The sequence below is a fragment of the Rhinatrema bivittatum genome, chromosome 19 (assembly GCF_901001135.1).
Source record: "Rhinatrema bivittatum chromosome 19, aRhiBiv1.1, whole genome shotgun sequence".
Classification (NCBI taxonomy): domain Eukaryota; kingdom Metazoa; phylum Chordata; class Amphibia; order Gymnophiona; family Rhinatrematidae; genus Rhinatrema; species Rhinatrema bivittatum.
In genome coordinates, this window is record NC_042633.1 from 23,062,819 (window position 1) to 23,342,803 (window position 279,985).

The 279,985-nt window shown below is 50.7% G+C and overlaps 13 protein-coding genes across 21 annotated transcripts; 5 read left to right on the forward strand and 8 right to left on the reverse strand.

Annotated features, from left to right (window-relative positions):
• The first annotated feature begins 208 nt into the window (after positions 1 to 208).
• EPS8L1 (EPS8 like 1) lies at positions 209 to 34,222 on the forward strand. Of its 2 annotated transcripts, none has more exons than XM_029585023.1 (21): positions 209 to 562; positions 8,448 to 8,487; positions 9,467 to 9,507; positions 13,556 to 13,614; positions 20,325 to 20,486; positions 23,439 to 23,588; positions 23,813 to 23,895; positions 24,247 to 24,590; positions 27,257 to 27,309; positions 27,946 to 28,072; positions 28,171 to 28,259; positions 29,672 to 29,746; positions 29,947 to 30,095; positions 30,478 to 30,619; positions 30,745 to 30,794; positions 31,153 to 31,249; positions 31,489 to 31,638; positions 31,972 to 32,074; positions 32,402 to 32,582; positions 32,912 to 33,044; positions 33,145 to 34,222. In XM_029585023.1, the coding sequence occupies exons 2-21, from the start codon at positions 8,471 to 8,473 to the stop codon at positions 33,220 to 33,222; spliced, it is 2,283 nt and encodes a 760-aa protein (XP_029440883.1). In that variant the 5' UTR covers positions 209 to 562; positions 8,448 to 8,470; the 3' UTR covers positions 33,223 to 34,222. The 2 variants fall into 2 exon arrangements, with proteins under 2 accessions (XP_029440883.1, XP_029440882.1); XM_029585022.1 differs by having other exon boundaries at positions 211 to 562; positions 31,489 to 31,644.
• A 5,795-nt stretch (positions 34,223 to 40,017) lies between these two features.
• LOC115080299 (galactoside 2-alpha-L-fucosyltransferase 2-like) lies at positions 40,018 to 41,516 on the reverse strand. Its single transcript, XM_029584448.1, has one exon. The coding sequence runs from the start codon at positions 41,514 to 41,516 to the stop codon at positions 40,428 to 40,430; it is 1,089 nt and encodes a 362-aa protein (XP_029440308.1). The 3' UTR covers positions 40,018 to 40,427.
• A 24,919-nt stretch (positions 41,517 to 66,435) lies between these two features.
• Positions 66,436 to 75,693, reverse strand: LOC115080964 (CD82 antigen-like). 4 transcript variants are annotated; one of them, XM_029585449.1, is made up of 11 exons: positions 75,542 to 75,693; positions 70,717 to 70,792; positions 70,502 to 70,574; positions 69,502 to 69,623; positions 68,795 to 68,869; positions 68,549 to 68,653; positions 68,253 to 68,462; positions 68,089 to 68,172; positions 67,587 to 67,684; positions 67,243 to 67,268; positions 66,436 to 66,911 (listed from the first exon to the last, which is right to left on the reverse strand). In XM_029585449.1, the coding sequence occupies exons 2-11, from the start codon at positions 70,780 to 70,782 to the stop codon at positions 66,877 to 66,879; spliced, it is 894 nt and encodes a 297-aa protein (XP_029441309.1). In that variant the 5' UTR covers positions 70,783 to 70,792; positions 75,542 to 75,693; the 3' UTR covers positions 66,436 to 66,876. The 4 variants fall into 4 exon arrangements, with proteins under 4 accessions (XP_029441309.1, XP_029441313.1, XP_029441311.1 ...); XM_029585453.1 differs by lacking the exon at positions 67,587 to 67,684; XM_029585451.1 differs by lacking the exon at positions 67,243 to 67,268.
• Positions 75,694 to 79,582: 3,889 nt separating this feature from the next.
• On the reverse strand, positions 79,583 to 86,688 carry LOC115081164 (platelet glycoprotein VI-like). The gene is made up of 5 exons (XM_029585672.1): positions 86,620 to 86,688; positions 85,986 to 86,339; positions 81,117 to 81,404; positions 80,603 to 80,893; positions 79,583 to 80,072 (listed from the first exon to the last, which is right to left on the reverse strand). The coding sequence occupies exons 1-5, from the start codon at positions 86,651 to 86,653 to the stop codon at positions 79,882 to 79,884; spliced, it is 1,158 nt and encodes a 385-aa protein (XP_029441532.1). The 5' UTR covers positions 86,654 to 86,688; the 3' UTR covers positions 79,583 to 79,881.
• A 3,465-nt stretch (positions 86,689 to 90,153) lies between these two features.
• On the forward strand, positions 90,154 to 92,629 carry NDUFA3 (NADH:ubiquinone oxidoreductase subunit A3). The gene is made up of 4 exons (XM_029584773.1): positions 90,154 to 90,296; positions 91,420 to 91,494; positions 91,970 to 92,047; positions 92,379 to 92,629. Exons 1-4 carry the CDS (start codon positions 90,287 to 90,289, stop codon positions 92,468 to 92,470), a joined length of 255 nt encoding a protein of 84 aa, XP_029440633.1. The 5' UTR covers positions 90,154 to 90,286; the 3' UTR covers positions 92,471 to 92,629.
• A 270-nt stretch (positions 92,630 to 92,899) lies between these two features.
• On the reverse strand, positions 92,900 to 103,600 carry TFPT (TCF3 fusion partner). Its single transcript, XM_029584772.1, has 6 exons — positions 103,328 to 103,600; positions 95,089 to 95,340; positions 94,407 to 94,477; positions 94,210 to 94,279; positions 93,794 to 94,048; positions 92,900 to 93,248 (listed from the first exon to the last, which is right to left on the reverse strand). The coding sequence occupies exons 2-6, from the start codon at positions 95,329 to 95,331 to the stop codon at positions 93,084 to 93,086; spliced, it is 804 nt and encodes a 267-aa protein (XP_029440632.1). The 5' UTR covers positions 95,332 to 95,340; positions 103,328 to 103,600; the 3' UTR covers positions 92,900 to 93,083.
• A 161-nt stretch (positions 103,601 to 103,761) lies between these two features.
• PRPF31 (pre-mRNA processing factor 31) lies at positions 103,762 to 115,589 on the forward strand. Of its 2 annotated transcripts, none has more exons than XM_029584770.1 (14): positions 103,762 to 103,916; positions 106,601 to 106,778; positions 110,250 to 110,310; positions 110,787 to 110,870; positions 111,063 to 111,160; positions 111,380 to 111,486; positions 111,789 to 111,958; positions 112,390 to 112,547; positions 112,662 to 112,751; positions 112,842 to 112,969; positions 113,363 to 113,435; positions 113,810 to 113,938; positions 114,407 to 114,505; positions 115,166 to 115,589. In XM_029584770.1, the coding sequence occupies exons 2-14, from the start codon at positions 106,611 to 106,613 to the stop codon at positions 115,286 to 115,288; spliced, it is 1,488 nt and encodes a 495-aa protein (XP_029440630.1). In that variant the 5' UTR covers positions 103,762 to 103,916; positions 106,601 to 106,610; the 3' UTR covers positions 115,289 to 115,589. The 2 variants fall into 2 exon arrangements, with proteins under 2 accessions (XP_029440630.1, XP_029440631.1); XM_029584771.1 differs by lacking the exon at positions 103,762 to 103,916 and adding an exon at positions 104,180 to 104,198.
• A 4,872-nt stretch (positions 115,590 to 120,461) lies between these two features.
• Positions 120,462 to 174,219, forward strand: CNOT3 (CCR4-NOT transcription complex subunit 3). Its single transcript, XM_029584278.1, is given in 20 exon segments — positions 120,462 to 120,619; positions 131,690 to 131,764; positions 132,203 to 132,270; positions 132,426 to 132,500; positions 140,771 to 140,860; positions 147,703 to 147,726; positions 147,729 to 147,785; positions 147,787 to 147,834; positions 148,209 to 148,304; positions 148,576 to 148,795; positions 149,198 to 149,331; positions 157,690 to 157,749; positions 162,899 to 163,217; positions 163,522 to 163,627; positions 163,899 to 164,076; positions 165,100 to 165,199; positions 165,718 to 165,916; positions 173,336 to 173,468; positions 173,714 to 173,839; positions 174,079 to 174,219. Coding segments are annotated over 19 exon segments (2,157 nt in total). The 5' UTR covers positions 120,462 to 120,619; positions 131,690 to 131,739; the 3' UTR covers positions 174,178 to 174,219.
• Positions 174,220 to 174,634: 415 nt separating this feature from the next.
• Positions 174,635 to 189,182, reverse strand: LENG1 (leukocyte receptor cluster member 1). The gene is made up of 4 exons (XM_029584282.1): positions 188,792 to 189,182; positions 179,948 to 180,133; positions 176,339 to 176,598; positions 174,635 to 175,811 (listed from the first exon to the last, which is right to left on the reverse strand). Exons 1-4 carry the CDS (start codon positions 188,921 to 188,923, stop codon positions 175,610 to 175,612), a joined length of 780 nt encoding a protein of 259 aa, XP_029440142.1. The 5' UTR covers positions 188,924 to 189,182; the 3' UTR covers positions 174,635 to 175,609.
• Positions 189,183 to 190,158: 976 nt separating this feature from the next.
• Positions 190,159 to 213,309, reverse strand: TMC4 (transmembrane channel like 4). Of its 3 annotated transcripts, none has more exons than XM_029584275.1 (16): positions 212,781 to 213,309; positions 210,393 to 210,579; positions 209,380 to 209,528; positions 205,567 to 205,722; positions 199,942 to 200,027; positions 199,613 to 199,758; positions 198,895 to 199,042; positions 196,943 to 197,116; positions 195,840 to 196,003; positions 195,181 to 195,304; positions 194,617 to 194,714; positions 194,076 to 194,259; positions 193,172 to 193,299; positions 192,364 to 192,519; positions 192,142 to 192,220; positions 190,159 to 191,031 (listed from the first exon to the last, which is right to left on the reverse strand). In XM_029584275.1, the coding sequence occupies exons 1-16, from the start codon at positions 212,839 to 212,841 to the stop codon at positions 190,912 to 190,914; spliced, it is 2,160 nt and encodes a 719-aa protein (XP_029440135.1). In that variant the 5' UTR covers positions 212,842 to 213,309; the 3' UTR covers positions 190,159 to 190,911. The 3 variants fall into 3 exon arrangements, with proteins under 3 accessions (XP_029440135.1, XP_029440136.1, XP_029440137.1); XM_029584276.1 differs by having other exon boundaries at positions 210,393 to 210,656; XM_029584277.1 differs by lacking the exons at positions 205,567 to 205,722; positions 209,380 to 209,528; positions 210,393 to 210,579; positions 212,781 to 213,309 and adding an exon at positions 201,370 to 201,583.
• Positions 213,310 to 213,443: 134 nt separating this feature from the next.
• On the reverse strand, positions 213,444 to 226,230 carry MBOAT7 (membrane bound O-acyltransferase domain containing 7). 2 transcript variants are annotated; one of them, XM_029584280.1, is made up of 8 exons: positions 226,176 to 226,230; positions 223,373 to 223,458; positions 222,863 to 222,992; positions 222,619 to 222,745; positions 222,021 to 222,177; positions 221,170 to 221,530; positions 218,414 to 218,596; positions 213,444 to 214,928 (listed from the first exon to the last, which is right to left on the reverse strand). In XM_029584280.1, exons 2-8 carry the CDS (start codon positions 223,446 to 223,448, stop codon positions 214,538 to 214,540), a joined length of 1,425 nt encoding a protein of 474 aa, XP_029440140.1. In that variant the 5' UTR covers positions 223,449 to 223,458; positions 226,176 to 226,230; the 3' UTR covers positions 213,444 to 214,537. The 2 variants fall into 2 exon arrangements, with proteins under 2 accessions (XP_029440140.1, XP_029440139.1); XM_029584279.1 differs by lacking the exon at positions 226,176 to 226,230 and adding an exon at positions 224,141 to 224,521.
• Positions 226,231 to 226,267: 37 nt separating this feature from the next.
• On the forward strand, positions 226,268 to 235,794 carry RPS9 (ribosomal protein S9). Its single transcript, XM_029584284.1, has 5 exons — positions 226,268 to 226,409; positions 232,506 to 232,616; positions 233,097 to 233,219; positions 233,659 to 233,845; positions 235,529 to 235,794. The coding sequence occupies exons 2-5, from the start codon at positions 232,520 to 232,522 to the stop codon at positions 235,704 to 235,706; spliced, it is 585 nt and encodes a 194-aa protein (XP_029440144.1). The 5' UTR covers positions 226,268 to 226,409; positions 232,506 to 232,519; the 3' UTR covers positions 235,707 to 235,794.
• Positions 235,795 to 237,455: 1,661 nt separating this feature from the next.
• Positions 237,456 to 242,197, reverse strand: LOC115080178 (suppressor of cytokine signaling 3-like). The gene is made up of 3 exons (XM_029584283.1): positions 242,055 to 242,197; positions 240,501 to 240,693; positions 237,456 to 239,797 (listed from the first exon to the last, which is right to left on the reverse strand). The coding sequence occupies exon 3, from the start codon at positions 239,677 to 239,679 to the stop codon at positions 239,041 to 239,043; it is 639 nt and encodes a 212-aa protein (XP_029440143.1). The 5' UTR covers positions 239,680 to 239,797; positions 240,501 to 240,693; positions 242,055 to 242,197; the 3' UTR covers positions 237,456 to 239,040.
• Positions 242,198 to 279,985: the final 37,788 nt, after the last annotated feature.

Consider the following 279,985-nt stretch of genomic DNA (forward strand, 5'->3'; position numbering starts at 1 on the left):
AGACCTAGCGCTGCCAGTGCACCTCATTCCCGCCTCGCAGCCCCTCTCGTTTTCCCCAGCGAAGGCCTGTGCCTTGCATGACTGTGGGTCCCTGTATCCATATAGTCCCAGAGCTGTGTGTGTTTGCCTGGCCTGAGAGTGTGCGTTGCTGGGCCGGGAGGTGGGGAGTGTAGGCAGCTGGGTGCAATCTCTGCTCACATTGTTTCCAGCCCTTGGCAGCAGCAGCAGCGAGGATGTTGCTGGGCGAAGTGGCTTTGAGTTTGCTGTCAAGTGGCCTGTGTGACAGCCTTCTTTCCCAACCCCTGTGGAATGTGACAGTGCGAGGGAGTGTCCCCCTCGCACGCGGGTGAGTGTGTGTCACTGCTTTAGTCTCTGCTCGGTGCAGCCAGAGAGAGAGAGAGAGAGGCAGGCGGCAGCAGGCACGCACACCTGTGGCACCCGGAGTCCTGCCAGCGCCGCCGAGGAGGGAGGAGCAGGCGAGGAAATGCCCCTGCGTGCCAGCCCCTGACCACTAGGATCAAACGGGCTGCATTTCTGTTGGAGCCGTGCGGTTTGGCCTCCGGTAAGTTTTCTTTCCCTTTTGTAGTTAAGAGAATTCTTTTTGTTGTGTTTTCTTTAGCCCAGGCACCATCATCAAGCTGTGGAATCTGTTGCCAGAGGACATGGTTGAGGCGTGTGGCATAGTGGGGTTGAAAGGCTTGGACAGGTCCATTAAACCCTTATTAGCCTGGCAGGTGTGCGGTTCGTCACCTCTTACTTCTGGGAGGTCTAACAGGCTGGGGGGGGGCTAGGAAGGATCTCCCCATTAAGATTTGCCTGGTGCTTCCGAGTGATCCGGCTTGGCCACTGTTGGAGGCAGGGTGCCAGGAAGAAGGCACCTGGAAACTTCCTTTTAACCAGATCAATCTCAACAGAGTTGGCCAACTTCAGACAGTGTAGCTAGGAAGAAGCTGGAGATTGGGGCAGCAGACCAGGCCATGTTATGAGTCTCCCTCTGTTTTGAGGAGTTTAAGCTTCTCTCCCCTCTGTGCTTCTTCTCGCACGCCTCCCTCCCCCACACACCTCCTGGCCCCCTGATTTTCCCCTAGAAGCCCTCAAGGAGTTCCCAGTCGACATGCCCAGGCAGGCAAGGGAGAACAAAGTTTACTTTCGAGACACTGTTTTTATATTTTTCCAAGCAGAGACGGACGAATGGGCAAGCTTGAGAAGCTTAAGGATCAGGGTAGAGTCTGGCAGTTAAGATTTAATGCTAAAAAATGCAAGCTTATGCATTTGGGCTACAAAATCCCCAGGGTGAAGTTTTTCTGTGCATAAAACAAGATTGTGATCTGGGGGTGATCGTATCTGATGATCTTAAGGTGGACAAACAGGTGACTAAGGTGATGGCAAAAGCCAGAAAGATGCTTGGCTGCAGAGGGAGAGGACTGGTCAGCAGGAAAAGGGAGGTGACACTGCCCCTGTACAGGTCCCTGGTGAGACCTCACTGTGCCCAATGCTGGAGATCGCACCTTCAGAAGGATAGGAACAGGATGGAGTCGGTGCAGAGGGGGCTACTAAAATGGTCAGTGGGCTTCTTTCTAAAGCACATAGGGATAGCCTTAAAGATCTAAACCTGTACACCCTGGAGGAAAGGCGAGATATAATAGAGACATTTATTTTAAATCTGTTTTTATTATTTTCCAATAATAATACAATAAAACAAGTTCACAGAACACAGTAACAAATACACAAGTTAACCAGTGAGCAACATGGAGCCCCACTTCCCTATCCCTTCCACCCCAACCCATCCTCCTCCAGGTTAGGCTGTAGATTAATATTGTTCAGATAAAAGTCATTCAAAATTTGGCTATGCGTTTTGTGGGTTCAATTGTGAAATATATGGAAGCCATATATCCATTATATGGAACATGACATCTGTTCCATAACTAACAAGTGATATATTTTAGTAATAGAGACATTTAATTAACTTCAGGGTTTCCAATGCCAGGAGGTGAACCTCTTTCAAAGGAAAGGAGGCTCTAGACTTGAGGGGTCATGGAATGAGGGTGAAAGGGGGTAGACTCAGGAGTAACCTAATGAAATATTTCTTTACAGAGAGGGTGATGTACGCGGGGAATAGCCTTCCTGTGATGGTGGTGGAGACAAGGACAGAATCTGAATTCAAGAAAACATGGAACAAGCACAAGGGATCTCTGAGGCAGAGGGAAGGGGCTATTAAACTAAGCAGCAGGTGTGGATGGACAGCCTGGATGGGCTCTAAGGTCTTTAGCTGCTGTCATGTTCTATGTTTCAATAGCTAGGGTTAAAGCCTGCATAACTGGGGCTTCCAGTGCTAATTCAACCAGTCCCTCCCCTTTGTGTGAATGCCAGAGATGCCCTAAAAGTGGGAGCTGTAGAAGCAGGACCGGACCGCCCTGTCCCTGATGACCTGGAGTCAGCTGGTCATGCTTGTAATGAAATTGGCTGGCGAAAGAGTCTCTCAGATTCCCAGGCCCCAGCATGGCTTGGTTTTCCATGACTTCTAATAATCAGGCCGATACAGTACAGTGTGCTCCAGCAGAGCGCACTGTTAACCCGTGATTGGACGTGTGTTTTCGACACGCTAGCTTTACCCCTTATTCAGTAAGGGGTAATAGCGCGTCGAAAACACGCGTCCAACCCTCAGAACCTAATAGCGCCCGCAACATGCAAATGCATATTGATGGCCCTATTAGGTATTCCCGCGGGATTCAGAAAGCAAAATGTGCAGCCAAGCCGCACATTTTACTTTAAGAAATTAGCGCCTACCCAAAGGCAGGCGTTAATTTCTGCCGGCGCCGGGGAAGTGCACAGAAAAGCAGTAAAAACTGCTTTTCTGTACACCCTCTGACTTAATATCATGGAGATATTAAGTCGAAGGCCCCCAAAGTTAAAAAAAAAAAAGATAACAATTTAAAAAAAAAAAATTTTTGAAATGGGCCCGCGGCTCACGGGTTGAAAACCGGACGCTCAATTTTGCGTCCGCTTTCCGAACCCGTGGCTGTCAGCGGGCTCGAGAACCACCGCTGGCAAAATTGAGCATCGGCTGTCAAACCCGCTGACAGCCGCCGCTCCTGTCCAAAAAGAGACGCTAGGGACGCGCTAGTGTCCCTAGCGCCTCTTTTTGCCGTGGGTCCTAATTTAAATAAATTAATTTAGTGAATCGCACGCACAGGAGAGCGGGCGTTTGCCCGCTCTCCCGTGACTTTTACTGTATCGGCCCGAATGTTGGAAGATGCCCGGGGATTTGAAAAAGGGGTGGGTGAGAGTAGCTCTCCCAGACTCCTTTAAAGCCTTCTTGAATGTAGCAGCCGTACCTTGGAAGGGTGTTTATGCAGCCTGGTCCTAGCTTGCTTCTCCTCTCCACATGACCTTGGGCTGCTTCCCAAACTTTCTCACTGCGGAGGGAGCCTTTCTGGTTGGGAGAAAGAGATTAATTTTTAACTCGGTGTACTGGGACGCTTCTGAGACGCTCTGAGGGTGAGCGCTGAACCGGGCCTGGCTTGGCGTGTGGGAGGGGGGCACACATTTTCCTCCATGGCTTTACAGGTGTGAGAGCCTGGAAATCTAACCCTGGGATTAGCCTAAATAAACAAACTGAGATTATGGAAGAGAGCACTGGGGAGAGAGTGAGGGTAGAGGTGCTCTGGAAGGAGCAGAGACAGGTAGGACGAGAGCTGGAGAAGGGGGGACAGGCAGGGAGACTATACTGGAGAGGGGCAGTTTTGTAAAGGAGTGGGTATTTCTCAGTATCTGTTAACTGAGCTTTACATTGAGGAAGAGATGTTATATCACTGCATTATAATAGTAAGAGTGCGAAGTAGCATATCAGTATAAGAATTCCAAAAAGAAAGCGTAATATAGCAAGACACGGTTTGTATATAACACCCAAGAGAGGGCTTTATTATATCAAAGGGTATAATAACCTGAAAGAAGGGTGTGTGAACCCAGGAGAGGGGTTATTCTAGCAGAGGGGTATGATAACCCAGTAGAGGGATGTATTATATCACAGGGTATGTAATAAACCCGAGAGAGGTGTGTGCTACAGCTGGGGGTGTGGTAGGTAACCTTGAGAGAGGGGTATATCACGTTAGATGGTGTGATAACCCTTAGAAAGGGATGTAGGATAGAGAAATTGCAGCAGGGCGGTACACAGGGGATCCTTGAGGGAAAATCCACACTGGAACTGGTAATTCCAGCCTAGCAGTATGCTAGCCATGGTGACTTGGCGCAGGGCTGGGATCTGTAACCCCGCTGACTTGTACCCACTTGTGGCTTATGATGTCATGCCAGGGCTCCTGCAGAGTGACAAAACCTCAGTGATGTCATTGGAGTGCGACAGCTTCTCTGTTTGAGGGGCTGAGGCAGGGGAGAGGACTTAATCACAGTTTTGCTAACAGAAATATGCTTTTAAAATAAGTTGCCCCAAGTGGCAACTTGTGTGAATTCCCTGAGGAAGAATCGAGGACCATGAGCTCCAAAGTGCATTGTGTGGCTGGATTGACCTACCAGTGACAAGGTGGGAGCTAAGTAAATAGTAATAAGAATAATTTCAAAATAGAAACATGGAATCTGATGGCAGATAAGGATCTTAAGGCCCATCCAGTCTGCCTAGAGACAGAAAGGACAGTAATGTGCTGGGATGGTCTTTATTCCCTGCACCATGTGATACAGTGTGGTAGAAGGGATAGAAACACCTGGGGATGGTCTTTATTCCCTGCACCATGTGATACAGTGAGGTAGAAGGGATAGAAACGCCTAGGGATGGTCTTTATTCCCTGCACCATGTGATACAGTGAGGTAGAAGGGATAGAAACACCTAGGGATGGTCTTTATTCCCTGCACCATGTGATACAGTGAGGTAGAAGGGATAGAAACACCTAGGGATGGTCTTTATTCCCTGCACCATGTGATACAGTGAGATAGGAAGGGATAGAAATGCCCGGGGATGGTCTTTATTACCTGCAGTGTGTGATACAGTGAGATAGAAAGGACAGAAACACCCGTGGAAGGTGTTTTTTACCTGCAGTGTGTGATACAGTGAGATAGAAAGGACAGAAACAGCCGTGGAAGGTGTTTTTTTTACCTGCAGTGTGTGATACAGTGAGATAGAAGGGACAGAAACACACGTGGAAGGTGTTTTTTTACCTGCAGTGTGTAATACAGTGAGATAGAAGGGACAGAAACACACGTGGAAGGTGTTTTTTTTTACCTGCAGTGTGTAATACAGTGAGATAGAAGGGACAGAAACACCCGTGGAAGGTGTTTTACCTGCAGTGTGTAATACAGTGAGATAGAAGGGACAGAAACACCCGTGGAAGGTGTTTTTTTACCTGCAGTGTGTGATACAGTGAGATAGAAAGGACAGAAACACCCGTGGAAGGTGTTTTTTTACCTGCAGTGTGTGATACAGTGAGATAGAAGGGACAGAAACACCCGTGGAAGGTGTTTTTTTACCTGCAGTGTGTGATACAGTGAGATAGAAGGGACAGAAACACCCGTGGAAGGTGTTTTTTTTACCTGCAGTGTGTGATGCAGTGAGATAGAAGGGACAGAAACACCCGTGGAAGGTGTTTTTTTTACCTGCAGTGTGTGATGCAGTGAGATAGAAAGGATAGAAATGCCCGGGGATGGTCTTTATTCCCTGCAGTGTGTGATGCAGTGAGATAGCAGGGATAGAAATGCCCAGGGATGGTCTTTATTACCTGCACTGTGTGATACAGTGAGATAGCAGGGATAGAAATGCCCGGGGATGGTCTTTATTCCCTGCAGTGTGTGATGCAGTGAGATAGAAGGGATAGAAATGCCCGGGGATGGTCTTTATTCCCTGCAGTGTGTGATACAGTGAGATAGCAGGGATAGAAATGCCCGGGGATGGTCTTTATTCCCTGCAGTGTGTGATGCAGTGAGATGGCAGGGATAGAAATGCCCAGGGATGGTCTTTATTCCCTGCAGTGTGTGATACAGTGAGATAGCAGGGATAGAAATACCGGGGGATGGTCTTTATTCCCTGCAGTGTGTGATGCAGTGAGATAGAAGGGATAGAAATGCCCGGGGATGGTCTTTATTCCCTGCAGTGTGTGATGCAGTGAGATAGAAGGGATAGAAATGCCCGGGGATGGTCTTTATTCCCTGCTTGTGGAAGGAATACACATGGAGAAGCTTGGACTTGAAGTGTTGAGCTCCTCCTCTTCTCCGACCCCCATAACATCCATAGAGAGAGAATACGTAAAAAAAAAAAGTCCTCTTCTGGGAGAATATTTCCATGTTTTGCTGACTTTAAAAAAGCTTTTGATTCTGTCTGGTACCCCAGACTCAGACTACTGCAAATGGGAATGAAGGGGGATTCAACGAATGTATTATTCCATCAGCTGTAAGGGAAAGTGAACTCACCCGTAGGCAGGAGGCAGCTAGGGATGTTGCGTGAGGCCCCTTTCCCTCCCCCCTTTAATATCTATTTCAATGATCTCCCCACACTGTGAAGGAAGCTCATTTTGTCGCAATTCTAGTACTGAGGCAAGCACGAGCAGTGAACAGAACAGCTTGAGATGGTACCCGATGTACCCTGGCGCGTGAGCGAGGTTCACACCCATCACGGTGAGCGCAAAATGAACCCATTTGGAGACCCTCCGGTCCAGGTCTGCAAACCGATCCTCCGCGTCCCCAGAATCCGCCCCCCCCCAGCAATGGATGCAGCTTCCCCTTACTACTCAGCCATGCAAACAAGAATATTCACATTCTGGTGTCACCTCAAGGACAGCAAATCCAAAAAGAAAGCGAAACAGGTGTAACCCTCTTCTCGGGACCCATACGATAAGAGTTGTCTGATGCTCCAGAGTTCACACAATGGTGGGCAGGTAGATGGTGGATTGGACCTGGACCAGAGGCAAAGTAGCAATCAGCGGCGGACTCACGATGTCGGACCGGCCCGGGGATTCGCCACCCAGGCCGGCCCAGGACACGTCACGTGGTCGGCCAAGCGCAGCTCGGTCACGGCCGCGCACGGCAGACCACGTGACTGGAGCGATCGGCCCACCGGGGGGATGCCCGATCCCCCGATAGGCCAATCCGCCCCTGGTAACAATATCTTTCTGTTCCCCTCTGTAGCAGATCCCAGTCACAGATCTCGGGTCTGGGAGAGTATCCCCATTTTTGCCGTATTGGTTGTTGACCCTGCCGAGGGGGTTTGCAGGTGATTTAATGCCTCTAAGGAGGCCATTTTGCCTCTCCCCTGCAGGATGGTGCTCAGCTGCTCTGATATCCAATACTTATTACAGCGGCAAGATGTCCATGTTATTGATCCGGATCGAAAATATCGTGTATACCAGTAATCGTATCTCTTCCAAGCACTCAAAAACGTATGGCACAACTCTAGACTATAGCAGCATCTGTGACCCTATGGGTCACATGGTCTGACCCATCAGGCAACTTGTCCAGGGCAATTGCTTAGGAGCTATAGATATTTTTTTAAATTCCACCTGTGTCCCTATATCTGTAATGTGTGATCCCATGTTCTGGCCGGTGTTGAGCGGAAAGGATACTTTTCCTGCGGGATATGTCCAGTCCCGACTGATCAGATTCAGTCTCCAGTTTATACACTGCATGCGGCCAAAATCCTCAGTTGTGCAAAAGACTGTGCGATCCATTTCGGTGTGGAGACCCCCATGGGGGCCACAATTCCGGCAGGCAAAATCCCCTTTTTTTTGCTCAGTCTCAACCGCAGCAAGCTCTGGCTCCCTCTCCCTCCAGTCTATGTCCATAACCCAGAGAAGAGCAGGACTGCAAACCGTCGTCCAGATGTGATGCCGTCGGTGATCGGCCGGGGGCATTCGCTTTGGCACACGAAAGTATGAACGCACAGACCACGAACAGGGAGGTGCAAGCAGTGAAACCGCGTAAAGGAATTGGTGTGGTCTTGTCAGGGATCTGTACCCCACCCCCACCCCCCCCCCACATGCACAGGCACCTACAGTGAGACCTGTGAGGTTTGAGAATCAGTGCTGATGGGGGGGGGGGGGGGGGGGTCAGAGGACACGAAGATGCCCTTTCAGATTTCTGCTTGGTATAAACCCGGTCAGGGAGGCTTCCTTAATGCTATTGTGAAATATGCAAGCGTTTCCAAATATGTAGTGCACTCTCTCTGAGCTTCAGTGGGAAATGGAACAGCACCTGCCGATCTCTTGGCCCATCAGAATAAATTATACAGAGACTTAGTGTATCTAACGCCACCCAAACCCCATGGAACATCCTTATAGAGGCTGGAGGGTGCAGGACAGGACAAGACGGGTCCCCTGTAACTGCTTTACAGAGATAGAGAGAGGGAAATCGGTAGGTCCTATCCGTGCAGAGCGATAGGGGCTGAGGTACATGAGAGGAGAAGCCCGGTGCACTGTATGTGGTGTGTGATCTGCTCTTATCTGTCTCTTTAGGGTGAAGAGCCTTCGGCTGCAGGATGACTTCCCCAGATGGGTATGTTCTGTTTTTTGTTAAAAGCAGAGATCAAGGAAACATTCCTGTTGTTTCTGTCCATGTCTCTCTCTCTCTCTCTGTATCTCACTGTCTCTCCCCGCCTCTGAATCGTTCTTCACCTTTTCTTGTTGCTGCCCCTAATGCTCATATTTGTAGTGCTACAAGCAAGTCCTATGCTGCAGCACTACACAGACACACGTGAGAGACGGCCCCTGCTCCATAGAGCTCGCCGCCTTTCCCAGACTGGTTTAGGTTTCATGTTGAAGAGACGGTTAAATTAGGGAGCCCGTGATCCGAGCCACCAAGGGGGTTCGGTGGCCTGGAGAAGGTGAGGTTCTGGGCTGACTCTGGAGAGCCTGCTGCAGGCATTCGGTAGAGCCAGGCGGAAGGTGCAACCAAGGGACGGGAAAGGATCCAGAGAAGAGCAACTCGCCCCCCCCCCCGTGCAGGGAGATGGGAGGTGGGGAGGTGCCGGATGCGTGCTCCACGATCCCGAGCGGCAGCGTCGGGCGCTTCGCCGGGACAGCTCCGGATGGTGGCCACGAGAAGAAGAAATACGTAGGGAGCGCGGCCGTCCAGCGGCCCCCCCTGCAGGGCCGTGGCGGGTGAACTGGGCCAAACGTTGGGGGGGGGGGGGGGGGGAAGAGGTTTTCCAGGGACAACTGAGAGGGATCTGGGGACACGAAAGGAAGCCGAAGGCATCTGTACAGATCAGAGGTCGGCTAGCGGGCTATGCAAAGCCAGGAGAGCTGCACCCCTCACCCAGGATCGCCCTCTTGCCCTGGGACTCCCTAGCAGGCGGATCCAGGTCCTGGCTTTTGCTCCATTCGCATGAGAAGCACCAAGAGGGCAGAAACGGGTCACGGTGGGGGAACTTTCCTGAGTCGATCGTCTGTACACATCTTGCCATGAAGTGGGCACGGAGTAAAAGAATAACGCAGTCCATTAACAATGACCCTCTTTCTCCCTCCTACTGCAGCATCAATGGGGTCGGAAAGCCAAGCGCAAGGTCCATATACGGTAAGTCCCTCCCCACTACCTGCCCCTGGGTTTTGGATGTCAAGGATGTGCGAGCAGCTCGGGTGGGCTTGCCCCCACAATCCCACATCCTCAGGGAATGGGCTGAGCCAGACCAGAGTTTCCTCCCGTGGCATGCTGGGACTCGTAGTTCTGATTTCGCCTGAAGACGAGCACAAGGACTCCATCTCCCAGCAGGCTCTTCAGCTGTCTGTGCTGAATTCATGCTTTAGGTGTATCAATGTGACTCCTGCATGGGGCTCTGATGAAGATCTGCTCTTCATCTCTCTGTGCTGTATTCATGCTTTATGTGTATCTGTGTGACTCCTGCATGGGGCTCTGATGAAGATCTGCTCTTCATCTCTCTGTGCTGTATTCATGCTTTATGTGTATCAGTGTGACACCTGCACGGGGCTCTGATGGAGATCTGCTCTTCAGCTGTCCGTGCTGTATTCATTCTTTGCATATATCAGTGTGACACCTGCACGGGGCTCTGATGGAGATCTGCTCTTCAGCTGTCCGTGCTGTATTCATTCTTTGCATATATCAGTGTGATGACGCCCGCATGGGGCTCTGATGGAGATCTGCTTTTCTAAACTGAAAAACACCTAAAGGTTCTCATTTCTCTTAGCTTCTGGCCTGCAGGATTATTATTCTGGCTCTGTCACCAGAGGGACCTCCGTGGTACTAGAGCTAAATTTTGTGCTGAGGATGACAGGAACCAGGTGGCATTCATTGTCGAATTCCTCTGATATCCTGTGGCAGGCCTTGCTTGTGAACTCTGACTGTGAAGGGCTGTGACCTCATAAGCAGAGGACTCTGATGTCACAGGGACACATGCTTCAGGGCTGCTGGAGAGTGCAACGGGGAGGGTGGCAACAGGTGATGGATAATTTGTGATTCTGTGGCTGGAGGAGGCCCTGGGGCCTGCCTCCGGCTCTCCTCCATAGCCCAGTGCTGTTTGGGATTGGTGAGAGATCTCTCTGGTAGCCTGCAGAGCAAACACAGTTACCGGGCAGCTCCTGGTATTTCATTTGGAGAATGTAAGGCAGTCACGCCCATTGCTTCCTTTCTCTCCACCTGTGTGAGGGAGTGACGGATGTTCTGGTGTGGATCTCTGCCAGGTGATTAAAGTCAGGAAAAATGTGAGGACATGAGCAAGAGGCACTGTAGGGAATGGTGGGGGAGTCACAGCTCCTGCAGTCCCAGCCTCTCCCAGCAGGAGACGCTGTAGGGAATGGTGCAGGAGCGCTGGGTGTGGAGGAGTCACAGCTCCTGCAGTCCCAGTCTCTCTCACCAGGAGGTGGTGTAGGGAATGGTGCAGGAGCGCTGGGTGTGGGGGAGTCACAGCTCCTGCAGTCCCATCCTCTCCCAGCAGGAGGCGCTGTAGGGAATGGTGCAGAAGCGCTGGGTGTGGGGGAGTCACCGCTCCTGCAGTCCCAGCCTCTCCCAGGAGGCGCTGTAGGGAATGGTGCAGGAGCGCTGGGTGTGGGGGAGTCACAGCTCCTGCAGTCCCAGTCTCTCTCAGCAGGAGGTGCTGTAGGGAATGGTGCAGGAGCGCTGGGTGTGGGAGAGTCACACCTCCTGCAGTCCCAGCCTCTCCCAGCAGGAGGCGCTGTAGGGAATGGTGCAGGAGCGCTGGGTGTGGGGGAGTCACCGCTCCTGCAGTCCCAGCCTCTCCCAGCAGGAGGCGCTGTAGGGAATGGTGCAGGAGCGCTGGGTGTGGGGGGGTCACAGGTCCTGCAGTCCCAGCCTCTCCCAGCAGGAGGCGCTGTAGGGAATGGTGCAGGAGCGCTGGGTGTGGGGGAGTCACACCGCCTGCAGTCCCAGCCTCTCCCAGCAGGAGGCGCTGAAGGGAATGGTGCAGGAGCGCTGGGTGTGGGGGAGTCACAGCTCCTGCAGTCCCAGCCTCTCCCAGCAGGAGGCGCTGTAGGGAATGGTGCAGGAGCGCTGGGTGTGGGGGAGTCACAGCTCCTGCAGTCCCAGCCTCTCCCAGCAGGAGGCGCTGTAGGGAATGGTGCAGGAGCGCTGGGTGTGGGGGAGTCACAGCTCCTGCAGTCCCAGCCTCTCCCAGCAGGAGGCGCTGTAGGGAATGGTGCAGGAGCGCTGGGTGTGGGGGAGTCACAGCTCCTGCAGTCCCAGCCTCTCCCAGCAGGAGGCGCTGTAGGGAATGGTGCAGGAGCGCTGGGTGTGCGGGGAGTCACCGCTCCTGCAGTCCCAGCCTCTCCCAGCAGGAGGCGCTGTAGGGAATGGTGCAGGAGCGCTGGGTGTGGGGGAGTCACAGCTCCTGCAGTCCCAGCCTCTCCCAGCAGGAGGCGCTGTAGGGAATGGTGCAGGAGCGCTGGGTGTGGGGGAGTCACAGCTCCTGCAGTCCCAGCCTCTCCCAGCAGGAGGTGCTGTAGGGAATGGTGCAGGAGCGCTGGGTGTGCGGGGAGTCACCGCTCCTGCAGTCCCAGCCTCTCCCAGCAGGAGGCGCTGAAGGGAATGGTGCAGGAGCGCTGGGTGTGGGGGAGTCACCGCTCCTGCAGTCCCAGCCTCTCCCAGCAGGAGGCGCTGTAGGGAATGGTGCAGGAGCGCTGGGTGTGGGGGAGTCACAGCTCCTGCAGTCCCAGCCTCTCCCAGCAGGAGGCGCTGTAGGGAATGGTGCAGGAGCGCTGGGTGTGGGGGAGTCACAGCTCCTGCAGTCCCAGCCTCTCCCAGCAGGAGGCGCTGAAGGGAATGGTGCAGGAGCGCTGGGTGTGCGGGGGGGGGGGAGTTTGTAGCAGTGCTTGAGATCCTCCAGCGATCAGTGCTTGGCTGGCACCGCAATGGCTGAGCTTTGCCCCTCTTTGTTCCCCATACTCCCTGCCTCCATGCTGCGCCCTAGGAAAGGGGGTGGGTGGGCAGCCGGCGTCCCCTCTGCCTGGCGCTGCAGTGACAGTTGGGTGCCTCTCCCGTGAGCTGAGGGCAGGCACGTGGGTTCACATGTGCAGCTCGGGGCCAGCCGCGTCCTGTCCTTCCTGGCAGGGGAGTTTGCCAAGGGAGGTGCCCTGGAGAGAGCAGCTGAGAAGAAGCCTGTGACAGAGCTGCCTCCCGTTTGCCCAGCCTGGGCACCTGTCCGCCCTGCCGTATGTGCCTGGGATGCCGCAGGCAGGAGCCTGTCCCCAGTGTGTGTGTGGACTGTGCACGATCTTGTCTTCTTTTGATTGTCCGTGCTTGTCTCTTTTTCTTGTAGTCCTCTCTATCTCTCTCTCTCTCTCTCTCCCAGCATGAAGGATGTGCCCCATACTTGTTTTAAGTTCACTCCGCTCCACCCCATGCCTCACCTATCCCGTCTAACCGGCCCAAGCAGCCCTAAACCTCAGAGCAAAATCTTGGCTCTCCCTTGCCTGCAAAAGGAAACCTTCCCCCCAGCCCTTGCTGTCAAGACCTGGCCACGAACCGCCTTGAATCCCCTCCCCCGCCCCGCAAACGCCAAACTTTAAAAAAAAAAAAAATCCCTGACTTTGGGAACAACCCCCAGGCCTCGTGCAAGTCCAGTCTAAAAGTCAGGGCTTGCCAATCCTTTTCTTCCAGGGACGTTTCGGGAGGTTCTCGGAAAGCTCCGAGTTCCGAAAGGGCCACGTCCCACTAACGCAGGTTTAAATTCTGCCTTTTCTGCTGGGGGACAGCCACTTCGGAGAGGGTTGCTTTCAGGTACTGTCGCTTCTTCTGTCCCCAGAGGGCTGACAAGCCAAGCTTGTACCTGAGGCACTGGAGATTGAAATGACTTGCCCAAGGTCACAAGGATTTGGGGGGGGGGGAGGGGGGGGGCAGAGAGAGCGTGCAGGCGGGAACCGCCTGGGACAGCTGGAAGTGCAGGAAGCCTGGGCCTCTGGTAGGTGGTGGAGGGGCGGGAGCGGGAGACAGTGAGGCAGGGTGAAGAGGGAGGGTGGTAGCAGCCAGTTTTCTTATCCTGCTCCTCCAGGGGGATTCCGGGGTGGGCCTGGACAGGAGCCCGAGACGGTCTCCTAACCATGGTTCTGACCTGGTACCGGGCACTGACTCTCCACTTTCTTTTCTGATCCCACAGAGCAGAGGAAGAAGTACTCTAACTTTGTCATGGCTGACGTCTCCCAGTACCAAGTGAATGTAAGTGGCCTAGTGGATGCCCTGAGGCAAAATCTCCTTAGCACAGCCTGTACCGAGAAAGCATTGTGCAGTGAAAAAACTGGCAGCAAAGTCAGCACAGTGTGCCAGACCCAGAGCCTTCACACAGGAATACCCCACTATAGTGTGCCAGACCCAGAGCCTTCACACAGGAATACCCCACTATAGTGTGCCAGACCCAGAGCCTTCCCACAGGAATACCTCACTATAGTGTGCCAGACCCAGAGCCTTCACACAGGAATACCCCACTATAGTGTGCCAGACCCAGAGCCTTCCCACAGGAATACCCCGCTATAGTGTGCCAGACCCAGAGCCTTCCCACAGGAATACCCCGCTATAGTGTGCCAGACCCAGAGCCTTCCCACAGGAATACCCCGCTATAGTGTGCCAGACCCAGAGCCTTCCCACAGGAATACCCCGCTATAGTGTGCCAGACCCAGAGCCTTCCCACAGGAATACCCCGCTATAGTGTGCCAGACCCAGAGCCTTCCCACAGGAATACCCCGCTATAGTGTGGCCAGACCCAGAGCCTTCCCACAGGAATACCCCGCTATAGTGTGCCAGACCCAGAGCCTTCCCACAGGAATACCCCGCTATAGTGTGCCAGACCCAGAGCCTTCCCACAGGAATACCCCGCTATAGTGCGCCAGACGCAGAGCCTTCCCACAGGAATACCTCACTATAGTGTGCCAGACCCAGAGCCTTCCCACAGGAATACCCCGCTATAGTGTGCCAGACCAGAGCCTTCCCACAGGAATACCCCCGCTATAGTGTGCCAGACCCAGAGCCTTCCCACAGGAATACCCCGCTATAGTGTGCCAGACCCAGAGCCTTCCCACAGGAATACCCCGCTATAGTGTGCCAGACCCAGAGCCTTCCCACAGGAATACCCCGCTATAGTGTGCCAGACCCAGAGCCTTCCCACAGGAATACCCCGCTATAGTGCGCCAGACCCAGAGCCTTCCCACAGGAATACCTCACTATAGTGTGCCAGACCCAGAGCCTTCCCACAGGAATACCTCACTATAGTGTGCCAGACCCAGAGCCTTCTCACAGGAATACCCCGCTATAGTGTGCCAGACCCAGAGCCTTCCCACAGGAATACCCCGCTATAGTGTGCCAGACCCAGAGCCTTCCCACAGGAATACCCCGCTATAGTGCGCCAGACCCAGAGCCTTCCCACAGGAATACCCCGCTATAGTGCGCCAGACCCAGAGCCTTCCCACAGGAATACCCCGCTATAGTGTGCCAGACCCAGAGCCTTCCCACAGGAATACCCCGCTATAGTGTGCCAGACCCAGAGCCTTCCCACAGGAATACCCCGCTATAGTGTGCCAGACCCAGAGCCTTCCCACAGGAATACCCCGCTATAGTGTGCCAGACCCAGAGCCTTCCCACAGGAATACCCCGCTATAGTGTGCCAGACCCAGAGCCTTCCACAGGAATACCCCGCTATAGTGTGCCAGACCCAGAGCCTTCCCACAGGAATACCCCGCTATAGTGTGCCAGACCCAGAGCCTTCCCACAGGAATACCCCGCTATAGTGTGCCAGACCCAGAGCCTTCTCACAGGAATACCCCGCTATAGTGTGCCAGACCCAGAGCCTTCCCACAGGAATACCCCGCTATAGTGTGCCAGACCCAGAGCCTTCCCACAGGAATACCCCGCTATAGTGCGCCAGACCCAGAGCCTTCCCACAGGAATACCCCGCTATAGTGTGCCAGACCCAGAGCCTTCCCACAGGAATACCCCGCTATAGTGCGCCAGACCCAGAGCCTTCCCACAGGAATACCCCGCTATAGTGTGCCAGACCCAGAGCCTTCCCACAGGAATACCCCGCTATAGTGTGCCAGACCCAGAGCCTTCCCACAGGAATACCCCACTATAGTGTGCCAGACCCAGAGCCTTCCCACAGGAATACCCCGCTATAGTGCGCCAGACCCAGAGCCTTCCCACAGGAATACCCCGCTATAGTGCGCCAGACCCAGAGCCTTCCCACAGGAATACCCCGCTATAGTGCGCCAGACCCAGAGCCTTCCCACAGGAATACCCCGCTATAGTGTGCCAGACCCAGAGCCTTCCCACAGGAATACCCCGCTATAGTGTGCCAGACCCAGAGCCTTCCCACAGGAATACCCCCGCTATAGTGTGCCAGACCCAGAGCCTTCCCACAGGAATACCCCGCTATAGTGTGCCAGACCCAGAGCCTTCCCACAGGAATACCCCGCTATAGTGTGCCAGACCCAGAGCCTTCCCACAGGAATACCCCGCTATAGTGTGCCAGACCCAGAGCCTTCCCACAGGAATACCCCGCTATAGTGTGCCAGACCCAGAGCCTTCTCACAGGAATACCCCGCTATAGTGTGCCAGACCCAGAGCCTTCCCACAGGAATACCCCGCTATAGTGCGCCAGACCCAGAGCCTTCCCACAGGAATACCCCGCTATAGTGCGCCAGACCCAGAGCCTTCCCACAGGAATACCCCGCTATAGTGCGCCAGACCCAGAGCCTTCCCACAGGAATACCCCGCTATAGTGTGCCAGACCCAGAGCCTTCCCACAGGAATACCCCGCTATAGTGTGCCAGACCCAGAGCCTTCCCACAGGAATACCCCGCTATAGTGTGCCAGACCCAGAGCCTTCCCACAGGAATACCCCGCTATAGTGTGCCAGACCCAGAGCCTTCCCACAGGAATACCCCCCCTATAGTGTGCCAGACCCAGAGCCTTCCCACAGGAATACCCCGCTATAGTGTGCCAGACCCAGAGCCTTCCCACAGGAATACCCCGCTATAGTGTGCCAGACCCAGAGCCTTCTCACAGGAATACCCCGCTATAGTGTGCCAGACCCAGAGCCTTCCCACAGGAATACCCCGCTATAGTGCGCCAGACCCAGAGCCTTCCCACAGGAATACCCCGCTATAGTGCGCCAGACCCAGAGCCTTCCCACAGGAATACCCCGCTATAGTGCGCCAGACCCAGAGCCTTCCCACAGGAATACCCCGCTATAGTGCGCCAGACCCAGAGCCTTCCCACAGGAATACCCCGCTATAGTGCGCCAGACCCAGAGCCTTCCCACAGGAATACCCCGCTATAGTGTGCCAGACCCAGAGCCTTCCCACAGGAATACCCCACTATAGTGTGCCAGACCCAGAGCCTTCCCACAGGAATACCCCGCTATAGTGCGCCAGACCCAGAGCCTTCCCACAGGAATACCCCGCTATAGTGCATCAGACCCAGAGCCTTCCCACAGGAATACCTCACTATAGTGCGCCAGACCCAGAGCCTTCCCACAGGAATACCCCACTATAGTGCGCCAGACCCAGAGCCTTCCCACAGGAATACCCCGCTATAGTGTGCCAGACCCAGAGCGTTCCCACAGGAATACCTCACTATAGTGCGCCAGACCCAGAGCCTTCTCACAGGAATACCCCGCTATAGTGCGCCAGACCCAGAGCCTTCCCACAGGAATACCCCACTATAGTGCGCCAGACCCAGAGCCTTCCCACAGGAATACCCCGCTATAGTGCGCCAGACCCAGAGCCTTCCCACAGGAATACCCCGCTATAGTGCGCCAGACCCAGAGCCTTCCCACAGGAATACCCCGCTATAGTGAGCCAGACCCAGAGCCTTCCCACAGGAATACCCCGCTATAGTGCGCCTGACCCAGAGCCTTCCCACAGGAATACCCCGCTATAGTGCGCCAGACCCAGAGCGTTCCCACAGGAATACCCCGCTATAGTGCGCCAGACCCAGAGCCTTCCCACAGGAATACCTCGCTATAGTGCGCCAGACCCAGAGCCTTCCCACAGGAATACCCCGCTATAGTGCGCCAGACCCAGAGCCTTCCCACAGGAATACCCCGCTATAGTGCGCCAGACCCAGAGCCTTCCCACAGGAATACCCCGCTATAGTGCGCCAGACCCAGAGCCTTCCCACAGGAATACCCCGCTATAGTGCGCCAGACCCAGAGCCTTCTCACAGGAATACCCCGCTATAGTGCGCCAGACCCAGAGCCTTCCCACAGGAATACCCCGCTATAGTGCGCCAGACCCAGAGCCTTCTCACAGGAATACCCCGCTATAGTGCGCCCGACCCAGAGCCTTCTCACAGGAATACCCCGCTATAGTGCGCCCGACCCAGAGCCTTCTCACAGGAATACCCCGCTATAGTGCGCCAGACCCAGAGCCTTCCCACAGGAATACCTCGCTATAGTGCGCCAGACCCAGAGCCTTCCCACAGGAATACCCCGCTATAGTGCGCCCGACCCAGAGCCTTCTCACAGGAATACCCCGCTATAGTGCGCCCGACCCAGAGCCTTCTCACAGGAATACCCCGCTATAGTGTGCCAGACCCAGAGCCTTCTCACAGGAATACCCCGCTATAGTGCGCCAGACCCAGAGCCTTCCCACAGGAATACCCCGCTATAGTGCATCAGACCCAGAGCCTTCCCACAGGAATACCCCGCTATAGTGCGCCCGACCCAGAGCCTTCTCACAGGAATACCCCGCTATAGTGCGCCAGACCCAGAGCCTTCCCACAGGAATACCCCGCTATAGTGCGCCAGACCCAGAGCCTTCCCACAGGAATACCTCGCTATAGTGCGCCAGACCCAGAGCCTTCCCACAGGAATACCTCGCTATAGTGCGCCAGACCCAGAGCCTTCCCACAGGAATACCTCGCTATAGTGCGCCAGACCCAGAGCCTTCCCACAGGAATACCCCACTATAGTGTGCCAGACCCAGAGCCTTCCCACAGGAATACCTCACTATAGTGCGCCAGACCCAGAGCCTTCCCACAGGAATACCTCGCTATAGTGTGCCCGACCCAGAGCCTTCCCACAGGAATACCCCGCTATAGTGCGCCAGACCCAGAGCCTTCCCACAGGAATACCTCACTATAGTGTGCCAGACCCAGAGCCTTCCCACAGGAATACCTCGCTATAGTGCGCCAGACCCAGAGCCTTCCCACAGGAATACCCCGCTATAGTGCGCCAGACCCAGAGCCTTCCCACAGGAATACCCCGCTATAGTGTGCCAGACCCAGAGCCTTCCCACAGGAATACCTCACTATAGTGTGCCAGACCCAGAGCCTTCCCACAGGAATACCCCGCTATAGTGTGCCAGACCCAGAGCCTTCCCACAGGAATACCTCACTATAGTGTGCCAGACCCAGAGCCTTCCCACAGGAATACCTCACTATAGTGTGCCAGACCCAGAGCGTTCCCACAGGAATACCCCGCTATAGTGCGCCAGACCCAGAGCCTTCCCACAGGAATACCTCACTATAGTGTGCCAGACCCAGAGCCTTCCCACAGGAATACCCCGCTATAGTGCGCCAGACCCAGAGCCTTCCCACAGGAATACCCCGCCATAGTGCGCCAGACCCAGAGCCTTCCCACAGGAATACCTCACTATAGTGTGCCAGACCCAGAGCGTTCCCACAGGAATACCCCACTATAGTGTGCCAGACCCAGAGCGTTCCCACAGGAATACCCCGCTATAGTGTGCCAGACCCAGAGCCTTCCCACAGGAATACCTCACTATAGTGCGCCAGACCCAGAGCCTTCCCACAGGAATACCTCACTATAGTGTGCCAGACCCAGAGCGTTCCCACAGGAATACCCCGCTATAGTGCGCCAGACCCAGAGCCTTCCCACAGGAATACCCCACTATAGTGTGCCAGACCCAGAGCGTTCCCACAGGAATACCCCGCTATAGTGCGCCAGACCCAGAGCCTTCCCACAGGAATACCTCACTATAGTGTGCCAGACCCAGAGCGTTCCCACAGGAATACCCCGCTATAGTGCGCCAGACCCAGAGCCTTCCCACAGGAATACCCCACTATAGTGTGCCAGACCCAGAGCCTTCCCACAGGAATACCCCACTATAGTGCGCCAGACCCAGAGCCTTCCCACAGGAATACCCCGCTATAGTGTGCCAGACCCAGAACGATCCCACAGGAATACCCCGCTATAGTGTGCCAGACCCAGAGCCTTCCCACAGGAATACCCCGCTATAGTGTGCCAGACCCAGAACGATCCCACAGGAATACCCCGCTATAGTGTGCCAGACCCAGAGCCTTCCCACAGGAATACCCCACTATAGTGTGCCAGACCCAGAACGATCCCACAGGAATACCCCGCTATAGTGTGCCAGACCCAGAACGATCCCACAGGAATACCCCGCTATAGTGTGCCAGACCCAGAGCCTTCCCACAGGAATACCCCGCTATAGTGTGCCAGACCCAGAGCCTTCCCACAGGAATACCCCACTATAGTGTGCCAGACCCAGTGCCTTCCCACAGGAATACCCCACTATAGTGTGCCAGACCCAGAGCCTTCCCACAGGAATACCCCACTATAGTGTGCCAGACCCAGAGCCTTCCCACAGGAATACCTCACTATAGTGCGCCAGACCCAGAGCCTTCCCACAGGAATACCCCGCTATAGTGTGCCAGACCCAGAGCCTTCCCACAGGAATACCTCACTATAGTGTGCCAGACCCAGAGCCTTCCCACAGGAATACCCCACTATAGTGTGCCAGACCCAGAGCCTTCCCACAGGAATACCTCACTATAGTGTGTCAGACCCAGAACGATCCCTAGCCAGTTCTCTCCTGGAGCATCTCTTAGTGACCTGGCTGGTTTCTCTTCTGGAACATCACTTTGGAGTGACCCAGCTCATTTTTCCACAGCACCTGGTGACCTTCACCATTAATGAGGAGGATGACGTTCACACCGTGGAAGATGCCATCCGAAAACTGTCAGCCATGGATGGCAAGGGCAAGATCTGGACCCAGGAGATGCTACTGCAGGTTAACAGCAACTCTGTGAAACTCCTGGATGTGGAGTCCAAGGTAAATAAGAAGAGAAGTGTGAGAGCCGAAGATCTGCGCAGATACACAGCCCCGCACATCTGCAGACACCCTCACTCCTACATGCACACTCACACCCACTCAGTCCACAGATACAGGCACACACACAGATTTGCTTAACACATACACACATATTCCTGCACCTCGGCAGACACACCCACACCCACACACACTCAGTCCACAGATACAGGCACACCCATACACACTCACACACACACAGATCTGCTTAACACATACACACATATTCCTGCACCTCGGCAGACACACCCACACCCACACACACTCAGTCCACAGATACAGGCACACCCATACACACTCACACACACACAGATCTGCTTAACACATACACACATATTCCTGCACCTCGGCAGACACACCCACACCCACACACACTCAGTCCACAGATACAGGCACACACACAGATCTGCTTAACACATACACACATATTCCTGCACCTCGGCAGACACACCCACACTCACACCCACTCAGTCCACAGATACAGGCACACACACAGATCTGCTTAACACATACACACATATTTCTGCACCTCGGCAGACACACCCACACCCACACACACTCAGTCCACAGATACAGGCACACACACAGATCTGCTTAACACATACACACATATTCCTGCACCTCGGCAGACACACCCACACCCACACACACTCAGTCCACAGATACAGACACACCCATACACACTCACACACACACAGATCTGCTTAACACATACACAAACACACATATTCCTGCACCTCGGCAGACACACCCACACCCACACACACTCAGTCCACAGATACAGACACACCCACACACACTCACACACACACAGATCTGCTTAACACATACACAAACACACATATTCCTGCACCTCGGCAGACACACCCACACCCACACACACTCAGTCCACAGATACAGACACACCCACACACACTCACACACACACAGATCTGCTTAACACATACACACATATTCCTGCACCTCGGCAGACACACCCACACCCACACACACTCAGTCCACAGATACAGACACACCCATACACACTCACACACACACAGATCTGCTTAACACATACACAAACACACATATTCCTGCACATCGGCAGACACACCCACACTCACTCAGTCCACAGATACAGACACACCCACACACACTCACACACACACAGATCTGCTTAACACATACACAAACACACATATTCCTGCACATCGGCAGACACACCCACACCCACACTCACTCAGTCCACAGATACAGACACACCCACACACACTCACACACACACAGATCTGCTTAACACATACACACATATTCCTGCTCCTCGGCAGACACACCCACACCCACACACACTCAGTCCACAGATACAGACACACCCACACACACTCACACACACACAGATCTGCTTAACACATACACAAACACACATATTCCTGCACATCGGCAGACACACCCACACCCACACTCACTCAGTCCACAGATACAGACACACCCACACACACTCACACACACACAGATCTGCTTAACACATACACACATATTCCTGCTCCTCGGCAGACACACCCACACCCACACACACTCAGTCCACAGATACAGACACACCCATACACACTCACACACACACAGATCTGCTTAACACATACACAAACACACATATTCCTGCACATCGGCAGACACACCCACACTCACTCAGTCCACAGATACAGACACACCCACACACACTCACACACACACAGATCTGCTTAACACATACACAAACACACATATTCCTGCACAACGGCAGATACACCCACCTCTACACACACACCCCCCCTACACACACTCAGGACACAGACACACTCATACAAACACACACACATTCACATCTGCATCACACGCATGCACACACACCCACCCCTGCATATCTGCAGAAACACCCACACCCACACGAAGACACCCACACAAACACACTCTCCACATACAGCTGCATCACCCCCCCCGCCCCCCCCGCACATCTGCATTTTACTCATACACCCCTGCACACATAGGGGTGAATTTGAAAAGCTCTAGGGGCGAGACACAGATTTTCAAAGGTGCCGGCGTACGCGTGCATCTCCTGGCAGGTGCACAAAAGTTGTTTTCTGAAGGGCAGTGCTGGGCGTGGTCTTGGTGGGGCCAGGGGCGTTCTGGGATTCATGAATGAAACCAGCGCGTAGATACTTAACATGCACAAGTGTGCGCCGGGGTCCCCTGTCGCGTACATTTACTCCGGCTGTGGATGGTGTGTAAGCACTAAAGCAAAGAAAACTAGGCTCGTCAGAAGGGTTTTAAGCATCGGAGGTTTTAAGCTTAGGAAGTCCTGTCCTTTACCTGGGTGAAGTGGGGAAATTGGTAATTGCGTCGGCGTGCCCGTATCAAAATGTGCACGCATTTACGCGCGTACAGCCGACTTATTACCATGCACGCGTGTATACGCGCATATGTTATAAAATGGCTGCGTCATTTGGCATGGTGTCACATGCGCCTATATGTCCGCCTGCGTGCCGGTGTCAAACGTTACCGTTACACAATAGCATCACACACAGCCGCACATCTGTGTATACCACCCATTTTGCCTGAGTCTTGCTCTGGCATTTTCAGCCCCTCAGGATCCATCATCCATGCCTTGGATATAGGATCTTCAGAAATATTTGTTAGCCCATGGAGGAGCTGTAGGAGCCGTGCCGGAGGGGCTGTAGCTTCAGAACTTGTTTCTCCGGGGCTCCGAGTGGCACTCGCTCTCATTATTGGGTTGGCTTTGAGACTTTTCTAACTCGCAGTGATTCCGAGTGATTTGGCCCTGGGCAGCGCTGCCCTCTGTTGGTGGAGATGGGAGGAGGAGGAAGGGGGAGGGGGGGGGGGGGTTTGGGCGTGTGGCTGCTGTTTTGGGTCCTGCCTAGGTTTTTCATTTTCTCTGTCCAGGAGGAGCTGGAAAATTACCTGCTGTCGGCCATCCAGCGCTGCGACACAGTGGTTCCCGAGAGGCGCTCTCGCTCCCTGCTGCTGCTCGTCTGCCAGGACACTTACCAGGCCAACCCCGATGTGCATTTCTTTCAGTGCGAGCAAGTCGGGGTGAGAGAGGGGCAGAGGGAGGAGCCGGGAGGGTTTGGGGGAGCCCCTTACTGGTATGTGAAAACCCTGCTCAGCCCCGGGGGGGGGAGAGCCCCTCATAGGTTCCCCTCATAGTCCCCATGGGCTGTGGGAAGGTTCTTCTCAGGCTGGGGGTTGTGTGCAAGTCCCTTTTGGCTTGTGATTCTGATGCCTTTCTATCGCTTTGGTCCTCTTCTTGCTCTCAGACGGAGCTGATCAAAGAAGACATTAGCAGCGCTGTGTCTGACTTCAAGAGCGGGCAGAAAGTAAAGAGACCGGAGACTCTGAGGTGAGGAGCCATGCGGCCTTTCCAGCCCCGCAGCCGTTTCCCTGGCCCCAGGGCCCTGCGTCCCTCCTGCGCAGCAGAGGGGGAGGGGATGTTCTCCACTGCCTCTGCCTATCAGAGGGGGACTGACTCGCCGGACTGGGCTGAGAAATATCAAAACCCAGTATAAAACCAGTCTTTCCCATTATTGACTAATCGCTAACGAAACCACACGCGTTGGAAAGAGTTCTCACTGACCTTTGTTTCTCTCTCATTTTCACTTCCCTTCTCTTCATGTCTTTTCTTCACCATCCCGCCTTCCTCTCTTCTATCTTTCCTCCCGTTCCTCCTCTCACTTTTATACCCTTTGAAAAGGATGAACAAGAAGGCAATAGAACAGAACAGATCTCCCTCCCGTATGTCTCCCTTGGTGGCCCCCGGCACCGGGCCCTTCTCATACAGCCCGTATTCTCAGCGCCGACCTCTGCTGGCCCAGCCCACGACCCCTCAGGACATTCTGAACAGAGAGAACTCGCGCAATCCCTCAGTCTATGGGGCGGTTGGGGCCAGGGCCTCGCCGTCAGAGCTGACCCCTCAGATCTCAGTGAATGGGACCCCGCAGGCAGAGCAGTCTTCTGGAAGCCCCCGGAAAACGCAGCATGCTGGGACCCCACAGACGGAGCAGAAGCGAGAGGGTGTGAGCGCTGAGCAAACCGTCGGTGAGTGAGAGATTAGGGAAGGGAAGCAGAGGAGAGAGAAAAGGCCAGGAGAGAAGGACGTGGTGACCAAGAAAACAAAATCAGAGAAAGATAAGGAACGAGGGAAAGAATGAGTGAGAAAAAAAGTACAGGATAACAAGGCAGAAAAAGGGAAAGGAAAGAGGAACTAAACATGGGGAGAGAGAGATGAGGCATGAGTGAGGTGGTGTGTAGAGATGTTGGAGTGAGAGGACTCATTTAGACTGACACGGTGTACACAGATGTTGAGATGAATGTTACTCGGTGTGTGTGTGTGTGTGAAATGGGGAGATTTCAATTTTCCCAGTATTGATTGGGTCAGTGTCTCATTGGTCATGCTAGAAAGGTTAAGTTTCTAGATGCCATTAATGACCGCTTCATGGAACCAATGAGAGGGGTAGCTACTTTAGATCTAGTCCTCAGTGGAACATATAAGCTGGAGCAAGGAGTTACTGTGGTGGAAATGTTAAACAATAGTGATCACAATGCAATTCATTTTGACATAGCCATTAAAAACTGGATGGAGAGCATTAAGTAAAATTAGTGCAGTAACATTTAACTTTAAAAAGGGAGATTGTGATAGAATGAGGAAATTAATTAGAAAAAAATCTGAAAGGAGCAATTTCAAGGGTTAAAAGTTAGCATAAGGCATGGACATAGTTTAAAAATACCATTTTGGAAGCCCAGTTAAAATGTAACATTTAACATTCATTGATGATCTGTAAAAAGGGAGCGACGAGTGACCCAAAATGAAGTTGTTAAAACAGCAGGAATAGCAGAAGGACCATGTGAGACTGGGAGGCTGGGCATCTAAATGGCAGATGATATTTAACATGTACAAGTGCAAAGTGATGCACATAGGGAAAAGTAATCCCAACTACAGGTGCACCGTGCTGGGTTCTGTATTGGGAGTCACCACCAGGAAAAGTCCTTGTGGACAGTACATTGACGTCCTCGGCTCAGTGCACAGTGGTGGTCAGAAAACGAAATAAGAGTGTTAGGAAGGATCCGAAAAGGAATGGAGAATACAACAGAAATTATCATGTTGCCTCTATACCAGTGCATGGTGTGACTGTATCTTGAGCACTGTGTGCAGCTCTGGCCGCCCCATCTCAAGAAAGACACAGTGGGGCTAGAAAAGGTGCAGAGGAGGGCGATAGAAATGATAAAGGGGATGGAGCATCTCTCCTATGATGCAGGCTGGGGCTTTTCAGCTTGGAAAAGAGACGGCTGAAAGGGGACATGAGAGAGGTTTATAAAATCAGAAGGGGGGTGGAACAGGTTAATAGGGAAAGGTTATTTACTCTCTCAAATAATACTAAAGCAAAGGGAACCTTCATGAAACTAACAAGCAGCAGATTCAGAACAAATCATAGCAAGTCATTTTTCACTCAGCGCACTGTCGAGCTGTGCAATCTGTTGCTAGAGGACGTGGTCAAGGCGACGAGCACAGCGGGGTTTGGAAAAGTCCATAACACATTATTAGCCAGGAAGACTATGGAAAGCCAGTGCTATCCCTGGGAGCAAGCAACAAGGATCCATTCTTTGGCATCTGCTGGGTATTTCCAGTCTTGACTGGCCCCTGTCAGAGACAGGATGCTGGGCTTGATGGACCTTGGTCTGACCCAGCACAGCACTTATGTTCTTATGAGGGTGAGGGTGAATGAGCACAGCTTACATAGTGTGTACAGATGTTGGCGTGAGAGTATCAACGTGGGTGACAGTGTGTATACAGATATTGGAGTGGTGACTAGCTGCAGGTGCTGTTGGGGTGAGGTGAGTTGGTGTGAGTAGCGTGTATACAGATGATGGGGTGAGGGTGAGTTGGCATAAGTCACATGGTGTTTACAGGTGGGGTGAGGGTGAGTCAGTGTGGATGACATGGTTTATATGGATGTTGGGGTGAAGGTGAGTTGGCATGGGTGACATGGGGTATACAGGTTATGGGGTGGTGAGTCAGAACAGGTGACGTGGTGTGTACAGATGGGGTGAGGACAAGTCAGCATGGCTCACATGATATATACACATAGGGTGAGGGTGAGTCGGTGCAGGTGACAGCGTATGCAGATGTTGAGGTGAGGGCGAGCCAGCGCAAGTCAGGTGATGCATACAGATGTGAGGGTGAGTTAACATGGATGATGTGTATACAGATGTTGGGGTGAGGGTGAGTCAGTATGGGTGACTTGGTGTCTACAGATGTTTGGGTGAGGGTGAATCAGCATTGGTAATATGAATATAGATCTTGGGATGATGCTCTGTTTAAACAGGTATACAGATGTTGGGGTGAGGGTGAGTCAGTGCGATTCAGGTGATGTATACAGATGGGGGAGGTGAGGGTGAGTCAGTGTGGGAGACATGTATACAGATGTTGCAGTGATGCTCTCTTTATACAAATGTATACAAATGTTGAGGTGAGAGTGAAACAATGTGGTTGATGTGTATACAGATGGGGTGATGCTCTGTTTATACAGATGTAGACAGATTTTGGGGTGAGGGTGAGTTGGAGCAGGTAGCATGGTATATATAGATGTTGGGGTGAGGGTGAGTCAGTGCGAGTCAGATGATGTAAACAGATGGGTGGGGGTGAGTCGGCATTGATCAGGTGGTATCTACAAATGTTGTGAGTGATGCTCTGTTTTCTTGTGCAGTGGATGGAGTCTTGCATCAGGATCCAGCCTCACTGCGAGCTGAGCATGATGTGGTGAGTTTTTCTCTACGCCTCTTCCCAGCCCTCAGGCAAGGAGTGCCTTTGCTTTCTTGTCTCGGGTTTCTTTCCCTGAGTTTCTTGATTCAGGTTTCTTTCCCTGAGTTTCTTCTCTTGGGTTTCTTTCCTGAGTTTCTTGACTCGGGTTTCTTTCCTGAGTTTCTTGACTCGGGTTTCTTTCCTGAGTTTCTTGTTTCGAGTTTCTTTCCCTGAGTTTCTTCTCTTGGGTTTCTTTCCCTGAGTTTCTTGTTTCAAGTTTCTTTCCCTGAGTTTCTTCTCTTGGGTTTCTTTCCCTGAGATTCTTCTCTTGGGTTTCTTTCCCCGAGTTTCTTGTTTCAAGTTTCTTTCCCTGAGTTTCTTCTCTTGGGTTTCTTTCCCTGAGTTTCTTCTCTTGGGTTTCTTTCCCCGAGTTTCTTGTTTCAAGTTTCTTTCCCTGAGTTTCTTCTCTTGGGTTTCTTTCCCTGAGATTCTTCTCTTGGGTTTCTTTCCCCGAGTTTCTTGTTTCAAGTTTCTTTCCCTGAGTTTCTTCTCTTGGGTTTTTTTTCCCCGAGTTTCTTTTCTTGAGTTTCTTCTCTTGTGGTCCTGGTCCTAGGTTTTGCCTTAATATCAGTGCATCTTTTTTTTCCCTCTCAGGCCATCCTTAATCACACTTTTGATGACATTGAAAGCTTCATAGGAAAGCTTCAGAAATCGACAGAGGCCTATAAAATCCTGGACCAGCGGAAGAAATCTCGAAGATCCAAGAAGAAGGAGGCTGGAGGTGAGGAGGGCAGAGAGGCCTTGGGGCAGTGGGGTGGGTTCCACATGACGTGGCCCAGCTCATGCCCTCTTTCTTCTGTCTCTCTCTCTCTCTTCCAGAGGGTCTCCTGACACTCAGATCCAAGCCCCCTTCCATTTATGAGTATACGGACGTCCTGCAGAAATTCAAGTACTGCTTTGCTCTCCTGGTAAGAAACTGCTAACTCCATGGAAGATACAGCTCGTCTATGCCAGGGAAGCCTTCACAGCTCACCCCTTGCCCCCAAGACAGCACCTTGCCAGAGACTCTCTCACTACTTACCCCATGCCAGAGACACCCCCCATCCATTGTAGAGTTATCCCTCACTTCTAAGTCTGTCTGTGTGTGTGTTTATTGTCATACTCTGTGTGTGTGTGTGTGTGTGTGTGTGTGTGTGTGTGTGGGGCTGGTGCTTCCATTAGGCAAAATAGGTGGACACCTAGAGCGCCAAGATTTTGGGGGTGGCAAAAATCGAGTCAGTGTGAAGCAGAGGGGTAGCAGATCCAATACTGTCAAACAAACGAGCGCTGTGCTGGAGCCCATACCACCGGTAGTTAAACTGGGGGAGCAGGGGGTGAATGACCAAAGGTTTGCCTAGGGCACTAAATATGCTTGCACTGGCCCTGTGGAAATATGTGTGTGTGCGTATGGTTGCACTCTCTGTGTAGGTGTTGTTATATTCTGGTCTCTGTGTCTGTCTGTGTATTACACTGTGTGTGTGTGTTGTGTTACACTGTGAGTGTGTGTATTATTATACTCTGCTCTGTGTGTGTGTCTGTGTATTACACTGTGTGTGTGTTGTGTTACACTGTGAGTGTGTGTATTATTATACTGTGCTCTGTGTGTGTGTCTGTGTATTACACTGTGTGTGTGTTGTGTTACACTGTGAGTGTGTATTATTATATTCTGCTCTGTGTGTGTGTCTGTGTATTACACTGTGTGTGTGTTGTGTTACACTGTGAGTGTGTATTATTATACTCTGCTCTGTGTGTGTCTGTGTATTACACTGTGTGTGTGTGTGTTGTGTTACACTGTGAGTGTGTATTACACTGTGAGTGTGTGTATTATTATACTCTACTATGAGTGTGTGTCTGTGTATTACACTGTGTGTGTGTGTGTTGTGTTACACTGTGAGTGTGTATTACACTGTGAGTGTGTGTATTATTATACTCTGCTCTGTGTGTGTCTGTGTATTACACTGTGTGTGTGTTGTGTTACACTGTGAGTGTGTGTATTATTATACTCTACTATGAGTGTGTGTCTGTGTATTACACTGTGTGTGTGTGTGTTGTGTTACACTGTGAGTGTGTGTATTATTATACTCTGCTCTGTGTGTCTGTGTATTACACTGTGTGTGTGTGTGTTACACTGTGAGTGTGTGTATTATTATACTCTACTATGAGTGTGTGTCTGTGTATTACACTGTGTGTGTGTGTGTTGTGTTACACTGTGAGTGTGTATTACACTGTGAGTGTGTGTATTATTATACTCTGCTCTGTGTGTCTGTGTATTACACTGTGTGTGTGTGTGTGTGTTACACCGGTTTGTGTGCTTTGACGCTCTTTCTCTCTCTCTCTCTAGGCCAGACTTAAAAACAACATTGTAAACCCCAGCTCGATGGAGTTGACGCACTTCCTGTTTGGGCCCCTGAAGACGGTGAGTGAGGAGGGGGGTTCAGGGGAGCCCACTGAGCAATGCTCCAGTAATCCCGCTCACTCTGGGCTCACCTTTAGCAGCCAGGAGCACGGCTGTCTGTTTGTCCAGAGTTCCTAGCTGTGCTTTTCTCTCTCTCTCTGGGGCTGGGGCAGTGAGAGGCCCTCCACATTTTGAAGGCTTGGTTGTTGTTTATCTGGCAGACGGTGGAGAGCTCAGGAGGGGTAGAGGTGGCCGCTGACATCAAGAGCCCTATGCTGACCAAGGAGGCCGTGACCTTGCTGAAAGAGACCCTGAATGAGCAGGAGATGTCTCTCTGGATGTCGCTGGGACCCAACTGGACAAAGCCGAGGTGGGGAAAGTAACACAGCAGATGACCCATCCAGTTTACTACATTGATCTAGCTAAGGATATCTCCCAGCAGTCACCTATACAGGCTGAACCACCTGCAGGATATCGCTTACTATCCAAGTCAGTTTTGTTTGATCTGACCTGCTCTTGCCAAGCTGCCCCATCAGCCCCCAAGCCCCACCCCTGGCACACCAAGGCACTCAAACCTGCCTCCAGCCGGTGTGAAGTCACTGATCTCACCCCTTCTGGGCCCTTGAGATTCCTTTCTCAGACATGGCCCCAGGGACAGGGGTCTTTCTCCCCTCTTCAGATGTTAGTGGTCTCTGAATACGTGTGGTGTTTGGCAGGCTGACGTGGAGGGGGGGTCTCTCTCCTGTCCCTAGGGTGGAGTTCCCTCGAGACTACTCGGAGCCATACACCCCTAGCTTCAGGAGCGGCTGGCAGCCCCCGCAGGAGGACAGCAATGGGCAGCCCTGGGAAGACCCTGTAGAGCTACAGCATCGGCATGAGGAACTACGATCCCAGGTAGGGGCCCCAGGCTCGCAGCTCCTCTCCCCCCTTTCTGGGGGTCTCTCTCTCTCTCTTGCCACTCTGATGGTCTCACTGCAAGTCTCACATCACGGTGCCCTTTTTCCTTTTTTGTCTCATAGCAATCGGCTCCCCAGATCCTGCAGCCGGTACCGGCCCCCACCATGAACGGGTCCGTAAGAAACCTCCTGCTTCCTGTTTTTTTTTTCACAGTCCAAAAGCCGCCGTGCCTCGTGTTCACGGCCGGTAGCTATAACACCGACGAGTGTGTGTGCGTGCCATCGTGCCGCGCGGTTATGGTGCGCTGTGTACGTGCTGCGTAGTGTGCTCCGCAGGCAGCGTCGGCTGCTCTGTGCGGCGATTGTTGTGTGTATGATTTCTAGCAGGCTGCAGAGCCCGGTCCCGGTTCGTAGGGCAGAACCGAAGCTTGGGAGCGTGATTAGCACGGAGCCGGGCTGCTTCAACGCTGTCTGCGTAAAGTAAAGCCGATGAACCCCCTCCCCATCACGTCCCTCTTCTCTCCCCTACAGACACGGGGACCCTCAGCGGAGGAACGTCAGCTGCACCTACGACTTCGTGGCCCGGAACAGCAACGAGCTGTCAGTGCTGCAGGGCGAGGTCTTAGAGGTACGTCCTGGCAACCCAGGCAGCTCTCTGTGGGGGCCCAGCTTCTGGGCTGGAAGGCAGCACCAGCCAAAGCATGGAGAGGAAGAGGGAGGGATGGACAGAGGGAGTTAATTAACATGAGACCTTGTATGGGGTGAAGGGGAGGGAGAGCTGGAATCGGGGGAGGGGAGGGTAGCTAGGGAAGAACAGAGGATCACGCCCCTTGTGTTCGGCTAAGCCACTTTGCTGTGCCCTGCCAGGTGATGGATGACAGCAAGAAATGGTGGAAGGTTCAAAACCGTTATGGGCAGCTGGGTTATGTGCCGTACAACATCCTAACCCCCATCACCACGGACGAAACCGAGCAGCTTGCAGCCAAACCGAATGACGCTGAGAGTACAGCTCAGCAGGTGAAGGTACGGGCGGGACGTGTGGGAGGAAGCTGGGAGGACGGTGGCACCGCCAAAATCTCCTTCAAGGCAACCCCCCCTTGGAGGAAGCTCCCCCTGCTGGAGCTGCCCTAGTACACTGCTGAGAGGGTGCTCACACTGCTGCCTTCCCCTCTGGCACGGCGGCAGAGCTGCCGGGAGCGAAGCTCTCCTCTGGCCCAGTGAAAGGGCACCGCTGGCAGGAAGCAAGGATTCAGATATGCTGGGGGCTGGTGCCGGCACACACAATGAGATATCACTTCAGGACCCTGATTCACCCGATGTGAGAAAACAATTCTGCTTTATTTCTCCTAGAAAAACCCGCCTCCGACTCCTCCCAAGAAATCTGTTAACACAAAGCCTCACGTGCAGTGGGAGAACGCCGAGGCTCGGAACAGGAACACCAGCAGCGAGAAAGGTGAGAGTAGAACTCCAGTCTGGCTGAGCACCAGGGCCTGATGGCTACCTTCCCATTCACGCAAGTATGTTCTCAGCACACACTCTTCTGAAATACAGAACGTCTTATGGATTTGAGGACTTTTCCGTGGAAAGGTTTTTTGTTTTTTTTTTTTTACCTCTTCCAATCCATGGGGAGTTGTGAAATGGGGCTTCTACTCTTCTCCCCGACCACAGCCCTTCCTGGCCCCAGGACAGCTGGGGTGATTGTTGGGATCCAGTGCCAGGGCTGTGGCTGCTTCTATTGCATTGGCTTCCAGGATTTCTGACTGGACTTCTTCTCCTGTAGATAAGCACGGCCAGATCAACGTCATGAATGAGGAACTGTTGCTCCGGCTGGCCAATGGCCGTACAGGACCCCAGAAGACCCTCTCCATACAGAGGACTTCTGACACCTCCATCCCCCTGAGTGAAGAGTCCAGTGCTGCAGACGTCAAAGCCTGGCTGCAGGCCAAGGGCTTCAATACCCTGTGAGTGCACGACTGCGTAACTTGTGGCCTCCTCTTACCCTGGCAGTGCGAGGAGTGAGGAGATCTCATTTGATTGGGTGAAGGTGTTCAGTGGATGACTGAATTTTATCTAAGCACTGATTGGTTAGCCATTGTATTCTCTGTGCTTTTTGATAGGTGGGCGAGTGTACTCTTTTTGTTTTCTGATTGGTGAGCGTTTGTATCATCCCCTTCCCATACAGTCTCCTGTCCTGTGATTGGTGGGTGGTGGTAGGCTCTCTAGTTGTGATTGGTGGCTATTCCTAGTATTTGCTCTGGGGGTAACCAGCTCTTCTGCTCTCTCTGCTTAGGACGGTGAATTCCTTTGGCGTGCTGAATGGAGCTCAGCTCTTCTCCCTGCAGAAAAATGAGTTCAAAGCGGTGAGTCCCGAGGAAGGGGCCCGGGTCTACAGCCAGATCATGGTGCAGAAGTCATTCCTGGAGGTAAGGGGGGGGGCTGGCCCCAGTCTGTGCCTTTCTGGGCGTGCGTCTCTGTGCCCACACTCTCACAAGTCACTTTCTGCGTCTCTTCTGGCCCTCGCAGGACTCCAGGAAGATCTCGGAGCTGGAGGCCGTGATGGAGAAACAGAAGAAAAAACTGGACAGCGAGATGGAGGAGTAAGGTCAGGCAAGGAGCCCTGACTGTACAAACTCCCCTTCCTCTAAAGAACATATCTATGTGTGTGTGTGTGTGTATATATATATACAGATATAAAAATATAGACTGCATGCAGATACACAAGAGCCTGACCAACTGGCGCAGCCTGCTGGAGCCTCAATCAGAGACGGGGAATGGCTGTCAATAATTCCACGGCAGAGACTTCTATTTATTCTACTGCAGCTCTTCTCTCGCCAGCCAGCTGGCTTTCCTCAGGGACCGAGGTGACTGCTAGGACCCCTAGATGCATCCTCCGTGGTCCTGGCTCTCCTCCCTGGCACTGCAGCCAGCTCCGGGGCAGGAGGTGACCGCCTAGGCCCTGCAGCTGTGTCTCCAGCTGTCCAGGCCTCCTCCTCTGGGACAAGGCAGCAGCCCAGGACCTGCTAATGTGTCCCCCAGTCATCTGGCTTCTCCTGCTCAGGACCTAATCTTTGTTCTCCTCTGAGAATGGGACCTCCATTTACTGCAGGGGCAGCGTTCTATGCATCTTCCTTCCTCACTTGTGTGCACAGAGCCTTGGCGAGCTACCCCCCCCCAGTGCCTTATATAAACCTGCCTTATGCTCCCCTAGTGCTTCAGGTTCTCCAGCCGGTCAGGGGGGGGCGCTGGTCTCGGATTAGTCCCCCACATCGCCCTGGCAGTACCCGAGGCGGAGGAGCTAAAGAGTGACCGAGGGGAAAAGCCGAGTGACAGATCCAGGGCGAGGCGCCTGGCCCAGGCGAAGCAGCTTTCCTTAGTGGGCTCTAAACTCTCCGCCATAATCCTACAACCAGGGTCGATGGTTTCCCCAGGACGTAGAGTGTTGTTGGTGACTATTTAAAGGCATCCCCAGGGCTCTGTGTGGTTCGCTACCACTTTGTACACTGGAGTTGGTTCCCCAAGACTAAGGGTAAGGAGGGCTCTATCCTGCTTGTATTTAAAAGAAAAATAATAAATACCATTTTTCCTATTTTATTTAAAACTCCGCTTTGGTTCGTTTTTCTGTCCCCTCCTTCAGAAAACCTTGCTGGTATCTTATAGGTGTAAGAGACGCACTGTGGAAAAACGTTCTTAAGTGCGCATAGGAACCTGTCAGCCGCACTCTTTGGGTGCCTGTCATAGTTCAATGAGAGAAGGGCACCTCCAAACCAAGTGACAGGAATTCCCCCCCCCCCCCCCCTATCTGCTCTGATTTTAGGGGATTTGCAGATTTCTGCCTAGACCTAATTCAATTGCTATCCGAGGGCCATGGTCAAACACCCTCTTAAAGGAATAAGGAAATGCAATCAGACTAAGCTTTAAGCGGGGACTGTCTGATGGGTACATTATTTGTGTCTAAGGCAAGCCCTGTTAGGAATTTGAATGTGCACAGCAGGGGGGGGGGGATCTCCTGCTTCAAACCAAGAGCCAGCAGCAGCTTTGAGGCCACGGCTTCTCTCCAGATGTTCTTCTCTCTCTTGCGCTCAATCAGGATGGTGCCCTTCCTTCAGGAACAGCGGCATTAATGGCAGACTTGCTCAGTGCTGCCCTCTGATGGCCATTCATCAGAATACAGGTTGCACTACTTTAGGTCCCTTACAGCATCATTCAGCTTATGATCACTTTCTTGGCAGGAAAAGGTAATAAACAGAATAATTAAAATAAAAGGGTAGGAAAAAAAAGGGGGGAAAAAAATTACAAACTGGCAATAGATTTTTATTTTATTTATAAAAATGAGTAAACTACACTATCGTCACAGGTTACAGAAAGTACAACACCGGGTCCATGCCTCAGGTGCTGTCCCTGGGCAGGTTTCATTTCTGGCCTGCTGGCATCCTGTAACCGACCTCATTGTTTCCCCCGTGGTCCCTTTTCTTCCTGCCCTGCTGTTGCCATGAATGCCTACTGCAGGTGCTCTGTGCAATAAGCTTTCTGCCTCCTGCTTACCGTGCGATGTGCTGGGAGAGGGGAAGGGTCTGATCTCATATGGGCTGATTCAGTAAAGTCCGCCACTCGCCTGTGCACACAATTCAGTATTTAAATTAGGTCCGGCGGTAGAAACGGGCAAAAGGAGGCGCTAGGGACAAGAGCATGACCCTAGCGCCTCCTTTTGGCCCGGAGCGGCGGCTGTCAGCGGGTTTGACAGCCGACGCTCAATTTTCCTGGCGTCTGTTCCCGAGCCCGCTCACAGCCACGGGCTCGGAAACCGGACGCCGGCAAAATTGAGCGTCCAGTTTTCAACCCGCGAGCCGCGGGCCCATTTTACATTTTTTTATTTTTTACTTTTTACTTTTTTAAACTTTCGGGACCTCCGACTTAATAGCGCCATGATATTAAGTCGGAGGGTGCACAGGAAAGCAGTTTTTGCTGCTTTTCTGTGCACTTTCCCGGTGCCAGCAGAAATTAACGCCTGTCTTTGGGGAGGCGCTAATTTCTGAAAGTAAAATGTGCGGCTTGGCTGCACATTTTACTTTCTGAATCGCACGGTAATACCTAATAGGGCCATCAAAATGCATTTGCATGTTGAGGGCGCTATTAGGTTTGGTGTGTTGGATGCGCGTTTTCCGCCCCTTACTGAATAAAGGGTAAGGGAAAACGTGCGTCCAATGGCAGGTTAACAGTTATCGGCCCGATAGTTATCAGCCCGATAGTGTGTAGGGCTGGTAAAAACCATCCCCTGTTGATTCTGTTTGTTTGTCACATGTCATTCGTTGTTGCTCTAAGTTGCCCTCAAAAATAAAGAAAAAAAATCAAATTCTTCCCATCTCAGAGAAGCAGAAGCAATAGCAGTCTCCCTCTCCCGCCCTCCTGGGCCCCAGCAGTCTCCCTCTCCTACCCTCCCAGGCCCCAGCAGTTTCGCTCTCCCGCCCTCCCGGGCCCCAGCAGTCTCGCTCCCTCTCCTACCTTCCCAGGCCCCAGCAGTCTCGCTCCCTCTCCTACCCTCCCAGGTCCCAGCAGTCTCGCTCCCTCTCCTACCCTCCCAGGCCCCAGCAGTCTCGCTCCCTCTCCTACCTTCCCAGGCCCCAGCAGTCTCGCTCTCCTACCCTCCCAGGCCCCAGCAGTCTCGCTCTCCTACCCTCCCAGGCCCCAGTCTCGCTCCTCAGCCCCCCTCCCCTCCCAGCCAGACTCACATGCAGTGCAATGATGCAGAAACAGAAACAGCCCCACTGCTCATAAAACAAAATCAAGAAATATAAAATCAAGTCTAATAGTAAATCATACTAATAAAACAATACTTTACAACAGATGACAAATAGATAGATCATCTAATAAATAAGGATAAAACCAATTTTAAATATTTCTCAAAATTAATTACATATTTAAAAAACAGCAGACATCAAATACCACCCAATAATTAAAACTAAGAAGGATAAAAAATGGTCCCCTCTCCATAGCTGGGAACATTTGATTTCCAGTCACCCTCGGATTGTCGTGGATTAGTGGAAGGGGGGAGGGAAGAAGAGGAGCGAGCACACAGCCTCTCTCATATAAACACACGTTCATTCACACACGTGCACCTTTCTTCTCAGTCCCCCTGTCCCAGTCACACAACCTCTTTTCCCTCACTCTCACCTCCCTTCCCTCTCTGTCACTTACCACCCTCATCCCTCAATCTCATCCCCGTTCCTTTCCTCTGTCACCCCCCCCCCCGGTATTCCTGGTCTTCTATTGGCCAGGTGTGAAAAGCCAGCAAGGAGGTCATCATTTGGCCCACTGCTAGGTATCTAGTGCCTAGCTTTTATCTTACACTCCCAAGCTCCCTCTCTCTCATCTGTACACACACACACGTTCCCTCTCTCTCATATACACACACACATATCTCCCTCTCTCTAATATTCACATAAACAGTCCCTCTCTCTCATATACACACACACACACACATAGCTCCCTCTCTCTAATATACACATAAACAGTCCCTCTCTCTCATATACACACACACACACATAGCTCCCTCTCTCTAATATACACATAAACAGTCCCTCTCTCTCATATACACACACACACACATAGCTCCCTCTCTCTAATATACACATAAACAGTCCCTCTCTCTGAAATGCACAGGCTCTTACATGCACTCTCTCATACACACACATACACGCTCCCTCTTTCATATGCATAAGCTCTTACGTACACAAACTCTCTCATATGCATACACACAGGCTCCATCACTCTCATATATACAGGCTCTTACATATATGCACTCTCTCTCATACAAACACACATATGCTGCCTTTCTCATATGCACAAGCTCTTACATACACGCACTTTCTCTCTCTTACGCACGCGCACACGCTCCCTCTCTCTCATATATACACACACCACACATGCTCCCTCTCTCTCATATGCACAGGCTCTTACCTACAAGCACTCTCTCTCATATACACTCACACACACATGCTCCCTCTCTCCTATACACTGGCTCTTATATACATGTGCTGTCTCATATGCACACACGCTCCCTCTCTCACAGGCAGAAGCTCTTACATGCACTCTCATATACACACACACACCCTCTCTCTCATATGCACAGGCTCTTACATGCACTTTCTCTCTCATTTGCACAGGCTCTTACATACACACTCTCTCTCTCTCTATGTATACACCCACGAGCTCCCTCTCTCTTATATATACAGGCTCTACATACATGCACTCTCATATACACTCACGCACACACACGCTCCCTCTCTTATATGCACAGGCTTTTACATACATGCACTCTCACATGCAAGCGCGCGCACACACACACGCGCGCGCTTCCTCTCTCATATTCACAGGATCTTACATACATGCGCTCTCATATACACACACACACACACATGCTCCCACTTACATACACACACTCTCTCATATACAGATACATGCTCCCTCTCCCTTGTATCCATACACATGCATGTTCTCTCTCTCTCTCTCATATGCACTGTCTCTTACATATACATACACTCTCTCATAAACACACACACACTCCCTCTCATATGCACAGGCTCTTATATACATGCACTCTCATATGCATATACACACACACACTCCTTCTTTCATATGTTCAGGCTCTTACACACACACTCCCTCTCTCATATGTACAGGTTCTTACACACTCCTCGCATATGAATAATTACATACACACACTCTCTCATATGCACACACACACATGATCCTTCTCTCATATGCATAGGCTCTTACTCCTCTCATATGAATAATTACATACACACACTCTCTCATATACACACACACACTCCCTCTCAAATGCACACACACACATGATCCCTCTCTCATATGCACAGGCTCTTATACACACACTCTCTCTCTCTCTCATATGTACACACTTTCATACATGCACTCTCTCATATACAAACATGCTCCCTCTCTCTCATATGCACAGGCTTTTACATATACACACTCTCTCTCTCATATGCATGCACACACTCCCTCTCTCTCATATGTACACACTTTCATACATGCACTCTCTCATATACACACATGCTCCCTCTCTCTCATATGCACAGGCTTTTACATACACACACTCAATCATGCACAAAGACACATGCTCTCTCTATCTCATACATACAGGATCTCATACAAGTTCCCTCTCTCATGTTCTCCCAAACTTTCCCCTCTCTCTCACTTGCAATCACACACATGCGCCCAATGGCAGGTGTTGGACGGCTCAGGGGAGGACCATATTGGTCACATATGGGGCGAAGCGGACTTGAGATTAAAAGAGACATCAATGGTCCCCCCATGACATTGCTTTGTTCGTTCACTCCCTCCCTAGAGTGATCCCTGGTGCATTCACTCTTTCCCCCCCCCCCCCCCCCACCAAGTGATCCTGGGTATGTTCACTCTTTCCCTGGTGTATTTGCTCCCCTCCCTGATGATACTAAAACAGGAGGAGAATGGGGTGTGCAGCTGCTCAAGTACCTCTTCCCCGGTGGGGTCCCAGTGGAGGAGGCAGGAAACACCTCCATGGCCCTGTTCTCATCCTCCTCCTGTTTTAGAAGGAATCCAAAGGGGGGAGGGGGAGTTGTCCTACTGTCACCAGTGCTTTTGTTTCTTCAGCTTGCCCCCTGCAGACCGGCACCCCGGAGCTTTGTCTCTCCCCGGCAAGTCTGGGCACTGACATTTTCTGATCCAGTTTTTTTTTTTTTTAAACACCCACTACACTTACAGCGGTGATATCTGCTTATAACATATCATGGATCAAGTGGCAATGGCATTACAAAAAAAGATGTTAATCCATACAACAGTACCGGCAGGAAAGGAGTACCCTCTGCTCCCAATGGAACGACCCCCCCCCCCCCCCCCGCTAGCTGGCAACTGCTACATGAAGAAATGGGTTACCAGCTCGATCCCATCCGATCCAGTTTTTAAAGAGAAAAATGTCCCCTGCAGGTAATAAGGGTCTGCAATCTTTACACTTCTGCCCACATTCTGGTTGCTCCACTGAAAGATCCGAGACCCTCCCCAGCCTCCTGCTCTCCGCTCCGGGATTTCAGAGCGGTGCTGGACCCTGGGACACAGGAGAGGGACTCCAGGCCCGGAGAGCTCAGCTTCAGGCAGGCGCTGGGAGGAGAGGGACTCTAATCTGAGCCTCCTGCAGCTCCCAGGAGAGGGAACACATTTCCCCAATGGCTGCACGTTCGGTTATTACAGGAGAAACAGGGGTGCAAGCGGAGTGATCCTCCCCTTTAAGACATTTCCCCACCCACTTTCTCCACACTTTGGGTCTCATCCTCCAGTTGTCCGTGTTCTAGTCACACTTTGTGGTCAAGTAACCTGGATTTATGCTACGTGATGCATGACTCAGGAAGGGGTCAATATTCAGAAGGTTTGTCCAGGTAAGTTCGAGACTTAGCCGGATGAACTGCAGGTTTCAAATTTCCCACCACGCTAGCTAAATGTTGTAGGCAGTCAGGAGTGTTCTGGGGTGAAGATATCCAGCTAATTCAGACTTTCTCCAGATAGATAATCAATTGAGCACCTAATTGGCAGCAGTCCATTGAATATCCATGACAAACTATCCAGCTAACTTTACCTGGATGAATTGACTGCTCATCGCACTGCTGAATATTGACCCCCTTAATTTTCCGGGATCTTTGTCCTGGTGCTTGTGTTCCATTGTTCACCACGTTGTGGTATTTCACAGTGTAAAGAATTTCCAATAAATATAACCTCAGTTTGTTCAGATTTGTGGGTGCTGGAGGGAGATAGGTGGGTTACTCCTGCAAAGGTGCTGAACTATTACTAGGAGTTGTTGCTTGCTGAAGAAGAGGCGATAGGTCAGCAGGGATCCCGATCCAGTCTGGTAGATAGAAAGCATCGTAATGCATAACTTTCAGGAACTCGGAGTCAGGGAGAGTGAAGTTGGTGAGGTAAACGGTTTCTCCTCCGGCCAGGTAACCAGCCCAGTAGCCGAAGGTGCCAATAGTCATGATGGTGTGATTGCAGTGGGCAAGAAGGGCAAAGTCCTTCCCAGGTGAGGACTCCACCCCATCCCCAGAAAAGTAGACATCTCCTCTGGAAGCGTTAATGTTCTCCTTACACCAACCTATTCCATTGCTGGTCACTATGAAGACGGGCTCCTGATACTTACTACGGAAATAACCGATCGCCTTTTCTAGGTAAGCCTTGTCTGCCACCACCCCTTTCCACGTGTTAGGCATGATATGGACATAGTCCCCCCTTCGCACGTGGACCCCGATGAAGGTGGCATTCCTCCTGCTCCCTTTCACCTTCTCTAAATATTTGTTGGCTTCGTCCCTGATGAAGTCATGGAAGGTGAACTCCTGGAGGATTTCCTCTCGGATGTGGTGGTAGAAGGTCCATGAGCAGGGGTAGCCGGCGAGCATCACATACGTCCCTTCAATGCGTTGGTACTCCTCTGACATCCAGTCATGGACCCAGTAGTTCCTCCAGGGAATCTTACCAACCACGTCCTGATGTAGCACTGGTAGCCTGATCTTGAAGATAGGGGCCAGCCAGTTGTAGGTTGCTTGCTGTATGTAGGCCTCATGGCCGTTGAGCTTGGCCAAGGCAAACAAAGTGGCATACTGTCCCATTTGGTTCCCCAAGCGACCGATGGAATTCACCGTCCAAATGCCTTTGCCTTTCTTCTTGACCTTACATTCCTTGGGCTTGTTGCTGTCCTCTGTGATCTGGGGCTCAGAGTCATTCTTTAACCTGGTAGAGTCAGCTGGGAGTGCTCTCCCTTGTTGCCTAAGCCACTTGTCCCTGATTTGAAAGATTATGAACAGGGAGAAGATGCCCAGAGTGACAAACCCAAGGATGTAACCCTTCTGGGACATCTTGATAGCTGCCAGTTTCTTCTCCGCCAAGATCCGTGGCCGGCCTACAAGAGAAAGATGGAAGACATGAGAACTGGTGACCTTGTGAAGAGCTATAGCCAAGGGTCCAAGGAGAATAAGGAGGTTAAACCAATCATTTTGTCACAAATGGAGCAACCCCCCCAGGGCTGAACATTCACCAGTTCCTCCTGTTCCTGCCATACGTTTGCTGAAAGCAGGCTGTTGGCCTCAGACTCTGCAGAGCCAACCTGGCTGGGGAAGCCCAAGCTGTGCTTCCAACACTTTGTTTAGAGGACAGTCTTCTGTCTGCAGGTATTCCTGGATTCACAAGGCTTTCCAAAGTGCGAAGTGAATGTTTACTGTTTTACAATATTTTAGAGCTAAGTATAGAAGTTGTGTATCATTTCTTTATTGTGTGCCTTGGTTTTGGAGGGGGCAGATTTAACTGAAACCCAAAAGTGTGTAATCTGGACTGTTTTTCTGGGTTTAAGAAGAAAAAAACCCCCAACCCAACTTTCAGTGGATTAGATAAACTCACAATAAGTGCAGGTCAAGGAATATTTGTTCACTGATAATCTCAACGGTCTGTGGCAGGAAAAAGGATCCTAAGTGAAAAATTCAAATCCCATACCATAAAGCGTCTAAACTAGAGGACGGGAGGGGCAAAAGGAAATTGAAACATCACCCCCAACATCGCCAAGAAGTGGGCAAAGAAATTAACAAAAATCAGCTGCATATAGGGCAGGAAAGATGTCCAAAGAGAGAGGCTGGAAAGCTAGGAGCACAAATGCCCGTAGCCTAGGCAATAAAATCCCAGCCCTGCAGGTGGATTTGGACATCGTTACTATTACAGAGACCTAGTTCACAGTCTCAGGATTGGGATAAGGTCATCCCAGGCTCTAACTTGTTAAGGAAGGACAGAGAGGACAGAAGAGGGGGAGGGGTAGCTCTTTATGTCAGAAGCAATATCCAAGCAGCTGAACTGCAAGGGAAGTGGGATAGGGAAGAAGCATTATGGGCCGTCCTAAAACAAGATGATGTGGCATCCATTTTTACCGGAGTGGTTTACAGGCCTCAGACTCAAACAGAAGAACTGGACAGAGATCTGGTCGAAAACATCCAGAGGGTGGGAAGGAAGGGAGAAGTGGTGATTGTTGGAGATTTTAATCTGCCGGACGTAGACTGGAGAATCCCTTCTGCGTAATCTAACAGAAGTAGAGAGATAGTGGATGCCCTGCCAGAGGCTCTGCTCAAACAAATGGTAACGGAACCCAGGAGGGAGGGAGCTGTACTCAACCTAGTGCTCACTAACGGGGGGAATGTCTCTAGTGTCCGGGTGGGTGCCCACCTCAGCACCAGGGATCATCAGACGGTATGGTTTGATATCGCTAATAGGATACGGAGAAGTCACCCGAAGACCCAAGTTTTGAATTTCAAAAATACGGACTTTGTTGAAACGGGGAAATTCCTGGAGGTAGGACTAGAAGACTGGGAGAAAATGAGAGGTGGAACAACTGTGGGCCAAACTAAAAGGAGCAATTACAAAGGCAACAAATCTATATGTTTGGAAAGGAAACAAAAGCCATGTTTGCTAAATCTGATCAACGGTGGACGACCTCGTGGTCACCACAAGGAAGGCAAACTGAATGTCATCTGCGTGGGTATAATAGTCTAGCTCTAAATCAGACAGCAGATGACAAATAGGCTGCAAATAAATATGAAAAAGGATAGTGGAGAATGCTAAACCCTCCGGGTTGTAGAGGCAATCAGGATGAAACAATCATTCCTATTTTCTCTTTCAAACCTGTGCAGGACCAGGCATGGGGCCTGGTCCACCTTAAATCCCGCAGAGGGAGAGAGCTCTGTGGGCAGGACCCTTCTGAGCAAGGAGAGTCCTGAGGGCAGGACCTGCTGGAGCAGTATAAGTTTGTGAGCCCAGCTGGGATCAGGAGGTCCCTGCGTCTCCAGGAGAGGTGACTCCTGTAAAACTGTTCTGACCAAACCCGAAGGGATTGAATGTACACTGTCCAGAAGGGAGACAGTCTACAATCCTGGGTGTAAGCTGAATGCTGCTAAAGTAAGCAGCCCATTGTTGTGTTGTTGTTGATTATATGAATAAAAGTGAATATTGCATTAGGAAGGCTGGAGTCAGTGTGGTTTACTGCTCCAGCCCAGAAACTTCGATCGGCCATCCTCACATGGACTCTTTTTTTTTCTTTTGTCGACGGTTAGTAAGAAAAGCTCTAAACCAGTTGAGTAGGGTGCCACCAAGGCAAAAGTCGTGCAATTTAGTCCGTAAAATTTCAGATCAAGGGTATGGAACGCTGATGAAATATCTAAAAAAATGTTAAATAAATAAATAATTGAATAAACCTGGCAGGTGTCAAACCCTCTGTGACATTTGTCAACATTCGCCAATAGAAGCGCTTCCAAACTGTGCTCAGGGTCTAAAACCAAACTGTAAATGATCCAATAATTCAAGTGCAGTTCAATAATCATTCAGTTGCCTTAAGTGCAACACCTTCCATGATTTTTCAGAGAAAAGGAAATGAGGATATCGGTTGGCAATCAAGATCATTGGAGTCCAAAGAAGGCCTACTTTAAGAGGGGACTTACAGCAGAGAATTTAAAGAAGACCGCCTTCAGATAATGAGCGATGAATCAAAGATGTGAAACTCTCAGTAATGGCATGATGAAGAGATTTCATGATAACAACTGAGCCTGGCTTTAGAGGACAGGAAGCGTTTATTTAACTGCAGAATAAAACGGTAACATTTCTGCCTGGGTCACCCTTTCATCGCTGACCCAACTGTCCTGCAAGCCATCGTCAACGGATACAATCGCAATAGAGGAAGGGGAAAAAACAGAAGGAACAGCCTTAACTTTATCAGGAACAAAAAACCATAAAGACAGAAATCTTCACAACGGGCCTGAATTGCATGACAGTGTGCAAAAGGGTAACATAAGTGAATGATCTGGAAAAAAGAAATCCTTAGGGCAGGGCATCCCAAACCTGTCCTGCAGACCCTACAGCCAGGTGGGTTTTAATATGCAGGAGATAAATTTGCATATTACGGAGACCCAACTGGCTGTGGGGGTCCCAGGACAGGTCGGGGAAATCCTCTATTAGGATCTCTTTCAATCGCATTCATTTCAGAGGTAAAATGCCCCAGCTTCTGTTTCCCTGGTAATGATTTGCAATAACTTGCACCCTCGCCATACAGCAACGCTCCCCTCTATAAAAACTTTGCTCAATCCCCAGGTCCTGATGCCTGCTATAGGAACCCTCCCCTCTGTAAGATCTTTGTACCTTCCCCAGACACAGATCCCTGTTATAGGAACACTCCCCCCTCTATAAGATCTTTGTACCTTCCCCAGACACAGATCCCTGTTATAGGAACACTCCCCCTCTATAAGATCTTTGTACCTTCCCCAGACACAGATCCCTGCTATAGGAACACTCCCCCTCTATAAGATCTTTGTAGAAAGACTAGGGGGCACTCCATGAAGTTAGCATGGGGCACATTTAAAACTAATCGGAGAAAGTTCTTTTTTACTCAACGCACAATTAAGCTCTGGAATTTGTTGCCAGAGGATGTGGTTAGTGCAGTTAGTGTAGCTGTGTTTAAAAAAGGATTGGATAAGTTCTTGGAGGAGAAGTCCATTACCTGCTATTAAGTTCACTTAGAGAATAGCCACTGCCATTAGCAATGGTTACATGGAATAGACTTAGTTTTTGGGTACTTGCCAGGTTCTTATGGCCTGGATTGGCCACTGTTGGAAACAGGATGCTGGGCTTGATGGACCCTTGGTCTGACCCAGTGTGGCACGTTCTTATGTTCTTATGTTCTGTAATGGAGCAGCACTGTTACAAAGCATAACACAATTGCATCATAAAGGTGGCCGTTAACAACTGTTTGCCTGAGAGAAGAACCAATGCTTTCCTGAATTTAGGAGAAAGGCGTGGCATGACCAATTTGAATAGTTTGCATCACAGCATCCTTGCTGGTGGCCACCCCCTGAGAGGGAGGAGAAAATGAATGCTGAAGGTGTACTGAAGCACTACTACCTAGTGCTATGCTGCATGCCTTGTGCTGGTTAGCTCTGCTGTTGGCTCAGGGTGATTGCCCTCTCTGCAGAGCAGAGGGAGCCTCCTTGACCCCCATCAAACGCAATAATTAATGGCCCAGACTTAAACCGCTGAGATAATGGCCTTCCCTTCTCCTTCCCTGGTTGCCCTTGCCCAGCGGGAGGTCCCTCCAGAAGGAGGCAGCTGGCGGCCAGGGTCATGGAACAAGGATGGGTCTTGCCAATTACTGCCTGGACTTGCCTGGGGCTGGGGGGGGTAAGAGGTCGGGGAAGCAGCGAGTAGCCAGGTGCGCACCCCCCAACATTTCCATTTCTGGCCTGCAGAGAAAATCAGCACACTGATTTCACAAGCGGAAGGTTGTGGGTCTTGGCTAAGTGCCCTATGGTAGCGCCAGGCACCAGGATGAGAATTTTCTCCTGGAAGTGATGGTTGGCCCTCCACGCTCCATGGCAAAAGCTGGGGCCATGCAGCCTTTTGGTCTAATATAGCTGTCCAGCATGTCCTAGATTCTAGTGGCACGGAGATAAAATGTGGAAGATAAGCTAAGAGGAAGGCTGTGAAAGCAGGGCCTAGATTTCAGCAAAGGCAACTGCGTATGGCTGCCAGATCAAAACATAAGAACCTGCCATACTGGGTCAGACCAAGGGTCCATCAAGCCCAGCATCCTGTGTCCAACAGAGGCCAATCCAAGTCACAAGTATCCAAACATTAAATAAATCTCAAGCTACTAGTGCTTATTAATTAATAGCAGTTTATGGATTTTTCCTCTAGGAACTTATCCAAACCTTTTTTAAACCCAGTTACGCTAACTGCTGTAACCACATCCTCTGGCAATGTGGCGCTGAGTGAAAAAGAATTTTCTTCGATTAGTTTTAAATGAGTTACTTGCTAACTTCATAGAGTGAACCCTAGTCCTATTATCTGAAAGAGTAAATAACCGATTCACATTAACCTGTTCAAGTCCTTTCATGATTTTAAACACCTCTATCATATCCCCCCCTCAGCCCTCTTTTCTCCAAGCTGAACAGTCCTAACCTCTTTCACTTTTCCTCATAGGGGAGCCATTCCATACCCTTAATCTTTTTGGTCGCCCTTCTCTGTACCTTCTCTTGTGCAAATATTTTTTTTGAAATGCGGGAACCAGAACTGCACACGGTATTCAAGGTGCAGTCTCAGAATGGAGTGATACAGAGGTCTGAAATTTCATTTTTAAGTTCTTTCAAAACCCTAGGATGCATACCATCTGGTCCAGGTGATTTGCTACTCTTTCGTTTGTCAATCTGGCCTACTACATCTTCCAGGTTCACAATGATTTGGTTCAGTTCGTCTGACTCATCACCCCTGAAAACCATCTCTGGAACTGGTATCTCCCCAACATCCTCATTAGTAAACACGGAAGCAAAGAATCCATTTAGTCTTTCTGCAATGGCCTTATCTTCCCTAAGAGCCCCTTTAACCCCTCGGTCATCTAATGGTCCAACAGACTCCCTTACAAGCTTTCTGCTTCGGATATATTTTAAAAAGTTGTTGTTGTGAGTTTTTTGCCTCTACAGCCAATGTTTATTCAAATTCTCTCTTAGCCTGTCTTATCACTGTCTTGCATTTAACTTGCCAATGCTTACGCTTTATCCTATTTTCTTCTGATGGATCCTTCTTCCAATTTTTGAATGAAGATCTTTTTCCTAAAATAGCCTCTTTCACCTCCCCTTTTAACCATGCCGGTAATTGTTTGGCCTTCCTTCTACCTTTCCTAATGCGTGGAATATATCTGGACTGTGCTTCTAGGATGTGTTTTTTTGTTTGTTTTTTTAAACAATGTCCATGCCTGTTGTACACTTTTAACCTTTAGGACTGCAGTTTTCAGTTTCTTTTAAGTATTTTTCTCATTTTATCAAAACGTTTCCCTTTTGAAAGTTTAGTGTTAGAGCTGCAGATTTACTTATTGTCTCCCTTCCAGTTATTAGTTTAAATTTGATCATGTTATGATCACTATTGCCAAGCGGCCCCACCACCGTTACCTCTCGCACCAAATCCTGAGCACCACTAAGAATTAAATGTATTTATTTATTTATTTTAAATCTTTTCTATACCGTCGTTAAGGAGGTTCCTGTCACAACGGGTTACAGTAAGGCACATAAAAGTAATGATGCTAAAATCTATCAGTTTACACAGGTGCCTTAAGGTTCGGTAACATAGTTTGTAATCAATGTTAATTGATAAATGTGATAAATCATGTCCAGGTCTCTCTATATTAGTAAAATAGCTCCCTCTCTTGTCGGTTCCTGAACCAATTGCTCCATTAAACTGTCATTTATTCCATCCAGGAGTTTTATCTCTCTAGCATGTCCTGATGTTACATTTCCCCAGTCAATATTGGGGTAATTGAAATCTCCCATTATTACCGCACTACCAATTTGGTTAGCTTCCCTAATTTCTCTTAGCATTTCACTGTCCGTCTCACCATCTTGACCAGGTGGACGGTAGTATACTCCTATCACTATACTCTTCCCCGACACACAAGGGATTTCTACCCATAAAGATTCAATTTTGTATTTAGTCTCATGCAGGATGTTTATTCTGTTGGGCTCTATGCCATCCTGGACATAAAGCACCACACCACCTCCCAGGTGCTCCTCTCTGTCATTGCGATATAATTTGTACCCCGGTATAGCACTGTCCCATTGGTTATCCTCTTTCCACCATGTCTCTGAGATGCCAATTAAGTCTATGTCATCATTTACTGCTATTCATTCTAATTCTCCCATCTTACTTCTTAGACTTCTGGCATTAGCATTCAAACATTTCAAAGTTTGTTTTTTGTTTGTATTTTCATTCTGCTTTTTAATTGATAGGGATAAGCTGGAATTTTTTTTAGCTCAGGTGAGTTTTTAGTTACAGACACATGGACTACTTTTGCTCTCCACAATAAATACAAAAGTGCCAGGAGCTGTCAGAGCTAGAGGCACTTTTACAGTAGAGGAGAGGGCAAGAGTGCTTTTTTTTTTTTTTTAAGTTTCTGTTGCTCCTGGCTGCACCTCTTCTCGCCTTTAGGGATCTAAGAGCTCACAGAAGAGCAAGACACATTCTCAATCCTATCTATGGTGAAAGGCTCACTGGTCCAGCGATTTGGATGCTGGGTTAACAGCTTTACGGGCGCTGTCTATCTCTATTCGCTGTTTTTTTTTTTTAATCACGCCATTCTGACAATTGGCCACTGGATGGCACCATTGCTTTAGAAATCAGAGAGGCAACATGCTGCAGCCAAGTTGGAGGCAATCTAAAAGGGCAGGCTGGATGTTGCGTTTTGGTCAGTACTATGATATTTACTTATCTAGCTAACAGCTATCTTACACTTAGCTGGTTGATTTGTATCCGTCCAATTACAGGACAGCCAAAGAGTGCTCTTAGCAGCTCAATGGCTCTGCACCCCCCCATCTCTCAATTAGCCGGCTAAGTGGCAGCTGCTGGCCATGATGCCCCCAATATTGAAACGGTGCCACTTTGCTAATTTAGGCCAAAGTCGACCAGCTAAGTGGCGCTGAATATCGACCACTTGGAGTGGGCTCCGCACCCCTCCCCCCATCTCTGATATCTCCCAACACTTCTGCATTCAGGGTGCAGCGTTCAGCCCTTTGCTGACAGCCGAAGGGTCAACCTACGTTCAGAATGAATCCGGAAGGGCCTCCCCTTCTGCATTTCTGGAGGTCCTGGTTTGGGGTGGGTAGGATTCTTCCTACCTTCTCCATCGCAATTATATCTTTTTTGAGATGCGGCGACCAGAATTGTACACAGTATTCAAGGTGCGGTCTCACCATGGAGCGATACAGAGGCATTATGACATTTTCTGTTTTATTCACCATTCCCTTTCTAATAATTCCCAACATTCTGTTTGCTTTTTTGACTGCCGCAGCACACTGAGCCGACGATTTCAATGTGTTGTCCACTATGACACCTAGATCTCTTTCTTGGGTGGTAGCACCTAATATGGAACCTAACATTGAATAACTATAGCATGGGTTATTTTTCCCTATATGCATCACCTTGTACTTATCCACATTAAATTTCATCTGCCATTTGGATGCCCAATTTTCCAGTCTCACAAGGTCTTTCTGCAATTTATCACAATCTGCTTGTGATTTAACTACTCTGAACAATTTTGTATCATCTCCATATTTGATTATCTCACTCATCGTATTTCTTTCCAGATCATTTATAAATATATTGAAAAGTACGGGTCCCAATACAGATCCCTGAGGCACTCCACTGCCCACTCCCTTCCACTGAGAAAATTGACCATTTAATCCTACTCTCTGTTTCCTGTCTTTTAGCCAGTTTGCAATCCACGAAAGGACATCGCCACCTATCCCATGACTTTTTACTTTTCCTAGAAGCCTCTCATGAGGAACTTTGTCAAACACCTTCTGTAAATCCAAGTATACTACATCTACCATTTCACCTTTATCCACATGTTTATTAACTCCTTCAAATAAGAAGCAGATTTGTGAGGCAAGACTTGCCCTGGGTAAAGCCATGCTGACTTTGTTCCATTAAACTTGTCTGTTACGAGCCGAAGGCTTGGAGGCCTTCAGATCATGTTACGAGTGCGACCTCCAGCAGATGTAGGGACCGAGGGCTTGGTGTCTTCGGATTCCATTACGACCAGAGGGCACGGATTAAAAACAATAGACTGAAGCAGGAGGTCTTCCAGAGGGTTGCACTGTGGAGATGAGGATGGCCTTGTACCGTGAGGCGTCCTACACAGTCCACCTGCGGGACTGGTCGCGGACCACGACAGCGGTACACCAGGAAAGTGGACATCGAGGAACCAAGGCATGGAGGCGGAGACGAAGGCAAAGACATCAGAAACATCAGGACAACAGAAGAGCAGGACATCAGGCATCAGGGACACGAAGACATCTGGACAACAGGGACAGAGGACGTCAGGAACCTGAAGACATCTGGACGACGGACATCTGGAACATAGAGACAACTGAAGACCTGGACGAAGGACATCAAAGACATGGAGACGAAGCCGTCAAAGCAGAAGGAGACCATGGAGGACCTGGACCGGTCAGAAGACACAGACAACTGTGGAACCCGATCCAAAGGCCACGAGAGACTGAAGAAGAATCCCTTTTATAAGGCTGAAGCAGGAAGTCAACATCAGAAAGAGCCAGCAACACTTCCTGTGGCTGGCCCTTTAAATGGAGTGAAGAGGTGCGCGCTGGCGCCTAAAGAAGGCTGAAGAGAGAGGCAGCACCATGGACAGTGGTGCTCTCCTGGACCCCAGCGCGGAGACAGGCAGGCAGGCTTCAGGACGGCCTCCTGCCGTCCGACAAGGACCCCGAAGATGATGTTGCGGATCCCTGCCACGGAGGCCGACCCGGGGTGGCTCCAGGCCGCGAAGAGGAGCGTCGGGGAGCCGGAGCGGTATCGGCCGCGAGGAGAGGCCCCTGGCTGCTCAGGGGGAATCTCAGCGGCGATACCAGGCCGCAGGAGCGATGTCGGCAGTGGCGGCCAGCCGTGAAGGACGGCTCCCTGTAGGCTCGGCCCCACAGTGCCGGGCCGAAGATGGAGGCGGCACTCAGGCCGCGGAGGAAGGAGTCGGCGGCGTCCCACCACGGGACGAGGCTGTGCTGGCGGCGTTCCCTGCTGCGTCAGAGAAGCTGAAGGTAGGGAATCTGTCCGCGGGTGCGGGCAGATTCACAACAGTACCCCCCTTAAAGATCCCCTCCTTAAGCCTCGTGTCAACAGCTTAGAGGAGACAAGGTGTCAGTCCAAACTGACAGGGGGAGATCAAGGGTCCAAGGACAAACGTTGGAAGATACTTGGAGAGGAACTGCAGTGATGGCAATACTGTAGCTGAAGACAATAAGAATATTGAAGATCCAGGCAAGACGTAGACGAGACACTGAAAACATAAAACAGCAAGGCACGAGATTGCAGGACGGCAGACTTGCATCTCATGTTCTGTAGATCAAAGAGGCAGAGTATTAAGTTGTAGTGAAGACCAGTTCTTGGTTCACAGTAGTAACAGAAAGTGAAGTTCAGTACTGGATTCTGTAGCTGTAATGATAAAACTCAGGAGAATCTGTAGACAACTTACTAGCTGACTTGAAGAGCTGTGGTGTCAGGAGGACTCAAATGGAAGTCCGAGGCACAGAGTTCAGATGCTGGAGAGTAATTCTAAAGGCAAGTTGTCTAAAGAAGATGGTGAATTCAATACTGAAGGAAGACTCTCAGCGAAGATCGTAACCGGGATACTCACAAGATCTTCACCATTGGAAGCTCGAGATCCCCCCAGGGGGAGCCCTTGAGAAACCGAGCCGCTTGGTCTTAGGAGTAAACACTTGGGAACTAGTGTGCGATGAGAATTGCAGAGGACATGAGTCGAGCAGGAAGTCGGAACCGGAGAAATCTATGTAATCTTCACCACTGGAGACCCGAGATCCCCCCTGGGAGGAGCCCTTGAGAATCCGAACCATTAGGGCTTAGGTGGGGTCCGCGGAAAGCAGAAGTCTGAAACTGAGCAGGTAGCAGAGACTAAGAGGCTCCGGATTGTTGCTTCCCGACTGGCATGGTTGAGTGAGAAAGGTCTTTACAGCTTGGTATGAGAGTGAGCGACTTGGGAAATCCATGAATACTTTGGGCACTGACAACGTAGTGACGTCACACTCAGAATTGATGGTCAGTAGGTGTCACTATAGTACTGAAGCAAGGGACTGTTTGCTGAAGATAATTGCTCCGATGACATGAGGGAGAAGTCCCCTTAAGCTGGAACAAGGAGCATACCAGACGATAGATGTCGCTGTGGTACTAAGCAAGGAACTGTTAGTCAAAGAAAAACACTCCTTTAAGACGGAGTCAAGAAGCCACGTTGAGATGGAAGGAGCTTCATGAGACTAGACTTGAAGATGGCAATGGATTCCAATGGGTGCGAGGAACCCCCAGACAGATAGTCAAATATAGACACTGGTGAGCAAACTTGCAGAAGTGAGTCACTGGTGGCAGAATAGATGACAGGAAATCAGGAATTCCAATCCTGATTGAAGGCTTGAAACGCTGCGTGTTTGAAGAACTCATGGTGGCGAGCTCATAGGTGCAGGATAGCTCGCGATGGTGATCCTGAGTCGAATTCCTCCATATGGAATGGAAGCTGGACCAAACTATGGATTCAAGGAAATTCGCAGGAAGGTGACATCTGCGAGAACAACAAGTAGTCTATAGCTGAAAATCCCTTGCGGATATGAAAAGAGACTTCTAGTTGAAGATGGCTCCCATGGCAAGCACTAGAACAATGCAAGCAGGAGCAAAGTCAGGAGCAAGGAGATGAAGATGCGTCTAGGGTGCAGGCGCCTCCTGCTGGTCGTAAGAATCCTAGGCGTGAACTGTAGAGAGCACTTCTGGCTGAGAAGAGTCCAGAGCCAGCACTAGGCCAGTGCAGGCAAGGCTGAATAGACTGAGAAGATGTGAAGACAGGTCTCGGGTGCAGGCGCCTCCTGCTGGTCGGAACATGCCAAGACCTGAGGTGGTGTGATGGTACACTTTGAAGACAGGTATTCCCTGAAGCATGAAGATTCTCAAAGTTGAAGATGCTGGTTGTTGGATGTGGAACCTGGGTGCAGACGCCTCCTGCAGGTCGAATGAAACCCAGGGAGCTGGACCACATCGGAGTGGGAAGAACGGAGATGATCACTGGAACCATGGCAGGCAACTCCTGCCAGTCGAGGAGTTCCAGGACGAGTGGATGCCGAGATGGTCTGGCTGCAGGCGCCTCCTGCAGGTCGTGGAAACCAGACAGCTGTAGAGGGGAGATGTCAACAACACAAAAAAACCCAAAACTTTTGACTAGAGCAAGCATTGAATGTCCAAAAGCTAGGAGCAAACATTCTTTAGGCAAAAGCAGGCTGAAGAAGTCCAGTAACTGAAGAAGGGAAAAAAATTTTTCCAGGCAAAAATCAAGGCAAAAGTCCAAAAGAAAACTGGAGCCCATCGGGCACAGCTCCCCGAGCTCATGGCCTTCGGATCATGTTATGAGCACGACCTCCGGGAGATGTAGGGACCGAGGGCTTGGGGTCTTCGGATTCCATTACGACCCGAGGGCATGGTGGCCTTCGGGTCCTGTTATGAGTATGACCTCCGGCAGCTGTTACACTCCGAGGCACGGAGGCACGGTCGTCTCTAAAGCTGGGATGTGAGCCCTTGGGGCATGGTATGACCCAGGGAGGAGCCCCAAGCCATACCGCGGGAGGTGAGCTAGTGCGAGCATGGGTAACGAAAGCAGGACAAGGCTGAAGCAAGAACTAGGGATCAAGGTCTAACCCTCAACTGGACCTGCACGCCCCAGGATAACCAACAACGCAATGTTGGGTGATGAACAGGCCTCCGACCGTTCCAAGCCCTTTCGGACCTGCCGCTGGGTACGGCAATGGGCAGCAGGCCGGACAGAGGACAAGGGCAGACGGAGTCCTTAGAACACAGAAGATTTTGGACGAAGACTGAAGCGAGAACGTTGAAGACGAAGGCTGGAGTAAGACATCATAGACGAGGACTGAAGCAAGACATCGTAGATGAGAGCTGAAGCGAGACATTGTAGACGAGGGCTGAAGCAAGACACTGTGGATGAGGGCTAATGCAGGATCAAGAGCTGGGGCGAGTCAGCGACGCAGCGAGCCCTACAAAGTCCACCCGCGGGACTGGTCGCGGACCACGCTTCGCTCGAGGCAGTACTCCAGGAGGAATGGTGGAAGCTGATTCCGGAACATGACTAAGCAGCTGCAGAGACCTGCACTGGGGCGCGCCCTACAGAGCCCCCCGCGGGACTGGTCGCGGACCGCGCCGGACTCAGGGCAAGTTCAAACAGAGACTTGACATGGACTTCACGCAGGATGCAATAGGCTCTGAAGGCCGGGACAACTCTGAAGCAAGATTCGATTCTCAAGGATTAAAAACAATAGACTGAAGCAGGAGGTCTTCCAGAGGGTTGCGCTGCGGAGATGAGGATGGCCTTGTACCGTGAGGCGCCCTACACAGTCCACCCGCGGGACTGGTCGCAGACCACGACAGCGGTACACCAGGAAAGTGGACATTTATTTATTTAACACTTTTTTATACCGACCTTCATAGTAATAACCATATCGGATCGGGTTACATAGAACAAGGGTATAACTGAAGCAATAAATAAAGTAATTAACAATAGAGGTGAATAAGGCAAAGTTACATTTAACAAGGAGTAAAAACTTGGAAGCTTAAATAGCTGGAAGAAAGGTAAAGGCAGGAGGTCATTATAACATAATACAATAAAGAATATGGGTTAAAGCTTAAGGTGCTTTAACCTGGAAGTGCCAGAGTCCATCGTTCGAGAGGATAGAAGACCATACGTCCAGGTGAGGCATGGAGGCGGAGACGAAGGCAAAGACATCAGAAACATCAGGACAACAGAAGAGCAGGACATCAGGCACGCGCAGGTTGCACAAATGTGCACCCCCTTGCGCACGCCGACCCCGGATTTTATAAGATACGCGCGGCTACGCACGTATCTTATAAAATCCAGCGCACTTTTGTTCGCGCCTGGTGCACGAACAAAAGTACCCGCACGCGTAAATTTATAAAATCTACCCCTGTAATTCTTTAAATTAATATTTAAGTATGATAACATAAAAAGAAAGCATATATGTTATCTGGTGACTTTTTTCTGTTTGTCTGTGTGTAGGAGTCCTTTTCTTGTTTATTAGTGCTCCCTATTCCCCACTCTCACTTTGAAAAGCTTTTTTGAAGAGCCATGTTTTTAAACTTTTTTTTGAAGAGTTTTAAATCTCTCATTAATCTTATTTCGAGTGGTAGTGTGTTCCATAATATTGGACCGGCTAGGGATAGTGCTCTCTCTCTTACTTGCATCAGTTTTGCTGACTTTACAGAGGGTATGGTTAGTAGAGCTTTATTTGCTGATCTGAGATTTCTCTGGGGGACATGCAGTCGTAATGCGGTGTTTAACCAATCAGTATTTTCTTCATTGATAAGCTTATGGAGTGTGCATAGTGTTTTAAATTGTATTCTTTGTTCGAATGGCGGCCAGTGTAATTCGGCGAGTGTTTGCGTGATGTGATCCCTTCTGCTTTTTCCAGTAAGTATTCTGGCAGCCGAGTTCTGTAGGATTTGTAGTGGGCTTAGTGTTGCATGTGGTAATCCCAGGAAGAGTGTGTTACAATAGTCTGTGCTAGCAAATATAAGTGCTTGCAGAACTGTTCAAAAGTGTACTTATTTATTTATTTTTATTTATTTAACACTTTTATATACTGATATTCATGTAAGAATTACATATCACTTCGGTTTACAATATAACAATAACTAGCATATACGAATGCTTTTCCATTTAACAAGGAATAAATAACTTGGAGCAAGGGAACAGGTATCAAAACAGCATTTAAATAGTGAGGTCTTTCATGATGCCAGAGAGTAGCTGTCAGAAGATCTGAGGGCATAACTAAATAACTTAGGGTAAGGGATAGGAACACAATAGGAGAATCATCTGCAAGGTTGGGGTGCTGATCAAAGTGCTAGACTGTTGGTATGAAGGTAAAACATACTAAGAAGAACCCATGCGTAGATGAAAGGCTTGGCCGAACAGCCATGTTTTAAGTCTCTTTTTGAAGGTCAGGTGGCAATGTTCCTGTCTTAGATCTGGGGGAAGAGAGTTCCACTGAGCCGGGCCTGAAGTGGACAGAGCTCGTTTACTTAAGGAAGTTTTAATGGGTGGGGCCAGGAGGGTATTTCTGTAAGTGGATCTCGCTGGTCTGGAGGGTAAATGTGGCTGAAATGGGATGTTGAGCTCCAAGGGCATGAGATTGTGAATGGTTTTGTGAATAGTTGTTAGTACTTTGTAAATGATTCTGAATTTAATTGGGAGCCAGTGCAGGTTCATATTACTTCGGTTAATAGGGGTTTTAGTCTTCTAAGGACCATTAGCTTGGCGTAGCCTTCTCTAACTTTTAATGATATGTGTTGTTTGAGGTTGATTTCATTGTCAATTATTACTCCTAGGTTTCAAGCTTTTTCAGTTAGTTCCACTATCTGATCGTTTTTGAGTTTGATGGGATTCTGGATTAATTCAGTGGGTTTTTTCGTTCAAGGTGTATGAATTCTGTTTTTTCAATATTAATTACCCGTTCCATTTGGTTTAGAAGTTGTTTAATTATATCTAGGTACAACATTGCTAAGTTCACCGTTTTTTCAATTGTTTCCTCTACTGGTAAAATTAGTTGGATGTCGTCGGCGTATATGTAGTGTATGATCCCTAGACCTGCTAAGAGGTGACATAGGAGCAGCATGTAAATGTTAAATAGAGTCGCCGAAAGTGCTGAACCCTGGGGGACCCCAGTCTTTACCTTGATTTTGTCTGATATTGTGTTTTTTATCTGTACCTGAAAAAAATCTATTGCTTAGGTAGGATCTGAACCCTTCAATTGTTTTGTTTTGTAGTCCTATTTCTTCTAGCCTTTTCAGTAGTATGCTGTGGTTTAGTGTGTCAAATGCTGCTGACAGGTCTAGTAGTATCATAATGTAGTGTTTTCCGCTGTCAAACCCAGTAGTACATTATCTGTTAGAGAGATAAGTAATGTTTCGGTGCTATAGTGTTTTCTGAAGCCGTGTTGTGAGGGGTAAAGAATGCAGTTGTTGTCTAGGTGTTCCGCTAGTTGCTTTTGTATCGTTTTTTTCTATTAATTTAGCAAGCATGGGTAGGTTTGAGACAGGTCTATAGTTACTCCAGATGTTTGGGTCACTGTTTTTTTTTCTTCAGTATTGGTTTAATTATTGCACCTTTAAGAGAGTCTGGCGTTAGTCCTTCCCTCAGTGATAGGTTGATTATTTTTGCTATAGTGTGGGAGGTTATGTCAGCTAGGTTTTTTTTTATGTCCATGGTGGGAATGGTGTCAATTTTATGTGGGGTGGGGTTCAAATTTTTTTTTATCATGGATTCCACTTCGATCTGGGACACCTCGTCAAATGTGGCCCATGGTGTCACCTCTCTTTTGTGCATCTTAAGTTCCTGTTTTGTTACTACCGGAATCTTTGCTTTAAGGAGAGTGATTTTAGCAGAGAAATAGTGTCCTATTTCATTGCATTTATTCTCTTGTGGGGTATGCGGCGCCTCTGTTTTGTCAGTAGTCAGATTTTTTTACTATGTTAAATAGAGCGCTGGGGTTATTTGTACATTTTTCAATTTTTGAGCTAAAGATTTGTTTTTTTGCGTCGAGAATTACTTTTTTTTATAATAGGCTAGTTGTTTCCTGAATTTGGTTAAGCTTTCCTCTGGTTTGTCTTTTTTCCATTTTTTTTCTTAGATTTTGTTTGACTTCCTTTATCCTCTCATTAAACCATGGGGTTTTTTTTGCTTAGGCTCATGTATTTTCATTGTTTATGAGGGGTTAATGTCATCAGCCAATTTACTTGTGTTAGCCAGTTGCGGTGACACAGTCTTTGTGGTCAAAGTGTCTTAGTGTCTCTTCTAATTTATTTTTTAAAGTTTCGATGTTAAAAGGTGGACGGTACTTAAACTCTAATGGTTCATTTTTTATTATCTCCTTTGGCTTTATACAATTAATACTGGCCTGAATTAGGAAATGGTCTGACCATGGGATTTGATTATATTTGGTGTTCGTGTGTTCAAAGAAGCTATGGCTGATGTATGTGAGGCCAAGTGCGTGTCATGCTTTGTGTGTGGGTCTGTCTGTGATTAACGTGAATCCTAGTGCTGTCATCAAGTCGTTAAGTGTCTGGCATGTATTAGATAATGGATGTGGATCCATGTGAAGGTTGAATCTGCTCAGCACGCAGGTCAATCTAAGCCCCTCCCACCTGCCCCACCCAGCTTCTGGCAAAGCTACGCTAGAAGCCATGATAAAAGCTCTCTAGCCCCTGGACCACCATTCGGCCAGTAATGCGCACCCCCCCCCCCCCCCCCCCATTCTGCCTCTCTTCCCTGACTCTGCTGCAAAATAAACAGGAAGACAAAGAGAAGATTTGAACCCTGAACCTCCTTAGTACAGGGTCTCATCCCACAGCGCCATCTCGGGCACCCATCAGCTCAAAAGTTAGAGCAGAACTTTCTTCCTCTAAATACTGGAGAAGGTTTCATGGGTAATGATTCAGATGGACTGAACCAAATCACGGTGAACCTAGAAGATGTGGTAGGCCTGATTGACAAACTGAAGAGTAGTAAATCACCTGGACCGGATGGTATAGACCCCAGAGTTCTGAAGGAACTAAAAAATGAAATTTCAGACCTATTAGTAAAAATTTGTAACCTATCATTAAAATCATCTATTGTACCTGAAGACTGGAGGATAGCAAATGCATCCCCAATATTTAAAAAGGGCTCCAGGGGCAATCCGGGAAACTACAGACCGGTTAGCCTGACTTCAGTGCCAGGAAAAATAGTGGAAAGTGTTCTAAACATCAAAATCACAGAACATATAGAAAGACATGGTTTAATGGGACAAAGTCAGCATGGCTTTACCCAGGGCAAGTCTTGCCTCACAAATCTGCTTCACTTTCTTGAAGGGGTTAATAAACATGTGGATAAAGGTGAACCGGTAGATGTAGTATACTTGGATTTTCAGAAGGCGTTTGACAAAGTTCCTCATGAGCGGCTTCTAGGAAAAGTAAAAAGTCATGGGATAGGTGGCGATGTCCTTTCATGGATTACAAACTGGTTAAAAGACAGGAAACAGAGAGTAGGATTAAATGGACAATTTTCTCAGTGGAAGGGAGTGGACAGTGGAGTGCCTCAGGGATCTGTATTGGGACCCTTACTGTTCAATATATTTATAAATGATCTGGAAAGAAATACGACGAGTGAGATAATCAAATTTGCAGATGATACAAAATTGTTCAGAGTAGTTAAATCACAAGCGGATTGTGATAAATTGCAGGAAGACCTTGTGAGACTGGAAAATTGGGCATCAAAATGGCAGATGAAATTTAATGTGGATAAGTGCAAGGCGATGCATATAGGGAAAAATAACCCATGCTATAGTTACACAATGTTAGGTTCTATCTTAGGAGTTACCACCCAAGAAAAAGATCTAGGCATCATAGTGGATAACACATTGAAATCGTCGGCTCAGTGTGCTGCAGCAGTCAAAAAAGCAAACAGAATGTTAGGAATTATTAGGAAGGGAATGGTGAATAAAACGGAAAATGTCATAATGTCTCTGTATCGCTCCATGGTGAGACCGCACCTTGAATACTGTGTACAATTCTGGTCGCCGCATCTCAAAAAAGATATAATTGCGATGCGAAGGTACAGAGAAGGGCGACCAAAATGATAAGGGGAATGGAACAGCTCCCCTATGAGGAAAGGCTGAAGAGGTTAGGACTGTTCAGCTTGGAGAAGAGACGGCTGAGGGGGGATATGATAGAGGTGTTTAAAATCATGAGAGGTCTTGAACGAGTAGATGTGACGCAGTTATTTACACTTTCAGATAATAGAAAGACTAGGGGGCACTCCATGAAGTTAGCATGGGGCACATTTAAAACTAATCGGAGAAAGTTCTTTTTCACTCAACGCACAATAAAGCTCTGGAATTTGTTGCCAGAGGATGTGGTTAGTGCAGTTAGTGTAGCTGGGTTTAAAAAAGGATTGGATAAGTTCTTGGAGGAGAAGTCCATTACCTGCTATTAATTAAGTTGACTTAATTAATAGCAGGCTTGCGCGATCGGCGCGGCCCATCCGGGGCAAAAGCCTGCTCACCAGACACTCGAGGTGAGACGTGCAGGAGAGATGGGGGGCAAAGAACAAAGATACCTAAAACGAAACTAAAACTAATTAGCCACTCCAGCAGCACTCATCCAGTCTCCAGCAGCACATTCAGCCTCCAGCAGCACTCATCCAGTCTCCAGCAGCACACTCAGCCTCCAGCAGCACTCATCCAGTCTCCAGCAGCACTCATCCAGTCTCCAGCAGCACTCATCCAGTCACTCCAGCAACCAGCATTCGTCCAGTCACTCCACCATCCCTCTAGCAATCTTCTAGTCACCCCAGCATTCAGTCTCCAGCAGCACTCATCCAGTCTCCAGCAGCACTCTTCCAGTCACTCCAGCAACCAGCATTCGTCCAGTCACTCCACCACCCCTCTAGCAATCTTCTAGTCACCCCTGCATCCAGCATTCTTCCAGTCAATCCAGCATCCAGCACTCATCAAGCCACTCCAACACCCAGTAGTCATCCAACAATCTTATCCACCTGCAATTTCTTCGTAAAAAGACAGCATGCTACAAACTTTCCCCATTCAGATCATCCCTCACCTACTCACCCACAGAGCGAATACACCAGTGCTCAATCCACGATCAAAGAGATCCCTGATTCCAATCATGATCTCCCCTCTAACACAATTCCTAGGATTATCTCTAATCACCTTAACCCTTTTCAACTCCCAGTCACTCTCAAAAAAATCTCATTTGCTCAACGACCTCCTCCTGGACACCCAACCGGACATCTGTGCCATTACAGAAACATGGCTAAAAAACACAGACACCGCCATTATTAACCAGTTGCCAACACAACAATATGACATCTTCTCTATCCCCAGACCTAAAAAAGAGGGGGTGGAATAATGTTAATAGCAAAAAAAGAACTGAGACTGTCCCAACAAGCCTTCAAATCGACGACCAAATTAGAAATCGGACTATTCAAATCCTCCCAGCTTCAAGTCTGCCTTATTTACGCCCCCCCCGGGGCTCCTAGAATCCGACCCTTCTCCACTCATCGAAACCATAGCCAAACACATCAACACTAACTCACCGGCTATTATCTTAGGAGATTTCAACATCCATGTTGACTCCCCTACCCTATCATCTAATTGCGAAGCTCTTCTCCTTTCTCTCCAGGCTATGGGATTCAAACAAATTATAAACAACCCCACACACAAGGCAGGCCACACGCTTGACCTGATATTCACTAACGAAACCATCTCGCCCATCACCCCTCCTTCCTGCTCTCCCATCCCCTGGTCAGATCACTCGATGATAACTACAAAATTATATATAAAACAAAAATTGACTCCTATTGTTACTAAATCCTCGATCCAGTTCAGGAAACCCTGTTCCATGGACACTCTCAACAACAGCCTGGCCGAAGAACTAATTAAACTGGACTTCTCAGATGCGGATACCGCTATGAACTCCTGGCAAACTATTACACACTCAGTAGCTAACAGAATTTGCCCTGTAACAACAAAAGTTATCAACCCAGCCCGCACGAACAAGAAACCCTGGTTCTCAACCGAACTAAGGAAACTCAAACAGGATCTACAACACAAAGAACAACGCTGGCGGAAAGATTCCTCCGCTTCCTCACTTGCTTCGTACAAAACTGCAATGAGCTACTATAGGACATCCATTACCCGCACCAAACGAGATTTCTACGCCAAAAAAATACACGGCTTCTTATATGACCCTAAAACTCTGTTCTCATATGTAGCTGCCCTTACCACACCTATGCCCCTCACCATCCCAGAAGAAGAAGCCCAGAACAAATCTACAGAGTTGGCTATCTTTTTGATAACAAAATCAAAAACCTTCTTGCCCCCCTGGCTTCAACTAACATGGCTCCAAACCCTTCGCAACCATTAAGCCTCGCAACTAATAACCCTTCACCAAATATCCACAGACCGTCACTAGAAATTCTTGAACAGACATCCTCCCTGGAAATTGAATCAATAATCAAGAAAATGAAACCTTCCACTCATCCTCTGGACCAAATACCGACCAAACTACTTCTCACCATCCCTAACACCATTGCTAAACCGCTGGCAGACATCATAAATTGCTCCCTCAATCAAGGATCGGTTCCGGACTCCTTAAAAATTGCTTCACTTAAACCCTTACTTAAAAACCCAACCTGGACCCAGCCGACCCTGCAAACTTCCGCCCCATTGCAAACCTACCCTTTTATAGCCAAGCTAATGGAAAAGCTTGTCAACATCCGACTCACAGACTACCTGGACTCCCACAATATTCTCTACCCCTCTCAATTCGGATTCAGGAAACGCTCTAACCACAGAATCCCTCCTTCTTTCTCTAACGGACAACATCCTGATGGGCCTTGACAAGGGACAATCTTACCTGCTAGCCCTTCTCGACATCTCTGCCGCGTTCGACACGGTAAACCACAATATCCTCCTTAACCGCTTAATGGAAATAGGCATATCCGGCTCTGCACTGCTCTGGTTCACATCCTTTCTGAACAACAGACACTACAAAGTCAAAATAAATGACAAAGAATCTCACTCCATTCCATCAAACCAAGGTGTACCTCAGGGTTCGTCTCTTTCCCCTACCCTGTTCAATATATATCTACTCCCTTTATGCCAGCTACTCAATAGTCTCAATCTCACCCACTTTATATACGCGGACGATGTACAAATCATAATCCCCATCTCAGACCCCATCTCTACTCTAAATTTCTGGAACAACTGCTTACACGCCATCAACCTTCTGCTCTCGAGTCTCAATTTGGTCCTAAATACTTCCAAAACGGAACTACTGGTTATCTCCCCTTGTGACAACAACCCCCTTGCAAATAATGCTAGCATCCCATTAGCAAACCAGGTCAGAGATCTTGGGGCCACCCTTGACTCTAGAATGAATTTCAAAAAATTCATTAACGCCACAACCAAAGAATGCTTCTTCAAGCTACAGGTCCTGAAGCAACTTAGACCGCTCTTACACTTCAAGGATTTCCGTTCGGTGCTTCAAACCATACTGTTTTCAAAGATCGACTATTGTAATGCTCTATTACTTGGTCTGCCCGCTTCGTCCACCAAACCTCTTCAGATGCTGCAAAACGCAGCGGCCAGGATCCTTACAAACACTCGTCGCAAGGACCATATCACACCAATACTAAAAATTCTACACTGGCTGCCCATCCAATATAGAATACTTTTCAAGGCTCTCACCATCATCCACAAATCAGTCTACCAGCAATCCACTCTCCAACTCACCTTCCCACTTGAATTACATACTTCCGCAAGACCGATCAGAACCGCCTACAAAGGTTCGCTCAAGGCCCCCCCCAACAAATCATCGGTCCACAACACTATTCACAAGCGAGCTCTTTCAACAGCAGGTCCACTACATTGGAATTCACTTCCACAAGACTTACGCCAAGAACAATGCCATTCAACTTTCAGAAAGAAATTGAAAACCTGGCTTTTCGCAGAAGCCTACCGCTGAAGGATCTCCTCAACCATCACTGACTCTCACTCCCCCACCCCTCCCCAATCCCTTCCCCCCACCCAACCTCACCCTTTCCTTCTCCCTCTGGACATACCAGGCTAATAACTGCCTAGGATAAACCTATGTTTTTGTATCTTACAGTTTTTGTTGATTTATATATTTTTCTCTCTCTAATTGTTTCTTAGTTTAAACTCTGTACTGTCTTCCATTGCCCAGGTTTTATGCTCCCTGTTTAATGTAACTTTACTTTCTACCTTGATGTTAATTGGTTTCCCCTCAGTTACATTGTAAACCGGTACGATAAGACCTAGTCTTGAGCATCGGTATAGTAAAAGAAACTAAATAAATAAATAAATAAATAGATAATAACCACCCCTATTACTAGCAACAGTAGCATGGAATAGACTTAGTTTTTGGGTACTTGCCAGGTTCTTATGGCCTGGATTGGCCACTGTTGGACACAGGATGCTGGGCTTGATGGACCCTTGGTCTGACCCAGTATGGCATGTTCTTATGTTCTTAAATAGAAAAAGCAAACTCTACCGTCTCTCCCTTTTCAAATTTTTCCTATTTCTGTTTGGAGAGGGGGGAAAAAAAAAAAAGCAGGGACTTCTCCCAGCTCCGGCCAGGAAGCGACTGCTGCCGGTCTCCATGGGAAAGACCAGCGCAAGGCCATGACCTTCCCCTGCCCCCCCTCCCCCCCCCCCAGAGGCCGACAAGATAGAACTGGTTCCCCGGGCCACATCCGCAAGCCCAGAAACACCAGGGCGAAGCCGGCCCGGAGCTGAACCCCCTGCAGGCTGTGCTTCGTGGGTGAAGGGGGGGGGGGGGGGGGGGAAATAGTGCAAGGCCCGGTGGCAGCCTCGACACCTGTCACCTGACTTGGGAGGAAAAGCCCCTTATAGCCGCCACTTCTGCGTGGCCCTCTCCTCCCCTCCTGCTCCACGACCGGCTCGCCACACCTGCCCCATATGGCCATGAGTCCGGCCGGATCCCAGGAACAGGGGGGGAGGGAGAACAACGAATTCAGGAAGGAGGAGGCACCTCCCATCACCAACAAGCGGGCGCCATCGCTCCCGGACTCACAACAACTCGCCGGACTCCGCCCGTTTCCCATACTCGGAGAGCGTTCATGCCAGCCGCTTCCAAGCAAACTGGGCCTCACTCGGCTAATCCAGTCCCCCAGCATCGATTTTAGATGCAGTAGTGATGGGCACCCATCTCCTGGCCTTACCATGACCCTAGTGCAAGTTACATTCCCACAACAGGAACCCCTCCCCCCACCCATAGTCCTGGGCCCCAAATCTCCCAGCGACAGCATTGGCGAGCCGCTGGACGGGCCGCAATCAGCAAACCACTTCTGGGCCGGCGGAGCTCCCCTCTCCCCCCCAGCCCAGCCAGAGGTCCCTGGAATGGCACCGACGGCCCCCGAAACAACCGTCTCGTCTGCGTGACGGGGGGACGGCGTCAACAAGGGAGGCAGATACTAAGCTGCCCGCCTACCGGCGCACACATCCCAGAACAGTAGTAAAAAATGATCGTGAAACAAGATCATCCCTCCCGGAGATTCCCACGCCAGTCCCCAAATCCAACAATCCCCAGTCTGAACAGAAAGAATCTCCTCCCCCCCGGGAACCGTGGACGGATCACGCAAAAAAAGGCCTTCAATTTCGCCAACCGAAGGCCCTACCGGATGAAAGCAGCTTCACCCGGGAGCGCCGAGGGGCAGGTGGCAAAGTTCAGATCATGGCCGCCATCTTCTAGCGGAGCCAAAGCTTCCCGGGAGTCTTTGAGGCCACGCGACCCCTCCCCGTTGCGGTGCTGACCGCCGAGGGACCCGGGCTGACTCCCAAGCTAGGGCCACTTCCTTTGCTTGTCCAGGACCCAGCAAAGCCGCATCCCCACCTTTCCCGGACTCCCCACCGCGAGGCCGGCTGGGCACCTTGGGAGAGGCATTCGCGTCACAAACCGGAAACGGTTTCTCGCGGTCGTGGCTCTGCTCCCGGGGAGGGACGTTTTCCAAAGGACAGGCAGGGCACCTTCCAAAGCTCGGCCACGGGAGGGGGGAAGGGGGCATCTGCCAGGGCACGAGAGCCTTAGACATGTTTAAATAAGCTAAAAGTAGAATGGGCGGAAAAACCTGTAAAGCAGGAGGGCCTTGACCGGAGGGGCCAGGAGCCGCTGGACACCGCCGTCCGATTAAAAGGATCGATGAGGGGGGGGGGGGGGGGCTTTGCCGAGGGCTGCCCGCCGCGGTGCCCGCAGCACGAGCGCCAAGAACCTTCCAGGCGGTTCCCAGCCAGAGCCAGCGGCGCCCTATGATGTCACTCTGCCCCCCCCTCCCCCCCCAGCAAGAGGGCTGCTCGTCCGAGGAGAACGCTCGTGGCTTCTTCCAAGAAATGATGTGGAAAAACGCTCATTCCCCCCCCCCCCCCCCCCCCACGCTGTACTTTCCTCCTCTTCTTCTGGAACCGTGCATCCCATCCGGGAGCTTCTCTGTCCAAAATCCTAATCATTCCCCTCCCCGAAACCCTTTCAGTGCCCCCCCCCCCACAGACTGGTCGTGGTAACAGAGAGGAGCCACTGCAAATATTCCAAAAAAGGGCATTTTTTTTTTTTATTACAAACCACACAAAACCTGATCGTTCAGAAATGATTACAGTGCCCCCCCACCCACTAAACACAGAGATAACAAGATAAGACTCAGAGATGGCTGCATTATTCCAGTATCGAGGGGAGGGGGGGGGGGACGACTTTAATACTGACATTGGCTCCCGAGAGAGAGATGACATCTCTTATGCCATAAGAGACGCTGCTTACAACTTCCAGTTCTTAGCGTAAAAAAGGAGGGACTGGATTCCTAGGGAGCAGCTGGCGCAAGGCGACGTCTCTTACGCTGCAAGAGACCGCATTCACAGTGCCCGCTCGACTTGGACGAGGGTGCAAAAACAGAAGAAAGCGACATCGCTGCCGGTGGGGGAGGGGTTTTTCTAGGAGTAACGAGCCAGCTTGTTGTAGTCCTGGTCCAAGTTCCTACACAGACACATCGACAACGTCATGACAAAGAGCTGGAGAAGGAGAGAGAGAGAGAAGCAGGGAAATCAGTAGGGCCTGGTCCCTGGGTACCTGCCCGGCCTCTCCCCAAACTCGCCAGCACGGTTCCCCTCCCTGGATCCTGAGCTCCCGCTGTAGCCTCCCAACGCCTAAGCTCCGGGGGACGGGCACCTGCACAGCAAGGGTCTTCGTGCTCTTAAAAAGAGTGTGGCCTCTTGTAGGAGGGCCAGAGACGAACGATGCCCCCCCCCCCCTGCTGCTACCCCAAGGCCCCCCCCCCCCACAGCTCTTAGCCAGAAACCCTGCTTCTGCCGCCAGCCCCCCCCCCCCCCCCAACGCTCTTACCTTGCCAATACTCCAGGTAAAAGTCTCTGTGAGCCAGGGAAGGAAGGGTTAATGGATGTTAGTACTGGAGCAAAATGGGGGTGAGGGGTGGGGGGGGGGGCAGAGAGAGAGGTCAAAAGCTGGTTCATGAGATTTGGGGAAGATGGAGAGAAAACGCATGCAGGGCAGGGCGAAACCCACGTCCCCCAACCACCCGGCGCAGAGAGCGACAGAGCTGTGAGCCCTGCACCCGCCCCTCCCCCTCCCGTGAGACATGCACAGCAGGCAATGCGAGTCCCCCCCCCCCCCCACCCCAAACACACACACACAGCAAGGTGAACCCCCCCCCCACACACTACAGCCACCTGGCAGGGAGGAAGAGAGTCTCGCTGGAGGAGGAGGAGATCCTGCTCAGCTTCCTCTCCAAACACAGAAGCAGAGTCAGGCACAGCAGCTGCAAGGTCTGGGGGAGAGGAGGGGCCATTAGACCGGAACTGCTCAGCGACAACCCCCCCCCCGCCCCAAGGTGCTCTGCCCCTCAACGGCACCCCCACACCCTTCCATGCTCCCGCTGCGCTGCACCCCCATCCTTCAACTCCTGAATGCCCACTTCCCTGCCTCGTTCAGTGCCCCCCTGCGCCCTTCCCCATTCCTCTCCGCCCCCCCCCCCCCCCTGCAAGCTGCCAGCTCAGCCTGCCCCTTCCTATTAATCCTTCCTTTCCCCCCCCCCCCGAGGAATAGGAGATGCAGGTCCTCCCTCAGGAAAACCCATGGGGGAGGCAGGGAAAGGCAGGTGACATCAAAAACCGGCGAGGCCCCGCTCCCCACCCTCCCAGGGGGGGGACCGCGCGGCACGCTGCTACTCACCTCCAGCAGGCCTACCCCCAGGCACACCGCCATGATGATCAGGATATTCCCCGCCAGCCAGGTCTGGATACTGCTCATGCAGCCCTGCGGAGAGGAGACAGGAGCAGAGGGATGGGCGACGGGCTCACGGGAGGCAGCGGGCCTGGGCGGGGATTGGCACTCACCCTGCGGTGCACGGGCCAGGCGTGCTCCTCCGAGGCCGGGCAGAATCCCGACGGGGGCTCGTCGCTGGCAGAGCCGTTGCCGGCGCTGGCGTTGTGCCCGGCAGGGAGGGAGGTGTTGGAGCAGGAGCAGGCGTACAGGAGGCCGCTGGCGTTGCGGATCTTGCCATTCTCTTCCCAGTCCTCGAAGGCGATCCACCCGCAGCACTGGAACTGTGGCGAGAAGGGAGAGCCGACTGAGCAGGAGACGAGCGCAGGGGGGGAGAGCGGCGGGAGCAAGAGAGACCTTAAGCACGCACCTGCGACTGGATGAAGTCCCAGCTTTCCTCCCTGTTGCTGAGACCGGGCCCTGAGCCGTAACCCTTTATGACCTCCTTCACATAATCGCCCACGGCGGCTCGGAGCTGGAAGGGAAAGCAGAGAAGGAGGAATGAGGGGCAGGAAGGGGCGAGAGCGCGGTGGAGGGCTTCTCCCGGCGGCACGCCGGCCGCGGGAGCCGTGGCCCAGCGCCGGCGGGAGAGGGTCACGGTTTAAGAGCCACTTACGGTGTTCCGCTGGGTGTACAGCAGCACGCCAACCGTGATCTGAGCCGCAAAGAGCAGAAGCAGAAACCCAAAATACTGCAACGGAGAGAGAGAAAGAGAGAGAGAGTCAGGGGCTGTCGTCCGCCACAGTCACCCCTGCGTGGACCTTCTGCTCTGCTGGCTCCTCTCTGCCTTATATAAAGTCACCGTCTAGCCACATCGCCCTTGACTTTCACAATTGCCATAAACCTTAAGCTTCTCCGCCACAAGCGCCCTGTTGATGGAAACAAATATTTTTTACCCGCTCCTGCACCACTCGGAAAGGCCTGGGCAAACCAAGAAGCCTTTACCATTTCCCTACAATTTTAAAAGGGAGGATTGAGGTCGTCCTTTCGACTTCCATACCTCCTTCTCCACTTCATGGAGACACACGCACACTGGACGCCCTGCCCTATTCCACCTCCCCCCCGACAACCCATCCCATTCACCCACCACCGACGTCCCCCGCCTCAAACACACACATTCTTATTAAATAGCTGCCAGTGCGAATGACAGCTGAGATGTAGTCTTATCATCATAAGAATGCCTCTTATTCCGCTCTGGTAGAAATACCCTCCGTTTCCCCTCTTACTGGCAGAGAAAGGGCCTTGCGTGTGTCTGGCTGGCTGAGGAAGGAGATTTCCGCCCCTTTCACACCCCCCCCCCAAGCCGGAGCAAGTCATACTTACAAAGCCAAGAAGACAACGGATCTCTTTCAAGGAGCCCAGGCATCCCAGGAAGCCCAGCAGCATGGTAAAGATCCCCACACCGGAAAACACATAAGACCAGATCTTCAGAGCCGAGGACGCACCTGTCAGAGAGAGAAGGGAGACGCATAGGCCAGAAGGGGCTGAAGCACCCGCCAGACACAAGATAACCCTGCACCCGTGCGAGGCGACATCAGGCCGTCCCTAGAGATCGCACCGCACCCGCCAGACACTGCGCCGTCCCTAGAGATCGCACCGCACCCGCCAGACACTGCGCCGTCCCTAGAGATCGCACCGCACCCGCCAGACACTGCGCCGTCCCTAGAGATCGCACCGCACCCGCCAGACACCGCACCATCGCTAAAGATAACCCTGCACCCGTGCGAGGCGACATCAGGCCGTCCCTAGAGATCGCACCGCACCCGCCAGACACTGCGCCGTCCCTAGAGATCGCACCGCACCCGCCAGACACCGCACCATCGCTAAAGATAACCCTGCATCCGTGCGAGGCGACATCAGGCCACCCCTAGAGATCGCACCGCACCCGCCAGACACAGTGCCGTCCCTTCAGGTCACCCTGCACCCGCCAGACACCGTGCCGTCCCTTCAGGTCACCCTGCACCCGCCCCGGCATGGTCACTCCCTATACTCTCTCTCTCTCACGCGCGCTCCCTCCTACAGCGATCCCTGTCCCCGTGTGTGCACCCCAGAAAACCCAGCCCGCACAAGAGAAGGAAAGCGAGAGTGCTGCTTCCACGAATGCGGCCCCCAAATCTGTACACCAGGCTGCCCGTGAAAAGGTTTCCGAGAGAGAAAATTGCAGTCTGTTCTTTCCAGCCCTTACCTGGCTTTATGGCTGTGCCACACTCTCTCCTTCAGCTCTGGGGTACGCACTCCTCTCCCCAGGCATTTCAGGCCAGGGCAGTGCTGCCCCAGGCTCTGGCCACCCCTACAGGGAGCCGGTCCGGCCCGCCCCACTCACCTAACACAAAGATGACGCAGGTTTTGTCAAAAAGAATCCAGAGTCCAAAGCCAAACAGCAAACCTCCCAGGACCTGGAAGAGGACCAGAGAGAGAGAGGGGTAAGCAAGAGGATCCAGGCCAGTGTCGCAGCCTGGTGGGCGTTGCGCTGCTGGTGTGTGTGTGTGTGTCTGTGTGTGTGTCTGTGTGTGTATGTGTGGTGCACCAAATACTCACAAAGAAAAAGAGGTTGAAGATGAACAGGAAGTACTTGGTGACGCTGAGGCAGCCCTTCGTCGCCATGGCCCACGTCCTGTAGGAAAGTTAAGGACAGCGAGAGTGGGGTTACTGAGGTTTGGGGGGGGGGGGGGGGGAGCAGGCCTCTCTCGCTCACGGATGTGCGTGGCGGAAGATCTGACTGGGGGCAAACACCTGCTTTGTGCAGGAAGCGGGAGGGGGGGTGTCTGTGTGTGGGAGTAAACACTACCACATAGGTAACGTGCCCCTCTCCTCTCCACACATGACATCTTATGTTCCTAAGAGCACCTCCCGATGCTGCAGGCAAGATTATGTGCCTTGACTAGCAGAGGAGGACAGGACTCATGGTAAACACAGAGCAGTATCAGACCCCTAAGGAAGGCGCGAGTCCCTCCCTCCCTCCGGAGGGGGGAAAGATCCGTTAGTACCAGCCCTGCTGGGTTTCTGGAACCAGGCTGCGGCTCCCTTTCGCCCCCCCATTACCACTTCTCATCACATGGGAGACGGTCCCTGCCCAGCAGAGCGTCCCAGCTCATCCAGGCAAGCACCCACGGGTCCGTTGCCCTCGGGTTGGGGCGCACTGCTGAGAGCTTGCTCCGAGCCCGGGGACCCACCGCCCCCTTCCCTGGGAGGCACCAGCAGTCCGGGTGGGGGGGGCAGGGCCCAACTCCTGACCCCGGCGTCCCCGCTGCCGGCTGCGCCGGGGCTCCCCCTCCCTGTCTCTCCCCCTCAGTTAGCCCCCAGGGCCTCCAAATTGTTACAGCAGGCTGCACAGCAGACAACAGGAGGAAAAGCTCTGGTTTTGATTAAGGGCTGCTCCGCCGAAGCCCGGGCGCCCGCAGTGCACATGGGCGCAGAGACACGCACGAGACTGCAGGCGCGCACGCGCCACTCACGACGGAGAAGAGCCGCCTCGCCCACAGCCAGGGCGAAGGGAGAGGCTCCCCCCCCCCCCAGCCCTGCTTTTATCCCGCTGCATGCTGGGACTTGCAGTAAACGCCTGGGACGAGCAAGGCTGCACGCAGTAGGGTAAAGCCAGGCCTGGTTCTGTATGGCACGGAGCCACACGAGTCCGTGAACACCACCACGCACGTGGCCCCATCAGCTAGTGGGGGAAGAGGGGGCGCCGGAGGGGTGCACGGGGCGGAGGAACGAGGGGCCCCAAGAGCGTCATGGGGAGGGGGGGCCCGAAACCAGACATCCTGGCCTCCCTTCCTGTGTCAGAGCAGGTGAGGCCCTAAGGCAAATGGAGGAGGAAGAAATGGGCTGCATGGTGTCCGCAGGGTCTCTTCTCCCCACGTGGAATGCTCTGGTTTCAGCACAGTTTCCAGAAAGTTCCTGTGCCACAGAACTATTCCACGTGCCACCTACAGGCCAGAAATACCCCGAGAGAGGCCCTGCCACTTTCCACAATCTACAGCCCAGAAAATACCCCGAGGCCCCACCCCCTCACCCGCCATCCACTGCCCAGAAATAACCCGAGAGAGGCCGCGCCCCCCCCCCCCTCACCATCTACAACCCAGATGTACCCCGACAGAGAGAGAGAGAGGCCCTGCCACCTCCCGCCATCCACAGCCCCTAAATATCCCAGGAGGGAGAAGCAGGAATGCAGCTCAGGATGCAGAGCACCAGTTGTTAAGGCCTGGAGAAAGGGCTTTTCCGGTCGGGGGCCCATCACCTTCACATGAAGGGGTCAGGGACACCACCCCCCCCCCCTGCTGTAGCACTGCTGAGGAGCACTAGACACACAGAGGGCAACGTGTGTCTGGCAGGGGTGTGCTGCTCTTTCCCATGGAGGGGGGGGGGGGCCCTCTGTCCTCATCAAATATTCAGCGTGCTTCCAGCCCACCATCCATTATTGATAGGAGCAGATAGGGAGAGCGTGACAGGCAGGAAAGGAGTGCCTTTTGTTTACACACACACACACACGGGCAGACAGACACACACACACACACATATACACACACGGGCAGACAGACACACACACACACACACACACGGGCAGACAGACACACACATACATATACATACACACACGGGCAGACAGACACACATATACACACACATATACACACACGGGCAGACAGACACACACACACACACACGGGCAGACAGACAGACACACACACACATATACACACACGGGCAGACAGACACACACACACACATATACACACACGGGCAGACAGACACACACATACATATACACACACACGGGCAGACAGACAGACACACACACATATATACACACACGGGCAGACAGACACACACACACACATATATACACACACGGGCAGACAGACACACACACACACATATACACACACGGGCAGACAGACAGACACACACATATACACACACACGGGCAGACAGACACACACACATATACACACACGGGCAGACAGACACACACACATATACACACACATATACACACACATATACACACACACGGGCCATCAGACACACACACACACATATACACACACGGGCAGACAGACAGACAGACACACACACACACACACGGGCAGACAGACACACACATACATATACACACACACGGGCAGACAGACACACATATACACACACATATACACACACACAGGCAGACAGACACACACATACATATACACACACACACGGGCAGACAGACACACATATACACACACATATACACACACACACACACAACCCAGGCAGGCAAACATACCTAGACAGAACTCCTCTCCCCCCACACACAGAGCATGGCCTCCTCATGCCCTAATGACTTTACAATGCAAAAGATGATGGGAAAACCATGCACTTCAGTTCCTGGTGCGGCCACCCCCCCCATCGCCACCCAAGCCGGTGAAGCGAGGAGGGGGGGGGCCACTGCAGGGCTGTCTCCCCCTTGCTCGCCTCAGCCAGCTCTTATAAATTAGAAGAAAGCTGACAGGAGGAACGTCTTGGGAAAGTAGAACCAAACTCTAAAAGGCAGCAGGGTCCTGCTCCCCACCCAGGAACTTCTTGCTTCGCATTTGGAGGGGGGACGTGTGTGTGTGTGTGGAGGGGGGGGGGGGGGGCACGGTCCTGCAGTGCTGCCAGGAGCCAGGGGCCTAGCCAACTCTAAAGCACAACATCCCACCCCCAATTATTCCGGTGACAGCTGGGAGAACTGATCATCAACCTTTCTTAGGTTCAGATTTTTCTTTTTTCTTTTGTGGGGGTGGGAGGGAGCAACACCTCCTTCAGCCTGGCTCCCTCCTCCCTGCACCCAGCAGAGTCTCGAGCCACTGCAGTGCCAGGGTTGCAGGATGATTTCCACAGCTGCTGCTGCCGCCGCAGCCTTCACCACAAGCTCTCTTATCAGCCCAAGAAGTTTCCTCTTCTGCAAGGCAGCCCTCACCCCCAGGGAGAGAGGAGAGAGGGGGCGGAGGAGGGCCAGATGAGAGAGAGAGAGAGACAGAAAGGAAAAAGAGAGACACACAAGAGACACCACGCACAAGAGAGAAAGAGAATTAAGGGGGGTAGGAAAGGAAACGGCATGAGGGATGGAAAAAGGAGGAGGAGGGGATGGAGGGAACAGAGACCGAGAGGGATGAGGCAGACCAAACAGTGAGAGCTGGGCTGGAGCCTGAACTCTGGGGGCTGGGGATGCCAGCACCTGAGAGAGAGAGAGAGAGCGAGCGCAGCCAGGCGCATAGCGCCAGGAACGGATGGATTCCTGCTCTCACTCATCTGCTCTTAATTATGATCGCTGAGGGAAAGGGGGCAAGAGTGGGACTGCACAGCGCAGGGCCATGTGCACCAAGCAACAGGAAGCCAATGGCATCCCCTGGGGCCCTGCCACCTGGAGCAGGGCACGGGCTGTGCAAACTTCGCCTTTTAAGCGTGAAGGGTGTTGACAGCAGCACGGTACTGAGGGGGGCACAGGGCGGCCATGGGGTAAGCAACCCCTTTGCCTACGCGCCTGCCAGGCTGCTGCCCTCAGAAGGTAACTATTCTCCAGGCCTGTGCCCGCAGTCCTGATTGTCCTGCTGTGCTGAGAAATGACATCACGGTGCAGATGTGACATCACAGACCGAGCTCCCTCCCGAGTGATGTCACAGGCACATCCCCTGCTGCTGGGGGCACAAAGGCGTGTGGGAATCCCTCTGCCGAGAGAAGGCTGGGGGAAGGCCTGGAGTGAAAACAAATTGACATCAAGAGGGGCCTGGGAGAGCAGCTCCTTCTGCAGCCTCTCTCTCAGGGAAGGAGCCAGGAGGGGCACGCTGGAGACCGCTCCCCCTGGGGATCTGGGGAAACAGACGTGACCCGAGGCCGCTGGGCAGCCTTCCTGACACAAGGAAGAGAGCGCGGGCGAGCTGCCCCCCGACCCCTATATGCAGGGCACAAAAAAGCAGGGAGTGGTGCCAGCAGTGCGGTGGGCACGAGGATGCCACTGGCAGAATAAAGATGAACCAGAGGGTTACTGAATGGAGGCCTTGTTAGCATCATCAGCTCTTCCTGTGGCAAGAGAGTAATCCCCTCTCGTGGCCTTTATCGCAGGGCACGTGCTGCCCTTTTGCCCTGCTCTCTACAGATCCCGGAGGACACCGGGAAAGGAACCCGGAATCAGGGTGGCAGGGAGTTGGTGCTGGCAGCACAGCTGGAGCCAATGGGGGGGTCCTAGTCGCAGGGTTTCTGGGAGCTGGATTGCAGCACAGCTGGAGCTAACTTCTGCTTCTGTCACAGCAGGGGCTCAGAGAAGGGCTGGTGTATGGGGGCTGGGCTCAGGGCGGCAGCAGCAGCTGCAGTTAACATCTGCTTCTGCAGCAGCACTTACCAGGCAGGGAGATCCTGGTCTCTGCTTTCTTGCTGTCACAGGGACTGCTCACACTCTCCTCCCGGGCTCTGCCTCTTTCTCTCTCTTGACTTCCTCCTCCTGCTCCACCAGGGCAAACTTGTACAGGGCCCCGCCCTCACAGAACTGACTAGCCCAGAGGGCGTGGCAATGCAAATCCTCCCTCTCTGCTTGGCCACCAGCCGCACTCGCTCTGGCCACTGCGTTGTTTTGGGAAGGTGGACGCCTGCAGGGGGTCAGGAGTGTGATGTGTGTGCAGGGGCTGGGGGTCAGCAGGTGTCTGCACAGAGGAGATCTCTGCTGCTCTGTGAACACCCCCCAGGGCCAAAACGTCAAGTTTAAACAAGTACAAGTGAGGCAGGGCTGAGACACACGGGTAGCATCCGCAGGGAGTCACAGGGCAGAGACACACACGCAGAGCGCACAAACAGGGAGTCACAGACACACACAAATACAGATAAGCAGTCACAGAGACACATACAGACAAGGAGTCACAGACACACACACACACACATACAGACAGGGAGTCACAGAGGCACACATACAGGGAGTCACAGAGACACATACAGTCAAGGAGTCTCACACACACACGCACACAGATAAGCAGTCACAGAGACACATACAGACAAGGAGTCACACACATACAGACAGGGAGTCACAGACACACACACACACACATACAGACAGGGAGTCACAGAGGCACACAGATAAGCAGTCACAGAGACACATACAGTCAAGGAGTCTCACACACACACGCACACAGATAAGCAGTCACAGAGACACATACAGACAAGGAGTCACAGACACACACACACACACACACATACAGACAGGGAGTCACAGAGGCACACATACAGGGAGTCACAGAGACACATACAGTCAAGGAGTCTCACACACACACGCATACAGATAAGCAGTCACAGAGACACATACAGACAAGGAGTCACACACATACAGACAGGGAGTCACAGACACACACACACATACAGATAAGCAGTCACAGAGACACATACAGACAAAGAGTCACACACACACACACACACACACATACAGACAGGGAGTCACAGACACACACACACATACAGATAAGCAGTCACAGAGACACATACAGACAAGGAGTCACACACACACACACACATACAGACAGGGAGTCACAGACACACACACATACAGATAAGCAGTCACAGAGACACATACAGACAAGGAGTCACACACACACACACACATAGAGATAAGCAGTCACAGAGACACATACAAAGAGTCACACACACACACACACACACATACAGACAGGGAGTCACAGACACACACATACAGATAAGCAGTCACAGAGACACATACAGACAAGGAGTCACACACACATACAGGGAGACACAGACACACACAAATACAGATAAGCAGTCACAGAGACACATACAGACAAGGAGTCACACACACATACAGACAGGGAGTCACATACACACACACAGAAAGTACACAAACAGGAAGTCACAGAGACACACACAAACAGGGTGTCACAGAAAAACACACACGCATTCAGACTGACAGAGAGTCACAGAAACAAGCACACAGACAGGAAGTCACAGACACACACACAGAGCACACAAACAGAAAGTCACAGAGGCACACAAAGAAACAGACAGAAAGTCACAGAGATACACACACAGAGTCACAGAAAAGCACACACACTTAGATTGACAGGGAGTCACACACTCAGACAAAGTCACAGAGATACACACACATAACATACAGACAAGGAGTCACAGAGACACACACAGGGAGTCACAGAAAAACACACACATTCAGACTGACAGGGAGTCACAGAGACACACACACATAGAGCACACAAACAGAAAGTCACAGAGACACACACAACAGGAAGTCACAGACACACATATACATAACATACAGACAAGGAGCACAGACACAAACACACATACAGACAGGGAGTCACAGAAATATACACACAGATAAAGACAGGGCAACACAGGAAGTCACACAGACACACGCATATACAGAGTACACAAACAGGAAGTCACAAAGACAGACGGAGTCACAGAGACACATACACTCAGACTGACAGTGTGTCACAGAGACCACACACACAGAGTCACAGAAAACACACACACTCTCAGACTGACAGAAAGTCACAGAGACACACACATACAGATTTGGAGTCACACACACACACACACACACACACATACAGACAGGGAGTCACAGAAATATACACACACATACAGACAGGGAGACACAGGAAGTCAAAAAGACACATACACAGAGAAACAGGCAGTCACAGAGACACACACACAGAGACACATGGAGTCACAGAGATATAAACAAACAAATGGGAGTCAGAGAAATATATTCACACATACAGACAGGGAGTCACAGAGACACAGACACAAATACAGACAGGGAGACACAGTGAATCACAGACACACACACATAAAGCACACAACAGAGACACATACATAAAGACAGAGAGTAACAAAGACAGACACACATACAGGGAGCCACAGACACACACACACACACACACACATACACATATATAGACAGGGAGACACAGATACATAATCAAATTGGGAGCCACAGAAATATACACACACATACAGATAGGGAGACACAGGGAGTCACAGAGACACACATACCTAAAGACAGAGAGTAACAAAGAAACACACACAGAGACAAGGAATCACAGAGAGAGAGACACACACACATGCAGACAGACAAGGAGTCACAGAAACACACATATAGATAGGGAGTCAGAGAAATAAACACAAACAGGAAGTAGAAGAGACACACTCATATAGATGAGGAGTCACAGAGACACAGAAACACAGAGAGGGAGTCACAGATACTTACTCCTAGAGATAGGGAGTCACAGAAATGTACACACACATACAGACAGGGAGGCACAGGGGGTCACAGAGCATACAAACAGGAAGACACAGAGATGCACACGCACATATAAAGAGAGTGCCACAGAAACACATGCACATACAGACACAGAGTCACAAAGATACACATACAGACAGGGAGACACAGACTAATAGGGAGTCACAGAAATATATACAAACATACAGATAAGGTGACACGGGGAATCTCAGAAACACACACACACATAGAGTCACAAAGCCCCACATACACACAGGGAATCACAGAGACACACACACACATACTGACAGGGAGTCACAGAGATACACACACATACACACACACATATTGACAGTCCCAGAGACACCCCTTCAGGTCTGCAGAGGGGCAGCAGCACCTTGACGTGAACCATCCGCAAGCAGCTGCAAATATCTCCCCTGTACAGTCAGAGAGAGAACCTGTCTCATTTTCAGCGGCTCTCTCACCAGCCCAGAAGGTGCTGCCTCCTGGAACTTCACTTTCCCCCACCTCCAGCTGTAATTTCCCCCACCCACCTTCTCAAGGGGGGGGGGGGGGTGTCACGCTCCTGAATGATTTCCCTTCCCAGCTGCATTGAGCACACAGGCCTTGCAGCACAGATGCGGAGGGTGTGAAAGTGAAGCACCGATGCACTAGGAAGATAGCGCTACGCTTTAACCTCCCTCCTACAGTTTAGAGTCCCAAGGCATTTATTGCCCTACCATAGTCCGGAGACTAGGAGGCACATAATGGATCAGACTGCTACACCTCAGTCCCCCCCCCCTCCCCCGTGAGCTGAAGGAACCAATTAGACTCCCCCCACCCCCACCCCTAGGGATGTCCCTGAGGCAGGAAAACTGAAGGAAGCTCTAGTTGCAGGGAATTGTGTCCCATACTGATGATAGGTTCCAGTCCTGTGGATGCTTGAGCCCTCCCCAAGATTGAATAAACTCTTTCCCAGTGTTCAGAGAGGGATAATGTGGGCTGAGTTTGGTACCACCCCCCCCCCCCCCCTCCCAATCTTATTGAAAAGTTGATTCTCAGGCCTGGGCTTATGAGAGCAGAGAGCCTAGCGTAGGTTTGGCATGAAGACGCCGGAGGTGTCACTCTTCCAAGCATGCAGACCAGGTTTTACTGAACTTTTATTGACACTAATCGATGACTCTGGAGAACCAGAGGGTGAAAGTGGAGTAACTGAGACTGGCTGGGGTGCATAGCTTTGCTCTTGTCCTGAGATGGGGAGCGGAGCCTCGGCTCCTTATCTTTCCAGGGCAGAATTTACTCAGGGGCTGCCATCTGGTGGCTGAGGCTGGTACTGTAACGGTAGCATGGGGCGCTCTTCTGCCCACCCCCCACCCCCTCTCTCCCCGTCCGTCAAAAGTTATCTTCCATGCTCTGGCTGTGGGCAGCATGTTGAGCCCGTTTCAAATCGCGACCTTTCGAGGGATGTCGCGCCTCAGGCAGGCCCGGGCCCAACTTCTCGCTCGCTGCTGCGTCGTCTCCGCCGTCCTCTCTCCCCGGCAGGCGTGAGTGACGAGGAGCGCAGACAGGACCAAAAGGACTGCAGCCAGGCCCATGCGCACCACATTGCCCTCCGTGAAATCACTTCTCCGGTCTTGGGGGGGGGGGGAAACAAGAGGAAAGCCATGAGCGGAGAGCGCAATGCGGTTAACATGACTCAACCTCATCCAACAGACCCATCCACCACTCCCATCCCAATGCAAATAAATAAATAAATAAATAAGCAGTCTGGTTTTCAGAATATCCATGACGAACACGCATGAGATAGATTTGCATACAGTGAGTCAAAGATTTGCATGAACAAAACATCATTTTCGTGTGCATTTGTTTTGGATGTCCTGTAAACAAATACTGGGCGGCTTGTAGGATGATCACAAGGAGCACTGGGCAAAGAAATGGGAGGGAAAACCAAATCATTCTGTTGTAACTAAATACAAATCACCTACCTCCGCCCCTGCCTCCATGAGTCACTAAACTATAGTCATGTGATCTCTTGCCATTTTTCGTACAGGAATGCAGTTCTGAATTAGAACTCAGAGCCCTGGAGAGCTTTGGAATGCCCCAGCACCACACCACACAACCTTTGAACCGTCTCCTCCAGGTAACCGTCTCGAGGTGACATACCTTGGCCAACAGCCTCGGTCCGTCCCAGGCCCTCATCTGAAGGGAAATCCAATTCCTCCTGCCTGAAGGAGCAGCTGTACCTCTCCTCTGGGTCGAGATTCAGTTCAGTCAGGTTGACAGGGACGAGGAGCCCAAGCCCTCCACTGGCTCGAACCTTTGCCTGAGGTTCTGGGTCCTTGTCTATGTACAAATAAAACCACCCCCCTGCCGATCCTGCAGGAACAGAACAATTCACGATGTCCGATCCGGTCCCCGGTGCTTCTCGGAAAACAGGAGGCTGGTGGGATAGGTCTTGTTAGGACAGCAGAAAGAAGAAGAAGAAAAAGGAAAACAAAAGGAGCAGAGAGAAGGAAATGTGTAAGCCTACACCTTGGTGACCTTAACATCGGAAATTTGAAAAAACCAAAAATTGAAATCAAACTGAATCTGAGGACCCCGGCTGAGTTACTGCTTTATTTACAGCCTCTGTATGCCATGATGATGAGATTGATGATGTGAGGCCTGGAGGCCTTACCTTGCACCTTCACTTCCATCACGTCACTGGGCTGAGACCAGACGAAAGGCTCGGACACGGTGTGGTAGTAACAGAGGTACCGCCCTCCGTCCCGAGGCCTGGCATTCTGGACGAGAAACACCGCTGAGGGGGGCCACCTGTCGGGGTCCTGCTCCTCCAGGAGGATCCGGCCTTTGTACAGGGAAAACCTGGTGCCCGAGTAGGGACCCTGGCACCGGATGGCAAAGCTTCCCCCTTTCGGAACCACACTGGCGGGCTGTACCGATATCGAGGGCTTGGGGTAGTCTTCTGTGAAGTGTGGAGAAAGCAAAGAGAATTGTCAGAAACTGCAGTGGCCCCATTGGCGAGAGGAGTCAAGGGGTCCCCAATTATCCAAACTGTGGTTTGTCTCATGTTAGGCCTGCTTCTTCCAAGCCTTCCCCCAGAGATGCAGAACGGGAGAAAAAGTCTTGTTGAGTCTGGACCTTTATGGCTACAGAAAAATAGTCAATCACCAGAAGCTAGAAATCCTCACCTACGAATTCACTCAATACAAAAAAGGAGGATGTATTATGTTCTCTTTTATGATTTTTAAAGTGTTAAATAAATTAACCTTATCGAAACATGGCCCATGTCGGGACAATTTGAGAAACAATACATCTACAGTGGGGCTAAGTATAATTTATCCTAGGATCTCATGCTAGGATTTCAATGACTGAACAAACTAAATGACGGTGGACATTTAATTTATGCAAGGATAGTATATGAGATTTTAGAAACACACAAATAAATGAGTTTTTGGGTTTTTGGGATAAAATGAATTTTGAAAATAAAATATAAAAAATTTTTAGTGGATAAGAATCAAAAAATTGTTTTGGAATAAATAAAGGAACAATACCAAATGATTATATACCAAGTGCTTGAATAAACGCTGAATTTGCCTGGGGCCCATTGCGTGGCGAGAGGCGATGGATTAAATTCCATTTGCACTAATACTGATGGTATTTGTTCCTATGTGAAGAGTTGATAAGGTTAATTTATTTAACACTTTAAAAATCATAAAAGAGAACATAATACATCCTCCTTTTTTGTATTGAGTGTACAGAAAAATAGTTGCATGAAACAACCCTCAACAACATGTGCTTTAAGGCATGATGTTACGATATAGACATTATATGTCAGCGTTCCTGCAATGCAAATTCAAATCTTGCCTACCACTAAATGTGTGACCCTAGACTGCAGGGAGTCACTTTATCTCCCGGTGCCTCAGCTCTAATCTCCGGCTCTGTCACTGACTCTCTGTGTGTGACCCTGGGGGGAGTCACTTTATCTCCCTGTGCCTCAGCTCTAATCCCCGGCTCTGTCACTGACTCTCTGTGTGTGACCCTGGGGGGAGTCACTTTATCTCCCTGTGCCTCAGCTCTAATCCCCGGCTCTGTCACTGACTCTCTGTGTGTGACCCTGGGGGGAGTCACTTTATCTCCCTGTACCTCAGCTCTAATCCCCGGCTCTGTCACTGACTCTCTGTGTGTGACCCTGGGGGGAGTCACTTTATCTCCCTGTGCCTCAGCTCTAATCCCCGGCTCTGTCACTGACTCTCTGTGTGTGACCCTGGGGGGAGTCACTTTATCTCCCTGTGCCTCAGCTCTAATCCCCGGCTCTGTCACTGACTCTCTGTGTGTGACCCTGGGGGGAGTCACTTTATCTCCCTGTGCCTCAGCTCTAATCCCCGGCTCTGTCACTGACTCTCTGTGTGTGACCCTGGGGGGAGTCACTTTATCTCCCTGTGCCTCAGCTCTAATCCCCGGCTCTGTCACTGACTCTCTGTGTGTGACCCTGGGGGAGTCACTTTATCTCCCTGAGCCTCAGCTCTAATCTCCGGCTCTGTCACTGACTCTCTGTGTGTGAGCCTGGGGGAGTCACTTTATCTCCCTGTGCCTCAGCTCTAATCCCCAGCTCTGTCACTGACTCTCTATGTATGACCCATGGGGGAGTCACTTTATCTCCCTGTACCTCAGCTCTAATCCCCGGCTCTGTCACTGACTCTCTGTGTGTGACCCTGGGGGGAGTCACTTTATCTCCCTGTACCTGAGCTCTAATCCCCTGCTCTGTCACTGACTCTCTGTGTGTGACCCTGGGGGAGTCACTTTATCTCCCTGAGCCTCAGCTCTAATCCCCAGCTCTGTCACTGACTCTCTGTGTGTGACCCTGGGGGAGTCACTTTATCTCCCTGTGCCTCAGCTCTAATCCCCAGCTCTGTCACTGACTCTGTGTGACCCTGGGGGAGTCACTTTATCTCCCTGTGCCTCAGCTCTAATCCCCTGCTCTGTCACTGACTCTCTGTGTATGTGACCCTGGGGGGAGTCACTTTATCTCCCTGTGCCTCAGCTCTAATCTCCGGCTCTGTCACTGACTCTCTGTGTGTGTCCCTGGGGGGAGTCACTTTATCTCCCTGAGCCTCAGCTCTAATCCCCGGCTCTGTCACTGACTCTCTGTGTGTGTCCCTGGGGGGAGTCACTTTATCTCCCTGTGCCTCAGCTCTAATCCCCTGCTCTGTCACTGACTGTGTGTGGGACCCTGGGGGAGTCACTTTATCTCCCTGTGCCTCAGCTCTAATCTCCGGCTCTGTCACTGACTCTCTATGTGTGTCCCTGGGGGGAGTCACTTTATCTCCCTGAGCCTCAGCTCTAATCCCCGGCTCTGTCACTGACTCTCTGTGTGTGTCCCTGGGGGGAGTCACTTTATCTCCCTGTGCCTCAGCTCTAATCCCCTGCTCTGTCACTGACTGTGTGTGGGACCCTGGGGGAGTCACTTTATCTTCCTGTGCCTCAGCTCTAATCCCCAGCTCTGTCACTGACTCTCTGTGTGTGACCCTGGGGGGAGTCACTTTATCTCCCTGTACCTCAGCTCTAATCCCCTGCTCTGTCACTGACTCTCTGTGTGTGAGCCTGGGGGAGTCACTTTATCTCCCTGTGCCTCAGCTCTAATCCCCAGCTCTGTCACTGACTCTCTATGTATGACCCATGGGGGAGTCACTTTATCTCCCTGTACCTCAGCTCTAATCCCCGGCTCTGTCACTGACTCTCTGTGTGTGACCCTGGGGGAGTCACTTTATCTCCCTGTACCTCAGCTCTAATCCCCTGCTCTGTCACTGACTCTCTGTGTGTGACCCTGGGGGAGTCACTTTATCTCCCTGAGCCTCAGCTCTAATCCCCAGCTCTGTCACTGACTCTCTGTGTGTGACCCTGGGGGAGTCACTTTATCTCCCTGTGCCTCAGCTCTAATCCCCAGCTCTGTCACTGACTCTGTGTGACCCTGGGGGAGTCACTTTATCTCCCTGTGCCTCAGCTCTAATCCCCTGCTCTGTCACTGACTCTCTGTGTATGTGACCCTGGGGGGAGTCACTTTATCTCCCTGTGCCTCAGCTCTAATCTCCGGCTCTGTCACTGACTCTCTGTGTGTGTCCCTGGGGGGAGTCACTTTATCTCCCTGAGCCTCAGCTCTAATCCCCGGCTCTGTCACTGACTCTCTGTGTGTGTCCCTGGGGGGAGTCACTTTATCTCCCTGTGCCTCAGCTCTAATCCCTTGCTCTGTCACTGACTGTGTGTGGGACCCTGGGGGAGTCACTTTATCTTCCTGTGCCTCAGCTCTAATCCCCGGCTCTGTCACTGACTCTCTGTGTGTGACCCTGGGGGTGATGTCACTTTATCTCCCTGTACCTCAGCTCTAATCCCCTGCTCTGTCACTGACTCTCTGTGTGTGACCCTGGGGGGAGTCACTTTATCTCCCTGTGCCTCAGCTCTAATCCCCGGCTCTGTCACTGACTCTCTGTGTGTGACCCTGGGGGGAGTCACTTTATCTCCCTGTACCTCAGCTCTAATCCCCAGCTCTATCACTGACTCTCTGTGTGACCCTGGGGGGAGTCACTTTATCTCCCTGTGCCTCAGCTCTAATCCCCGGCTCTGTCACTGACTCTCTGTGTGTGTCCCTGGGGGAGTCACTTTATCTCCCTGTGCCTCAGCTCTAATCCCTGCCTCTGTCACTGATTCTCTGTGTGTGAGCCTGGGGGGAGTCACTTTATCTCCCTGTACCTCAGCTCTAATCCCTGGCTCTGTCACTGACTCTCTGTATGTGACCCTGGGGGAGTCACTTTATCTCCCTGTGCCTCAGCTCTAATCCCTGGCTCTGTCACTGACTCTCTGTATGTGACCCTGGGGGAGTCACTTTATCTCCCTGTGCCTCAGCTCTAATCCCTGCCTCTGTCACTGATTCTCTGTGTGTGACCCTGGGGGGAGTCACTTTATCTCCCTGTGCCTCAGCTCTAATCCCTGGCTCTGTCACTGACTCTCTGTATGTGACCCTGGGGGAGTCACTTTATCTCCCTGTGCCTCAGCTCTAATCCCTGGCTCTGTCACTGACTCTCTGTGTGTGAGCCTGGGGGGAGTCACTTTATCTCCCTGTGCCTCAGCTCTAATCCCTGGCTCTGTCACTGACTCTCTGTGTGTGACCTTGGGGGAGTCACTTTATCTCCCTGTGCCTCAGCTCTAATCCCTGGCTCTGTCACTGACTCTCTGTGTGTGAGCCTGGGGGGAGTCACTGTATCTCCCTGTGCCTGAGCTCTAATCCCCAGCTCTATCTGATAGAAAAGCTGGTACAGGGGAAGATATCACTGAAAGAAAAGCACTGACTCTGATTAGTTGACCTTTCGCCTTGTAAAGTGTTTCTTTCCTAAAGTAGGGTTGTAATTCATGTCACAGCTGATTCAGAAATGCTTCCTTCCCGGAAAGCACTCACCCCCGAGACGGCTGCCTGCTTCTCGCTGGCCATAACCCCAACCCACCTGAAAAGATGAATCTGGCCTGCAGTTCTCTGTCGCCTGCCCACACTCACCTGCTGAGGTCCCGACCTCCTCGCTCAGCGGGGGCCTGCTGGGGGGCTCCCCGTCCCTCCTTTGATAACGGCACCGGTACCGGCCGCTGTGGCGGAGGGCGAACGCCGCACAGCGGCCCCTCCCCGGGGCTCTCAGTGCCTGCGCCGGGTCGGGGGCCCCCTCCCGGGACGGCTCGACAAAGCCGCCCCCGCCGCTGCCCTCCGGCGCCGGGCGCTTGATCACGTGTCCTCCCTCCGTGCCGGGGACCGGCGGCCAGGGTGCCGGGGGCGGGGCGGAGGCAGGCAGAAGAAAGGGCGTCGAGGAGACGGGCGACGGGCTCTCAGCGGCGGCCCCAGCAGCTGCCAGCAGGAAGACTGACGTGAAAGGGGGGGGGGGGGGGGGGGGGGGGAAAAAAAGAGGAAATCACCGAACTCTGCTCTGGGAGAGAGAAGCAACCGATAACTTCTACAATAATGGACTTAATAAAAAAATGTCAACAGTAATGCAGACCAGAAATCTCAAAAAATGCAGAAAGAGAATTGAAAGATAAGGCAAAACAAAACAAAACTGCACAGCCCGCTGGGGGCCACGCCGAGGGGCCTTAGGGACGAGAAGCGGCCGCACGGCAGGAATCCGAGACCCTAGAGGACTCACGTGAGAAGAGCGGAGCAGGGACGCGGAGGAGCATCGTGGGTCCAGGAAAGCAGGATGCAGGGAGAGAGAGAGATCTGTCGCGCCCTCTATTTATATATACACACACAAACACACACACACACACACACACACACACACACACACACCCTGAAGAGGAACTGCTGACCAAAGAAAGCCACCGCAAGGGCCCAGCATCAGGGCTCGTGGGCCGAGTCGAGGCAGGAGGGCAGGGCCCTTCCAGTGATTTCATCCTCTTCGTAGGATGCCCAGTCGAAAAGTCACAGCAGTGAGGGATAAGAATAAGACATACAAGCATAAACTGCCAGGGGTCAAATCCCTGAAGACTCACCATCCGGCCAGCTCTTTCCGCATTCGCACTCATTGAGGAGGGAACAACTATCGTTTTCATTACAATTTTCCGGGCCACTTCAAAGCAGATTACGCTCGGGTACTGCAGGAGTCCATCTAAAGTTGTACCCAGCGCAGTGGCGGGTGAAGTGGCTTGCCCAAGGTCACCAGGAGGCCAGGCGGGATTTGAACCCTGGCTGGCCTGGTTTGCCACTACGCGCCTCCTTGTATGACTCTAAGGCGAGCAGGAGCGGGCTCCTCCTCGGGCCGGGGACAGGACAGCCTAGGAGGCCCTGTCGACGCCTGAATCCGGCACCCACAGACGGGCAGGGGGCATAGCAGGGATTGCATTTACCCAGAAACGCCGAGGCGAGCTGCTCAGCGGGGAGCTCCTGGGCCGATGCAATAGGACGCACGTAAAAACGTGCGTCCAAACCAGGTGCCTGTTTCATTGGGCTTTCCTAGGGCTCGAATGCAGCGGGGGCCCCAGGAGACGCGGCTGGGCGCCCACGATCGTAATGGGCGCTCAATACGAGCGTCCGTTTTATTCCGCCTCACTTGATTTCGCCCAGTATACAGGCCTGGAACGTGTATATTGTACGTCCAGAAACTGGGTTTTTTTTTTTTACATCACATTATTCCTTTAATCTTGAACGCCGCAAGCAGTAGATCTTAAGTATCGCAACGATGCTTAGAAGGAGGAACCACACAGAACAGTATTTTTGCATTTCTCAAGAGCCCTTGACTGGTGGAATTGGCTTAACGCCACCTCTGGGGCTGGAGTTCATTTTGCTGCGTTAAAAAGTGCGTGTTGGGCGCTCAGCGATTTTCTGCATCAAAGGGGGTAATAGCTAATAGCCTCATCTGCATGGAATTTACATGCGATGGGAGCCATCGGCTACGCATTTCTTTGGGCGCGCTAATCTCCTTACTGCATGGGGTGCTAGTCTAGCGCATCCAAAACGCGCGTCCAACTGCTTGATAACCTGTGTGCTGAGCGCACTTTATTGCATCGGCCACTTCATGCTCTCCCCACTGTCCAGTCTGGGAAGGATTTGTAGGTGGGATTAGAACTCGACTGGTGATCTCAGCTCTTCCACTTGTTTTCTTCCTACCACAGTGATTTTACAGTCGGTACCCCGATCCAACTACTCGCCCTGTGTACACCCGGCACGGTCTCCCAATGACTACCTTTCTGGATTCTCGCAATATCTCCTAACAACCACAATTTGCGTTGTAGTCCGCCGCATGCATTAGCGGCTGTGCCCCAATGCTTTCATGCAACCCTACATCCTGCCGGAGTTCTGGCGTTCAGGAAATGTTGCAAGAAACCCCGTGCACTGCCCTGCCGCCCTGAGTCACCCAACTGAGTCACACTCCAGCTGCTTCTCGAAGATCCATCAGACACCTCCCCTCCTTGCATTCTGCGATGAGCGGCAGATCTGATTTCCCCAGCCACAGAAAGCCCCTGGTCCCTTAGAGGAAGCAGCGTGTCTGTCTGGATGAAGTTCCCCTCTCTGGGATACCACACAACCACTCCCACATGTGTGTGGTGCAATAGCTTCAGGTAGTACCTCATAGCTTCAAGCCTGAGGGCTGTGCTGTGCATCATCTCCTCTCCCTATGCTGTCCAATCACAGCACGGGAAAGGAGGCAGGGATACAGCACAGCTCTCCTCCCATAGGTTCCAACCTGCCTCAACCCAGCGCACTGTTTAACCCGCTGGCGGACGCGGGTTAAACAGTGCGCTAATCCACCCCCTAATGCAATAGGGGGATTAGTGCCTATTTAACGCGCGTCCGACGCGGAGTGAATGAGTTAGCGCTCGTCACATGCAAATGCATGTGAATGAGGCTATTTCTCATTCACTCCAAATGCAAAACAATAAATGTGTGTCTGAGAAGCACATTTATCGCTCAGGTATTAACGCCTGCCCGGAGCAGGCTGAGCGCACTGAAAAAAGGTACAGAAAAACAGAAAAAACTGCTTTTCTGTACTTTTTTTAAAGTTAAAAAAAAAAGAAAAGAAGACAGACGCCAATATGCTCGGCGTCGGTTTTCATAACCGGCCGGCTGCAGTAATGAAAACTGCAGCCGGCGGTCTGCCGGTTGGCAGACTGCCGGTAACCGCGGGGTCACGTTAGCAAGGAGGCGCTAAGATGGCGCTAGCGATCCTAGCGCCTCCTTGCTAGTGCGACCCCCTAATTTGTTTATTGCATGGCCCCCCCCCCCTTGTGGGCACCATGCGTGCGCGGAAAAATCAGCGCCCGCTTTCCGCAAATGTTATTGCTGTGGGAAAAAGGAGGATCCACCTGCAAAACCGGACCTTTAGCATCCGGTCGGTACTTCTGACTGGACACCGTACAGAATGCCTGAAAACCTGGCTGTCTGGTCCAAAACTGGACAGTTGGCAACCCTACAAACATCCCATACTAGGCTAGGGCTAAGAACAACGTGTTTTGTTTTGTTTGTTTGTTTTTTATTTTTATAAATTAAGAGGCCTGCGTGTACTACGCATTTTTTCACAAAATGTGAGCAACCCTCTTTCCACATGTAGCCTAGTATGCTGGTTGAAGATGTGAAATGTGTGTTTGGAGCACTAACAGATCATCAGGAATTAAAAGAAAAGTCAACAACTGACGTGGAGACTTCATTTTTTATCATTCATTTGAAAACGGCTGCTAATATTATTGCAGCAGTCCTCCTGATCTAGTTTAAAGAAAGAAGTCGTCTTTATACAAAGCTAAACAAAAACATTTTTTTTCACTAGTCCCGAGCAATTGCCGCGAAATAAAAGCGGATAGAAAAGCTTCTTTGCTATTGGTGAAGCGAGGCTAGCGCTACTTTCCGATTGGTCGGTTTGTAATACCTGCTCTGGTCCAGACGGCCCGCCCTATAAGTATGAACAGCAGCAGCCCCCCACGATAATTAATTAAATGCAGAGATCGAGAGATCAGATGCTGAAAACAATTCGAATTAAAATAAAAGTGCACAGCTCTGCCAACAAATACGAAGCCCCACACGTTTTGTAAGACTGGATCCTGGAAACGAGGACTGTTCTTAATTGTGATTTATTCGATTTTTTTAAATTTAACATTTATTTTATTCATAAATAAAATATTGTTTTAACAGTATTCCCATTTCCTGCCGCTCAGACGGGCACTAGTTCTATCTTCCAGCGCAGAGCCTACCTGTTGTTGTTTTTGTTTCACTTGCAATAAAGTTGTTCTCGGGGGGAATAAAGACGCTCTTTACGTGCCAAAACTACAAGTCCCGGCATTCCGCGTGCCTCGGTCGGCGACGGAAGGGTCGGAAGCAACATGGCGGCCAGTGAGTGACTGTCAAGGAGAGGCGGGAGGGTGATATCGGGGTTCTTGCGTTAGCGGGGCGAGGAGGGCGAGGAATAGCTCACGCTTAGAGCAGGGAGGTGTGATGATATTGGGAGAAGGGTAATATCTCACGCTTAGAGCGGGGAAGGGTGGTGATGATATTGGGAGAAGGGTAATATCTCACGCTCAGAGCGGGGAAGGGTAATATCTCACGCTTAGAGCGGGGAAGGGTGATGCTGATATTGGGAGAAGGGCAATATCTCACGCTTAGAGCGGGGAAGGGTGATGCTGATATTGGGAGAAGGGTAATATCTCACGCTCAGAGCGGGGAAGAGTGATGCTGATATTGGGAGAAGGGTAATATCTCACGCTCAGAGCGGGGAAGAGTGATGCTGATATTGGGAGAAGGGTAATATCTCACGCTCAGAGCGGGGAAGAGTGATGCTGATATTGGGAGAAGGGTAATATCTCACGCTCAGAGCGATGCTGATATTGGGAGAAGGGCAATATCTCACGCTTAGAGCGGGGAAGGGTGATGCTGATATTGGGAGAAGGGCAATATCTCACGCTCAGAGCGGGGAAGGGTGATGCTGATATTGGGAGAAGGGCAATATCTCACGCTCAGAGCGGGGAAGGGTGATGCTGATATTGGGAGAAGGGCAATATCTCACGCTCAGAGCGGGGAAGGGTGATGCTGATATTGGGAGAAGGGCAATATCTCACGCTCAGAGCGGGGAAGGGTGATGCTGATATTGGGGGGAAGGGTAATATCTCACGCTCAGAGCGGAGAAGGGTAATATCTCACACTCAGAGCGGGGAAGGGTGATGCTGATAATGTTCACGAAAGGGTAAATATCTCACGCTCAGAACAGGGATTTGCTGATAATGGAGGAAGGGTGATGTCTCACGCTTAGAGCGTGATAGTCCATGGCAAGAGCTGGAGCCTGTCCATCTCTTCCTTCATTGCTGCAGCTTGGAGAAGAGTCTGGGATTTGATGAGCAGTCCCCCCTCCATGCCAAGGGCACTGCTGGCTTACAGGGCCACATGCTCTCGCTTCGAGGGCAGCTGGGGTTAGATGGGTAGAGTAATTGACAGTAAGAAACCTTCTCCTTTCTTCTCGAAGGAATTGCTGCGTTCCTCAAAAATGCCTGGGCAAAGGAGCCTGTGATCACTGTTGCTGTCACCGTCGGCGTTCTGGGTGAGTTATCTGATTATTCCCGATGGTGGGAAAAGCCATTGAAAGCATCCAAGAATCACAGGCGCTGGGGCCTAGAGGCAGGTTGCTTCATGTTTGGAAAACGCTTGTGAGGGCAAGGAGCATCTTAAAATGAGGTTTCAGGCATCCTTAAGTACATTACAAGCACAGGACGCCTCAGTTTGACTCTAATGAAATCAACAGCATCATGGCACCCTAATGAAGAACAAGCCAGTGGTTTCTGTGCCGGTACCATGAGCTCAAACGGTGCCCAGCAGCTGCTAGGGGTGCTGGGTCTATTGGTGGGTTTTAAATATTTAAAGGAGCAAGTTGCCAAGGGCAATTTGACTGGCAGCAAGACTCGTAAGGATGTGCACCGGCAAGAACCCCACTACCTTTGCAGCCCTCTCTGCGTGAGGGGAAACTGGGATCTTTGTGTGCGAGCAGTTGCTAAGCTGAGCTTTTTGTCTGCTTTCAGCTATGGTGGTGCCTTTGATCAGCCCGTACACCAAGTACTCGGCCATGATGAACAAGGCGGTGCCCTACACGTACCCAGGTATGGGGGAGCCCCTTATCAGGCCATGGGTCAAAGGGGTACAGTCTACATGTCGCTCGCTGTGCGGTTAAGCGAGCTGACAAAGGGATAGGCTGGGGTGGCGGCGCTCTGCTGCAAACTGAAGTGGGCAGGATTTTGGGAGACGAGCGGAGCAGCAAATGCTAATGATCCTATTTTTTTTTTTTTTTTTAAAGGGAAGAGCGAGTCATTTTTTAGATTTTTGTGCCAGTTATGGAAAAAGGGACAGACTTTTTTGTGTGTGTGTGTTTTATTTATAGAAGTGACTCTTGGTTACATGCTGCTTCTCTCTCTCTCTCTCTCTCTCCTTCAGTGCCTCTCCGAGATGACGGGAACATGCCAGACATCCCGAGCCACCCCACCGACAAGCTGGGGCCCAGCCTGGAGTGGCTGAAGAAACTGTGAGCGCCTGTTTCCAGCCAGAGCCTGACCCGATTAGCGGCGTGGTCTGTCCCCCTTTCTACTGTTGTACACAGGAGCCCGAGGTGTGGGAGACTCTGCTGCTCCTGGTCACCGCAGTCTGATATGTGTGGCACGAGATTAAAATAAAGAACTTTTCGTACAGCTGCTGAGTGTGTTACTCTGTCCTGCAGCGGGAAGCCTGGGCGAGGCTCTATAGGAAGGGGGAACCTTCCCCCACCTTAATGTTGGCGTGGAGGAGCGACCCACACAGCACGGAGAGAACCAGCAGTGTATAAAAATGGACCCTGTGACACCTCTATAGAGAGAGGGTGGGGTGCTGATAAAGGGATATCTCCAGCGCATACTGAGGGGGGGGGGGGGGGGAGCAGAGAAACGCACGGACCCCTCAACTGGTCAAAAAAGCCCTCAGTCAACCTAGCAGAAAGTCTCACCATTTTCCCAGCAGATTTCATGTTTATTATTTTCTTGGAAAAGTACAGTTTTCAACTCCTGGAGCTGTGTGGGCGGCTGCAGCGCCTCTCCCGGCTCGCCGTGTCCCTTTCTGGGGTCCTTAGAGCCGGGAGGCTGGAAGCAGCTCCTGCCTGCTTGCGGTGCCTCAGTCGAAGTCCTCGTCGGCCCCGGGGCTGGGAAACTTGGGGTACTGGAGGTGGCGGGGGCTCAGCTGAGGCCAGGTCAGGGGCAGCGTCTCTTCTCCCTCACACAGGAACTCCTCCTCTTCTTCCTCCTCCTCCTCCTCCTCTTCCTCTTCTTCTGTTTTTATCTGGGGGGGGGAAGGGGCAGATGGTTACTATCTGAAGGTTAGGCCCTGCCTCCTGGCTGGGATTTGTAAGACCATGGCCTGGCCTGAGGCCCCCTCGGGTTTGATGGAATACTATGAGACGAGTAGCGGCTTTATTTCTATGATTTAGTTTGCAGGTTCTTTATTCTAAATGTAGTGTTTTGCTTTGTTTTTTTTTGGTTGAAAAAAAATAAAACCCCTATGGGTTAAGGCTTGTGTGCTGCCGCTCCCGTGGCTTCCAGCGGAGATCCGCTCAGTTCACTGGTCACAAAAAGCCAACACAAGCTGAAATCGGGGGGGGGGGGGGGGGGAGGAAACGGGGAAGTGAGCTGGCGCTGTGTTTCGCAGAGCCGGCACCAGTAAATTAGAAGGGGGCTGGGCCCACTGACCTCTGCCAAGCAGCACAAAACCGAAGGCCTCTTCGGTTACCTTTAAATTGAGCAGCTGGCATAAAACGGAGGTAAGATAATATGCTTGAGAGCCATGGCCCTTTCAGGTTTGCTTTGCATCTTGCTTCCTGGTGTTACCTGTGCTAGGAGCTCTTCCGACGGCAGCACCGGAGGGGGCAGCTTCCTGCTCCCGGGGTCCTTCTCCTCTCTGTGTTTCTTCCTCCTCTTAGCGGTCGGCCCCTCCCCCAGTGCTGGGCTGTCGGACCTCCTGGGGTCCAGGCTGGCTAATGCTCCGGCTGCTCGCCTCTGGCTGGGGGCATAGCCTTCCTTCTGCGGGGGCTCGTTCTCGGTGTTTCCCAGGGTCGGGATGTCGGCACTGTGGTTCCCTTCCTCCTAGGCATGGGACAAGAAGGCAGTTACTTCACAGGGCAGCGACTGGCCGGTGCGGAACAACGAACATAAGGGGAAGCCGAGAGCCCTGACTGGTCAGGACGGAAGAGCTGGCCGGACGGCTAGCGCATGGTAGAAAGGGTTGCAGGGAGAAGCTCTCTTACCTCCAGTGAAATTGTGAGCTGGCTGTTTCTGTAATCATCCCCATAGGAGTCCAGGATTCTCATCAGACATCTAGACAGGGGGAAATGCTTCTGTTATATTGACCAGGCAGCTAGGCAATAACATCTCCCCGAGAGAGCGAGGATAATCCAGCCTATGTGGAATCTCGGCGGTACATTAAATAGACAGAAGCGGGTACCTTCTTTCCTGCTTCAGCTTCCGGGTGATCTTCTGGACCTGGTGCAGCCGGTTTAGCATCCTTTCGTTCACCTGTGGCACAGAGGGAGACTTAAAAGGCGGGGGAAAGGGGGGCCGGCAGTGTTGGAAAAGCGCACACGTTTACAACAGGCGTTGACGCGGGGAGGGGGCGATGTTCTCCAAACCCTAGGGACGCTAACCCCACCCTTTTTATGCATGCTGCTGCTGCAAAGAGCACAGAGCGCCGTCAAAGCCTGGGCTAGGCTTTCTGCTGAGATGGCGGGCGAAATCTCCCGCCGACGACAGTTAAAAGAAAACCATTTTCCGGTGCATGACGGATTTTGGGGGGTGCGCTTCTTCCGGTTCTAATCTGCAGTGAGAGGGGGGCTAAGGGGAACATGGTTTCAAAAGCCAGGGCTGGCCTACTGTCTACCTTGGAAAGCTGAGTGCTACTGCATCCCTGCCTCGGGTCCATCACTGTTACAAATGACAGAAGTCACCTCCTGACTCCGGATCCCTTAGGGACCTACGGATCCAGCCCTGGTTTTACCCCGTGACATGCAAGACGTTCTGACTTAAAAGAAAGTAGCGGAACCACGTGTCCACGCCTACAATGGAGGTGACGGGGGGGGGGGGGGGTCAGGCCTCTGCGCCGGGCACTGTCCGCGCCCACTCTCTCCTACCTGCTCGATCTCTTTGCAGCGGTGGCTCAGGGCCAGGAACTTCCTCTTGTGCAGTTCCCGCTGCCGCTGGAGGGCCTCCTCCTCCTCCGCCTCATCCGGCAGGTTGTCCCCATTCAGGCCCCCATCCACAAACTCCACCTCCGTCTCCAGCTCGCTCTCCAGGATGTTGCCCCCAAAAAGGGGCGGCAGGGCCAGCTCGGAGCCAGGGGGCACCGAGAACTCCTCGAACCCCACCCCAGCCATGGCAAGCCGCTGCAGGACAAGAAGAGACAAATCAGCAGCGGAAAATGCGGTCGGGGGCGAGGGGAAGGTGAAAGCAGTAACATGTTTTTTTAAAATGGGTTTAGAAAATTGCTTTTCTGTGTGAAATTTTACACTACAACCTTTACATTTCTGCAGCGCTACTATTAATGTTTGGGTACTTGCCAGGTTCTTGTGACCTGGATTGGCCACTGTTGGAGACAGGATACTGGGCTTGATGGACCCTCGGTCTGACCCAGTATGGCATGTCCTTATGTACTAGATGTATGCAGCACTGTATGGATACACATAAGAGAGTGTCCCTGCTCCCTAGAGCTTAAAGTCTAGTTAAGAAGCACAAATGACTTTGTTCGTCTCGTGCTGTGCCAGCTTTTGGTTTGCACCCTCTAACCTGCCACAACCCTGACAGGTCCCCCCGACAATTTCTTATCTCATTCTGAGCATGCTGCGCGAGGACACTCTTAGGGCAATAAGAGCGCATTATAGGCTGGGAAAGCAAAGTTTCTTACCTGTAACAGGTGCTCTCCGTGAACAGCCCGCAAACAGCCACCCATGTGGGAACGTCGGCCTCCGGCGTAGAGTTCGGGCATGCTCAGCATAGACAAGCCTCAGAAAGTTCTTGAAGATTTTTCTGAGCATGGGGGCGGTTTCCCCGCTCAACCGCCCGCAGTGACGACATCTTTCATTTATGCCACCAGCTTAGGGACAGACCTCTGTAATGTTTGTGTATTCCTCAAGTCTTTCCTGGGAGGAGGGGAGGCTGTTTGCGTGCTGTCCCCGGAGAACGCCTGTTACAGGTAAGAAAGTTCGCTTTCTCCGTGGACAAGCACGCATAAACAGCCACGCTCCCAAACTGTGGATGCTAAAGTTATAGACGGTGCGTTTTGGTACTTTGCATCCATAAGGACTGTGTGGAACGAGTGGTCAGTCTTATTTCAATGACTTATTGTCTTTCCGAATTCCGTGCTTGGTCCAAGGGGTAATGCCTGATGAAGGTATTGGTGCTGGACCACATTGCCGCATTTAATGTCTCTGATCACGGCCTCTGATTACGAAAGGCTGTTGTGATTGCGACCGCTCTTATTTGATGAGGGCCTAATAAGATCCGGCGGAGATTTGTTCTCCAGAGTAGAGCGTAACTTTATGCATTGCTTTAGACGACCTGAAATTGGCCTTTCTTAAAATCAGAATAGGAAACAAAAAGCGGCTTTGATTTTCTGGAATCCCGAGTTCTCTTCAGGTAGAAAAGTAAAGCTCTTCTGCAAGCCAGGTTATGGTATAACTGTTGCATTTTGCTTGCGTGTGCTTTGGGGAAGAAAACTGGGAGCTCAATAGGCTGATTAAGGTGGAAATCGGAGGTAAGCATTGGTAGAAACTTCAGATTTGTTCTTAGAGACACCCTATCCTCATGGAAGATGGTATGGGGAGGGGTAGGTCACTAGTGCCTGAAGTTCGCTTATCCTTCTAGCGGTAGTAATGGCCAGAAGGAAGGAAAGTTTCCATGATAAAACTTGAGGCGGGATAGAGACCAGCGGTTCGAAAGGAGGTGCTGTTAGTTTAGTTAATACATAAGTTAAATCCCAAGCGGGCACTGGTGGCCTTAAGGATGGATTTATGTTCTGAAGACCCCTCATGAAAGGTTGTACTAGAGGGTTTTGAGATACTGGATTTGAAAAAAACAGAAACATGATATGCTGCTATGGCACGTGACTGTGGAGCTTGACAAATGTTCTGTGCTTAGATGACGCAAGTAGCTTAATAGCTGTTCCGGGGAACATGACTCAGGTTGGATATCATGAAATTTACACCAAATGAAGAATTTTTTCCACTTGCTGGAGTATGCTTTTTGTGCAGATGGTTTCCTCGACGCTTTCAATACATTAACTATTCGAGGAAAGGGATTTAGTGAATCATAGGGACTCTCAATCTCCATGCTAGGTTTGAATGTATTGTGGAACGTTGTTTTGCGTAATCAGGTTGTGCGGGAACGGCATTCGAACTGCACTGGATACGTCGATTTAGCCATGGGAACCATGTTTGTCTCAGCCAGAATGGAGCTATCAAAATGATTGTTCCTCCGTCGCTCCCTAACTTTGAGATCACCTTTGTGATTAGAGGTATTGGCGGGAAGGCATAAAGAGAGCGACGAGTGAATTGCAAATGCATCTTGAGCTAGAGCTTGAGATGAATAGATTTTGGAGCAAAAAGTGTTTAATTTCCTTTTGTGAGGTGCAGCAAATAGATCTTATCTCGGGAGTGTTCCACCCTTTGAAGACTGACTGTAGAATGTGATTGTCTATTTCCCAGTCGTGTGGGTTTAACTGTCTGCTTCGACGATCGGCTAATATATTGTCCTTTCCTGGTAAGTATATCGCTGAGAGATTTAGTCGCATAGATATTACCAGGTCCCATATCCGGCAGGTAAGTTAGCACAGTTTGAATGAACCTGTTGCCCCTTGCTTGTTGATGTAGAACACGGTGATCTAATTGTCTGTTTGAATCTGTACAGTAGAATTGGCAATATGAGGTTTGAATGTTCATAGTGCATTGCACACAGCCAACATTTCCAATTGGTTTATGTGCAAATGCGCTTGAGACTTGGACCACTGTCCTTGCGTGTTTCTGTTTTTGTAATGGGCTCCCCACCCTCGTAACAATGCGTCTGTGGTAATCTTCTTCTGAATTTTGCAAGGAAGCATATTCTGCCCGCAGAGTAAGTTGGTGAGGTTTGTCCACCAAAGAAGAGAGTCTTTTAACTGATCTGATACAGGGATCCTGGTTGTCAGAGGGTGTTGACTTTGTTTCCAATAAGACTTCAGATGCCATTGCAGTCTTCTCATTTTTAGTCTTACATTGGAGACCACGTGAACCATTGATGCCATGTGTCCAACTACCCTTAGCATTTTTCTGGCATCGGTACTGTCCCTTTTGATTAGTTGTTGAATCAAAATCTGAAGTGCCTGTGCTCTTCTTTGTGGAAGAAAAGCCATCATTTTTCTGGTGTTGAGGATGGCCCCAATGAATTCCAAATTTTGGGAAGGGTGGAGATTTGACTTTTTGAAGTTTATTATGAATCCCAAGTGTTGTAGTAATTGTATCGATATATTTGTATGGTGAATGCTTTTTGACTTTGATCTTGCTGCAGTTAGCCAGATGTCTAAATATGGGAATATGAGAATATCTTGCTTTCGGATATAAGCTGCTACAACTGCTAACACCTTCATGAATACTCTTGGTGTGATATCTCGATCGAATGTCGGTATACAAAAGAAATAAATAAAATAAATAAATTGGTGCTGACGAGAGGCCAAATTTTGGACTTGAAGAAGGTGAACACAGCGCTCAAGGTTCTGTGTTTCCGCATGGAGACTCTGAGGTCGGCTATAGCGGCAGTTTGCAAGGGCAAGTTTTTGGCTTCCCTAGATCTGATGGAGGCGTATCTGCACATACCATTCGGCAGGAACATCAGCGGTTTCTGCGGTTCATGGTTCTGGGACAGCATTTTCAGTTTCAGGCCCTGCCCTTTGGGTTGGCCACAGCATCATAGACTTAGTGGAATAACTAAATAAACAGACTCTTGCCTGTTCGTAAACATTTCACAGTGCAAGACAGTAAATAGGCGTTCACTCAGAGGTTGGCCTGTGGCCTTCAAACTAGTCAGTGTCTGGGTGAAAACTCTGAATCCAAACGGCCTATACTCTTTATACATCCTCAGCAAAAGTAACAAAAAATGACTCCAACAGGTCCGGATGCTCCTCTAGCCAAGCAAGACCTCCTGCTATCCCGAAAACAAGATTGAACCTGAAAAAAAACTCTTGTCCTTAGGCTTATCCTCAGACAATCTGTGAACTTTATTCTCTCCCAAGTTTTTCATCAACTGCTCCAGGTCCTCTCCAAATAAGAGTTTCCCTTTAAATGGTAGAGATCCCCCAACTGAGACTTGGAGGACACATCTGCGGACCAGTTATGCAACCGTAACAACCTCCTGGATGACACCGCAGACACCATAATCCTAGACGACGTCCTCACCAAGTCATACAAGGCATCTGCCCCATAAGCAACCACCGTCTCTACACACTCAGCCCTGCTCACCTCCCCAACGGAGCATAAGAACATAAGAACATAAGAACATAAGAAATTGCCATGCTGGGTCAAACCAAGGGTCCATCAAGCCCAGCATCCTGTTTCCAACAGAGGCCAAACCAGGCCACAAGAACCTGGCAATTACCCAAACACCTAGAAGATCCCATGCTACTGATGCAATTAATAGCAGTGACTATTCCCTAAGTAAACTTGATTAATAGCAGTTAATGGACTTCTCTTCCAAGAACTTATCCAAACCTTTTTTGAACCCAGCTACACTAACTGCACTAACCACATCCTCTGGCAACAAATTCCAGAGATTTATTGTGCGTTGAGTGAAAAAGAATTTTCTCCGATTAGTCTTAAATGTGCTACTTGCTAACTTCATGGAATGCCCCCTAGTCCTTCTATTATTCGAAAGTGTAAATAACCGAGTCACATCTACTCGTTCAAGACCTCTCATGATCTTAAAGACCTCTATGATATCCCCCCTCAGCCGTCTCTTCTCCAAGCTGAACAGCCCTAACCTCTTCAGCCTTTCCTCATAGGGGAGCTGTTCCATCCCCTTTATCATTTTGGTTGCCCTTCTCTGTACCTTGGCTGATTTTCCTGTAGCTGTTGCTGTTGAACCCAGCGCAGACAAGCTGTTGAACCCAGCGCAGACAAGCCCGCTGCATAAAACTGGTACAAATAGCAGCCTTTAGGCTTAAGGCCGACACCTTAAAAATCCTCTTAAGGAGCACCTCCAACTTTCGATCCTGCACGTCTTTCAACGCTGCAGACCCTGCCACAGGAATAGTGGTCTTTGTAACTGCTGGGTCCACAGCATTGACTTTGGGAAGGGCAAAAAGCTCTGTTTGCTCGGGCAAGGGGTACAGCTTCGCCATAGCGCTTCCCACCTTCAGGCCTGCATCCGGAGTCCTCCACTCCCTATCAACCAGTTTCGTCACTGATTTTTGTGGTATGGGAAGGCTCTCGCTGGACCCCTCAGCCCGTCTAGGACCGGATCAGCCCCCTCCAAATCCGAATCCTTCTGAGGCACTTTGACCCCACGCTCTTGCAGAACCTGAGGAATTAAAAGCCCCAACTCTTCCTTCCGAAAGAGATGGATCACTGTAGGGTCATCACCCTCGGAGACCGGAAGCTCCTCTGGATCATCCCCCGAATCGTCGCCTCCGGGACCTGGATACACTGGCAACTTATGCCCAGAAGGAGCCCCTGTCCCTGTTGGGGAATATGCCGAATCCTCAGACTCATTCCCACCTCGGCTCCCCTGAGGAGGACCCACCAACCTCTGGACCGGGGAAACCCGTTTAGTAGTGCCCTGAGCCAATTTGGAGCCCTTACCATTGTCCCCCCCGGTCGACGAACCCGCTGCAGAGAGGGCGACACTGCCTGCTGCTTAGCCACATAGGCTTCATACAGCAATAAAACAAAATCAGCAGAAAAGGGCCTTGAGGTCCCAGGCAAAGAAAGAGGGTGAATTTCTTCCCCCTCTGAACCCTCCTGCTCACCACCGGAGCCAGAACAAGCCAGAGACAAACATGGGGGAATGTCCCCCCTCCTCCCTGACAGCGTGGGAACTGCAGTCAAGGAGTCCAAGATGGCCATCGTTCCCGCGCTGAGCAGGAGGGTATCCCCTACCGATCACAAGCTCCAGCGTGCTGAGGGCAAAGCAGGGGAAACCAGCCACTGCCTTTCTGTACACACCCGACCGTAAGACAAGCCCTCCTCGCTCGACACACAAGTGGAACACGGCCCCTTTTTATTCGGCCACGATCGCGCCGAGCCACACGCGCAGCAGACCGACCCACGTCCCATCTTTTCGCAGCCACACTCTTACCTCGGTGCAGCAGAAACCAGAGCAACAGCAAACTTTTAAATCTCAACGCCCAAACTAGCAAGGATGGAGTCGTTGGTAAAAAGAAGCTGAAGCTAACCCTTTTTATTTTATTTTTTTTTAACAACTTTATGAAGCAGCTGCTTCCTCTAGCAAAAAAATAGAACTGCCAAAGGAAACAAGGACCTCCAAGAAAAAAACCCTGTGAGCCTGCAGCCGCCTTAGCGGCCTCATGAAGGGGAGGGATCTAGACCACCAGATTTACACCCCATGGACGCAAGGACCGAGCCTACAAAAGGGTCACCAACCCCCAGCTTGTCCAATTCCACCAGACAGGCTAGGACCCACTAGAATCCAAAAACCCCCTGGAAGGCTCCAAACTAAAAAATCGAATCCACACTACAAAACTGCAGGTTTTACACCATCTACCATCTGCTGGACACAGAGAAATACGGAGGAGCTGCAGGTGGCACACAGGGTTATGGTGCAGTGTCAGTAAAACTTTCTCTGTCTCCATCTGCTGGAAGAGAGGCAAAAGCCAGGAGTCTGGACTGATCTGGGTACGTACAGAGAATTTGCTTTTTGAGGGATTCAACAGCTTCCGCTACCTTTTCTTCAAAAAGGTTTTCACCTTTACATGGAGTATCGGCTATTTTTTCATGAACGTCTTCGTGCACACTTGGAAGCTCGTAACCATGCCATTCTTCTTGCCTCTATGGCTATGGCCGAAGTTCTAGAGGCAACGTCCAACTAATCGTATACTGCTCTGGTGAGATGTTTGATGCCATCGTCTGAATCCTTCAATAATGATCCAAATTCTTCCTCCTTCTCTTCAGGGATAACCTCACGCAAACTTTTAAAACTATTTAAGGTATTGTATAATAAGTGAGCATTTTGAATTTGGTGTGCTTGATTCTGTGACTAAGATAGCAGCAGAGAACACCTTCTTGGCTATATTATCCAAGATCATTGGATCCTTCCCAGGAGGTGAATTTGAGAAAAGACTGGATTTTTGAGTACGCTTCATCGCGGATTGTACTATAAGGGATCCATGAGGTAATTGCGATTTAACATGGCCTCTACATTGTTTGATGGCATATTTCATTGTTAGATTCTTAGGATTAGGAGTCCAAGATGGCCGTCCAAGATGTTGTCTTGCAGATTAAGAAAGGCATCTAACATAGGGACTGTCTTGCTGGTGAATCTAGGTTGAATACATTGCAGGATTCCTTCATCTTTAGGTTTAGGCACATTTTCCTCTATCTGAAAGTTATTTGACTTAGCCATCTTTTTTTTTATAAAAGTTGAATAGGAGTTTCCTGAAGTGCCATAATCCCTTGATCTATTTGATTTCGGCGCTGAAGGTTGCACGGACTCCCAAGCCATGTCTCGAGAGGAATGCACAGATGACGGCGTCGCGTTAGCTGTCGATGGTGGTGCCAAGTCTTTGTGGTCTGTATACGCTGATAGTTTTGATGTCTTTTGCGCTGACTTGTGACAAGATTTAGACATCTCCGATAGCTGTCTTTGAACTTTGTGCGCCGATTTTTTTAGGCAATGGAGGCGGTGAATTCCGTGCCGATCTTAGTATATATTCGATGCGTGTCTCTTGCAGACATTTTATGTGAAAATTTTTCGCAAGATTTAAAAGCTATTTGGCCTTTCTTGGATGATGATCAAAGAAAGGAGCATTACCTGTCTGTTCGCTAAGGCAGATGAAGAAAAACTGAAGATGCCATCACTACTGGTGGTTGAGCGGGAAACCGCACACATGCTCAGAAAAATCTTCGAGAACTTTCTGAGCCTTATCTATACTGAGCATGCCCGAACTCTATGCTGTTAATGCGTGCTTGTCCATGGAGAAATGGTGCCCCCGCCGCCGCCCCCCCCCCCGATTATTCGGCGACTGGGCACAGGTTTATTATAAGAGATGGCTTCTGGCAGAACCGAGACAGCTACTCAGAAGCTGAGGATGAGTAACGGCACGGGAGGAGCTTCCTGTACCCTCCTAGGACCATCAACCGAAGGACCAATGTGTCAAGAGGGCCGAATTACCTGGCCAGAGCTGCCCGAGTATTCCTCTTCTGTTGAATAAAGTTGTATTCAAATTGAAAAGGCCAAAAAAACCCCAAACCCCCGCAAGCGTTGCAGTGAGCGGAAGAATATCAGCCAATCAGAGTGAGGGATGAAGCTGCTGTCTGCCAATAGGAAGGCGCTTTTTCTCCTCTTTAAAAAAAAATAAAGTTTTATTTAAACGCGCTCCAGCAATAGAACTGAAAGGAAACAAAACAATCACTCAACCGTTCCGAGCAGAAAAGGAGTTTGGGCCAATCAGCGAGACGGATTTTTTCTACTTGGGATTGGCCGTCCACGCTGACCAATAGGGCGAGGCCCGGCGGAGGAAACTGTGGAAGCGGTGGGCGTGGTCTGGATTGGCAACTCTCCGGCGATTGGCCACGCGGGGAAGGAGGCGGTCGCTAAGAGGGAGGATTGGTTTCCAGGTAGTGGCGTCCTTTTTCCGCGCCGGCGGTGAATTTTTTGCGTCACGCAGGGCCTTGGTTTGGCGGAAGGGGTGCGAGAAGCGGTTCCGCTGATCACGTCGTTGCTTGGTTTGGAGGATTTCCGGCCGTTAGAGGGGATCTGTGTAAGTAGAAGGGGACGGTTTGAATTTCCTCCAGCAAGGGTCTACGGGTACTATTTATCATTTCTAAAGGGCTTCAGGAAGTCCTCAGGGCTGTATAGACAAACCCATAAGAGACGGTCCCTTCCCCGTAGAACTTATAGTCTAGTAAAGACAAACGAGAGCCTGTGGGCAGAGCGGTTTACTGCAGAGGATCTAAAAGCAGCTTCAACATATTCTATTTCACGGCTATTCTCATGCTTACGGCTTGGCCTGTGAATTCATGGGTGGCTGATGATGATCTGGGTGAGCCGAGCAATTTTTTACACCTTCAAAGGGATGTGGCCTCTGGCTTTTGGGATAAATTAATATTAATACAGCGCTGATCTGGGGTGTCTTTACCTGGGTAGACGGTCACGACTGTTGCTGCTCTGTTACATAGCTGATCCCACAGGAAGAAGCAAAGGTAGCGGAATGGGGTGAGCCAACTGGGGCCATGGCCCAACCGAATTTTTGCCCTACATTGCATTAGCACGCAGGGCACTTGGGGAGACAGCGGTTGGTTTATATGGCCCCCTCCAACCAAAAAAGGTGTTCTGTTGCCCGTGCAGGTGATAAGTAAGTCAGATAAAGAAATAAATCCTTTACAAGAGTCTGCTGGAGGGGAAGGGAGGGAGGAGGAGTTGTAAAATGACCATAAACTCAAGTTTTAAATCTCCCTTAAAAACTGAGGTATGGTGATTCAGTGGAATTTACCAGCCCTTGTTATCTGTCCAGAGTTAAAGGGTATTGAGATCTCACCCCCCAAAAAACAAGGTCATGTCAAGTGGGGAGCACTTTAGACTCCAAGCTATCTGTGAATGATCAGATTTCTTCTGTGGCATGAGAAAAGTTTCTCTTTATTAATTTATAATGTGTGTGTGTGTGTTCACAAACATATTTGAAGAGATTTGCCAAAAAAAACCCAAACAAACAATTTAAAAGTTATACTAACAAAAAAGGCAAAGATCGGAGTTCCACGAGAGAGAGGCAGCAAAAGAAATTTAGTTCTTCCTCTGTATCGGTGCCGTACGTTTCCACAGATCAAGTGGAAATTCAAAATACGGCCGCTAAAACCTTTTGGTGTGAAACTTGTTTTACCCCTTTGCTAATAGAATTATATCGGTTGCCCATCAATTATAGAATCAGATTTAAAACTTTCAGGTCTTTGCAATACTGACGTGCCCAAACTGAGCGCCTGCTTTCCTAACGCGTGCCCATCCACCTCTCCCGGGCACCTGATGCAGTAGGCAGATGAGCCACTGTGTTAAAAAGGAAGGTGCTAGGGTAAATTGTGTGTCCCTAGTGCCTGCCAGGTATCAGGTGCCCAGGAGAAGTGGCTGTGCTTGGATTAGGAAAACGGACGCTCTATTTTACGAGTATCCTTTTTCCTAACCTGCGTTCAGCCAGGTGTTAGGAAAATGGACACTCGTGACTTGAGCGTCTGTTCTCCTGACAACTGGCAAGACTTTTTTTTTTTTACGTTACTCCTTTTTTTGGTTCCTCCGACTTAATATTGTGGCGATACTAAGTCAGAGGAACTACAGAAAAGCAGTTTCTGTAGTTCTGCTCCAGGGCTGGCATTAATTTGAGAGTAAAAATGTGCACATCAGACACACGTTTATTTTTTACATAACTGGGTAATTGCTAATAGCCTCATCAGAAAGGCATTTACATGCCATAAGGGGTTATGGATGCTCGTCCCAAGCATCTGTTTAACCTGTGCGCAAGGCTCAGCACCCGATATTGCATAGGTCTGGTTGTGTTTACATGTGAGCTTCGGTACTTGGCCAGTCCTATCAGCTGGCCTACCTTTTACACTATACGCAACAAGACTAGGAATTTTATATAGTCATTCCATGTATAGATCACAATGGTTTACAAAGTAACATTCATAATTATAACTCTACAGACATGCATTGGTTCCAGAGGTGGTATTCATAGACACTTTAATATTTATCAAGTTAAACTTTCTACTACATATTAATGATTGATCAAGTACTTAAGGCAAAGGTTATTGAAAATTAAGACGAAATGATAGTTTTCACATCTTAGTCAGTGGGCTATTTTTATAATCTTACATTCTCTCTTTTGAGTTACTCTTCATGATTTGATTATTATCTTTTGTCCATCTTGGCTTTATGGCTCTGTATATTCTGATGGTTTTTAAGTTTATTCATAAGCTTTTTTGAATAGCCATGTTTTTAGCTCACATTTACATTTCTTTCTATCTGGTAAAATACTTAACGTCTCAGGCAGAGAATTCCAGAGCTTTGGACCCGCTATGGAAAACATAGACTTATTTACCAAAACTTCACTCTCATTAGACGAGAGCATGCTTGTCAAACAACTTTTGATTATACAGCCCCCTCTGCATGGCATTGTATCTCTCAAAGGAAAAGAACTACTTAAAATTTCATAAGCCTCTAAAAACATTTTTTTCTTGCAAGCATACGAGTTGTAATCTTTATAGGTTTTTCTATAAACTTTTTAAAGGTTTTTCTTATTGTGTATTTTTATTTATTTTTTTTTATTTTAATGTGGTCTGTATTTTGTATAACTTATTTTGAACCACTATGGCAGTAATTGTATTTAATGCCAATCAAATGAAATAATTGTGAAAGTTATGCTTTTTTTAAATTTATCTATTTTTTTTTTTTTTTTGGTAGAAGGTGAGAAATGTCTTTGGCAGACGAATTGTTGGCTGACCTCGAGGAGGCAGCCGAGGAGGATGAGAACTTTGCAGATGAGGACGAGCTGGCCATAGAGGATGTACAGGAGGAGATGCAAGTGGACCTTGACGTGGACTCTGTGAAGAGCATTGCCAAGCTGTGGGACAGCAGGATGGTGAGACCACGCCCACCTCAGCCCGTTAACATGGCCCTTGTACCCCCCCCCCCCCTATTCATGTCATTGCCATGATTACCTCTAACAGCCAAGGCGTGGGCGCTGCAAAATGAGAACCCTTAAATCTAATACATATTGCTGGGATAACCCAAGGGGGGGGCTTTCTAAGGCTTTCCAATTTTGGTTTTTGCCTGCATGTTTGTTTCTAATTTGTAGTCCCTTATTAGGGTCGGTCTGTGTTCTGCCTGCGTATGACTGAGCTGCAGTTTCTCTGTAGGGATTTCTAGCAGTCCAGCTTGTTCTGTTACCCTAGTAAGTGGTGTATTAATGTTTTGAGGGCCTAGTGGAATATTTGCATTGTTGCCTTTTCATAGATTGCTATTTGAGTCCTGAGAGTTAGTGGTGTTATGGTTACAGCATCCCTGCCGCCCCCCCCCCCCCCCCCCCTCGAAGCTCCTGTCGTGGACAACAAATAATAATGTTGCCCCAGCACAAAAAAAAAGTGTGCCCACCCCTGCTCTAGAAGAATATTCGCTGGCTGACACTTCAGAAGAATCTTTCAACGCTGAGATCAATGTAACTTATGATTCAAGAGTGGTGCCTTGTGGTAAGATGAGTAATTGAACCTATTTTTTTCTTGTATCGTATTTGAAATCTAAAAAAAAAAAGTAATTTCCTTATTGTACATGCCAGACCAGTCCAGACAAGTGGGTTATGTCCTCCTACCAGCAGATGGAGGCAGAGACCAAAGCTCCAGGCTGCTCTCATTCCCCTTATAAAGGTGTGATACAACTCTCAGCTCCTCAATGTTTGTCTCCTCCGTACTGTAGTTATAATAGGTCTTTTTTTTTTTTTTCCCCTCTTCAAATTGCTAACAGCTTCCCTTTAGTTGTCTTAGCGGTGGCATCGAATACTGAAGAGCTGAGATGTGCACCACACCTTTTATAGGGGGGAATGAGGTCAGCTTGGAGCTTGACCTCCTACCAGCAGGTAGGAGGTCATAACTGATGTGTTGGAACGGATCTGGCAGCACTAAAGGAAAGGAAATTAACCAGCAATCGATAAGTTCAATTTCGCTTTCATTTTAGTGCAATGAGATGAGCATGTATACAGAAAACCAAATGACACTACCTCTACTCTGCCTTGTTCTTCATTTGGTGCAAGTGCCTTTGACTGACAGCGGTTGTAAGTGTGGCTGTCTTTTTTTTTGTCAGGCCGACTGCAGCTAGGTCCAGGTGAGTGGGAGCTGTCGGCAGAGGCTTTTGCCATCAGTCAAGCCAGGCGGGGCAGGCCCCAGCTGGATCTCATGGCATCGCGAAGTAAGGCCAAGGGGGCGTGGATCTTCAGCCGCAGGAGAGAGGGTGGGTCTGACGGGATTGACGCTCTGGTCCAGCCTTGGCCGACGGGGCTCCTGTGATGTGTTTCTCCAACAACCTCTCGTGGATCGTGCGTTGCGTCACATAGAACAACATCCAGGAAGGGTTATTCTAGAGGCGCCGGAGTGGCCACGCTGCCCGTGGTTTGCGGTGGATGGTCCCGTCCAATTGGCTTATCTGCGGGGGTTGCTGTGTTAGGGGTCCATCTTTTTGGATCAAGTAGAGCACTTTTTGTCTCGCAGCCGGACATTTTGAGAGGTGGCATTTGCATTTGATAGGGGTGCTCGGAGCAGGTCATTGCTACTTGGCTTCAGGCTATAAGGCCAGCCACTTGTCTGGCTTAGATCAGAGTGCGGAAAGCTTTTTTTTGAGTCATGGTGTATGGAGGAAGGTGTAGCGCCTTTCCGAGTGAACGTTTCTCAAGTCTTGGCCTTTTTTTTTTTTTTTTTTTGCAAAGGGGATTGACAAAGGGATAAGCTTTCATTTCCCTTTGGGTGCAAACGGCAGCTTTTTGGGATGTCTTGGCGGTAAACTGCACGGCAGGCCATTGGCCTCGCATCGTGTCGTTCGGTGCCCACCGGTCCATGGAATGTGTCCTGTGTGGAACCTTAATTTAGTGCTTGGGGTCCGGCGTGGCTCTCCTTTTGAGCCGCTGAAGGCTTCGCGGAGGGATCTCGCCTTGAAAGCGGTGTTCTTGGTGACCTATTTGTTCTGCCAGGCGGATTTCGGCGCGCCAAGCTTTCTCTGGTAGGGATTCCTTTTTTTTTGTGTATTTTGGACGACCAGATTTCGTTACGTACGATTCCTTCCTTTTTCGCCGAAGGTTGCGTCCGTGTTTCATCTCCAGACAGCGGAGCTCCTGGCTTGTCCCAAGTTTGGCGCGTGGCTTTTTCTGCGTGCAAGGCAGCTGCTTTTACCAGATATTCGTCAAACTCTGTTGCGCCACCTTTTTAAAGTCGCTAACAGTTGTCGACATTCAAATGGTCCCTTTCGTTCTTGTACAGTGGAGCAAAGAAGGGAAGTAAAGGCTTCCGAGTCCACAATTGTAGGAGGTGATCTTTTTGGCCTGTTTTTTTTTTTTGTACCGTTCCAGAGGGGTTGCGGGCGCGTTCTACCAGGGCGCACGCGGCCTTCTGGGCGGAGCGTCAGTTGTTCTCGCCCCGAGGGACTTGTTGGGCGGCGACTTGGTCTTCGTGGCGTGCTTTTACCAAACATTACAGATTGGATGTGCGGGGTTCGGAGTAAATCTGTTGCGTGTGGGTCTTTCCGGTTCCCGTCCAGTTTAGGGGGGAGCTTGGATACGTCCCACTTGTCTGGACTGATCTGCGGCATGAAGAGGCGAGGAAAATTTTGGTTCTTGGAATACTGCAGGTCCATCCAAAAGCCCGCCCTAGGTTTGCAAAAGACCTCTGGTGCTATTAAGACGGGGCGGAATTTCCATGATAGTAGCTATAAAAGACCTTTTCTAGTTGGAAAGTTTTTTCTTACACTCTTTACTCCCTAATTGGCGTGAACAGAGAAATAATGTGGAGTTTGAGAGTAAGGCAAATACCGAGAGTGCAGGTGGCACTCTTGGTAATCTAGCGGCGCCTGAAAAGTTTTTATTCTCTGCCTCCATCTGCTGGCAGGGAGGCAAAACCCAGGAGTCTGGACTGATTTGTGGTATTCCAGGAGCGAAAATTAGCAGGCAAGAACCAATTTTCCTATATCTGACCTTTTTTTTTTTTTGTTTTTTTTGTTATGCTTCTACACCCACTGTTTGCTTAAGTGTTTCTTAAGCTGTTGTGCCCTGCCTTGGGTGACTTTTCCTATTCAAAAGTGGTGGGTAATGAGTCCCAATAATATTACCCAGAGAGCTGTGATAACCCAGGGGGAAGGCACAGCAGGATGGCAACAGCTGTCGGCAGATTGTCATTTCAGTGTGGGTCTGCCTCTGTGGCTGCCACTGCTATTCCCGGCCTTCACTCCTAGGCTCTCTCTCTCTCTCTCTCCAGCTTCCGCGGCACTCGCCAGCACTCTTGTGCGCGTGCTTGCTCTCGCTGCTCTTCAGGGTGGGTCCCTGATGGCTTCTGTCTGCTCCTCTTTCTGCTTTTAGTTTGCTGACATCCTGGAGAAGATCGATGAGTACGTCTCTAGGCAGCCCAAGTCTTCTGAAGGTAACTCTCTCTCTCTCTCTCTCTCCTCCTCTTACATACCCAGCCGTGGAAAGATGGGCGGATCACAGGGCCGTGGTCCCTGTGATCCACGGGATAGTAGAGGGCGATGGAGGGAACGTTGCGCAGTGAATTCTAGACCACTGTGACTTGGCTATGTCGGCAGGCAGTCCCATTTGAAAGGCCCGGAAAGCTTTTTTTTGTTTTCCAGGTGCTCGGCTCCCAGGTGGGACGTGTCCGCACTGCTGCGGCCTTAAGTTAAAGGGGCCGAATGGAGGAGTCGAAAGCAGGATTAACAGCCTTTAATGTCCGTGCAGATGACGGCAGCTTGTGTTTAAAATCGAACGGGGGGGGCTTTTCAGGAAATCTAATACTGGGATAGAATTTGGGGGGGTTGTTCTTGTTTGTGGGGAGGGCTTGGGGTAGATGGGCACAGCGAGTCCCCCCTGCTACACTCTGCCTCTTCTCTGCCCATGCAGTGATGGGACCTGTAGAAGCAGCTCCCGAGTACAGAGTCATCGTGGATGCCAACAACCTGACGGTGGAGATCGAAAATGAGCTGAGTAGGTAGCTTGCAGAGATGGGGGTGGTGGCTGGGGCTTGCTCTGCTGCTAATGTGGGGCTTCTGATATGAGATCAGCAGAATGTTTTTTATTCTCCTTTTGAGTAAATGGTAACTTGATATCAAGTTGACTCTTTTTTTTTTTTTTTTTTTCTCCTTTCCTATTTCTTTTGTTCTTTTTTTTTTTTTGGAGATATTATTCACAAGTTTATCCGGGATAAATACTCGAAGCGGTTTCCAGAGTTGGAGTCGCTGGTTCCCAATGCTCTGGACTACATCAGGACGGTGAAGGTGAGGAAGGGGGATGTTCGGGAGACGTGGGGGGGGGGGGGGGGGGGGAGGGAGCCACCCACCATGTCCTCCGGTTAACAAAGGGATGGGGGAGGCTGTCGTGTGCCCTCCCAGCTTCACACACAAGATTTGTGCTAAGAGCATCTTTTCCCGCACTGCCGTGAGGGTGAGCATCTCTCTTTTTTTTTTTCTTTTCTTTTTTTTTTGCTGCTGTTCCAGGAGCTGGGGAACAGTTTAGACAAGTGCAAGAACAACGAGAAACTGCAGCAGATTCTGACCAACGCTACCATCATGGTCGTGAGCGTGACTGCCTCCACCACGCAAGGGTAGGGCTGCTTCCTGTACTTGTGCCCCTTGGGGGGGATGGTAGGAAAGAATAGGCGCTCTGATCTTGGCGCTGAGAGCCCAATGGGACTGAGCGTCTAGAATCTGTTTGGCAGGCGCACGCTCCCCTTTGCTCTCGCTTGCGCGCTCCCTTCTGTCTGGGATTCTCCTACGCCCTGCTTTTCTTTGCTGCCCGGCCCTCTGGAATTGCAGCTGTGGCTAGCACAGTAAGCGCCTGCAAGGGCCAGGGATAGAGGGCAGCTGCCTTGCACTGACTTCCCCCCCCCCCTACACCTGTGTTCAGGCAGCAGCTGACCGAGGAGGAGCTGGAGCGCATCGAAGAGGCCTGCGACATGGCCCTGGAGCTGAACCAGTCCAAGCACTGCATCTACGAGTACGTGGAGTCGCGCATGTCCTTCATCGCTCCCAACCTCTCCATCATTGTCGGGGCTTCCACTGCCGCCAAGATCATGGGTGAGTGGGTGCGTGCGCTGGCCTGACTCCCTGCCCAACCCTGGGGCTCGGCTGCCGTCTTGTGTCCTCATCTGTTTTTTTTTTTCTTCGTTTTGGGCTCATTTTGTGCCCAGAGAAGGCAGGAAGCAAAACTCACAGAGTTGCTATTACATCTCTTAAGAGCCTCTTACACTTATTCTTGGCGTGCAAGCTGCTCCTTGCCCTGTTACGACAATAGGAGTACCTCTCGCGGAGCCGTTGCCAGAATTCAGTCGCATGAAGCGGAGCCGGCTAGGAAATTCCACCCTGCTTTGCTTGTTCCCTGGGGCCAGCCTCTGGAACGGGGGAACTGTCTGGATTTGGACTGCGCCTTTCAGACAGTAACCTGGCCCCGGCTTTCAGAGCTGCAGGATCCATGTGTTGCAATGGTCTCCGTCTCTCACCCACTGCAGGGATTGCTGGGGGCCTCACCAACCTCTCCAAGATGCCCGCCTGCAACGTGATGCTGCTGGGGGCGCAGAGGAGGACCTTGACCGGCTTCTCCAGCACCTCTGTGCTGCCCCACACGGGATACATCTATCACAGCGACATTGTGCAGTCTCTGCCCCCTGTGAGTAGGGCTTCTCGGGACTCTGCCGCTCCCTGCCTCCGACTTTTTTTTTTTGCACTGCCTGACTTGCATTTTCTTTCTTCCCGGCTCCCCCCCCCCCCCCTCCCCCCACAGGACCTGCGCAGGAAGGCAGCTCGTCTAGTTGCCGCCAAGTGCACCCTGGCAGCACGGGTAGACAGCTTCCACGAGCACCCCGAGGGCAAGGTGCGTGTGGGAAGAGACGGCCGAGCGATGTGCGTCTCTTAGTTTACTTGTGGCCGCTCGCGCTCACCCTGACCCTCCTTCTTTTTCCAGGTTGGCTATGACTTGAAGGAAGAAATTGAGAGGAAGTTTGACAAGTGGCAGGAGCCCCCTCCGGTGAAGCAGGTGAAACCTCTGCCAGCACCACTGGATGGACAGAGGAAGAAGCGGGGTGGGCGCAGGTGAGAGGCGCTGGGGCTTGGCGCAATAAGACTTCGGTGGGTGGAAGGCCCGAGGCCTGGGTTTCTAGATTCTGGAACACAGGAAAATACCTTTCATTATTTCTCCAGTCAATTTAACTAATACAAGTGGAATGCACTGTATTAGCAGAGCGTCTCCCATATTGGAGACGCTGATGGGCTGAAATCCGGTCACCCATCCTAGTGCTGCCTGTGTGTGTGTGTGTGTGAAATCTCTAAACATGAGGGGCGGGTAAGCTGTGCTGGATTCCTGCTGAGTGGCACGGTGTGGGCGTCTTCCCCCCCAACCCCCATAGCAAAAGGGGCTGTTCGGACACCAACGCTCCCCCTCCCCTTTTCGCTCCTTGATGCGTTTCCCCGCCTCTCCCACCTCAGGTACCGGAAGATGAAGGAGCGCCTGGGGCTGACGGAGATCCGGAAGCAGGCCAACCGGATGAGCTTTGGGGAGGTGAGCATGTCTGTGTCGCAGATATATAGCCTTTCTAAATTTATGAAGGGGCAAAATGATTCCCCCTCCCAATTTAAGAACCAAAAAAGTATAAGGAGGGGGGAGGGGCAGTTTGAAAAAGTGATGCATTAACCAAAAACGAGGCTTCCCAGCTGCCAATCCCAGTGTAGGGTGCTCCCTTTTATTCCTTCCCTACTGGCCCTCCTATAATCCCGCTTTGTGCTTACCCATGCCCCCTGCATCGTCTGTGCATGGCGTAGCTTCAGACTCTGCCGCTGGATTTTTTTTCCTGCCGACCAGGCCTATGCTGGCTCGGCTGTAGAGCCTTCCCCGCCACGTCGTGATTTTCCTTTTTTTTTTTCCCCCCTCCGAAGATTGAAGAGGACGCGTACCAGGAAGATCTGGGATTCAGCTTGGGCCACCTGGGTAAATCGGGGAGCGGGAGGATCCGGCAGGCGCAGGTCAACGAGGCCACGAAGGCTCGGATCTCCAAAACCCTGCAGGTAAGGGGGGGGGCTCTTCTCCGGGGTGTCATTTAGTGTTAAACCGTGCATATCAGAAAGCTCCGAAGTCTCTTCCCACAGCATGCGGGGCGAGCAAGTGGCTTCCCCCAAACCGGACAGCAGGGAGGTTAAGAACGTTCAGCTGTGTTACAGAAGGAAACCTGCCTAATAATCTGGAGGTCATGGATTGAGGCTGTATTGCAGCAGGATCTCTGACTGCTTTTACAGCCGGAGCAATCCCTGGGTACACCGGGAGAGTGACTCTCCGCCCCCGGGTGACGCACGGAGCTGGGGCTTACTTTTGCAGACCCAGACTTCAGATCAGTCCCAAATAAATACCTGCAGTACCCGGATCTAATTAAATTTGAAGTATCTCAAAAGTTGGAACGTTAAACTTGAGGTATGGAGAAAGGCGATGCCTGACTTCTTTCTGTTGCTCTTTTTTTTTTTTTTTTTTTTCACTGCCAGCGCACTCTACAAAAGCAGAGCATGGTGTATGGTGGGAAATCTACAATCCGGGACCGCTCCTCGGGGACGGCGTCCAGCGTGGCCTTCACGCCCCTACAGGTAACGCAGGCCCACCCCCCTGCTCTTGGTGGCATGCTAGGGAAGGATTTCCAGCTTTTGCACTGTCTGTGCTGGTACTTACACGGCACCCCCGCCCGGCCTAGTAGGCCTGTCTGTAAAGCCAGGCCTGGAGGGGTGCTTGCAGCGCCTTCCCTATGACCGCAGACACAGCTGTGAGGGGCTGTTGCTTAGGTCTCTCTTATAGGGAAGCGATGCACAGGCACTTGAAGCTAATGAGTTCATGCAGCAAAAAACGCTTAGGAGGGGGAGGGATCATAGAGCCAAGGGGTGGGTCGTTGCATATTGTAGCAAAGGGGATAATGGAGGCGCAGGCCAAAGGACATGGCCTGCAACGCGGCCAGGGAATTTCACAGGTGGCTATGAGCAGCCTCTTCTGGCATAATGTTAACTCCCTCCAGTTTTAAGTGAGTGAGCAACAAGAAGAAAACATGCTTTGTGGGATCCATTGGGGGGGACTTGTGCCCCAAACTGGCCACGGAGACAGGATGCCGGGCTCGCTGGACCTTTGGTCTGATCCAGCATGGCATGTTGTGTGTTGCTGGGGGGATGGGTGAGCAGGCAGGCTCTCTATTCCTTGGCATACCTCCTGCATAGTCTGAGCGTCTGTCTCCTGGTGTCTTTTTTTTTTTTTTTTTCTAGGGCTTGGAGATTGTGAATCCTCAGGCCGCTGAAAAGAAGGTGGCGGAAGCAAATCAAAAGTACTTTTCTAGCATGGCGGAGTTTCTGAAGGTGAAAGGCTTGAACAGCACCCTGAAGAAGTGAAACCAGGCCACGGGACAGACAGCAAGGGGCCTGGTCTCTTGTGGTGGGCGGATGGACAGATGATCATCTCGCCGTCTTGGGAAGAACCGTGTTTGAGAGCTGGGTACGAGAGGCAGTACGAAATGGGAATGTCCTCACCTTGGGGGGGGGGGGGGGGGCAGGGCACCAAGGAGGGATTTGTGCAGCTCCTTCGATTTTTTTTTTTTTTTTTTTTTTTAAGGTCTGGGACAGGAGATGGCATGGGATATGATCTGGTTTTCCTCCTCCTTCCAGCATGAGCAGGGAACTGGTGCCCTTCCCCCCCCCCCCCCCCCCCCCCACTCCCAGCGCACTTGTGGGAGAGGCGGTAGGGATGAAGGAAAACGATACTGTATAACTAGCTTGTGTGTGTGTGTGTATATATAAATTTTTGGTGTCTGTTTATCTTTTAGCAGCTTTCTAGCTTGTTCTTCTGAGGGAAAACTACAGGCAAAAGCTTGCTGGGCCAGGAGCTATGTTTTAAGCCTTCAAGCGCTTGTATTTGCCTGCTCTGGTAATGGTTTCTTGTCCTTTGCCTGATTATTCAGCTCCTAGGAAAAGCCCGAATGGCAGAAACTGCTCTGCAGGCTGTCCCTTACCATGCTCCCTGGTGGTGGGTGGCAGCAGAGGGTGCTGGGGTATTAAGGGCTGTGAAAACTCTCCTCAGCCGGATGGGTAGCGACATTCCTGGAGGGGGGGGGGACTGTGAGCTTTGTTTTCTCCACCTATGGAGATGGTCTCCCCCCTCCAATCTCCAGTGTGGCGTAGCTGTGTGTGTGTGTAAGCATTGCCTGCCTTGTCAGTCAGTTGACGTCAATTAAACATTTTTTTTACTTAAAAGTTACAGGACTGGTAGTGGGGGGTTTTTTTCCCCTTCGTCGAGTGAAAAGCTTTTTTTTCTTAGCCTCAGCGATGAAGGAACAGAATGGATAAATCTGGTTAAAGGGGAATTAGAAAGGAAGATGAGCTTTTGGAATCCTGCACAGAGAAAGGCAACCCTGTCTTGTGAAGTCGCAGGCAGGCTGTGTGCCCTTCCCCCCCCCCCCCCCCCATGTTACTAGCCATAAATTCAGTTTTCCCTGTACGTACCCGGATCAGTCCAGATGCCTGGGTTCTGCCTCCCTTCCAGCAGATGGAGACAGAGAGAGTTTTGCAGGCCCCGCCTCTTAACTCTGTGTGCCACCTGCAGCTCCACAGTATGTCTCAAGTCTCCAGCAGATGGAGGTTTTGCAAAACCTGCAGTTCTGTACCTGAGTTAAAAAAAAAAAAAAAAAAAGGCAGGAAAAAAAGAAAATTCCTCCGGGGGGGGTTTTGGGAACCCCAAAATTGCTCTTTCTGGGTGCTGGGAGTGACTGCTGGTGGACCAGCTCCCTCCCCTCCAGTGAGGATTCCGAGCAGCCTCTGTCTCTTCAGAGAAGTAGTTTGTCCACTTGTTTCTTTGTAAAGTTTAATAGGAAGTGACAGGAAAGCGGCTGCTTGCCCCGTCGCTGATGGTGGCCGGAGGCAGGGTGCTCAGGCAGTAGCGCTATCGTGGCTCCCCGTCCTGCTTGCTGGGGTGGGCGCCTGCCGCACGGTCAGAGTTGCGCCGGTCCTGCCGTGCGTGAGCCGCGGCTCTGCCTGCGGAGAGCGATCTTCGTTGCTCTTCCCCGGCCGGCATTCCCACTGCCTCTCTGGGGAGGGTTCACCGTGGGATGCCACAGCAGTGTCTGGTAGGCAGCGCGACCCTGGTAGGTTGATAGCTGCCCTGCTGAGCGTGGGAACGGCATCCATTTTGAAAACTTTCTTTTTTTTTTTTTTTTTAAGGTGGGAAGGGGATCTCTAGCTAGCGCTGTTGCCAGTCAATTTGAGCCCTGACGAGGCCCTAGAGGAGCAGTCCGGGGAAGATCCTGATCCCCTGGAGGGGGATTTGGTGACAGGTTTTGGAGTTCTTGGACAGGTGCTTTGATATCAGGGTGGGCAAGGTATTTCTCATGGAGGAACGAATCGTCAAGCTGCAGGCACAAGTGTGGTACTTGTTGGGACACCCAAATACCCGGGGTCTGGGATTACTTGCAGGTCCTTGGTTCTAGGGCCTTGACACTGGAGCTTGTCCCCTGGGTGTTTGCTCATATGAGCCCTCTACCGAAAGCATTGCTATCCCACTGGGATGCAATGTCGGAGCAGTTTCATCTTCTGCTACCACTTACAGGATTTGGCAGGTCCAATCATGGCTCGTGGCTTGCCCAGGACCATGTGGGGTGGACCTCGAAGTGCCTCAATGGATGGTAGTGACTACTGATGCCAGTTTAACTGGTTAGGGGGTGGTGTCAGTCCCACTTTGTACAGGGCCAATGGAGGAAGTGGCTTGGTCCAGCAGTCATCTAAAGACAAGAGCAGTGCAATTGTCTCTGGAGAGGTTTCTTCCTCTTCTGCGCAACTGGGCAGTCCGATTCCTGTCGGCCAATGCAAAGGCGCAGTGGCCTACATGAACAGTCAGGGAGGAACCAAGAGTCAGCAGGTAGCTCAGGAAGCGGAGATGCTGATGTCCTGGGTGGAGCAGCATTTGCCCTTGATAGTAGGGTCAGACAATGTGGATTTTCTGAGTCGACAATGGTTGGATCCTGGAGAATGGGAGCTATCTGAGAATGCAATGGCCCTTATTTCTTGCAGATAAGAACATAAGAAATTACCATACTGGGTCAGACCAAGGGTCCATCAAGCCCAGCATCCTGTTTCCAACAGTGGCCAATCCAGGCTACAAGTACCTGGCAAAACTAAGTATATCCCTCACAACTGATACTAGTAATAGCAGTGGCTATTTTCTAAGTCAACTTGATTAATAGCAGGTAATGGACTTCTCCAAGAACTTATCCAAACCTTTTTTAAACCCAGCTACACTAACTGCACTAACCACATCCCCTGCCAACAAATTCCAGAGTTTAATTGAGCATTGAGTGAAAAAGAATGTTCTCCGATTAGTTTTAAATGTGCTACTTCCTAACTTCATGGAGTGCCCCCTAGTCCTTCTATTATCCAAAAGAGTAAATAACCGATTCACATTTACCTGTTCTAAACCTCTCATGATTTTAAAGACCTCTATCATATCCCCCCTCAGCCATCTCTTCTCCAAGCTGAACAGCCCTAACCTCTTCAGCCTTTCCTCATAGGGGAGCTGTTCCATCCCCTTTATCATTGTGGTTGCCCTTCTCTGTACCTTCTCCATCGCAACTATATCTTTTTTGAGATGTGGTGACCAGAATTGTACACAGTATTCAAGGTGTGGTCTCACCATGGAGCGATACAGAGGCATTATGACATTTTCCATTTTATTTGCCATTCCCTTCCGCATAATTCCCACCATTCTGTTTGCTTTTTTGACTGCCACCGCACACTGAGCCGACGATTTTAAAGTATTATCCACTATGATGCCTACATCTTTTTCCTGGGTGGTAGCTCCTAATATGGAACCTAACATCGTGTAACTACAGCTTGGGTTATTTTTTCCTATATGCAGCACCTTGCACTTATCCAACTTGGCCTCTGCTGGGCAAGGTAGTAAGGAGAATAGAGGTCTACCCAGGAAAGGTGCTTCTTGTGGCTCCGCAGTGGCTGCAAAGTGCTTGGTTTGTGGATCTGATCAACCTAGCGGTGGATGGCCTCTGAGGCTGGGCCATCTACCCACTCTTCTATGGCGGTGCTCTATATTTTCAGATCAAGTGGATCTAGTGGCTTGGCTTTTGAAAGGAGGCAACTAAGGAAGAAAGGATCGCCAGAGGATGTTATTTCTACTATGCTGCAAGCTCGTAAGACACCCCCCCCCCCTCCCCCCTACTTCTTGGAATAGGTCTGGGTTTGGAGAGTCTTCAAGTCTTGGTGTATGGAGCAGGGAGTTATTCCTTGGCAGGCAGTGGTAGCGCAGATTCTGGCTTTCTTGCAGAGGTCTAAAGAAAGGTTTGTCCTTTAGTTCCTTGAGTGTGCGGCTGTTGGCCTTGGGCTGTTTATAGGGTAAGATGAATGGAACAACTCTGGTTGCGCATCTAGATGTAGTGTGTTTTCTTCACGGGGTCGGGTCATACAAGGCTGTGGTTAAAGCAAAAGTGGGGGATAGGGAGAAGTGTAACTACCCCCTCACTGTTAATGCCTCTGTCCAAGTTTGGGGGGGGGGGGGTTTCTGCTGGAATGTGGGGTTGGGTGGAGGAGTCTGTCCCGTACGAAGGAGAGCAAGTTTACTAATACTCTGTACAAAAAGCCCTTGTACCAGAGTTGAGTATCTAAATGTATTGGGGGTGGAGAGAGACGAGACAAAAGGGCTATAACAGAGGAATTTAAATCTCTTAACAGTATTAACAGTATTAAAAGTCATTTAAGGTACAAGAGGATGAGGGAGTCACCTAGTGAAGCTCCACCACCCCTAACTTCAGCCTTTGTTTTCTTCACCCAAAGAGTAATGGATGCCTAGACTACCGTGGCAGTAGTGGTGGGGGCGCCAAAATCAGTGCCGGCATGTAGTAGTGCCATCTGCGCGCGGGAGCTCTGCCTTCAGTGGAAGCGTGCTGGGGCCTGTGTCCTTTAACAATGGCTGAGGTCTCAAAGCTGCAGCTCTTTCTTTTTTTTTTTTCTTCTTTGAAAGAAGCTCCTACTGGTGGTGGGCACGACTCAGTGTCTACGAGGAAGGGGTTGCGATCAATACAACAGCGGCGGTGCAAAGGGCATGTCAAAATGTCACCATTTTTGTTAAACTATAAATAATCGCATCCCCAGTGCGGTCCTTTTCACGTATTCCTCTCCGTCCTGCCAGGGGCGGGGTTACAATCAAAAGTGATAGGGGAGACCGCTTAAAGGGCACTGCCTCGGCACCTGCTGCAGCGATGCAGCTCAAGCCCGCCCCCTACTACTCCGTCACATAACTTTCGCGGAATGCCGTTTTATTTATTTTTTTTTCTGACTCCATAACCAATATGGCTGACGCAACCTCTTCCGTTGCTACAAGCCGTTGACCAATGGGCTTTTCGCTCCGCCCTCCTGGCGCTGCTAGCCAATAGGGGCATCGTCTACCTCGACCCCCTCCTACCTCCCTACTTCTGGTCCAATGAAAGAGAGAAAGGGGGCGGCCGCGGCCAATCAGCGCGGGCGAGGGAGGCGGGGGCGGGGAGCCAGGAGTGAGCGCGAGAGAAGGGGGGGAGGTTGCGTGGCCGCCATCTTGGCTGGGAGAGAGAGGGAGAAACGGAGGGACTGCCGTGCGTGAGGCGAGAGAGGAGGCGCGGGGTAGCGCGGTCCGGACCTGAGCGGAGTCCCGTGGCGGCGAGGGAAGAGCCGGCGCCCCGGTGTCTGGCGGTGAGTAGCCTCAGCCTTCTCCATCCCCTCCACCACTACCTAGCTCCCCCCACCCCCCCGGGCTCCTCCTCCCCCTCCTCTCCCTGTCACTGAGCCGCCGCCATTCCCCCCCCCCCCACCGTAGGGCTGGGGGGGGAGGAGGGTTGGTGACCTGGTATTTGGCCTGAAGGTAAGAATTAAACTGTACACGGTGGTGTGACAGCTGCACCGGGGCGCTAGTTACTTAGGTAGTTGAGTAATATGATAACTGCACTTGGAGTGGTAATTGTGCTGTGATAGGGTAATAACGCTTGGGGGGGTTGGTATGATAATTGCATGGAAGAAAATGACTCTTGGGTTAGCAGGATAATTAGTGGGGGTAAGAATGGCTCTTGGGGTTCATATGAAATTGCATGGTGGAAGGGTTAGTATGTTAATTGCATGGGAGAAATGACTTGGGGGTTAGTGTGATTGTATGGTGGGAGGAGCTTAGTATTGCATGGGAGAGAATGACTCGGTTAGTATGATAATTGCACGGTAGGGATAAGAATGACTCTTGGGGGTTAGTATGATAATTGCATGGTGGAGGGGTGACTGATCATTGCATGGAAGCGGAAGAATGACTTTTGGGGGGTAGTATGATAATTGCATGGGAGCATAAGAATGACTCTTGGGGAGTTTATATAATTGCATGGAGGTTAGTATGATAATTACATAGTAGAGGGTAAACATAACGGGGGTTAGAATGACTCTTGGGTTAATATGGTGATTTCATGGTGGGGAGGGGTAGGAATGCTTCTTGGCGGGGATTAGTATGGTAATTGCATGGGGGGTAAGAATGATTCTTACCGTCCCAAGATGATTGTATGGGGGTAAGAATGACTTTTGGGGGATTAGTACAATTGCATGGGAGTGCAAGAATGACTCTTGAGGAGTTGATATGATAATTGCATGGAGGTTAGTATGACGATGCATGGTAAAAAGGACTGATTGCTTGATGGGGTAAGAATGACATTTGGAGGTTAGTATGGTGATCCTATGGTGGGGTAAGAATGTTTCTTGGCAGGAGTAAGGATAAAGTTTGCATGGTGGGGTGTGTAAATGATTCTTGGGTGTTAACTTGATTGCATGGTGGGGGTAAGTGATTTTTGGTGAGGGTTAATATGATTGCATGTTGGTCAGAATGACTCTTGGGGGGGGCTAAAGATGACAGTTGCGAATGACTCTTGGGGATTAGTATGATTGCATGAAGGGGGATAAGAGTGACTCTTGCGGTTAGTACCGTTGCATGGTGGGGAGTAAGAATGACTCTTGGTAGAGGTTAACTTGATGATTGCTTGGTGGAGGTAAGTGATTTTTTGCAAGGGGTTAGTATGATGACTGCATGGTGGGAGGTAAGAATGATTCATGGGTTAGTATGACTTGGGGGGGGGGGGGAGGTTAAATGATTCTTTGTGGGTATTTAGGACGATGATTGCATGATGGGGTAGGAATGACTCTATTGAGTGGGTTAGTATAATTTCATAGAGGTGAGTTAGAAAGGTAATTGAATGGGGCATAAGAATAACATTGGGTTGGGTATTATATGGTTTGTATTGTAGATTAATTTAATAAATGTACTGCTGGAGGTGCAAGACAGTTGCAATGGGGCAACATAACTTGTACAAGAATTACGATGAGGTTGTATAATTGTTATATAGGTCTGACTGACTTGGGGAGCACAGTTGGCTATTGGTAGAAATACCAGATTTTGATGATTATTTTGAAGGGGGGGGGGAGGGGGTGGAATCAGCAGATGCCAGTATTGGGCTAGCTCCCTTTGGAAGGAGTGGCACTGTCTGGTAGATATTGGTCTTATTAATTCTCTTTCTTCAGCAGAAGGGAACCTGGGCTGAAGTTGTGCTTTCTGCGAGTCAGAAAGAGTCCTTAGGATTTGCTGACTTACCCTGGGGATTTGGCTTCTGCATTAATGCATATTACCCAGATTCCAGTTGTCAAGCTACTTCATTATCTCTAATGCTCTTCAGGGGCCAGATTAATCACATTGTGCCATGCGATACAAAAATCAAAAAGCTGCAATACGCACAATCAGCGTGGGTCAGCAACCTCTCCAGCCCTTCAGTGTCTGACTAGGTGCCCAGATATCTTTTTGCGTCTCACGGTATCTGATCTAGGAGCTCAAATCCCTGCTCATTTGAGACCTTGCAAATATTGTACACTTTTAGGTGAGGTTTGGAGTCAGTTTAAATGTTCAGAATTATCGGATCTCTTTTTTTTTTCCCCTGTTACATACCCAGATCAGTCCAGACTTCTGGGTTTTGCCTCCCTTCCAGCAGATGGAGACAAATTTTCACAGCCACCTGCACATAACCAGGTGTATGTAGCCCCTGCAGTCCTTCAGTATTTCTCTGTCTCAAGCAGATGGAGGAGGTGCAAAACCTGCAGTTCTGGACCGCAAAAAAAGAAAAAAAAGACAGAGAATGTTTTCTTCCAAGATTTCTCTCTTAGGAGGTTGGCAGGTCCTGATGGGGCCATCCCTCCTGGTTGTAGGGGCAGACGAATAGGGGTTGGAAACCCTAAATTGCACTTGATTCTACGCTGGAGGTGAAAGTTGGTGGTCCAGTTCCCTCACCACCTGGAGTTCAGGGAGAAGCTTTTGCCAAGCTTCAGATAAGGCTATTCTTATTTTTTTTTCCTCTTGTCTGTGTCTTGCTGTTTTGTTTTTGTTGTAAAGCTTAAAAAAAAACAAAACGAGGAAAGAAGAGCAAAGTGTTTGGAAGGCTTATTGCTGTTTTCCCCTGGTGCCAGTGGTGCAGTGTGGCTCCCGGTGATTTTTCCCCATATGGGGTCTGCCTCGTGGTCGGCGCAATGCCCAGGCATGCTGAAGGAGGTTCGTTGCTTTGTTTGTGGCCGTGACTCCACACGCCTGTCGCGGGATGGTCGATGTTCTGGTTTCTCTCAGCAGGGGAGGGACTGCAGCAGCCCCCCTTGTGCAACATCTTTGAGGTGGACATCTTTGCGGTGGGCCAAAGGCTGCACGGCACAAGGCTGACAATCAGTTCTTGTTGAGTGCTGGAACGGTGGCCATTTTGGAATCCTTCATGGCTAAATCGCAGCTTGGAGAGGGGATTTCCCGCCCTTGCTTTCTCCACCTGATTTGTCCCGAGGAGGCCTGGGGGGGGATTCTGAGAATTTCTCTCCTTTTTCGCCTGAATTTGTGGTATTAATGCAAAAGGCCTTTTTAGCCCACCAGGCCGTGGGGTAGCCCTCTTGCAAGTGCAGGGCAGCTGGACCCCTTCCTGGAAAGAGGTCAAAGTTTTCAGGGACCTCGGGGGGGGGGGGGGGCACAAGGATTTGGCGGGGTTGGGGGCCACTGAAGAGGCTTTCTCAGAAGATCCTGACTGAGGATCATCACAGGGGAATGGGGCCCCAGACACTGATCCGGATCAGGGTCCGCAGGATCTGGCCAAGGAAAGGTCTCGACAATGGACTGAGTCGATCCCAAGATGCTCCGCCTCTTTCAGAAGGAGGAGCTGGGTCCCCTGATACCGTTTGTCCTGGTTGAGTTAGGTATAGCGGCTTCTCAGGAGGAATCGGACCAGGAGGATGTGGATTCGGTCTTGGTAGGCTTGCAGGGTCTGGCCAAGACTTTTTTTCCATTTCATAAGTTGGTGAAACAGTTGGTGGTCAGGCAATGGGGTACTCCAGAGACTGGCCTTAAGGTGAGCCGGGTTATGGATAAGTTGTATCCTTTGCCCGAGGACACTCTGGAACTCCTGTGGGTCTGAAGGTGGATGCCTCCGTCTCCACAGTTACAAAGAGGGCGACTATCCCAGTGGCGGGGGATGCAGCTCTGAAGGATGTGCAAGAGAAGAAGCTGGAAGTGCATCTTAAGAAGATATTTGAGGTGTCTGCATTGGGCATCCGGGCGGCTGTCTGCAGTAGTTTTATGCTTCGAGCGTTACAGGAGAACAGAAGTATGTCACTCTCTGAGTCTCAGCGGGCAGGGCATCTCGAGGCCGCAGTCGCTTGTGGCACAGATGCCTTTATATGACCTGATTCGTACTTCTTCCAGAACGATGATGTCTGTTGTCTCAGCCAGGAGACTTCTTGGGTTGCGGAATTGATGGGCTAATGTCTCCTTGAAAGCTCAGCTGGGTGCACTGCCATTCAAGGGTTTTCCTAAAAAAGTTAACATGCTTTGATAATTGTCTTTTTCAAAGAACCTTAGGTAAACAGGCACAGCAAAGCTATTTGTTTTGGTCTGCACTATCTTTAAGAATATCCTAAGATATTGCACTTCTTCGAATCTTTGAAGGAAAAGACCTGGGTTGAGGGAAATATGTGCGTTGTGCTTGTGATTATTTACCACACTCCCTCTGGGATGGGTTGGCAGTAGTATCTATATTTGGGGGAAGTCATTTCTCTATGGTGTATAGTTTGGGGTCAGTAACTGTAGTGCACGAGTCTTCAGGTGAGAAATGCTTGCAAGAACCCTGTGGCCTCTGTGTTTTGGTTTTTTTTTTTTATAAAGAATCACAGGAATCTATATGACCAGTGGCGATGCTCACCATGTCTAATGATTTTGTTGCTAAGCCATTAAGTTTAGAGTTTTGTTAAGCTTTGTTGTTAACAAAAAAGCAATGAATTGCCTTATGCTGTCTGCGTATGATTTGTTCCACATTTACTATGTCAACAGTGACATGGACTGCACGAACGAATGAGAGCCAATGTGGGACTCTCTTGCCAACATGGCTGCTCATAGATGTTTGTTGGAGCATCAGGAGAGCATAAAAGAATTTTCAGAATAAGAGATGCAGCCGTAACATTTTCAGTTGCCAGTTCACGCAGGTCAGGGAGGGATGTGGTGATTGCTATATAGCACTGTTTGACAATGTGGCAGACCACTTCTGATTAACCAGGGGAGCTCTGCAGAAAGCAAAATGCCGCTGGCAGTTGTGTCTGAAGAAAAATGACCTGGAATGGTCATGGTAGAGAAATGAAAGGAGGATGCTTTGCTTGTGCTTCAGAAGTGTGTTAGGGGAAGGTGTTTGCCAGCTTAGACAATGCAATGACGGTGACTTTTATATCAACCGACAGGGAGAGACCAAAAGTCAGATGGTTTCTCAGGATGCTCAGTTGTTGGTTCACTGGGTGGAGCAGCACCTGGCAGTTCTGGCAGCATCTTGCATAGCCGGGGTGGACAATGTGTGGGCGGATTTTTTCAGTAGGTAAAAGTTGGGACCCGGAGAATGGGAGCTGTCAGAGGAAGCAATGCTTCTTGTTCAGACATCTCGGCCCTCGGGAAGGTCTAAGTCCTTTTGGAGCCGACAACTAAAAAGAGGAACTGGTTCTGGTTCGGGCTCAGGTTCGACCTGAACTTCCCAATGAAGTTTGGCTGACCCATCCATAGGACGAGGAATAGGGGGCTGACTATCTCTCTTCTATCAGAGGTGGGTTGAGATCACATCAGACAAATGGATACTGGACATCATACGAGAAGGATATTTTCTAGAATTTCGCAGCATCCCTCAGGACATGTTCATGATTTCACCTTGCCAATCCCAGCACAAAAAACTGGCAGTGGAATCCATGTTGATAAGGCTCCTCAGTTTGAGGGCTATAACCACGGTACCTACATCCCAGGAAAATACGGGGCGTTATTCCATCTATTTCATCGTACCCAAGAAGGAGGGTTCATTTCGCCCCATCCTGGATCTCCAGAGTGTCATTTGTCATGCTGGTAATTCATTTCTGCATGGAAACTCTTCGCTCCATCATGGCCGTACAACCGGGAGATTTCTTAACATCCCTGGACCTCTCGGAGTCCTACCTTCATATCCCAATCTGTGAAGACCACCATGATCAGTTCCAGGGGTTGCCCTTCGGCCTGGCCACCGCCCCCAGAACATTCTCCAAAATTATGGTGGTCATAGTGGCGGCACTGAGGAAAGAAGGGATCCTGGTGCACCCTTACTTAGACAAGTGGCTGATCTGGGCGAAGTCATTGGAAGAGAGCCTCCAGGTGACCAGTAGTAGGGTCAGGTCCCTGCTTCAGGAATTCGGTTGGGTCGTGAACATGGACAAGAGCAGTCTCAAGCCCTCCCAGTCCTTAGAGTACCTGGGAGTCCGGTTCGACACCAAGCAGGACATGGTCTTCCTCCCTCCCTCGAGGATAAGGAAACTCGTGCCACATGCGTCGGTTGACGAACTCAATGTGCCCCAGGGTGTGGAGCTATCTACAGGTCCTCGGCCTGATGGCGTCAACCCTAGAGGTGGTACCGTGGGCGAGGGCACACATGCGGCCACTCAAACGCTCCCTGCTGTCACGTTGAAACCCACTGTTTCAAGACTACTCGATTCGCCTCCACCTACTGATGGAAGTATATTCTTGTCTCCAGTGGTGGCTACAGGAAGTGCATCTAAGCAAGGGTATAAGCCTGTCTCCCTGCGAACTGGCTAGCCCTCACGATGGACGCGAGCTTCCAACGGTGGGGAGCCCACTGTCAAGAATTGACAACCCAGGGGCAATGGATCAGGGAAGAGGTGCGCTGATCATAAACTGCCTGGGAGCCCGAGCTGTCAGATTAGCATGCCTGCAGTTCAGCCACAGGCTCCAAGGACAAGCAGTCAGCGTGATGTCGAACAACGCAAAAATGGTAGCTTACATCGACTGCCAGGGAGGAACCAAAAGCCACCAAGTGTCTCTTGAGATAGACCCCCTTAATGGAATGGGCGGACATAAATCTATAAGGGATCTCGGCCTCCCACATTGCGGGAAAAGACAACATCCGAGCAGACTTTCTCAGCAGGAAGAGTCTGGATCCAGGGAAATGGGCGTTGTCGAGCAGAGCCTCCTAGATCACTGGGGCCTCTCATCCATTGACCTGGCCACATTTCACAATGCAAAGGTTCCTCGAGTCTTCAGTCGCAGAAGAGATTAGCGCTCCCAAGGGATCGATGTCCTTGTCCAGACCTGGCCAGAGGAGGACTTACTGTACGCCTTCCCTACGTGGCCTCTGCTGGGCATGGTCATTTGCAAGATCGAACACCACAGAGGATTAGTCCTTCTGGAGGCCCCGGATGCCTGTGGTATGCAGACATGCAGAGGCTTCTGGTGGAGAGCCTCCTATGCCTCCCCCTGCATAGGGACCTTCTCCAGCAAGGTCCGATCCATCATGAAGACCCAACTCTGTTTTGTCTTACGGTCTGGCCCTTGAGAGGGCTCGCCTGACAAAGCGTGGATATTCGGCGGCTGTAATCGCCACCTTGCTCCGTGTGCGGAAGTTCTCGAAGATGCCATGTTTGGTGAAAGTGTGCTGCGTGCGGTTCTTTCGGGTTCCCACCCAGTGTAGAGGGGCTTGGGTACATCCCACTTGTCTGGACTGATCTGGGGTATGAACAGGAAAGGAAAGTTGGTTCTTACCTGCTAATTTTTGTTCCTGCAATACCCCAGATCAGTCCAGACTCCCGTCCCCTTATTGTTGCGAAAGACCTTTTCCCGCTGCTGGTGATGTAGAATTTGAATAAGATTGTACATAGTTTAAACAATTTTGGGGTTGGAAGTTTTTTCATTACTCTAAGCTGAGGGTTCAGTTTTGTTGGGGGTTCCAACTTTAATCCTCAGCTCGCTCTAGAGGGAGAAAGCCTTAGTGTTTGGAAGGAGTCATCTTGGCTTGGGTACAGGTCAATACTGAGGGACTGCAGGTGGCACTCATGGTTATGTAGCAGTGCCTCAGAGTTTTGTTCTCTGCCTCCATCTGCGGGTTGGGATGCACAACCCACTAGTCTGGACTGATCCATGGTATTCCAGGAACGAAAATTAGCAGGTAAGAACCAATTTTTCCTTTGGTCACGCCAGAAAAAGCGTATTTGACTTTTAATGTGGTGCTTGGTTTCAGTTCGAGAGGCTTTCCTTGACATCTCGCCAGAAATCGTCGTTTAGGAACGTTATTCAAGGAAGAAATGGAATGAGCCCGATTTTAGGCCTTTTACATGCTTGCCCTGGCTCCACAGCCATGGCCACAGATAACTCTTGGATCTCTGCAGCAGTGTCTGGCGGAGAAATGGCGTGGAGGTACCAGTGCTATGTGTGGGAGTTCTATCTCTGCTGCTGGTTTTCCCTGATTATTTTAGATGGGCATTTCCATTAGTATTAGGGGGCAAATCTAATTTTAGACAGAAAATAGGTATTGTCTATGAGAGTCCTGTATGTTGAAGAGAAATTGTAGATAACATATCTGTGTTCTGTAGTGAGAATATCTCAGTCAGTTGGGCGATCAAACGTCCATGCCTGGAGTCTGCCAGGCCGCATCCAGCACAGGAGCAAAACCTGCAGTGCGGTACAGAACGGCTGCAGCTGCTGGAAGGGGCAGGTACGAGCTGGAAGGAGAAAATGAGTGTCGCTGAGCACTGGAGATAGAGATGGGCGAGGGCTTCATTGGAGAGAGCACGCAGGAAGCAACTAGCATAACGGGATTCAAAAGCGGGTGGACAACTTCCTGATGGAAAAGTCCATAAACAGTTATTAGCCAAGTAGGCTTGGGAAAGCCAGGGCTTATCCTGAAATAGATATGAGATCTGCTGAGTACTTGTGCCCTGGATTGGCCACGGTTGAAAACCGGATGCTGGGCTTGATGGACCCTGGTCTGACCCTAGCATGGCATGAGGTAGAGGTTTAAGTGGAATAGGATAACCGGAGGAGATGAGGCTGGGGTGAAGGAGCAGGACAAATATTTCCCCACCCAAAAAAAAAAAGCAATAAAATAGCAAAGTGTAGTAAAACCCAATAGAGTTGGGGGGAAAAAAGTCCCTCTCCCAAAATGTAATTTAAAATTTTAAAAAAAAAAAAGTTTTGTGGGTTCCTAAATGTTTTGGTTGGCACTTAACTTTTCTAAATATTTTGTCATGTTTCTGTTTTGTGCTGACAATTCTGAAAAAAAATAAAAATGACAGGGGGGCGGGGAAGGCAAGCTTCGCTACCGCGCCATCCTAAATCCCAGCAAAACAAACTGGCACACAGAACGCTATTTTCGTTGCATGCCAGGCTCAGCAAGCCAGTTCCAGCACTTCTGGCTCGGGGACGGTAAGCAGACGTTGGAAGGATGAAGCCGAGTGGTGCTGTGCTTCTCCTTTAAATGATTAACATGGCTGGTGCCAGGGAGCCAAGGCATGAGATTGGGTGACGCTTATCAGGTCAGGAACACGTTGCCCTGCAGCAGAGCTGGCAATCGGCAGCCGTCTGCGCTGTGTGTCGTGCTCAGAGGGTCATCGGGGTACAGCCGTAGAGCAGCGATCCAGAATAATAGTTTTGCTGTGTCTTGCGTGCACTCCCCGTTGTGTCCTTGTTGGTGTGGCTCATTTGCATTCTCCTGGTGCCTGTCACCCAAACAACATTTCCTCTGGCTGTCCAGGAAATGAGCATGCAAGCTGCTTCCAGAGTGTGGATGGTTTGAGAGAATTTCCCTGCCGTCCGTTTCTGAAGGGAAGTCAGAACTGTGCAGTAACAGTTCAGTTGAATTTTCTGGTACCCCAGGAGTGAATGGTAGGCAGATGACTGTTACAGAATATAGTAGTGAAGGAAGGAGGGGGAGGTGAGCGGTGACAGCGTAGCCAAGGGGCAACTGGACAGACTAGGGTGTTCAGAGCTCCTATATTGCTGTGTTAAACCTCACCTATAAGATGCACAACTTTGCTGTGATATGGAAGGTGGCACTTGGTGACTCTCTCAATAATCTTTGCCCTCTTGGAGCACCACTTTAGTTATAGGAAGGGGGGAACCAGGACTTGAGATAGTGACAAGCAGATTCTCGGCCTTCCTCTGCCACCTAAAGCCATCAGCTAGTATGGGACAGCCCAGACAGAGGCCAGGGGATGCCTCAGCGAGGGTCTGGGATGTCCTGGCAGAGTACCTCCAGTCTTGCTCCCCCGCCATGCCTTGTCACTCTTTCCAGTCCCGGAACATGATGTGCATGTGGAGCTTGGATATGGCTGCGTTCTGGTCCACATGGGCGGTGGTGAAGCATTTAACGCAGTATTAATGAGTGGAGGGATGCGTATTGTTCGTTCTGTAGTTTAGTAAAGTGTGAATCTGTTCATTGGGAACTTTCTAAAGTTCGAGCTACTCCCTGTGTTATATACTTTGCCTTGACTCTGCTGTGCATGTTCTTGCCCTACTCTGGCGTACTTAGATATAACGGACTGTAGGCCTTTCTCCAGACACTGCATGAGCAGAGGCTGCTTGGAATGTTATTTTAGCTATAATATGATCCTAGCTTGTTGCTAAACCTGACAACCTCATGGCACTTTTACCTTCTGTTCTGGGTTTTATGGCAGTACTTGGAAGAAGTGCCCTGTCTGTTTGTTTTTTTTCTCCCATGCCTGCCCCTAACTCTTTGGACAGTTCCTATCTGTGTGTATTCCCCACCCACTGCCCCTATAGCTGTTCTTGCCCTGCTGGGACCTTTCCTATTGCTTAGATTAGTTGAGCACAGCTGGGGATTGTGTATTGGGGGGGGGGGGGCACAGAAGGCAAGGGGGAATTAGAAAAGAGACTGAAAGAGAATAAGCTCAGTCCTTTAAAATGTCCCAGTTGTATGAACTGAGGACAGGGACTGAGTAGATCTTTAACAGGGTGATGAAAAGCAGGGTCCACGGGTCTTCCGGTCATCTCCTGTGTTGAGGGAAGTTGACGCTTTGTTTTGCTTTGGGGATGGGGCATAGCAGGAATCAGACCTTCTTCTATGAAGAAAACGCCTGGCAACGGAATTTTTGTTTGGGGGGGGGGGGGGGCGAGAAGGGCAGGAGAGCCAACACGGGTCTTTGTAAGGCCACTAAATGTTTAAAGGTGCAAGATGAGATTGATAGCACCCGAGGAGATGACCCGCGTCATTAGATCCTATCCTTGACTTCCCCATGATCTTCCTTAGAGCTAAGATGGGGGGGAGGGACATTTTCCTCTCTTCCCTGGACTCATAGGCTCGTTCCATAGCACAGGGACCGAGCCAGACTTGCTTAGATTTGACTGCCTCTCTAACATGGCTTCTTTGTTCCCACCCCTCTTTGTTTTGTTTTTTTTTCTTCTCATTTCAGCATCCTAGCCTTTTGAAGTATGAAGAGAGCCCCTCTCTAGTGAAGGAAATATGGCAGATAAAAGAAAACTACAAGGTAAGATGGGGGCAAAGCCTGTCCAACGGGGCGTTTAATTGGAGTTTTCTGCCCCTTCTGCTTCCCTGCCAAACCCATTCCTTGCCAGCTGCCTCTGGAGCTGCCATCTAACATCACAAATGCCAAAACGGATCCCGTCCTTGTGTCCGGGAGAAGGGGGTGTTCATGTGTCTTGCAGGGAATGACTTTTGAATTGTTTCCTTCGATGTCTGGTTTGGGTTCAAGGCAGCGGAGGGGGCTTGGGCCAAGCTCTGGAATGGCCTTCGAGCTCCTGAGCCTTTCCATTCCCTGCGGTCTCTTTCTTGATGACACTGAGGTAGGGAAGTTGAGTGTTTTGGCAAAGGGGCGAGAGGTGCAGACCCCCCCCCCCCCAACTCCCCCCTCTTATTACAGCAGTGTCCGGCACTAAGGACATCCCCTCTCTCTGTCTCCCCTCAGGTGAGATTGATCGCTGTTTGAAAAAGGTATCGGAGGGGGTGGAGCAGTTCGAGGATATTTGGCAGAAGGTGCGAAACTGAGACCTGGACAGCGTTTTTTTCTTCTTGTTCCTCTTCCCCACTTTCTCTCTCTCCCCCCCCCCCCCACACCTAGCTGTCTCCCCCACCACCTGCTGCTGCCTCTTCCCTGTTAACGCACTCCTCCTCCCTGCCTCCTTCTGCAGCTTCACAACGCAGCGAACGCCAACCAGAAGGAGAAATATGAAGCAGACTTGAAGAAAGAGATAAAGAAGCTGCAGGTAGGGGGTGCCAGCATGACGCGGGCCTGCTGTACTCTGAGATGCGTCACATGTTGACCTTGTAGGGAGGCGATGCCCCATGCGCCAGCTCCGGTCTTCCCAACATCACCCTCTTGGATTCTTTGCACTGGTACTGCCTCATTTTGCTGGTATTCCTGGTTCTCCTTTAGCGTTGGTCAGAGGTTTATTAATGTAATTATTTTGTAACCGCATTGTTTGCAGGCTCTGCTACCTTTTACTGGTCCCCACCTCCTATACTCCAGATTCTGTGTGTGGTTTTGTTGCCAGTGGAGCTGTTCCCTGTATGTACCCGGATCAGTCCAGACCATGGGTTAAGCCCCCCGTTCCAGCAGGTGGTGACAGACCAGAGTTCTGAGGCTGCCCATACAGAACCTACCCAGGAACCCTCAGTATTCGTCTGTCTCCAGCAGGTGGAGACAGACCAGAGTTCTGAGGCTGCCCATACAGAACCTACCCAGGAACCCTCAGTATTCGTCTGTCTCCAGCAGGTGGAGACAGACCAGAGTTCTGAGGCTGCCCATATAAGGACAGAACCTACCCAGGAACCCTCAGTATTCGTCTGTCTCCAGCAGGTGGAGACAGACCAGAGTTCTGAGGCTGCCCATACAGAACCTACCCAGGAACCCTCAGTATTCGTCTGTCTCCAGCAGGTGGAGACAGACCAGAGTTCTGAGGCTGCCCATACAGAACCTACCCAGGAACCCTCAGTATTCGTCTGTCTCCAGCAGGTGGAGACAGACCAGAGTTCTGAGGCTGCCCATATAAGGACAGAACCTACCCAGGAACCCTCAGTATTCGTCTGTCTCCAGCAGGTGGAGACAGACCAGAGTTCTGAGGCTGCCCATACAGAACCTACCCAGGAACCCTCAGTATTCGTCTGTCTCCAGCAGGTGGAGACAGACCAGAGTTCTGAGGCTGCCCATATAAGGACAGAACCTACCCAGGAACCCTCAGTATTCGTCTGTCTCCAGCAGGTGGAGACAGACCAGAGTTCTGAGGCTGCCCATACAGAACCTACCCAGGAACCCTCAGTATTCGTCTGTCTCCAGCAGGTGGAGACAGACCAGAGTTCTGAGGCTGCCCATATCCGGACAGAACCGACCCAGGAACCCTCAGTATTCGTCTGTCTCCAGCAGGTGGAGACAGACCAGAGTTCTGAGGCTGCCCATATAAGGACAGAACCGACCCAGGAACCCTCAGTATTCGTCTGTCTCCAGCAGGTGGAGACAGACCAGAGTTCTGAGGCTGCCCATATAAGGACAGAACCGACCCAGGAACCCTCAGTATTCGTCTGTCTCCAGCAGGTGGAGACAGACCAGAGTTCTGAGGCTGCCCATATAAGGACAGAACCGACCCAGGAACCCTCAGTATTCGTCTGTCTCCAGCAGGTGGAGACAGACCAGAGTTCTGAGGCTGCCCATATAAGGACAGAACCTACCCAGGAACCCTCAGTATTCGTCTGTCTCCAGCAGGTGGAGACAGACCAGAGTTCTGAGGCTGCCCATATAAGGACAGAACTGACCCAGGAACCCTCAGTATTCGTCTGTCTCCAGCAGGTGGAGACAGACCAGAGTTCTGAGGCTGCCCATATAAGGACAGAACCTACCCAGGAACCCTCAGTATTCGTCTGTCTCCAGCAGGTGGAGACAGACCAGAGTTCTGAGGCTGCCCATATAAGGACAGAACCGACCCAGGAACCCTCAGTATTCGTCTGTCTCCAGCAGGTGGAGACAGACCAGAGTTCTGAGGCTGCCCATATAAGGACAGAACCGACCCAGGAACCCTCAGTATTCGTCTGTCTCCAGCAGGTGGAGACAGACCAGAGTTCTGAGGCTGCCCATATAAGGACAGAACCTACCCAGGAACCCTCAGTATTCGTCTGTCTCCAGCAGGTGGAGACAGACCAGAGTTCTGAGGCTGCCCATATAAGGACAGAACCTACCCAGGAACCCTCAGTATTCGTCTGTCTCCAGCAGGTGGAGACAGACCAGAGTTCTGAGGCTGCCCATATAAGGACAGAACCTACCCAGGAACCCTCAGTATTCGTCTGTCTCCAGCAGGTGGAGACAGACCAGAGTTCTGAGGCTGCCCATACAGAACCTACCCAGGAACCCTCAGTATTCGTCTGTCCTCCAGCAGGTGGAGACAGACCAGAGTTCTGAGGCTGCCCATATAAGGACAGAACCTACCCAGGAACCCTCAGTATTCGTCTGTCTCCAGCAGGTGGAGACAGACCAGAGTTCTGAGGCTGCCCATATAAGGACAGAACCTACCCAGGAACCCTCAGTATTCGTCTGTCTCCAGCAGGTGGAGACAGACCAGAGTTCTGAGGCTGCCCATACAGAACCTACCCAGGAACCCTCAGTATTCGTCTGTCTCCAGCAGGTGGAGACAGACCAGAGTTCTGAGGCTGCCCATATAAGGACAGAACCGACCCAGGAACCCTCAGTATTCGTCTGTCTCCAGCAGGTGGAACATCTCACCCTTGGTTCTCTGTTTAGCTTGCCCTCTGGGTGTTTTTCTTCTTTCTTAAGGGCAAGCTCACGCAAGTACCTTTTTAATTTGCTTTCTTAAATATTTAAAAAAATAAATAAAAAAAGAGAATTTTTCTCTGTCTGATTGTGTTTAGGGTGGACACTTTTGTCTCCCTCGCTCTTGGGGTTCCTAGGGGGGCTTTGACCCTTGATATTTATCAGCCTAGGTTCCCTTCCCGGTGACCTGTGTGGGTGATATTGGTGGTGCCAGTCCCTCTCCCCACGTACCTGCTGCTGTGCTCCGAGATGCCCATTCCTTGGTTGTGCCTTTCAGGGACGAGTTACATTCCCTTGACTCTGTGATTTAAAATAAAATATTTCCTACATTAAATTACACAGAGACTTTTTTACCTATACAGTTTCTTTCTTTTGATTAATAAAAAAAAAAAAAAAAAAAAAAAGGAAAAGTAAAGTGCAGCAGTTTTTATTTTTGTGAGGAGAGAGCGGGGTTCAATCTCCCGCCTTCCTCCTCTGGGGCTCCCAGCTCAGCTGATTTTAATTACATTGCGGCTCCCTCCTCATGCCGCGGCCACTCTGTTGTATTGCCTGTGGAGAGTCGGCCTCCCGACTCTCCCGCGAGGGTGTTTGTTCTAGGTGCCTTTCCAGGGGTGAAGGCTCCTCTTTCGATTCGCCAGCAATTCAACCACGGGGAAGGACTCCCCGACGTGCTGCCAAGCCGTTTCCGTCCTGGGATCGTGCGGCTGCGGCGGCCATTTTAAATTTTTCTGATCCTTCTCTTCCTGCTTCTTTGGGAGCAGGAGACTCAATTCCTTCACTTTTCCCCCCGATTTGAGCCCGGTTCGCTCTCGGGGTGCTGGCTCTGACCCCCCCCCCCCCCCCTGCAACAAATTCGGCCAGGGCCCGTTTTTCATCAGAATTTGTTCTGTTAATACATGAATCTTATCTGGCCAGTCTGCAAAGGGAGGTGGACCCCCCCCCCCCCCTCCTGTTGTCCCCCCCCCCCCCCAAATCCCTCCTAATTTTCCTAGGCCTTCCTCCGAGGTGGGTTTGGACCCTCAGGGCCCTGTTAGGGTTCGCTTAGTCCCTGGAGCTCCCCCTCCCGCGGCGGACCCACCTCCCCCGCCTTCTTTGGACCCGCTTGATGTTGGGGATGATGATGATTCCCCCCCCCCCCCTCTTAGAGGGTGATGATCCACGTGTCCTGCGTTTATTTTGGCGGGAAGAATTGGAGCCTCTTATTCCCTTCGTTCTTCAAGAACTGGGAATTGATGCCCCCCCAGATGATTCTGTGGCAGCAGCGATGACGCCAAACGTGGACCCGGTCCTGGCGGGGCTTAGGGCCTTACCGCGTACTTTCCCTTTTCATCCTATGCATCGCTTGCTCCTCCTCAGGGAATGGGAATCTCCAGAGACGGGTCTTCGCATTGGGAGAGCTATGGATAAACTCTACCCGCTCCCTGAGGACTGCCTGGACATGTTAAAAATTCCCAAAGTGGATTCTTGTGTCATCGCTGTGACAGCTCACTACCATCCCGGTGGTGGGTGCTACAGCATTATGGGATGTACAGGACCGTAAACTTGAATTTTATTTAAAACGTATTTTTGAAGTCTTAGCTCTTGGTGTCCGGGCGACAATTTTCAGCAGTCTCATGCAGCGGGCAAGCCTTAGGTGGATGCAGCAGTTACTCAGCACCCAGGACCTCCTGTCTGCAGAGGCTGAACAAGCTGAACGTTTGGAGGATGCTATAGCCTATGGTGCGGATGCACTATATGATTTGCTTCGGGCCCAAGCTAAAGCTATGGTTTCAGCGGTATCTGCCAGACGTCTTCTCTGGTTGCGCAATTGGTCTGCTGATGCTTCTTCTAAGGCTCGGTTGGGCAATCTTCCTTTTAAGGGCAAGTTGCTTTTTGGTGAGGACCTGGAACAGCTTATTCAGTCCTTGGGGGAAAACAAGGTCCATAAGCTGCCAGCGGACCGTCCCAAACAGTCGAAGTCTTTTTTCCCGACTCGTTCTCGCTTCAGGGGGAATCGCCGTTATGTTAACAGAGCCCGTGGATCCTTCCCCAGGGGAGGGGTATCCAGGTCACAGTCTTGGTCCCGTTCCTTTCATGGCCGTCGAGGTTTCCGAAATGGCCATCAGCAGTCCACCACCTCTAAGTCAGCTCCCCAATGAGATTCGGCCGGTCCATTCCTCCGCACGAAACTTAGGTGGGTGTCTTTCTATGTTTCTCGAGGAGTGGGCCAAAATCACTTCCGACCTCTGGGTCCTCGATGTGATAGAGCACGGCTACGCATTAGATTTTGCCAGACACCTGCCGGATCTCTACATCGTTTCCCCTTGCGGCCATTCCAAGCGGCCTGCGGTTTGCCACACCTTGTTGAATCTTCAGGAATTGGGGGCAATCAGTCCGGTTCCAGTACACGAAAGGGGCGCCGGCCAATATTCAATTTACTTCGTTGTTCCCAAAAAGGACGATTCTTTCCGTCCCATTCTGGATCTTAAAAGGGTCAATCAGGCCCTCAGGGTTCCCCGTTTCAAAATGGAAACCCTGCGGGCGGTAATTGCAGTGGTTCATCCCGGGGAATTTCTCACTTCCCTAGATCTGAAGGAGGCTTATTTTCACATCCCCATTCGTCAGGAACATCAGAAATTCCTTCGTTTTCAGATCCTAGGTCAGCACTTCCAGTTTCGGGCTCTCTCGTTCGGTCTCGCCAGTGCTTCCCGCACCTTTACCAAGGTCATGGTAGTCGTTGCAGCAGCTCTTCGCCAGGAAGGGATTTTGGTCCATCCTTACCTGGATGATTGGTTGATCAGGGCCAAGTCCGTCTATCTCTGCGCATCGCAGTAGACAGAGTTTTAGAGCTTCTTACATCGCTCGGTTGGATAATCAATTTCTCCAAAAGCACTCTTCAGCCCTCGCAAGAGCTGGAATTTTTAGGCGCTTTTTTTTCAACACTCTGATCGGGAAAGTTTTTCTTTCAGACTCGCGGACAATCAATCTGATAGATCAGTTGAACATTTTTGTCTTTTTCCCTCTTCCCACGGCGTGGGATTACCTCCAGGTTCTAGGGACCATGGCTTCCACGATCGATCTCGTCCCCTGGGCGTTTGCTCATATGCGTCCTTTTCAGAAAGCATTGGAAGCCGATATCTGAGCAGTATCAGGAGATTCTTCCTCTCTCTGACTACCATCGCCAGCATTCAATGGTGGTTTTCCTCGGCCCACCTTCTCAGGGAATGCCTCTTTTGACTCCCTCTTGGGTCATAGTAACGACAGACGCCAGCCTCTCCGGTTGGGGAGCTGTCTGTCAATCTCAAACGACTCAAGGGTTCTGGTCCCTGTCCCAGTCTCGATGGCACATCAATCGCCTAGACGCCCGAGCGGTTCGCCTAGCCCTCAAGTTTTTTCTTCCTCTGATTCGTCACAAAGCTGTCCGAGTGCTATCAGACAATTCCACCACTGTAGCTTACATAAATCGACAGGGGGGAACTCGAAGTCGTCTAATGGTGTTAGAGACCAGCAAGCTTTTTCTTTGGGCAGAGAGGCACTTGGATCGCCTGGCAGCTTCCCACATAACGGGGAGGGAGAATGTTCAAGCTGACTTCCTCAGTTGTCAGCATCTCGATCCCGGAGAGTGGGAGTTATCAGACGTTGCGATGGATCTAATCATGAGCAGGTGGGGTCCCCCTCACCTAGACCTAATGGTGACACTAGCCAACACCAAGGCTCCCCGGTTCTTCAGCCAGTGGAGGGAGCATTGTTTAGAAGGGGTGGACGCGCTGGTTCTTCCCTGGCCCTCCGACGTTCTTCTCTATGTGTTCCCACCGTGGCCGTTAGTGGGGAAGGTTCTTTGAAGAATAGAACTCCATCGCGGTCCGGTCATTCTCATGGCTCCCGAGTGGCCCCGACGGCCGTGGTTCGCGGATCTGGTGAATCTCTCAGTGGACGGACCTCTTCGTCTCGGTCATCTGCCCCATCTTCTGCGGCAGGGTCCCGTATTTTCTGACCAGGCAGATCGCTTCTGTCTAGCGGCATGGCTTTTGAACAGAGACGTTTAAGACGCAGAGGTTATAAAGATGAAGTTATTGCCACCCTTCTCAGGGCCCGCAAACAATCAACTTCCCTTACTTATGTGAGGGTCTGGAAGGTTTTTGAAAATGTTTGTGAAGAGATGGGTGTTTCGGCTTGCTCGCCTTCTGTTGCGGTTTTACTTTCTTTTCTTCAGCGTGGTCTCTCCAAAGGTCTTTCGGTTAGCTCTGTGCGTGTTCAGGTCTCTGCCCTTGGTTCTCTCCTGGGCACCATTGAGGGTCGGCCGGTCGTCTCTCATCCGGATGTCGTTCGTTTTCTCAGAGGCGCTAAGCATTTAAAGCCACCTGTCTAGTCTATTTGTCCTTCATGGAAATTTGAATTTGGTGCTTCGAGCTCTCTGTACGGCTCCGTTTGAGCCTCTTCGTCGTGCCACTCTCAAAGACTTGACTCTCAAGACTGTTTTCCTGGTTGCTATCTGTTCAGCCAGGAGAGTGTCTGAGCTTCAAGCTTTATCTTGTAGAGACCCTTTCTTGTGTTTTTCGGACTCGGGCGTTTCCCTAAAGACCGTACCTTCTTTCTTACCTAAGGTTGTTTCATCTTTTCATATTAACCAGTCCATTGAACTCCCCGCTTTTTCACCAGAGGATATCGCGGCTTCTGGTAATAGTGATCTCCGTTGTCTTGACGTCAAATAAGTCTTATTGCATTATCTTGAGGTCACTAATGATTTTCGAGTTTCCGATCATCTTTTCGTTCTGTGGAGTGGTCCCAACAGGGGGAAGCAAGCTTCTAAGGCTACGATTGCTCGCTGGTTGAAGGAGGCGATTTCTTCAGCCTACATTTGCAAAGGCCGACCAGTTCCTGAAGGCCTTAAAGCTCATTCTTTACGCTCTCAAGCGACTTCTTGGGCGGAGTCTCAATCGGTGTTGCCGCAAGAAATATGTAGGGCAGCTACATGGAAATCTCTTCATACTTTTGCTCGTCACTACCGACTCGATGTTCAAGCTCCAGCTTTTGGTTCCTTTGGTCGGCAGGTGCTTCGAGCGGGACTGTCTGGGTCCCACCCTCTATAGGGAAGCTTTGGGACATCCCATGGTCTGGACTGATCCGGGTACATACAGGGAAAGGAAAATTAGTTCTTACCTGATAAACTTTCGTTCCTGTAGTACCACGGATCAGTCCAGACACCCGCCTGTTCTTATTCTGTCCGCTCGAATTCGTTCTTGTTAATATTGTTTTTTTCTCTATTTTTGTCTCCTGCATCATCTTTCTGGGATTTACTGTTAGGCACCGGAAGCATCTTTGTGATGATCAGGGGTAGTTATACAAGAGCATTTAGTCACACAGTTCATTCAATTGTTATTTTTTTTAAATTATACTTGCTATTTATCCTGGTACTTGCTTGATCTTATACCTTTTCTGCTTTGACAATAGTTATACTGAGGGTTCCTGGGTAGGTTCTGTCCTTATATGGGCTGCCCTTAGAACTCTTGTCTGTCTCCACCTGCTGGAACGGAGGCTTAACCCATGGTCTGGACTGATCCGTGGTACTACAGGAACAAACATTATCAGGTAAGAACTAATTTTCCTTTAAGTGTCTGACTTGGAGTGTGATGGCCCTTATGCTTCATTAAGGGGGAGAGTGGAGGGGGGCCTGACTTCTGATTTCCCTTTTCCCATGTTCTCTAACATATTCTTTCTGTTTCTTGCCACACTCTGCAGCGACTGAGGGACCAAATTAAGACGTGGGTGGCCTCCAACGAGATCAAAGACAAGAGGCAGCTGATTGAGAACCGGAAGCTGATCGAGACGGTAAGATAGTGCAGAAGAGACGATGGGAGGCTCTTATCCTCAACCCTCTTCCTAGTGTTGCAGCATAATAGAGCTCAGTAAGACCCCATTATCCAGAAGAGTACTGGGAGTCATGAGTTCTGCTGACTCTCTGTGTGTTACCCTGGGAGGGAGTCACTTTATCTCCCTGTGCCTCAGCTCTAATCCCCGGCTCTGTCACTGACTCTCTGTGTGTGACCCTGGGGGGAGTCACTTTATCTCCCTGTGCCTCAGCTCTAATTCCCAGCTCTGTCCCTGACTCTCTGTGTGTGACCCTGGGGGGAGTCACTTTATCTCCCTGTGCCTCAGCTCTAATCCCCAGCTCTGCACCGACTCTCTGTGTGTGACCCCCCCTCCCTCTCTGCAACCTTGATCTCCCCTTCTCTCAGCTTGCCCAAGGGTAATAAGATTGATAACTATCTTTCCCTGTAGGTCCCCGGATCAGTCCAGGCTCCTGGAGACAGAGCAGTTACCATAACAACGCTCCGCCTATAAATAGAATGGCGCCACCTACAGTCGGGCAGTGTTCCTCTGTCTCCAGCAGATGGTGGGGGGGCCAAACCTACAGTCTGGGCTGTGTGGTGAAGTTTAAGTTAGTTTTTGGGCAGAGTTAGTTTAAAGTTTTTCTTCTGGCTTGTTCAGTGTTTAAAAAAAAAAAGGTTTCTGAAGGAACAGTGTGGTCTCCGCCTCCCCAGGGGGTCGTCAGGTTCTGAGAGGACCATCCCCCGCTGGTTTTGAGGCAGCTGCAAGACAGGGTCGAGGGCCCTATTATATCCTTTTGGTAGCTCGGGGTGCGACACCGGGGAGCCCGGTTCACTCCACCCTGCAGAATCAGCACCTTGGACCACTACTGGGCAAGTTTTAAAAAAAAAAAATAAAAAAATCTTTAACTTTCCTGTCAGCTTTCCAAGACTGCTCTCTCTCCTTCCTGTTTCGGAACGTTTTTTGGTGCGGGGGGTGTCCGAATTTTCTCTTCTCTCCCGATGCCACGGTCTCCTTCGTGTCATGCGTGTGTGGCTCGGCTCGCGCGTGTCTATCCCGGAACGGCCTCTGCTCAACGTGTCTACCAGGGGGGAAAGGGAGCCTCCGGTGCCGTGAAAGTGCAGAAAATCACTAAAACTAAGTCTGCCTGAGTTCCTTCACGATCAGCTGTTTCTGGTCAGGCTGGGGCTGATCATTCCCGCTCAGCGCAGGAACGGCGGCCATTTTTGCAGACATTTAGATCTGCTCCTCAGGCTGCTAGGGGGGAGGGGTTTTTAACCGCTGCCTCTTTCTCCTCAGCCAAGGTTTCCAGGAGAAAGGGAACCTTTCCTGCCTAATTCTCCTGCGACGGAGGATGGCCCTGAGGGGGGGCTACTGTCTCCTTCCTCCTTTTCTTCAGAGTTTGTATTGTTACTCCATAAGCCTTTTAAGGCAAGGAAGTCTGGAAAGCTACAAGCTGGAGGAAAATTAGCCTCCCTGCGGTCCAAACCTCGTGCTAAGGGTGGTTCGGCACCATCCAAACCTAAGGAGTGAAGGCCTCTACCAATACTTCGGTATATAAAAGGCATATAAAAAAAAAGACATATATAAATAAGCGCCCTCTCCGTACTGGGCTGCCTCGGATACTGATACTTCTGGGCAGGATACAGACCCATTGGACCCGGACATTCAGTCCAAACCCCTGCAGGGGGTGGATGTGGACCTGGATTTACAGCAGCGAGGGGTTCGCAGGTTGCGGATGGAGATGACCCTAAGGTGGTCCGCCTCTTTAGGCAAGAGGAGTTGGGGCCTCTTATTCCTTCTATTCTAGCTGAGCTGGGCATTGAGGGTCCACCAGAAGAATCCAAACTGGGGGCTATGGATGCTGTCTCGTTGGGTCCGAAGGGCCCTGCAACCGCATTTCCTTTTCATTTTTCGGCTACAGACTTACTGTTCCGGGAATGGGATACCCCGGATCTGGGCTTGAAGGTGAGTAAGGCCATCGATAAGCTCTATCCTCTGCCGGAGGATGCTTTGGACCTGCTACGAGTGCCCAAGGTGGACGCGGCGGTGTCCGCAATCACCAAGAAGACCACGATCCCGGTTACTGGGGCGGCAGCACTCAAAGACTTGCAGGACAGGAAGTTGGAGTTGCAGCTTAAGAGGATATGTGAGGTTTCAGCACTGGGAGTTAGGGCTGCTATCTGCAGCAACTTTGCATTATGGGCGGGCCTCCGCTGGGTTCAGCAGTTAGAAGCAAATGCTGGCTTCTCGGTTGAGGAAGCTGCCCAGACTGGCCGTTTGGAGGCGTCGATGGCATACTGCGCTGATGCCTTTCACGGTCTGCTGCGGACGTTGGCGAGATCCATGGTATCGGCGGTCTCAGCCCGTAGACTCCTATGGTTAAGAAACTGGTCGGCGGATGTGTGCTCTCAGGGGCAGCTGGGATCCCTTCCCTTTAAAGGAAAGTTGCTTTTTGGCAAGGACCTGGAGGATATGATCCAATCTCTAGGGGAGAACAAGATTCATCGGTTACCAGGGTTTCAAAAAAAAAAAAAAAAAAGACAGGAATTAGAAGTTAGTTAGTCTTAGGGACTTTGTCCTTTGCAATTTATTCTTCGTTTTTACAAAAAAAAAAAAAAAAAAAAAGATAAAGGTAAGAGCACCAGAGATCCGATGCAGAGTTCTTCAGCCTCCCAGGGGAGTGTGAGGTCCTGAGGGGACCATCCCCTCTGGTGTGTGAGGCAGCTGCAACTCAGAGCCGAGGACCCTATTACAACCTCCTAGCAGCTCTGTGGTGATACCGGGGAGCCCGGCTCACTCCCCCAGTTGGAGCAGGATCTCTGGACGGCTGACGGGTACGTTTTTTGTTTTGAGAAAAAAAAAAAGAAAGAAAAGTGAGGGCTTTTCGGCGAACGCTGTTTGTTTTTTCCTGTTGTTGTCAAGGCTGTGTCTTTTGCCGCCGTTGTTTTTGGGTCGCACTCTGACTGACTTTGCCTGCTTGCCCGATGCGGGCTGCACGTTGGCTCGGCGCAATCGCGTCTGTAAGGGGTCATCCTCTGCTTGTCAGGCCTCCCCAGGGGGAGGGATCCTCTGCTGGTCAGAAGAATGTTCGGCAGGGCGCTCACAAGGCTCCAACGGGGTCTGGGGCATCGCGGCCTTCCTCTCTCTCTCCATTCCCGCTGAGCGTGGGAACAGGCGCCATTTTGAGCTCTTTTAGAGCTGCTGCAAGAGAGACGCTGGGGGAAGATATTTTCTTGCTGCCCTTTTTCTACACAGTAGAGGACCCCCGGGGGCGGCAAGACATTAATGCATCTTTCGCCTGCAAAGGAGGACAACCCTGAGGGGGGGCTTCTGCTTCCTCCTCTTCTTCAAGCTTTGCCTCAGAGTTTAATTTGTTAATGTCTAGGGCCTTTAAGGCCAAAAAGTCTGGAAAACAGCAGGCTGGAGGGAATGCTTCTTTACTGTGTCCAAAGCTGGCTCCGCGAAGTGGGCTAAGGCTCAGGATAGCGCCCATTCAGATCAGAGGCGTCCCTTCCGGATTCAGATTCTTCAGAACAAATCTCTGACTCACAGGACCGGGACATACAGTCCGAGCCCCCACTGGGAGTAGATGTGGGCGCTGATCCGCAGCAGGATCCAGGTCGGAGTTCCAAGGTTGTGGACGGGTATGTCCCAAAGCTGGTCCACCTGTTTCGAAAAGAGGTATTGGGTCTGCTGGTCCCTGCTATTCTAGATGAGTTCGGCATCGACGGGCCGCCAGAGGTGCCCGACCTGGGGGCCATAGATCAGCTATTGTAGGGCCTGAGGGGTTCCTACTACTCCTTTTTTCCTAATCATTTTTGTGGCCATCACAGACTTGCTGTTCAGAGAGGAGATCATCCTTGATTTTGGATGAAAGGTTATTAATGTTATGAATGAGCTGTATCCTCTACCGGAGGACACTGTGAACCTTCTTTGAGTCCCCGAGGTGTCCACGGCAGTGTCTGCAGTCAAAAAAACAAAAAGGCCACTATCCCGGTTATGGGAGCGACAGCCCTCCAGTATGTATGGGATAGAAAATTTGAACCTCCAGCTCAAAAAAGAAAAAAAAGTTTGTTTTGGGGTCTCCGCACTCTGCTGTACGTCTTCCTGCCTTGGCCATTGATTGGCAAAGTGCTCAGGCGAATAGAGATCCATCCAGCGGAGGTCATCCTGGTAGCCCCTGAGTGGCCGAAGCATCCATGGTTTGCAGACCTTCTCAATCTAGTGGTGATGGGACCGCTGCGGTTTCCAGATCTTCCAGACCTACTGCCTCAAGGGCCCGTTTGTTTGGAAGGCGTCGATCGCTTTTGTCTAGCGGCATGGCTTTTGAAAGGCAACGGTTAAGTCGCAAAGGCAATTCTCCAGCCGTAGTGGCTATGCTCCTGAGATCACGTAAGACATCCACCAACCTAGCTTATGTTAGATTATGGATAATTTTTTTGAGTCTTGGTGTCTGGACTGAGAGGTAGCTCCTAGCCAGGCCTCTGTGTCTGATATTCTGTGTTTTCTTCAAGCGAGTCTGTTCAAGGGCTTGTCGTGCAGTTCCCTCAGAGTTCAGGTGGCGGCTCTTAGTTGTTTGCGTGGCTCATCCTGATGTACATGTTTTCCTACGGAGAGCAAAGCACTTGCGTCCTCCGCTGAGGCATCCTTGTCCATCTTGGAGTCTGAATTTAGTCCTTACAGCTCTATGCTCGGCACCCTCTGAGCCTTTGAAACGGTCGACTCTGAAAGATCTGACCTTGAAGGTGTAATCTTTCTGGTGGCCATCACATCGGCTCGTAGAGTGTCGGAACTCCAGGCTCTTTCCTGTAGAGAACCTTTTTTGTGAATTTTGGAGTCGGGGGTTTCATTACGGACCATGACTTCTTTTCTGCTGAAAGTGGTTTCTTCTTTTCATGTCAACCAATCGGTGGAGCTGCCGGCTTTCGCGGAGTTAGATCATTCGGATTCCTTGTCTAGAGACTTGCAGAAGCTGGATGTTCGCACAGCATTGCTCCGTTATCTGGAGGTTACGAATGAGTTTCGGGTGGCGGACCATCTTTTTGTGCTGTGGAGTGGCTCCAAGCGTGGTCATATGGCCTCCAAGACTACCATAGCTTGCTGGCTGAAGGAGGATATTAGCTTGGCCTATCTGCTTCGTGGTAGATCTCCGCCTTGGGCGGAGTGCCAGATGGTTTCTCCACAGGAGATTTGCAGGGCGGCTTCGTGGAAATCCTTGCATATGTTTGCGAGGCATTACGGACTGAATGTCCAAGCACCAGGTTCCGGTGGTTTTGGAGAAGGTGTGCTTCGAGTGGGCCTCTCCGGATCCCATCCCAGGTAAGGTAGCTCTGGTACATCCCAGGAGTCTGGACTGATCCGGGTACGTAAAGGGAAAGGAAAATTAGTTTCTTACCTGATAATTTTCGTTCCTTTAGTACCATGGATCAGTTCAGAATCCCGCCCATCAGAGGCATGGGAGTAAGGGAGTCTGCTCTGTTATGTAATTAATTTTTAGGTCTGAAGAAATTGCGATTGACTATCCCCAAGTGGTTCTGCAGGTTCGGTTCCCAGGAGGGTTAAGTGGACCAATTATTTCTTTTACTTGTTAAAGGGTTATTGTACATAGTTCAAGAGGTTTTGATGAGATATTCTGCTTTGACATTGAGTAATACTGCCGGACTGTAGGTGGCGCCATTCTATTTATAGGCAGAGCATTGTTATGGTAGCTGCTCTGTCTCCATCTGCCAGAGGGGGAGGGGGGGCAAACCCAGGAGTCTGGACTGATCCGTGGTACTACAGGAACGAAAATTAGCAGGTAAGAAACTAATTTTCCTTTCCCTTTTATTCTTGGAAGCTATCGCAACAACGTAGAGATGGAAATGTTCCTACCCACCCTCTGTTGTCTGCTATCAGCAGCCTACTTACACACAGATAGGCCGATACAGTAAGGTTGCATGGAAAATGGGCGCTCAGTGTTGAGCGCCCATCCACCTCTCCTGGGCACGCGAAACAGTATTTAAAGGAGGGGCTGTGCAAAAAAAGGAGGCGCTGGGGCCAATAGCGGGCGCCTGTAGTGCCCTCTTAGCAGCGGAAGCCCAGGAGAGTTGGCTGTCGGCGGGTTTGGAAAACGGACCCTCAATTTTACGAGCGGCCGTTTTCTTAACCTGACAGCCAGCACACTTTTTTTACATTTTGGTTCCCCTGCCTTACTATCGCCAGGTGTTAATTTCTGAGCGTAAAATGTGCGGATTGGGCACGCACTGTTTTTTTCCTGCATCTGGGGTGAATAGCAAATAGCCTTATCAACATGCATTTGAATGTGATGAGCGCTATTATTTTCAGGGGGGTTTGGTCGTGCAATTTGGACGCACTAAGCCCCTTATTGTATAAGGGGTAGTGGAAGAGTGCGCTCGGCTGAGCACGCTTTACTGTATCGGCCTGAGAATGCTTTAATAAACTGTTTGCAGGTCACTGTAAGGCTGTCTTCAGCTCTGTGGGGGGGGGGCGGGGGGGGCATATTAATCTGGCAAATTGTGACCTCTGCTGAGGCTTTGGGCCCAGAAATCCCATGGGTCAGGTTCAGTTTCTCTGCCACACCCCTTTCCCCCCCGATTGGCCATCAGCTTGCCCTGCACTGTGAGGTCATAGGAGCATGCCTGCCTGAGACTGACCTTACAGCTGCCAGCTGAGCCCGTTCTCTGCTGCCCTTCTGCAGGAAAATGCCAGGAGGAGCCTTAGGTGAGGTTTGGCTATGAAATGGAGGGAGAGAGGAGCTTTCAGTGCGCTCTTGCCCTTCCTCCTTCTTTCTCCCCCTCGATGTGAGGAGCCCTCAGCACTCTTGCTTGCTTTCTCTATAGCAAATGGAGAGGTTCAAAGTGGTTAGAGCGAGAAAACGAAGACAAAGGCATACTCCAAGGAAGGGCTGGGCCTGGCCCAGAAGGGTGGACCCGGCTCAAAAGGAAAAAGAAGATGTCGGCCAGTGGCTGACGGTAAGACCATCTTCTTATGGTCCTATGAGAACACGGGGTGCTTTGCATTGCACCTCATAGCTTTAGCAAAGAGGGGTAAGATAGTCATTTGGAGCAAGGGAAAACGAGCACTCTGTAGGACGAGGGGCTGGTGGAACCACACTCGCACCTCCGCCAAATCCTTAGGTGCAAAAGGAAAGCAAAAACACACATGATGGCATGGGGCTACTGGTTGTTGAATGTACACACCTCCTCCCACCTCTCCTGCATGGGCCAAGAGTATCTTGCGTGCTATCCCCTAAGCCCTTGCTGTTTCTCTTCAGTTGTGGGGGGGGTGGGCGATGGCACAGACGGTCTCATATCATTTAACAGTTTTTGGTCATGCGTCTCCCTAGAACACGATCGACACATTGAACATGGGAGTGGATCAGTTCGAGAGTGAGGTGGAGTCGCTGTCTGTGCAGACGCGGAAGAAAAAAGGAGACAAGGATGTGAGTTTGTATTCGGAGCATGGGGGGAGCCAGGCAGTGGGATGATGTCATTGCAGTTGGATTGAAGTGTGTGTGTGTGTATGAGTGAGTGAGCGAGCCAGAGGAGGAAAAGGTAACTGGGCTGGTGGGGTCTGGGAGCTGCAGGAGAGGGTGGATTATTGCCATGGTGGGGGAGGGCACATTGAGTCCGGGGAGTTGTGGGTGTGGGAACTGCATGGGGAGAGGGTGGCTTATCGCAGTGTGTGTGTTGCGGTTTGGCTGCCACCAGCAGAAGCAGGACCGCATTGAGGGCCTGAAGCGGCACATCGAGAAGCACCGGTACCACATCCGCATGCTGGAGACCATCCTGCGCATGCTGGACAACGACTCCATCATGGTGGACTCCATCCGGAAGATCAAGGATGACGTGGAGTACTACGTGGACTCCTCGCAGGAGCCCGACTTTGAGGAGAATGAGTTCCTCTATGATGACCTCGACTTAGAAGACATTCGTAAGTATACCCTATTGGGGGGGGGGGGGGGGCCTCAGACACTTCCCTGGGGTAGGGGGGAGTCAGGCCAGATGTAAAAAAGCTTGAGGTGAAATCCTGTCTTTCAACCAGCCCCTGATAGCCACCCCCCTCCTGCCTGCTTTTTCCTTTCAGCATATACATGTATTGCCTTGCCCAAGAAAATGAAGTGCCAGGAGGTTCTCAGTCCTGAGAAGGTGCTTTATGATGGACAGAAGGGAAGGGGAACGGGAGGGCAGGAGGTAGTGCAATCAGAGCGGGGGGGAGGGATCCCGTTCCATTACATTACACAAGAGTGACTGAGATTATGGCACCAGAGCTGTATCGTATCGCCATCGTAGTGGGGCCAAAGATGGCTTATCTCTTGCAATGTTTCCCTTTTAGCACAGGCGCTGGTAGCCACCTCCCCACCCAGCCACAGCCACATGGAGGATGATATCTTCAACCAGTCCAGTAGCACTCCCACCTCTACTACATCCAGCTCCCCGATCCCGCCCAGCCCCGCCAACTGTACCACGGTAAGAAACCTGGCCGCAGGAGCCAGCTTAGTCTCCCTGAGACTTGTGTGCGTTCCAGCAGTATCGCGGTAATAGAGCAGGCCGTGGGAGCCTGCTCATTCTCTTGTGCATGTGTGTCCCCTCCCATCATGTCACTCCTCTATTGATGTGTGAGAAGGTCCACAGGAATTCAGCCTTGAAGAACAATTCCTCTTCATGCAGGCAGGCCAATCCACACAAGTGGTTTATGCACTCCAACCAACAGATCAAGACTTTTTTTTTTTTTTTTTTTTACTCTCTGATGTCGCTCCATGTAGCCCTGCACAGACATCTGCCTGCTCGCATTCTCCGTCTCCAGCAGATGGTGCTTACTTACCTGTGCATGTAGGCCTGTGAGGCATATAGGGCAGGTGGATGACAGGGCTCCTGAGGTGATAGCAAGGTTCTCCCTCCCTCAATTGAGTGTCCTGAGAAATTCCAAATTCGGGGAATGCTGTGAGGTCTCGATTGGACAGATGCGAGTCTCCAGGGCTAGGGAGCCCACTTCCAGAAATTAGTGGCACAGTGGCAGTGGTCTCCCGAGGGGGGATGGGTTGGTCCATCAGTCACCTGGAGGCTCGTGCAATTCAACTGGCATGCTTGGAGTTTGTGGATCAGCCGACTGTGAAAGCAGTGAGAGTGATGTCAGCAGTAGCCTACATAAATCATCAAGGGGGAACTCTAGTCAGCAGGACTCTCCAGAAATGGATATCCTGCTGCCATGGGTGGAGCAGCATCTTCACGCGCTGTTGGCCTTGCATATATCGCAGGGTCAGAAATGTACGGGCGAGTTATTTCAGCCGTCACGCCTTGGACCCGGGAGAATGGGAGCTGGCACACGAGGCCTTTCAACTCCTCGTTTCTCGGTAAGGGTGGCCTTTCCTGGATCTGATGGTGAACCTTGTGAATGTGAAGTTGGATCGTTTTTTTTACAGTTGCAAACGGAACGCACAAGTGCTCAGACTTGATGTGCTTGTTCAGACATGTCCGCAGGACGAGTTGCTCTGTGTTCCCTCCATGGCCCATGATCAGCAGGTTGTGGCAGATTATAGCATAGCATTCAGGCTGGTTTCCCGGACTTGCAATGAAGGCCGTGGTACATGGATCTTCAGTGTCTACTGGTAGACAGGCCAAGTTGCTGGTACACAAGGATCTGCTGCAGCAGGGATTGATCCTTCACAAAAATCCATTTCAGTTTTGTCTTACAGTTGCAAGCTTGTTGCAAGCTTGTAAATTTTCTACTTCATTGGCCTACATTCGGATCAGGCGAGTTTTTGAGAATTGGTGCCAGGATTGGTCCTGTCTCCCCTCAAAAACGTCAATTCCATGAATCTTGGAGCCTGTTCAGGAAGGTCTAGTTAAGGGGTTCGTCTTGAATATGCTGAAGGTGCAAGTGGCGGCATTGGCGTGGTGTTGGGGTTGTGTGCAGGAGACGCCTCCCTCATCCAGATATTTTGAGAAGCTTATTCAGTTGCTGTTGCGTATACTGGTGCTATGTTTTTTGGCAGGTCCCACCTTTCACCCGCTTCGGCATCTGTCCTTATGCTTGCTGACCATGAAAACTGTGTTCCTGTTTGTACCCCAGATCAGTCCAGATAGTGGGTTTATGCACCACTACCAGCAGATGGCGGCAGAGAACAAAACTTTCAGGCACTGCTGCATAACCGAGAGTGCCACCTCAGTATTTCTCTGTCTCCAGCAGATAGTAGAGTTGCAAACCAGCAGTCTGGAGTTAGAGAAAAAAAAAAGAAGATAGTAATAGGTTTGAAAGAGGATTCAGCTCCCCGAAGTGTTAGGTTCCTTCCAGGGCCATCCCTCGGGTAGAGCAGGGCGAGCTGGAGGTTGGTGACCCCCTGTCCTGACTCAGCCCATCTTGGCGGGGGGGGTTGATAGCAAGGCGTCCTGGTTCCCTTTCCCCCTCTGGGCCTTTCACTTCCTCGGTGTACTTGGCTTCCTCACCCCCCCCCCTCTGGGCCCTTCACTTCCTCAGTGTACCTGGCTTCCTCAGAGTGTGGCCTCCAGAAGCAGGGAAGTACTTCTGTTCCCTTTTCCTTTTCTTTTTTTGTCTTTTTTTAAAAAAAAAGCCAAAAAACAAAAGGGAAGGAGAGAGGCTGGGGCAGCAGGTAAGTTTTTCTACCAGGAGGCAGGCAGGAGGGAGCGGGCCGAATTACCTTTGATCGTTGGGGCCGGGTGCTGGGTAATTCAGCACTGGACAGAGTTGAGAGCGATTGTATCGGCAGCCCTCGTTATAGGCCCAACCACATGTGCAGGCCCAACCGAGCCAGTATGCCTGCTCCCGTGCAGCACAGCAAAGTTTGTCGTGGTTGCGGTTTGAGGCAAGCTCGCCTCGTTTCGGCCTTGTTTTGCCGTGAATGTGCCTTAGGAGGGGGCCAGGTCCTCGGCCAGAGAAGCCAGCGGCTTTCTTGGCAGCACATGCTGAGGTGCAGGCTGCTATTTCTGAGCCTCAGGACTCCCCTCCCACGCTGTTTCCTATTGGAAAGGACCCTGCTGGTGGCAGGGGATGGGGAGAGACTCCGGAGGTCGCTGATCAGGACTCTTCCAACTCTGATCCGGAAGCATTTTCTGCAGCTTTTTTGCTTCTCCTTTATAAAGCTTATTTAGCCAGAAAGGATTTGGGGGTCAAAGAGGCCCTTACCTAAGAAGTCCCGGATGGCCAAGAAGGCTAGAGGACCGGTGGAGTCAGGAGGAATCCTGTGCTCATTGGGGCTCAGGCGGACCACGGAGGAGGAACATTTGTCGAAGGAACGGATGATCCTGATCAGATGCAAGGGGGTCTGGTGGTGCCGGACAAGGACCCTGTTGGTGTCTTGGGGAATCCCATGCAGGATCCAGACCAGGAACCAGTGGATGCGTTAGCGGATCCGGATATGGTTCTGGTCGCGGAAAGGGATGACCCTTGAATGATCCGTCTGTTCCAGAGGGAGGAACTGGGTCCATTGATTCCCCAGGTGCTGGAGGAGCTGGGGATTAAAGTTACCCAGGAGGATTCTAATAATGAAGGAGTGAAACCGGTCCTGGATGGATTGTGGGGACCCCTTAAAGTCTTGCCATTGCCGAAGAAGCTGGTGGATCCAGGAGTGGGAATCTCCCAAGGCGGCCTGAAGGTAGTGAGGGCTATGGGAAAGCTGTATTCCTTGCCAGAGCAGACCTTGGAGTCGTGGATAAGGTGGATGCAACCATGTCTGCGGTTACCACAAAGACAACCATCCTGGGAGCGGGGGCCCTAAAGAATGTCCAGGATTGAAAGCTGGAGATTTTGCTCAAGTGGCTGTTTGAGTCTTCATGCAGCAGTATGCGGAAGTCTAATGTAGAGAGCCTGCTTGTGCTGGGTGCAGAAGGCGTATGACAAGCGTCAGGGATGGTGGCTTGAAGCAGCGCAGGTGGCCCACTTAGAGGTGGGAGTGGCCTACGTGGCCGATGCTTTGTATGACATGGTCTGGACTTCCACTAGGAGTATGGTCTCTGCAGTGGCAGCACGGAGGCTCCTATGGCTGTGAAATTGGTCATCGGACATGTGGTTTAAAACCCAGCTGTCCAATCTCCCCTGCAGGGGGAAGCTGCTCTTTGGGGAGGACTTGGAGCAGCTCATGAAGCATTTGGGAGAGTCAAAGGATAACAAGTTGCCTGAGGACAGGAAGGCCCCTAAGAAGTCCTTTCTGCCGCAAGCTCATTTTCAAGAGGTGAGATTTCATGTGGGCAGGAATCCTGCACTGGAATCGCAGAAGCAGAGTTCTGGCAGGCAGCAGCCTTTTCGGAGTCAGCGCAGACCCCCAAGGGACAGTGGTTCTCAAGGGGGGGGTGTGGAAACAAGGTTGGGCAATGAAGGCACATTGGTCTGCTCCTCTCCAGAGGCTACTGGAGGGGGGCTATCCCTTTTTAACAAGGAGTGGACCAGAATCACATAGGACCGGTAGGTCATGGAAGTGATAAGAGATGGCTACGCCTTAGAATTTTCTTGGCCGCTCAGGGACGCCTTTGTAGTCTCCCGGTACAAGCAGAGGTGGTGCGGGATACCCTATATCGGTTACAACTCTTGCACTCCATTGTACCAGTACCCCCTCAAAGGGCTTTCGGATGGAGATGTTGCGCACGGTGATAGCGGCGGTGCGCAAAGGGGAGTTTCTAGCGTCAATGGACTTGTCAGAAGCCTATCTTCATATCTCCCTTTGGGTCGAACACCAAAGGTTCCTGAGGGTCATGATTCTAGGAGAACATTTCCAGTTTCGAGCTCTTCCCTTTGTGTTGGCGACAGCGCCGCACATGTTCACGAAGGTGGTGATAGTGGCAGCACCACTCAGGAAGGAAGGTATCCTGGTGCACCCGTATCTGGATGATTGGCTGATATGGGCGAAGTCTGAGGTGGAGTGTGCTTGCTCAGTCCAGCGGGTTCTGCGGCTTCTGGAGTCATTGGGCTGGTTGATGAACCTAGCAAAGAGTCGTTTGAAGCCGGCCCAGTCATTGGAGTATCTGGGAGCACGCTTCGATACCCAGCTGGGGAAGGTGTTTCTGACTATGGAGAGAGTCATCAAGTTGCAGAGTCAGTTTCTTCGGCTGCTGCGCCTGTCATTGCCTAGGGTCTGGGATTAATTGCAGGTCCTGGGTTCCATGACTTCTATGCTGGAATTGGTTCCATGGGCTTTTGCGCACATGCGTCCGGTGCAGAGGATTCTGTTATCCCATTGGAATCCGCTGTCGAAAGAATTTCAGCTTCCTTTGCCATTGCCAGAAGATGCCAGGTCCAGTCTGTCATGGTGGCTGTCTCAGCACAATCTGGAGAAAGGAATGGATGTGGAAGTGCCCGACTGGGTACTAGTGACCACGGATGCCAGCTTCTCTGGCTGGGGGGCGATTTGTCAAGGGAAATCAGCCCAGGGGTCAGTGGTCGCTGGAGGAGGCGACTTGGTCTATCAAGCGGCTGGAAGCCAGGGCAGTGCGCAAGGCGTTACTGGCATTTCTTCCGCTTGTTCGGGACAAGTCAGTGCGAGTGTTCTCGGACAATGCAACGACAGTGGCGTACATCAATCATCAGGGTGGTATGAAGAGTCGCCTAGTGGCTCTGGAGATGCAAGAACTGTTCATGTGGGTGGAGAAACATCTGGTGAGAATAGCTGCTTCTCATGTGGCCGGGGTGGACAATGTGCAGGTGGACTTCCTCAGCAGAAAGCGTCTGGACCCAGGGGAGTGGGAGTTGTCAGCTGAAGCCTTCGCCTTGCTGCAGGCAAGGTGGGGCAGACCAGTGGTAGACCCCATGGCGACTCCGGCAAATGCAAAAGTGGATTGGATTTTCAGTCGCAGAAGAGAGGTCGGATTGGAGGACATCGATGCTCTAGTTCAACCATGGCCGACGCATTAGTTGCTGTACGTGTTTCCACTGTGGCGTCTCATAGGTCGGATGCTGCGGTGATTTGAGCTTCAACTGGCCAAGGTGATTCTGGTGGCATCTGAGTGGCCGCATCACCCGTGGTTTGCGGATCTTCTGCATCTGGTGGTGGATGGTTCCATTTGTTAGGCTCATCTCTCAGGATTGCTACGGCAGGAACGCATATTTTCAGACCGGGAAGATCACTTCTGTCTAGCACTTTGGCTTTTGAGAGGTGGCGACTCTGTTTGAAAGGTTATTTGGAGCCTGTGATTGCCACTTTGCTTCAGGCAAGGAGATCTTCCACTTCAATGGCTTATATCTGAGCGTGGAGGGTTTTTGAGTCTTGGTGTTTGCAGAACAGGATGCAACCTTTGAACGTGAATGTTCCGCAGATCCTGGCCTTTTTGCAGAGCAGTTTGGATAAGGGGTTGACGAACAATTCCCTTCACTTCCAGGTAACTGCCTTGGGTTCCCTTTGAGGTAGGATTCAGGGAAGATCGTTGACGTCCCATCCGGATGTGGTTTGTTTCCTAAAGGGGGCGAAACATCTGCGTCCTCTGGTGCATAAGATCTGTCTGGCGTGGAATCTGAATTTGGTTCTTCGGTTACTATGTGGTCCTCCCTTCAAACCAATGCGGAGGGTGTCGTTAAAGGATTTAACCCCGAAGACTGTTTTCCTGGTGGCCATCTGTTTGGCTAGACAAATTTCTGAGCTGCAAGCATTGTCATGTAGAAGACCCTGTCCTGCATTTTTCGGAGGATGGGGTTTCTTTACATATGGTTGGTTCCTTTTTACCTATAGTGGTGTCCTTTCACCTCAACCAAGTTGTCGAGCTACCAGCCTTTCAGAATTTGACAGTCAATGCTCCGATGGCAAAAGAGCTTTGCTTATTGGATGTACACCAAATTCTTTTGCGATATCTTAAGGTGACGAATGCCTTTCGGAGATCTGATCATCTGTTTGTCCCGTTTAGTGGTGCAAGGAAGGGAAATAAAGCTTCCAAGGGTACTTTTGCACAATGGTTGAAGGAGACTATAGTTTCAGCTTACATCTGTAAGGGCCGGGTCAGTGCCGGAGGGGTTGAGAGTGCATTCCACTAAGGCGCAGGCAACCTCGTGGGCGAAGTGTCAACTGCTTTCTCTGCAGGAGATTTGTTGAGCGTCTGTGGTCGTCTCTGCATACTTTTTCCAGACATTACCGCTTGGATGTGCAGGTGCCAGAAGAGGCGACGTTTGGGAAAGTGTATTGTGCATGAGTCTTTCGGGTTCCTGCCCAGAATAGAGGGGCTTGGGTACATCCCACTTTTCTGGACTGATCCGGGGTACGAACAGGAAAGGAAAATTGATTCTTTCCTGCTAATTTTCATTCCTGAAGTACCACAGATCAGTCCAGAGGCCAGTCCCCATCTTTCGAAAGACTTCCTTGCTTCTGGATATGGCTGAGCTGGTATATGATATACTCAAATTAACGAGAGGTGTACATAGTTTGGTAGGTGCTTGAGTTAAGCTAAGGGGGCTCCAACTTTAAGTCTCTGTTCGCCCGAGGTTTATTGGTGTTTGTTAAACATCTTAGCTTGGGTATAGGTCAATGCTGTGGGATTGCAGGTGGCCTCAAAGTTTTTTGTTCTCTGCCTCCATCTGCTGGTGGGGATGCATAAACCCACTTTTCTGGACCGATCCATGGTACTTTAGGAACGAAAATTAGCAGGTAAGAACCAATTTTCCTTTCCTGGTCACTATTTGTTTGGTGAGGCAGATTTCGGACTTGCAGGCACAGTCTTGTTGAGAGCCCTTCTTGGTCATTACCCCGGATAGGGTGCAGATTAGGATGGTGCCTTCCTTCTTGCAAAAGTGGTTTCAAATTTTCACTTAAATCAGTTCATTTCATTACCAGCTTTGAATAGGAGTTTGGATGTGCAAGAATTTCGGATTTTGCGTCCTTTGTTTGTGTGGCGACGTCTGTTACAGTATCTTGTTTACCAACGATTTTCGCATAATCTTTCATCTTTTTCTCCTTCATGGAGGCGTAAAGAAGGGGAAAGCGGTTTCTTGCACTATGGTGTCTCATTGGATTAAGAAAGTGGTGACAGCGGCCTATGTGGATGTGGGGAAGCCTTTGTGTAAGCAAGTTAAGACACATTCTACCTGAGTGCAGGCGGTGACTTGGGCAGAATTGAGGTTGGTCTCTCCAGTGGAGATCTGTTGACATGGTCTTCCTTGCATACATTCGCCAGGTATTATTGGTTAGATATTGTGGTGAGAGGAGACACGCCCTTTGCAACGGCATATCTGATGGGAGTGCAAGCAGTCTCCCACCCTTCTGGGGAATAGCGTTAGTATAGCCCACTTGTGTGGACTGGCCTGCTTGAATGCAGTGGAAGGTGAAATTACTTCTTACCTGATTTCCTTTCCTCTAGGATAGGCAGGCCAGTCCACACTCCCGTACTGGGCTTCTGTGGTTTGGCCTATCTGGTTTTGTTTGGTCCTTGTCAGGAGTATGGTCGAGGCAGAGAGAGGACCACTGAGAATTTCTGGGTCGGCGCGAGACTTGGTAGGTGTGAATGTTTTTGCAGGAGAGGTCTTCTTAATTGTCTTTTTGCTGTGTTCTTCCTGCTGAGTCCAGTACTTCTAGTTCTTTGGGAAGACAAAAAAAAAAAAAAAAAAGGTTGGATCGATTGATAACTTTTCAGTTTGTTCAGTTGTTCACAGTTGGCTTTTGCAGGAATGCTGGCAGGCTGATGTCTGTGCACGGCTATATGAGAGTGACATCAGCGAGTCAGTGGATCTCCGTCTCCATCTGCTGACGGGATTGCATGACCCACTTGGGTGGACTGGCCTTCCTGTCCTAGAGGAAAGGAAATTATCAGGTAAGAAGTAATTTCACCTTGGGAGAGAGACTCGCTGATAGGCAGCCTCGTTCTTCTGACCCTTGACTGCTTGCTTCTCTCCTCTCTCAGGAGAATTCGGAAGATGACAAGAAAATCCGAGGACGCTCTACAGATAGTGAAGTTAGTCAGGTGAGCTGTGAGTAAGCATATCAGGAGCTTTCCCTCTCCCCTCGCATGCATTGTGCTCTGCTGCCTCCTCCCCTGAGGTGTTTGTTCTGCTGTCTCAGCATACTTTGGGTGTCTTGCGGCGAAGCTGTCTCCCTTGAAGTCCCTCTTCAGCTGTTCGGGTCTGTTTTGGGGGAGACTTTAACGTGGGTCTTTAACAGTCAGTAAAGCAGTACCTTTATTTGACCTCTACCTGTGGGGTCTTTTAGCTCAGTTCTCTGTGGACAAGCAGGATAAGCTGAGCTGCAGAAGTGGGGTAATGCGGGTCTTTCTGAGCATGCATGGTCTTTCCTGCAAGTCGTCTTCCTCTTCCCCCCCCCCCCCCCCCTTTTTGTGCATTTATTTATTTATTTATTTACAGCCATTCATTATTTTTTTTATTTTTTAGTGAGTCCCCTCCAAAAAAAAAAAAAATTCCCTTTCTTTTTTGGCATTTGCCAAAAATCACCCCTTTTGTTCGTTGTGGCTTTGATATTTTTCATAATGTTAATTGCAACCAGGCTTTAGGCTAATATAATGTCTTTGACAGACTTCCATGATCACTGTGTGAGATGTTTTGGGCCACGTGTCTCTTGTCTGCCACATGGCGATGGTTTGTCTATGGCTCCTCTTTCACACATCTTCAATGGGGAGCCAAAGCTTCAGCGTAACTAACATCTCCAATGGTTGTCAAACAAAAATGAGAATACCCAGTGCTCTCAGCCATTCTCCGACATGCTGGTCGGATCCTGCAAATTTATTAAAAGGTCAATTCTTTAATCAATCCCAGTTTCAAGAATTTCCACTCGAGGATGGGGATCTCATCTGAGAAATTTCTCCTCTTGAGCAACATGGTCGTCAGAAGAGAGGGCCCTATATATCAGTTGCCTAGAAATGAGAGCAATCTTTGATGTTGTGGAAATGTTCAATCTGTGCTTGATAAACAAGCTGGTATTGATCAGGACTGACAACCAGATTGCAATGTTTTATATAAACAAGGAAGGGAGAACAGGATATTAGTCTTTTTTTTGGTTGGAAACCTCCAAAATCTGGAAATGGGCAACTTTCTCCTAGCTGTCTCTATTCTGGGGAACCAGATAGTCTACTGCACGATGACGTAACACAGGAACTTTTTTTTTTTTTTCCCCATCATCTTTGGGGCATTCGGCAAATAGACCACTTTGCAACAAGCTTCAAGAACAAGGTTGCCCTGCAGGATACCATGAGTCTTGGGAAAGTGTTCCCAATTTCCCAGCAGCCTACGAAAGCTCCCATAAAGGATCCTCCTGTATGTTGTAATCTGAATTTTCCTTGCATGTAGCCAGATGGACTCAGGAGCAATGGCATCCTCCGCTTAGCACCAGACTGCTCCGAGGCCTGACGGGCTATAAAAAGGCTTTGTGCATGAGAAGCGCAAATTCTGGCGAGAAGGGGAGGAACCTTGTAAATCCCTCCTCCAGGGAATCCTGGTCCCTCCCCCGATTGGCCTCTGCCGTGGAGAAATCAGCGGGAGAGAGAGAACAGGTGGGAGATCCCCTCCCCCTGCTGCACGCTGTGCCTTAAGCCTGGGAAAGAATCCAAAATGGCCACGGTTCCCGCGCTCAGTAGGAATGGAAGGCTTGGCCTCCCGCTCGGCAGCTTCAGGCCTGTCGGGCCCCCTCTGTGAAGATGAAGCCACCGCAGTTCCTGCCGAATTGCCTTCCCCCCCCCCCCCCAGAGAGGCATCGATGACAGCGGCCTGCCAGAGAGAGGCGCACAGCACATTTGCCGGCCCCGTCATGGCTGTGATCGACTGACCACGCGGCGCACTGCACAGCCGGCGTGCACCCGGAAGACTCCCCAGAAAAAACCTGCGCACCAAAAGCCTCCCTTCCAAAACCTGCCTGCCACGAATGGGGAACAGCTCTAATAAGCTCACAGGAAAAAAAAAGACCTCGTCTGTCTTTTTTTTTTTTTTTTCAGCAACCAGGAACAAAAAAACCAAAATCTATCTAAAAGCTTATCTGAAAGGAGGCAGAGGCTTCTCTTCAGACCCCTGAGGGTAAGGGAACTGGACCACCAGTTGTTACCCCCATCCGTGAGCATTGGAGGGTCCCCAACCCCTGTTCCTGGTCCTCCTCTAAAACCAGGAGGGATGGGCCCACCAGGACCTGTCAACCTCCTGGGAGGGAAGCCTTCCAAAGGCTATCCTTTTGTATTTTTAACTAGGTACAGAATTGCAGGTTTTGCGCCGCCTCTATCTGCTGGAGACAGAGAAATACTGAGGAGCTGCAGGTGGCGCACTGGGTCAAGAGGTGGTGTCTGCAAAACTTTCTCTGTCGCCATCTGCTGGAAGGGAGGCAGAACCCAGGAGTCTGGACTGATCTGGGTACATATAGGGAAGGATCTTATGCTGAAAGTCGTTTGTTCATCGAGATGTATTTCAGAGTTTTGGGCTTTGTCGTGCAGGGTTCCTTTCCTTCGTTTTTCGGAGGATTTTTACCTAAAGTGGTTTCTTCCTTCTACTTAAGTTAATCCATAGAATTGCCTGCATTTAGGAAGTCTGATTCTTCTTCTATGCATTCTAGAGAGCTTCATGCCTTGGATGTTCATTGCACCCTTGTTAGATATAAAAGTCACAAATGATTTTTAAGTCAGATCATCTTTTAGTGGTGTTCAGTGGTTGCAACAAGCAGGGAAAGGCATTGAAGGCATCTGCTGCTAGATGGATTAAGGAAGCAATAGAATCTGTTTCCTGTACGTTTGCAAGGGTGTGCAGATTCCAGTGGGCCTTCGAGCTCGTTCCACTAGGGAGCAAGCTTGCGTCTTAGGCAGCATGTCAGTTGATGTTGCCACAGGAGATTTGCAAGTAGGGTGACCAACTGCCCGGTTTTCCACAGGACAGCCTGGTTTTGCAGATAATTCTACGGTGTCCGGTTAAAAGGGTAACCAGACACTGTAAAACCTGGTCAGTAAGGCCTGGGGCCAATCAGCAGAGGGGGGTGTGCCCGATGACAGGGAGAGGGGGGAGAGGCCAGCCTGACGCAGAGAGACTGAAATGCACAGAGCGAGGTAGAAACAGTAATAGGCTCCGGTGCCAAAGAGCAGCCCATGCAAAGAGCACAAGATGCAAGAGTCTCTCAGGTCCATGTCACTACAAACCCGGTGAGGCTGGCTGATGGAAAATAAGCCCGGTGTCGTCCGTCCCCCACCCCCCCGCCTCCCGGGCTGGCCAGTTTCTCTCCCCAGAGATGCCATGTGAAGTGGGAGAAAAAAAAAATCTTTTCAGCACACAGACCCACAGCGTTCCCGTGACCCTGTAGCTTTTGGGTGTGCCGATTATCAGCACCAGTTTCTGTGCACTGCAGCAGCCCTGAGGTAACCCAGAGTGTACAGTCTGCTGCTGCTGCTACTGCTGTTGCAGGTGGGGATCCCCAGGGAGCACGAGTGAATATCACAAGTTCCCTCTTCCCGCCTTGCCTAATAATTCTTCTTTGCTGATTTGCCTCCCACCATGGCCTGTCTGCACAACACTGATGCGCTACTGAGATACTTTTTCAAGGGGCATACGTTGCTGAAGATCTTAGAGGTAAAAGGGAGCTTCCTGAGTCACCAGCACAAGTATTTTTGTGTCAGACCATATGTGAACTTGTGTGTGTGTGTGAACATGTCAGTGAGAGCATGTATGTTTCATAGTATACGGGAATGAGCTTGTGTGTGTGCCAAAATGAGTGCAAGCATGTGTTAGTGAATGCAAATGTGTGCCAGTGAAAGCATGTGAGAGAGAGCGTGTGTCAGTGGCAGCAGCATGTGTGTCAGTGAGAATGTATGTGAGGGGGAGAGTGTGTGTGTGTGTGTGAATGAGAGCATGTGACAGCATGTATGAGAGAGGGAGCATGTGAAAGTGTCTGTTAGTATGAGAGAGAAGGAACCTGTGTGTATAACAGAGGAGAAAGTTTGTGGCCCCTTCACCTTCCCTCCCTCCTGTCCTGTAATAGTCCACAACAGTTGCAGGGTGACTGGAAATTTAAAAATTCTCCAGGTATGCAAAATGGGAGATTTTATTTAATCCTTAATTCTAATTATTGGGTATTTGATGACTGCTGTTTTGAAATATTTTATTGGTGTTTGAAATATATAAACACGTTTTATATGACTTTTTAGCTGTTTTGAAATATGTATTCATTTTACTATTATGTTTTATATTTAATTTTTTTGTTTGTCTTATGAGGCATGGTGTTTTGTTTGTGTTTAACTTTTAGTGCTGTTTTGATATGAGAGATTTACTATACTGTAATTATAATTCAGTATACTCCTTGCTTTCTGAGGTCCAAGTCCCCATACCCAACGTGTTATAGTGTAGGCCTAACACCAAATGGGTTCCAAGTGGCAGGATCTGAAATATATGCAAATTTATGAAAATGAGGTGGGAATACCCCTCCCCGCCCCTGTTCCTCAAGTGTCCAGTCCTGGTCTGTGGAAAAGTTGGCAACCCTATTTGCAAGGCGGCAACTTAAGTCTTCTTTACACACTTTTACCGAGCATTATAGGCTGCACAGTTCGGGCTCCTGCTGCTTTGAATGGGTCCTTCAGGTTCTTGCCCTGTGTAGGGAAGGTTAGGGACTGGCCTGGTCTTGCTAATTTTCTTTGCTTGCGTCCCACCTGACCCGTCAATCCCGCCCTTGTTTTTCTGAAGACTGCTCTACTGTGTGTACATAGACTGAGAAACGTTTGGCATTAAAATCCTCTTCTACTGGTAGGAGAGAAAAACCCACTCATCTGGACTGATCTGGTTGGGCTCAAGGAATTAAAATTAGTAGGTGACAACCAATTTTTCCATATAAAACCCCAAGATTTTGAGTCTGCACTTGTGTGATTGACCTTATTCTGCTTGTCCACGGAGAAAGCCAAACTGCTTACCTATAACAGGTGTTCTCCGTAGACAGGATAAATCAGCTTGCTATTGAGATCAAGGAGATTCTCTGGAAGGAAGGTCCGTGCATGCCTGGAAAGATCTCACCCTTTCTGTGTTGCGGGTCCATCAGATGATGATGTCCCACTTGTGTAACTGATTTATGCTGCTGACTATGGGCAAGCAACTTTGTTTCTGTACACCCTGGTAACAGTATAAAACACCATGTGTCCTCTTCCTCAGTCTCCAGCAAAGAATGGTTCTAAGAATGCACACAGCCACCACCCGCAGTCCCCGGCAGTGACCTCTGGTTTCCAAATGGGCAGCAGCTCAAGCACCTCGTCGTCCTCACTGGGTAGTGGTCCTGGCACCAACAGCAACGGCACAGCCTCCAGCAACAGTGCTGTCATCAGCGGCAAAAGCAACCCGGCGCCGGGGCACGCGCCCGGCACCCCCACCCCGTACGCGCAGGCCGTGGCCCCACCCCCCTCCAGCTCCAGCACCTCCCAGCCTCGGCCGCCCAGCACCCAGCAGAATGCCAGCAAACAGAACGGCGCCACGAGTGAGTGCGACACAGTGACCTATCTCCTATCTGAGATGCTGTGAGGGATGCTTCTCAAGATAATAGGCAAGCCAGCAATGTCTGGGCAGCCACTCTGGGCCCCGCACAGCCACGGTTGCCCCAACCTTTGTAATTTCAGTGTTCCAGGGCTCTGCTGCAGTTTGATTCACCCTGAGCCCTGCACACTCCTGAGAAGCTTGCAGGGTTTTTCCCCTGCCCCAGTATCCAAGGTCTGTGTGAGATTTGTTCTCTGGCTGAATCTTTACCTGGCTGTCCTCTATAATGAACCATGTTTCTGCCCCAGGTTACAGCTCCGTAGTAGCAGACAGCACGTCGGACTCAACCGTCAGTAACAGCGCTTCATCCCAGATGAACCAGCCTATCCCCCACAGCCTGCCCATTAGCACCGCGTGAGTACCAGCCCCACCGTGGGGGTATCCCACTCTGCATTTATCTGCATTAAGACACAATGATCTAGCTAAGAATATGCCCTAATTTTAATGTAAACACCGCACCATCATTTTGACCTGGCTCTGTCGTGAACTGTTTTTAGGTAGCAGGCGAAAATGTTTTCATGTGAAGATGAAAAGCAGGAGTACAACATAGTGAGCCTTCCTGATCTTCAGTGAAAGGTGGTCCCTAATGTTTAATCTCACCAGCCCACTTCTCCCTCCTCTGCAGGAAAGAGACCAGCAGCATCTCCCAGTCTACCAGCAGCATCACAAGCAGCGGGCCTAGCTTACTCCTGCCACTGACTGTCAACCCTCCCAGCTCCCCGACACCCAGCTTCAGCGACTCAAAACCCAGCCAGTCCCTGCTTAACGGGCCCCCTCAGTACACTTCCACGCCTGAGATCAAGGTGAGACTGTCATGCCTTATGGGCCTACTCTGTCCTTCCTGCTTTTCTTAGGTGGGCAGGATTTGGTGGGAAAGACAGGGGGGTCACATAATTCTTTAGCACTAATCCTAGCACTCACTCAGGGTTAACCTTGTGGACACTCGGAGGGTCCTGCCAATGACTTACCAGTCCCACCTTCCCCTACACTGGGAAGCTGGGTTCTTTCTTTCATTTGGGAGAGTATCCTGCCCACAAGCTATCCCCTGGTGGTTTCTAGGGGCAGTGGGACCCCACAAAGCGCAAGCCTATCACAGTTTGTTTATTTTTTCATTTTTGTATTCCGCTGATAGTTCCTAAAAATGCACCTTATAGACCACATACTCAAAAAAAAAAAGGATCATCAGTCGGATATAGAGCTAACAAAGAATTTAAAAGTAAAAGATTTAATTTGCAAAAAGCCAATAAGTAAAATAACCAGGATCCATGAAGTTAATGCTATCTAGACAAGTTTCACTATACATTGGGAGGGGGGGAGGTTCAAGAGAGACTGTCCTCACAAGGATGTGTAGAGCTGGGACAGGGTCTTGGCACAAATCTAGTTCCTCTGCACCCCCAGTCAAAATTAGAGAATTCTAATGAGCTCTGGTCTAATCTGTACAACCAATGATAGCCTAGAGCACTGGCTTCTTGACCAGTAGCAATGGAGAATGTTAAAACATGACACCTTGTGGAGATGGGGGAGGAATATGGATGCCAAGCCTCACATTAGCAGGTTAACCCATTTAGTCTTAGCTGCCAGAAATTGCAGAGCACAGCAGGAGTTAGCCTGCCACACCAGCCTGTCGGTTTCAGGTTTGCAAAGGAAAGGGATATCTTACTTGGGGGAACACAAAAGGTCTCCTTGCAAAATCGCCACAGGAGGGTGCTGGCATATCCTGCTGCTTAAATGAGTGGAGTGGATTGGGAGGTGTCAATCATTTCTCTGGCCTGCTAACATCCCTGTGTGTGTTCTGGTGGGGGGCTTTTATTTTTCGCCCAATGCAGGCACCGGAACCATTGAGCACGCTAAAATCGATGGCCGAAAGGGTGGCTGTGGGGTCTGGCCTGGAAGGTTCGGTACCGGCCCTGCATATCGCTGAACGAGGTAAGTTTCTCGTACTGAGCTATTTCCTCACACCTTTACCCTCCCATTGCAATTGCTGTTCCCTGTACGTACCCGGATCAGTCCAGACTCCTGGGTTCTGCCTCCCCACTAGCAGATGGAGACAGAGAGGTTTGACTGACTCTGCCCTGTATCCTGAGGTGCCACCTACAGTCCGTCAGTATTTCTCTGTCTCCAGCAGATGGAGGTGCAAAATCCTGGACTGATCCATAGTACTACAGGAACGAAAATTAGTAGGTAAGAACCAATTTTCTTTTCTGGCTAGGGCAGGAGGGGCAAATTGCCTGGTTTTATGTAATCTCACAAAGCTTAATGGTCTTGCTGTTTACACACTTTCCGCTGTGGGTCATGTTCGTGTAGGGGGCTCACATAAAAATGTGCCATAAAATAAAGTCTGTGGGTCCACGTTACATATTGTCGTCACCAGTCTAGTTTTTTTTTCTTTGTTTTGAAGGATATATGCAGTTGAAAACTCTACTTTTGTTTCTCTCTCCCTGCAGAAATTGTAATCACCAGTGCAGCCTCTCAACCAGCCTCCAGCCAGCCTCTAGCACAGCTTTCGGAGGTGAATATCCCCCTGTCGCTGGGCGTGTGTCCCCTGGGACCTGTCCCCCTCACCAAGGAGCAGCTGTATCAGCAAGCCATGGAGGAGGCAGCCTGGCATCATATGCCACACCCATCCGACTCTGAGAGAATACGGTGAGGGATGGGTGCGTCTGTCAGGGCAGGCGTGAGATGCATTGGCGAAGCTGTGTGTGTAGCTTTGGGGTCTCTGTGCTGGAAAAGGAGTAAATATGTGGACGAGCACATGCTTGGCTATTACTTGTGCTGCTATTTTGGCAGAAAATCCTGGAATAGGGTTCCTCCTAGGACAAACAGGATGGTAGTCCTCACACATAGGTGACATCGTCTGATGGCGCCCAGCACCGAAAACTTGTCATAGTTTCTAGAACTTTGACTGAACCTCATTGAGCATGCATTATATTGCGTATCCATGCGGGGTCCCCTTCGGTCTTTCCTTTTCCGCAGAGCCTGTCATCTCTTGGACAGAGAGCCTCACCTTTCTTAACTTTTGTGAAAATTTCGTTATTGGCAATAAATTTTTTTCGCTGCCTTGTGCAGTTGACAAAGGGTTGGCGGGCTTACGGGGTCTGGCCAACACTTTTCCTTTTCATAGCTTGTGAAGCAGTTGATGGTCAGGGAGTGGGATACTCCGGAGACTGGCCATAAGGTGAGCAGGGCAATGGACAAGCTGTATCCATTACCTGAGGACACTCTGGAGCTCTTGCGAGTTCCGAAGGTGGATGTCTCCGTTTTTGGCGGTTACGAAGAGACTGAACATTCCAGTTGCGAGGGCTGTGGCGCTGAAGGATGTGCAAGATGATAAGCTGGAGGTGCACCTTAAAAAGATTTTTGAGGTGTCTGCGCTGGGCATCTGGGCTGCTGTTTGCAGCATTATGCTTTGTATGTCACTGCACTGGGTGCAGTAGTTAAAGGAAAACGGATCTGTCGCCCTCTGAATCTGAGCAGGCGAAGCGTCTGGAAGCCGCAGTCGCTTATAGCGCAGACGCCTTGTATGATCTCATCTTTACTTCTTCCAGAACGCTGATATCTGCAGTTTCAGCCAGGAGTCTTTTATGGCTGCGGAATTGGTCAGCTGACCTTTCCTCCAAAGCTCAGCTTAGAGCTTTACCACTTAAGGGCAAACTCCTTTCTGGAGAAGATCTGGAGCAGCTTATAAAGCTTTTGGGTGAGAATAAGGTGCACAAATTGCAGGAAGAGAAGCCCAATGGGTCTAAGGGGTCTTTCCTGGACTTCTCGCGGTATTGGGCCCAGAGGTGTTTTTGTTAGAGCAGAGCTCCGGCAGATGGGCAAAGGCAAGCCTCGGGGAGGTTGCAGTCCTGGAACCAGTCTTTTCGAGCCTGTAGAGCAGGCAGGGAAAGCTCCAGCCTGGGCTGTGGCAGAGCTAAGCCTTCACAATGAAGGGAGGCGGGCCTGCTAATGTTAGGAGCCATAGTTCCTGTTCCTCGGCACATGCGAGGGAAGGGTCGTTATTCCATTTATTTTGTAGCTCCCAAAAAGGAAGGGACGTTCCGCCCAGTTCTCGACCTGAAGAAGGTGAATCAGGCTCTCAAGGTTCCTCGTTTTCAGATGGAAACTTTACGTTCTGTCATCGCGGTTGTGCGAAGAGGGGAGTTCTTGGCTTCCTTGGATCTGACGGAGGCGTATCTGCATATCGGGATCCGCCCGGACTATCAAAGGTTTCTACAATTCAGGGTCCTAGGAGAGCACTTTCAATTTTGCACCCTTCTGTTTGGTTTAGTGACAGCGTCGCAGACCTTCACCAAGGTAATGGTGGTGGTGGCGGCGGCGGCCCTCAGGAGGGGAGGGCGTGCCGGTGCACCCGTATCTGGACAACTGGCTGATACGAGCAAAATCGCAAGACCTATGCAAGCAAGCGGTGGAGGTGGTGGTCCACCGCTTTACTTCATTGGGATGGATAGTGAACTTTTCCAAGAGCCATCTTCTCCCCTCATAAGTCATGAGGAGCTTGTAAAGCATCTGGGAGAGGATAAAGGGCATAGGTTGCCGGAGGATAAGCCGAAGGGCAGAAAAGGGTCCTTTTCTACACGGCTTCGCTTTAGGGTGAATCGGCAGTTTTGGCAGAATAGGGCTTCGGGAGGAGCCCAGAAGCAAGGTACTGGAGGCAGCAGTTCTGGAACCAGTCCTTTCAAGACCGAAAGTCGAACAGAGATGGTTCCGGCCAGGGGGCGTCTGGATCCAAGTCCACCCAATGAATCAAGGCCGGTCCACTCTTCGCTGCCAATCATAGGGTGTCGGTTGACTCTTTTCTACAAGAGTCATCCTACGTTCCCTTCACTGGCTGCCTGTCAAATTCAGGATACTTTTCAAAGTTCTCACAATTATTCACAAAGCGACGCACAACCTCCCTCCACTCTCTTTAAGCATCCAACGGCACACTGTATGCCCCGCCAGCGAAAACTTCAAGAAGGAGGAAGCGAGCTCTATCAACAGCAGGCCCTCACCAATGGAACGCTCTCCCTCCAGACCTTCGAATGGAACCATGCCACTTGACTTTCAAAAAAAACCTAAGACTTGGCTCTTCACCCAAGCTTTCCCTGACACCTAATCTTTGCCTCTGACTGTTTTTAACAGTCGTGCCCCTCCCCATTTTTCCCCCTCTTCTGAGTGTCCGCGAGGACTATCCCTTCAGTTTCCATGAAGCATTGCTACCTCACCTACATATGTCCCCTGTGCCTCCCACTTGTTTAAACTCCCCCTCCATTTCCTCGATGCGATCCCCCAGACTGGTCTCACAGTTGTTCACTGTTCTTCACATCCAACCCTAATGCCTGCCCCCTGCTATATTTCCACTCACTCGAGATATTAACTGTACCAGTTCTGATATTTCTCCCAAGCAGTTGCACCAATTGTACCCGTTGTACCAGTTTGTGCCAGCTCTTGTTTTTCCTCTGTTATTTATACGGCCTGCGAGCTAAGTTTCCTATTGTTCTTGTTTTCTATTGTTCTATGTACAGCCTACGAGCGAAGTTAATGTTTACTGTAAACCAAGGCGATCTGTATCTCATACAGGAACCGCGGTATATAAAATCTAATAAATAAATAAAATAAATAAGGAGTGGGCCAAGGTCACGACGGACCAATGGGGACCTAAGTGATAAGATAAGATTACTCTTTAGAATTTGTTTGCCTACTGAAAGACTTGTTCATGGTGTCACCTTGCGCCTCTGTAATCAAAAGGCGGGTAGTACAGGAAACCATCAACCACTTACAGATGCTGGGCGCTATTATACCTGTACCCATAGGGACAGGGGAGGTATTCCATTTATTTTGTGGTCCCCAAAGAAGGAAGGGACCTTCCACCGGATTTTGGATCTAAAAAAGGTGAACGTGACTCTCAAAGTTCCTCGTTTTCGGATGAAGACCCTGTGCTCTGTAATTGCAGCGGTGCGCAAAGGAGAGTTTTTGGCCTCTAGATTTGACCGAAGCATATTTACACACAGCGATCTGGCCGGATCATCAGAGATTCCTGAGGTTCATATTTCTTGGACACATTTTCAATTTTGCGCCCTTCTATTCAGGTTGGCGACTGCTTTGAGAACCTTCACCAAGGTGATGGTTGTAGTGGCAGCAGCTCTCAGAAGGAGGGCATTCTCGTTCACTCTTATCTAGATGATTGGCTTATTCGAGCTCAGTCGGAGTTCTTTGCACTCAAGCAGTGGAGCTGGTACTTCAGCAGTTAAGGTCTCTGGGTTTGGGTTATGAATATGTCAAAAAAGTCAGCTTACCCCTTCTCGGGTGTTGGAGTTCCTGGGAGCGTTTCGACACCAGGATTGGGAAAGTTTCTCACCGGGGAACGCATTTGCAGACTGCAGAGGCAGGTTCGCAGCTTGTTGGAGAGTGCGATTTCGAAGGTGTGTGTGGAATTTCGGCTCCATGGCTTCCACATTGGAATTGGTTCCTTGGGCATTTGCTCATATGAGGCCTCTGCAGAGGGTGTTCCTTTCCCGGTGGGATCTGCTGTCAGAGCAGTTTCATCTACCACTACCTCTGACGGAGATGGCCAGGTCCAGTCTCTCATGGTGGCATGATCAGGACCACTTGAGTTAGGGTGTAGACTTGGAGGTACAAATTGGATAGTAGTCTCAACCAATGCCTGTCTTTCCGGTTGGGGAGCTGTATGCCAGACTCAGTCGGCACAGGACTGGTGGTCGGCGGAAGAGGTGTCGTGGTCTATCAATCGCTTAGAGACTAGCGGTGTGGTTCGCGTTGCATGCCTTTCTATCTCTCTTACGCGGGCAGCCGGTAAGGATTTTGTCGGACAGTGCGACAACGTGGCTTACATCAACTGACAGGGTGGTACCAAGAGTCGGTGGCTCAAGAAGTCCAGGAGTTAATATGCCTGGCAGAGCAGCATCTGGAATTATTGGCGGCTTCTCACATAGCTGGGATAGACAATGTACAAGCAGATTTTTTTCAGTCGACAGCTATTTCCTGAGAATTGGAAGTTGTTGGAGGAAGCAATGCGGCTTATCCATCACAAGTGGGGCATGCCCTGCATGGATTTGATGGCAACTCAATAGAATATCAAGGCTCCATGCTTCTTCAGTCGCAGAAGAGAACACAGAGTGGAAGGGTCAATGCCTTAGTACTCCCATGGCCACAAGGGATTCTCCTGTACATATTTCCATCATGGCCATTGGTGAGCAAAGTGTTGTGGCGAATAGAGATTCATCCAGGAGAGGTAATTCTAGTGCAGCCAGAGTGGCCTTTGGCGGCCATGGTTTGAGGATTTGATCAATCTAGCGGTGGACGGATAACTGTGTGTCACTTATCTTTCGAACATTCTGCACCAAGGTACCATATTTTCAGATCAGGCGGCTTGCTTCTGTCTCGCGGCTTGGCTTTTGAGAGGAAGCATCTAAGGTGGAAAGGGTATGCCGAGGATGTCATTTCCACTCTGCTGCAAGCTAGGAAGACCTCGACATCCTTAAGCCTTTGTGAGTGTGTGGAGAGTTTTTGAGACTTGGTGTGTAGAGCAGGGGGTTGACCCTACTCGAGCATCCGTGGCACACATTTTGACCTCCTTACAATGGGGGTTGGTAAAGGGTTGGCCTTTAACTCCCTCAGAGGTAGCGGCATTGGGCTGTCTTAGGAAATTTGCAGGGAGCAGCCTTAGCTGCACATCCAGATATGATGCGTTTCTCCAGGGGGTAAAGAATTTGCAGCCTCCAGTATGGAAGTTGTGTCCCCCCTGGAGCCTTAACTTGGTCCTAAGGGGGATGTGTGTGGCTCCGTTTGAGCCACTTAGAAGGGCAACTATGAAGGATCTTACCTTAAAGGTTGTTTTGGGTTTTTTTTGGTGGTAATTTGTTCCGCTAGGAGAATTTCGGAACTATGGGTTCTGTCATGTAGGGATCCTTTTCTAAGGATTATAAACTCTGGAGTCTCTTTGCAAACAGTTCCTTCCGAAGGAGGTATCGTCTTTTTTTTCACTTGAATCAATCGGTAGAGCTTCCGGCCTTCCAAATCTGGACATGACGGTGCCTCACGCAAGGGAATTACAGCTCTTGGATGTGAAACGAGCCTTGTTACAGTATCTCATAGTCACTAATAGCTTTCAACTACCCGATCATCTTTTTGTACTATGGAGTGGTGCACAAAAAGGACATAAGGCTTCAAAGTCCACCATAGCACAGTGGCTGAAAGAAGCGATAGGTTCAGCATATGTCTGTCGGGATCATCCTATTCTTGAAGGGTTAAGGGCTCACTCTATCGCAAGCAGCATTCTGGGCCGAATGTCAACAAGTATCGCCACATGAGATGTGGAGGGCGGCTACTTGGAAGTCATTGCACACTTTTGCCAAACATTGTTTGGATGTCCAGGCTCCAGATTTTGTGGGCTTTGGTGAAAGTGGGCTTTGAGCGGGACTCTCACAGTCCAACCCTATTTAGGGAAGCTTGGGTACATCCCAGCAGTCTGGACTGATCTGGGACATACAGGGAAAGGAAAATTGGTTCTTACCTGCTAATTTTCATTCCTGTAATACCACAGATCAGTTCAGAGAGAATGGGAGAGCCGCTCGATCTGTTATTGTAAATAGACTGAAGAATGGCACAGGTTTCGTTTGGTTTCTTCCGTTGTTAAGGTTGGAAAGGATCGCTTTCATGATAGGGTTTCACTTCCTGCTGCTCGTTCAGGGGGCCATGTTTGTTTATGTTCAGTGGTATCTTGGCTTACATGGCAGTAGTGAGGGACTGCAGGTGGCAGTGTCAGCAGAATTTTCTCTGTCTTCATCTGCTGGAAGGGAGGCAAAACCCAGGAAGTCTGGACTGATCTGTGGTACTCTAAGAATGAAAATTAGCAGGTAAGAACTAATTTTCCTATTTGGGGTATGAACAGGAATTGGTGTTGTCTACCTCCATCTGCTGGTAGAGGGAAATAACCCACCTGTCATGGCTGGACTGGTGTAGCTGGAGTAAAAGGGAAATGAAATTAACAGGTAAAGAAATTCCTCCTTCCAGTCTGCTAATGGTCCTCTTTCACGCCCCTGAAGGCTGCAATCGGTAAAACTAAGTATCCTCATTATGTAGCCTGGTTCTCTCAACAGCCAAGGTGGTAAACCCTAGAAGATTCCTTCCATTCTCTTTTACAACCTAGAAGAATCTTCTGATCGGGTGAAAGGGTGAAGGAGAACCTTTGCTTGCACTTTCAGAACTTGGTCGAGAAAATGTCCAGGCTCCTGGCAGGAACACATGCAGAAGAAAACTAGATGCCGATCATGGTTCTTCAAGGATATCCGAACCCCCCTGGCTCCTGCTTTCCTTTCTTGGCTGAAGAACGGTCTTGTCTTAGAGCTTTGTTGGGCTGATTTGAAATCCACTCGTGTTGGTGCCCCCCATCTGACCGCTAGCTCTCTCCTTCATTTCTACACTCCAACCAGAAATCTTAGATCTGCTAATCAATTCCTACTTGATGTTCCCCTTACAAAACACGCCAGATTGGCAAGGACTCGTGAGAGCCTTCTCAATCGCAGGCCCTAGGATCTGGAACTCTACCCTTCCTGTGCCAATAATGCATTTTACTCTTTCCAGTACGTTTGTTTGTTGAAGACGTTGATTGTATGCATGTCTTATTGTAATCTACCCTGAACTTTGGAGGGTGCGGGATAGAAATAATTTTAAATAAAATAGTAAGGGAGAAACTGCTTCTGCTAGTCCCTACACTTCATGCTGGAGACAAGAGAAGTACTGAGAGCTGAATGGTAGTGCTAGACCCCTGGAGAGGGGGCTTTGAGCTTTTTTTTTTTTTTTTGACTGTCTCCAGCTGCTGTCGGGGATGTAACCCACGTGTTTGGACTGGTCTGGCATGGATGATAAGTACATTATTATATCTTGTTTGTTTCAACTCATATTTTTTCCTTTCAAGCTTTATCTTGAAGATGTAGATTTAAGTGCATGCCTCCTGGCCCCTCCGCTGCAGTACCACCGCCCCTACTTATGGCAGCTAGATTAACTCTGTTGCACGGGCGATGTAATGAGATATGTGCTCTCTCTGTCTGTCCCCCATGGCAGGCAGTACCTCCCTCGGAACCCCTGCCCAACACCGCCTTACCATCACCAGATGCCTCCCCCTCACTCGGACACGGTGGAGTTCTACCAGCGGCTGTCCACAGAGACCCTCTTCTTCATCTTCTACTATCTGGAGGTACAGAGCAAGCCTGGTCTGGGGTGGGAAACGGGGGGTACCGGGGCTGAGATGATGGTGGCTGCCCCCCCAACCTATGCACCCCTCCTCTGCTTTTGTAATTCTTCCTGACCCTCCGTTGAGGCCCTGAGAAGGGTAAAAAGTCAGAACTGGAGTAGAAGTAATCCTAAAATGTTTCTATGACCAAACCTGCAAAGCAGCCCAGGCTTCTGAAGCTTTGTCCTTCCTCCCCTTCTTCTCGCCAGGGCACCAAAGCACAGTATTTGGCAGCTAAGGCACTAAAGAAGCAGTCCTGGAGGTTTCACACCAAATATATGATGTGGTTCCAGCGGCACGAGGAGCCTAAGACCATAACAGATGAATTTGAGCAGGTGAGTGCAGTTGCTGCCTTTGTAAATGTTCCTGCCCATAGCCATGAGCTTGTTTGCCTGGGCAGTGCCACCAGGGCAAAATGTACCACTTTTAAAGGTGTTTGATTTTTTTATTTTTAAATAATTGTACCCAGTTTTTAATCATCTTGGTTGGAACAACAGTACATCCAATAACTAAAAATCAAAATCTAGCAGTCCCAGCCCCTGGTAAAACGCCCTCCTCTTCTGTCTCTCTGCAGGGAACCTACATTTATTTTGACTATGAAAAATGGGGCCAGAGAAAGAAGGAGGGGTTCACTTTTGAGTATCGTTACCTGGAGGACCGGGACTTGCAGTGACTGCAGGAGCCAGAAGAACTTTCCACACGGGAGCTGCGAGCCAAGAGAAAAAGCTGGGCTGGGGGGGGTGGGGGGGGGGGGGCCTGGGACAGAAGTGAGGAGGAGTGGTATAATCTCCTCCCCCCTTCCCCTCTCCCCCCCCCCCCACCCTTCTCTCTCTCTCTCCCCCCCCCCAAAAAAGGAAACCCAGAAGAAAAAAAAGAATTTGGTCAGAGCAGCCCTCTTTAATGCATGCAGTTTTAACAGAGACCTTACCCAGAGGGCGTGCCAGGGACACCTCGCTAAGCCTCCCCCCTCAATCTATCCTTTGGAAGATTTAAAAACCAAACCTAACTTCAAACAATTGTACCAAATCCTATTAAACAGCAGAAAAACTCCCCTGGCCTTTTTAATTAGCCTAATTTAGCTGAGAAAGAAGAGGGAGAGGCTTTGTGTGCTGACGGCAGGCCTGTCCTCGCCTGTCTCCCTTCTTTGCTTGGGGAGGGAAGAAAAGGCAGGGTCTTCTTTTTTTTTTTTTTTTTTTTTTTGCCCAAAAACCCTGCTTCATGGCTGCCAATTTCTCAGAGAATTTATTATATACATTTTTTTTTAACCAGATTTCCCCCCCCCCCCCCCCCCATCCTTCGGATACTGGATTTCTTTTAATAAAACCGGGCGCAGCGACACAAAGTGTCTCTTTCAGTTCCTTCTCCCCTCACCACCCCTGATGTTTCTGTACTGAAAGATTTATTGGTATGGACAGCTGGTTTAAAATATTTTTCGTATCCTATTTTCATTTTGGAAAATATTTATGAATAAATAGTTTTATATGATGTCTTCTCATGCAAGAAAAAAAAAAAACCCAGAGAGAAACCTGCTTTGGCTGGTGTGGTTCATTTCTACAGTGCTCTTGTGTGGATGCCCTGCAAGCTGGTGCTAGCTCTCTCCTCTGTGTGTGCCCAACCATGGCCTTTCTGCTGAAATCTGAAACTTGGTGGTGAGGAGAAAGCTTACCTCCCTGTCTCCCTTGTTTTAGTTTTTAGGGCTCGGTCACTCCCACCCCTCCCCCAGCTAAGGGTGACATGGTCAGGCTATGACCTAAAATGTGCTACCTCCCGTTAAGGTGTGCAATCCTAGTTCAGTACCTGCTGCAGGCTCCTGCCTTGCTTCCCTGTGGCCAGGGTCCCTCTCTAGCTGATTAGCTCCTTCTGTCCACTTTGTGACTCTTAACGCAAACTGGAGCAGTAAAATCCAGTACTATGTCCAGTACAAAGACCGAAGGTTCATTGGGAGCAGGAGCTGATCAAGCAGGGTGGAGGGGACATGAATACTCCCTGCGCATGCTGTAAACCTCTTTATCCCCCATTAGAAATTGAAAGCCAGTGGAAGGGCCACAGTCTTTGGTACTCCCTGTGCGAGAGAGGCTGGCCCTCCTTTGCCATCATCCTTGCTGTCACTGAATCCAGGGCTTGCGAGCCAGCTGGGGGTGGAACTGGGAGTTGTAACTGCGCCTCCGCTCATCCATCTCCTCCGGAGCCTGCGCCTGCTGCGCTCCCTGCTTCCTGTCCAGAAGGGCTGCAGCCCGGGCTCTCTCCACTGCTTCCCTCTTCAGCCGCTCCTGTCTCATCTTGTCGATAGAGGAGGCTGTGGTGGAGCTGCAGGGAAGAGAGGAACTGTTAAGGGCTGCAGGAGTGGTGAAAATATGGATTTTGTCGTTTAGCCCTTGAGAGCTGAAAGCTATTACAGTGGGTCCTGACTGAACTCCAGCTCTGAAACCTGCTGGGTTCTGGTGACTGCCGGAGCTGGCTGGCTGTTGTTGATATCATCCCCCCCCCCCCCCCCTTACTGACAGTATAACTTTCCTGACTATGGGGGCTGGCCCTAAGCTGTCTTGGGTAGTGGCTTCCATAAAAGTAGCCAAGGCAATCGCTGAGCTGAGAAGAAGCCCCTCCCTGCCATAAAAGACTGCCACAGCCTCTGCTCCCATGCCTGCCTGTAGGCGTGCGTCTGGCCTTCTCTCCTTCCACGTAGGGCTGCCCTTCTACCTTTCGTTCCTTTGTCTCCTCCAGTCCCCCCCTCCCCCTAGCTGATGTAAAAACGTGCCAGCAAAGGGCAAGAGATTCCACTTTAAGCATCATTGCCCATCGTATTCTGTTGCCCTCGGCATCAGCCCCTCAAGTACCTGGAGCTCCTGCTCTCTCCACCTTTCCTCTCTCGCTCCCGCTTGTCTCCTTTCTTTTCCCCTTTTTTCTTGCGCAGGTGTTTTTCCATGTCGTGCAAGGGGTCCAGCTTCGCCTTCAGCCTCTCGTCCCTGCTCTCTGCCTTGGGCCCTTCCCTGGCGCTGCGTTCTGGCAGCTCCTGGTACCAGGGTCGGCTGGTCTGAGCCTCTGCGGAGCTCTGCCCCAGGTAGGTGAGCAATCCCAGAGCTTTCTCCTGCCTTTCCTGTGCAGAGAAGAGAATGGGAAAAGAGAGGCTTTTTTTTTTTTCCTCCCCCTTTTCTAGCTATTAAAGCATCGTGCTCCTGGCTCAGCTCTGCTTTGTTTTCAGGTTACAAGCTACCTGGACATGTATGCGCTCGTTGGTGACTAGATACCACAGTTAAACAAGAATAAGGGGGTCACTCCTTGTCCCCCACACCAATCCAGATGAGTGGGGTTTTCTCCCCAGCTAGCACATGGAGACGAGAAACAAAAGCTTTGCTGGGTGCCACGTGCAGTCACCCGCTGTTCTCTGGCTCCAGCAGATGGTACGGGTGTCTAACCTACAGTCAGGCTTTGGTGACAAAGTCCTATCTTGGGAACATCCCCCTGGTAGAGGAGGGACAAGCCAGGGGCATGGCCCTTGGGTGACTTGTACCCTTTCCTAGAAAGGGGGGGGGGGGGGGGTTTAATAGCCACTGGCTTTGGTTCCCTTTCCTCTTCTCCCTCTTGCCCTACTGTGAAAAGTCTGCCAGGAAATATTTGATTTTTTTTTCTTGGGGCTTCTTCGTCCATGGAGATTTCAGAATTAAAAAAAAAAAGAGGAAGCAGTTCAGATGGGGCATGTGGGAGCTCAGTGGTGCTCCTGCCTGGGCTGTGGGCTGCTTGGGACCAGTTTACCACAGAGGGGGGGGTGGGGGGTGAAGAGAAAATCCCACGACGATTACCAGGCTGTAGCAGCGCGCTCAAATAATGGCTACTGCCGCTGAGTGCGGGAACTGGTGCCTGCTCTGAGGAGACCACAGAGCTCATCTGCAGGTCTCAAGCTTGTGCGTGGGCCACAGGAAGAGAGGCTCAAGTCGTCTTTTTTTGCCACTGCTGAAGTTAAAGGGGGGGGCCCTGGGAAAAAGCCCTGAGGTGCAGGAACAGCAGTCATCTTGTCACTCCTCCTGCCCCCCCCCCCCCCCCCCGGCAATGTAGTCCAATTCTGGGGAAGGCAAAATTCGTCCTCCCTGTTTGTGCCCAGTGGGGGGGGAGGGAAATCCAGTGCTCACCGTCGCAGCTCAGGAGGAGTTTAAGTTGACTGAGGCACCATTAACTCCAGACTGTGCCATTTAGGCACAGCCATTTTTGTTTTAAACAGGTAGTGTGGTCCCAGAGGCAGCTTGAGCCTGATCTGCAATTGGATCCAAGTTGGGCGGTTCATAGGAGGGCATGGGGAAGGAGCTTCGTCTGACCACCTAGGGGCCGAAGACAAGGGATATGGTTCTCCTGAAAGTGAACTCCCAGTACTGAGGGGAGATGGCCCTGTGGTCATGTGTCTCTTTAAAAGGAAGGTTTTACGCACTAGGTTCTCTCAGATCCTTGGGGAGCTATGAATAAAGGTGAAGGGCTTTAAAGGGGACCCCCCCCCCCATGGAACTGTTAAGGCCCTAGTCATTAAGGAATGGTAGACACTGATTTTGGTTTGAAAGTTGGCAGGGCCATGCCAAAAATACTGGGATCGGCTGTTAGAACTGTGCAGCACTTAAGGACTTCCAGGGTAGAAAGATGGCACTTTCTCTCTAAAAGATCTTAGAGGTTGCGGCCTTAGGGCTTTGTTCTACAGTGTATAGTAGTTTCATGGCTCAAAGATTGCTGTGGTGGATTCTGTAGAGAAAGTGGCAGAGTGCCTGGAAGCTGGTTTGGCCTTGTTTGACTGTATGTTAGCTGGAACTCTAGTGGCAGCAGTGTCTACCAGGAGGCTTCTCTGGCTACAGATGTATGGTCCAACTGTTAGCTTGGTAATCTTCCCTTTCACAGAAACCTTTTTTGGGGAAGATTTGGAAAAAGTTGATTATGTATCTTGGAGAGTCTAAGCTTCATCCGTTACTAAAGAAGAAACCTAAAGGAGACCAGCATATGCAACCCCCATGCCATGGAACCACCTCTTGGGTGGCTGCCATCAACCCGTGCACCTCTAGCTAAGATTTCAGTCTTTAGGCAATAAAGCCAGGGCGGGTCTCTGGCCTGATCTGTGGTATTACAGAAACAAACATTAGCAGGTAAGAACCAAATCTTCCTCTCCTGAACATACCCAGATCAGTCCAGACGCCTGGGATGTACCAGAGCACCTTTAGAGTGGGCGAGATCCCGAAAGACCCACCCGCAGAACACTCACCAAAAGTCACATCTCCCTGTGCCCGAACATCCAGTCGATAATGCTGGGTGAAAGTATGAAGCGCTGACCGTGCCGCTGCCCTACATATCCTCCTGTGGAGACCAACTGACACTTTGCCCAGGAGGCCGCCTGCGCCCTTGAAGAATGTGTATGCAAGCCTACCGGCACCTCCCGCTCTTTAAAATTATAGGCGGAGGAAATGGTTTCCTCCAACCAACAAGAGATTGTACCTTTTGAGGCCTTATCTGCTTTCTTCACACCCCCAAACACCACAACGAGAAGATCCGACCGCCGGGGAAGTATTAGTAACCTTATGATAATGCAACAGCGTCCTGCCTGCATCTAAAAGATGAAGCTCCCTCTCCTACGGAGACTCCCTAGACCAGTCCGGGAAAGCAGCAAGTTCCCCTGTCTGAGTCAAATGAAAGGAGGAAACAGCAAAGTCATCCCGTCGTTATCAATGCACAGGAAAGGATCCCTGCCATGCGAGGTTTTGGCACCATTCCCCATGAGGCACAAGCAGCAGCACTAAGGGGAAAAATTTCGACCAGCGCGCCAAGACTCAGAAACCAGAAGGGGAATGGAAACCCTCGCTTTTTTTTTTTTTTTCCCCCCCACTCCTTACCTGAGCTCAGCCCTTCCCGGCCAAGTTTAGAGTCACTCTCCGGCTGCGGGAAGAGGGGGCAAAGGCCTTCACCGCCACGTTTGGCTTCCTGCACCTACTAGCCTCTCAGCTGTTTCTCTACAACTAAGTCCACGCCAGAAAGCCAGCCACTGGACTGAGGCACTCGTCTGAGGGAGGGATTCAATATATCACCTCAGGCAAACTCAACTGAGGGAGGGAGCATAAGGTCTCATCACAGGAGAGCAGGGAGAATTAATTTCCTCCTCCTTTCATTTTCTATTTTTTTAAGCAATCCTCAGTAGGGAGATGCATGTCCATCATCTGCTGGAGACGGAGAATACTGGCAGCCTGATGTCCGTGCAGGAGTATATATATACACCGTGATGTCAACTTTGCTCTGTCTCCATCTACTGGTAGAGATGTGTAACCCACTGGTGTGGATTAACCTGTCTGAATGCTAAGAAAGGGTTACGTTTATGGATCCGTTTGTAAAAGTGACTACAACGGAGACCCTGTTTTGTTGAAAAACAATAATGGCACCAGCTAAAATCCTAGGAGAGGAGCAGTGGCTCGCCCACGCATACGTACCTTCTCCTGGCGTTTCTCCTCTTCGTGCTCCTTGTTTCCACTCCTGGACGCTCGGCCTTCCTCCGCATCCTGGAAGAAGTTGACATGGGAGGAGTCGGGCTTGCATGCCACCAGCACTGCCCCATCCTCGCTGATGCTGTCTGGGAGCGAGTGGCGCGCCTTCTTCCGCAGGAGATTGGTACGTGCCTGAAGAGTTAAGAAAGGAAATGGAAACGGTTTGTACTTTCTTAGGATGTGCTGCAGCTCCCTGGGGTATGAAATTAGGCTGAGCCTAGTGGAAATAGGGACTCCTAGACACTAGGCTTGAAATCTATTGTCCGGGGGGGAGTTACAGGCCCTAGTACACCTGCATTTAAAAGAGCAGGGGTGAGATTAAGAACAGAAGCTGTGCCATGCTCGGTCAAAGCAAAAGTCTAGTAAGCATGCTATCAATGACCATGGCCAGGCTGGGGCACTCGTCAGCAGCTCCCAACGACTAGACTCAGTTCTCTCTTGTTCGTTCCCAGGTCGAAGGTAGAAAGATAAAGCAGCTCTCCTCTTAACTTATTTTGAGGAGCCAGGTAAAATAGAGCTGCCAGCCCACCGTGGCCTCCGTGTTCCTGCTGACGCGGAGCGAAGGCTGGGGGATGCAGCTGAAGTGGCTTGACAAGACCAGAGCTTACTAGAAGAGGGTTAAAAAAAAAAAAAGACCTAAAGGAGCTTACTTTCTCAGAGACACATCTGGATGAAAGAAAAATTTTCCCCCCACTTCCCCAGGGACCGTGTTATGATAATCTGAAAACAGGACCACCAAACAAATGTTAGAGGGCAGCCCAGTACTCACACAGCTCCGATACACCTTTCTTTTTGGAAGAAATGCAGGCAAGAGTTGTCATCGAAACTTACAAAACCCAAAGGCAGTCCTCTCTTAATATAATCAAGTTACCAAACAAACAGAGGACCGCGTGTTCTCTCATGTACGTGACTACTGAATCAGCTCCACCACACATAGGTGATGGCCTTTTCAGTGCAAATACCGTTTTTATTTTATTTCATTTCATCTTCAGCAACATAATTCTCTTGTTCTTAAAAAAATATCCCTTCACCTCAGGTGTACATTTAAAATCTTGCTAATGGTCTTATTTCAATAGCCCTCTCTTATGCGGTCTCCTTATTTCGCCAGTTTTTAAATTGCTTTGTACTTAGCCCTGTTTAGTAAGAAGTAATCTTCTCTTATGCTGATCGCTCCTGTTAGTGAAATTGGAGCCGTCAGCCCGACACTGGCAGTGTTTCGACTTTGCCCGTCTTCCTCAGGGACTAAGAGAGCTATATAAAATATTAACAATTGTACTTATTCACAAGCCTTTCAATTCCCAGACTATTTCTCCCTTGTGGACATGAACTAGGTAAAAACTTACATTTCCGCTATCTTTATCAGCCTTCCTCACCACCATGAAGCCAGCAGACAACTGGCGTGAGGGGTTGTGCGCTATTTAAATCTTAGTGGGAGCAATGCCACTTAAAAAAAAAAAAAAATCTTCCCCCCCCCCCGGATGACAGAGGACAGGTAGGAGACCCGCAACGGTCAGTAGGGTTATGTTACAGTGAATGGGAGAAAAAAGCACAGAATACCGAATGGGGGAAATCGAGAGAATATGCACCCTTGCTTCAACCAGGGAAGTATGAAAAGTCACAGCACATAACCGGGTTGATGTGATGCCTATCATGAAACTCGGTATAACAAAAACAATAAATAAATAAATAATTTACCGACAGATGCCGATCTACAACAGAGAGAATAGCACATGAATGAGAATCACAAAAGTCAGGAAGGTCGTGCTCTAATGCAAGGGAAATAATAAAAGTAACATCGAACAGAGAATTAAGTAAGCACGAACTATCCTCCGACAATTCGGCTTTCACACTAACAGCGGACAAGAACCTGAAAGAGAACCACAATATTAAACAAGGCAGGGAGTTGGCATGTAGAACAAACACCACGAGGACTTGATAGAGAACTGAGAAATCATGAGCCACTGGTTGGCAGCCTCGCTCAGGAATGAACGTAGGTTATTGGTTGGTGGACAGAAACCTGGATAAGAACCTGAAAGAGAACCACATGAGCTAATAAGGTAGGAAGTTGCTATGCAGGAAAAAAAAAAGTGCAGTGAGGACTTGATAGAGAACTGAGGAATCAAGAGCCGTCTGTTGATAGCCTTAGGAATGGTTAGTGGTCAAGAACCTGAAAGAGAACACCATTAGCTAAGAAGGTAGGAAGCTGCCATGCAAAAAAAAAAAAAAGTGCAGGGAGGACTTGATAGAGAACTGAGGAATCAAGAGCCGTCTGTTGATAGCCCCGCTTAGGAGTGGACGTAGGTTATTGCTCCCACTAAGTTTTAAATAGCGCACAACCCCTCACGCCAGTTGTCTGCTGGCTTGATGGTGGTGAGGAAGGCTGATAAAGATAGCGAAAATGTAAGTTTTTACCTAGTTCATGTACACAAGGGAGAAATAGTCTGGGAATTGAAAGGCTTGTGAATAAGTACAATTGTTAATATTTTATATAGCTCTCTTAGTCCCTGAGGAAGACGGGCAAAGTCGAAACACTGCCAGTGTCGGGCTGACAGCTCCAATTTCGCTAACAGGAGCGATCAGCATAAGAGAAGATTACTTCTTACTAAACAGGGCTAAGTACAAAGCAATTTAAAAATTGGCGAAATAAGAAGACCGCATAAGAGAGGGCTATTGAAATAAGAGCATTAGCAAGGTTTTAAATTTACACCTTCGGTGAAGGGATATTTTTTTTTTTTTTAAGAACAAGATAATTATGTTGCTGAAGATGAAATAAATATAAAATAAAATAAAAATGGTATTTATACTAAAAAGGCTATCACCTATTTGTGATTCAGTAGTACTGGACATCCGTGTACATAAGAGAACACACGGGCCTCTGTTTGTTGGTGATTTAAGAATTACCATTGCCCTGACCTTTTGGTTTCTGGCTGTAGGCGTTGCTGTCAATCCTCAGCTTACCACAACCACTGATGTATTCTCTGTCCTTAAGATGTCTCTCTAAATCTTGTCACTGGTTCACTGGGCTTAGAAGCCCAGTTCAGTACTTATGGCAGGTGGGAGAAGGGAAGATTATTGGAGCCTGGCAAGTCCTGATCCTGGCTGGTTCTCCTAAGGAGGTCACCGCTTTGATTTGTACCTAAAGCCCTAAGCTTTTCATTTTGATGAGGATCTATTTTGTGACTTTGTATGTAAAACCCTAACTCCACCCTTTACAGTGAGCTGTTTTATTGTGATTATAAAGCCTCAACTCTTAGCTTTGAAAGGTAGAACAGAAATTGTAATTAAATGCTGTAATTTATACCCGAGTTGTAGCAAGGGATGAAGAAGCAAGATGACCAGGTTGGGATAGAGAGGAGCGTGCTACATTATTCATAGCAGAAGAGTGCAAATTCGCAGTGACCAATCCGAAAGCAGCTACTTTTGGACTGGGCCTCTAAGGAAAAGATGGTGCTGATCAACAGCTGATTTCTGGGTGGTTTTTTATCCCTCAGCAGCTGTAATTGGCTTGGTCCAGTTAAAAATTCTCTCCTCCTTTCACTCTAATGCAGTCAATGTTGTGCCCAGCCCAAGTGGCACAGTTTCAACCCATCCGAAGAGATGTGCAATTATGGTATCCAAGAACAAAACCTGACATCCTATGCCCAGCACAAAGTTTTGTGTAATTTTATGATGCAGTATTGGGAAGGGGACCCTGTTACTCCCTTTGATGCTAAACTATAAAAGTAATCAAACTTGGGAGTAAATTAAACAGACCAATGGCATTTCAAAAAAAACAAAAATGCCATACTGGGGACAGACCAAGGGCTACTGAGCCCAGCATCCTCTCTCAGACAGTGGCCAATCCAAGTCACAAGTTTGCAGCAAATCCATAAAGTAGATCCAATTCCTGTTACTCACTCCCAGGGATGGCGTTTGCTTTTAGTCTACCAGGCAGCTAATCATGACTATACAATAACCTGTGCATTAAGAGCAGCAGTTTTAACGCACAGATTTAAAAAAATAATAATTAAACTCCCAATGCAGTAAGCTAATGTATCGGGAGTTAAAATGTAAGTACACAGAGTCAATATGCACGGTTAGTACTGACTGAACGTACATTTCAACTCAGGAGGGGAGGAGGTTGAATGGGAGAGCGGGTATAGGAGCATTGTCTTATGTTGTGCTCCCAACTTAGGGGCCCATCTCTTCTTATACTCCTAACTGGCTACTGCGGCTTAAAAACAAACTCACCATTGAGCCTCTGCCGCTTGTCCTTAGGGGTAGTGGGGGAGCGCTGGTGGCGGATACAGCGTTAGAAAAGTTACTCCATCTCTGACCAGGAGCAAAGTTTCTAGCACTATAAAACTGTGCATTCAGCCTGCACACCTCTCTGCAGTGGGAGGGGATGCTTTAATGCCCTCATTTGCATGGCATTTTCATGTGCGGGTGCTGAGCACACATTTTTAAAACGCACGTTCTGTGCAATTAAGTCTTCTGCATTAGTTTACCTTCATACCTTCAGGCTGATGCAATATAGCATGTACGGGGTAACACTACTGGATGCGCTAAAGTAACTGCGAATGCAATATGGGGATTAGCGCGTCCAATCAAGCGCATAGCTCATAGCAAACTCCCTGTAGATGAGGCTATTAGCTATTGTCCAGCAATGGCAAAAAGTTGCCTTGCGGCCAAAGCACCCATTTGAACGCAGCAAATTTAACTCCTGCCTGGGAGCTGGCGTTAAAACAAGTGCCCTCAAGGGCTTACCGGAAAAAAAAAAAAAAAAAAAACCTGCTCTCTGTGATTCCTCCTATTAGTATTTATTTATTTATTTATTTATTTATTTTTATATACCGGTGTTCGATTTTACATATCACATCGGTTTACATTATAGTCAGGAACCACAGAAAGCAGAATCATGCTAGGCTCAACAAAAAATAAACATCCTGCTTTCTGTGGCTTCTCCTAGGGGGAATCAATTCACAAAAGCCCCAACAACAAACCTATTCCAGAGACCCACCCAGTCATATAAACTCGCAAAAACAAAATTGGTCAACTTGACCTTCTATAAAATTCCTACTTTATTTTAAAAAAAACAACTTTTTACATAGACATTTATGTGGGATCGACAACCCTAAGCTCTTCAATTTTATAAAAGAACCAATTCAGGAGGAAAGTCCACTTTTCTTTATTTAATCCCATCTATATTTTTTTTAATGTTATTTTGCATTTTTTCAAAAATCTTTAAAAAGCACTAAAAATCACCAAAAACAGTCCCGCACATTCTTCGCATTAGATAGAGGAGGGGGATATACATTTAATTTATATTCTGCTTTTTGCACTTTTTTCCAGCGTGTCAAAGTGGATCACATTCGGGTACTGTAGGTATACAGATCTGTTTGAATAAGCAAGAACAATTCTGGATCTTTGCTCTTGATTCGCTTCATCCCCATGGTTTAAATAAAATTATAAATTGGTATTCTCTTGGTTGATGAACTGTTTAGAGGTTTGATTATAATGATCAATTGGTAGTTTTTGGAATGAGGACCTGAAGGAGAACCACATTGTGGTTTACATGAAGTTCATGAATTGGTAACTCTCAGGGGGGGGAGGACCTGATGGAGAACTGCCTTGTGGTTCACATATTATGAATGGATGCTCTTGGGGAGTGAGGACCTGATAGAGAACTGCCATGCTAAGTTACCTTTGTTGAATCTGTAATACTACCTGATTGAAGACTTACCAGCAAAGACTGGAGGGGACGTTGTTCCTGGTTGAAAACTACCTAGATACACAAGGGGTTTTCTGGTCAGGTGATTTTTCTCCCAGTCACCATGTTTGTTTGAAGTAACATATAAAAGGTGCAGCTTTGCAGACAGCATTTTAAGACTGACCTTACGGGAGTGAAAATATGGAACTGGTCCTGGACGAATAACAAAACAATATAAGAATGTGAGCAAGTGAATTTGTTCTCCCCCCCCCCCCCGAGGCAGACAGAATTTTGAAACATGATATCGTGTCGGGGTTGGATCGCACATTTGATGACAAGATAAGTGCGGGAAATCTTTGTTGCTCATTTGAAAAGGAATTTTGTTCTGTGAATGTGTGGGACTGTTTTTGGTGATTTCTAAAAGATTAAAAAAAAAAAAAAAATACAAAACAATATATAGGATTAAATAAAAAAAAAAAAAGGGGGGACTTTCCTCCTGAATTGGCTCTTTTATAAAAATTGAAGAGCTTAGGGTTGTCTGTCCCACATAAATGTCTGCATAAAAAGGTTTTTTTTTACATAAAGTATGAGTTAATAGAAGATCAAGTTGACCAATTTTGTTTTTGCGAGTTTTCCTATGGGGAACCACAGCAAGCAGCCTCCCCAAGATCTGGCCTGATTGACCAAGTGGGCTAGTTTGTGTACTGTATCTAAAAGGGCATATTTGAGGTCCCTGTGGTAAAAAAACAGCCCTTGGAAGACTCCAAATCCCCTACCCCCAGGCCAGAATCCTATTAAGGGTCAGGCACTTCATTTAGTCACTCCTTCGCTTACTGCTGATTGCTCCTTTTCACTGTCACATGTGGATGGAAGGACCAATCCCCTTTCAGAAGGCCCCTGAGGTGGGAGCTCTAGCCCTGCTGTTGTGAGCACATAGCCACATCTCCTGGGCCCCTGATGCAGAGGGCTAGGGCTGCACAAGTTCTCCACTGTGCGTCCCCTTTAGCGCGGCAGTTCGTTTGCCTATTGCCGCGCATCCCCACAGGAGGTGGATGTGCGTGTGTTCAAAAAAGGTGCGCCTGGTTTGGACGCACGGTTTTGTTTTTTTTACACGATATTGCATCGGCCTGCTTGTGCACCCAAGTGAGGGTGAAACCATAGGTTCCATTGAACGCACTTTGTTGCATTGGCCTGAATGGGTTTTACTTGTCCTAGCTTCTTTTAAACTCTGCTATGCTCATGGCCTTGACATCCTCTGGCAACAGCTTCCACAGCTTGAGAGGCCACTGAGTGATAAAGTACTGTCTATGATCTGTTCTGAATCAACTGCTTGTTAGTTTCATGGAGGCTCCCCTTGTTTTAGTATTTGAGAAGTCTGCATTGACTCATGTTACTCTTTATTGTTCCAAATCCGACAAGTATATTAATTTATTTTTTTTTTATTTGAGTTTTTCTATACCGGCATTCACGGAGATTCGTATCATGTCGGTTTACATAAAACAGGGGTGATCAATACATTATAAACGTGTATAAATATAACATGAGTATACATTTTATACATTTACAAATTATAACAAGTTATAAAAGTGCGCAGGAATAAATCAGTTACAATAAAACAAGGATGGTTCTAACTGGGAAAAGAAGAAGAAGACGATAGAAATTTAACAAGAATAAGAACGTGCAGTGTTTGGTATGTCCGTATCAGTTTAGTGGGAGATAGTATACTATAAGTATACTAATAAGCTATTAACAAATCAAGCGCCTTATAAGACAGAGGCAAACCTGGTAGTTACCTCTCCCCAGAAAGAAAAGCTGCTCGGGCTCAGTCCCAGCCCTGGGCAATCCCCCTCTCACAAACTAGCAGCCCACCTGAAACACGATGCGGCCTGGGTTTGCGGTGTTACCATTTTGAAATTTTCCCCTTCCCTTTTATTTGAATCGTGCTGCAGATTACTTTGGTGACACATAGAACATTACATGTAACTGCTTTTCTGCACCATTGTTCAAATTGTAAAGTTTATTGCACCCCTGTTTCTTGTGAACCAGCATGATGGGACTACTGTCTTGAATGTTGGTATATAAAAAAAAACTTAAATAAATAAATAAATAAAATAAATAAATTATTCTGCTAATGAAGTTATCTGAAATATTGCCACCCAACCCATTCTCACCCAATTTGTGCTCCTGTTAGCTAAAAATAAGGATGCCGGAGTTTACTTTATGCTAGTTACTAACAGGCCGATACAGTAAAAAACGCGGAAAAGCGGGCGAGCGCCCGCTCTCCCAGCGCGCGGACAGGCCACTCTCCTGTGCGCACGATACAGTATTTTAATTGATTTTAATTAGGGCCGGCGGTAAAAAGAGGCGCTAGTGATACTAGCGCGTCCCTAGCGCCTCTTTTTTTGACAGGAGCGGCGGCTGTCAGCGGGTTTGACAGCCAATGCTCAATTTTGCCAGCATCGGTTCTCGAGCCCGCTGACAGCCACGGGTTCGGAAACCGGACACCGGCAAAATTGAGCATCCGGTTTTAAGTCAGAGGGTGCACAGAAAAGTTTTTACTGCTTTTCTCTGCACTTTCCTGGTGCGCGGAGGTCCCGAAAGTTACCAAAAGTAAAAAAAAAAATAAAAATTGAAGTCAGCTCGCGGCTGTCGGGTGGAAAACCGGACGCTCAATTTTGCCGGCGTCCGGTTTCCGAACCCGTGGCTGTCAGCGGGTTTGAGAACCGACGCCGGCAAAATTTAGCGTCGGCTGTCAAAGCCGATGACAGCCGCCGCCGCTCCTTTTACCTGTTTTTACTGCCGGGCCTAATTTGCATACTGAATCGCGCGCACAGGAGAGTGGCCTGTGCGCGCGCCAGGCTTTACTGTATCGGCCGGTCAGTAAGGAGCAATAGCGCGTCCAATTGCGGGTTAACAGTGTGCTCCGCCGGAGCGCACTGTACTGTATCAGCCCATAAGTTAGTAAAATAGTTTGTAATTCTTTCCTTTCCCGCCCTCACTGACAAATTACTGAAGGTCTCATATGCCAGGCCAATAAGGTTTTACATTTGAACTGCCGCCCTCTTCGTGACGCACTTCCGGCCTCACAGCCCACATCTCACCTCCTGTTCAGCAAGGTCCGCCCGCCGCTTCCTCTCACGTTCATCTTCGGCCGCGAGCGCCTCGTCCCTTCGCACGCGCGCGACGTTGTCCTTGTTGCGCACGTGCCAGCTCTTCTTGGGCAGGATATTCATGTTGCGTCTGCGCAGCAGACGGGGGCGCTGAACCACCCGGCTCCGTCTCTCTTTCCGGTGTGTGCGCGGCGACGGGGTTTCGGGCTATCCGCTGGCTAAGCTTCGCGTGCTGTGGTGGTGGTGGAGGAAAAGGAGAAGCGTTGCTAGCAGATGCGGAAGTCACGGCGGAAAAAATGTAAACAAAATAAACTGCGAGAGGCGAAACGTTATTATGTCTATCCCAACAGCCTTTCCCACCTTTGAAGCCTATGTGTGACGAACTTCCGGTCGCTGTCCGTGATGGCCTTGATCAGGTGCTCACTCTCGCCCTGATAATTGGTCGGAGTCTCTGTCAATTTGTCTTCGGGCTCCGCCTCGGAATGGGTGGTTCCCGGGAGATCAGCAGAGCTGCCTTCGTTCGGGTTCACGTGCAGAGTACGGACTGACCTTGTGGTTTTATTTTTATTGTCATTGGCTGTCGTTTCTTGTTTAATATTTTTTTTCCAACCACTGTCGGTCTGATTCACCGAATACAGGCTAAGCCCTGTGAGACACCTGTGACAAGTGAATGCCTGGCAGAATAATTCTCTCCACACTGGGCTTGGTGGATCCGACCATTTAAACCGATAAAGATTCCACATTCTCTAAGTCGATATAAGATTTGATAGTCAATAGTATCGAATGCGGAAGAAATATCCTCACAATGTGAATTATACCAGAGGAGAGACCTCTGGAATGTGATTTATATCCTTAGAATATTAATTATACCAGGGAAGTCCCTTAGAATATGAGTTATATCTTCAGAGTGTGAATTTATTTAACAAAGTCCTTAGAATCCAGATTATACCAGGGTGAGCCCTCCAAAAGCAAATGAACACAGAGAGCCTTCAGAAACTGAATTGTATTACAGACCCCCAAGAATTTAAATCATACTACAGAGAGCTCCTATAAAGCAAGCCTTAGGTATTGAAGGTGGGACGAGAAAGCACACAGCATTTAAAAAACTGAACTTTTATTTTAACAACATAACAGAGAAAGCTGTGTAGTTATTTAGGAGTGAACTTGGTTTTATAAAAACTAGAGCACCAAATAAGACTAGCGAGAATGGACTTTCCAGGGTGATCAATAACCCAGGGAACACCAATTCATCTTTTGCCTAAATGAAGGATCTCTTTAACAGAAGGCAGACATCTACTGGTTTATTCTTTGGACCCTGGATTGGTAGCTTCACACCTTTCAATCTCCCGCTTTATTAATGGGGGGGGGGGGGGGAGAGAGATTCCTGGTTTTTATTTATTCTTTTCTGAAGACTTCTCCATATCCCACTACTTCCCAGGACATGTCAGAGATTTTATGAACTAAAGAGATTTTTTTTAGGGTGATGCCATGGATGATTGGGGTGGCAAATAAGATCAAAAGAGGCCTGGCACTTTCTTAAATGCTGGAGTACAGGGATGTGTACAGATAGCAAAATCCCCTCTGCAGACCCAGGCTCTCAGCACGCAATAGGGAATATCAGAAGGGCACTTATTCCCTTACTCAGCAAGTGTGTGGAGCTCTTCCTTGGCCCGCAGGCTGAGCCAGGAAGTAAGATTGCACTCTTCCTGTTGCTCTCTTACGATCATGACTAAGGTTTAAATCTGATATACAGGACAGGCATAGAAACATTTAAACAAAGAAAAGTGCAATTTGACAATTTTTAGAATTAATGAAAATAAAGTTTTCAGTAATGTTAAGCAAGCATAGTAAAATGGACAGTTTTCTACAACTCTGCCAATGTTCCTGCCCTGCAGCACCCCCTGCTATTCTAGTACTGAAAGTCCCCTCCCACACACAGAGCTGTGCTGTACAAAGTCCAATATACGTCTTTACCAGAGCGCACCAGTCACTCCCTATAAAGGGTTCTGCTTGATTATTTTAGCTCCGTGAAGCGGGAAAGTGACAGACACTTGGGGGGAGGGTGGGGTGATTGCAAGGAGCGTATCTTGCACATGCTGGACTAAGGCCAGTTAGAGAGGATTTCTGAGCACGTGGTCCCAGCCGCTGTCTCCGTGGTCCTCTTTGCGTGTGTTGTTGGCCGCACTCAAGTCTCTGATCTGCTTGACCAGAAAGTACTTATCCTGACCCTCCTGAAATGAAAAGAAAATGCACCCCAAATTTCATAAGGTTAAAAAAATAGCCATAAGGATAGAAAACAATAAACCACTAACACCAAAGAAATGTGGCTCTTCACTAGCAAGGGGGGGAGTATTGTTACAGACAAGTGAAACAGAGAAACATTCTGTAGAATCTAATGCCAGGTAAGGATCCTAAGGCTCTTCTCCTGTGCAGTTTACTTCCTGGTGCAATCCCATAGATCCAAGTGTAGGCATTTTATGAAACTCAGTAGCCTCGTAGTTTTAATTTCCTCTTATTATCACATTTTACTCTCATGAATTCCGGTATATTGATTTTATCCTTATACTAGTTTCATTTATGTTTTAGGAAGTATGATGTTTTATTGCATATTCTTTTTATCCTTATATTAGTTCATTTATGTTTTTAGGAAGTATGATGTTTTACTGTATATTCATTTTATAGTGTTTGTTTATGCACTGCTAGATGATAATGATATTATTTTAATTATGTTTAAGTTTATAGATAAGTTTTATGTGTTAGGAATTGACCCTGTATTAATCTTTAACAGAACTGTTGTAAACCGTTATGATGGATCCCCTCCGAATGACGGCATACAAAACTTGTAAATAAATAAATAATAAAGTGATCTTGTTTCCCCTTCACTTCTTTGCCAGTAATGATCCTCTGGGCTTGTTTCAGACTTTCTAGAAATCTGTTACTATTTTTGCCTGTTTGCTAATGATTAACGCCTGGGTCTACTCCTTTTGAGCATGACATTCTGTCCACCTGGTGAATCCCTATTTCTTTCTCACATTGAGCTGAAGGAGAATCTCGCATGATTTGAGGAACCGTCCATCAGTGAGCGGTTGGAGCAATGGACTGGGAGTTAATACTCTTGGGGATCTGGTCGCAGTCAGTCACCAGGTCCCCGCACCAGTCCTCACATCTCAGTTCCCTTCAGTGGCCTTGTGCTGGAGGCGATCACGCAGCATCATTGGAACGTTCATGCTTCCCCTGTCGGCAAGGCTGGAAGGTTTGCATGGCTTTATTGGCATTCCTGATTGCTGCCTTCTTATCCTTGCATGACTAATTGACCATCTTTTCCCAACATCTGTACTCACCATCTGTAGATAAACTTTCAGCTCCTTCACTAGCTGTTCGTAGGAACTGGCCAGTGCCAGCAGGTACAATATGAAAATGCTGGACATGCGAAAACAAAAAGGAAAATTCCGGTTAGGACATCAGAACCCAGGAAGGTGAGGTTTGTAGCGGTCCTGACAAGTCCAGCTCTCCTCGAACTCTTCATGAGGAAGGCAGAAAAAAATGTAAGCCAGTTCTCTTACCACAAAAGCAGGAAGAAAGGAACCAGGAACGCCTGGGAGCCAATGAAGAAGAGGAACTCCTGGGGCACTCGCGACAGAGTCTGCACAGCCCTGGGGACAGTGTCCCAGATGGAGGGCTCCCCTCGGAAAGGGCCACAGGTTTTGGACGGAGTTATTCTGCATGGGGAACAGACAAAATAAAAATACAGGAAGCGTGTAACTGATTGCAGCCTTACCCTCTGCGACTGTTTTTGCCGCCATTGTTGATGGCATGATTCCCAATAGGGTATCTGGGCATCTTGTCTCGCACAGTGAATCTCTGAGATACGTTCTGATGGACGTGTTACAAGCTCCCTAGCTGCTCTAAAAAGCCTCAATCACCAGCCACAGATTTTTCTAAGAGTCAGGGTTAACTGGATATGTTCCCCAATCACCACTGGCGAGTGAATAGTGAGAAAACCGGTCCTACTCTGTGAAACCTGCCAAAGAAAGTATTCCTCATGCCCTGCAAATAAAAACGAAATAAATAAAAGTCTCGGCGTGTTGGTGACCTGCTGAGGAAAGAGAGAGCAGTGTTCCGGGAATACATTTAACTCCAAGTTGAGGGAGTCTGACAAAAAACCTTTACTTCATTTTCTCAAGACGTGGGAGGGCCTCAGAAGCCACATCATGCCTTAGAGGACGTATTTTCTGTTTTTTTCACTAAAGTCAATGGATATCTTCCTGGTGGAAATGTTTAGGCCCTGGATTTGGGTGAATTGAGCACCCCCCCCCCCCCCCCTTCAAGCTTCCCGCGCTTCTGTTCTTGGGACGACGGAGCTGGACTCACACGAAGATGCTGTACAAGATGGGTACCCAGGAGAGAGCCAAGCCAAAGAGCAGCACCACCAGGAAGAAGTTGGAACTCGACGCCCGGAAGGTTCGCTTGGCAGGGCGGCAGTTCTTGATAAGCGTCATCTGCAGCCAGAGGAGAGGAGGGAGAGAAAGATTTGAGTGATACAAGAACTAACTAGCTGTGCGAGCCATGGCTGGGGATGCCAGGGAAAGTTTTTTTAAGGGAGTGAGTGTAGATCTGTACACGGCTGAGCACTAGCCCCATAGGAGTGTATGCACAGGGGCAGGGTGGTCCTTGGAGCCCCATGCTTTGAAGGCGCCTGAGATCCTGCAGTAACCTCACCCCCCAGCAGCAAGGTTTGCAACCAGCAACCACAAAGCTTAGCCACAGTGCAATCCTCCTCCCTCCAGCAGGAAAACTGAAATGTCAACTGGCAGAGGAAGTAGCAGTAGATGAGAAGTGCCGGCTGCACTGTGACTGCCTGTGGAAGGGAAGGGGGAAGGCGAGAGAGAGCTACTGGAGTGGGGTGGGGGGATAGAGAAAAGCATGGAGGAGGGGAGGAAGGAAGGCACCAATGGAGGGGGATGAGAGAAAACCAGTAGAAGGGGAGTAGAAAGGAAGGCACCAGTATGTGTATTACAGGGAGAGAAAAGCACCAGTTGGGGGAGGTGGGTGTTAAAAGGAAGGCAGTGCGTTGGGAGAGAGAGGGAGGAAGGCACCAATGGGGAAGGGAAGGAGAAAATCAGTTGGGGAAGGGGGGTGGTGAGGCAACAGTGGTGGTAGGGGGGGACAGTGTCAGACAAGGAAGATATGTGATGGATGTACCAGTGGGATAGGGGAAGGAGAGAGCTGACCCCACACCAACTGATTAAAGGGGGGTGAATGGGTGCCTGCTGACCTTTTTAAGGTAGAAGATGAGGAAATACTTGATGGTGTTGAGAAGGGGAAGCAGCGGGCAGAAGAAGGTCCCAATCCAGCAGACTGTCTGACCGTAGATGAGGTCAAGCACATTGGCAGGGACCAGGAATTCTTGCTGGCCCCAGAATTGAATGAGCTTACAGGAGCAGTGCTCGACAATCATCCTGCAAAATTAAAAAGATTGTAGACATGAAGTTCGGTTTCTCAGTCTGCTGGGGTCTCCCAGCCTCTTTCCAAAGGCTCTATGAGCACGACCCTGGAACCCTAAGCGCGAGGGTGTCTGCAACGGGAGTAGCCTTGGACTAGGAACCCTGTCAGCATCTGTAAACCCTGGCTGTTTGATTCTAGGCATAGGAATAATGGGAGAAGAGCAGCATGCTCAAATTGCAGGTGGGTGAGAAGATGTAACCAAGAGAAGCCAGGCTGCAGGCTCTGCCACTGGCTGAACATCGGCGTCTTGCACTCGCAGCTGAGGATCATGGAAAATAGCAGGAGCAGGACACCTGTTCCATTTCACTTACTTTCGGGGGAAGTCAACCAGGAGTATCATGACCAGCACCGTGAGAAAGTCAAAGACCGCCAGCTTGTACATCTCCTGGCCCAGGCGCGTCTCCCAGCACTGCAAGGAGGAACAAACTCAGTCCGGCGTGGTCCCCCCGCTGCCGTTTCCCAGGTCACTCCGGAGCTACCTGTGATGTCCCCCAGCTACGATGGGCTCTGGCAGTTCTTGGCTCTCCCCAGGCATATACGACTCCCAGCCCACGGATGGGGGACAAGCCCCCTCCATGGCGATGCATTAGCTTCAGGTTGGCACTGGTTAAGAAGCTGCCGGATTTATCATCCTCCCTGCCCCCACCCACTTCTGTATGTAGATTTTATAGAAGGTGGTGGCTTGATTTCTTGCAGTTTACCTCAGTTGATCCCAACTAATAGCCCGCCTGGCTCCGGTTCAATCCAAAACCTTTTGATTTGCCCCGTCCTTTCTCAAGTGTAAGCTCTGTGGGGCAGGCACCATCTCTTATGTGTTTGTCCAGCACTGCCTCGAGAAAGGACTTAACAGCGGTCGTGATTGCAGCGTGACTCACCTGGTATTTCTCGTGGTTGTAGCCACATGTCTGGCAGCCTGGCCACTCCCAGCCATTGCAGGTGATCTGAGTCCAGAGAGAGTAGAGCAGGATCACCAGGCTGGCGAGACGCAGAAACACGCTCCTGTGAAGGGCAGGAATGGACAGGATGCAGAGGAAGAGAGCGAGAGGTTACCAGCGTAAAGAACTGGTTACAGCTTGCATTTGGGAAGTGAGACTGTACCTTGTGGGTCCTGAATACAGAGACTTTGAGGGTTGGGCACTGTTTGCATGAAAGAGTCTGAAAGTGGTGGTGTTTGATCTTTTTAAGGGAGGCTGGGGCTTCTGAACTTCTGTAAAAGACATCTACAGCGTTCCTCCCCTCATTATTGCCTGTTTAGTGACCTTTGAGCCCTCCGTGGAATTTAACCTCTTTAAAACGGCAGTGTGCTGAGCCCCGATGCTGCAGTGCCCCCTTTCCTCTTGCTTTCAGCCTGGGATTTGTGCTCTTTACCTGGACCCTCCAGCCCCCTCCCCTGCCTGCTCCCAACTATGAACCTGCAGGCCACTGAGGCTCCGCATCCAATCCCACTTTGCCACCAGCTCTCATTGTATGTCACCTTCAGCAAGTCCCTATCCCTCAGAAGCTCCCAGCCCATCCTCTGCTCCCCATGCTGTACCTGATCAGCGCGAGCTTGATTTCCCAAGAGAGCGAGTACTTCTCCAGCAGGCTGATGATGTTAAAGAATATGGGCAGGATAGTAGTGGCTGCGGTAATGGTAATAGACGGGAGGTACTGCACCAAGAGCCCAAGGAAGAAATTGCTTCTCACCACTGAATCCTCCTGCATGGGTGAGGGGAAGAGGAAGAGATTCAGACTAGCTGGATCCTCTGCCCCTGTCATGGATTATGGACCTACCCCCTCACCTAGCTGAAGAGGGAGATCCCTGACCCTGTCCCTCGTCCTCACCCTGCATTTGGCTGAGCAGCTGCTGGCAGATCCCTCCTTCCCATTACCTGTGCCTACATGTAAACCGTTAAGAACATAAGAAAAGAACATAAGAACATGCCATACTGGGTCAGACCAAGGGTCCATCAAGCCCAGCATCCTGTTTCCAACAGTGGCCAATCCAGGCCATAAGAACCTGGCAAGTACCCAAAAACTAAGTCTATTCCATGTAACCATTGCTAATGGCAGTGGCTATTCTCTAAGTGAACTTAATAGCAGGTAATGGACTTCTCCTCCAAGATCTTATCCAATCCTTTTTTAAACACAGCTATACTAACTGCACTAACCACATCCTCTGGCAACAAATTCCAGAGTTTAATTGTGCGTTGAGTGAAAAAGAACTTTCTCCGATTAGTTTTAAATGTGCCCCATCCTAACTTCATGGAGTGCCCCCCTAGTCTTTCTACTATCCGAAAGAGTAAATAACCGATCCACATCTACCCGTTCTAGACCTCTCATGATTTTAAACACCTCTATCATTTACAGCATAAATGATGGTATATAACTTAGCGATGGTATAGAAAAGACTTCAAATAAAATAAATAAATAAATAAATAAATAAATACATTTACTCCTTCACCTGGCTGACAGGTCCTGGTTCCTCCTGCCCACCCCACCACCACCTGCTGGGAGCCCCCTCCCTCCATTCCCTTTGCACCTGACAGTAAAGAGATGCCGATCCCCTCTCCACCTGGGAGCCCCTTAACCCTTCCCCCCTCATTTTCTCCTCACCTGGCTGAGCAGGGCGATCCCTGTCCTTCCCCCCCACCTCACCTGGTTGAGCAGATACTGGGAGAATTCCGTAGCCCGATAGATGCAGTAGAAAGCCCCTGCCAGGAGCGCCAGGACCAGCAGGTGGAGAACGGCTCGCAGGGTGTAGATCCTGGCCCGCTGGCACCTGGTGCGCGCTGCCTGCTTCCTCTGCAGCGCCTCCTCTTCCAGGTCCGTCTGCAGAGTCACACGAGAGGGCAGCAAAGCGGGGGGGGTGAGGTTACAAGGACACTGGCTCAGCCTTTCGTTAAGTACAGAGGGCGAGCGCCGGGCTCACGGCACACAGGCGGCCAGGAGTTTAGGAACGGGAAATTAGTTTTACAAAGTCAGCAGGGACCGGACAGGCAAAGTCCGGTGGGGGACATCTGGGCAGAGTCTGACTCGCAACCCTCCAAAAACAAAAAAAAAAAAAGGAAGACTTTTAAGAGCCCCCTCCATGGTGTGTGACAGCAAAGCTCTCAGAAGTCCCAGCTGGCACAGAGCATCCTTTACTTGTATTTAGGACACTAGTTCCATTTACTGTAAGCTGCTCTGGGTGATCTTATGGGTCAAGAAGCACAGGAGAGAATTAGATTTCATCTACTATATTCCGGTATCTTTTTTATTTATTTATGTAAGATTTCATAAAGTGTCGGACATGCATGAGACCAAGGATAATGTTTAGGAGTCTCGGCCTGCTTGTTCCTTGGGTTTGGGGAGGGGGGATTTCTTTATGCTGTAAATAGTTAATTGTGACTTTCCCAGGAACACCTCACCACTGGGGGGAGCTCTCTCGGAAATGTCCTTTTGTACCAAATGGAATGAAAATGTTAATTAAAAAGATTTCAAGCATAAGATTTCTTATTCATCATTTCCCCAGTTCAAACGGACGATAATGCATGCAGAATGATTTATCATAAAAAAAAAAACAAACAAACCCTATAAAACAAGCTTTAAAACCAAAAACAAACAACTGAAATTAATTAAAAAACAAAAAACAAAACAGCTTCAGCAGGTCATACAACTGCAGAGTTGTAAGCATAACTTCTAGGCTTGAAACCAGCTTGGCTTTCGAGCATCAGTCAGACTGGGAGATTGGGATTGCTACGCGCCTGAACAAAGTCCCATAACTGGGCCCGCTGCAGAAGGTGGTGCGCTTTATCCAAAACGATCGCACTAGATTCTGGCAGCCATTTTTTTTTTTTTTTTTACGAAAAGGGACATGGTGATCCACGTCTGCGCATCCCTCGATCAACCTCGGGCCGCTGCTGTATGGCGCACCCGCGACGGGATGCGCGTCCATGTCCCCTGACGCAAAATGGTTGGCGCATCCAAAACGCGCCCCCTGTCGCGCGCATGGGTGACAGCGCGCATCACATTGAAAGGCACGCTGATAAAGGCTATTATGGATTCTGGCGCACATTTTTACTCTCAAAAATTAACGCCCGCTCTGGAGCTGGCGTTGTCGTCTTGAGGAGTCCAAAACGTGTACAGAAAAGCAGAAAAATACTACTTTTTCTGTACTCCTCCGACTTAACATCGTGGCGATATTAAGTCGCAGGAAAAGAAAAGCTAGAAATGTCCCAAAAAAAAAATAAAAATGCCGGCAGTCAGGTTAGGAAAACGGACGCTCTAAAACTGAGCGTCCGTTTAACTAAGAGGCTGACAGCCACCTCTCCTGGGGGCTCGCTGCTGAGGAGGTGCTGGGGCGCGCAGTTTCCCCCTAGCGCCTTCTTTTTACCACGGCAGCCCATTTGCATCGAGCGCCCCGGAGAGGTGGCTCGGCGCACGTCAAGGGAACGGGCGCTCAGTCATGAGCGCCCCTGTAGCGTGCGCCGATATTGCATCGGCCTGCCTGTCTCTCTCTCTCTCTCTCTCCCAATGTAACATTCCTGGGATGGTTTCGGAGGAGTGGGCCGCCGCCAAACCCCCCTCCCACACACACACACACACGTGCGCGCGATTCAGGCGCTTACCTTCAGCTCGTAGCGCAGGCTGTTCTGTCTGAGGCGCACGGCTGTCTCCTCGCCAATGCAGAAATCCCAGCCCACAAACACCTTCAGGCTGTAATTGCTGAGGGTGCTGTCCTCACTCACCAGGCTCTGCTTAAACCCGTTCACGCACCTAAAGGGGATGCGATGAGAGCAATGGGACTTTGGATTCGGATTCCGTGCAGGAGGAGAGATTTTACTGTTCCTAATGTTTCTGAAACTTCCTCCAACTTAAGCTGCATTTCCTCCCCGGCCACTGCCATTTGTCATCAAGGCCTCATGCAGGTGTCACACTGATAGACATAAAGCAGGAATACAGCACAGACAGCTGAAGAGCAGATCTCCATGAGAGCCCCATGCAGGAGTCACACTGATACACATAAAGCAGGAATACAGCACAGACAGCTGAAGAGCAGATCTCCATTAGAGCCCCATGCAGGTGTCACACTGATACACATAAAGCAGGAATACAGCACAGACAGCTGAAGAGCAGATCTCCATGAGAGCCCCATGCAGGAGTCACACTGATACACATAAAGCAGGAATACAGCACAGACAGCTGAAGAGCAGATCATCAGAGCCCTGTGCAGGTGTCATTCTGCTTCGTGCTGGTAAGCCTCTGGCCGTGTGCCTTTTTCCTACCCCTGAATTCTGCCCTGGGCGTCATATGCACATGGGACACTTCTGCTGTGCTGTGCTTTACCTGACCACTGTCCACACCAGGCTGAGGAGGAAGTAGAAGAGGGTGGTGATCAGGTAGGCCAGGGGTATGTTGTAGGAGAAGGCTATCATCTCCACAACTGTGTTCTCGTAGAAGCCATAAAACATGTAAGTCAGCTCGATATAACCCTGAGAAAACAGAGAAAGATACCCAGAGTGAAGACTGCCAACACCCACTCACCCGGGCTGTGAGCAGGGACTTATCCTCCCAAGGGGTTGTTCTGTCCCTGAGGTACAGCGATGGGGATGAGACAGGGCTGTAGACTGAAGTACTGAGCTGGGAGTGAGATGGGGGTTTGAATACTTGCTTACCGTGCCTGAAAGCAGATCCATCACATACTCGTGGAAATTCGTCAGACCACGGTGTAGGGGGTTATACATCAAACAGCTCGGATCTCCTGACGAGGAGAAAACGTATACATGGTTACCTAGCAATCCCTGACTTCTCACAGCGGATCCCAGGAGCAGTACTACTGGGGAAATGAAAGGAACCAGTTCCTGCCTGTTATTGGGGGATCACCCTTTCTGAGCTGGGGCTCAGAGCTCAAGCACAGGAAGGTAAAGTGACTGCCTAGAGTCACACAGAATCAGTGGCAGAGCTGGGGATTAGAGCTGAGGCACAGGGAGATAAAGTGACTCCCCCCAGGGTCACACACAGAGAGTCAGTGACAGAGCTGGGGATTAGAGCTGAGGTACAGGGAGATAAAGTGACTCCCCCCAGGGTTACACACAGAGAGTCAGTGACAGAGCCGGGGATTAGAGCTGAGGCACAGGGAGATAAAATGACTCCCCCCAGGGTCACACACAGAATCAGTGGCAGAGCTGGGGATTAGAGCTGAGGCACAGGGAGATAAAATGACTCCCCCCAGGGTCACACACAGAGAGTCAGTGACAGAGCTGGGGATTAGAGCTGAGGCACAGGGAGATAAAGTGACTCCCCCAGGGTTACACACAGAGAGTCAGTGACAGAGCCGGGGATTAGAGCTGAGGCACAGGGAGATAAAGTGACTCCTCCAGGGTCACACAGAGAGTCAGTGACAGAGCTGGGGATTAGAGCTGAGGCACAGGGAGATAAAGTGACTCCCCCCAGGGTCACACACAGAGAGTCAGTGGCAGAGCCAGGGATTAGAGCTGAGGCACCGGGGGTGGGGAGGGGATAAAGTGACTCACCCCAAGGTCACTAGGAACAATATAATGAGGGAAAGAATGTTTCAAATTAATATAACAACCAGTCATGCAAGGCACTACCAGCCATCTGAGCCTTCACTGCCCTATCATGGGTCAGACCCACTAACAAATGGAGGAAGTTTTATACATTTTTTCTTGCAAATAAAAACATAACCTGTCTTAACGATTTGAGAGTCCAACTTCCACTGATTTTTTCAGTTTTTAGAAAAATTTCGTTTTACTATAAATACAGCCACCTTACAGCTCACAACTTCCGGTAATGTTTGTCACAGAAGGGTTTTGAAACGCCAGTCTAGTCAGCATTGCGGTGCTGTGTCACTCAGCTCTGTGTGCTATGTATTTTTTTTTATTTACAATCATTTATATTCCACCAAATTACCAGATATCTGTTCTTGGTAGCTTACAAAATCACATAAACAGTAAAACAGGACATACATTAAAAGATGAAGTCAAACAGACATCGATGTGACATCAAATTAAAAAATGGTTCTGTAAAATCCTAACTTGAAAATCCAGAGAAGGCTTCTTGAAACAAATAGGCCTTTGGAGCACCTTGTAATCCTGACTCTGCCGCCACGGGAGTTGGGGGGCTGCTTCCATGATACTGGGGCTTTCCGCAAAAAAAAGCCCACTCGCATGTCTTTTTCCAGCTCACCCGCCGAGAACTCATGGAGGACAAACTCCGAGAACGACAATACCAGGCAGTAGAATCAGGACCTTTGTCGTACATTAGGCGGGGCACTAAGGTCATAATCTTAAACTTTATCCTTTGCTCCACAGGAAGCCAACGCAGAGCCTGTAGCTCCGGCAGTATAGGCTCCCGCAATTAATCTCAGCCGTCGCATTTAACAATGATGGCAAAGCTCTTATTTCATATCCGGGCAAACCAACATAAAAGGCGTTACCAATAGTCCAAGTTTGTTAAAACAAAGGCTTGAGTTACAGTTCTAAAATTCTGCTTGTCCAAGAGATATATTTTAACTTATGTAACTTTCTCAGCTTAAAAAAACCCTACCTTGACCACTATTTGTGCACAAAATTAACGCTGGAATCCTAAATCCCTAACTGAATGGGAAAAGTGGATTTTGGTACCATTCCATGCTAACTGCCGAGCAGGGACTGACGGAGAATGAGAGGCAAAGAAGGTCAGTTTGAGAGCCATGCGGTTTCAAGTTGTCTTTCATCCAACCCTCCACTTCCTGTAATGTGCGGGAAATTTGAGCAAAAGAGGCCTCCACTGTTGTGCAAACAGGAAACAATAACTGTATGTTATCTGCATAAAGGATACCCCTAACTCCTGTAGTTTATTGCAAAGGGGATGCAAACATACATTAAGTAAGACCGGTGAGGCATGGGTACCCATGATGAGGGCTGCTCTCCCATCCATACCGGCTGTGATGATGTCCTTTAATCCCCCCATCTCCTCTAGTCTCTGCAATAAAATGGGATGGGAAACCTAGGTCAAAGGCCGCAGATATGTCTAGCAGCACTTCCACCAATGAATGCAGTGCCCCCATGCATTTCCATCAGCACACGCCTAGCAGCGTCTCTTGTGCTGTGAGCTATGCAAAGCTCACGCCGACGGTCATTCAAAATCTTTTTTTTCTCAACCAGATAATCCCCTCATGGGGACAGTTACCACGGTCTGCAAAATGTCTGACAAAGATGGAATGACAGAGTTAGGCCTCTAACGTGAGGGATCTGCCCCTGGGCGTTTTGGAGCCGTTTAAAATAGGCTATAACTTAATGCCATCTCCGCTGCGGTGCAGGCAACGATCCCAGCCATGATCCGGCATGGAGGGGAGAAATTCCGTTATCTAAACAGCGAGGGGCATCCTTCAACTATCTCACCTTCTCACCGCAACAACGTGAACACACATCGCAGTTCATATCCGAAATGCCTGTGGAGCAAAGGCCACCTGAAACCATGTACCAAATACATTGAGCGCACAAAGGAGCAAAGGCCACCTAAAACCATGTACCACGTACACTGAGCGCACAAAGGAGCAAAGGCCACGAAAAAGGCCAACTAAAAAGGCCACCTAAAACCATGTACCATGTACACTGAGCGCACAAAGGAGCAAAGGCCACCTAAAACCATGTACCACATACACTGAGCACACAAAGGAGCAAAGGCCACCTAAAACCATGTACCATGTACACTGAGCGCACAAAGGAGCAAAGGCCACCTAAAACCATGTACACTGAGCGCACAAAGGAGCAAAGGCCACCTAAAACCATGTACCACATACACTGAGCGCACAAAGGAGCCAAGGCCACGAAAAAGGCCAACTAAAAATATGTACCAAATACAGTGAACGCACAAAGGAGCAAAGGCCACCTAAAACCATATACCACATACACTGAGCGCACAAAGGAGCAAAGGCCACCTAAAACCATATACCACATACACTGAGCGCACAAAGGAGCAAAGGCCACCTAAAACCATGTACCAAATACACTGAGCGCACAAAGGAGCAAAGGCCACCTAAAACCATGTACCATGTACACTGAGCGCACAAAGGAGCAAAGGCCACCTAAAACCATGTACCACATACACTGAGCGCACAAAGGAGCAAAGGCCACCTAAAACCATATACCACATACACTGAGCGCACAAAGGAGCAAAGGCCACCTAAAACCATGTACCACATACACTGAGCACACAAAGGAGCAAAGGCCACCTGAAACCATGTACCAAATACACTGAGCGCACAAAGGAGCAAAGGCCACCTAAAACCATATACCACATACACTGAGCGCACAAAGGAGCAAAGGCCACCTAAAACCATATACCACATACACTGAGCGCACAAAGGAGCAAAGGCCACCTAAAACCATGTACCACATACACTGAGCACACAAAGGAGCAAAGGCCACCTGAAACCATGTACCATGTACACTGAGCGCACAAAGGAGCAAAGGCCACCTAAAACCATGTACCACATACACTGAGCACACAAAGGAGCAAAGGCCACCTGAAACCATGTACCAAATACACTGAGCGCACAAAGGAGCAAAGGCCACCTAAAACCATATACCACATACACTGAGCGCACAAAGGAGCAAAGGCCACCTAAAACCATGTACCATGTACACTGAGCGCACAAAGGAGCAAAGGCCACCTAAAACCATGTACCATGTACACTGAGCGCACAAAGGAGCAAAGGCCACCTAAAACCATGTACCATGTACACTGAGCGCACAAAGGAGCAAAGGCCACCTAAAACCATGTACCACATACACTGAGCGCACAAAGGAGCCAAGGCCACGAAAAAGGCCAACTAAAAATATGTACCAAATACAGTGAACGCACAAAGGAGCAAAGGCCACCTAAAACCATATACCACATACACTGAGCGCACAAAGGAGCAAAGGCCACCTAAAACCATATACCACTTACACTGAGCGCACAAAGGAGCAAAGGCCACCTAAAACCATATACCACATACACTGAGCGCACAAAGGAGCAAAGGCCACCTAAAACCATGTACCATGTACACTGAGCGCACAAAGGAGCAAAGGCCACCTAAAACCATGTACCATGTACACTGAGCGCACAAAGGAGCAAAGGCCACCTAAAACCATGTACCACATACACTGAGCGTACAAAGGAGCAAAGGCCACCTAAAACCATGTACCACATACACTGAGCACACAAAGGAGCAAAGGCCACCTGAAACCATGTACCAAATACACTGAGCGCACAAAGGAGCAAAGGCCACCTAAAACCATATACCACATACACTGAGCGCACAAAGGAGCAAAGGCCACCTAAAACCATATACCACATACACTGAGCGCACAAAGGAGCAAAGGCCACCTAAAACCATGTACCATGTACACTGAGCGCACAAAGGAGCAAAGGCCACCTAAAACCATGTACCACATACACTGAGCACACAAAGGAGCAAAGGCCACCTGAAACCATGTACCATGTACACTGAGCGCACAAAGGAGCAAAGGCCACCTAAAACCATGTACCACATACACTGAGCACACAAAGGAGCAAAGACCACGAAAAGGCCACCCAAAACCATGTACCAAATACACTGAGCCCACAAAGAAGCAAAATTGTTCATTCCTGTGGCACGTGGCAGCCCTGGCGTCACCGCTCATCCTCGTCAGTTGTAGATTGGATGAAATACTTGGGTTATAACTTTAATGGGTGCTCATTCTCTTCAGTATGAGATTGGATGAAATACTTGGGTTATAACTTTAATGGGTGCTCATCCTCGTCAGTTGTAGATTGGATGAAATACTTGGGTTATAACTTTAATGGGTGCTCATCCTCTTCAGTTGTAGATTGGATGAAATACTTGGGTTATAACTTTAATGGGTGCTCATCCTCGTCAGTTGTAGATTGGATGAAATACTTGCCATTGTGCAATTACATGGAATTGAATTTATAGCAGTTTTTGATCTTGGCTCATGTGACGTGTCACTGCTCCATCTCTATACCCCCTGATGCAGACTGTGCGGCCCGGACTGTCTTGGGGTTTTACCTTCCTGCAAGATGGACTGACTGAAACCGTTATGATAAGTTATGTTTCCATTTGCTAGAAAAAATGTATAAAACTTCCTCCATTTGTTAATGGGTCTGACTTATGATTAGAAATAAGGCAGTGAAGGCTCAGATGACCCCACAGTCACACACAGTTGACTTGTGGCTCAGTTTTTTTCACTACTGGGCTACCGCTGTCCCTTCTGTTCTCAGAGGAGGTCTCGCTATTACACAGGATTTCTTACCTGCAGTCACATTGCTAGTTTTGTTGAAGCTCAGCGCCTCGAATGCCACGGTTGGAATCACGATAAACCCTCCGATGAGCAGAAAGGTGGCAAAATTAATCAGAACCAGGAAACGCAGAAAGCTGAAGTAAGACTGGATGCCAGATCCGAAGTGACCTAGTACAGGAAAGCGGGGATCAGAGATGAGTCTCAATGAGGCAAGTAAGAATGAGCAGGAGAGGAGACCCCAGGCCTGGGAGTGCAGACTGGAAATGTCTCTGGTACCAGTGTGAGGTGCTCTCCCAGGCTGGGGGGAGGTGACACTGAGAGTGCAGGGGAGAGGAGTCCCCAGGCCTGGGAGTGCAGACTGGAAATGTCTCTGGTACCAGTGAGAGGTGCTCTCCCAGGCTGGGGGGAGGTGACACTGAGAGTGCAGGGGAGAGGAGTCCCCAGGCCTGGGAGTGCAGACTGGAAATGTCTCTGGTACCAGTGAGAGGTGCTCTCCCAAGCTGGGGGGAGGTGACACTGAGAGTGCAGGGGAGAGGAGTCCCCAGGCCTGGGAGTGCAGACTGGAAATGTCTCTGGTACCAGTGAGAGGTGCTCTCCCAAGCTGGGGGAAGGTGACACTGAGAGTGCAGGGGAGAGGAGTCCCCAGGCCTGGGAGTGCAGACTGGAAATGTCTCTGGTACCAGTGAGAGGTGCTCTCCCAAGCTGGGGGAAGGTGACACTGAGAGTGCAGGGGAGAGGAGTCCCCAGGCCTGGGAGTGCAGACTGGAAATGTCTCTGGTACCAGTGAGAGGTGCTCTCCCAGGGTGGGGGGAGGTGACACTGAGAGTGCAGGGGAGAGGAGTCCCCAGGCCTGGGAGTGCAGACTGGAAATGTCTCTGGTAACAGTGTGAGGTGCTCTCCCAAGCTGGGGGAAGGTGACACTGAGAGTGCAGGGGAGAGGAGTCCCCAGGCCTGGGAGTGCAGACTGGAAATGTCTCTGGTACCAGTGAGAGGTGCTCTCCCAGGGTGGGGGGAGGTGACACTGAGAGTGCAGGGGAGAGGAGTCCCCAGGCCTGGGAGTGCAGACTGGAAATGTCTCTGGTACCAGTGAGAGGTGCTCTCCCAAGCTGGGGGAAGGTGACACTGAGAGTGCAGGGGAGAGGAGTCCCCAGGCCTGGGAGTGCAGACTGGAAATGTCTCTGGTACCAGTGGGAGGTGCTCTCCCAAGCTGGGGGAAGGTGACACTGAGAGTGCAGGGGAGAGGAGTCCCCAGGCCTGGGAGTGCAGACTGGAAATGTCTCTGGTACCAGTGAGAGGTGCTCTCCCAGGGTGGGGGGGGGGGGGGGGGGGTGACACTGAGAGTGCAGGGGAGAGGAGACCCCAGGCCTGGGAGTGCAGACTGGAAATGTCTCTGGTACCAGTGAGAGGTGCTCTCCCAGGGTGGGGGGGGGGGGGTGACACTGAGAGTGCAGGGGAGAGGAGTCCCCAGGCCTGGGAGTGCAGACTGGAAATGTCTCTGGTACCAGTGAGAGGTGCTCTCCCAGGGTGGGGGGAGGTGACACTGAGAGTGCAGGGGAGAGGAGTCCCCAGGCCTGGGAGTGCAGACTGGAAATGTCTCTGGTACCAGTGTGAGGTGCTCTCCCAGGGTGGGGGGAGGTGACACTGAGAGTGCAGGGGAGAGGAGTCCCCAGGCCTGGGAGTGCAGACTGGAAATGTCTCTGGTACCAGTGGGAGGTGCTCTCCCAGGGTGGGGGGGGGGGGGGGGGTGACACTGAGAGTGCAGGGGAGAGGAGTCCCCAGGACTGGGAGTGCAGACTGGAAATGTCTCTGGTACCAGTGGGAGGTGCTCTCCCAGGGCGGGGGGGGGGGGGTGACACTGAGAGTGCAGGGGAGAGGAGTCCCCAGGCCTGGGAGTGCAGACTGGAAATGTCTCTGGTACCAGTGTGAGGTGCTCTCCCAGGCTGGGGGGAGGTGACACTGAGAGTGCAGGGGAGAGGAGTCCCCAGGACTGGGAGTGCAGACTGGAAATGTCTCTGGTACCAGTGGGAGGTGCTCTCCCAGGGTGGGGGGGGGGGGGTGACACTGAGAGTGCAGGGGAGAGGAGTCCCCAGGCCTGGGAGTGCAGACTGGAAATGTCTCTGGTACCAGTGGGAGGTGCTCTCCCAGGCTGGGGGGAGGTGACACTGAGAGTGCAGGGGAGAGGAGTCCCCAGGACTGGGAGTGCAGACTGGAAATGTCTCTGGTACCAGTGGGAGGTGCTCTCCCAGGGTGGCGGGGGGGGGGGGGGGTGACACTGAGAGTGCAGGGGAGAGGAGTCCCCAGGACTGGGAGTGCAGACTGGAAATGTCTCTGGTACCAGTGGGAGGTGCTCTCCCAGGGTGGGGGGAGGTGACACTGAGAGTGCAGGGGAGAGGAGTCCCCAGGACTGGGAGTGCAGACTGGAAATGTCTCTGGTACCAGTGTGAGGTGCTCTCCCAGGCTGGGGGAAGGTGACACTGAGAGTGCAGGGGAGAGGAGTCCCCAGGCCTGGGAGTGCAGACTGGAAATGTCTCTGGTACCAGTGGGAGGTGCTCTCCCAGGCTGGGGGAAGGTGACACTGAGAGTGCAGGGGAGAGGAGTCCCCAGGCCTGGGAGTGCAGACTGGAAATGTCTCTGGTACCAGTGGGAGGTGCTCTCCCAAGCTGGGGGAAGGTGACACTGAGAGTGCAGGGGAGAGGAGTCCCCAGGACTGGGAGTGCAGACTGGAAATGTCTCTGGTACCAGTGGGAGGTGCTCTCCCAGGGTGGCGGGGGGGGGGGGGGGTGACACTGAGAGTGCAGGGGAGAGGAGTCCCCAGGACTGGGAGTGCAGACTGGAAATGTCTCTGGTACCAGTGTGAGGTGCTCTCCCAGGCTGGGGGGAGGTGACACTGAGAGTGCAGGGGAGAGGAGTCCCCAGGACTGGGAGTGCAGACTGGAAATGTCTCTGGTACCAGTGGGAGGTGCTCTCCCAGGGTGGGGGGGGGGGGGGGGAGGTGACACTGAGAGTGCAGGGGAGAGGAGTCCCCAGGACTGGGAGTGCAGACTGGAAATGTCTCTGGTACCAGTGGGAGGTGCTCTCCCAGGGTGGCGGGGGGGGGGGGGGGTGACACTGAGAGTGCAGGGGAGAGGAGTCCCCAGGCCTGGGAGTGCAGACTGGAAATGTCTCTGGTACCAGTGTGAGGTGCTCTCCCAGGGTGGGGGGGGGGGGGGGGTGACACTGAGAGTGCAGGGGAGAGGAGTCCCCAGGCCTGGGAGTGCAGACTGGAAATGTCTCTGGTACCAGGGGGAGGTGCTCTCCAGGGTGGGGGGGGGGGGGGGGTGACACTGAGAGTGCAGGGGAGAGGAGTCCCCAGGCCTGGGAGTGCAGACTGGAAATGTCTCTGGTACCAGTGAGAGGTGCTCTCCCAGGCTGGGGGGAGGTGACACTGAGAGTGCAGGGGAGAGGAGTCCCCAGGCCTGGGAGTGCAGACTGGAAATGTCTCTGGTACCAGTGAGAGGTGCTCTCCCAGGCTGGGGGGAGGTGACACTGAGAGTGCAGGGGAGAGGAGTCCCCAGGCCTGGGAGTGCAGACTGGAAATGTCTCTGGTACCAGTGAGAGGTGCTCTCCCAGGCTGGGGGGAGGTGACACTGAGAGTGCAGGGGAGAGGAGTCCCCAGGCCTGGGAGTGCAGACTGGAAATGTCTCTGGTACCAGTGGGAGGTGCTCTCCCAGGCTGGGGGTGTCACCAACAGCACAGTTGGAGAGCAATCCCTAGGCCTGACAGTCACACCCTGGGTATGGATCCAGGTCCTCCGTGGGATTAATGCACCCACCACCCTGGGCTCACCTTCGATTCTGTGCAGGGAATCCCGCCACATCTCTACGTATTGGAAGGTTTCGGCGGCTCGCTCCCTGAAGCGCCTCGTAGACCGGCGCTGGCCCTCCTTCCATGAGTGCCAGCTGCTGATCTTCGGCACCCTCCGCTGCTGCCTTTCCCTGGACCAACGCAGGAGGAGGCTGTGAGTCTGTGCCAGAGAGGGTGCACCCTCCCCACACCCTCCCGAAATCCGATTTTCTGAGCTTGCTCCCTTTCCAAGGTAGAGCTGTTCCAGTCATAAGGGCTTCTGGGGACTTTGTAACTCTATGGAGGAGCCTTTGAAACAGGGGCGACTGACCCGTGCCCTGTGGACACCCCTCTGCGCTCACTCTAACCAGCTGTGTGCGTGTAGCGCTGTAAGTAAAGTCAGTAGCCTCTTCTCTGGTCATGTTTCCTGTCCCCTGGTAAATTGTGTCAATGCTGGGGGCCAACCTGATGTCTCAGCAGCGATACCAGTTCCGTAGCCCTGGCCACTGCTCCTCTAGCCAGCCAGGGCTGGGAGGGAGCCCCAGGCATCGTACGATGGTGACGCCTACTGGCCAAACTTGGGGGAGGGGTCCTACCGTGTACCAGCATCTGGAGGAAGGTGTGGCCCATAACCCCAGTCGGGGGCTGTAGGGCTAGACAGGAGGGCAGAGCTGAAATGGGGAATGGTGGCGTGGAACCCCCCCCCCCCCCAAATAGATGTGAACGACCGGAAAGCCCAAAGGAGAAAAAAGAAAGCCGGTGTCTCCATGTTCTGCTAGATCTGTCCTGGAACGGGCTAGCCTGGCAAAGGCAAATAATTCCCGCCCTCTGGTGCAGGTTGCCAACATAGCCAAATCACTCCTTCTCGGATCAAATCTGGGCCAGTCTCTCTCTCTCTCCTGAATGTTCATTTCGAGAATGCTGATAGCCACAGCTGTTTGCGATTCAGGGAGGGGAGGGGTATGGGGACGGGACACAGACTTCCATCTCCTCGCCCCCCAATGTCCTGGGCTTACCTGATCCTCCGCTTCTCCAGAAGGCTGAGCGGGAGCTCCTTCAGGGGCCTGCTGTCACCTTCCAGCCCCTGCGCTGTCCAGTCCTGCTGCTGCTGCTGCACCCCTGCCCTCTCCCCCTGGCTCCGACGAGGCTGCGGGGGCTGCATGGGAAAGGCCGGCTGGGACGCGAACTCCGGCTTGGAAAGGACTGGGAAAGAAGAGTCCGTGCCCGCAGGTGTTATTTACTGTGCTGAAACTTCCTTGTTCCCTTTCCTCCTCCTCCTCCTGCCGGGCAAGGGACACGCTTAATGCTTTTCATGTGCTAAGGAGAGCCACCAGCCATGAATAACTTACCATCCTAAGAGGATAGAACCCAGGACCCCTGGCTACGTCCTACGAGGGGCTCTAATACCCGGGGATAGAACCCAGGACCCCTGCCGAGTACTGTCCTAAGAGGGGCTCTAATACTCGGGGACAGAACCCAGACCCCTGCCGAGTACTGTCCTAAGAGGGGCTCTAATACCCGGGGACAGAACCCAGACCCCTCCCGAGTACTGTCCTAAGAGGGGCTCTAATACCCGGGGATAGAACCCAGACCCCTGCCGAGTACTGTCCTAAGAGGGTCTCTAATACCCGGGGATAGAACCCAGACCCCTGCCGAGTACTGTCCTAAGAGGGGCTCTAATACCCGGGGACAGAACCCAGACCCCTCCCGAGTACTGTCCTAAGAGGGGCTCTAATACCCGGGGATAGAACCCAGACCCCTGCCGAGTACTGTCCTAAGAGGGGCTCTAATACCCGGGGATAGAACCCAGACCCCTCCCGAGTACTGTCCTAAGAGGGGCTCTAATACCCGGGGATAGAACCCAGACCCCTGCCGAGTACTGTCCTAAGAGGGGCTCTAATACCCGGGGATAGAACCCAGACCCCTGCCGAGTACTGTCCTAAGAGGGGCTCTAATACTCGGGGACAGAACCCAGACCCCTGCCGAGTACCGTCCTAAGAGGGGCTCTAATACCCGGGGACAGAACCCAGACCCCTCCCGAGTACCGTCCTAAGAGGGGCTCTAATACCCGGGGATAGAACCCAGACCCCTGCCGAGTACTGTCCTAAGAGGGGCTCTAATACCCGGGGATAGAACCCAGACCCCTCCCGAGTACCGTCCTAAGAGGGGCTCTAATACCCGGGGACAGAACCCAGACCCCTCCCGAGTACCGTCCTAAGAGGGGCTCTAATACCCGGGGATAGAACCCAGACCCCTCCCGAGTACCGTCCTAAGAGGGGCTCTAATACCCGGGGATAGAACCCAGACCCCTCCCGAGTACCGTCCTAAGAGGGGCTCTAATACCCGGGGATAGAACCCAGACCCCTCCCGAGTACTGTCCTAAGAGGGGCTCTTTCACCTGGGGTTAGACGCTAGACACCCCCCTCCCATTCCTGGGGATATAACCCAGACCCCCTCGTTACTGTCCTAAGAGGGGCTCTATCACCTGGGGATAGAAGCCAGACCCCCACTGGTTACCATCCTTGGGGGACACTACCAGGCAAGGACAAAATCCAGATCCTCTCATTACCATCTTGGAGCAGGGGAGCTAGATATCCGAGATAGACTCCTGATTACTATCCTGAAGATTGCACTAACAGTAACCAGAATCCAGTCCCAGGGGCTCTACCAGCATGACCAGAACCCAGGCTCCCTGGGTACTGCTCCAGGGGCTCTACGAATCCGAGGTAGGCCCCTCCGCTTACTGATCTGGGGGCTCCACCAGCCAGGAGAGAACTCAAGCTCCCTGGATACTGCCACAGGGGCTCCACCAATGGAAGCGGACTTGCTCCCTTGTTACTGCCCCGGGTATGGAACACAAGGCACCCTGGTTAGTGCCCTAAGGGCTTTATCATCCCAGGAGAGGATTTAGCCACCCCCCTCTGAATTCTGCTGCAAGTGCTCTACCAGCTTGCAGGTCCTTCGCTTATTGTCCTAGGGGTCTCTAAGAGGCTGGAGAGGCCCCCCTGGCTTCTGCCAGCCCAGGACCATTTTTTTTTTTTGGCTGGCTGCTCTGCCATAGTTTTCCTCTGCTAAGCGCAAGGTATTTCAGCCATTGGACTGGCTGCAACCCATTCCATACCTGGGTCTTTCAGCCCGGCGCTTTCCTGGCAGCGAGGATGAAAGAGAGGACACCTGCCACATCGTGACCCTCCCTCTGCCGGCCCACCACAGCCAGTCCCAATCACACTCGGCTTCTCTTTCAGCACTGGGCCCGTTTCCCCTTCCTGCATTTGTCAGCCAGCGGGCACCGGTCGTTCCAGCCCTTGGCAGCGGCTTCCTTGCTCCTCAGTGGGTACCGTCACCATCCATTTTGGCTGTGGTACAAAAGGGCCACTTTTAGCCCTTCGTGTGGGATTTCTTACCTGTTCCCGGGAGGTAGAAGCCTGCCTCGTCAGGATAATCCTCCTCTTCCTCTCCTCCCATGCTGGGGATGGATCACCCTTTTTGCTTTGGGACAGCAGAGGCTGCACACCAGAGAACTGCCAAGGAGGAAGTTGCACGCCTGACCTGGGATAGTCAGGGAGTGTCAGGCAGGTAAATGATTTGTTGTGGAGATTGATTTACGTGGCAGGTAAAAAAACACAGGCAGGTGCCAATGAGCCGGGTTCCCAGCTGCACCGAGGGGGGGCGAGAAGGAAGTAGAGAGTGAAAAAGGGAGACAGAACGGCAGACGAGGAGAGTGGAAAGAGAGACGAAGACAAGGAAGAGCAAGAGGGGAACTCATGAAAGATGGGATAAAGGGAGCAGCAGAGCAGAAAAAAAGGGGCCTCTCGCCTGAAGAGACTGCCGGCCTTCTCTGGCGAGCGGCTCCCCCTCCCCTGCCGAATCTGGAGGCGGGGGGCCTGCACCTCTCTTAAATCCAAACCACCAAGGTGCCACGGGGGGGGGGAGGCTGGCCAGACTCGGGCCTAGCTTGCAAGCCGTCACACGTGCCAAAACTCCAGCAATCGCACATTGGGTCATCTTATTTCTCACTTTATTTAAAAAAAAAAAAAAAGAACGCGTCTATAAAATGACGCCCTTCACGAGCCTCCGCGCCTGGCTCGGTGACACAGGCTCCGCTCTCTTCCCCTAAAGACCCTCATCCCCCCACCCTCTCTCAGTACTTTCCTCAGGTCCAGCCACCGGCAGAGTTTCCGACCAGGCTGTAGCAGGACCTGGAGTTTGCCCTCAGCATTTATAGCACCCGATACTTCTGTGGGAAACAGCATTGCAAGGGGGGGGGGGGGGGGGGGGTGTCGGTGGTGTCACAAGGCCGGGACTGAGCTACAATCTTCCTCCAGTAGCTGGGAGGCAGAGCAGCCTCTAAAACAATTCCCGAATGCCAGGCATGTCCAGGGCCCCTCCCGTTGACAACTGCACCTCATTTTCGCCCCAACCCCCACCTCTAACGCAGGCCATCGGGGCCCCTTCCCGGCGCGTCGTGCCTCATCCTCCATCTCCGCCTGCGTTCAAAGATGCTAAGATCCCACAATGCAAGAGCTGGAAGCCACTAACCAGCAGCCCCCTCCACCCTCCCCCCCCCTCAAACTCCAGAGGCCAGCGTCCAGGCAGCAGCGGGGGGACCCCTCGGACCTGCGGGATCCTGGAAACGAGGCTGCACAAGTTCTGCTGGGTCCGGCGAAAGGCGACGGGCGCACAACCAAACCCATGCCTTCAGGGCATGGGGGTGGGGGGGGGAAAGAGGACACCACTGGTTTGACAGAATGGCAGGCGAGAAAGCATCCCCCAGGGCTCGGAGCAGATCCGGGCATTTTTCCCAAGCTACGTCCGCCCCATTGCATTGGATTACGGGGATGCAAGGGGCTGTAATTCCTTTCCCCACGAAGGAGGAGGGTGGAGGAGGGGGCCAGGCAATGGAAAATACAGCACCAGCTCTGGCACCTGACAAGGGAAGCACTGAAAAATGAAGACGCACACACAATAGTATAGATCAAGGGCAACCGTCCGTTCCTCAGTAATGCACAAGTGACCTGAAAGCCACCGGCGGGGTCCAGCACAGATGCAAGGGCCTGGGGGAGCCCATACAAAGTAATAAAGAAGGTCAGAGGTCACCAAGAGGGCAGCAGGAAGACTGGGTAGCTGTTGTGCACCGTTTCCCTCTCTGCCTCCATCGCCTTTAGTCTTGAAGCTGCTTCTCCAGGGAGTGCGGGCCAGCCTGCTCCCTGGCCTTGGCTGGGCTGCAGGGGGCGGCGGCGGCCAGAGCCCGGCCGGTCAGCAGCAGCCCCACTGCCAGCAGATGGACGCAGTAGTAAATGGAGCTCCAGTAGCGCAGCGTGTCAGCCAAGGTGAGCTGCACGAAGCCCATGCACATGTAATCGTAGGCCCGCATCTTCAGGAACCACTGCACCCAGTCGAAGACCAGCTGCCCCGTGCCCGAGAGCCGGCAGCGCAGGCCCGCCTCCATGGCGCCCTCAGCCGCCAGGCACAGAGGGATGGTGAGGAAGCTGAGGTAGTAGCCGGGGTGAATTCCGTGCCAGTACGCGCTGATCAGCATGGTCCAAGCATTCCTGACCAAAGGACAGTAGAAAGATTTAATGTACAAGAGGGCTCGAGAGTCAGCCTTGCAGAGCATCCCCCACTGTGCACTCCCTGCAGCTTTCCCTTACTATATCTCTCCCCCCACTCTCTCTATAAGGATGGTCCAGGAGGTCCCGTCCCAGCCCCCGAGTGTGTATTCCCTTTCTGTATCTCTCAGCCTCTCTCTCTCTATAAGGATGGTCCAGGAGGTCCCGTCCCAGCCCCCGAGTGTGTATTCCCTTTCTGTATCTCTCAGCCTCTCTCTCTCTCTTTCTAAGGATGTTACAGGGGCTGCGGCCTGTCCCAGCCCCCGTGTGTGTATTCCCTTTCTGTATCTCTCAGCCTCTCTCTCTTTCTAAGGATGTTACAGGGGCTGCGGCCTGTCCCAGCTCCCCGTGTGTGTATTCCCTTTCTGTATCTCTCAGCCTCTCTCTCTCTCTAAGGATGTTACAGGGGCTGCGGCCTGTCCCAGCCCCCGAGTGTGTATTCCCTTTCTGTATCTCTCAGCCTCTCTCTCTCTCTCTCTTTCTAAGGATGTTACAAGGGCTGCGGCCTGTCCCAGCCCCCGAGTGTGTATTCCCTTTCTGTATCTCTCAGTCTCTCTCTCTCTAAGGATGTTACAGGGCTGCGGCCTGTCCCCAGCCCCTGTGTGTGTATTCCCTTTCTGTATCTCTCAGCCTCTCTCTCTCTCTTTCTAAGGATGTTACAGGGGCTGCGGCCTGTCCCAGCCCCCGAGTGTGTATTCCCTTTCTGTATCTCTCAGTCTCTCTCTCTCTAAGGATGTTACAGGGGCTGCGGCCTGTCCCCAGCCCCTGTGTGTGTATTCCCTTTCTGTATCTCTCAGCCTCTCTCTCTCTAAGGATGTTACAGGGGCTGCGGCCTGTCCCAGCCCCCGTGTGTGTATTCCCTTTCTGTATCTCTCAGCCTCTCTCTCTCTCTTTCTAAGGATGTTACAGGGGCTGCGGCCTGTCCCAGCCCCCGAGTGTGTATTCCCTTTCTGTATCTCTCAGTCTCTCTCTCTCTAAGGATGTTACAGGGGCTGCGGCCTGTCCCCAGCCCCTGTGTGTGTATTCCCTTTCTGTATCTCTCAGCCTCTCTCTCTCTAAGGATGTTACAGGGGCTGCGGCCTGTCCCAGCCCCCGTGTGTGTATTCCCTTTCTGTATCTCTCAGCCTCTCTCTCTCTCTTTCTAAGGATGTTACAGGGGCTGCGGCCTGTCCCAGCCCCCGAGTGTGTATTCCCTTTCTGTATCTCTCAGTCTCTCTCTCTCTAAGGATGTTACAGGGGCTGCGGCCTGTCCCCAGCCCCTGTGTGTGTATTCCCTTTCTGTATCTCTCAGCCTCTCTCTCTCTAAGGATGTTACAGGGGCTGCGGCCTGTCCCAGCCCCCGTGTGTGTATTCCCTTTCTGTATCTCTCAGCCTCTCTCTCTCTCTTTCTAAGGATGTTACAGGGGCTGCGGCCTGTCCCAGCCCCCGAGTGTGTATTCCCTTTCTGTATCTCTCAGTCTCTCTCTCTCTAAGGATGTTACAGGGGCTGCGGCCTGTCCCCAGCCCCTGTGTGTGTATTCCCTTTCTGTATCTCTCAGCCTCTCTCTCTCTAAGGATGTTACAGGGGCTGCGGCCTGTCCCAGCCCCCGTGTGTGTATTCCCTTTCTGTATCTCTCAGCCTCTCTCTCTCTCTTTCTAAGGATGTTACAGGGGCTGCGGCCTGTCCCAGCCCCCGAGTGTGTATTCCCTTTCTGTATCTCTCAGTCTCTCTCTCTCTAAGGATGTTACAGGGGCTGCGGCCTGTCCCCAGCCCCTGTGTGTGTATTCCCTTTCTGTATCTCTCAGCCTCTCTCTCTCTAAGGATGTTACAGGGGCTGCGGCCTGTCCCAGCCCCCGTGTGTGTATTCCCTTTCTGTATCTCTCAGCCTCTCTCTCTCTCTTTCTAAGGATGCTACAGGAGCTGCGGCCTGTCCCAGCTCCCCGTGTGTGTATTCCCTTTCTGTATCTCTCAGCCTCTCTCTCTCTAAGGATGTTACAGGGGCTGCGGCCTGTCCCAGCCCCCGTGTGTGTATTCCCTTTCTGTATCTCTCAGCCTCTCTCTCTCTCTCTCTAAGGATGTTACAGGGGCTGCGGCCTGTCCCCAGCCCCTGTGTGTGTATTCCCTTTCTGTATCTCTCAGCCTCTCTCTCTCTAAGGATGTTACAGGGGCTGCGGTCTGTCCCAGCCCCTTGTGTGTATTCCCTTTCTGTATCTCTCAGCCTCTCTCTCTCTCTTTCTAAGGATGTTACAGGAGCTGCGGCCTGTCCCAGCTCCCCGTGTGTGTATTCCCTTTCTGTATCTCTCAGCCTCTCTCTCTCTAAGGATGTTACAGGGGCTGCGGCCTGTCCCAGCCCCCGTGTGTGTATTCCCTTTCTGTATCTCTCAGCCTCTCTCTCTCTCTTTCTAAGGATGTTACAGGGGCTGCGGCCTGTCCCAGCCCCCGTGTGTGTATTCCCTTTCTGTATCTCTCAGCCTCTCTCTCTCTCTCTCTAAGGATGTTACAGGGGCTGCGGCCTGTCCCCAGCCCCTGTGTGTGTATTCCCTTTCTGTATCTCTCAGCCTCTCTCTCTCTCTCTTTCTAAGGATGTTACAGGGGCTGCGGCCTGTCCCAGCCCCCGAGTGTGTATTCCCTTTCTGTATCTCTCAGCCTCTCTCTCTCTCTTTCTAAGGATGTTACAGGGGCTGCGGCCTGTCCCAGCTCCCCGTGTGTGTATTCCCTTTCTGTATCTCTCAGCCTCTCTCTCTCTCTAAGGATGTTACAGGGGCTGCGGCCTGTCCCAGCCCCCGAGTGTGTATTCCCTTTCTGTATCTCTCAGCCTCTCTCTCTCTATAAGGATGGTCCAGGAGGTCCCGTCCCAGCCCCCGAGTGTGTATTCCCTTTCTGTATCTCTCAGCCTCTCTCTCTCTCTTTCTAAGGATGTTACAGGGGCTGCGGCCTGTCCCAGCCCCCGTGTGTGTATTCCCTTTCTGTATCTCTCAGCCTCTCTCTCTCTCTTTCTAAGGATGTTACAGGGGCTGCGGCCTGTCCCAGCTCCCCGTGTGTGTATTCCCTTTCTGTATCTCTCAGCCTCTCTCTCTCTCTAAGGATGTTACAGGGGCTGCGGCCTGTCCCAGCCCCCGAGTGTGTATTCCCTTTCTGTATCTCTCAGCCTCTCTCTCTCTCTCTCTTTCTAAGGATGTTACAAGGGCTGCGGCCTGTCCCAGCCCCTGTGTGTGTATTCCCTTTCTGTATCTCTCAGCCTCTCTCTCTCTCTTTCTAAGGATGTTACAGGGGCTGCGGCCTGTCCCAGCCCCCGAGTGTGTATTCCCTTTCTGTATCTCTCAGCCCCTCTCTCTCTCTTTCTACGGATGTTCCAGTGATCTCCTCCTGGCCTCCACGGTCCTCCTGTTTGTATTCCCTGCGGAGTTCCCTCGTTTGGCTCACACCAGGCGCTCCCTGCTCTCCTCACCTGAAGATGTAAGACCGGGTGGGGGCGGTCTTGTAGATGTACTGCGCCAGCCACCACTGAACACTCATATTCCAGTAGCGCAGCCCGTCCTTCACCTTCACGCAGAAATCCGTCCCGTAGCAGTCTATGTTCCTTATCGTCTCGTAGTCGTACTCCAGCGCCAGCCTCTCACCCTCCGGGGACCTGCGCCAAGGGACAGAGAGCGGAGAAGGGAGCTTCAGCACCCAGCCACCTCCAAAACCTTGCCAGGAAAGCCAAGGGAAGAGCGAAAGGAACAGACAGAGGGGAGACCGTGTATGTGTGAACTATTTTTCCCCCTTTAGCTACCTCTTCGCAAACATAAATACAAAATCACCGGGCAGGGGGAGAGATGGAGGGGGGAGGAGGGGCAGGGAAGATGCTTGCCTCAGAGTGGCATCTTCTTTCTAACCACGAAAGAATGAGAAGCATCAACAGAGGGGGGAAGGAGGAGTAGAATGTGGCTGGATTTTCAGGAGGCATCTGCCTAAAGGTTCCTAGCACGGGAGTCCTCGGGGAAATTACAAAGCCGTGGGCCAGGGAATAGTGTCCTATCGCGGACTGGTAACGGGTCAAAAGAGGGTGGGATCAAGTGGTCAGTTTTCTACACGGAGCAAGGGCGCTGGGGGAGGTTCACAGGCATCGGTCCAGGGTCCTGTGCAGATAAACATTCATTAATGATCTGGAAAAGGGGAGGACGAGCGAGGTGATAATTTGCAGACGACACAAAATCATTCACAGCAGCAGAATGTGGGACACTGCAGAAGGTCCTTGTGAGAATTGGGGGAGGGGCAGCTGAAATTTAATGGGGGGAATATCCTCATTTGGAGTTCTCCATCCAATTCTCGAAACTTAGGTGCTAGGGCAGCTACTAAATGGCTAGTGCTGTGGTCTTCATTATAAAGGATATGGGGGAAGAGACTTAAAGATGTAAACCTAGACACGCTGGAGGAAAGGGGAGATATGCACGGATATCTGAGGTGGGCCTCTTAACGAAAAGGAGGCTCTGAATTGAGGGCTGATAGGATAAGAGGGTAAAAAGGAGGAGCAATGTAAGAGAATCTTTCTTTACAGAAAGGCTGGGGGAGACGAGGACTGATCAGAATTCAAGAGATAAAGGAATGGAGAATAAAACAGAGGCATGATATTCTGTCATCGCGCCATGGTGCAACCTCGTCTTGAATATTTTATTTATTTATTTATTTAGGGTTTTTCTATACCGGCATTCGTGGTTAGAAACCACATCATGCCGGTTTACATATAACATAGGGGGTGTGAACGAAATAACAGAACATAAACAAGTGCAGAGATAACTTGAAGTTACAATATAACAATATTGTATGCAGTTTTATATTTTTATATGAATATTGTGTGCAGTTCTGGTCCCCACATCTCAAGAGAGACAGAGCAGAATTAGAAAAGGTACAGAGAAGGGCAACCAAAATGATAAAGGGGATGGAACGATCCCTATGAGGGAAAGGCTAAAGAGGTTAGGGCTGATCAGCTTGGAGAAGAGACAGCTGAGGCGGGATAGGATAGAGGTCTATAAAATAATGAGTGGTGTGGAACAAGTGAACATTAAATCGGTTGTTTACTCTTTCAAAGAGTTCAGCGACTACGGGACGCAATGAAGTTACTAGGTTATACTTTTAAAACTAATAATTATGCAGAGTAAAAAAAATTCCTCTTAAGCTCTGGAATTCATTGCCAGCAGATGTGGTGAAAGCTAGTAGTGTAGCTGCATTTATTAAAAAAAAAGTGTGAACAAGTTCCTGGAGGAAACATCCATTAATAATAATGAAGTGAGAGTTGCAGAAATCCACTGCTTATTCTTGGGATAAGGAGCTTGGAATCTCTCTACCCCTTGGGATCCTGCCAGGTACTTGTGACTTGGTTTGGCCACTGTTGGACACAGGATACTGGGCTTGATGGGACCTTTGGTCTGACCCAGTATGGCAGGTTCTTATGTTCTTCTTAAAAGTGCAAAGTGATGCACAGAGGGCAAAATAACCCCAACTACAGGTGCACAGTGCTGGGCTCTGTCTTGGGAGTCACCACCCAGGAAAAGGACCTTGGGTAGTGACTTCCCAGTGGACGATATGTTGAAATCTTTGGCTCAGATCATAAAATGCTAGGAAGGATCGGGAAAGGAACGGAGAATACAATGGAAAATATTATATTGTCTCTGTATCGCTCCATGGTGCGCTTGCACTGTGGGGATAGTGGGCAGTTCTGGTCGCCCCCATCTCACAGCGGCACTAGAAAAGGAGCAGAGGAAGGCGACAGAAAGGATAAAGGGTATGGAGCATCCCCCCTATGATGAGAGGCTACGCAGGCCAGGGGTCTTCAGCCTGGAAAAGAGACGGCGGAGAGGGGACTTGAGAGAAGTACTGCATGTAAAGTCATAAGTGGCGTGGACACTGCATGAAACTAAATGACAGATTCAAAACAACTTTAAGAAGGTTTTTCTACATTTTGTGGAATTTGTGGTCAAAGTTAGCGTAGCGGCCTGTGGAAAAGGTTTGGACACGTTCCCAGGGTTCATCACATCTCCGTTGGGATCCGCCGGGAGCTTCCAAATGCCCCGGATTGGCCATTGTCAGAGGGAGGAGGCCGGGGTTGGTGGACCATCGAGCCTGACCCAGCGTGGCGGCTCTCATGCTCTTGTGGACGAGGCAGGGGGGAGGGAGAAAAGGAGACATAAGACAGGAAAGAGAAAAAGGTCTCCGATGGCTCACCTCTCAGCGTTTGCGTACTCCACGGTGGGCCCGCCGCCGGGGCGTGACTTGGCCACGGCGGGGTAGGCCCCGAAAGCCGCCGCCATGCAGCTGCACTCGGCGAAGATCCAGGCCACGTAGAACCGCATGCGGAAGACGAAAAACGTGGGCACCATGTAGAAGAGGCGGTAGAGGAAGGGCTGCTCGTAGAACTCGTCCATCTGCACGTAGGCCAGCGGAAAGAAGTGCGACACCAGGAGGAAGAGGCCGCCGAAGACGGGGACGGGCCGCAGGCGGAGGAGCAGGGGACGCCAGCTGGGGATGATGGGCGGGTCCAGCTGCTGCAGCCAGTCGTGGTACGTCTTATAGCGGAAGAAGGGACCTGCAGAAGAGTAGATCCCCCACACACACACAGGACACGCGTGTTAAAAAGGGAGGGAGACCGGGGAGGGGTGGGCAGGGTGCAGAAACACGGGATAGCAGAGAAAGCCCCAATGGCCGATCCGGCCCTCTCACCCTCCTCGGAGATCCCCTGTGCTAGTCCCATGCTTTCTACCCCAGTCCTTACACGGACTTTCAAAGGAGAGTCAGGGACAGAGCCGGGGATTAGAGCTGAGGCACAGGGAGATAAAGTGACTCCCCCCAGGGACACACACAGAGAGTCAGCTTCAGAGCCGGGGATTGGAGCCAAGACATAGGGAGATAAAGTGACTATTGATGAGTTGGGATTTCACTAGACTAGCAGTTCTTTGCTCTAAACTCTGGATTCCGCCTAACATGCTTCCCGAGGGATACATGTCCTCGCCCATCGCCTGCACTGCAGCACTGATGGGATGGGGGGATACATAATAAGGTTTTTAGCTACATTTTACCTGTCATAAGGCCCACGTAACAGTAGCTGTAGCAGAAGATGTCCCTGAGGCCGGGGATGCCAGTAATCACGCCGACTGCAGAGTGCTTACGGAAGGATGACATGTCCTGTCTCTTCAACTTGTAGTATTCCTGCATTTCGTTAGCCAAACTCACCATCTGCAGCAGCAAAGGGGAAGCAGGACAGTCAGACAGGATCAGTAACAAAGGGGAAAGTCAGAGCAGGCAAACGAGGGGGGTGGTGGAAGCCAGGTGACAAGAGACAGACAAATTGGTCCAAATGTGGGAGATACCTAAGTCAGAGGAGAAGGGAGGGCCATTGTGGGATGGAGAGTTCTGCAGTAGGTCGCTATGGGACAGAGTGCTTAGGAGGAGGTCACTATGGGATGGATGATCTGATGGGGGAGGGGACATGGACACTGAGATGGAGAACCCTGATGGAGGTTATGATGGGATGGAATATTCGTTGGGGGGAAGACAGTATGGGATGGAGGTCTCTATGAGATGGAAGATCCAGTGAGGCGTGGGGGGGGGGGGGTTGGATCTGAGGGAGGTCACTATGGGATGGAGGGTGTTAGCAGGATGGGGGTCATCACTTACCTTCAGAGTCAAAAGAAGCTGGACAGCATTGGTGAAGGGGGTGGGAGGCGGCAGTCCTAAATACGTGACTGTGCGGAAGAAGAGCAGATAGCCAAAGCTCCATCCCAATACAAGGAAGTGACCGGATCTGCAAGAGAAAGCCATCCGCTCTGCACAGGGCCAGATTCATCTGACAGTTACCACATCCCTTCCCTGGGGGGGGGGACGATGACAAGGGAGCCGAGGTGAAGAAAGTGGGCCTTACCTGGGCTTGACCTTTAGAATCAGCCAGGTGCCGAAGATGGTGACCACAGAGTGCACGCTGTGAATGTGGCAGGTCAGCAGCACGAGCAGGGACCCCAGGGCTGCCCCTCCCAGCTGCTTCGTGCGGGGGCCTGGGGAAAGCAAAAAAAAAAAACAAGCACACGGAATGCAACGGATGCCCTCCCCACTTCCAACTTGGGTTTCCTACAGACACTCTTAGCGTGATATCAAGGATTAAATCATGATTGTACGGTTTATTTCTATGGCTTCCAAAGGCTAACCTCCTCGCCGTGGCTCAGCGAGCAAGCGTGCCCCAATCCGTTTCCATTAAATGCAATGGACCGCAGTTCTGTTCTACACACGTGTCCCATAATGCGCTGCAGCCAGGAGTGATGGCCACATGAGGCTGCACCACCGCACTTCATGCAAGCCCAGAGGAGATGGAGAAGGGGCAAGAACCTCCAGGCAGGATCAAATGACAGCCAGAACACTTTTGCCACCCAGCACTGACCTGATTTCTTGAAGAAAAATCCAACGGGTATGGAGCACATCAGGATGGCCAGGTACATCAGCTCGTCCACAGACATGGTTTTCTCACTGCAGGGAGAAGAGCAAAAGAAAAGCTCAGATCTCTGCAGCACCCAGGAGCTGGCAGACATGGCCCAGGCACTTGGAATGCAGCAGGCACAGGGGGTGGGGAGAGGTTGGCACGAAACCTTTGCTGCAAAAAGGCAGGTTCCTGTGCTGAAGCTTCTTGAAGATTTACCGTGTCTCCGCAACCAAACAAGGCGCATATACCATATAACTGAGAAAATAACTTTCCATGTTTCTTCACCTTATTGGAATATAACATTTGAACAAAAAGCTACTGTTTGATCGCTGTCCTCCTTTGAAGGAAGAGATGGGGCAGCATTTCAACCTAGGTGTCGCGTCAAGTGCATTCTGGGCTTTTTAGTTTCACTCAAAAGAGAGAACGACAAGCCCAAGAATGCCTAAGATCTGCTTTTTTTTTTTTTTTTTAATAACGGACTTGAGCCAGAATATTAAGTGCTAATCCGGGCCTGGTAAAGACAGATGTGGGCACCAAGACGCAACATGCAGACACAGCCTTCGCAAAACCACCAGCCTTGAATTAAAGACAGGTGCAAGCGCTGCCTGCCAGAGGGAAAACCAGATCAGCACATGGCAGCGTACCCGCAAGTGGGGGGGCGCTGGTCTCAAAGCGAGCTGAAATGGAAGCAGCGCGGCAGGCAAATCCAAGCCCCACGCAGCCCCTTACCTCGTCTTTGTAGTCCACCAAGGAAAGGCGGCCCCGGCTCTTTAATCCGCATTCAAGCTGCTCATGGTCGCATTACAACAGGATCGCATGGGGGCTGCACAAGGGGAAGGGAACTTGGGGTGGTGGAAGGCTGCCCGAATCACTTCCGCATTACGTCACAATGCCCGCACGCTCTCCGCCCTCCCCGGAGCAGGGGATTGGACAGCGGCTCGTCCCGCCGCGTTCTGACTGGCTCAGGGAAGCCGGCCTCGTCTCCGGATTACAACATTCCGTTCGCCTCCCTGCGGCTGCCTCTGCTCTGGGCATGGTACGGGATGGCTCCGTGACCACATACCCGGGGCATTCGCCCTTTTACTAACCCCCGATGCCATTTTATTGCACTAAATAATCTCATAAGTGGCTCCCTTACTTCCGCTTTGGAGCTTATTCCTAGGTCTCCTTTCCCTTTCGATCCGATTTTTCTTTATCATATTTTGTAATGTGCATATTTTTTTATTGTTTTGAACCTAGGGTAGGGGGGGGGGGGGCACTAAGACCCTGACCCCCCCCCCCCCCCCCAAGTCTCCGAGGAAAGAAAGCCTGGGTTCAGGAGAAAGCAGAGCATTTTCTGATATTGTTTAAATTGGTTTTTATTGTTGCACAACTGCTAAGAAAAATGTATATTTTTGTAAACCGTTATGATGGCTCTACCAAATGATGGTATATAAAACTCAACAAATAAATACATAAATTTAAAGAGAGCATGACTGCAGCCCGCATCACCAGGTCCGGGAATAGCCTTGACGTTCGCTACACCTGAACGGGCAAGAGATGAACACAGCCTGGGGTGTGGGGGGCACCCACTCACCCAGGTCAGGCTAGAGAGACTGATCTAGGCCAAGTTTTGCTCCATTGCATGCAGGGACTTGTAGGTCTGATGTCACCTACCAGGATTGAAACTACCGGTCCCTAACTAAAACGGAGCAAAACCAGGCCTACGGTGTTTCCCCGATAGTAAGACACCCCTGATAGTAAGACGTAGTGGGAATTTTAGGGGGGTCGGCTAATGTAAGACATCCCCCGAAAGTAAGACGTAGTGTTCAAAAAAAAATAAAATTTTTTAAATACCTGTCGGAGGGCCGCGTGGGTCCAGGCGGCCGGCGGCGGGAGACGGGTGGTCGCGTGTTAAATCTAGGCCGCGGGCGGGTGGGCGCTTGTTTCCGGGGGGGGCGGGTGGACGCGCGTTAGTTCGAGACGGCCGGCGGGCGGCGGGTGGTCGCGTGTTACATCTAGGCCGGGTCGCACAGGCGCGCATTCATTCACTGCCGGTGGGGGCTGCCTCGGCAGCCCCCGGCAGCCCCCACCGGCAGTGAATGAATGCGCGCACAGGCCCACAGCGCCTGTGCGACCCCTGCGATTCGGCGCTGGGGGCTGCCGGTGGGGGCTGCTTTCGGCGCTCAAGGCAGTCACATGTGACATGTACTTTCGGGGGATGTCTTACAGGTTTTTTCCAATATAAGACATACCCTGAAAGTAAGACATAGTGGGACTTTTTGGGGTAAAAAGAAAGTAAGACGCTGTCTTACTTTCGGGGAAACACGGTAGATCATCCTGGTCAGGTGGCGACACTAAGCGTATCGCACACGAACCGGGTTACCTAATAACTCCATGTCAAGGACGAGCTGATCCAGACCCGATTAAATATTGCTAGGTTCTTATGATTTCCCTATGGAGGACTACATTTCCCTGAATGCATTGTAGTACAACCAGGGCAGCTTCACCTTGTCTCCCTGCGTGGGAGCTACGTGTCTGTCGGAGCTTCCACCCAAGTAACCAATCACAGGGCAAAAAAGAGGAGGGCGTGAAACCGGAAGTGACGTAAACCCAGCCCTAGTTCCAGCCTGATCTGATCTCCATTGGCTAGCTGAGGACCAGTCTATTTTCATGAATCCCTCGGGGAATATTAAAAAAAATGCAAACAAAAGCTACCAGGCTCCGGCGAAGAGAGGCAACGATGCCACAAGTTACGTTTCGTTCATGTCAGGAGCAAACTTACGTAAGGTTCAGCGACTCTTTCCGTGGGTCGCTGTGACGGGCTCCGGTGATTGGTCCTAACTAGTTCTCCGTACTCCGTGATGATTGGTCAAGTGGCAAAGCGGCACCTCCCAGGTCGGGCGGGAACTTCCTCTTCCCTCCTCTGGATTGGCTGAGGCGGGGCCCGGAAGGCGATAAGAGAGCTGGCGCAGGCGTCATTATCTCCTTTTTCTTCCTTGTGCTCGTGGCTGGAGAGGTGAGGCGCGAGCTAGCTGCGTGGCGTGCTGAGGGGACTGGAGAGCGCGTGAGGCTCGCGGGCCGTTGGCTTGTGACATAAGAGCGTGTGCTCGTGGGCCCCTTTGTAGGCACGAGATAGCAAGAGACGGTTGGTGGTGGTGGAGGGAGCGGGGATTGTGGAGCCTGGGCGCGTGACAAAAATGGCGGTCCCTGTTCGTACCCCATATTAGTCCAAGCAATTGGGTGTTGATGTCCTACCAGCAGATGAGGCAGAGAATAAAAACGTTTAAATGTATTGCTGCATAACGGAGTGCCACCTGCAGTCTCTCTGTTTTCAGCAGATGGGAGCGGTGCACAACCCGCATTCTGATATTTGAAAAAAATAAGTAGGTAGCAGTTTGCAGCAAGGAAGATTTGCGCTCTGAGGTGTTAGGGTCCTTCATGGGCCATCCTTTGGGTAGAGCAGGGTGAGTGAGGGGGTTGGTTATCCCTGGTCTGTCTCGGCCTGAAGCATCCAGGGGTCCTGGTTCTCTCGGTCCCTCTGAGCTCCTCTCCTGGCCGTGGGACCTAGGGAAAGTGTACCCCTTTCCTTTAAAAAGAAGGAAACAAAGGGTTCCCTGTACGTACCCGGATCAGTCCCGGACAGCTGGGTTTTGCCTCCCCACCAGCAGATGGAGACAGAAGAAGACTTTGCGGACTCTGTCCTATACCCCTGAGGTGCCACCTAGTGTCTGCCAGTATTCTTCTGTCTCCAGCAGATGGTGGAGGTGCAAAGCCTGGTGTCTCTCGGTGGTACTAAGTTAGGGATTTGGTTCTTGCTATTCTTAGCTTAGTGCTGCTGTTTTCTTCAGGTTAGGGATCTTGGTAGGGTTCCTTTAGTTAAAAAAAAAAAAAAGGCAGTTCAGTGTCAAACCTCCCAGGGGGTTGTCAGGTCCTGGTGGGACCATCCCCCCCTGGTATTAGAGGCTGCAGAGCACAGGGTTGGGGACCCTACTTCTGCCATGGTTCGGGGTGATGCCGGGGGTCTCGGCCACTCATCCTCGTCCAGCCTGCCGTTTTCTTCAGTTAAAGGTAAAGTTTTCCATTTTTTTAAAACTTGCCTGGAGTTAGGGCCTCAGTTGGCCGGGTGTTTTTGCCGCTTTTTTACCATTTTTTTGCCGTTTTTTGGGCCCGGGGGGGGGGGGGGGGCTGGGAAATCGCACTGAACGCTGCGGTTCTTTTTTCAGGCATGCAAAAAATCGAGCCCGGGGATTTGCCGTGTGGTGCGGCCTACTTACCGGGAAATCGCACCGAACTCCGCTGTTCTTTTTTCAGGTACTCAACAAATCGAGCCCGGGGCTATGCCGCGTGGTGCGGCCTGCTCTGCCTGTGGCAGTGTGCGCGTGGATTTCCCGTGCTGGGTTCTGCACGGCCTGTCTCTCCGGGGGAGAGGGCTCCTCCCGGGATTTGCTTGGAAAGGAGCCTGGGCAAGGCTCCAGATCGCGTCGGGAGCCCTGGAGGCCTGATTTTAGGGAAAAAGACCCGGCTCCATTCCAGCTCAGTGCTGGTTCGGAGGCTCTGTTAGCAACCTTCCGGGACCAGGAAAAGACAGCGCTGGATGCGCTGGCTGATGGGTCTTCTCCTCCTCCGCTCTCCCCGAGGCCGGCTGCTCCTGGTGGGAGCGTGGGGCCGATAGCTCCAACCGGGGTTTCCTCAGATGAGGATCTGGAGTCGGATGATTCTTCTTCGTTCTCCCACTTTGTGGACATGATGCGCAAGTTCTTCAAGGCTTTCAGATCTGGGCGGAGGTCGCACTCCAAGTTGCCCCGGGAGTCTTCTTCATGGAAACGGTCCAGGCAGTCGGAGGGGGCGGATGCCCCCAAGCCGAAGCGTCCTCTCCGTTCTCTGGAGAAGCTGACGGAGTCTTCTCAATCGGACTCATTGGATGACGATCCAGCGCCCCCGATACCGGCGGGCGACGGACAGGAAGAGGATCCTGAGCTTCACCCTCAGCCGGCCAAGCCAGGGGCGGTCCAGGTGACGGAAGGCTGATCCCAAGGTGGTGCGCCTGTTTCGAAGAGATGAGCTAGGGCTGCTGATACCGGTCATTCTAGAGGAGCTCGCTATTGAAGTCCCCCCTGAGGATTCCAGGTTTGGATCTATGGACCCCTTTCACTGGTCGGTCACGGACTTATTGTATAAGGAATGGGACAATCCGGAGCTAGGTTTAAAGGTCGGCCGAGCGATGGAGAAATTGTACCCGCTCCCGGAGGACGCGTTGGAGCTCCTCAGGCTTCCCAAGATTGATTCCGCAGTTGCCGCGGTTACCAAAAGGACCACTATTCCGGTAACAGGGGGTACAGCCTTGAGAGACCTGCAGGATCGTAAACTGGAGCTGCAACTTAAGAGAATTTTTGGGGTCAGGGCAGCTATGTGTACCAGCTTCGCCCAAAGGGCTTGTCTCCGATGGGTTCAGGATTGGCAGGCTGAGTCCGACCTGTCTGGTGCGGCAGCAGAGCGAGCTAGTCGGCTGGAAGTGGCGGTTGTGTACGGCACGTACGGCGCTGACGCCCTGTATGATCTCCTGCGGACGTCGGCCCGGACGATGGTCTCAGCGGTTTCGGCCCGCAGGCTCCTATGGCTCAGGCACTGGGCAGCAGATACCTCTTCAAAAGCGCAGCTGAGTTCCTTACCATTTAAGGGGAAGCTCCTCTTCGGGCAACAGTTGGACGATCTGATTAAGTCTCTGAGTGAGAACAAGGTTCACCGGTTGCCGGAGGATAGATTCCGGTCTAAGAGTGCCTTTCCTCAGGGGAATTGTCGCTTCCGGTCTTCTTGGAATCAGTCCTTTCGGGGCCGTTGCCCAGCCAGAAATGGTGCCCCCCAGGCCCATGGGGGCTCCAAGACTACCCAATGAAGTGCGGCCGGCCCACCCTTCCGTTCCAAAGATCGGGGGGCGGTTGTCTCTCTTCCGGGAGGCGTGGGTCCAACTGACGTCCGATCAATGGGTCCTAGACATAATAGAGCACGGCTACGCCTTAGATTTTGCACGGCCAGTCAGGGACCATTACATAGTGTCCCCTTGCGCGTACAGCCAGAAGCGCGTCGCGGTACAGGTCACCCTGCAACGCCTGCAAGATCTAGGGGCCATAGTTCTGGTGCCCGTGGGGCAGCTGCGGCGTGGGCGCTACTCCATTTACTTCGTGGTAGAAGATATAGTCACTGGAAAAAAAAAAGCTATATATTCTTTATTAAATTATTCTGTCCTTTTTTTTTTCCAAACCTGATGGGGCAGAACCCCCAAGGAAAAATCAGGATCAGGACTGCAGGGTATGCCTCTCATTTGCTGGAGTCAGAGAAAATACTGAAGGATCGCAGGTGGCACCCTGGGTTATATGGGTGGTGCTTTTTTGTCTTATGGCATGGCTTGGCTTTTGAGAGGAGGCAGACTATTTTTGAGCTTTAAGCATTGTGTAGAGATCCTTTGCAGATTATGGACGACGGGGTTTCATTGCATACGGTACCTTCCTTTTTACTGAAGGTAGTCTCCTTTCATTTCAACCAGATGGTGGAGCTTCCTGCATTCCAGCATTTGATGGCAGAGATGCCACATACAAGGGACCTTCACTTATTGGATGTTCATCAGACTCTTTTTCATTATCTTAAGATCACTGTTTTCAACGGTTACATATTTTTGTCTTGTTTAGTGGTGTAAGGAAAGGAAGTAAGACCTCTAAGGCCACAGTTGTGGGATGATTGAAAGAGACTATCTTTTTGATATCTCTGAAGGTTCTTGAGGGATTGTGTGCACCCTCTAGTCTAGGAGGAGTGCCAGCTAGTATCGCTGCAGGAAATCTGTCATGCAGTGACATGGTCTTCGCTTCACACCTTTACCAAACATTACTGATTGGATGTTTGGGTGCCAGAAGAGGCTACGGTTGGGAAGGTGTGTTGCAAGCAGGTATTTCGGGTTCCTGCCCAGTGTAGGGGAGCTTGAGTACACCCCACTTGTCTAGACTGATCTGGGGCATGAACAGGAAAGGAAAGTTGGTTCTTACCTGCTAATTCTTGTTCCTGGCATACCCCATATCAGTCCAGAAGCTCATCCCCATTAGTTTTGAAAGACCTTTGTTCTGGATGTACCCCAAGGCTTTGCTTTATCAGCAGCACTTAACATCTATTTTACTCCATTGTCATCTTCTCTCCAGCCTTGGGGTATGCTATAAGTCAGGGATGGTGCCCTCCAGTCCTTGAGGGCCACAAACAGGCCAGGTTTTCAGGATATCCACAATGAGCACGCATGAGAAAGATTTGCATCCAATGGAGGCAGTGCATGCAGATCTTTCTCGTGCATATTCATTGTGGATCTCCTGAAAATCTGGCCTGTTTGCAGCCCTCGAGGACTGGAGGGTACCATCCCTGCTATAAGTTATATGCTGATGACATTACTTCTTTCTTCTTTCCCCCCCCCCCCCCCCCACACACAAAAAGCATCATGGGCATTTACAGAAGAATTTATCATTGCTGCTTTTCCTACCATCCATGGTTGGCTCAGTCAGAACAAACTTGCCCTTAATGTCGCAAAAACTGAAATTGTGATCCTGGCCCGATTTCTGCTTTCATGTATCCTAGAAAGAATTGTCTTTGATAATCAAAACATCTCCATATCAAAAGTCCACAGTCTTGGTGTCTATATAGAATTGTCTTTGATAATCAAAACATCTCCATATCAAAAATTCTCTTTCAGTGCAGGGTCATATTAAAACCTTAACCCAATCTTCCTTTCACAAAATGTTTTGTCACTTGAAGCCTTTATTAGACCCTAATAATTTCACTGTTTTATACTCTTTCCTTGCTTCCAGCCTTGACTACTGCAACTCTATTTTTCTAGGCCTCCCATCTTATATAACTTGTCCTCTTCAAATTATCCAAAATTCTACAGTTACTCTTAACGGGCATCCCTATATGTAGTCGCATAACCCCAGTCTTACAATCCTTCATTGGCTACCAATTTCATACTGGATCCAATACAAATTGGCTGTCATTGTTCACACTCTGCTCCGTAATATTAATTCCCCATGGATTGCAGCCACTTTGAAAATTTATCCCCCAACTAAAACACTAATATCCTCGAGTCAAGAATACTCTATATTCATGGTGGTTTTCCTTTGCTGGCCCTTTCCTCCGGGATACTCTTCCAAAGGAAATTAGACTAATTAGAGTCTAAATTTAAGCCCTAAAAACTCACTTATTTCAACAGGCATACTCCGCTTAATACACTAGAACTGGATTTTCCCAGTTTAATGCTTTAGTTCCATCTGAGAGCATATTTTGCCTTGTCTTATCGTTATTGTCCACTTATTTTCATTTCGACTTCATTTTATTTGGTGGTTTCAACTTTTAATTGTTTTTTTTGTACCCTGCCTTGAAGGTAGGAAGGGGCAGATAAAAAATATTGTAAAAGTGTAGAATTTAAGTTTTCAGTTTCCTTTGATGTGAGGGCTCCAATTTGGAGGGTCCAACCTTTTTCCCTGCTCGCCCTGGAAGGGGAGTTCGGTTAATATTTGCGGGTATTCATCTTGGCTTGGGTACAGGTCAATACTGTGGGACTGCAAGTGGCACCCTTGGTTATGTAGTACTGTCTGAAAAGTTTTTATTCTCTGCCTCCATCTACTCTGGTAGGGATGCAAAACCCACTTGTCTGGACTGATCTGTGGTATTCCAGGAATGAAAATTAGCAGGTAAGAACCAATTTTCCTTTCATTGTGACTGTGTAAAGGCATGTGCTTCCCCCCTGCTCCAGTGCATGCTGGAACATGTGATTCTGGTGGAATTCAGAGTCATCCTCTTTGGGGTGGGGAGGCAACAGTAACCAAAGTATTCATGGTGGACTTCTCTGAGAGCTGGGGCTGGTTTCTCGAGTCACCTTCCACAGGTCAAGAGGTGATGCTGAACCAGGCCATGTTCCCTCCCCCCTCAAGTGCATGCAGGGAAATGTAGTTCTGGGTCTCCCAAGTCCTTTACGAACAGTATAAAATACATCTCCCTGCATGTGTTGGGCAAACACCAGGATGGGCAGGATGAAGTGGCTTCTGCGAGGCCTCCAGCTGATCAGGTGATGCTCTTTACCCCCCAGCCCAGTAGTCCAGGATGCCCGTGGCCCGAAGCTGGGTGTGCCGCAAGACATATGTAACCCCGCGCCGTCCCTTTGAGAAGTCTCGTTTGGACCAGGAGCTGAAGCTGATTGGTGAGTTCTCTCCTGGGCCCTCTATCATCTTGGCCTTTCTGATTGGGATTATTACCATTATTGTTTCAGTATCTATAATGGGTCCCTGCCCCAGAGAGCACAGAGTGGTGGTTTCAAGGATGCCCCTTAATGTGCTGGCTGGCAGAAACAATGCATCTGGCCCCCCGCCCAGTTTTATATTTTTCCCTGTTGAAATGTATTTTCCAAGCCTTCAGTTAATGTGAACCGGTATGATGTCCCCACTAATACCGGTATATAAAAGTTTCTAAATAAAGTGAGCATGTCTGCATTGATATCCTGAAAACCAGGTGGGTTTGTGGCCCTGGAGAACCAGACTTGCTAGCTACTGACATTGGCATGGATTCTAAGTGACATGAATGAGGTAGCGAGTGCTGGCAATAGAAGCAACCTTTGAATATTAAATGCCTGGGTTTATTTCTCTTCCAAGTTTTCTCTGTTAATGGCATTACATCTCTCCAGGTGAATATGGGCTGCGGAACAAGCGTGAGGTGTGGCGGGTGAAATTCACCCTGGCCAAGATTCGCAAAGCTGCCCGGGAGCTGCTGACCCTGGATGAGAAGGATGCCAAACGTCTCTTTGAAGGTAAGGGGGTGTGCCAGTTACCATAACTACATATACTGTATGTCGAGCATGTTTTCTCCAGCTCGTGACATCAGCGGCCTTTTCCAAGCACAGGCAGCAGGTTAAAAACTAGAGCGGGGGAAGGGCATGAGTCTGCTGCTTTCAGAGCTTGCACTCTGTCACTGGCATCTCTTAGAAATGCACAGAGCTTTCTGGAGTGCCCATAGAGCTGTTGGAAATGTCTGTCCTGTTTTCTTGCTTAAAGTTTGATACCAATTTTAATTTAAATCGCCTGATTGTAATGTTCTGATGTAATGAGAAGGGGTGTGACTGGCATCCTATGAGAATAGACAGCACAGACCCTCTCTCAGGCAGTGTGAAGACTGCTACTTGCAGACAATTGCCCCTGAATTATTTTGATATGTCTGCTCGTCATCCTTGCTCTCCTCCCCTCTTACAGGTAATGCCCTCCTGAGAAGGTTAGTGCGCATTGGCGTGCTGGACGAGGGCAAGATGAAGCTGGATTACATCTTGGGCCTGAAGATCGAGGATTTCCTAGAGCGCCGCTTGCAGACCCAGGTCTTTAAGCTGGGCTTGGCCAAGTCCATCCACCATGCCCGGGTGCTGATTCGCCAGAGGCACATCCGGTAGGTGGGCTAGGAACAGTGTAACCTGGGGCATTTTATTAATACCGGGCATGGGTGGGCCCTTCAGAAAGCACGTCATGATTAGAAGGAACCTCACCCGCACCAGAAAGTGCAACTGCATCTTCATGACAGCCCAAGCTTTTAAAATCTCTGCAGAGAAATTGGCATTACTTTGCCTCAGATCTGTTATGGTAATGTCACTGTTCATGAAGACAACCTCTTAATCTCTCCCTATGAAGTCCAAATCCAGACTGAAAATCCTGAATGTGTCCTTTCTTTTTTTTTTATTTTGGATTTCTTAAGCTTTTCCATGGTAGCTCAAGGCAAGTTACATTCAGGTACAGTGGGCATTTCCCTGTCCCCAGAGAGCTTACAATCAAAGCTTCTACCTGAGGCAGTGGAGGGTGAAGTGACATTCCTGGAGTCACAGGGAGCATTGGTAGGATTTGAACCTTGACTTCCCTGGTTTTTAGCCTGCATCTGTAACAACTGGGCTGCTCCTTGATACATCTAGATACTGCTGCTTTCAGCAAGGTGTTTTTAAAGTGGGAATGGAGACACAAGAGTAGTTACTGAATGTGCAGAAAGGTTGGGCTCTGTTCTCTTCAGATCTAAGGATCTGATTCTGGCCTCTTGTGATGAAATGGAATAATGGGATCATCCCTACCAGCAGACGGAGGCAGAAAATACAAACTTTAGGCACAGCTACGTAATGAGGGGCTGCAGATGGCACACTGTTTCTCTCTCTCCAGTTCTCCGCAAGCCCAGATCAGCAGGTTGTTAACCTTCTCACAACAGGAAGGTCCCTCAGCCTGAAACGACCAGTGACACCAATTCCATTTTAAAGAGCAATACCCTGGGGACCAGAATGGCCATTTCCAAGTGCCACAGACTCCAATCACAGATCATGTCTGATCGGGGAGGAAGGCAGATGTGGAGGAGTATTCTGCAGGGCTTGAGCTTATGAAAGGGGATTGGGAGGGACTTTGCCTTCACCTGCATCTGTTCTGAGAGAGCTATGGGACAGACCCAGTAACTACTGTGGCTAGGTTCAGGTTGAGTAAAGTGAAAAAAGAAAATTGTGCATTTTCTCTACTTGGGCTCACCTGACACCCCCACCCCCCCTGCTGTTCTGGTTGTTCCTAAAGTTTTGCCTTTGGTGTTTTACATAGTGCTCCCTGATCCAGGTGAGGGGAAACTGAGGCCCAATCCCCATGCAGGGCTATCTTCGACTGAATCAGCACCACTCGGACTGTGGAATCCCCCGCCTTAGCGAGGGTGGAGTTAACAAAGTCAGCAAGGTCAATTCAGCCCTGGCTGTATACCTTGTGAATGGGTCTGACTGGGCGTGCAGAGTGTAAAGCCAGAGGGGGACCTCAAGTAACACGGGACCTTTTGTAAGTGCCACCCTGGTGGAAGGAAAGGAGGGTGAGGTTTCTTTGCTGCTCAGGGGAGAAAAGTGGTCTGCGTACGTGCTCTGCAATGGCACTGATTCGTCTGCTTCTCTGGGTGGAAGGGGAGGAGCCTGGGGACAGTCCCAGCTATTTCTGCTCTGTGTGCTGTAGCTCAGTGGGTTGAAATGAGGACATGGAGCATAGACCTCAGGTTATTTCATGTTCAGAGGGTATGGGGGGATGCAGCACCTTGCACACTCTGAGCCTGCTCGCTCTCTCTCCCTTGCAGCGTCCGGAAGCAGGTGGTGAACATCCCGTCTTTCATTGTGCGCCTGGACTCCCAGAAGCACATCGACTTCTCCCTGCGCTCACCCTATGGAGGTGGACGGCCCGGCCGCGTGAAGCGCAAGAATGCCAAGAAGGGCCAAGGCGGTGCCGGTGGGGCAGATGAAGAAGAGGAGGATTGAACAGGCATTTGGGGGGGAGGGGGGGATGGAGGTTGCTGCTGTTTGCAGATATTTGTACAAAATAAAGATTTTGGGGGATTACACAGTTTCCAAAGGCTCTGTCTATTCCTTGGTGGCTAATATTTTGGTAGAGCTCAGTGTGTCTTTTGTGGATCTGCATCCCCATGTCAGGGTCATGTGAAGCAACCGATTGAGGTTAGCCTAAGAGCAGGGACCACCACGTCCCGTTCTAGGATTGGACAGACCTGCGTTCAGGTAGGATTTACTAAAGGCAGTGCAACCCTTTCTCTGCAGCCAGCTCAATTTTGCTGCCACTTCTGTAGCTGATAAGGAGAGACAGTCCAGCCCCCCCCCCCCCCCCTACCACATTCTGATCTATCACCCATGCTCCAGCCACCCTGTGGGCCATGTGAAACAAGATCAGCACACTGCAGCTTTGTAAGATGAGGGTTGTTTTGCATTCCCACTCACTGCTAAGGTCTGGGGGGGGGGCGCTTGCTTTATCTGCTCTGCCTGTCTTGTACCATGCTGCCTTCAGATATACTGGGGCCCAGCAAATGCCAGGTGCCCTGAAGCTGCGTTAGTGACAAGAAATGCCAGCCTGGGAACATCATGCGACTTCAACCAGGGGTGGCCCTGATGAATTGGCCAGCCCCTCCCAAAAACCAAGCAAGCTGGCCCTGGCAACAGCACATGGGAAGAGGCCACACAAGTGCCCCATCTGGGGCTTGTTTTAATTCCAGAGAATATGGAAGTATGAAGACAACTGAAATTTGACCAAGCTTGAGGGGAGGGAGGTGGCCACTGCAGGGGGTGCAGAGGAAACTGGGCTGTGCTGCTATTTCTGTACTGTCACCGTCAGGGCCACCCCCCACTCCCATGTCATAACAGCCAGGTTTGTAGTAAGGGCTCCTGTTTTCATGGTGGTGGTACAAGCTATGGGAGGCTGGTGGTGCTGTGGGCACTGCCAGCAAAGGCAGGAATAACTTTCAGGACTGTGCTGTCTTATTTACACTTCACCACAGTGGCTTTCTGTCATGGAAACTTTCTAGCAGGGGGGGGAGTGGTGGGGCTTAATTTGGTGCGTGCTGGAGTGGTTTTTCAGTACTGTGCAAAAGCAGCATGCCAGCACTAAGTTTAAAAGGGGATTGGATGCATGCCAAGCAGGCCCCTGCTGGGGTCTCTGGAAAGAGCACAAGCTTTAAGAGGAAATAGCTGGGGGGGGAAAGCAGGTTCTGAGCTCTGGCTGGTTTCCTCTTTTCCTCCAAGGGGGCGGGCAAGTTCTTCAGGGCAGGGCTTCCCAGCAGCTGCTCTTGTGTTTCCCGGCAAGTCAACTGGGGACTTAACACTCTCTGCCCTGGAACAGATTGTAACTTATCACCTCTTCCCAGCCCTGAGCATACACAGGCGAGCATGGGCACTGCCTCTGTTCTGTGGATACAGGAGGTCCCTTGCCCTTCCCCAGTGCTGAACCTGTCTTGGGGATACACGGGCGACTTCAATCTTTAGCACTGCCCATGGATAGAGGAGTTTTTGTCCCTCACCCTGCCCCAGTACTTCCCGGGGGGGGGGGGGGGGGGCAGCCTTTAGTCACTGTCAATCCCTCCCCCCTCCCCACAACTGCCCCTCTCCTGGGAAGGCATAGGGTAGGGGCTCCAGTCCCCAGCACTGCCCATGTTGGCGGGAGTGTCCTGATCAGGATTAGTGTATGGTATGACCGTAACTGAGTTACATAAGCGTGCTTTCTGGTAACAGGATGGAAAGTGACACAGTTTAGGTAAAAAGTTCTTTTATGCAACCATGGAACAGAAAAAAAAAGTGAAACACGGTGACAAAAATGAGTCTGCCTGGAGCATCCAGGGTGCTGTAGTGTGCTGCTATCTGGCTATGCTACATGGGAAACAGCCACATCACAGTCCTCATAGGTGCCAGTGGGCCACATGGGTGTCCAACTCAGTTTGGTCATCTCATACGCAAATATGACAGGTGCTACACGCACCAGCAAGCGTCCCACCCCACTAACTAGTAATTGGTTCCTGTCCCACACAGCCCAAGTTAGTAATTGTGGCTCATCACGCACGCATCACTAGTTACAGGTCTTCGTCACACGTGTCAGTTACTTAGCTCCTGTCACATACACCACTAGTTACAGGCCCCTGTCTCTCACACAACACAGATCCCTGGTTAGGTATCAGGTCCTGATATGCACATGTCTCTAGTTACCATCCCCTGTTACGTGTGTCACTAGTTATCAACTCCTGATACACCCATCCTCTCATGCATACACAGGTCACTAGTAACAGTTAACAGCTCCCACTACCTGTCACCAGTTACTGAACCCTGTTAAACATCACTAGTCATCAGCTCCTGTCACACACACCACTTGTTATTGTCCTTATCACACCCAGTCTCACTAGTTATAGTTCATAGCTCATCACACATCCATATGTCACTAGTTGCCATCCACCATCACACACACTGGCTCCTGCAACACACACATCACTAGTTAGTGTGATCAGGCACTAACACACACACATTACTAGTTAAGTTACCAAGCCCCAACACAGACTGTCCCCTGCCCCACACATCCCTAGTTACAATTACCAGTTCCTGTCACATGCATACATGTGTCACTAGTTAGTTATTTGTGTGAGAACTGGGGCCTTTTGACATTAAGCCTCCTCCCTGCTGGCAGTGAACCACACCGACCCCGGTTTGCATGCAGCGTGCTCCACCTGTCACCGATCGCACCTGTCGTATATGTAGTGGAAAGCTTTACACTCACTGCAGGCAGCCTCACTTGCCATGGTGTCGTTCTTACAGCGCACACACAGGGATCACACTGGGTCCCATACATGAATGCCCCTCTGTCACAGCATGGCAGGTACAGCCCAGCTGCGCTCTCTGGATTAGGGCTGGGGAATATTCCTTATGCAACCCCTCGCGAGCCCTACCCACCTGAAGCCAGGTGACTGCCCTGCGCCTGTGACTGGTAATGCAGTTCCACCTCTGTTACTCCAAAAAAAACAAACAAAAACCAAAAAACAACCCCACAACCAAAGTCCAGAATGCATCCTTTCAAGTCCCTGATTCAAACTCTATAGACTGGGCCCGCTAGCCAAAAAGGCTTCAGCTGATCTTTTTGGACATGATGGCCTACAACACACAGACACACGTGCATGCACTCTCTATCTCCCTCGTCAGTGGAGGTGAACTGATCATAAAAGGCCCTGGACTGCCCCAGGGTGAGCCATGAACTTCCCCTCATTGTCCTCCAATATGAAACGCCGGCCCCCGCCGCTCAAGGCCGATGCCATCCCGGCCAGATGAAACATCAGTTCTTGAGGACGCTCCTGAGGACACTAGGCACGGGCATCTCCTCCAGCTCCGCCCCCGATGGTGTGGCCCCACATGGTGTCACGTTGGCCGCCACCGTCCTCCTGCACAGGTGCTGCAGTGACACCACCTTGCAGATCAGGGGCCGGGTGAGCACCAGGGGTACCGGGCGCTCCTTGCCCTCCACGTAGCAGAGATTGGAGTCAGATTCCCCGAGGCTGGTGAGCCGCATGTAGTGGTCTACCAGCTTCACCACGCAGGTGAAAGTTGGAGGCTGCTCGGCCCCGGGGACCGTCTCCAGGAAGAAGGAAGGGCCCTCCTGCTTGATGCGTAAGTTGGTGATGCCTGCTGCCGTCCGAACGCTGAGCGTGAAGAGGTGGTGGTGGTCCGAGGAGTCGCGGATGAGGAAGACCCCCAGGGCTTGGTCGGCCAGCAGCTTCTTGGCTTCGGCTCCCGAGAGGGTGCTCCAGTAGAAGCCACTGGCTTCGAGTCTCTCCAGAGCTGTCTCCACGCGCTCAAAGTCTCCACAGAAGGACTTGTAGTGGTAGGAGAGCTTGGCAGCAGCCGACGATGTCATGGCCACGAGACCGGACGAGGGAAAGAGGCAGTGACAGGAGTACCAGTGCAGCGTTAACATTGTTCCTGGACCCCGTGCCCGGGCCGGACTCACTGAAGCGAACACAGGGCTCGCTAGGCAGAGAAGAAGGGTGAGGGCGAGAGCTCACGGGTGGGGATGACCCATCCGCTGGGTGCAGCTGCAAAAGACAAGCACACGATACTAAAGGTCATTCAGGGGACCACAGTGCACAAAGCCCAGTTTCGGAGAACAAGAATTGGGATCCAGGCCATACAGTGCATCTCGGTGGGGCTTCGAGTTTTAATCCAGCATCCCTGCTTTTACTATTGAGCTTGTGTCTCGGTTCCCGCACACAGCGCTCAAGAGGGCTGCGCGTGCTCATCAGGAGCAGGACTTCTCCCCACCGAGACGTGCAGCCAAAAAATGTTTGTTTCGCATCATTTTTCTATTTTCCCACTTTCATTTTGTTTCTTTTTTTTTTTTTTAGTGTGCACTACTTGATGCAAAACGAAAAAAACCTATGCACATCTCATCTGCCCGGCCTCCTGCCTCCTCTGGCTGATTTAATGGTAGCTCACAGCACTGATCAGTACTGCATGCGGTCAAGGACTGCGGGCACTGTTGGGCCTGGTCCCAGTTCCTCTTATCCTGATACCTGATGGCTCAATACTTGAGCAGGTGGGGGGAGGGGATGAAAGGCTTACTACAGAAATCACATCTTTTAACAATGAATTTAACTATGTGATTACTTTTTATTGGGGGTTTTTGTTTTTGCCATTTAAGTGAAGTATGGCATAAAAAACTCTTTTACCAGGTACATAGAGGTTACTGTACAAGGCATAAATAGATTATAGTGCTGACAGTGTTATAGTGCTAAGTACCTTGTCTGTTTCAGATGTAGGTGATTGCAGCCCCACTATGGTGACCATAACATTCTTGGCAGCAAGCTGCAGTGGTTTTTTTCTGTGGCCTTCACCAGTCTACACCTTCCCGTCTTCTCCAGAGGTTTCCACCCAGGTAGTAGCCAGGTCCGAGGCTGCTAAGCTTCCATGATCTGACAGGTTTGGCATGGCCCTATACAAATCACATATAAATTGTATAGCATGGCATTGTACACAGCCTTATACAAGGCATATATATAGATTATTATATAGTGCTGACAGTGTGTACATCCCCATAAAAAGTATATGTGGATTATTTATAGCATTGACAGTGGATACATCTCCATAAAAGGTATATATGGATTATTATACAGCCCCATATAAGATGTGGATTATTATATAATGCTAAGAGTGTTGGGAATGATCTCGAAAGGAATGAAGAATAAACCTGTGAATATATTGTCTCTGTATCAAACTATGGTGTGATTGCACCTTGCAGTTCTGGCCGCCCCCATCTCAAGAAAGACAGAGCGGCACTAGAAAAGGTGCAGAGGAGGGTGACAAATGATAAAGGGGATGGAGCATCTCTCCTATGATGAGAGGCTGGAAAAGAGACGGCTGAGAGGGGACATGAGAGACGATTATAAAATCAGAAGGGGGGTGGAACAGGTTAATAGGGAAAGGTTATTTAACCTCTGAAATAACACTAAAACAAGGGCAGCCTTCATGAAACTAATAACCAGCAGATTTATAACAGATCAAAGAAATGTCGTTCATGGTTTACATTATTTACTTCCACTGTTTAATTTGTTCTCTGTAAAGCCTGTTGCAGTTTTAATTATTTGTGAACCGAGATGATGTTCCCAACGTATCCCGGTATATAAAAACACCTAAATAAATAAATAAATAAATAAGAAAGTACTTTATCACTCAGTGCACTGTCAAGCTGTGGAATTTGTTGCCAGAGAATGTGATCAAGATGAGGAGCATGGCAGGGTTTAAAAGAGGTTTGGACTAGTCCATAAACACTTTTGTTAGCCAGATAGATCTGGGAAAGCCAGTTCTATCCCTGGGAGAAAGCAACAAGGCATTGATCGACTTTTTGGGATCAGCTGAGTCACTGAGGGAGACAGGATGCTGGGCTGGATAGCCTTTTGCTCTGTCCCAGCATGGCACTTACGTTCTGCACAGGGCATAATTTATATAGTGGTAAGAGTGTACACAGCCATGTACAAGGCACATATGGAGTCGTATATAATGCACACAGCCCACACGATTATTATATAGCACCTGCAATGTACACAACCACATACAAGGTATATATACATCACTATATTGCACCGACAGCATACACAGCATGTTTAATTACAGAGCACTGTACAGCATATACAGAAATAAGACTACGGGAGCCCTTAACTGCACCGAAGCTCTGGTTAAAGGGACGCTCCTGCTCCCAAAAGCTGCATTGGTTAAAGAGAAGTTCCTTCCCCCAAGAGCTCCATCACATGCAGCCCCATTCAGGGATGGGGGAAGTGGGGTGCAGCGGCGCCTTACCCTGTTTCCTGCTCGCTTCCCTAGCGCCGACCCCTCGGCCGCCGGCCCCGGGACGCGGTTTCCTGCGGCGGCATGATGAGGGCAGGAGTCGATCCCAACACCCGGCAGCTGCCGCCACATCTTGCATTTTATTTTCGCTTCCTGGGGAGGCGTGGCCCGGCGTGGGGTTTAACCCGGAGCAGGGCAGGGATTGGCTGGCGGCAGGCCGGGCCGGGCTGGCATTGGCCGGCGCCTTTCCTCCCCCCGCGCTCTTTGGTTCTATTCCTGGAAATGCTGAAGGGGATGTTGGTAAGAGGGAGGAGTGGAGAGGGGGGAGAAAGGACTCCGGACCCCCTCCGCCCGTACCGGGCTGTGCTGTAAATGGCATTAGAGAGACGGTGAGGGCCACTAACAGGAAGCCAGCGCCTGTGCCCTCCCTCCCTCCTCTACTTTCCATCCATAACACCCTGCACTTTTCCCTGCGCTCCCCATTCTCATCCCTTTTCCCTCTTTCACGCTCCCCTTCTCTTTAATCACTATGCACTCTCCTTCCCTTCATATCTCTGCACTCTCCCTGCTCATCACCCTCTTACTTCTTTATTCCCCATACTCCTCTTCCTCCTCATCACCCTTCCCTATCCCCATCTCCCTCTTCCATTTCTCGTCCTTCTCTTCTCCATCCCTTTCTCCTCACCCATCATCTCTTTTTCCCGCTCCTCTTCTCTCCATTCCCGCTCTCCCTCCATCACTCTTTCCTCTCCCCTCACGCCATCCTCTCGCCCCCTCCCCTCTTCCATCACCCTTCCTCCTCTACTTCCCACCCCCTGCTCTCTCCATATCACCATGCAATCTCCCTTCTGAACTTATCACCCTCTCGCTCCACTATTCACAATTGCTCTCTCCCCTCTGTCCTCCTCTCCCCTCCTCCCCTATTTCTCCATATCACCCTCCACCTCCTCTACTCTATTAACCTCTCCCTCTTTCTAAATACTTCCTTCCCCTCCTCTCCATTCCCTCCTCCATCAACCTTGCCTCTCCTCTACTGCATTCTCCAGCCCCCTTCACTCTCCTCTATTCCCCCTCTTTCTTCTATTCCCCTTCCCCCTCTTTTATCAGCCTGCACTCACCCTACGCCCCATTGCCCTGTCTACCCTCTTCATCTTCGTCTCACTCCTACACCCTTCACCCCTTCCTCTTCCACCCATCTTCTCCTACCTTCCTCCTCCATCACCTCTATTCACATGCCCTCTCCTCTCGATCCCCCTCCCCGTTCCATTCCCCAAACTGTTCCTTCTCCTCCTTCACCCTTCAGTCTCATTCACTTTCCCTCTCTCTATCCCCATTCCTCCACCATCTTCTGTTACCTTCCTTCCCCTCCCCTCTCGCTTTCTCTCTTCCTCCTCCATCACCTTCTCTCTTCTCCCCCTCCTTTTTTCCATCCCTTCCTTCCCACTTCCTCCTCCATCACCTTTCCCTCTCCCTCATCCCTTTCTCCCTCCTTCACCCCCTTCCTCTCTCTCCACCATCACCTTCACTCCCTTTTTCCAGCACCAGCCCAGGCGAGAGTCTTGCTGCCTGGCCCATTACACACCTGCGAGATCCGGACTATGTATAACTAAGAGGAGAGGGACTGAACCGTGGCAGGAGCTTGGCATGAAGGGGGTGGGGGGGAGAATGAGAGGTAGGTAAGGGTACATTTTCAACTTCTGATCCAGAATCTGTGCTTGTAAAAATGGGGATTACCTGGTACAATGGCCAAAGCCATCAAAGTGGATTTCCAGCAGATGCTTTTAGCAGTAGTGAAACAGACATTCCTGGGGGAGGGGCAGGTGCTTTGTAGGCTTACATCCAGGCTGCTTTGTGCGGGCTGAAAAGTGCTCACACACAGGCCGATTCAGTACGGTGCGCTCGGCTGAGCGCACCGCTTAGCACCCGTTTGGCCGCGCGTTTTCAACGCACGTCTACTACCCCTTATACTGTAAGGGGTAACAGCGCCTTGAAAACGCGCGGCCAAACTCGCGAAAACTAATAGCGCTCATCAAATGCATATTGATGGGCCTATTAGTTAGTCGCCCAGGATACTGAAAGTAAAATGTGCAGCCCAAAGGCAGGCGTTAACCATAGAAAGCGCCAGGAAAATGGGCAGAAAAGCAGAAAAAAACTGCTTTTCTGTACACCCTCCGACTTAATATCATACAGGCCCATACAGTAAAACTGTGCGGGAGAGCCGCTGGTCCGAGGCGAGCGCCCACTCTTCCAATGTGCGCCCAGGCCACTCTCCTGGGTGCGCAATTCAGTATTTAAATTAGGGCCCGCTCTAATAAGGAGGCGCTAGGGACACTAGCGCGGCCCTAGTGCCTCCTTATTGGCAAAAGCGGTGGCTGTCAGCGGGTTTGACAGCCGATGCTTAATTTTACCAGCGTCGGTTGTCGAACCCTCTGACGGCCACGGGTTCGGAATACGGACGACGGCAAAATTGAGCATCTGTCTTCCAACCCGCGAGCCACGGGCTGATTTTTTTTTTTTTAATAAGCTTTTTATTTTTGTGGCCTCCGACAATATCATACCAAAGTTTTTTCTGCTTTTCTGTACACTTGCCCAGTGCTGTCTGAAATTAACTCCTGCCTTGGCCGCACATTTTGCTTTCCATATTGCCGGAGAATACCTAATAGCGCTCATCACATGCATTTGCATGTGATGAGCGCTATTAGTTTGGGGGGGGGGGGTTGGCCGCGCTATTATTACCCCTTCTGTATAAGGGGTAATAATAGCGCGTCAAAAACGCGCGTCCAAAAGGGCGCAACAGTGCGCTCGGCCGAGCACACCATTCTGTATTGGCCTCATAGTGATATTAAGTCAGAGGTCCCCTCCCCCCCAAAAAAAATCTGCCCGCCGGTCCGCGGGTTCGAAAATGGATGCTCAATTTTGCCGGCATCCGTTTTCCGAACCCGTGGCTGTCAGCGGATTAGAAAACTGACGCCAGTAAAATTAAGTGTCAAATGTCGGTCCCGCTGACAGCCGCCGCTTCCGCTAATAAGGAGGCGCTATTGTCCCTAGCGCATCCGTATTAGTGCCGGGCCTCATTTAAATAGAGAATCACGCGCCCGGGAGAGGTGCCTGGGCGCGCGTGGGGGGAGCGGGCACTCAGCACGGAGCGCCGGCTCTCCCGCACTCTATATTGAATCGGCCTGACAGTGCCAGTCAGCAGTCAGAGACTTGGGGAGAATGTAACCCCTCAAGGTGTAAGTGAAGGAGCTCTGATGAAGGAGAGAGGGAGGCAGGATGCAGAGCCAGTGACGGTGGGAGGCATATGAGGGGGTGAAGAGGGCGGAAATGTCCTTGAGAGGTAGGAAGGAGGGTATTTCTGGGGAGGGGCTTCCCCTCTAACATGTTGCTACCACAGATTCTGCTGCCACCGAGCTGTGCCTTGGACTTTTAGAGGGCAAAGGTCCCTGGTGGGCTAAAGCAGCCCCTGCCCTCCATGTCCATCTGTTGACTAGACTGTAAGCTCTATGGGACAGGGACTGTCCCTGCGGGCTGGCTGCACACCTTGCAGCGCTACATAGCAGTGGTGAGCTCTTCAAGGAAGCTGCCGGGGTGTAGGGGAGGGGGACCCTCCTGCTGAGCCATCTCCCCCCCTTGTAGGCTGCGCTTCTGGTAAACGGCTTCTGTGTCCAGTGTGCAAGGAGAACAATGAGAGGCAGAGGGGAGAGGGATTCCTGGAAGGCAGAGGGAGGGAGCGAAGGAAGGAGGCCCAGGGGCCAGCACAGGAGGGAGGGGGGGGGGGGCTCTCCTCCTCCTCCCTCTGCCGCAGGAAAGGTACCAAGTGCTGAAAAGAAGAGAGGAAAAGCCAGGTTACAGAGTTCGGACGTGTTCCCTGGGTTCTGGTGCCGGTCCACATCGCCCCTGCTCAGATCCCGGTTCCGATCCTGCGGCCCTGGCTGCTGTTTCTCCTCTTTTCCCCCAGGATCAGACGCAGTTCGTCCTGCTCCTTCCTGGGCTGGGACGTCCTGGATTTTCTCTCTGCTTCTCTTTCTCCTGTCTTGCTCCCTCCCTCTCTCACCTCTCCTCCCTTCCTTCCTTCCTTCCTTCCTTCACGCTCTCCTTTACACGTGTCCCTCTCTGCTCTAATTCCCTCTTCCCCTCATTCCTCTGCTCTTTTGGACATTTTGCCCCCCCCCCCCACCCCCCCATTCTCTCTCCTCACTTCCCGTCTCCTCCTTGCTTTCTTCGCCTCTCCAGCTCAGCCTTTGCCCGTGCCCTCCCTCACGGGCACACGGGGATCTGCGCAGGGGTTTCCCAGAACCTGACGGCAGCTCCTTCCCCACTTCTGCAAAGGACGGAGAAATACTTCATGAGCAAGGCGGGTGCAGGAGGATCCCTGATAAGAGCCAGCTGCAAGGGGGGGGGGGGGCTGATCCCGAGAGCCCTGGGTGAGCTCACCGCCCCTGCAGTCAGTGGTCCAGGGGAGCAGGAAGAGCGGCTCTTACCGTGCGGAGGAAAGTTAGGGAAACTGGGAGGGCTCTGCCAGGAATGTGCGGTATTTCTCTCTGATGCTGATGCAAAGCGGTGAACTGTCTGCCGCCAGACTGGGAAAAGAGGGGCAGAGTTTGGGGAGGGCGATTTCTGTAACAAGGCGTGGTGGGGGGCCGGGGCGAGCCTTGCAGCTTCTTGTACAAGTACTCAGAGATGTCCTGATGGGTGCACATACCATCGATGAGGGCATAGGGGATGAATACACGATTTTTAATCATCTAAATAAAGCAGCACTAATGTGTGTGTTAAGGTTACAGGGGACGGAGGAGGAAGTGATAGATGATGGAGGAGTGGGTTACAGGCGATGGAGGAGGAGGGGGTTCCAGGTGATGGAGGAGGGGGTTATAGGTAATGGAGGAGGAGGGTTACATGCGATGGAGGAGGGTTAAGGTGATGGAGGAGGGGGTTACATGCGATGGAGGAGGAGGGTTAAGGCGATGGAGAAGGGTTACAGGCGATGGAGAAGCGGGTTACAGGCGATGGAGAAGGGGGTTACAGGTGGTGGAGGAGGGTTAAGGTGATGGAGGAGGGGTTACATGTGATGGAGGAGGAGGGTTAAGGCGATGGAGGAGGAGGGGGTTCCAGGTGATGGAGGAGGGTTATAGGTGATGGAGAAGGGGGATTACAGGTGATGGAGGAGGAGCGGTTTCAGATGATGGAGACAGAGGGGTTGCAGGTGATGGAGGAAGCGGTCCCAGCTGGTGAAGGAGGGGGTTACAGGTGATGGAGGTGTAGGGGTTACAGGTGATGAAGAAGGAGGTTACAGGCGATGGAGGAGAGGTTGAGGTGATGGAGGAGGGGCAGTCACAGGTGGTGGAAGAAGGGGGGGGGTTACAGGTGGTGGAAGAAGGGGGGGGTTACAGGTGGTGGAAGAGGGGCAATAACCTGTGGAATTTGTACCCGTTTTCAAAGAGAACTTAGGCGCATAAACTCGCTTTAAAATTACCCCAGGGAAACCTACAGGCCCCCCCTTTACACCTGCTAATGTGTGTAAGTAGATTTTACAGGGGGAGGGGAAAAAAAAACCCACACGTATGCTTTGGCAAATTCAGACGTGTGCGCCTGCATGCAACCCCCCCACCACCGGGAACGCCTCTGACGTGCATAACAGGGCGGGCAGTGTTTGTAGGAAGCCTTCCCGCCGATCAAGCTCGTTAGAATTACCCCGTGTCTGCATTGATTCCTTCCCCCCAATCAAATATTTCAGCTCAACAGCTTGGCTGCTCGAGAAACGTGGAGATAGCGCGTGGGAAATGGGTTGAAAAACGTCCTAGTGCGCTAATTCTCAAACATAAAACGCATAACACGTCTATTCGGGGCATCAGGAAAATGGCATAGGGACATTTTCTGGAAAAAAAAAATATATATAATTCAAATTGTCTGCAAATGAGGAAACATTTGCATGGGAAAATGTTTGCAAAAATATTTCATTTCAGAATTTTCGGCAAAACCTACATGGTTGGAAAATGGGTTACAGGTAATGAAGGAAGGGTTACAGTTGATGGAAGAGGCTTATAGATGATGGGGGACAGAGTTACAAGTGATGGAGCGATTACAGGTGATGGAGGAGGGTTGCTGGTTATTGGTGTTGGGATTACAGGTGATGGAGGAGGGGGTTTATAGATGATAGAGGGGGATTACAGGTGATGGAGGAGGGGGTTACAGGGGACGGAAGGGGTTACTGGTTATTGTGGGGGGGGGGGGGGGTACAGGTGATGGAGGGGGGTGCAAATGATGGAGAAATAATTACTGGTAATGGTGGTTTTACCGGTAGACTATGTGGGTCTTGCTGATGGTGGCTGCTGATAAATTGTGGTTGATTGCCAGAGTGCGGCCCAAGCAACAGGCAACAATTACGCTGACCGCTGTTCCTGGCCATTCCAAAGTACTTCCTCGGGAGATCGATCGCCAGATTGTCACCATCTCTCTGGGTCGATGGTGGGCTCTCAGGCTATCTTTCTCCTGGCACGGAGGCTGTTAACCCCCTCTCTTGGGTTCCCTGTTTCTCCGATATTACAGGAATGAGTCTTTTGCCTGCGTGTCGCAATGCAACACATGCTGTGTAGCATTTTACTTTTCCTGTTCTGCTCCACAGCTGCTTGATGCACAGCTGCACGGGGCAGGCCAGAATGGAATCAGACTGCCCTCCATGGGGCTAATGGTTCATTTGGGGTAATCCAGAGGAGTCTAAAACCCCTCCTGCGAAACGTCAGTCAATTATGCTGTCCCACACCTGAAAAAGTCCCTGACCCTAGTAAAATAAAAGATTCACACCCAATCTGGGCAGCGATGCCACGCACTTCCGTGAGTTCAGCAAAGTTCATATTGAAATGGTTTCCTGGCTGGAAGTGTGCCAGCAAAAAAAAAGCTCCCCCCAACCCCAATCGCCTTTCCTTTAATCAAATCGCTCATTCTGCCTGCTTTTCCCAGCAGGGCACAACCTCGGTTATCCAGGGCTCGCGGGTTGGCTGTCCTTCCAGTTTAAAAACAAACAAACAAAAAGCACATTTCCATTTTAAATCCAGTCGGCAAGGCCGAAAAATACTGCACTACAACCGCAAGAGGGGAAACAGTTATTTTTCTACCGTATTTTGGATGCTTCCTTTCTGTGCAGTGCGCCCCGTTGCCCTGTAACTCTCCTGTGGGGACAGCCAGGGCGCTGGGGAAGGGGGGAATGTAGCCCCTCAGTGATGGGCTATGGCAGACCAGGGCTGGTGGGTCTACTCTCCACGTATGTCAGGGGAGGGGAGGGGGGTTCCTTTTTAGCTTTCCTTGTGTTTGGGAAGCAGTAATATCTGGCTATCAATCTCCCTGCTGCTGCGTGTGCGCACATGTTGGTATTATTATTATCTTGGCAGCGTTTTCATTGCGTAAACGTGCACTGCCCCTTTGGAGGAGAGGCAGGGAGCTTACGGGAAAGGAGCTTATCTAAGCCATGCTGTTTTGATTTGTTTTTCCCTTACAGAGAATTGCCTTTGAACTGTGTGTGTGCGTGTGTGTGTGTGTGTGTGTGTGTGTGTGTGTGTGTAGTGAAATAGATAAGAGACAAGCTCAGCTAGTTAATAGAGAGCTGTGTTAGTACATGTCTATAATTACCCCAAGGTAAGTCAGCACTTTTGGGTTATCCACAAAGCGTTTACATCATAACAAAGATCTTTATTAGAACATTTTCCAATATTACAAAGCTAAAACAGTATGCGTTAGTATCAACTACACTTGTCTACATTACTCGTCACCAGTGTTTGCAAATGCTATTCTGAAAATGTTATTTCACAAGATACACACATGCCACATGCATACTCTAGCACCTGTACCAAAATAACATAGAGCCTTTCAATATGTCAACATCCACATAATGAGGCTTACAAACTAACAAAAAATTCAGCTATGAAGAAAAAAAAACCATATATATATATATGTTGTTCAAAGGCAGTGCTCTCTAATGCTCCTCTTCCTAGGCCAAAAGTTACACTTCCTGTGCTGGATTTTCTGTAAAATCTTTCAGTTTGCTTGCGGTATGCAGGAAGGGCATATACCCACCCCGGGAATGCCCTGTGCTTCAGTTATAGCGAGGGCATTGCCTGCTGCACTCACCTGGCTCAGGGTCGGTAACGCCTGGGTCTCGGATGGCTTTTTAGGTGGCTGAATCCCAGCCGGTGCCCAAACGAAAGGTTCTCTTCCGTTTGATCTTGAAACGTGCGGGGAGCAGCGCCCACCGCAGGGCAGGCCGCAGAGCGCCCCTGCCGGGGCAACAGACTTTGGCTTTATTTGCAGAAGGCAGGCCACAGCTCAGGAGCAAGGCAAGCTCCGGCCCAGGACTCACATATTTAGTGGGGACCCCCCCCCCCCCCCAAAAAAAAAAAGAGACAGCCAGCGGATCCCTGCCCCTGCCCCCTGGTGGCACCTGCAATTTATCCGAGCTGCATCGGGGGGGGGGGGGGGGACGACGACACCGCTGGATTCCCAGCTCAGCAGCAGCTGGAACCAGAACCTCCTCCCTGCAGTCTTTCTCCCTTTTTTTGAGACCTTTTTCCTCTGCTCACTAGAAATCACAGCACATCCGGCAGAAGGCAAGGTTTAAAGGCGCAGTAACATACGTTTCAACCATACACCCCCCCCCCCCCCCCCCCCCCCCGCAAAAAAAAAAATTAATCTTTTTTTTTCCTGCAAAAGGAAAGCTAAGTGTTTTTAGCAAAACGTTCTCCCCTGCGAAAGTGCTTGCTACCACCTGGTTAACTTCACCATGTGTCCCATACGTGACATGACCTTGTGGCAAGATCTCTTCCCATTTCTGGAGCTGGCCACGGACAAAAAGGAAGGAAATCTGGCAACCGTGCTCCAGCGCAATTGATTCCAAGCGGAATCGGGTGAAACCAGGGGCCTCCCAGCTCGGCGGTGCTCTCTCGGCCGTCTTTCTCGCAGACTGCCCCTTCCTAGCCTTCATCTCTGCTCCCCAGAGGCAGCCTTGTAAAACCATACCCCCCAAATTCATATATTCTTCTTTCCTGCCAAAAGAAAACCCATGTGTTTTTAGGAACACGTGGGTGTTAGCTTTGCCCTTGTTGTGAATGCACCTACTCGTTAGCACAGGTACCCAGGGTGGTGGCCAGCGCCCGCTTAGAGGTAGCCAAGGCGCCAGGTGAGCGAAAGAACGAGGAGCCAGCAGGAAGGGCTTCCCAAAGCAAATGCAATGCAGAGGGGGTCATAGATGGGGGGAGAAGTGGCAGCTGCCTTGCAGAGTGGGACAGAGGCCTCCCCCGAGCCAGCAGCTCTCCAAAATTGACTTTGAATAATACAGAGCGACATCCCCTTCTGGGGCAACGTGGGTGGGAAGCAGTGACAGCAGAGTAGGCGAGACATTGATTAGCACATCTAATCCTTGACAAATCTTATATTTTACATGGGCTTAAGAACTGTCCTGGGTCTGAGGGCCAGAAACTGCTCCATGAATATGGAAATCTCCCCCCCACACACACACAGACAAGGCACACGAATGCCTCTCTGCTTGGCGTGCAGGCAGAGGGCTTGATGGCACACGTCGATAGCTTGCAAACCCCGTCAGTCCACAGATCCCACTCCCCCCCCCCCCCCCACCTCCCAAAGACAGACAGACAGACAGACAGACGCGTCTCCTGGCCATTCTTCGGGACCTGCAGCCTCACTGCATATTCACCATGGCGTATACACTGGACTCGGGCATTGGGGTGACGGGCGCTGCATTTCTCGTCTTCAGCACCTCAGGATTTAATGTGGCATAGGTGATGCCCTCGTTACTTCTTTCCTCCTCGTCTTCTCTTCTCTCGTGCTCCTGGACCTGGAAAATCAAATGTCTCCTGTTATGATTTCTACAGTTAGTGCTCTGGCAAAGGCTTAGCATCGGGGGGAGGCAAAACACCTAGCTTTCTGGGGCCATGGCCCTTGGAAGGTGGCTCTGGGTATGTGTTATCACACTGTGTAACGTGACCAGTATGTGACACTGTGTAATATGTATTAGTTATCACACCATGTGATATGTCGTATACTGTATACTATGTGTGTTATCACACCATATAAAATGATTGGTGTAGCTTTTTGTTATCACACTGTCCACTATGGCTACTGGCAGGGAGTGGTGTGGGGGGAGAGGGGGGGAATTTAGCAAGCTGTGCCTGGAGGCCAGGATCTTGGCAGCACAGAGGTGAAGGTCACTTACAGGCAAACACTCTCTTTCTTTCTGGGCAGCTGCATCTGGAAAGATAAAGGCTCAGTGTCAGATTCCAGCGGGCAGCTTCTTCACCGATGTCAGCGAGCCAGCACAGATACCCCACCCGCCAGATTCAAGAAGGCCACAAACCCAGCCAAGATCTGGGATTGCCCAGTAACCCGGACAGGGGGCGCTCACAGCGTTTGCCCATTGCTTACCCCAGGTGCTGGCAGGGGAGGACAGCGTCACGGCCCTGCTGTCGTCCTTTGGCGGCTGCACCCTGAAAGAGAAGGCAGAGGTGAGTTCTAATCCCCAGCACGGATTGCTCGGGTGGGGAGGGGAAGGGGGGGCAGGCAATGAGATGTAAGTCATATGAGGGGGGTCGGCATGTGGGGGGAAAGAAAATGACGTCGGCTGCAACCCCCTCGTCGAAACGTGGAACTGCCAAGTGACCTCAGTGCCAGGGGGGGAGACCTGAAGGCCAGTCGGGTCCTTGAACCTCCCATCCCAGTGCCCTGTGGGGCTTTTGCTCGCCGCTTCCCCTGTGTGAAGTCAGGGCTGTGGCTCCTGCAGCGCATCGGGACGGGGTGGTCGGGAGTGGTCCAGGAGCTGGATCATTTGGGAGTTCTGTGGCAGGGGGGGAGAAGCCGGCAATAAGGAGCCGGAATGTGCAACTGGGAGAAGTCCCCCCTGCTGGGTTTGCTGGTGGCAAATCTGAACCGTGCCCCTCCCCCCCCCCCGCCCTTTCTGCTGAATTTGAGGGTTTTGCAGATGACGGCAGCGCACCACTGCTCTATTTTTGGAGACAGCTCCCGTAAACGAGGGCTTTAAAAAGAACGGAAAGCATGTGAGGAAGGGGGTAGGGAGGTGAGGTCATGCCAGGGAAAGAAGAAGTCCGATGTTGTAACACTTCTGCAAGCTCGCATTTTTAGGATAACGGATATTTTGGTTTGGCCTTTTTTCCCATTTTTTGAATGCTGCAAAGCTAAATTGGCTTCCTCCCAGCTGCCTGTGCCATGGCCATCTCCATCACCCCGATGTTCGCACTGGAATCAGAGCCCTGGCTCTTTGAAACTGCTTGGGGTCGACGGTGCTTGAAGGAGAAAGGGCAAAGGCAGGAGCTTCCTCTGCCAGGTTGGCTCTGCAGTACCCCAAGATGTCTCTGCCGGGCACCCTGGGGCATGGTGGCACAGCACGCCCAGAATAAGCAATGCTTTGTTTATATTGACTTCCCACCTAGCCAGCCCACCCCTCAGCTATGGAATTGGGTCAGCAATGCTCGAGGTGAGAAGTCCAGGCCCAGATCTGGATGTGTAGAGTTGAGCCAGCGGTGCTTGTGGTGAGGAATCCAGGACGAGACTCTGGAGGGTTCAGGGATCGCATTGGCGTTGGCAGGGGTCGTGCATGGGAAGTCTCCAGCAGTTGAAGAGAAGCTCTCGAGACTGCTTTACCTGGTAGGGATCTTGCCGGTCCCCTTCTCTGCGGAAAGAGATAAGCCTATGAGAACCTGACAAGGGGCCACCATTACTGCCTTTAAACCCTCTGATCGCTGACTCGCAATCCTGGTAAAGTAAGAGATGATGGCAGAAGACGATCCGTTGGCCCATCCACTCTGCCTTGGTCATCGCTGTCCCCACTAATGGGGGTTATTCCTGGGCTGCCAGCCACACAGGCTTGAGCACTTGTAGGATATTTCTCCTTAGCCTCCTGGTTACAGGAGCATTCAAAATCCCCCCCCCCCCCCCCCCCCATCAAGCTTTGCTATGTGATGGCAGAGCGCCAGTCACGCTGCTTGAACGTAATGACCCCTGGGCTTTTGGTTAGAGAAGGACTTCCCAGTGGTGGAAACTTTCAGCGGAGCGCATTAAATCCTGAAATCTAATGTCACCCCCCCCCCCCAAGGAATACATACTTCTTCTGGAGCTGATGTAATACAGCAGGGCTGCCAGGAGGAGCACAACCAGGAGGATGGCACAAGGGATGGAGATGTACAGGACGAGATGAGGGTCACCCTCTGTAAAACACCAGGAGGAAAAACAGAGAACCCAAAGGCAGATCAGGACCCGTTCACGTCCCATTACAGTAGGACCTCAGCTAAAATTAGGGACATTTTCAACCTCAGTTTAGTCAACTACTTTGCAGCTGAAGACTGGTTACAACATAGGCGAATATCTCACCCCTTATATGCACATCCCTGAGGGTTTTTCTGTAAAAGGCCTCTGGGACACTCCATCACCATGAATGACTGCCAAGCTACTGTACATTGACTCTCTGTTCTGTCCTGCGAGGTGATACGAGACAGCCTGACGCTACTCACGGTCACCATCAAGTGGGCCCCACTACCCCTGTCCCTAATATATCCCTCTCTATAACTTCTGCACTCTTCCCCCCCTCCAGTTCTCTGCTGGTCACCACAGACACGTACCTGAGGGCGGTTTTCTCTGTAGAAGGCCTCCGAGATGCACCATCATCATGAATGACTACCTGGCTACTATGTGGGGACTCTTCGTAAGGTCCTGTGAGGTGATACGAGCACCAGTAATGTCCCGCAGCGCCGCCTGTATCTTGGGGATGAAGGAAGGTCACTCCTCGTTCCAAGTCTCTAGCCTCCCGGGTTGTGATGCTCTCACGATCCGTCCCGCGGTATAAAGTAACTTGTCCTGCTTCATTCAACGAAGGCGCTGAGCAGTGAAGCTCGTATCGTCCAGGTATGGCCGTACTTTCATGCAGGGAAAGTGAGGGTTGGGGCAGATCTGAAAGAGAGAGCGAGCGACAACCCATTGTCATGTAGAATGAAAGAGCAATCAGTGCAACACTAAAGCCACAACGCAGATCCCTTACGTGGAAGGGGGTGAAAGCTCTGATGTGGAGAGCAGTGCACGCAGCAGGTCACGTTAAAAACGAGAGACCGGGCAGGAGCTGTGAAGGAAATGAGTGCAGTAACCAGGCCTGGCATACCAGCAAACCTTGTAAACCAACAGAGGACTATCAAACGTAACGTACCCTGATGTCCGGTATTTCTTCGATGGACTAAACCATGTATTGGTAACAGTCTCACTTTTGAATTTACCGTTTTTTATTATATGTAATTCTGTGATATTTTTAATGTGATTTTTTTTTTATAATTTTCTCGGTAAATTCAAAAGTGAGACTGTTACCAATACATGGTTTAGTCCATTGAAGAATTCAGTGCACATTAAGTTTGATAGTCCTCTGTTGGTTTGCGAAGTATTGATTATAGAGAGGACTTATAGGGTCGAGTTGGGTTTGGTATACCAGTAAACCTTCCAGTCTGCAGCTCGGGTTCATAGTCTTTAGTTAACTGGTTAAACTCTGGGCTCAAGTCACGCCAGAAGCTGGGGCCTGCACTAGGCAAAAAGCAGCTGAAGATCGGGGTTTTCCTCGAGAATCTACCACGGGGGGGGTAGTCGGTCGCTATTCAGGCTGCGTTGAAGGCTCCAAAACCTATTTGGAAGGGCCCGAGGGGAAGGGAATAAAAAAGCTCTTCGGAGTGCGCAGAAGGCGTGACAGCCCTGCCCCGACTTGCCATTTCTGGGTTCTGCTCCACCTGCGATCCTGCCCACGAAGGGTCCCTCCCCTCCCCTATCCCAGATACTCGGCTTTAGTTCTCCTCCCCAAGGCCTTCCGGTCCAGGCCTGCTCAGGCCAGTGGCGGTCCAAGAGGACCAGCTGCAGGAGAGGAGGAGTGGGGTAACTCTTCTTTCCGCTTGGCCTATCTCAGTTTGGAAATGGATCTGAGGTTCTCCGAGGACAGCAGGATGTCAGGCCTCACACATGGGTGACATCATTCGATGGAGCCTGGCACGGAAAGCTTATGTCAAAGTTTCTAGAACGTTGTCTGAGCCTCATTGAGCATGCCCAGCCTGCAATATACCATGCGTCCCCGCGAGGAGCCTTGTATCTCCTGGTCGGGCGAGCCTCAGTTTTTTCGTTAACTTTAAAAGTTATTGTTGCGATTGTTTTGTGCGTTCTTTCCTCACGCAGTCGACGCAGGCTGCCCTCGGTTCTCCCAATAGCGCCCTAGATTAGGTTTCACAATGTTCTTTTGGGTACGTTTATTTTCGTTGTCGAACCCCCGGGGCGGCGGTGTGCTTGGTTGCCACTGGCCACTGACAGCTGTCGCCATCGATTTCAATCTTGCATCCTTTTCGTTTTGCGACGACATGTCTGCTTCATGGTTTAAGCAGTGCCCTAGGTTTACAAGGACTCCTTACCTCTCTGGCGCCTCTCTCTCCGTCCGCGGGAAGATTGGCTGCCGCGGCGTCCTTCTGCCGCAAGTCTTCGGGCGTTCCCGGCCGGCTCGACGCTGATATCTGCCATGTTTCTGGAGGCCTAGGGGCGCGCGCGCGGCTCTGACTGAAGTACCAGCGATGGCGCGAACCTCGGGGGCGTCCCCCGAGGATGATGTCACCCGCGACGGATATTTAAAGTCTCAGTATTTGCTAACACATCGAGTTAGCAAGGATTGACAACGGACTCGCTTTGTCTTTCTAACCTACTCTGCCTCCTCGGACTTACCAGAGGTACCCGCTCCTCGGGGGCCTCGCTCTCTCCTTTGTTTTTCAGGTGACAGTCTGGAACCGGTACTCGCTCCTCGAGGGCCCTTGTTCCCAGACTTGCTCCGTATGCTCTTTTGCCTGGAAGTCATCGCTGCCTACTACATCTGTGAGTTACCATCGCTCTCTCAGAGCTTTCCCTGGAACCAGGAACTCGCTCCTCGAGGGCCTAACCCTTTCCAGCTCCTGGGCTTCATTGGGACATTGTGTGTGTGTTACATCTGCATCCCCTGCCTACTCACTATATCTCAATCTCTCTTCAGCTCAGCTTCCAGGGATCGCTGTTCCAGTATCTGAGGGACTACAGCCCAGCCGGGTATTCCAGCTCACTACTGCCACCTCTGGTGGTTCAGTATACTGTTTAATAAAAGAACTACTGTGTGTCTATCTCCTAACTCTGAGTCTGACCGGTGGTCCTCTCGGGATTTTCCCCCGGGGTCGTGGTCATCTGCCACCGGCCCAAGGATCCACCCACAACTATAACAGAGACTGCTAACTCCATAGCAGATTCTGAACAGATTTCTAACTCCCTAGCAGATTCTGAACAGATTGCTAACTCCTATCTGATTGCTCCTCCCAACAGGCAGCAGATTGATAACAATGACATCATGGACTCCCATGATAGATGTGTCCTCTGCCTTGGGGAATCGCATGACATCCAGGGTTGTAACAAGCCATTCAAATTGACCCCAAAAGGAGGAAAGATCCGGTTCAAGAAGATGGAGCACCTCTTCAGGCTGGAGAAGACTGATCCATAGGCATCGGCATTGGAGCCGGACCTTGGAGCCGCACCAATGGACACTGAGCGGGGCCGTCGGTTCCGTCAAGGCTGTCAGCTATTAGGGATGCTGGAGACAGACCATTATCTGATTCCTCCAGGTCGAGGAGATTGGGTTCGTCACCCTTGACGTCGGCACTAGGGATGGACCATTCTGAGTAGCAAGGGAAGCCGAAGAAGCATCGGCATCAATCTCCATCGATGCACGGTGCTGAGCACGGGGATGCACCAGCTTCCACTGTGATGCCCCCAAAACGATACCATGGTGAGCGAAGCCAATCCTCCATCGATGCCAGGGGTACATGACGGTCTCCACCTGACCCGATGTCTGCCACTGATCTTCCTCTCGGTTTTGAAGAGGATCTGGTCCCGCCTTCTGGGTCCCAGCCATTCTTGGCATCGGCAATCTTCGAGAAGGAACTGGAGAGGCGCGTGAAGCTGGCCGTGGAAAAGATGATGCAGGGCATCGGCATCCCAGCACCGATGGCACCCACACCGGCACCGTTGTTCCTTGAGCTGCTGCTGGAGTCCCTGAACGTACTCATTGGCGTGTTACTGACACCATCCCCACGGTTGGTTCCTGAGGTGACATCAACAACCTGCAGGGCACCAGCACCACCACCAGCTGATCCGGTGTGCATCCTTGGTTCCTCAGAGCCTGGGCCACAATGGCCGATTGAACCGGTGCCTGCACCACTGGCCGGGGGCCAAGTGCCTAGGGCCCTATCACCATTCGATGACAGGACCCATCCTCCTCAGCCAGGACGCTGTCGAGGTTTGGACCCAGGAAGTTCTTCTTCCATTCAAAGAGGTACTATCCTCCACTCCCTCGCCTCCATTAGCAATGCAAAGCCCCTCATAGCCAACCCAGGCAACAGAGGGCCCCAAAGTCCCAGCCGGAGGTTTTGACTGGATCGCAGGGATCATAGCCAGGTTGCTCATACCCGGAGTGATGGGCCTGCCAGTTGGGGGAAAGCTACGGATCTTAGCAAACCGGTGGCCCAGTGTAACCTCGGACAGTAGGTTTTTCCCATTTTTCCATTGGATGCCCTACTAGATTGCCCCCCCTGAGCCTATTTTGGGGCCCGGTAGCACATCAGCAGGTACTAGTAGTGAAACTTTCCTTCCTCTTAATGGCCAGAGTAGTCGAGCCTGACCCACCAGGGCAAAAAGGGCGGGGATTTTACTCCCAGTACTTCCTGATACCAAAGAAAACCGGGGAACTCTGTCCCATCCTAGACATAAGGGCCTTGAACAAGTTCATCAACAGAGAAAAGTTCAAGATGGTTTCCCTGGGCACCCTGATCCCCTTCTTGCAAAAAGGGGCCTGGCTATGTTTCCTCAATCTAAAAGACCCCTAAACTCACATTGAGATCTTACCAGGTCATTGGAAGTATCCCCGATTTGTGGTGGGAAAACAGCATTTCCAGTATCACGTTCTGCTGTTTTGGGCTTGCGTCAGCCTCACATCTTCACAAAATGCCTGGCCGTGGTGGTGACGCACCTCCACAGACTGGGAGTTCATGTTTTCCCATAGCTGGATGATTGGCTGGTCGAGCACATCTCAGGTGGGGACCAAGGAGTCCATGCGCCTGACCATCTGGGTGCTGGGTTCATTGTCAACTACCCCATCTAGCCTGTCACCACAGCTGGACTTTATTGGAGCCCTGGTAGACACGGTTCAGGCCAAGGCTTCCTGCTCCGGCAATGGACCATCAACCTGATGACCATCACGGTGGGAATTCAACAGAGCCAGCAGGCATCATTGTGGCAAATGTTGAGGCTGTTGGGCCACATGGCCGCTATAGTACACATCACTCCCTTGGCACATTTGCACAAACGAAAGGCTGTATGAACCTTAAGGTCGCAATGGCAACAGGACCTCCAGGATCGCATCCAAGTCACACCATCCCTCTGGGCCTCATTGTCCTGGTGGCATGAAATCTTGAATCTGGAAAGGGGAGGTGTCCTTCCAAAGTACTCCCACCCAAATTATCCTTACCATGAATGCGTCCACCTTGAGCTGGGGAGTTCATGTAGCTGGCCTCAGCAACCAGGGTTATGGTCTGCCAAATCAATTTCCTAGATCTCTGGGCGATCAGGTATGCACTGTGGGCTTTCAGAGATTGGCTGTCCAACAAACTTGTACTGATGCAGACCGACAACCAAGGAGCAATGTAGTATGTCAACAAGCAGGGATGTTTGGGATTGCACCTCCTGTGTCAGGAAGCAGTCCACATCTGGTCCTGAGCCCTCTCTCATGGGATGGTGCTCAGGGCCATGTATCAGGCCGGAATGGAGAAGGTGAAAGCAAACAGACTGAGTCACGCCTTCAGACCTCAGAATGATCTCTGGACCAAAGGATCGCGAATTGGATCTTCCGACTCTTGGGAAGCCCGAACCTTGGAACAGGTGACACACTGCTCATTACAATTCACGGCGGAAATAAAAAATAAAAGGTCCAGTATTATTTTTATTATTAAGAATGACACAAGGGAAAGATAAGTGCTCTGTCTGAACAGAAATTGCATAAATAATAAACCTCCCATTCCAAAATAGCACCAATTTCCAGCACTCAAACAGTAACTACCTTAAATGGCAAAACTGAAAATAGTACACCAAGCCTTAAACTCCAATACTCCACCTATTAAGAAAACGGACCAAGGCAGACTGCTATAGAGCCCTACCCAGAAACTACACGCCACAGAAAACCTCACCTCAGTCACATGTGCAGACCCTCAACTAACAAAGAATAAAGAGACCATAAAGCATAACTAGAAACAAGCAGGCCAAAACTGAACTGGAAGCCGCAACAAGCCGGAGACTCTGTATGCAGTGCAACAAAGGAAAAAGAGAAACATCACCAGTCCTCATAAAACAAATCAAGAAATATAAAATCAATAGCAGTAAAACCATTCTAATAAAAAGAACAGATTATTTTGAAACAGCTGATCAATGGAATATCCAATAATTAAATACTCATATCAAAAATTTCTAGAGACCAATAAAAAATTTCAAAATAGTAGGCACAAAGACCCAATAATGAAAAATAATAAAGATAAAAAAATGCTTTGCTCTACATAACCTGGGAACATTTGATATCCAGGTGCCCTGAGATAGTTTTGAATTAGTAGAAAGAGGGATGGTTTGCTTGCAGCTTTCTCCTCTCTCTGTCACACATAAGCTTTCTCTCTCACACTAGCTCTCAATCACACACATATACACATGCTCTCTCTCTCACTATCAGAGGTTCTCAATCACTCACATATACACATGCTCTCTCTCTCTCTCTCTCACTTACAGAGGCCCTCAATCACTTACATATACACATGCTCTCTCTCACTTACATACGCTCTTAATCACAGATTTACACACTTACACACACACAGGTTTTCAGTCACACTCTTACATACATGCTGTCTCTTTCCCTCACACATACATAGACTCTCATTCACACACATACTCTCTCTCTTTCTCTCACTCACACACAGGCTCTGAATCACATACTCGCAAAGGCTCTCACCTACACTGGCTCTCAATCACACACACACACATACTCTCTCTTACTTATACACACAGGCTCTTAATCATACATACACATGATCTCTCTCACTTATACATACAGGTTCTCAGTCATACACTTACATTCATGCTATTTCTCTCACATACAAAAGATCTCAATTACACACAGGCTTACAATCACAGGTACTCTTTTTCACACAAACAGGTTTTCAATCACACACACATACAGGCTCTCAATCACTCACACACATGCTGTCTCTCTCTCTCACATACAGGCCAATACAGTACAGTGCACTCCAGCGGAGCGCACTGTAAACCCACGATTGGATGCGAATTTTAGATGCACTAGCGTTACCCCTTATTCAGAAAGGGGTCGAAAACGCGCGTCCAACCCCTCCGAACCTAATAGCGCCCGCAACATGCAAATTGATGGCCCTATTAGGTATTTTCACGCGATTCAGAAAGCAAAATGTGCAGCCAAGCCGCACATTTTACTTTCAGAAATTAGTGCCTACCCAAAGGTAGGCGTTAATTTCTCCGGGCACCAGGCACCGGGAAAGTGCAGCAAAAACTGCTTTTCTGTGCACCCTCTGACTTAATATCATGGCGATATTAAGTCGGAGGTCCCGAAAGTTACAAAAAGTTAAAAAAAAAATAATTTGAAGTCGGCCTGCGGCTTGAAAACCGGACGCTCAATTTTGCCGGCGACCGGTTTCCGAACCCATGGCTGTCAGCGGGTTTGAGAACCGACGTCGGCAAACCCGCTGACAGCCGCCGCTCCTGTCCAAAAAGAGATGCTAGGGACGCGCTAGTGTCCCTAGCGCCTCTTTTTACCGCCGACCCTAATTTGAATACTGAATCGCGCACACAGGAGAGTGGCCTGTGCGCGCGCTGGGAGAGCAACTTTTACTGTATCGGCCCGATACACACAGGATCTCAAACACATATGCTTGCTTGCTCGCTCACTCTCTCTCTCTCGTCACCCCCCCCCCCCCATCACCGAACTAGCGACAACCGTAGCCTCCTCCACTTCCAGGCCCTCGCAGCTTCGAGAAAGGTCTCCCGTCGGCTGTGGTGACTGACGTTGCTCCTCTTGTACTCCGTGGCCGCGCTGCTTACTCTTCAGGCCACGCTGCTCGCACGATCATGGTCTCTTCTTTCCACGCATGGCCGCTCCTGGGGGGGGGGAGAAGGGGCCATGCCGGTGCCGCTGACTCCAGCTCTTCTGCTGTGTAGAAGATACGTTTCTATCTCGCTGGGGCAGCAGGGGGCCGGGAAGTGTGGCGACCCACCCGTTGAGACCCGCTGGTCTAGGGAATGTGTGTGTGTGGGTCAGTGAGGGAGTCCAGGATCTCTGTGTGTATCGGTGAGGCGTAGACATTACTGTACATAGAAACAGGACTCACTGAGAATAGGACCCACCTCTTACAGTCACCGAATCACTGAACTGCTGAGAGATGTAATCTGGTGATATAATATATTGACACGTGTACTTCCCTGCCAGAGAGACAGAGAAAGTCACTGCGTTTTCCTGGGGTGGAGGCGCCCTGTCTTCACTTCTATAATCACTGTCAGGTTTATTCAGACGAAAATAGTCCACTCTGAAATCCTCAGGTAGTGAGCAGGTGATCCTGAATTGTCCCGTCTGGGGGTCTCTCTCCAAAGAGATTGAGGGCTTATCTGAAAGAGTCCAGAAAAAGAAATAAACCAAAATGTAATCTCCTTAGGCTGAGGTGTGCAAATTAGAGCCAAATTCTTGTCATTTATTTCTAGTGTAAGAGCAGCAGGCAAAGATCATTAAACCTATTAAGCTATAAGAGGGACAGAGACTCCCGTGTTATATCACAGATCAGGGATCCTGGGGGTGTTAGTGACAGTATAAGAGGGGCAGTGACTCCCGTGTTATATCACAGAGGAGGGATCCTGGGGGTGTTAGTGACAGTATAAGAGGGACAGTGACTCCCCTGTTGTATCAGGGATCCTGGGGGTGTTAGTGACAGTATAAGAGGGGCAGTGACTCCCGTGTTATATCACAGATCAGGGATCCTGGGGGTGTTAGTGACAGTATAAGAGGGGCAGTGACTCCCGTGTTATATCACAGATCAGGGATCCCGGGGGTGTTAGTGACAGTATAAGAGGGGCAGTGACTCCCGTGTTATATCACAGATCAGGGATCCTGGGGGTGTTAGTGACAGTGTAAGAGGGACAGTGACTCCCGTGTTATATCACAGATCAGGGATCCTGGGGGTGTTAGTGACAGTGTAAGAGGGACAGTGACTCCCGTGTTATATCACAGATCAGGGATCCTGGGGGTGTTAGTGACAGTGTAAGAGGGGCAGTGACTCCCGTGTTATATCACAGATCAGGGATCCTGGGGGTGTTAGTGACAGTATAAGAGGGGCAGTGACTCCCGTGTTATATCACAGATCAGGGATCCTGGGGGTGTTAGTGACAGTGTAAGAGGGGCAGTGACTCCCGTGTTATATCACAGATCAGGGATCCCGGGGGTGTTAGTGACAGTATAAGAGGGACAGTGACTCCCGTGTTATATCACAGATCAGGGATCCTTGGGGTGTAAGTGACAGTATAAGAGGGGCAGTGACTCCCGTGTTATATCACAGATCAGGGATCCTGGGGGTGTTAGTGACTGTATAAGAGGGCAGTGACTCCCGTGTTATAACACAGATCAGGGATCCTGGGGGTGTTAGTGACAGTGTAAGAGGGGCAGTGACTCCCGTGTTATATCACAGATCAGGGATCCTGGGGGTGTTAGTGACAGTGTAAGAGGGGCAGTGACTCCCGTGTTATATCACAGATCAGGGATCCTGGGGGTGTTAGTGACAGTATAAGGGGGACAGTGACTCCCGTGTTATATCACAGATCAGGGATCCTGGGGGTGTTAGTGACAGTGTAAGAGGGGCAGTGACTCCCGTGTTATATCACAGATCAGGGATCCTGGGGGTGTTAGTGACAGTGTAAGAGGGGCAGTGACTCCAGTGTTATATCACAGATCAGGGATCCTGGGGGTGTTAGTGACAGTGTAAGAGGGGCAGTGACTCCCGTGTTATATCACAGATCAGGGATCCTGGGGGTGTTAGTGACAGTGTAAGAGGGACAGTGACTCCCGTGTTATATCACAGATCAGGAATCCTGGGGGTGTTAGTGACAGTGTAAGAGGGGCAGTGACTCCCGTGTTATATCACAGATCAGGGATCCTGGGGGTGTTAGTGACAGTGTAAGAGGGGCAGTGACTCCCGTGTTATATCACAGATCAGGGATCCTGGGGGTGCTAGTGACAGTATAAGGGGGACAGTGACTCCCGTCTTATATCACAGATCAGGGATCCTGGGGGTGTTAGTGACAGTATAAGAGGGGCAGTGACTCCCGTGTTATATCACAGATCAGGGATCCTGGGGGTGTTAGTGACAGTGTAAGAGGGGCAGTGACTCCCGTGTTATATCACAGATCAGGGATCCTGGGGGTGTTAGTGACAGTGTAAGAGGGGCAGTGACTCCCGTGTTATATCACAGATCAGGGATCCTGGGGGTGTTAGTGACAGTGTAAGAGGGGCAGTGACTCCCGTGTTATATCACAGATCAGGGATCCTGGGGGTGTTAGTGACAGTATAAGAGGGGCAGTGACTCCCGTGTTATATCACAGATCAGGGATCCTGGGGGTGTTAGTGACAGTATAAGGGGGACAGTGACTCCCGTCTTATATCACAGATCAGGGATCCTGGGGGTGTTAGTGACAGTATAAGAGGGGCAGTGACTCCCGTGTCATATCACAGATCAGGGATCCTGGGGGTGTTAGTGACAGTATAAGAGGGGCAGTGACTCCCGTGTTATATCACAGATCAGGGATCCTGGGGGTGTTAGTGACAGTATAAGAGGGACAGTGACTCCCGTGTTATATCACAGATCAGGGATCCTGGGGGTGTTAGTGACAGTGTAAGAGGGGCAGTGACTCCCGTGTTATATCACAGATCAGGGATCCTGGGGGTGTTAGTGACAGTATAAGAGGGGCAGTGACTCCCGTGTTATATCACAGATCAGGGATCCTGGGGGTGTTAGTGACAGTGTTAGAGGGGCAGTGACTCCCGTGTTATATCACAGATCAGGGATCCTGGGGGTGTTAGTGACAGTATAAGGGGGACAGTGACTCCCGTGTTATATCACAGATCAGGGATCCTGGGGGTGTTAGTGACAGTGTAAGAGGGGCAGTGACTCCCGTGTTATATCACAGATCAGGGATCCTGGGGGTGTTAGTGACAGTATAAGAGGGGCAGTGACTCCCGTGTTATATCACAGATCAGGGATCCTGGGGGTGTTAGTGACAGTGTAAGAGGGGCAGTGACTCCCGTGTTATATCACAGATCAGGGATCCAGGGGGTGTTAGTGACAGTATAAGAGGGGCAGTGACTCCCGTGTTATATCACAGATCAGGGATCCTGGGGGTGTTAGTGACAGTGTAAGAGGGGCAGTGACTCCCGTGTTATATCACAGATCAGGGATCCTGGGGGTGTTAGTTACAGTATAAGAGGGGCAGTGACTTCCGTGTTATATCACAGATCAGGGATCCTGGGGGTGCTAGTGACAGTATAAGGGGGACAGTGACTCCCGTGTTATATCACAGATCAGGGATCCTGGGGGTGTTAGTGACAGTATAAGAGGGGCAGTGACTCCCGTGTTATATCACCAATCAGGGATCCTGGGGATGTTAGTGACAGTGTAAGAGGGGCAGTGACTCCCGCGTTATATCACAGATCAGGGATCCTGGGGGTGTTAGTTACAGTATAAGAGGGGCAGTGACTCCCGTGTTATATCACAGATCAGGGATCCTGGGGGTGCTAGTGACAGTATAAGGGGGACAGTGACTCCCATGTTATATCACAGATCAGGGATCCTGGGGGTGTTAGTGACAGTATAAGAGGGGCAGTGACTCCCGTGTTATATCACAGATCAGGGATCCTGTTATTTACAGTATAAAATAGTTGTTGATTATTGTGTTACATTACACAGTATCCATAAGTAAGATGGGAGTATTCCTAGCCCCCACCCACACACTATGCCCTCTGGTGTTGATGTATTCAGAATACAGAACTATTTAACTATTTGAAGTCAGTTTTATGAAGGTCTCCTCCCTCCCTCCCTGTGCTTGCTTCAGTCCCTGTCTGAGCAGTTTTGGTGCATTTAGTTAGACATTACCACACAAACTATTAAGTATTGTGCTGGGTGGGTCAGTGTCCCTGATCTGCTCTACCTTCTCCTCACCAGAGACCCCAAGGCTAATCCAGATGGGTTTAGGATATGTATAGGGGGAAGCTTTGCCCCCCAGGTCTGTAATGTGCTTCTGTAGGTGCTTCCCTATTTTATCAGCACAGCTCAGGGTATAGGCTGAGGTCCTGTGTCCCCCTCCTCAATATTCAGAGGAAAGTGGGAACAGTGGACAGTGACTCCAGAGTCCAGACCCTCGGTGAATGTGGTAGGAGGATTCAGCAGAGTTGCTGAGCTCTCTCTCTGCTCTTGAAACTAGGCCTGAGCAGAGCTGCCAACTTTCAGATAACTTTGCAGGAATGCATAAAAAGACATCACCCAGAGTTAAGCAAAGATAGACACAGCAGATGTTGGTGGATGTGACTGGCTGCCCTGCTCAGTCTTCCCAGCTCTTCCCTACTACTCTGCTCTGACTATAGGATGTCTCCCAGCTGCCTGCAGCACAAGATTGATCACCTACAGGTTATCGTGCCTACACGATCTCTGACTTAAACCAGCATCCAGCCCCCCTCCTCCCAAGAGAGGAGAACAAATTCCCATTGGTCAGCAGTGAGGGTACCACTGTGATGAATTGCTGGGTCTCATTACATAGGAGAGAGAGATTTGCAGTGGACAGCAGTGCGGGCAGCAGTGTGATGGGTCTCAGTGGACAGGACAGAGAGATTCTGCCTCTCATCTATCCGAACACCAGCCCATTGTCAGGACTCAGGATGTGCTTGGGGGAGGGGGTATTTCACAGGGAGTCACTGATGGCAGATACTCACCATATTGTGCCTCGATCCATCCCAGGAGGAAAGAGTCTGAGAATAAAAGAGCAGATGGTTAAAGCGATTCTGTGCTGGAGTAAGCAGGCAGGTGACTGGTGGATGGGGGTTTTATCTCCCGTCTGCTGCAGTGTAAGGATCACCCAGCAGGGGTCAGAGTGCTCTAACGTCTCCTGGCCCTTCCCTTCCCAGCCGCCTCTCCCCATTAACTGGGAGATTCCCATGTATTGCAGGTGAGGGGGACTCCCAGGAGAAAAGGCTCTCAGGGGCTTTAAAGAGCGAGATGCAGGATCCGCTGGGTGCAGCAGAGCAGGTCTCGCGGCATCAAAGTCCCGAGAGCGCTCAGCCCTCCCCTGGCACAGGACATTTATTACACAGCATGAAGAGCTAAGCAAACCTCTGAATAGTCCTAACTTTACAGCTGCACCAGAGGAGCCTCTGACCCAGCGGGGCCCCATCCTTCCGGCTCAGGTAGTGAGAGGGAACCAGAAGCCGGATAAAGGTTCTCAGGTGAGGCAGGGAAATCTAAGCGGAAAACTTCTGCCCTCTCCGAGCACAGACTTAGCCGGTCAGGAAGGGGACGGTGCTCACTGCTCAGCTGTTCCAGGGCGTATTTCAGATTTACCCCAGCTATCGCTAATTTTAACCACTCAACCCCCGCCATGCACAGAGCAGGCCTAAACTTAGCCGGTCAAATTCATGCAGCTGGATTTAGTCTGATATTCAGCCCCCAAAACTAGGCTTGTACGGTTTTGGCTGAATTTCTGGCAGAAAGGTAACTTCCTCGCTTTTGCCAATAAACTCCTGAGTGTTTGTCAGTTGTGGGGAGGGGAGAGAAATCCAGAATCAGAGGCAATGGGGGGGGATATGAGCCAGGCTAAGGGGGTGGAGGGGCAGAGGAACAAAAGGGAGGAGCGGATCCTTCCCTGCACAGTCTCTTGTCCAGACCTGAGCATCTTTTCTGACAGAGGAACTTATACAGTATACTCACAGGTGAGGAGGGGGAGGAGAGGGGTCCAGGGTACTCACAGGTGAGGAGAGGGGTGCAGAGTACTCACAGGTGAGGAGGGAGAGCAGAGGGGTGCAGGGTACTCACGGGGGAGGAGGGGGAGAGGGGTGCAGGGTACTCACGGGGGAGGAGGGGTGCAGGGTACTCATGGGTGAGAAAAGGGAGGAAAGGGGTGCAGGGTACTCACAGGTGAGGAGGGAGGATAGGGGTACAAGGTACTCACAGGTGAGGAAAGGGGTGCAGGGTACTCACAGGTGAGGAGGGAGAGGAGAGGGGTGCAGGGTACTTACAGGTGAGGAGGGGGAGGAGAGGGGTGCAGGGTACTTACAGAAGGAGAGGGGTGTAAGGTTCTCCTTGGTGAGAAGGAACAGCTCCCTTATGAGGAAAGACTAAAGAGGTTAGGACTTTTCAGCTTGGAGAAGAGACGACTGAGGGGGGATATGATAGAGGTGTTTAAAATCATGAGAGGTCTTGAACGGGTAGATGTGAATCGGTTATTTACACTTTTGAATAATAGAAGGACTAGGGGGCGCTCCATGAACTTAGCAAGTAGCACATTTAAGACTAATCAGAGAAAGTTCTTTTTTATTCAACGCACAATAAAGCTCTGGAATTTGTTGCCAGAGGATGTGGTTAGTGCAGCTGTGTTTAAAAAAGGATTGGATATGTTCTTGGAGGAGAAGTCTATTACCTATTAATTAAGTTGACTTAGAAATCAGCCACTGCTATTACTGGCAATGGTAACTTGGGATAGACTTAGTGTTTGGGTACTTGCCAGGTTCTTGTGGCCTGGTTTGGCCTCTGTTGGACACAGGATGCTGGGCTTGATGGACCCTTGGTCTGACCCAGCATGGCAATTTCTTTTGGGAGGATGAGAGGGGTACAGGGTACTCACAGGTGAGGAAAGGGGTGCAGGGTATTCATAGGTGAGGAGGGAGAAGAGAGGGGTGCAGGGTACTCACAGGTGAGGAGGGAGAGGAGAGGGGTGCAGGGTACTCACAGGTGAGGAGAGGGAAGCAGGGTATTTACAGGTGAGGAGGGGGAGGAGAGGTGTGCAGAGTACTTACAGGTTAGGAGGGGGAGGAGAGGGGTGCAGGGTTCTCACAGGTGAGGAGGGGGAGGAGAGGGGTGCAGGGTACTTACAGGTGAGGAGGGAAAGGAGAAGGATGCAGGGTACTTACAGGTGAAGAGGGAGAAGAGAGGGGTGCAGGGTACTTACAGAAGGAGAGGGGTGTAAGGTACTCCTTGGTGAGAAGGAACAGCTCCCCTATGAGGAAAGGCTGAAGAGGTTAGGACTTTTCAGCTTGGAGAAGAGACGGCTGAGGGGGGATATGATAGAGGTGTTTAAAATCATGAGAGGTCTAGAACGGGTAGATGTGAATCGGTTATTTACTCTTTCAGATAACAGAAGGACTAGGGGGCATTCCATGAAGTTAGCAAGTAGCACATTTAAGACTAATCGGAGAAAATTCTTTTTCACTCAACGCACAATAAAGCTCTGGAATTTGTTGCCAGAGGACGTGGTTAGTGCAGTTAGTGTAGCTGGGTTCAAAAAAGGTTTGCATAAGTTCTTGGAGGAGAAGTCCATTAACGGCTACGAATCAATTATTCTTAGGGAGTAGCCACCGCTATTAACTGCATCGGTAGCACGGGTTCCTCTTAGTGTCTGGGTAATTGTCAAGGTTCTTGTGGCCTGGTTTTGGCCTCTGTTGGAAATGGGATGCCGGTCTCGAGGGACCCTCGGTCTGACCCAGCATGGCAGATTTCTTATGTTCTTTCTCACTCAACGCACAGTAAAGCTCTGGAATTTGTTGCCAGAGGATGTGGTTAGTGCAGTTAGTGTAGCTGGGTCCAAAAAAGGATTGGATAAGTTCTTGGAGGAGAAGTCCATTACCTGCTATTAAGTTCACTTAGAGAATAGCCACTGCCATTAGCAATGGTAACATGGAATAGACTTAGTTTTTGGGTACTTGCCAGGTTCTTATGGCCTGGATTGGGCACTGTTGGAAACAGGATGCTGGGCTTGATGGACCCTTGGTCTGACCCAGTATGGCAATTTCTTATGGGAGGATGAGAGGGGTGCAGGGTACTCCTGGATGAGGAGGAGGGAGGGGTGCAAGGTATTTACAGATGAGAAGGGGAAGTGAGGGGTGCAGGATACTTACAGGTGAGTGGAGAAGAAGGGTGCAGGGTACTCACGGGTGAGGAAAGGGAGGAGAGGGTGCAGGGTACTCACAGGTGAGGAGGGGGAGGAGAGGGGTGCAGGGTTCTCTCAGGTGAGGAGAGGGTGCAGGGTACTCACGGGTGAGGAAGGGGAGGAGAGAGGTGCAGGGTTCTCACGGGTGAGGAAGGGGAGGAGAGAGGTGCAGGGTTCTCACGGGTGAGGAAGGGGAGGAGAGGGGTGCAGGGTACTCACAGGTGGGGAGGAGAGGGGTGCAGGGTACTCACAGGTGGGGAGGAGAGGGGTGCAGGGTACTCACGGGTGAGGAGGGGGAGGAGAGGGTGCAGGGTACTCACAGATGAGGAGGGGGAGGTGCAGGGTTCTCACAGGTGAGGAAGGGGAGGAGAGGGTGCAGGGTACTCACAGATGAGGAGGGGGAGGAGAGAGGTGCAGGGTTCTCACAGGTGAGGAAGGGGAGGAGAGGGGTGCAGGGTTCTCACAGGTGAGGAAGGGGAGGAGAGGGGTGCAGGGTACTCACAGGTGAGGAGGGGGAGGAGAGGGGTGCAGGGTACTCACGGGTGAGGAGGGGGAGGAGAGGGGTGCAGGGTACTCACGGCTGAGGAGGAGAGGGGTGCAGGGTTCTCACAGGTGAGGAGAGGGGTGCAGGGTTCTCACAGGTGAGGAGGAGAGGGGTGCAGGGTTCTCACAGGTGAGGAGAGGGGTGCAGGGTACTCACGGATGAGGAGGGGGAGGAGAGGGGTGCAGGGTACTCACGGCTGAGGAGGAGGAGGTGCAGATTCGCAGGGAGCTGCATGCTCCTGGTACCTGGGAGTGCAGCTGGGTGTGGGCTCCCTGTCTCTGCTGAGGCTGGCACTGATCTGCCAGGATTGAGGAACTGCCAGGGCTCTGATGCTGAGAGATGAGGAAATCATCACATCCGCCCCTGGGCCTGCAGATTGTCAGTATCCTCTGACCACAGATGAGAAGGGAGCTCTTTACACTGGGGTCAGAACGGCTCTTCCCTGGCCACAGAGTCAGTGCATGCCCAGAGCGATGCCTACGGGTTTGTGGAGAGCCACCAGGCAGATGGCATCTGAGGCTCCGGGCTGGGGGAAAGGTCCTGAGGTGCAGGGCCTCACTTACACCCTGCACATAGAGGGTGTATGAGGAAAGACTAAAGAGATTAGGACTTTTCAGCTTGGAGAAGAGACGACTGAGGGGGGATATGATAAAGATGTTTAAAATCATGAGAGGTCTAGAACGGGTAGATGTGAATCGATTATTTACTCTTTCGGATAGTAGAAAGACTAGGGGGCACTCCATGAAGTTAGCATATGGCACATTTAAAACTAATCGGAGAAAGTTCTTTTTCACTCAACGCACAATTAAACTTTGGAATTTGTTGCCAGAGGATGTGGTTAGTGCAGTTAGTATAGCTGTGTTTAAAAAAGGATTGGATAAGTTCTTGGAGGAGAAGTCCATTACCTGCTATTAAGTTCACTTAGAGAATAGCCACTGCCATTAACAATGGTTACATGGAATAGACTTAGTTTTTGGGTACTTGCCAGGTTCTTATGGCCTGGATTGGCCACTGTTGGAAACAGGATGCTGGGCTTGATGGACCCTTGGTCTGACCCAGTATGGCATGTTCTTATGTTCTTAACTCGCATTTTAAAACTGGATAATTCTGTGCAGATAGGTGCGTGGGAGCAAAAAGGTTGGATCAGAGGCAGTGCGGGCCATCCCGAGGCCAACATTTCCACCTGTCAATCCTGATCATAAAACTGGCGAATGCAGCCCGCATCGGGCCGTTCCCTGCGCAAATGCCCTTCTGCTCTTCTTCAGACTGGGTGACCTACAGACAGACTGGGCAAACTGCTGGACAAATTGTTAAAACGGGGAATGCTCTTTAAAATCCTGCTCACTTGCACGTGTAAAACCGACAAGCCTTAAGGCACATACGGGAATAATGTTAGCCCACGCAACTGCCTAAAATTAGGAGCGCACTTACGCACGCTATCGTATCTTACTCTATACATGCGTAGATGGGAACCGGCGCGCTCCTTTTAAAGTTACCATCCCTGTCCTTCACAAAATGTCCCCAAATCAGCCAGGCCCAGGGTGGGACTCGCACAAGTAATTGTCTCTTTAATTAGCTTTTCCTTCATAATTAAGATCGTACTGTTTTGGGGTTTCCACTTTCCATGTTAGTTGTAAATTGTAAGTGAATATTAGGGATCCAGGAGAGAGAGAAAGCTACAGATACAGCTGTACGGAGAGCAAAAGGACAGCAAACAGCTGGATAGACGAGGGATGGATGAATAGACAGAGAGATGATCACTGATCGAAAGATTCATATGTGGATGGGCAACTTTGTATGTTTTCTATAATAAATATCTGATGTATAAAGCCTGGGAGGGGCACAGAGGATCCTCAGTGCTGGGGGTGTGAGAGATTCATAAGAACATAAGGCTTGCCATAACTGGGTCAGAGCAAGGGTCCATCAAGCCCAGTATCCTCTTTCCAACAGTGGCCAAACCAGGCCACAAGAACCTGGCAGGATCCCAAGGGGTAGATAAGAATCCAAGCTCCTTATCCCAAGAATAAGCAGGGGATTTCTGCAACTCCACCTTAATAATTGTTAATGGACTTTTCCTCCAGGAACTTGTGCAAACCTTTTTTTAAATGCAGCTATACTAACAGTTTTCACCACATCCTCTGCCAATGAATTCCAGAGCTTAATTACGTGCTGAGTAAAAAAATATTTTCTCGTATTAGTTTTAAATGTATAACCCAGTAACTTCATTGTGTGTCCCCTGGTCTTTGTACTTTTCAAAAGAGTAAACAACTGATTAATGTTTACTCCTTCCAGTCCACTCATTATTTTATAGATCTCTATCATATCTCCCCTCAGCCGTCTCTTCTCCAAGCTGAAGAGTCCTAACCTATGGGTTAGGACTCTTCAATCTGGGATGGATACAGAGGATCCTCAGCAGTGGGGGAGTGAGGGGTAAAGCCCGGGAGGAGCACAGAGGATCCTCAGGGGTGGGGGAGTGAGGGGTAAAGCCCGGGAGGGGCACAGAGGATCCTCAGGGGTGGGGGAGTGAGGGGTAAAGCCCGGGAGGAGCACAGAGGATCCTCAGGGGTGGAGGAGTGAGGGGTAAAGCCCGGGAGGGGCACAGAGGATCCTCAGGGGTGGGGGAGTGAGGGGTAAAGCCCGGGAGGGGCACAGAGGATCCTCAGGGGTGGGGGAGTGAGGGGGTAAAGCCTGGGAGGGGCACAGAGGATCCTCAGGGGTGGGGGAGTGAGGGGGTAAAGCCTGGGAGGGGCACAGAGGATCCTCAGTGCTGGGGGTGTGAGAGATTCATAAGAACATAAGGCTTGCCATACTGGGTCAGACCAAGGGTCCATCAAGCCCAGTATCCTGTTTCCAACAGTGGCCAAACCAGGCCACAAGTACCTGGCAGGATCCCAAGGGGTAGATAAGAATCCAAGCTCCTTATCCCAAGAATAAGCAGGGGATTTCTGCAACTCCACCTTAATAATTGTTAATGGACTTTTCCTCCAGGAACTTGTGCAAACCTTTTTTTAAATGCAGCTATACTAACAGCTTTCACCACATCCTCTGCCAATGAATTCCAGAGCTTAATTACGTGCTGAGTAAAAAAATATTTTCTCGTATTAGTTTTAAATGTATAACCCAGTAACTTCATTGTGTGTCCCCTGGTCTTTGTACTTTTCAAAAGAGTAAACAACTGATTAATGTTTACTCCTTCCATTCCACTCATTACTTTATAGACCTCTATCATATCTCCCCTCAGCCGTCTCTTCTCCAAGCTGAAGAGTCCTAACCTATGGGTTAGGACTCTTCAGTCTGGGATGGATACAGAGGATCCTCAGCAGTGGGGGAGTGAGGGGTAATGCCTTGGAGGGGCACAGAGGATCCTCAGGGGTGGGGGAGTGAGGGGTAAAGCCTTGGAGGGGCACAGAGGATCCTCAGGGGTGGGGGAGTGAGGGGTAAAGCCTTGGAGGGGCACAGAGGATCCTCAGGGGTGGGGGAGTGAGGAGAAAAGCCTGGGAGTGGCAGAGGATCCTCAGGGGTGGGGGAGTGAGGGATAAAGCTTGGACCAGCACAGAGGATCCTCAGGGGTGGGGGAGTGAGGGGTAAAGCATGGGAGGGGCACAGGGGATCCTCAGGGGTGGGGGACTGAGGGGTAAAGCCTTGGAGGGGCACAGAGGATCCTCAGGGGTGGGGGAGTGAGGAGAAAAGCCTGGGAGTGGCAGAGGATCCTCAGGGGTGGGGGAGTGAGGGATAAAGCTTGGACCAGCACAGAGGATCCTCAGGGTGGGGGAGTGAGGGGTAAAGCGTGGGAGGGGCACAGAGGATCCTTAGGGGTGGGGGAGTGAGGAGAAAAGCCTGGGAGTGGCAGAGGATCCTCAGGGGTGGGGGAGTGAGGGATAAAGCTTGGACCAGCACAGAGGATCCTCAGGGGTGGGGGAGTGAGGGGTAAAGAGTGGGAGGGGCACAGGGGATCCTCAGGGGTGGGGGAGTGAGGGGTAAAGCCTGGGAGGGGCACAGAGGATCCTCAGGGGTGGGGGAGTGAGGGGTAAAGCCTGGGAGGGGCACAGAGGATCCTCAGTAGTGGGGGAGTGAGGGGTAAAGCCTTGGAGGGGCACAGAGGATCCTCAGGGGTGGGGGAGTGAGGGGTAAAGCCTGGGAGGGGCACAGAGGATCCTCAGATGTGGGGGAATGAGGGGGTAAAGCCTGGGAGGGGCACAGAGGATCCTCAGGGGTGGGGGAGTGAGGAGAAAAGCCCGGGAGGGGCACAGAGGATCCTCAGGGGTGGGGGAGTGAGGGGTAAAGCCTGGGAGGGGTACAGAGGATCCTCAGGGGTGGGGGAGTGAGGGGTAAAGCCTGGGAGGGGTACAGAGGATCCTCAGGGGTGGGGGAGTGAGGGGTAAAGCCTGGGAGGGGCACAGAGGATCCTCAGGGGTGGGGGAGTGAGGGGTAAAGCCTGGGAGGGGTACAGAGGATCCTCAGGGGTGGGGGAGTGAGGGGTAAAGCTTCGGCCGGCACACTGAGGGGTGAAGTTGGAAATTGGGTGGGGTCTGCAATCTTGCAGCAGGAAGGGAAATGGGCAGAGACTGGAGGGGTCTGGAGTTTGTTATCTGCTGTTACATTCCCTGCTTCTTTCAGTGATGAAGGAGTTAAAGTGAGTGCAAGCCCTCAGCTCAATACCAGACTGAGTCACAGGACACGTGACTGGGGGTGAGGCTCCACAGGTTATGACATGGCCCCTGCCAGAGTGCGATTCTCATCCCGTGGTCCCGACTTCCTGATTTCTCTTTTCTTAGAATTATTCGTGGGTTGTTGCCCCCTCATACAGGAGGAGTTTAAATCCTGCACAAAACCTGCTTTAGATAGATGCCAAGCTGACAATGAAGATCAGGTTTATTGTGCGGCTAAATACAGCTCATAACTTTACCCGTTTCTGAAAGGGGCACCAAGACCTGTGTGTGAATGGGAGAGTTTATTAGTTCAGTTTAGTTTCTTGAATTTTCTTGATCGCCTTTCTAAGCAGAAAATCAGAGCAATGTATAAATCCAGTGTAATAATATTCAATACGTAAAGCAGATACAATGTAATAATGTCCAAGCATAGAGCATAGCTTTGTGAGAGTTCAGGCTCTGTGTGTGAAGCTTTAACACGCTTCTTTTTTTGTGTGGCTAGATTTATGCATGTAATGAAATTCCCTGCGTGTTGTCAGGTGAGTGCGAATCCCCACGGAGCGCACGGGGCTGAGGTATCCGTGTAGCTCCTTCTTTACACGTCTAAGGCCTGGCTATGCGTTCAGGGCTGTCCGCCTCAGCCTGTAAGCCCCGCACCTCTGCAGGAACGCTCCGTCAAGCCGGATCTATTGCCAGGCCTGTGCTCACCCGCCCCATGGGACGGATTTCATTTCTAGTTCATCTTTGATCCATCCGCCTCTGGTGCTCTGCCCTGTCAGGACTGCAGTGTGAGCATGACGCAGCGGTGGGATCTGATGTCATCAAATGGTCTGTGTGTCCTGACAGGCAGAGGAGCTGTCTCTCTGCTCTCATTGGCTGCTGATATGCAGAGGAGCTGTCTCTCTGCTGGTGGTGCTAAAAGGCCAGATGTCCCCAGCCAGGGGCAGGAGGGTCTCACTGATTTGCAGGCAGTCTCTCCGCGCTCTCAGAGATCAGCAACTGGATGTTTGGCTTGCAGGATCCGATATGTGGTTTGTGGCAGTGATCAACTGCGCCAGTGACACCTGGAAAACAGGAAAGAGCAGGGAATGTTCCGGGGTCTCGAATTCTGTGCTGTTCCCAGATGAGTCCCCTCTGTGCCCCGAAAGACACAGGCTTCTTCTCTGAGCTCCCCTCCCTCAGGTGATCACAACTCTCCATTCCGTTCCTCCCTCTCTGCCCCCCTGCCCTCCACATTCAGACTCTCTTCTGACCTGGCAATCAGTCCCTGTGCTGCAGAAACCCAGAAAGCGGGCAGGATCCCAAAACAGCCAGCCTGGGTGCAACGTATGCCTACTGGGGGCAACTGACCCACGGACTCAGCACCTGCTGTACGTGCAGGGTAAATCTGGACAGGAAATAGCACATGGGCATTTCAAAATCAATGCTGGTGCGCTACATCTATTCCTGTGCAAAACACAGCCCCAAGAATGCCGTTCCCAGGTTCTGGTGCTGGTCTGCATTGTCCCTGTTCAGATCCCGATTCTGGCCCGGTGGCAGGACCCCGCAGATCCTGTGGCTCTGGCTGCTGTTTCTCCTCTTTCCCCCAGGATCAGACGCAGTTTTTCCTGCTCCTTCCTGGCTGGGAAGTACTGGATTTTCTCTCTCTTTTCTCAGTGCAGGAGGAAATGCATTTCTGCTTCTCTTTCTCCGGGGCTGCACTGCAGGCAGAGTTGGGCTTCTGGGGGTTTCCTGCTCACTTTCTGCCTGCACCTTTCTCTTTCTTATTCTGTGTTGGGTGAGGGTCTGTCCGTGTCCTGCGTGTGTGCATGAGGTGAGGGAGGCTGCTAACGTGGAGGTTCTGTGCAGGGATCTGTCACAGTCCGGCTGGTTCTGCTTCCCTATAGGAGGTGTATTGGGGTTCTAGGGCCTGGTGCTGCCTTTTCCTAGGTAGGGTTGTTGCTGGGTGAGTGCTGGCAGTTAGTGCAGTTATGTTGGGGCAGGTTTGCTCTGCGGGTGCTGAGGGTGTTTTTTTGCAGGGTTTTGTGTTGGGTCACAGAGTATCTGGTAGTGGAGAGAGTTTGTGTTGCTGGGTGAGTGCTGGCAGTTAGTGCTGTTATGGTGGGACAGGTTTGCTGTGCAGGTGCTGAGGGTGTATTTTGCAGGGTTTTGTGTTGGGTCACAGAGTGTCTGTAGTGGAGAGAGTTTGTGTTGCTGGGTGAGTGCTGGCAGTTAGTGCTGTTATGGTGGGGCAGGTTTGCTGTGCAGGTGCTGAGGGTGTATTTTGCAGGGTTTTGTGTTGGGTCACAGAGTGTCTGGTAGTGGAGAGAGTTTGTGTTGCTGGGTGAGTGCAGGCAGTTAGTGCTGTTATGGTGGGGCAGGTTTGCTGTGCAGGTGCTGAGGGTGTATTTTGCAGGGGTTTGTGTTGGGTCACAGAGTGTCTGTAGTGGAGAGAGTTTGTGTTGCTGGGTGAGTGCTGGCAGTTAGTGCTGTTATGGTGGGGCAGGTTTGCTCTGCAGGTACTGAGGGTGTTTTTTGCAGGGTTTTGTGTTGAGTCATAGGATGGATGGAGTTTGTATCGCTGTTACTGAGGTGGCCCCAGAATGTAAATAATCTTTGTTATATGGTCAGTAGTATGGGGAGATGTCGCCATTCTGCTCTGCACTCATTTAGTGTGTGGATTTAATTGTATCACAGGTTTGTGCCTCTTCCCTTGATTCCAGTTTGCAGTAGTTTAAGGTTGAGGCCGGGATGCCAGATTCAATCAAAAGCTTTTGTAAAGTTAATAAAACATGCAAATATTCTCTGTGTTTTTTACATGTTTGTTGCTGAGTGGATTGGTCAGTGGTTTGGTGCTCTGTGTGATCTCCTTATAGAGCTCGGGATTTTTTTTTTTCTTTTTTGCCTGCTGTTTTCACTTTCTGTTCAATCTGCAGGGCTCCTGTTAGGCCAGGCTATGATCCTGTTACCAGGAGGCTACAGAGCAAAATCCTCCCAGCTCCCCAGGCCCCATTCAGCCATGGCCGGAAAGGAGTGGCTTTCGCGTCCGAGGTCGGCTCTGGATGGGCAGGGCCCTCTCACCTCTCTCCCCCTGCCCCTCCTCCTGCTGTGACAGCCCTCGGCGACGATCACCAGGACGAGAGCAAGGACTGCCACTGTCAGTCCAATACGAGCCTTATCCCCCTGGGAAAAGTCTGTGGCGGTTTCTCGCGGGGAGGAGGTGGCTGCAGAGGCTGGGAAAAGAAGGGAGCTCAGTTATACTGGGAAGACGACAGCAGGACTGTTGTGTCCGTCGGTGCCCGACGCCCTCTCTCCGCCCTCCTTACCTCTCTGGCGCCTCCCTCTCCGACCGCGGGAAGATTGGCTGCCGCGGCGTCCTTCTGCCGCAAGTCCTCGGGCGTTCCCGGACCGGCTCGATGCTGCAACCCGCCATGTTTCCTGGAGGCCTAGGGGCGCGTGCGCGCGGCCCTGACTGAAGTACCGGCGATGGCGCGAACCTCGGGGGCGTCCCCCGAAGATGACGACACCCACGACGGATATTTAAGGTCTCAGTATTTGCTAAAACATCGAGTTAGCAAGGGTTGGGTTTCACTACCTAACCTACTCTGCCTCCTCGGACTTACCAGAGGTACTCGCTCCTCGGGGGCCTCGCTCTCTCCTTTGTTTTTCAGGTGACAGTCTGGAACCGGTACTCGCTCCTCGAGGGCCCTGATCCCAGACTTGCTTTGTATTCACTTCTGCCTGGAAGTCTTCACTACCAACTATATCAGCTACATCTGTGAGTTACCATCGCTCTCTCAGAGCTTTCCCTGGAACCAGGAACTCGCTCCTCGAGGGCCTAATCCTTTCCAGCTCCTGGGCTTCATTGGGACATTGTGTGTGTGTTACATCTGCATACCCTGCCTACTCACTATATCTCAATCTCTCTTCAGCTCAGCTTCCAGGGATCGCTGTTCCAGTATCTGAGGGACTACAGCCCAGCCGGGTATTCCAGCTCACTACTGCCACCTCTGGTGGTTCAGTATACTGTCTAATAAAAGAACTACTGTGTGTCTGTCTCCATACTCTGAGCCTGACCTGTGGTCCCTCTCGGGATCTTCCCCCGGGGCGTGGTCATCTGCCACTGGTCCAAGGATCCACCCACAACTCTCCTACATAACAACAGATTGCTAACTCCCTAGCAGACTGCTAACTCCGATAACAACAAGGACACAGGATAGTGCATGCATCAAGCCTGATTCTAAGCAAACCCTAGCGCTGGCATCTCCTGCTAGACCTCCCTATCCCTCTCCATCCTCCAAGGTACAGTCTGCATGTAGAGCTGCTGTTTTATACACTTTCATGTTGAGCTTGGCCTCGGGGAAGGAAGCAACAATGGTTAAACTGCTGGTCTCATTTAGTTAAGACATTGATAATCGTTCTGTTATTGGATTGCTCTC

Coding starts and splice junctions, on each gene's coding strand:
- EPS8L1 (XM_029585022.1), top strand. Junction 30,620..30,744: donor ATGAGGAACTACGATCCCAG/GTAGGGGCCCCA, acceptor TTTGTCTCATAG/CAATCGGCTCCCCAGATCCT. Junction 33,045..33,144: donor TGCAGAAGTCATTCCTGGAG/GTAAGGGGGGGG, acceptor TGGCCCTCGCAG/GACTCCAGGAAGATCTCGGA.
- LOC115080299 (XM_029584448.1), bottom strand. CDS start 41,516: ATGTCCCAGAAGGGTTACATCCTTGGGTTTGTCACTCTGGGCATCTTC.
- LOC115080964 (XM_029585449.1), bottom strand. CDS start 70,782: ATGGCGACGAAGGGCTGCCTCAGCGTCACCAAGTACTTCCTGTTCATC. Junction 68,463..68,548: donor GGGACTTCATCCAGTCGCAG/GTGCGTGCTTAA, acceptor TTCTCGCCACAG/TTCCAGTGCTGCGGGTGGAT. Junction 66,912..67,242: donor TTACCTGGAGTATTGGCAAG/GTAAGAGCGTTG, acceptor CTCCTTCTCCAG/CTCTTTGTCATGACGTTGTC.
- LOC115081164 (XM_029585672.1), bottom strand. CDS start 86,653: ATGCTCCTCCGCGTCCCTGCTCCGCTCTTCTCAC. Junction 81,405..85,985: donor GGAGGTCGGGACCTCAGCAG/GTGAGTGTGGGC, acceptor CACACTTCACAG/AAGACTACCCCAAGCCCTCG. Junction 80,073..80,602: donor GACCGAGGCTGTTGGCCAAG/GTATGTCACCTC, acceptor CCCCCCCCCAAG/ACCGGAGAAGTGATTTCACG.
- NDUFA3 (XM_029584773.1), top strand. Junction 91,495..91,969: donor TGTCACCGTCGGCGTTCTGG/GTGAGTTATCTG, acceptor GTCTGCTTTCAG/CTATGGTGGTGCCTTTGATC. Junction 92,048..92,378: donor GGTGCCCTACACGTACCCAG/GTATGGGGGAGC, acceptor TCTCTCCTTCAG/TGCCTCTCCGAGATGACGGG.
- TFPT (XM_029584772.1), bottom strand. CDS start 95,331: ATGGCTGGGGTGGGGTTCGAGGAGTTCTCGGTGCCCCCTGGCTCCGAG. Junction 94,280..94,406: donor AAGCTGAAGCAGGAAAGAAG/GTACCCGCTTCT, acceptor CCCCCTGTCTAG/ATGTCTGATGAGAATCCTGG. Junction 94,049..94,209: donor AGCTCACAATTTCACTGGAG/GTAAGAGAGCTT, acceptor TCCCATGCCTAG/GAGGAAGGGAACCACAGTGC.
- PRPF31 (XM_029584770.1), top strand. CDS start 106,611: ATGTCTTTGGCAGACGAATTGTTGGCTGACCTCGAGGAGGCAGCCGAG. Junction 106,779..110,249: donor AGCTGTGGGACAGCAGGATG/GTGAGACCACGC, acceptor TTCTGCTTTTAG/TTTGCTGACATCCTGGAGAA. Junction 113,436..113,809: donor ACCGGATGAGCTTTGGGGAG/GTGAGCATGTCT, acceptor CCCCCTCCGAAG/ATTGAAGAGGACGCGTACCA.
- LENG1 (XM_029584282.1), bottom strand. CDS start 188,923: ATGAATATCCTGCCCAAGAAGAGCTGGCACGTGCGCAACAAGGACAAC. Junction 176,599..179,947: donor AGGAGAAACGCCAGGAGAAG/GTACGTATGCGT, acceptor TTCTCTGCACAG/GAAAGGCAGGAGAAAGCTCT. Junction 175,812..176,338: donor GGAGAGAGCAGGAGCTCCAG/GTACTTGAGGGG, acceptor TCTTCCCTGCAG/CTCCACCACAGCCTCCTCTA.
- TMC4 (XM_029584275.1), bottom strand. CDS start 212,841: ATGGGAGGAGAGGAAGAGGAGGATTATCCTGACGAGGCAGGCTTCTAC. Junction 199,043..199,612: donor CTGGTGTGGACAGTGGTCAG/GTAAAGCACAGC, acceptor CATCCCCTTTAG/GTGCGTGAACGGGTTTAAGC. Junction 191,032..192,141: donor TGAAAGTTTATCTACAGATG/GTGAGTACAGAT, acceptor TTTTCATTTCAG/GAGGGTCAGGATAAGTACTT.
- MBOAT7 (XM_029584280.1), bottom strand. CDS start 223,448: ATGTCTGTGGACGAGCTGATGTACCTGGCCATCCTGATGTGCTCCATA. Junction 222,993..223,372: donor ATTTTTCTTCAAGAAATCAG/GTCAGTGCTGGG, acceptor TGCTTTCCCCAG/GCCCCCGCACGAAGCAGCTG. Junction 222,178..222,618: donor AGCTTCTTTTGACTCTGAAG/GTAAGTGATGAC, acceptor TTGCTGCTGCAG/ATGGTGAGTTTGGCTAACGA.
- RPS9 (XM_029584284.1), top strand. CDS start 232,520: ATGCCCGTGGCCCGAAGCTGGGTGTGCCGCAAGACATATGTAACCCCG. Junction 233,220..233,658: donor TGCCAAACGTCTCTTTGAAG/GTAAGGGGGTGT, acceptor CCCCTCTTACAG/GTAATGCCCTCCTGAGAAGG. Junction 233,846..235,528: donor ATTCGCCAGAGGCACATCCG/GTAGGTGGGCTA, acceptor TCTCCCTTGCAG/CGTCCGGAAGCAGGTGGTGA.
- LOC115080178 (XM_029584283.1), bottom strand. CDS start 239,679: ATGTTAACGCTGCACTGGTACTCCTGTCACTGCCTCTTTCCCTCGTCC.